The sequence below is a fragment of the Oncorhynchus nerka genome, linkage group LG20 (genome assembly GCF_034236695.1).
Source record: "Oncorhynchus nerka isolate Pitt River linkage group LG20, Oner_Uvic_2.0, whole genome shotgun sequence".
NCBI lineage: Eukaryota > Metazoa > Chordata > Actinopteri > Salmoniformes > Salmonidae > Oncorhynchus > Oncorhynchus nerka.
Genome location: NC_088415.1, coordinates 8,317,018 through 8,602,472, shown reverse-complemented (window position 1 = coordinate 8,602,472; position 285,455 = coordinate 8,317,018). Strand labels below are relative to the sequence as shown.

The following is a 285,455-nucleotide window of genomic DNA, read 5'->3' as shown; positions in this document are numbered from 1 at the left end:
ATTGTAACGCTAACCAGAGACAGAATGGAAATAGATAGTTGAAGAATGGATCCAAAGTATTCATATTGCCAGTAGCTTCCTTCTATAGTAACGCTAACCAGAGACAGAATGGAAATAGATAGTTGAAGAATGGATCCAAAGACACACATCCAAATTGTTTGTTCCAGTCCAAACTAATCTTATTTCGAGTAACCTACAACTACTGTAACCTTAACTCTACAGATAGATCCAGATAGATCCAGATCAATAGCCCAGCCTCCCATTCATGTTCACTGTGCAGAGACAGACACTAACACTGACAGGTGCAGGCAATACTGTACAAGCCTTTGTTATGGGAGAGGCTTGAGTTGTTCATCAAAGCTCTTTTGCCATGAAGAAAGCAATAACCTCTTAGATCATTGTGTTTTCCAATACCAAGGCAGCTACAGCTGTACAGCTCCAGCTATAGTGCTGCTAGCCTGTTGATAAAATGCCTTTCCAATTCCACTGCAGGTAAAATGTAGGCAATGAATGGGTAAATGTCCAGTAGTGATTTTAAGGTATATTTCTCCTCCTCTATTACCATCCAGTGTGGGGGGGTGTCTCTCTAATTAATAACTAGGCAATGCTGGGCCAAACCTGGACAATGCTGGGCCAATTGTGCACCACCTAATCACAGCCGGTTGTGATACAGCCTGGAATCAAAACACAAGGGTCTGTAGTGACACCTCTTAGCACTGAGATGCGGTGCCTTAGACCGCTGTGCCACTCGGGAGCCCTAATGTTGGTTGTTGCTATGCTATTCCTCACACTGTCCGTTCTGAATTCACTGTGGGCTTATACGAAATTGCATCATCATCATCATGTCAAATCAAATCAAAGTTTATTTGTCGCGTGCGCTGAAAATAACATGTGTAGACCTTCCAGTGAAATGCTTTTTTTACCTCCTTTTCGTGGTATCCAATTGTTAGTAATTACTATGTTGTCTCATCGCTACAACTCCCGTACGGGCTCGGGAGAGACGAAGGTCGAAAACCATGCGTCCTCCGAAACACAACCCAACCAAGCCGCACTGCTTCTTAACACAGCGCGCATCCAACCTGGAAGCCAACCGCACCAATGTGTCGGAGGAAACACCGTGCACCTGGCGACCTTGGTTAGCGTGCACTGCGCCCGGCCCGCCACAGGAGTCCCTGGTGCGCGATGAGACAAGGATATCCCTACCGGCCAAGCCCTCCCAAACCTAGACGACGCTAGGCCAATTGTGTGTCGCCCCACGGACCTCCCGGTCACGGCCGGCTGCGACAGAGCCTGGGCGCAAACCCAGAGTCTCTGGTGGCACAGCTAGCGCTGCGATGCAGTGCCCTAGACCACAGCGCCACCCGGGAGAAATTTGTGCTTACTTACAAAATGCTTACTTACAAGCCCTTAACCTTAATTTTAACAGTGCATTGTCCGGGTAGCCATTTGATTAGCTGCTCAGGAGTCTTATGGCTTGGGGGTAAACACTTGGTGTGAGAAAGCTGTGTTCCATAAACCTGCACACGCCCCACGTGTGTGTATTCAGATGTAGGATCTTAATTTGATGTTTCAGTTGAACTTTTCTACAATGAAGGAAATGTAAAACTTGTGTATTTTGAAGTTGAAAAAGGCTTCTGAAGTATCAATGTATAAAGACACTACAAACATGTCCATTCATTATAATCCACATACTATTCCAAATGTCCTGTTGCTACAGGATTACTTTCCTGCTGTAGCAAACTGGGTCAAATGAAGATCCTACATCTGTAAGTAACACAGTAAGTGTGTACGCACTACATGCATGCATGTGTTTGTGTAGACATGCATATAATGGTTTAAAACAAAGGAGTGAATCCATTGACTTACAATAGATGTGAAGAACAGTGGGTTGTGGATGTGTAGAATAGACTGACTATGAATCTTCCTTTCACCATCCAATTAACAGCTTCCTACTGTAGTAGCCCCCTCAATATTACCTGGCTGTCAGGGGACAATCCTAACCACTGCATGATGATGATATACAGAAAACCCCCACACACCTTTGCAATAACAATATACAGTAGAGAAGCACAGGCAGATGCAGAGCAGTCATATCTCACACTAGTATTGGAGACAGTTTACTTGTAAAAAAAAAAAGAAAGTGTACAAATGGTATTAATAAAAGAACCATTAGAGAACCAGAATGCTGGTGAGTATGTACAGTATCTACAGTATCTGGGGAGTATGTATAGTATCTACAGTATCTGGGGAATATCTACAGTACCTACATTATCAGTGGAGTATGTACAGTATCTGGTGAATATCTACAGTGTCTACAGTATCTACAGTATCTGGTGGGTATCTACATTATCAACAGTATCTAGTGAGTATCTACAGTATCTACAGTATCTACAGTATCAGATGGCCGCCTCGCTTCGCGTTCCTAGGAAACTATGCAGTTTTTTGTTATTTTACGTGTTATTTCTTACATTAGTGCCCCAGGTCATCTTAGGTTTCATTACATACAGTCGAGAAGAACTACTGAATATAAGATCAGCGTCAACTCACCATCAGTACGAACAAGAATATGTTTTCCGCGACGCGGATCCTGTGTTCTGCCTTACAAACAGGACAATGGAATGGATCTCATGCAGCGACCCAAGGAAACGACTCCAAAAAAGAGGGAAACGTAGCGGTCTTCTGGTCAGACTCAGGACAAGGGCACATCGCGCACCACTCCCCAGCATTCTTCTTGCCAATTTCCAGTCTCTTGACAACAAGGTTGATGAAATCCGAGCAAGGGTAGCATTCCAGAGGGACATCAGAGACTGCAACGTTCTCTGCTTCACGGAAACATGGCTCACTGGAAAGACGCTATCCGGGCGGTGCAGCCAACGGGTTTCTCCACGCATCGCGCCGACAGAAACAAACATCTTTCTGGTAAGAAGAGTGGCGGGGCGTATGCCTCATGACTAACGAGACATGGTGTGATGAAGGAAACATACAGGAACTCAAATCCTTCTGTTCACCTGATTTAGAATTCCTCACAATCAAATGTAGACCGCATTATCTTCCAAGAGAATTCTCTTCGATTATAATCACAGCCGTATATATCCCCCAAGCAGACACATCGATGGCTCTGAACAAACTTTATTTAACTCTTTGCAAACTGGAAACCATTTATCCGGAGGCTGCATTCATTGTAGCTGGGGATTTTAACAAAGCTAATCTGAAAACAAGACTCCCTAAATTTTATCAGCATATCGATTGCGCAACCAGGGGTGGTAAAACCTTGGATCATTGTTACTCTAACTTCCATGACGCATATAAGGCCCTGCCCCGCCCCCTTTCGGAAAAGCTGACCACGACTCCATTTTGTTGATCCCTGCCTACAGGCAGAAACTTAAACAAGAAGCTCCCACACTGAGGTCTGTCCAACGCTGGTCAGACCAAGCTGACTCCACACTCCAAGACTGCTTCCATCACGTGGACCGGGACATGTTTCGTATTGCCTCAGATAAAAATATTGACGAATACGCTGATTCGGTGTGCGAGTTCATTAGAACGTGCGTTGAAGATGTCGTTCCCATAGCAACGATAAAAACATTCCCTAACCAGAAACCGTGGATTGATGGCAGCATTCGCGTGAAACTGAAAGCGCAAACCACTGCTTTTAATCAGGGCAGGTGTCTGGCAACATGACCGAATACAAACAGTGCAGCTATTCCCTCCGCAAGTCTATTAAACAAGCTAAGCGTCAGTACAGAGACAAAGTAGAATCTCAATTCAACGGCTCAGACACAAGAGGCATGTGGCAGGGTCTACAGTCAATCACGGATTACAAGAAGAAACCCAGCCCAGTCACGGACCAGGATGTCTAGCTCCCAGGCAGACTAAATAACTTTTTTGCCTGCTTTGAGGACAATACAGTGCCACTGACACGGCCTGCAACGAAAACATGCGGTCTCTCCTTCACTGCAGCCGAGGTGAGTAAGACATTTAAACGTGTTAACCCTCGCAAGGCTGCAGGCCCAGACGGCATCCCCAGCCGCGCCCTCAGAGCATGCGCAGACCAGCTGGCCGGTGTGTTTACGGACATATTCAATCAATCCCTATACCAGTCTGCTGTTCCCACATGCTTCAAGAGGGCCACCATTGTTCCTGTTCCCAAGAAAGCTAAGGTAACTGAGCTAACGACTACCGCCCCGTAGCACTCACTTCCGTCATCATGAAGTGCTTTGAGAGACTAGTCAAGGACCATATCACCTCCACCCTACCTGACACCCTAGACCCACTCCAATTTGCTTACCGCCCAAATAGGTCCACAGACGATGCAATCTCAACCACACTGCCCTAACCCACCTGGACAAGAGGAATACCTATGTGAGAATGCTGTTCATCGACTACAGCTCGGCATTCAACACCATAGTACCCTCCAAGCTCGTCATCAAGCTCGTGACCCTGGGTCTCGACCCCGCCCTGTGCAACTGGGTACTGGACTTCCTGACGGGCCGCCCCCAGGTGGTGAGGGTAGGCAACAACATCTCCTCCCCGCTGATCCTCAACACGGGGGCCCCACAAGGGTGCGTTCTGAGCCCTCTCCTGTACTCCCTGTTCACCCACGACTGCGTGGCCACGCACGCCTCCAACTCAATCATCAAGTTTGCGGACGACACAACAGTGGTAGGCTTGATTACCAACAACGACGAGACGGCCTACAGGGAGGAGGTGAGGGCCCTCGGAGTGTGGTGTCTGGAAAATAACCTCACACTCAACGTCAACAAAACTAAGGAGATGATTGTGGACTTCAGGAAACAGCAGAGGGAACACCCCTATCCACATCGATGGAACAGTAGTGGAGAGGGTAGCAAGTTTTAAGTTCCTCGGCATACACATCACAGACAAACTGAATTGGTCCACTCACACTGACAGCGTCGTGAAGAAGGCGCAGCAGCGCCTCTTCAACCTCAGGAGGCTGAAGAAATTCGGCTTGTCACCAAAAGCACTCACAAACTTCTACAGATGCACAATCGAGAGCATCCTGGCGGGCTGTATCACCGCCTGGTACGGCAACTGCTCCGCCCTCAACCGTAAGGCTCTCCAGAGGGTAGTGAGGTCTGCACAACGCATCACCGGGGCAAACTACCTGCCCTCCAGGACACCTACACCACCCGATGTTACAGGAAGGCCATAAAGATCATCAAGGACATCAACCACCCGAACCACTGCCTGTTCACCCCGCTATCATCCAGAAGGCGAGGTCAGTACAGGTGCATCAAAGCTGGGACCGAGAGACTGAAAAACAGCTTCTATCTCAAGGCCATCAGACTGTTAAACAGCCACCACTAACATTGAGTGGCTGCTGCCAACACACTGTCATTGACACTGACCCAACTCCAGCCACTTTAATAATGGGAATTGATGGGAAATGTTGTAAATATATCACTAGCCACTTTAAACAATGCTACCTTATATAATGTTACTTATGTCACGAACCGGCTCAAAGCCCGTAACAAAGGGAGACAACGTGGAGATAAGGAGTAGCAAAATATATATTTATTAACTAAAGCAACTAAGTATAATATACAATGTTGTGTGTAATCAGTAATCAGTAGTGTAAGTGAGTGTTTTGCATGCATGAATGTGATAATGCAGGGTGTTGAAAGGTGCCAAAGCAAACAAACAAAAGGCCACCAAGAACCACAACACAATCTACAAAAGTGTCTGCATGGAGAGAGTCTCCTCCATGAATGTGGAAGAGGTCTATTTATCCTGGGAGACACCTGGCCCAGGTGTTTCCCATGTAGCTGACGACCCTCTCAACTCCGCCCACCGGCATCCTAATAAGGAAACAAGAACAAAGACAGAATACGGCAGACAGAGTGGGAGGGTCGTCACACTTACCCTACATTATTCATCTCATATGCATACGTATATACTGTACTCTACATCATCGACTGCATCCTTATGTAATACATGTAACACTAGCCACTTTAACTATGCCACTTTGTTTACTTTGTCTACATTCTCATCTCATATGTATATACTGTACTCGATACCATCTACTGTATGCTGCTCTGTACCATCACTCATTCATATATCCTTATGTACATATTCTTTATCCCCTTACACTGTGTATAAGACAGTAGTTTTGGAATTGTTAGTTAGATTACTTGTTGGTTATCACTGCATTGTCGGAACTAGAAGCACAAGCATTTCGCTACACTCGCATTAACATCTGCTAACCATGTGTATGTGACAAATAAAATTTGATTTGATTTGATTTGGTGAATATCTACAGTATCTGGTGAGTATGTACAGTATCTACAGTATCTGGGGAGCATCTATAGTATCTGTAGTATATGGTTAGTATCTACAGTATCTGGGGAGTATCTACAGTAATTGGTGAGTATGTACAGTATCTACAGTATCTGGGGAGCATCTGCAGTATCTGGTGAGTATGTACAGCATCTACAGTATCTGGTGAATATCTATAGTATCTACAGTATCTGGTGAATGTCTACAGTATCCACAGTATCTGGTGAATATCTACAGTATCTACAGTATCCACAGTATCTGGTGAGTATGTAAAGTATCTACAGTATCTGGTGAATATCTACAGTATCTGTGAATATCTACAGTATCTGGTGAATATCTACAGGAGCTACATTATCTGGTGAATATCTACAGTATCTACAGTATCTGGTGAATATCTACAGTATCTACAGTATCTGGTGAATATCTACAGTATCTGGTGAGTATCACAGTATCTGGTGAGTATATACAGTATCTGGTGAATATCTAGGGTATCTGGTGAATATCTACAGTATCTGCTGAATATCTACAGTATCTGGTGAATATCTACAGTATCTGCTGAATATCTACAGTATCTACATTATCTGATGAGTATTTACAGTTTCTACAGTATCTTGTGAGTGTCTACAATATGTACAGTATTTACAGTATCTGGTGGGTATCTACAGTATCTACAGTATCTGGTGAATATCTACAGTATCTGGTGAATATCTACAGTATCTACAGTATCTGGTGAGTATCTACAGTATCTAGTGAGTATCTACAGTATCTACAGTATCTGGTGAATATCTACAGTATCTGGTGAATATCTACAGTATCTACAGTATCTGGTGAGTATGTACAGTATCTACAGTATCTGGTGAATATCTATAGTATCTACAGTATCTGGTGTATATCTACAGTATCTACAGTATCCACAGTATCTGGTGAATATCTACAGTATCTATAGTATCTGGTGAAAATCTACAGTATCTGGTGAATATCTACAATAGCTACAGTATCTGGTGAATATCTACAGTATCTACAGTATCCACAGTATCTGGTGAATATCTACAGTATCTATAGTATCTGGTGAAAATCTACAATATGTACAGTATCTGGGGAGTATCTACAGTATCTACGGAGTATGCACAGTATCTACAGTATCTGGTGAGTATGTAAGGTGTCTGGTGAATATCTACAGTATCTGGCGAATATCTACAGTATCTGTGAATATCTACAGTATCTGGTGAATATCTATAGTATCTACAGTATCTGGTGAATATCTACAGTATCTGGTGAATATCTACAGTATCTACAGTATCTATAGTATCTGGTGAATATCTACAGTATCTACAGTATCTGGTGAATATCTACAGTATCTACAGTATCTATAGTATCTGGTGAATATCTACAGTATCTACAGTATCTACAGTATCTGGTGAATATCTACAGTATCTGTGAATATCTACAGTATCTGTGAATATCTATAGTATCTGGTGAAAATCTACAATATGTACAGTATCTGGGAGTATCTACAGTATCTGGTTAATATCTACAGTATCTACAGTATCTGCATTATCTGGTGAATATCTACAGTATCTACAGTATCTATAGTATCTGGTGAATATCTACAGTATCTACAGTATCTACATTATCTGGTGAGTATCTACAGTATCTGGTGAATATCTACAGTATCTGTGAATATCTACAGTATCTGGTGAATATCTACAGTATCTACAGTATCTGGTGAATATCTATAGTATCTACAGTATCTGGTGAATATCTACAGTATCTATAGTATCTGGTGAAAATCTACAATATGTACAGTATCTGGGGAGTATCTACAGTATCTGGTTAATATCTACAGTATCTGGTGAATATCTACAGTATCTACATTATCTGATGAGTATTTACAGTTTCTACAGTATCTTGTGAGTGTCTACAATATGTACAGTATTTACAGTATCTGGTGGGTATCTACAGTATCTACAGTATCTGGTGAATATCTACAGTATCTGGTGAATATCTACAGTATCTACAGTATCTGGTGAATTTCTACAGTATCTGGTGAATATCTACAGTATCTGGTGAATATCTACAGTATCTACATTATCTGATGAGTATTTACAGTTTCTTCAGTATCTTGTGAGTGTCTACAATATGTACAGTATTTACAGTATCTGGTGGGTATCTACAGTGTCTACAGTATCGGGTGAATATCTACAGTATCTGGTGAATATCTACAGTATCTGGTGAATATCTACAGTATATGGTGAATATCTATAGTATCTACAGTATCTGGTGAATATCTACAGTATCTACATTATATGATGAATATCTACATTATCTACAGTATCGTGTGAGTGTCTACAATATGTACAGTATCTACAGTATCTGGTGGGTATCTACAGTATCTAGTGAGTATCTACAGTATCTACAGTATCTGGTGGGTATCTACATTATCTACAGTATCTAGTGAGTATCTACAGTATCTACAGTATCTGGTGGGTATCTACAGTATCTGGTGAATATCTACAGTATCTGGTGAATATCTACAGTATCTGGTGAGTATGTACAGTATCTACAGTATCTGGGAGCATCTGCAGTATCTGGTGATTATGTACAGCATCTACAGTATCTGGTGAATATTTATAGTATCTACAGTATCTGGTGAATATCTACAGTATCTACAGTATCCACAGTATCTGGTGAATATCTACAGTATCTACAGTATCCACAGTATCTGGTGAATATCTATAGTATCTACAGTATCTGGTGAATGTCTACAGTATCCACAGTATCTGGTGAATATCTACAGTATCTACAGTATCCACAGTATCTGGTGAGTATGTAAAGTATCTACAGTATCTGGTGAATATCTACAGTATCTGTGAATATCTACAGTATCTGGTGAATATCTACAGGAGCTACATTATCTGGTGAATATCTACAGTATCTACAGTATCTGGTGAATATCTACAGTATCTACAGTATCTGGTGAATATCTACAGTATCTGGTGAATATCTACAGTATCTGGTGAGTATCACAGTATCTGGTGAGTATATACAGTATCTGGTGAATATCTAGGGTATCTGGTGAATATCTACAGTATCTGCTGAATATCTACAGTATCTGGTGAATATCTACAGTATCTGCTGAATATCTACAGTATCTACATTATCTGATGAGTATTTACAGTTTCTACAGTATCTTGTGAGTGTCTACAATATGTACAGTATTTACAGTATCTGGTGGGTATCTACAGTATCTACAGTATCTGGTGAATATCTACAGTATCTGGTGAATATCTACAGTATCTACAGTATCTGGTGAGTATCTACAGTATCTAGTGAGTATCTACAGTATCTACAGTATCTGGTGAATATCTACAGTATCTGGTGAATATCTACAGTATCTACAGTATCTGGTGAGTATGTACAGTATCTACAGTATCTGGTGAATATCTATAGTATCTAGTGAATATCTACAATATCTACAGTATCTGGTGAATATCTACAGTATCTACAGTATCCACAGTATCTGGTGAATATCTACAGTATCTATAGTATCTGGGAGTATCTACAGTATCTACGGAGTATGCACAGTATCTACAGTATCTGGTGAGTATGTAAGGTGTCTGGTGAATATCTACAGTATCTGGCGAATATCTACAGTATCTGGTGAATATCTATAGTATCTACAGTATCTGGTGAATATCTACAGTATCTGGTGAATATCTACAGTATCTACAGTATCTATAGTATCTGGTGAATATCTACAGTATCTACAGTATCTACAGTATCTGGTGAATATCTACAGTATCTGTGAATATCTACAGTATCTGTGAATATCTATAGTATCTGGTGAAAATCTACAATATGTACAGTATCTGGGGAGTATCTACAGTATCTACAGTATCTGCATTATCTGGTGAATATCTACAGTATCTACAGTATCTACATTATCTGGTGAGTATCTACAGTATCTGGTGAATATCTACAGTATCTATAGTATCTGGTGAATATCTACAGTATCTACAGTATCTACAGTATCTGGTGAATATCTACAGTATCTGTGAATATCTACAGTATCTGGTGAATATCTACAGTATCTACAGTATCTGGTGAATATCTATAGTATCTACAGTATCTGGTGAATATCTACAGTATCTATAGTATCTGGTGAAAATCTACAATATGTACAGTATCTGGGGAGTATCTACAGTATCTGGTTAATATCTACAGTATCTGGTGAATATCTACAGTATCTACATTATCTGATGAGTATTTACAGTTTCTACAGTATCTTGTGAGTGTCTACAATATGTACAGTATTTACAGTATCTGGTGGGTATCTACAGTATCTACAGTATCTGGTGAATATCTACAGTATCTGGTGAATATCTACAGTATCTGGTGAATATCTACAGTATCTACAGTATCTGGTGAATTTCTACAGTATCTGGTGAATATCTACAGTATCTGGTGAATATCTACAGTATCTACATTATCTGATGAGTATTTACAGTTTCTTCAGTATCTTGTGAGTGTCTACAATATGTACAGTATTTACAGTATCTGGTGGGTATCTACAGTGTCTACAGTATCTGGTGAATATCTACAGTATATGGTGAATATCTATAGTATCTACAGTATCTGGTGAATATCTACAGTATCTACATTATATGATGAATATCTACATTATCTACAGTATCGTGTGAGTGTCTACAATATGTACAGTATCTACAGTATCTGGTGGGTATCTACAGTATCTAGTGAGTATCTACAGTATCTACAGTATCTGGTGGGTATCTACATTATCTACAGTATCTAGTGAGTATCTACAGTATCTACAGTATCTGGTGGGTATCTACAGTATCTGGTGAATATCTACAGTATCTGGTGAATATCTACAGTATCTGGTGAATATCTACAGTATCTGGTGAGTATGTACAGTATCTACAGTATCTGGGGAGCATCTGCAGTATCTGGTGATTATGTACAGCATCTACAGTATCTGGTGAATATTTATAGTATCTACAGTATCTGGTGAATATCTACAGTATCTACAGTATCCACAGTATCTGGTGAATATCTACAGTATCTACAGTATCCACAGTATCTGGTGAATATCTACAGTATCTATAGTATCTGGTGAAAATCTACAGTATCTAGTGAGTATCTACAGTATCTACAGTATCTGGTGAATATCTACAGTATCTGGTGAATATCTACAGTATCTACAGTATCTGGTGAGTATGTACAGTATCTACAGTATCTGGTGAATATCTATAGTATCTAGTGAATATCTACAATATCTACAGTATCTGGTGAATATCTACAGTATCTACAGTATCTACAGTATCTGCTGAATATCTACAGTATCTGGTGAATATCTACAGTATCTGCTGAATATCTACAGTATCTACATTATCTGATGAGTATTTACAGTTTCTACAGTATCTTGTGAGTGTCTACAATATGTACAGTATTTACAGTATCTGGTGGGTATCTACAGTATCTACAGTATCTGGTGAATATCTACAGTATCTGGTGAATATCTACAGTATCTACAGTATCTGGTGAGTATCTACAGTATCTAGTGAGTATCTACAGTATCTACAGTATCTGGTGAATATCTACAGTATCTGGTGAATATCTACAGTATCTACAGTATCTGGTGAGTATGTACAGTATCTACAGTATCTGGTGAATATCTATAGTATCTAGTGAATATCTACAATATCTACAGTATCTGGTGAATATCTACAGTATCTACAGTATCCACAGTATCTGGTGAATATCTACAGTATCTATAGTATCTGGGGAGTATCTACAGTATCTACGGAGTATGCACAGTATCTACAGTATCTGGTGAGTATGTAAGGTGTCTGGTGAATATCTACAGTATCTGGCGAATATCTACAGTATCTGGTGAATATCTATAGTATCTACAGTATCTGGTGAATATCTACAGTATCTGGTGAATATCTACAGTATCTACAGTATCTATAGTATCTGGTGAATATCTACAGTATCTACAGTATCTACAGTATCTGGTGAATATCTACAGTATCTGTGAATATCTACAGTATCTGTGAATATCTATAGTATCTGGTGAAAATCTACAATATGTACAGTATCTGGGGGAGTATCTACAGTATCTACAGTATCTGCATTATCTGGTGAATATCTACAGTATCTACAGTATCTACATTATCTGGTGAGTATCTACAGTATCTGGTGAATATCTACAGTATCTATAGTATCTGGTGAATATCTACAGTATCTACAGTATCTACAGTATCTGGTGAATATCTACAGTATCTGTGAATATCTACAGTATCTGGTGAATATCTACAGTATCTACAGTATCTGGTGAATATCTATAGTATCTACAGTATCTGGTGAATATCTACAGTATCTATAGTATCTGGTGAAAATCTACAATATGTACAGTATCTGGGGAGTATCTACAGTATCTGGTTAATATCTACAGTATCTGGTGAATATCTACAGTATCTACATTATCTGATGAGTATTTACAGTTTCTACAGTATCTTGTGAGTGTCTACAATATGTACAGTATTTACAGTATCTGGTGGGTATCTACAGTATCTACAGTATCTGGTGAATATCTACAGTATCTGGTGAATATCTACAGTATCTGGTGAATATCTACAGTATCTACAGTATCTGGTGAATTTCTACAGTATCTGGTGAATATCTACAGTATCTGGTGAATATCTACAGTATCTACATTATCTGATGAGTATTTACAGTTTCTTCAGTATCTTGTGAGTGTCTACAATATGTACAGTATTTACAGTATCTGGTGGGTATCTACAGTGTCTACAGTATCTGGTGAATATCTACAGTATATGGTGAATATCTATAGTATCTACAGTATCTGGTGAATATCTACAGTATCTACATTATATGATGAATATCTACATTATCTACAGTATCGTGTGAGTGTCTACAATATGTACAGTATCTACAGTATCTGGTGGGTATCTACAGTATCTAGTGAGTATCTACAGTATCTACAGTATCTGGTGGGTATCTACATTATCTACAGTATCTAGTGAGTATCTACAGTATCTACAGTATCTGGTGGGTATCTACAGTATCTGGTGAATATCTACAGTATCTGGTGAATATCTACAGTATCTGGTGAATATCTACAGTATCTGGTGAGTATGTACAGTATCTGGTGAGTATGTACAGTATCTACAGTATCTGGGGAGCATCTGCAGTATCTGGTGATTATGTACAGCATCTACAGTATCTGGTGAATATTTATAGTATCTACAGTATCTGGTGAATATCTACAGTATCTACAGTATCCACAGTATCTGGTGAATATCTACAGTATCTACAGTATCCACAGTATCTGGTGAATATTTACAGTATCTATAGTATCTGGTGAAAATCTACAATATGTACAGTATCTGGGGAGTATCTACAGTATCTACGGAGTATGCACAGTATCTACAGTATCTGGTGAGTATGTAAAGTATCTACAGTATCTGGTGGGTATCTACAGTATCTGTGAATATCTACAGTATCTGTGAATATCTACAGTATCTGTGAATATCTACAGTATCTGGTGAATATCTACAGTATCTACAGTATCTGGTGAATATCTACAGTATCTACAGTATCTATAGTATCTGGTGAATATCTACAGTATCTACAGTATCTATAGTATCTGGTGAATATCTACAGTATCTACAGTATCTACATTATCTGGTGAGTATCTACAGTATCTGCTTAATATCTACAGTATCTGGTGGATATCTACAGTATCTACAGTACCTACAGTATCTGGTGAATATCTACAGTATCTACAGTACCTACAGTATCTGTTGAATATCTACAGTATCTACAGTATCCACAGTATCTGGTGAGTATCTACAGTATCTACAGTATCTGGTGAATATCTACACTATCTGGTGAATATCTACAGTATCTGATGAATATCTACAGTATCTGGTGAGTATCTACAGTATCTGGTGAATATCTACAGTATCTACAGTATACATTATCTGGTGAATATCTACAGTATGCTGTCCGGTCCTCTGGCAGTCTCTATGGGGGTGCCACAGGGTTCAATTCTCGGGCCGACTCTTTTCTCTGTATATATCAATGATGTTGCTCTTGCTGCGGGCGATTCCCTGATCCACCTCTACGCAGACGACACCATTCTATATACTTTCGGCCCGTCATTGGACACTGTGCTATCTAACCTCCAAACGAGCTTCGATGCCATACAACACTCCTTCCGTGGCCTCCAACTGCTCTTAAATGCTAGTAAAACCAAATGCATGCTGCCTGCACCCGCATGCCCGACTAGCATCACCACCCTGGATGGTTCCGACCTTGAATATGTGGACATCTATAAGTACCTAGGTGTCTGGCTAGACTGCAAAATCTCCTTCCAGACTCATATCAAACATCTCCAATCGAAAATCAAATCAAGAGTCGGCTTTCTATTCCGCAACAAAGCCTCCTTCACTCACGCCGCCAAGCTTACCCTAGTAAAACTGACTATCCTACCGATCCTCGACTTCGGCGATGTCATCTACAAAATGGCTTCAACACTCTACTCAGCAAACTGGATGCAGTCTATCACAGTGCCATCCGTTTTGTCACTAAAGCACCTTATACCACCCACCACTGCGACTTGTATGCTCTAGTCGGCTGGCCCTCGCTACATATTCGTCGCCAGACCGACTGGCTCCAGGTCATCTACAAGTCCATGCTAGGTAAAGCTCCGCCTTATCTCAGTTCACTGGTCACGATGGCAACACCCATCCGTAGCACGCGCTCCAGCAGGTGTATCTCACTGATCATCCCTAAAGCCAACACCTCATTTGGCCGCCTTCGTTCCAGTACTCTGCTGCCTGTGACTGGAACGAATTGCAAAAATCGCTGAAGTTGGAGACTTTTATCTCCTCACCAACTTCAAACATCAGCTATGTGAGCAGCTAACCGATCGCTGCAGTTGTACATAGTCTATTGGTAAATAGCCCACCCATTTTCACCTACCTCATCCCCATACTGTTTTTATTTATTTACTTTTCTGCTCTTTTGCACACCAATATCTCTACCTGTACACGACCATCTGATCATTTATCACTCCAGTGTTAATTTGCAAAATTGTAATTATTCACCTACCTCCTCATGCCTTTTGCACACATTGTATATAGACTCCCCCTTTTTTTCTACTGTGTTATTGACTTGTTAATTGTTTACTCCATGTGTAACTCTGTGTTGTCTGTTCACACTGCTATGCTTTATCTTGGCCAGGTCGCAGTTGCAAATGAGAACTTGTTCTCAACTAGCCTACCTGGTTAAATAAAGGTGAAATAAATCAAATAAAAAAATATCTAATGAATATCTACAGTATCTGGTTAGTATCTACAGTATCTGGTGAATAACTACAGTATCTGGTGAATATCTACAGAATCTACAGTATCTGGTGAGTATCTACAGTATCTGGTGAAAATCTACAGTATCTGGTGGGTATCTACAATATCTGGTGAGTATCTACAGTATCTCATACACTCTTAAGGGCAGAACCGATGATAGACAAAGTACAGGAATGACATTTCAAAAGGGCAGAACGCCCATATTTAAAGGGGCTCTGAGGTCATTCAATGGCACTCAGTGGAGGCTTACCTAATGAGATGTAAATCTCAAGTAATCAAACCTTACTAAGGAAGATCACAATGACACAATCAGAGCTTTGAGCTCCGGGGCTTAACTTAACATGCTACAGGGCAGCCCGGGGAAAGGCTATGTGGGGAACAAGAATAATAATGAGCACCCCAATTATATAATTGACCTGTCTTACAGAAACCCTGCTGAAGCCTCAGCTTCCACTTCATAGTGTATTTAGCTCCATAGCAGCCCTCAGAGTAAGTTGTTCTCCAGTGAGTACACTCTTAGAAAACAGGGTTCCAAAGGGATCTTCAACTGTCCCCATAGGATAACCCTTTTAGGTTCCAGATAGGACCCATTTTTGTTCCAGGTACTGTAGAACTCTTTTGGGTTGACATGTAGAACCTTCTGTGGAAAGGATTTTAAATGGAACTCATAAGGTTTCTACATGGAACCATAAATGTTTCTTCAAAAGGTTATCCTATGTGGACAGCTGAATAATCGTTTTAGGTTCTAGATAGCACTTTTTTTCTAAGAGTGAACTAGCAGGCAAACATCTGTCTGAGCTGGTGGTTTTAGAAGACAGAGAGAGAGACAGAGAAAGAGAGGGAGAGAGATGGGGCGGAGAAAGAGAGAGAAACAGAGAGAAAGAAAAGAGAGAGAGGTGACTACACCATTCAACAATGAAGAGACATATGAATCAGCCTGCCACTCAGACTACAAACACCTTCACTGCACTATCAATAGAGAGAGAGAGAGAGAGTGGGAGCACTGATTTTATGATAAATAAGAAATTAAGAAAGAAAGAAATGACATAGTAAATCAATAATTACACTGTAATAACCAATGAAGTACGGAAGGGTCATGTTCATTAGGGCACAATGGAAAACGTATTTTAAAAAATTGCAATGGAAAACAAAAATGTTATGCTTCATGTTGAACAACTTCAACTCAGTCTGGTGCCTAATGAACTAGACCCTGACTACTTTTTAACATTTTGTTTTTAATTTTATTTCGCCTTTATTTAACCAGGTAGACTAGTTGAGAACAAGTTCTCATTTACAACTGTGACCTGGCCAAGATAAAGCAAAGCAGTGCGGCAAAAACAACAACACAGAGTTACACATGGGATAAACAAACATACAGTCAATAACACTATAGAAAAATCTGTATACAGTGTATGCAAATAAGGTAAGAAGGTAAGGCAGTAAATAGGTCAATAGCAGCGAAGTAATTACAATTTAGCATTTTTGTCAGCGCCGTGTGTATAGGTGGCAGGGAAGTCAGGCACAGGAGACTCAAAATGGAGTGTAAATGGAGTCTTTTAATAAATGTCCACAGAACATGCTCCATAACACTAAAAAGTACAGACATGAAAAAACATGGGTACGAGGACCCGTCGCGCACCAACACATCAAATAAACAACACTGACAATAAAACAATCTCTGACAAAGACATGAGGGGAAACAGAGGGTTAAATACACAACAGGTAATGAATGGGATTGAAAACAGGTGTGTGGGAAGACAAGACAAAGCCAATGGAAAATGAAAAATGGATCAATGATGGCTAGAAGACGTCGAACGCTGAGCAACCGCCCGAACAAGGAGGCAACTTCGGTAGAAGTCGTGACAAATTTACACAGATGAGTATGTGAAAGTAGAAATACTGGTGTGCAAAAGAGCAGGATACCTCTCCATATGATACCGAGGTATGATCTTATTCTCACTCCCAAATATCAAATACTGTAGGTGGCAAATTACTACATTGTAAAAAAAAACAATATTCTGCAATTTCACAATTTGAGCCCAGACAAACAAAATGATTGAACCATCCATCCTCTTTCCTGCAGTGCTTGATGCCTCTGGTCTTACCAGGCGTAGCCGTATAGCCATAAAAAGGAGCGTCTGCAGCTGTCTCCTGTCTGGTTGTGCTTCCAAATGACACTACATGAAGCTGCCAATCCTGTGTGGAAATACTGTACGCCAATTACATGAATCTGCTTGAAACCAAGAAACTGCAGCAACCATCATCAATGCAGAAGCAACTGGATGAGTTGAGCACCTGGATGCATCTGGTGGAGCACCAATGGCATGCTCCTTAATGAGAATACATGTGTTGTGATGCATGTCAACTTCTATTAAACATTTCTTTTAAACATCCCCTGTACTTCTACTCCTCATCAACGCTGTACCCCTGTCAGAGACATCAAAGGTCAGGGTGCTGGGCCTCACAGTCCAGCAAGACCTGCGCTGAGCAGCCAGGTTGACACCATGATCACAAAGAGCAGCAGGAAGCTGCTCCTCCTGAAGCGCATTAAGCATTTCCCTGTAACCACAGCAGACCTCCTGTCCGTCTACATCGGCGACTACGTAAGACCAGTTCTGGAGTATGCTGTGCCTGCCTGGCACCCTGGCTGCTCAGCTGGAGTGGGTTCAGGAGACAACCTGCAGAATAAATCTCAACGGTTCTTACAGCAGCTACTGGGAAGCACTTTGAAACCCATGGAATCGTGCCCGTGGAGAGCAGACAGGAGTAGCTCTGCGTGACATTTTCTAAACCTCTGCAGAACTTGCTCCCCCAATCAGATAACAGATTACTGGATGGGCAACCCAGAACAAACAAACTGAAAACTCCCATGACACGCACAGGCCGCTATCAGAACTCTCCCATTCCATATTTCCCTATAATATTTCACATATTTCACACTTGAAATGCCTCTAAAGATGTCTTTTCTAAAGCTGCAACCCCAAAACTTGTTGTTGTATTGTTATTGTTTTGTATATATTGCATATTATAACATTGTATTATATTAAGTGTATTCCTAGTTTAGGATTTCAATATTTGATCACTATATCTGATTTAATGTTTTAATTGTAAATTGGTGTACAATTCAGTCTATGACAGTGAGAAACCAGTTAAAACCTACTTCTACTACCACGACCACTATTAGTACCACCACTACTACCACTACTACTACCACTATTAGTACCACTACTACCACTACTACTAACACTACTAATACCACTATTAGTACCACTACTACTACCACTACTACTACAGCGATTAGTACCACTACTACTACCACTACTACTACCACTACTACAACCAATATTAGTACATCTACCACTACCACTATTAGAACCACTACCACTACTAATACTACCACTAACACTATTACAACCACTACCACTACTACACTTACTACCACTAACACTATCACTACCACTATTACTACAACTACTACTAACACTAACACTATCACTGCCACTATTACTACAACTACCACTACTACTGCCACTACTACCACTACCACAACCACAACCACTACTACCACTAACACTACTACTACTACTACTACTACCACCACCACAACTACTACTACAACCACTACTACCACTACCACTACCACAACTACTACTACAACCACTACCACGAATACTACTACTACCACTATTACTACCAATACCACTATTACTACCAGTACCTTTACCACTAAAATAACCACTACTACTACCACGACTACTATTACCACTACCACTATAACTACAACTACCACTATTACTACCACAACTACTACTACTACAATGACTATTACTACCTCTGCCACTACTACTACCACTACTACTACCACGACTATTACTACCACTATTACTACCACAACTATTACTACCACTATTACTACCACTACTATTACTACCACTACTAATAATACTAATACCACTACCACTACTACTACTACCGCAATTACACAGTGCACTACTTTTGACCAGAGCCCTATTGGCCCTGGTATAAAGTAGTGTACTATTGAATAAATGGGGTGTTATTTGAAACCTGCTCTCCACTGGAGGAGAGGGGTTGAAGAGCCTGACAAAAACAATGTCCTACCCCGGCTCGAGTAAATGGCATTACTAAGCTGCTCCCGAATGTACTACACCAGGACATGGACATTGATTCTATCGTAGTCTATGTGGGGGTTTTAATGAAATTATGAAGGGCAGCTCTGAACAGTTGAAACTGGATTTTAAAGAGCTGATTGACTCTCTGCTATACACTAATAAAAGGCCCATCATATCTGGCCCTGTGCCCTCTCTGAATCGCGGCATTGAACGCTTTAGCAGGATTATTTCTCTTCACGACTGGCCCCGTGATTATTGTAGCTCAATGGTTGTAACTGTTTACAATGTCGATACCTATTGGAAACAAACCACGTTTTATAAGGAGGATGGGATCCACCCAAATCATTTGGGTTCCTGGATCCTTTCACAGCATTATAAGGCTTTGTTGAGACAATGACTTATCAATGATCCAAGTCCAGCTCAGTTAATCCCTACCATTGTGACGCAGAGATGTCATAATGCTTCAGCAAATGCCCATTACACCAGGGGCATTGGTAGACACAATGTAAGTAACCTAATTTATGTCCCTCTAACAGCCTTCAATGCCTCCACTGATCCTACAGCTATTGTATGCAGTAATCATGTGCCTATGAACCCGATTTATGCTGTTAGCGCTGAGCCGGTGTGCCTTAGGAGGAAGTCCACTGTGTGCAGTTCACCCTGCACTAACATAAATAACATGAGCATATCTACTTCTGCTAAGCTTCCCAGTAAAGCAATAAAAATAAGCATCGCAGAAGAAAAGTGGTCAAAATAGCCCAAGATAACATAAGTAGTTTAAGAAAAAGGTTCATGAAATCAATATTTTGTTAGTAACAGATGACATTCATATTCTGACTATCTCTGAAACTCATTTAGATAATATCTTTGATGATACAGTGGTAGAAATACAAGGTTATAACACTACATAAAAGATGATGCCAGTCGTGGAGGTGTTGCTGTTTATATTAAGAACCACATTCCTGTAAAGATTACAGAGGATCTCATGTTAAATACTGTTGAAGTAATATGGCTACAGGTTCATCTGCCTCACCTAAAGCCCATTCTGTTGGGAAGCCGCTATAGCCCACCAAATCAAATCAAATCAAATGCATTTATATAGCCCTTCGTGCATCAGCTGATATCTCAAAGTGCTGTACAGAAACCCAGCCTAAAACCACAAACAGCAAGCAATGCAGGTGTAGAAGCACAGTGGCTATGAAAAACTTCCTAGAAAGGCCAGAACCTAGGAAGAAACCTAGAGAGGAACCAGGCTATGTGGGGTGGCCAGTCCTCTTCTCCAGTCCTCTTCTCCTTCTCCTCCTTCTCCTCTCAACCCAGACAGAAAGATCACATCAGTGACTCAACCCACTCAAGTGACGCACCCCTCCTAGGGACGGTATGAAAGAGCCTTAGTAAGCCAGTGACTCATCCCCTGTAATAGGGTTAGAGGCAGAGAATCCCAGTGGAAAGAGGTGAACCAGCCAGGCAGAGACAGCAAGGGCTGGTTCGTTGCTCCAGGGCCTTTCCGTTCACCTTCACACTCCTGGGCCAGACTACACTCAATCATATGACCCACTGAAGAGATGAGTCTTCAGTAAAGACTTAAAGGTTGAGACCGAGTTTGCGTCTCTGACATGGGTAGGCAGACCGTTCCATAAAAATGGAGCTCTATAGGAGAAAGCCCTGCCTCCAGCTGTTTGCTTAGAAATTCTAGGGACAATTAGGAGGCCTGCGTCTTGTGACCGTAGCGTACGTGTAGGTATGTACGGCAGGACCAAATCAGAGAGATAGGTAGGAGCAAGCCCATGTAATGCTTTGTAGGTTAGCAGTAAAACCTTGAAATCAGCCCTTGCCTTGACAGGAAGCCAGTGTAGGGAGGCTAGCACTGGAGTAATATGATCACATATTTTGGTTCTAGTCAGGATTCTAGCAGCCGTATTTAGCACTAACTGAAGTTTATTTAGTGCTTTATCCGGGTAGCCGGAAAGTAGAGCATTGCAGTAGTCTAACCTAGAAGTGACAAAAGCATGGATACATTTTTCTGCATTATTTTTGGACAGAAATTTCTGATTTTTGCAATGTTACATAGATGGAAAAAAGCAGTCCTTGAAACAGTCTTGATATGTTCTTCAAAAGAGAGATCGGGGTCCAGACTAACGCCGAGGTCCTTCACAGTTTTATTTGAGACGACTGTACAACCATTAAGCTGTGTATCATCCGCATAGCAGTGAAAGTTAACATTATGTTTTCGAATGACATCCCCAAGAGGTAAAATATATAGTGAAAACAATAGTGGTCCTAAAACGGAACCTTAAGGAACACCGAAATTTACAGTTGATTTGTCAGAGGACAAACCATTCACTGAGACAAACTGATATCTTTCTGACAGATAAGATCTAAACCAGGCCAGAACTTGTCCGTGTAGACCAATTTGGGTTTCCAATCTCTCCAAAAGAATGTGGTGATTGATGGTATCAAAAGCAGCACTAAGGTCTAGGAGCAAGAGGACAGATGCAGAGCCTCGGTCTGATGCCATTAAAAGGTCATTTACCACCTTCACAAGTGCAGTCTCAGTGCTATGATGGGGTCTAAAACCAGACTGAAGCATTTTGTATACACTGTTTGTCTTCAGGAAGGCAGTGAGTTGCTGCGCAACAGCCTTTTCTAAACATTTTGAGAGGAATTGAAGATTCGATATAGGCTGATAATTTTTATATTTTCTGGGTCAAGGTTTGGCTTTTTCAAGAGAGGCTTTATTACTGCCACTTTTAGTGAGTTTGGTACACATCCAGTGGATAGACAGCCGTTTATTATGTTCAACATAGGAGGGCCAAGCACAGGAAGCAGCTCTTTCAGTAGTTTAGTTGGAATAGGGTCCAGTATGCAGCTTGAAGGTTTAGAGGCCATGATTATTTTCATCATTGTGTCAAGAGATATAGTACTAAAACACTTGAGTGTCTCTCTTGATCCTAGGTTCTGGCAGAGTTGTGCAGACTCAGGACAACTGAGCTTTGAAGGAATACGCAGATTTAAAGAGGAGTCCGTAATTTGCTTTCTAATAATCATGATATTTTCCACAAAGAAGTTCATGAATTTATTACTGCTGAAGTGAAAGCCATCCTCTCTTTGGGAATGCTGCTTTTAGTTAGCACCAAGTGCTAACAGTCAGTATCTGGACAACATGTGTGAAATGCTTGATAATGTATGTAAAATCAACAGAGAGGTATTTCTTCTGGGTGATTTAAATATTGACTAGATTTCATCAAGCTGCCCACTCAATAAAATAAAATAAAATGTATTTGTCACATACACGTTTAGCAGATGTTAATGCAAGTGTAGCGAAATGCTTGTGCTTCTAGTTCCGACAATGCAGTAATAAATAACGAGTAATCTAACCTAACAATTCCAAAACTACTACCTTATACACACAAGTGTAAAGGGATAAATAATATGTACATAAAGATATATGAATGAGTGATGGTACAGAACGGCATAGGCAAGATGCAGTAGATGGTATCGAGTACAGTATATACATATGAGATGAGTAATGTAGGGTATGTAAACAAAGTGGCATAGTTTAAAGTGGCTAGTGATACATGTATTACATAAAGATGCAGTAGATGATATAGAGTACAGTATATACAGTGCCTTGCGAAAGTATTCGGCCCCTTGAACTTTGCGACCTTTTGCCACATTTCAGGCTTCAAACATAAAGATATAAACTCTATTTTTTTGTGAAGAATCAACAACAAGTGGGACACAATCATGAAGTGGAACAACATTTATTGGATATTTCAAACTTTTTAACAAATCAAAAACTGAAAAATTGGGCGTGCAAAATTATTCAGCCCCTTAAGTTAATACTTTGTAGCGCCACCTTTTGCTGCGATTACAGCTGTAAGTCGCTTGGGGTATGTCTCTATCAGTTTTGCACATCGAGAGACTGACATTTTTTCCCATTCCTCCTTGCAAAACAGCTCGAGCTCAGTGAGGTTGGATGGAGAGCATTTGTGAACAGCAGTTTTCAGTTCACTTTCCACAGATTCTCGATTGGATTCAGGTCTGGACTTTGACTTGGCCATTCTAACACCTGGATATGTTTATTTTTGAACCATTCCATTGTAGATTTTGCTTTATGTTTTGGATCATTGTCTTGTTGGAAGACAAATCTCCATCCCAGTCTCAGGTCTTTTGCAGACTCCATCAGGTTTTCTTTCAGAATGGTCCTGTATTTGGCTCCATCTATCTTCCCATCAATTTTAACCATCTTCCCTGTCCCTGCTGAAGAAAAGCAGGCCCAAACCATGATGCTGCCACCACCATGTTTGACAGTGGGGATGGTGTGTTCTGGGTGATGAGCTGTGTTGCTTTTACGCCAAACATAACGTTTTGCATTGTTGCCAAAAAGTTCAATTTTGGTTTCATCTGACCAGAGCACCTTCTTCCACATGTTTGGTGTGTCTCCCAGGTGGCTTGTGGCAAACTTTAAACGACACTTTTTATGGATATCTTTAAGAAATGGCTTTCTTCTTGCCACTCTTCCATAAAGGCCAGATTTGTGCAATATACGACTGATTGTTGTCCTATGGACAGAGTGTCCCACCTCAGCTGTAGATCTCTGCAGTTCATCCAGAGTGATCATGGGCCTCTTGGCTGCATCTCTGATCAGTCTTCACCTTGTATGAGCTGAAAGTTTAGAGGGACGGCCAGGTCTTGGTAGATTTGCAGTGTTCTGATACTCCTTCCATTTCAATATTATCGCTTGCACAGTGCTCCTTGGGATGTTTAAAGCTTGGGAAATCTTTTGTATCCAAATCCGGCTTTAAACTTCTTCACAACAGTATCTCGGACCTGCCTGGTGTGTTCCTTGTTCTTCGTGATGCTCTCTGCGCTTTTAACGGACCTCTGAGACTATCACAGTGCAGGTGCATTTATACGGAGACTTGATTACACACAGGTGGATTGTATTTATCATCATTAGTCATTTAGGTCAACATTGGATCATTCAGAGATCCTCAATGAACTTCTGGAGAGAGTTTGCTGCACTGAAAGTAAAGGGGCTGAATAATTTTGCACGCCCAATTTTTCAGTTTTTGATTTGTTAAAAAAGTTTGAAATATCCAATAAATGTCGTTCCACTTCATGATTGTGTCCCACTTGTTGTTGATTCTTCACAAAAAATACAGTTTTATATCTTTATGTTTGAAGCCTGAAATGTGGCAAAAGGTCGCAAAGTTCAAGGGGGCCGAATACTTTCGCAAGGCACTGTATAGTGTATAAGAGGTCATACAATACTTCTTGTAATAATTCCTATGTTGTTGATGCAAAGAATATTTGTTGGTCTGTGGGGAGAAAAAAAATGCTGGACTTGACCCATTTAGGAAATTGCTTATTCCAGTTACTAATAAGCATGTACCTACTGTCTTAAGAAAATGACTGTAAAAGCAGTTAAATCCCTGTGGATTGATGAGGAATTTAAAAACGATATAGTTTAGAGGGATGAGGCAAAAGGAATGACAAATAAGTCTGGCTGCACAACCGATTGGCAAATGAATTGCAAATTGATAATGTCACGAATCCCGTTTCCTGAGTCTGTTTTTTGCCTGTGTTCTGTCCTGGAGTGTTTTTTCCGGCGTCCTGGAACGCACCCTGTCTGGTTGCCGGGCAATGTAGCCAGTTGGGAGTTCTGATTACCCGCACCTGTATCCCATCAGCTATCTGCACACCTGGTCCTGATCATCATCTCTCCTCTTCATAAGCCCGGACCTGACATCCATTCCTTGCCGGATCGTTATCCATGAACAGTATGTTGTGCCATAGTATCAGCCGCAAGTTGGATAGAATTTGTTTAGTTGTTTTTTACGTATTGCTTGCCTTAAACTTACCTCCGTTTGTTCTGTCTTCAGTTACTCACCCGGATCATTTACCCCAATCCCGCCTGGTTGTCGGAGGATTCCACTACCCCATTGGATCCACCTATTTACTCCCATCAACTCACCACCACTGCCCGCTACGCCACCTGGATATATCTACCCATTCACATTCACTTGTAAATAAATACTCACCTTCTTCCTACTCTCCTTGTCCTGGTCTGCTTCTGGGTTCGATTTTGAAAGAACGTGACAGATAAATCATGTGACTAAACTGAATGAAAAGAAGAAGAAACTACACTATGAAATAAAGATATATGACATAAAGAATGAAAGCATTGGAGAACCTTAAAATAAATAACATTTTGAGGAAAAAAATAACTCAGCTTCATCGTTCATGGAATCAGATGGCTCATTTATCACAAATCCAATTTATATTGCCAACTAAACTCAGCAAAAAAAGAAACGTCCTTTTTCCAGGACCCTGTCTCTCAAAGATAATTTATAAAAATAAAAATAACCTCACAGATCTTCATTGTAAATGGTTGAAACACTGCTTCCCATGCTTGTTCAATGAACCATAAACAATTAATGAACATGCACCTGTGGAACGGTCGTTAAGAAACTAACAGCTTACAGACGGTAGGCAATTAAGGTCACAGTTATGAAAACTTAGGACACTAAAGAGACCTTTCTACTGACTCTGAAAAACACCAAAGAAATATGCCCAGAGTCCCTGCTCATCAGCGTGAACGTGCCTTAGGCATGCTGCAAGGAGACATTAGGACTGCAAATGTGGCCAGGGCAATACATTGCAATGTCCGTACTGTGATACGCCCAAGACAGCGCTACAGGGAGAAGGGACGGAATGCTGATCGTCAGTGGCAGACCATGTGTAACAACACCTGCACAGGATCGGTACATCCGAACATCACACCTGCGGGACAGGTACAGGATGGCAACAACAACTGCCTCAGTTACACCAGGAATGCACAATCCCTCCATCAGTGCTCAGACTGTCCGCAATAGGCTGAGAGAGGCTGGACTGAGGGCTTGTAGGCCTATTGTAAGGCAAGTCCTCACCAGACATCACCGGCAACAATGTCGCCTATGGGCAAAAACCCACCATCGCTGGACCAGACAGGACTGGCAAAAAGTGCTTTTCACTGACGAGTCGCAGTTTTGTCTCACCAGGAGTGATGGTCAGATTCACGTTTATCATCAAAGGAATGAGCGTTACACTGAGGCCTATACTTGGAGTGGGATCGATTTGGAGGTGGGGGGTCTGTCATGGTGTGGGGCAGTGTGTCACAGCATTATGGCACTGAGCTTGTTGTCATTGCAGGCAATCTAAACACTGTGCGTTACACGGAAGACATCCTCCTCCCTTAAGAGGTACCCTTCCTGCAGGCTCATCCTGACATGACCCTCCAACATGACAATGCCACCAGCCATACTGCTTGTTCTGTGAGTGATTTCCTGCAAGACAGGAATGTCAGTGTTCTGCCATGGCCAGCGAAGAGCCCCGGATCTCAATTCCATTGAGCACGTCTGGGACCTGTTGGATCGGAGGGTGAGGGCTAGGGCCATTCCCCCCAGAAATGTCTGGGAACTTGAAGGTGCATTGGTGGAAGAGTGGGGTGACATCTCACAGCAAGAACAGGCAAATCTGGTGCAGTCCATGAGGAGGAGATGCACTGCAGTACTTAATGCAGCTGGTGGCCACACAAGATACTGACTGTTACTTTTGATTTTGACCCCCACTTTGTTCAGGGACACATTATTCCATTTCTGTTAGTCAGATGTCTGTGGAACTTGTTCAGTTTATGTCTCAGTTGTTGAATCTTGTTATGTTCATACAAATATTTACACATGTTAAGTTTGCTGAAAATAAACACAGTCGACAGTGGGAGGACGTTTCTTTTTTTGCTGAGTTTACTTTAAAAAATAAAATAAAATTGGCAAGATTAGCAAATTTAGGCATGACATGCCAGCAACAAACGCTGGCACTACACATCCAAGTATAGTGTGGAAGAGGTGAAAAAGTATTGCTGTCTATCAACATTGACAAACCACCGGGGCCTGACAACTTGGATGGAAAATTACTGAGGATAATAGCAGACGATATTGCCATTCCTATTTGTCATATCTTCAATTTAAGCCTACTAGAAAGTGTGTGCCCCCAGGCTTGGAGGGAGGCAAAAGTCATTTCGCTTTACTGGCTCAAATAGCTGACCAATCAGCCTGTTACTAACTTAGTAAACTTTTGGTCAAATTTGTGTTTTACCAGATACAATGCTATTTTCCAGTAAACAAATTGACAACAAACTTTCAGCGAAGGACATTCAACAAGCACAGCACTTGTGACTGATGATTGTCTGAGAGAATTATCATTATCAATCATAGTCTGCTGCTGGAAAAAACGTATGTGTTGTGGCTTTACACCCCCTGCTATAATGTGGATAAAGTGTTACCTGTCTAACAGAACCCAGAGGGTGTTCTTTAATGGAAGCCTCTCCAACATAATCCAGGTAGAATTAGGATTTCCCCAGGGCAGCTGTCTAGGCCCATTACATTTTTCAATCTTTGCTAATGACATGCCACTGACTTTGAGTAATGCCAGTGTGTCTATGTATGCGGATGACTCAACACTTTACATGTCAGCTACTACAGCGACTGAAATGACTGCAACACTTAACAAAGAGTTGCAGTTAGTTTCAGAGTGGGTGGCAAGGAATAAGTTATTCCTAAATATTTCTTAAACAAAAAGCATTGTATTTTGGACAAATCATTCACTAAACCCTAAACCTCAAATAAATATTGTAATAAATAATGTGGAAATAGCTTGGAGTAACCATGGATTGTAAACTGTCATGGTCAATGCATATTGATACAACAGTAGCTAGAAGTCTGTCTATAATAAAGCACTGCTCTACCTTCTAAACAGCACTATCAACAAGGCAGGTCCTACAGGCCCTAGTTTTGTTGCACCGTTCAGTCGTGTGGTCAGGTGCCACAAAAGGGAATTAGGAAATTGTTTCAGAACAGGGCAGCACAGCTGGTCCTTCGATGTACACAGGGAGCTAATACTAATTACATGCATGTCAATCTCTCCAGGCTAAAAGTGGAGGAGTGATTGACTTCATCACTACTTGTATTTCTGAGAGGTGTTGACATGTTGAATGCACCGAGCTGTCTGTTTAAATGACTAGCACACAGCTCAGACGCCCATACATACCCCACAAGACATGCCACCAGAGGTCTCTACACAGTCCCCAAGTCCAGAACAGACTATGGGAGGTGCACGGTACTACATAGAGCCATGACTACATGGAACTTGATTACACATCAGGTAACTGATGCAAGCAGTAAAAAGTATATGTAAAAAACAGATAAACATACACCTTATAGTACAGCCGGGACTGTGAAGCAACACAAACATAGGCACAGACACATGCATATACACACACACACACGATAACATATGTACTATACACACACGTACACATGGGTTTTGTACTGTAGATATGTGGTAGTGATGGAGTAGGGGCCTGAGGGCACACAGTGTGTGAAATCTGTGAATGTATTATAATATTTTTTTAATTGTATAAACTGCCTTAATTTTTCTGGACCCCAGGAAGAGTAGCTGCTGCCAAGGCAGCAGCTAATGGGGATGGGGATCCATAATAAATACAAAAACAGAAACGGAAACTGGATGAAAGAAAACACACACACACAGACACACACACACAGACACACACACACAGACACACACACACAGACACACACCGTATGCTGGCTGACTGACTTTGAAGCTGTAATGCTGTTATGACGGTGAGATAATACTGTTCTGGGGTCAGGGGTTAGAGAAGATAATACTGTTCTGGGGTCAGGGCTTAGAGAAGATAATACTGTTCTGGGGTCAGGGCTTAGAGAAGATAATACTGTTCTGGGGTCAGGGCTTAGAAAAGATAACACTGTTCTGGTGTCAGGGCTTAGAGAAGATAATACTGTTCTGGGGTCAGGGGTTAGAGAAGATAATACTGTTCTGGGGTGAGGGCTTAGAGAAGATAATACTGTTCTGGGGTCAGGGGTTAGAGAAGATAATACTGTTCTGGTGTCAGGTCTTAGAGAAGATAATACTGTTCTGGGGTCAGGGCTTAGATAAGATAATACTGTTCTAGGGTTAGGGCTTAGAAAAGATAACACTGTTCTGGTGTCAGGGCTTAGAGAAGTTAATACTGTTCTGGGGTCAGGGCTTAGATAAGATAATACTGTTCTGGGGTCAGGGCTTAGATAAGATAATACTGTTCTGGGGTCAGGGCTTAGAGAAGATAATACTGTTCTGGGGTCAGGGCTTAGATAAGATAATACTGTTCTGGGGTCAGGGCTTAGAGAAGATAATACTGTTCTGGGGTCAGGGCTTAGAGAATATACCTCAACTTCAACTATACCTCAACTATAACTCAACTTTTCACAGTTCCTGATATTTAATCGCAGTAAAAATTCCCTGTCTTGGGTCAGTTAGGATCACCACTTTATTTTAAGAACGTGAACTGTCAGAATAATAGTGGAGAGAATGATTTATTTCAGCTTTTATTTATTTCATCACATTCCCAGTGGGTCTGAAGTTTACATACACTCAATTAGTAATTTGGTAGCATTGCCTTTAAATTGTTTAACTTGGGTCAAACGTTTCGGGTAGCCTTCCACAAGCTTACCACAATAAATTGGGTTTGGCCCATTCCTCCTGACAGAGATGGTATAACTGAGTCAGGTTTGTAGGCCTCCTTGCTCGCATCCGCTTTTTCAGTTCTGTCCACAAATTTTCTATAGGTTTGAGGTCAGGGCTTTGTGATGGCCAATCCAATACCTTGACTTTGTTGTCCTTAAGACCAAGTATGCTTGGGGTCATTGTGTCATGGTCGTTTGTAGAATTAACGGACCAAGGCGCATGTTTAATAAAGAAGTGAAACTTTGGCCAAAGACAAAACAATAAACTAACAAACAACGAAACGTGACTACGACACTAACTCAAAACAAAACAAAATCCCATAACCCACTGGTGGGAAAAATGCTACTTAAGTATGATCCCCAATTAGAGACAACGATAGCCAGCTGCCTCTAATTGGGAATCATACCAAAACCCCAACATAGAAAAAACAACCTTGAACCCCACATAGAAAATATAAACTAGACTAACCCCCCAGTCACGCCCTGACCTAATCCACCATAGAAAATAAAGGCTCTCTATGGTCAGGACGTGACACATTGTCCATTTGTAAGACCCATTTGCGACCAAGCTTTAACTTCCTGACTGATGCCTTGAGATGTTGCTTCAATATATCCAGATAATTTTTTCCTCATGATGCCATCTATTTTGTGAAGTGCATCACTCCCTCCTGCAGCAAAGCACCCCCAGAACATGATCCTGCCATCCCTGTGCTTCAGGGTTGGGATGGTGGTCTTCGGCTTGCAAGCCTCCTCCTTTTTCCTCCAAACATAACGATGTTCATTATGGCCAAAAAGTTATATTTTTGCTTAATCAGACCAGAGTACATTTATCCAAAAGTACAATCTTTGCCCCCATGTGCAGTTGCAAACTTTAGTCTGGCTTTTCTATGGAGGTTTTGGAGCAGTGGCTTCTTCCTTGCTGAGCGGCCTTTCAGGTTATGTCGATATAGGACTCGTTTTACTGTGGATATAGATACATTTGTACCTGTTTCCTCCAGCATCTTCACAAGGTCCTTTGCTGTTGTTCTGGGATTCATTTGCACTTTTTGCACCAAAGTACGTTAATCTCCACGAGACAGAACGCGTCTCCTTCCTGAGCGGTATGGCAGCTGCGTGGACCCATGGTGTTTATACTTGTGTACTATTGTTTGTACAGATGAACGTGGTACCTTCAGGCATCTGGAAATTGCTCCCAAGGATGAACCAAAAATTCTGAGGTCTTGGCTGATTTCTTTTGATTTTCCCATGTCAAGCATTTTCCCATGTCAAGTTTGAAGGTAGGCCTTCAATTGGGTACACCTCCAATTGACTCAAATGATGTCAATTAGCCTATCAGAAGCTTCTAAAGCCATGACATAATTTTCTGGAAATTTCCAAGCTGTTTAAAGGCACAGTCAACTTAGTGTTCTGACCCACTGGAATTGTGATACAGTGAATGATAAGTGAAATAATCTGTATGTAAACAATTGTTGGAAAAATGTATTGTGTCATGCACAAAGTAGATGTCCTAACCGACTTGCCAAAACTATAGTTTGTTAACAAGAAATTTGTGGGGTGGTTGAAAAACAAGTTTTCATGACACCAACCTAAATGTATGTAAACTTCTGACTTTAAGTGTACCTTCCACCTCCATGTGGAATAAGATTTCTCAATCGGCTTAAGGAAAGGAGAGTATGGGGTTAAGTACAGGGTAGTAAATTGTGGATGGGCCTTAATTGGGATAGGGAGCAGCATTTTCACTTTTGGATGAACAGCGTGCCCAGAGTGAACTGCTTCCTACTCTTTCCCAGATGCTAATATATGCATATTATTATTAGTATTGGATAGAAAACATTCTGAAGTTTCTAAAACTGTTTGAATAATGTTTGTGAGTATAACAGAACTCATATGGCAGGCGAAAACCTGAGAAAATCCAACCAGGAAGTGGGACATCTGAAGTTTGTAGTTTTTCAAAGCTTGGCCTACCGAATACACAGTGGTATATGGATAAAGTTGCACTTCCTACCGCTTCCACTAGATGTCAACCGTCTTTAGAAACTTGAATGAGGATTCTACTATAAAGGAGGGGTTCATGAGACCTGTTTGAGTCAGTGGTCTGGCAGAGTGTCACAGGCTCGTGACGTGCACTCCCGACAGAGTTAGCTCTCGTTCCAGTGCTTTTCTTCAGACATAGGAATTCTCCGGTTGGAACATTGTTGATGTTTTATGTTAAAAACATCCTAACGACTGATTCCATACATCGTTTGACTTGTTTCTACGACCTGTTACGGAACTTTTCGAGTTTTTAACAAGATGTTTATCTTTCATTTGCTGTATTGGACTTGTTAATGTGTGAAAGTTACATATTTCTAAAAAATATTTTTCAATTTCGCACGCTGCCTTTTCAGGGGAATGTTATCGAGGGGTTCCGCTACCTAGAAAGGTTAAACCATGTTTGCACCATTTGAGCATGGTGGAACCTAACATTATCCCACACAATGACATGATGGTCACGCCATCAGCTCTACAGACCTGATTTAGCTCATAAAGGAAGGTTACAAGGAGAGCTGCATTATATGATCCAATACAAGGTCTGCGTCCCACCACACTATCTTCCGATATTGCCACACACATGGGGATGTTGGCCCCACGTTGTCCAGGTACTTGGATGGTTGCCCGCTGGCCAATGAAATTCCGACCTCTCTTCCTTGTCTTGGCCAGGTTGAAGCCTGCCTCATCCAAAAAAGAGGAATTTGTGATGGTTTCTGTCAGCATCCATCTCCATCACCCTCTAAAAATACATTGTGGAAGGAGAATTACTGATTACAATGAATTTTTCACAACAGGCATCTTGAAACTGAACATACCTGAACATACTCAGTCCTCAGTTGCTTCACTCTGCATTTCTTTCAAAAGGCACACGGCTGTTTTAGAGACACCTGGTGCCTTTTCAGCATGCGTGCAATACATCACATTTTTATTTGTCACATACACCTGGTTAGCAGATGTTGATGCGAGTGTAGCTTCTAGTTCCAGCCATGCAGTAAAATCTAACAAGTAATCTAACAATTTCACAACAACTACCTTATACACACAAGTGTAAAGGAATGAATATGTCAGGCTTGTGCGTACTTAGCTTTGATGCACCTGTACTGACCTCGCCATATGGATGATAGCAGGGTGAACAGGCAGTGGCTTGGGTGGTTGTTGTCCTCAATTATCTTTTTGGCCTTCCTGTGATGTAGAGTGGTGTAGGTGTCCTGGAGGGCAGGTAGTTTGCCCCCGGTGATGCGTTGTGCAGACCTCACTACCCTCTGGAGAGACTTACGGTTGTGGGCAGAGCAGTTGCCGTTCCAGGCAGTGATATAGCCCGACAGGATGCTCTCGATTGTGCATCTGTAAAAGCTTGTGAGTGTTTTTGGTGACAAGAAAAATTTCTTCAGCTTCCTTCTTCACCACGCTGTCTGTGGATGGACCATTTCAGTTTGTCCGTGATGTGTATGCCAAGGAACTTAAAACGTTCCACTTTCTCCACCACTGTCCCTTGGATGTGGATAAGGGGCTGCTCCCTCTGCTGTTTCCTGAAGTCCACAATCATCACCTTTGTTTTGTTGACGTTGAGTGTGAGGTTATTTTCTTGACACCACTTTTCCTTATTGACTCTCCTGCATTTCCCGTGGTGCTGTGCCTACCCTGGTTAGCTTGTCATAACCCCACTGTTTCTTGGCCACAGAGGACTCTCACAGAGTGGTCGCAAGAGTGCTCAGGTAGGTGTTTAGGGGTTTCCGTTGGTGCTACTATGGTGGAGAGTCCAGACCAGGTCTCCACCGTGCGCAGTCCCCCTGAATATGCCGATTTGGCTCTCGCCTTCTCTAAAAGGAAGGTGACTCAATTAGAGAGAGAAAAAGAATCTCTAGACACCAAAGAGTTTTAATGATTCTATTTAATAAGACACCAGTGTCTGTCTATATTTTTTCTGATTGCTAAGTCCATCCCAAGGCTTGCTACACCCACTACTGATCTTGCATCCCAAATATCACCCTGTTTCCTTTGTTAGTGCCCTACTTTTGACCAGGGCCCATGGTGCAATTTGGAAAGCCTACAGAGCCTTTGGCAATCAAACACACAGACCTTATTATATTCATCATTAATATCACTGCAACTGGAGAAAACACAAATCATAAATAATGCTAGCTACAACAAGATTATTTGTGTGTGTGTGTGCGTTTGCGCGCGTGTGTGTAGAGGCTTTTACTAGCTTGTTACAGTATCTGTATTTATAGCTTTGGCCCAGGTGGTCAACTAGGAGAGATAATATAAAAGGGTGTGCGGGATATAGGGGGAATCCCAAATAGCAACCTATTCCCTGTATAGTGCACTACTATATTGTGCACTAGTTTTAACAAAACTAATACACTATATAGGGAATAGGGTGACAATTGGGACACTTCCAAAATGTGCCAGTAATGCAGCAGTGATGCAATAAAGCAGTAGCTAGCCCCATGTTAAAACACCTCATCATACTGATAGAACTAGGCACTAGCCCCATGTTAAAACACCTCATAATACGAATAGAACTAGGCACTAGCCCCATGTTAAAACACCTCATCATACTGATAGAACTAGGCACTAGCCCCATGTTAAAACACCTCATCATACTGATAGAACTATGCACTAGCCCCATGTTAAAACACCTCATAATACGAATAGAACTAGGCACTAGCCCCATGTTAAAACACCTCATCATACTGATAAAACTAGGCACTAGCCCCATGTTAAACCACCTCATAATACTGATAGAACTAGGCACTAGCCCCATGTTAAAACATTTCAAACACTTGGGTTGGCGCCCCCCCCTTGGGTTGTGCCGTGGCGGAGATCTTTGTGGGCTATACTCGGCCTTGTCTCAGGATGGTAAGTTGGTGGTTGAAGATATCCCTCTGCTGGTGTGGGGGCTGTGCTTTGGCAAAGTGGGTGGGGTTATATCCTTCCTGTTTGGCATTGTCCGGGGGTATCATCTGATGGGGCCACAGTGTCTCCTGACCCCTCCTGTCTCAGCCTCCAGTATTTATGCTGCAGTAGTTTATGTGTCGGGGGGCTAGGGTCAGTCTGTTATATCTGGAGTATTTCTCCTGTCTTATCCGGTGTCCTTTGTGAATTTAAGTATGCTCTCTCTAGTTCTCTCTTTCTTTCTTTCTTTCTTTCTTTCCTCAGGACTACCTGGCATGATGACTCATTGCTGTCCCCAGTCCACCTGGCCGTGCTGCTGCTCCAGTGTCAACTGTTCTGCCTGCGGCTATGGAACCCTGACCTGTTCACCGGACGTGCTACCTGTCTCAGACCTGCTGTTTTCAACTCTCTAGAGACAGCAGGAGCGGTAGAGATACTCTCAATGATCGGTTATGAAAAGCCAACTGACATTTACTCCTGAGGTGCTGACTTGTTGCACCCTCGACAACTACTGTGATTATTATTATTTGACCATGCTGGTCATTTATGAACATTTGAACATCTTGGCCATGTTCTGTTATAATCTCCACCCAGCACAGCCAGAAGAGGACTGGCCACCCCTCATAGCCTGGTTCCTCTCTAGGTTTCTTCCTAGGTTTTGGCCTTTCTAGGGAGGTTTTCCTAGCCACTGTGCTTCTACACCTGCATTGCTTGCTGTTTGGGGTTTTAGGCTGGGTTTCTGTACAGCACTTTGATATATCAGCTGATGTAAGAAGGGCTAGATAAATACATTTGATTTGATTCATCATGCTGATAGGGGATAGCTGACTGAGCTGAATGTCAAGTGGAGTATCAATCTGCTCCCTATCCAGAAGCTATTGACAATGCATCCGAGGGGACCTCCACTGTGCCCCACACAAAGGGAATCAGGGACTCTGAGTAAGTGTCCCACTAGGAACACTGTTGTCTGTTTAGTGCACTACTTTTGACCAAAAAAAGTAGTGCACTATGTGTATGGTGCAATTTGGGATCTAGTCCATGTCTGGGACTCTATTCTGTTCAAAGGGACTCTGATGAGGGCACTAAGAGCTACTTAGCCTATGGCTTTGGCACTCTATCTAAAGCCTAACAGACCAGTGGCGGTTTTCTGTTTTCTGTGTAAATCTGGAGTAGGATGAAGGTAGTAATGTGAGCTTATTGTTTGGATGGGCAACTGTTGTTACGGTTGTTAAGGAGATCAATGACCCTATTCCCTATGTAGTGGACTACTTTTGACTATGGCCATACACTAATTCCTATATAGTGCACTACTTTTTGACCAGGGCATATAGGGCCCATTTGGGACTTATGCACTGAGCTCCTGGCTGATTGTTAGTCCTGTCTCTGCCTCATCCCTCAGTTATTTATCATGCAGAGGCTGTGTATCCAGTCCCAGTAGCCCAGCTTGGTGGAGCCAGCCCAGTCATTCTTCCTATATGGAGACAACAGAGAAGGACACAATCTTGTCCCAGTACCCCAGCTTGGTGGAGCCAGCCCAGACATTCTTCCTATATGGAGACAACAGAAAAGGACACAATCTTGTCCCAGTACCCCAGCTTGGTGGAGCGAGCCCAGTCATTCTTCCTATATGGAGACAACAGAGAAGGACACAATCTTATCCCAGTACCCCAGCTTGGTGGAGCGAGCCCAGTCATTCTCCCTATATGGAGACAACAGAGAAGGACACAATCTTGTCCCAGTACCCCAGCTTGGTGGAGCCAGCTCAGTCATTCTGGGTGGCAGGTAGCCTAGTGGTTAGAGTGTAGATCAAATCCCCGAGCTGACAAGGTGAACATCTGTTCTTCTTCCCCTGTTCCTAGGCTGTCATTGTAAATAAGAATTTGTTATTTCCTGACTTGTTTAGTTAAATATATATATATATATTTTAATCATCCTATATGTTGAGACAACAGAGAAAGACACAATCCTTCCCCAGTAGCCCAGCTTGGTGGAGCCAGCCCAGTCATTCATCCTATATGTTGAGACAACAGAGAAAGACACAATCCTTCCCCAGTAGCCCAGCTTGGTGGAGCCAGCCCAGTCATTCATCCTATATGTTGAGACAACAGAGAAAGACACAATCCTTCCCCAGTAGCCCAGCTTGGTGGAGCCAGCCCAGTCATTCATCATATATGTTGAGACAACAGAGAAAGACACAATCCTTCCCCAGTAGCCCAGCTTGGTGGAGCCAGCCCAGTCATTCATCATATATGTTGAGACAACAGAGAAAGACACAGTCCTTCCCCAGTAGCCCAGCTTGGTGGAGCCAGCCCAGTCATTCATCCTATATGTTGAAACAACAGAGAAAGACACAATCCTTCCCCAGTAGCCCAGCTTGGTGGAGCCAGCCCAGTCATTCATCCTATATGTTGAGACAACAGAGAAAGACAACAGAGAAAGACACAATCCTTCCCCAGTAGCCCAGCTTGGTGGAGCCAGCCCAGTCATTCATCCTATATGTTGAGACAACAGAGAAAGACACAATCCTTCCCCAGTAGCCCAGCTTGGTGGAGCCAGCCCAGTCATTCATCCTATATGTTGAGACAACAGAGAAAGACACAATCCTTCCCCAGTAGCCCAGCTTGGTGGAGCCAGCCCAGTCATTCATCCTGTACAGAGACCTCTCAGAGGATTCTACTGGCACTACATTAAACATTGTTCTGACAACATTGTGATGTCTCAGCATGGTGCCGTCTAGATGGAGCTGGATAGGCAGAAGGAAGATGTAAGCAAGCTTCTGTTTGTCATTTCCTTGATGAACATTGAATCCTGTGGAATGTGGAAAAGACCAGAATCTATACAGTTTCCCTGGCACCTCTCTGGTTTCAGCTCTCCACCTCTCTACACCTCATCCTGCCAATTGTAGCACATTTGTCAGCATCTCAACATTTATATAACATAGTAAACATGGAAAAGACTGTACATAATCTATACGGTGCAGACGTGAAACCTTCTAGATTTGTGGAGCTGGGATTGGGAAGGCAGAAGGAAGACGGTTGAATACCAAAGATGGCACATAATGAATGGAAGATAATATACAGTACACTTGATACAGTATTCCTGTGAAGCTGTGACCATCTGTTGTTCTCAATAGTGATCCATACAGATATGAATCGAAAGTCAACTACAGGGTTACAGAATAGCACAAATTATATTCATATTAGACAATCAATTATGATCGTTTTCCTAATACATCCATAGAACCATACAGTGTACCTGTTACTTCCTGGTCTCCCTGAATCAGGTTCTAATTCTCCAGTCCCCCTCTTCCTGGCTCCTCTCCAGCTAATGCCATCTGGCTCAGTGCAGCTCACAGTGTAAAAGGTAAAGGTCACATGTTTCATTAGTGGTTGGAGGATGAGCTTCTCTCTGTGTTTTTTCCTGGTGCAGCCACTGGGGCACAGAGAAGGAGCATTTCCTGAGTTCCAAATAGCACCCTATTCCCTATATGGTGCAAAGGGCACTGATCAAAAGTAGTGCACTAAATAGGGAATAGGGTGCCATTTGGGAGGAAGACACAGATAGTTGTGAATCTACTGGTGCTGAAGCTGCAGTGACAGTCAGATCCACAGCTCTGTAGTGTAGCAGACCTGGGTTCAAATAGTATTTGTTTTCTTTCAGGTATATTACATACATATTTATTTTTTTATTTTACCTTTATTTAACTAGGCAAGTCAGTTAAGAACAAATTCTTATTTTCAATGACGGCCTAGGAACAGTGGGTTAACTGCCTGTTCAGGGGCAGAACGACAGATTTGTACCTTGTCACCTCGGGGGTTTGAACTTGCAATACAGATATTCTTTGAAAGAAAGACCCAGGTTTGTTTCTGAATGTGGGCGGGATGGTGAAACCCCCTTCTCGTACAGTGGGTATGACAATTATTCAACCCCTCTTGGATTCCTTCACATTTTATAGTGTTACAAAGTGGGATTACAATGGATCTAATTGTATTTTTTTGTAAATTATCTACACAAAATACTTGTGTATATCAGAATCACAAAATACTTGTGTAGATTGTAGATATTTAAAAAAAATTAAAGCACGAATATACCTTGATTAGATAAGTATTCACCCACCTGAGTCAATACATTTTAGAAACACCATTAGCTGCGATTACATCTGTGAGTCTAAGAGGTTTTACACCCCTGGATTGTGCAATATTTGCCCATTATTCTTTTAAACATATCTTCAAGCTTTGTCATTGTGTTGGGAATCATGGCTAGACAGCTATTTTTAACAGCTATTTTTGCCATAGATATTCACGCAGATTTAAGTCAAATCTGAAACTAGGACATTCAGTAACATTCCCTGTCTTCTTGGTAAGCAACTGCAATGTAGATTTGGCCTCGTGTTGTAGGTTATTGTCCTGCTGAAAGGTGAATTCCTCTCCCAGTGTCTGGTGTAAAGCAAACGGAAGCAGGTTTTCCTCTAGGATTTTGACTGTGCTTAGCTCCATATCTTATTATCCTGAAAAACATAACGTTATAACTACTGTGCCATGAAGGAGGGAAACAAGGTACAACATACTATAAGGAGTCACACTCTCACAACTTCTGTTGAAGGATCTGACAAGGCCAATGAAATCTGCACTTCGCTGGACGCCCCGCCATCCACAGGTGATAAGCGTGAGGCCCGGATTCATTCCTTCAATTTAATAATACCGCTCTTGACCAACGGCAGACAGGTGTTCATCCTCGTTTCCCTCCTTCAGGGAACAGTAGTTATAGTCATACTGGAGTTGCTCACATAGCTGGATATCCCGGGTCCGTTCAAGCTCATACCCGGACACACGTCATGTGACCTCTAGTTATAGTCATACTGTTAGGTTCCCTTTCAGTCAGGCAACGTACTATGGGGAAATATAACCACTCCTCTTGCCGAGACCCCAACAGATATACTCACCACAGCACAAATATATCCTCTAGTCACCCCTTTAAACAATGCTGCCAGACCCATCAAGGGGCAAAAGGTTTACCTACCGGTATGCGCCCACTCTACCAGGTAACCCTTGCCCCTTGGTGCTATATGCCAGGTATATAGCCTCCACAGACGCTGCTTAGAGAATGCCCTGCCGCGAACTGGATTCGCCAAAACAGACCCCAAAAAAAGAAACAAACTTGCCGGTGAGCCTGGGACAACAGGGGCCTGCACCGTTGCCACGTGTCCCTAACTAAAAGGCCAATTGATCTCCTCGAAACATGGCTGCCTGGGCCAATAGGGAGCCACAAGAATCAATGGTAAGCCCTCCCAGTGCACGCTCTCCAATGTGGGCTGAATCAGAACCACTGGCGGAAAAGCGTTAAGGATCTTCGGAGGCCATTGGTGTGCCAGAGCATCCATTCCCAACAGGGCACGCGGGTCCCTCATCGAGAAACATAGAAGACACATTTTCTCACCAGAGGTCTCTTCACAGTCCCCAAGTCCAGAACAGAGTATGGGAGGTGCACAGTTCTACATAGAGCCATGACTACATGGAATGCTAATCCACATCAAGTAACTCATGCAAGCAATAAAATGTGATTTAAAAACTGTTAGTAATACACCTTATGAAACAGCAGGGGCTGTGAAGAGATACAAACCCAGGCACAGAACACATGCATATACACACACATGATAACATATGCACTATACACACACAAATACATGCATTTTGTGTTGTAGATATGTGGTAGTAGAGTAGTGGCCTGAGGGCACTCACTTAATGTGTTGTTTAATGTAGTGTAATGTTTTTAATTGTATATAACTGCCTTCATTTTTCTAGACCCCAGGAAGAGTAGCTGCTGCCTTGCTAGCAGCTAATGGGGATCTATAATATATACAAATAAATACAAATACAAATGTGTGTAACTCTGCTTCCCACTCGACTCTGCCGCCACTGCCGCTGTAATAGTCGGCGGCTTGTGAGCTTTCTGAGGTGCTTTCTGAAGGCACGTAGGTCTAGAATGGGACTCAAAGTCCCTTCCCTTTTCGTAGCCAGAAATACCGGTTGTACCGGAAATACCGGTTCTTGGATCTTCGAAATAGAAACCATTCAGATTACCTGCTTCTGGAGATGGGAGGATAATTCCTCCCTCAAAACAGGCGCTGAGGCCTCGGAAACAGTCAACGTGATGTTGCTGCAGAAACGTGGGGGACTCACAATTTTTTTTAGCCTGTACCCTAACGTCACTGTTCGCATGGTCCAGGTCGACCATCTGAGGGGCCGGAAGCTACCTTGTGGACTGGGAAAGATTGGTTCTTCTTCCTTTTCCACCACTCTTGAAAACTCTGTGTCTGAACATGGAGAAGGGAAGCTTTTCATCGAACCTACCTGCGGGAGACAACACTTTTAACACCTGTGAACACTGTGTTTATGTGTTTATGTGCCAAGGTTTGCCTTAAGCCCGGCCCACTCTGGGTACACGGGCTCCAACGGTCAGTGACATACCCCGAATGGCCGTGCCACTTGGGGGTACAGTAGTCACAACAAGCCTCACTCGGTTCAGGCGGCAAGATGCAACCTGGCAACTGGTTGGCGCACAGTGCTGGACCACATGCATTAAAAATAGACCCGGGAAAAAACATTATCATTGAGGTTACCCTACCAACCAGTCATAGGTACTGGGGACAAAGCGCCTTGTAACCTAGCTGGGAATGGGACAGACATCTCTGAAAAACGGACCCCTTTTGTTGTAATAGACAGGGGCCATTCGTAATTGAATCTAATTCCCAGAAATGAAAAGTGTTGAGCTGGAGACAGACAGCTAATTTGGGGGCTTATATGAACCATAGAGACTGCGTGTGGGATAATAGCATGGTCGTGTCCAACCCTGCTCATTCCCTCGACCCAGCTACCTAGCCTATGGCTCTATAATGGCACCGAAGGAGATGGCCACAGGTTTTATGGACCCGTAAGCAATTGTGTTATTGTGTATGTTTTTTCACTTTATTTGTAACTTATTTCATACATAATATTTCTGCCACCGTGTCTATCTAGGTATCGTGGACGACGGTCTGGGTGCCATGTAAGGATCCGTCGCCGAGAGGGTAATCTACCTTTACCATCGGTCCTATTAGCCAACTTACAATAAGACGTTGGACGAGCTATGAGTACGTATCCATACCAACGGGACATTAAAAACTGTAATATCTTATGTTTCACCGAGTTGTGGCTGAACGACGACATGATTAACATACAGCTGGCGGGTTTTAATTTTTTCCCGGCAGGATAGAACAGTGGCCTCTGGTAAGACAATGGGTGGCGGACTATGCTGGTGCACAAAATCTATGGAAGTCTCAAGGTTTTGCTCGCCTGAGGTAGAGTATCTCATGATAAGCTGTAGATCACATTATTTACCAAGAAAGTTTACATCTATATTTTTCGTAGCTGTCTATATATCACCGCAGACCGACACTGGCACTAAGACCACACTCAATGAGCTGTATACGGCCATAAGCAAACAGGACAACGCTCATCCAGAGGTGGCGCTCCTAGGGGCCGACTTTAATGCAGGGAAACTCAAATCAGTTTTACCTCATTTCTATCAGCATGTTAAATGTGCAACCAGAGGGAAGAAAACTCTAGACCAACTTTACTCCACACACAGAGATGCGTACAAAGCTCTCCTTCACCCTCCATTTGGCAAATCTGACCATAATTCTATCATCCTGATTCCTGCTTACAAGCAAAAACTAAAGCAGGAAGCACCTGCTTATTGACTCAGTCAATAAGATAGTGGTAAGATGAAGCAGATGCTAAGCTACAGGACTGTTTTGCTAGCACAGACTGGAATGTGTTCCAGATTCATCAGATGGCATTGAGGAGTACACCACATCAGTCACTGGCTTAATAAGTGCATCGACGACGTCGTCCCCACAGTGACTTGTAAGTAAGCATTTCACTGTAAGGTCTACTTACACCTGTTGTATTCGGCGCATGTGACAAATAAAATTTGAATTGATTTGATTTAACCCGTATCATTAGACACCTCATAGGGACAAGTTACAGGCAGGAATCAGCAATGAATCCCACTACTGAGCCATCTATGGTGGAGGGGCGCCCCCTTGTGGACAGTGACTTAAACCCTGTAAACACCGTGTAAGGCAGGCCAACTGAGGGGACAGCAATAAACATGGACAAGCTTCCAATAGTCTTTGTGCTTCCATGAGAATGTATAGACTCCATGAAGCCCAACCCCTTGACCGACACAGGGGCTCTGGCCATTGCTGACGTAGTACCACGTTTGCCAAACGTGAGGGCACCGTTGTCACAGTAATGTTTTTGCGGAGGGGCGCACAGGTCACTCAGAACCGTGCCAAGGCCCCTCGCTCTAGGGGTTACACAGGCCAAGTGCTCGGGGGGCTGCTTCTTCATCGGAGGTGCAACCCTGTTTGCTTCACTCCCTCCAACTCCAGGAAGTGAAAATAGGAGTGGGGTTGCCATAATGCAGGGGCAAAGCTAGTAAGTTTCACTTGCTAGAAGTTAGGAATGCCAGTTGCCATTGGCCAGGAGGCTCTTTAGCCTAAGCTAGGTGAGCTAGCCTCTTCGACTGCAGCACGGTCCGTTTAAATGCTACGAATACTGAACAAGAGAAGTGGGACTGGAACCCCTGATCAACAAGTCTGTGAAGAAAGGCAAGCGGTACTTGACAGAGGCAGACACAGGTGGCGGTGGTACCTACCCAACGTGCCCGAGTAGCCTCCCTTAACCGGCGATAGAGCGCACTGGAGCCGAGTTGGGCAAGGGGGGCCAACGCATACCCCACTCCCAAACAGAAAATACATTTGATCCGACCACCCAATCCATCTCTGCTTCCTGCACCAGCCTCCGGGAAAGGAAAGTTGCCAGTGGTAATTCCAAGCATAGTGGGAAGGAGTATTCAATAACAAAATCATGTCAACACCTATTTACTTCCCACAGAGTTAGTCCATGTAATTTATGTGATGGGGGTCAATAACACTTATGCAACAACTATCTTTGTAAAAATAATATATAGAATTTCTTTTTGACATTATAGAGTATTTTGTATAGATCAATAAAAACATTTTTTTGATCACAATTAAATCTATTTCAATCCCACTTTGTAACATAACAAATCCAAAGGGGGTGAATACTTCTGGAACCCACTGTAGCTCTGTATATTCATTATCATCATCACTATCGCCATATCTCAGATGAGATGATCATCAGCTCTTGTGCCACAAGGTAGGTTAGGTATGAACTAGAATTAATAGGTATGAACTAGAATTGAGATTATGTTATTGATTGATATGTATCATATTTTACCTTTAAATTATTGTACCGATTCGGGTACTGCTTACAGCTACAGATACAAAATGGTCGCCGTGTGTGTGTGGGGGGGGGCACAACACAGCTTCAGGTTATATAACAGATATGAACAGCAGCAGATACACTCATGGTTTGCATGTCTTATTCTATCCACCCATGCATACTCTCTGTGAAACATATTCATTTTCAATTCATTCAAGTCAATGTTGGAGGAGCTTCGAAACTTGGCTGCTCTACTGAAACACCAGAACATACCTTATTCTACCAGCACGCCTCCTTCTGGCCAAGTGTTGCAATTACAAGCTACTGGGGAAACACCAGAACATATTCACTCTAGTATGACTCTACTGCCACCTTCTGACCAAGTGTTGTAATTACAAGCTACTAGGGGAACACCGGGACATATTCACTCTGGTATGACTCTACTGCCACCTTCTAACCAAGTGTTGTAATTACAAGCTACTAGGGAAACACCAGAACATATTCACTCTAGTATGACTCTCCTGCCACCTTCTGACCAAGTGTTGTAATTACAAGCTACTAGGGAAACACCGGGACATATTCACTCTAGTATGACTCTACTGCCACCTTCTAACCAAGTGTTGTAATTACAAGCTACTAGGGAAACACCAGAACATATTCACTCTAGTATGACTCTACTGCCACCTTCTGACCAAGTGTTGTAATTACAAGCTATTGGGAGACGTTTCCATCAGCGCTGGAAAATACAGTATTTGACTGACTAACTTTGTACAGGAGCCATAAACAGCAATTCAATGTCAACATTAACACTTTAAAAAATGTTTTAACATAGAGTACCAGTCAAAAGTTTGGACACACCTACTCATTTAAGGGTTTTTCTTTATTTCTACTATTTTCTACATTGTAGAATATTAGTGAATACATCAAAACTATTACATAACATATATGGAATCATGTAGTAACCAAAAAAAGAATGAAACAAATCCAAATGTATTTTAGATTCTTCTAAGTAGCCACACTTCAAAGTTGCATTGATCACAGCCTTGCACACTCTTGGACACTCTTGGCAGGTTTTTATGTGCTTAGGGTCGTTGTCCTGTTGGAAGGTGAACCTTCACCCCATTGTGAGGTCCTGAGTGCTCTGAAGCAGGTTTTCATCAAAGATCTCTCTGAACTTTAATCTGTTCATCTTTCCCTCGCTCATGACTAGTCTCTCAGTCCCTGCCGCTGAAAAACATCCCCACCTCATGATGCTGTTATGTCAATCATTTACAGATTATTTGATAGTTCACTCAAGAGCTTAGACATACCAGATCATCAAGGACAACAACCACCTGAGCCACTGCCTGTTCACCCCGCTACCATCCAGAAGGCGAGGTCAGTACAGGTGCATCAAACCTGGGACCGAGAGACTGAATAACAGCTTCTATCTCAAGGCCATCAGATTGTTAAACAGGCATCACTAACACAGAGAGGCTGCTACCTACAAACAGACTTGAAATCATTGGCCACTTGAGTAATGCATGATATGTAAACATTATTATAGTGACCAGTAATACATTTATTAATCTCACTTGTATATACTGTATTTCATACCATCTATTGCATCTTTCCTATGCCGCTCGGCCATCGCGCATCCATATGTATATATTGTTATTCTATCCCTTACTTATTAGATAGTTGTGTATTAGGTAGTTGTCTATTAGGTAGTTGTGTATTAGATTTGTGTTTATTAGGTAGTTGTTGTGGAATTGTTAGATCAGTTGATAGATACTACTGTACTGTCGGAACTAGAAGCACAAGCATTTCACTACACTCGCAATTACATCTGCTAACCATGTGTATGTGACCAATAACATTTGATTTGATTTATAGACAGTATTTGGTACTAATCACTACATACATGAGAAGATTCAACACTTTGTTAAACATGTTTAGTCAATGAATGGCGTGTATGAAGTATGAAGTATGAAGTATGAAGTATGAAGACCAAAACATTCAACGTTGTGAGAGGATACCTCCTCCACTCTTTCACCAACCAAAAGGAATAACGGTTACCATTTCACACCAGAGCGTTCAGCACACTTGGATTATCGCAGAGTAGTGCGAAGTAATGTTAATAGAATCTGGTATGTTAGGATGATTGAATTAATGTCCTGGAAGTAAATTTGGCGTCAAGGTTTCAAAAGGTGGGTCAAGACACATCATGAAAACCAACCTATTCTGTTCCTGTGACAGAGTACTAACGCAACACACCCACAAAGTGAGAAAATGACTATTGTTCAACTATTGGAAAATAAGGTTGGATGATGATACATAAGGGTTAATCCTACAAGCATTTGTAAGTTCATTTATAAACGGTTAATACCTGGAGGTAAACATTAGCTCACAATTTGGCAAACGCTGACCAGTTATTGCACTATTTTGACCAATTCGAAATATATGTTATTAATGGATTATACGGCATTTACAAATGATTAAACAATCGTTAATAATGTAATTATAACCCCTTTGTTTACAAAAGGAACCTTATTGTAAGTGTTGCCGCGGTCTCCTGATGTGGTTTAAGCATTGTTGTGTGGACTTAGAACATCCAATTTAGTTGGTTTTTACTTTTGTTTTTTAAAGTGTGATTTTGTGGCACGAAAACCTGGTAAAAAAAAGGAAATAATACAGAAACGTCCACCAAAAATATAGAAAAGAGAATTTGGGAAAACAAATACACCAGACGCGTCTTGTCCAAGGGATGTACTTGAACATCAAGCTGCCAACTGCTACAAAAATAGGAGCAAGAATCCTGCCCTTTTGAGTGTTCTAGCTCAGACAAGTATTGTATTATATGAGACACTGTGGCTTAGTTGGTTAAAGTTCCTGTCTAGTAAATAGGAGCTCCTGAGTTCAAATCTCAGTAAACACCATTTTCAGCAGTTCATTGTGAACACCATCCAGGGCATATGACAAATAAACATTGATTTAAGTAATTAATAGTAATGACCACCAATATTATCTAAGTTTTATAAATAACATAGCAACTGTGTTCATTTTCTGGTTCAAATCCAAGGCTCTGTGAAGCCCAGACATCTGCTTGTTGATTGAAACATTGTGCGAAAATGTATGCACTCGCTACTGTAAATCGCTCTGCTAAATTGCTCATATGTAAATGATTTCCCATTGGGCCAGGTGTGAAGATCTGGGGGCCTCAATCAACCAAACCAGTTTGAATAGAATGAGAAGCCCATCAACCACTGATGGTCCATCAGCAAGCCTGACGATACAATACATTTTTCCACACAATGACATTCAGAGACTTGTTCCGAAGCCACTCCTGCGTTGTCTTGGCTGTGTGCTTAGGTTCATTGTCCTGTTGGAAGGAGAACCTTCACCACAGTCTGAGGTCCTGAGTGCTCTGGAGCAGGTTTTCTTTAAGGAGCTCTCTGTACCTTGCTCCTTTCAATCTTTCTCTCAATCCTGACTAGTCTCCAAGTCCCTGCCCTGAAAAATATCCCCACAGCAAGATGCTGCAACCACCAATGTTCACTGTAGGGATGTTACCAGATTTCCTCCAGACGTGACACTTGGCATTCAGGCCAAAGAGTTCAATCTTGGTTTCATCAGACCAGAACATATTGTTTCTCGTGGTCTGAAAGTCCTTTAGGTGCCTTTTGGCAAACTCCAATTAGACTGTCATGTGTCTTTCACTGAGGAGTGACTTCCGTCTGGCCACTCTACCATAAAGGCCTGATTGGTGGAGTGCTGCAGAGATGGTTGTCCTTCTGGAAGGTTCTCCCAGCTCATTCAGTGTGACAGAGTCTAGGTCTTACAATTAAGCACCGCCACGTGCGGTCGTAGACTCGACAATGTAAGAAATGTTTTGCCTTTATCTTGTAGTGTGGGGCCCGGTGACTGACCAATAGAAACTCGGCCAGCACTGAGTACACACACAAATTAGGATTATTGTGAATGGTCATATTTATATAATATTTTGATTTAAACGTCTACATGCTTTTCAAGAAGAACGATTTCCCTAATAATCCTGTTTACATTTTGATAAATGCAGATTTCGCCAATCAAAATAAACTTTCTACCACAGCGACCATGTTATTTTCGGGAAGCCTATATTATTCTTAGTTTGGACATATAAAGGTTTGTATGTGAAAAATATGGTCCAAACACACCAAGAATTCGTGAAGAGGGCACGACAATGCCTATTTCCCCTCAGGAGGCTGAAAAGATTTGGCATTGGACCTCAGATCCTCAAATAATATCTAAAGCTGCACCATCGAGAGCATTTGGACTGGCTGCATCACCGCTTGGTATGGCAACTGCTCGGCATCCGACTGCAATTCGCTACAGAAGATAGTGCTTACATCACTGAGGCCGAGCTTCCTGCCATCCAGGATCTCTATATCAGGCGGTGTCTGAGGAAGGCCCAAAGAATTGCCAAAGACTCCAGCCACCTAAGTCATAGACTGTAGACCGGGATCTTTTATTTCAGCTCATGAAACATGGGACCAACACTTTACATGTTGTGTTAATATTTTAGATTACACAGTTAGTACTTTGAGTCATTCAAAAGGAGACTTTTTGCCGTAACATTGTGTATCAAAATGGCATGACCCGGATTCTGCGGCCACAACACAGAGCACTAACCACTGTATGATCATGGCGAGTTACCAGGGCTTGTGGTTACCAGACCCCTTGAGTGGAAAGCCAAAAAGCCAGCTGTGCCTGTCCACGTCACTGCATGCTTGAATAACCCAATTTGTCCTACAGACACACAAGCACTAACTGTAATCTAACTGGCATCAAAGTGTAACGTTAGACTTTGGAAATTAACCACCTCAGCCACGTCACAGTGAAGGCCTGCTTGAGTAGATCGATTTCACCTCAACATATGCAATCCCTGGTAGCTCGCCGTGATCGTATAGTGGTTATTACTCTGCGTTGTGGCCGCAGCAACCACGGTTCGAATCCGGGTCACAGCATTGTAATTCACAATGTCACGGCATAAGGGCTCTTTTTGAATTAGCAGAGTGAACTAAACTGAATAAGTAGAGTGAATTTAGCAGAAATTGTGGAAAGGGTGCCACTGACCACTGGTGAATAAATAATTACTATACCTCTGTCGTTATAACATTAAATAAGCATAGATTGATAACAGTGTAGGTTACCATACTATACATTTAGTTTCGTTGGCTACAGTTTAAAGGCAGAGTCACAAAGTGAACAACTGTATTGGGTCAATTTTGACAACTAAGAGCATTGAAGCACAAAGCGAAATCTTCTCCGCCTCGTCCCGAAGCTATGCATGGGCTGATACTCTGTGATAGTCTATCATTGTGCTCACCTGCAGAGCTGCTCATGGCGACATCATATGGCTGAGTCTCAGTTGAACTCATTCACAAAGCGCCCTCAAGCCGTGAATCGCATTGCCATGAGCAGTACTAACCATTATATGATCACGTCAAGCTACCGGGGCTTGTGTGTGAGGGGGAGATATTAGGCTACTCAAGCATGCCGTTGCCTTGATGTGGAAAATGTGGCTAAATACCATTGTTGACTAGTTAGACTATAAATACCATTGTTGACTAGTTAGACTAGAGAGACTCAACAGTGTATTGTGTAGTAGAATAGAGTTAGTACTGACCCCTGTAGAGTATTGTGTGGTACAGTGGAATACAATGCTCTGCTAGTATAGAGTACGGTTCTGAAGTATCCTTGGAATAGGAACATGATCTCCCCTGGACAATGATTAGCATCCATGAGGGTGACGGTCAACCTCTCCTTGATTATATCATCCAGGGGCAACATATTGGGTTCCCCCAAACTCCAGAGGATGAATCTATCATTCTCTGACCTGAACACAGGGAAAAGAGAATGGAAAGATGGGTGTGTTGGACCAGGTCTAGTTCAGGCCCACAGTATCGTCACTGCATATGGGACAGGAAGAACAGGCAAAAATACTGACACTTCCTAACCTGCCAGAAGTCCACTGGCAACAGAGTATAGGGTTAAGTTTACCATTCATTATTCACAGCTCTGGAGAATCATGCTCGGAAAATGACGAGAAGAGAGAGCAATGTGCCATTCACTGAGGAGTGACTTCCGTCTGGCCACTCTACCATAAAGGCCTGATTGGTGGAGTGCTGCAGAGATGGTTGTCCTTCTGGAAGGTTCTCCCAGCTCGTTCAGTGTGACAGGGTCTAGGTCTTCCAATTAAGCACCGCCACGTGCGGTCGTAGACTCCGACAATGAAAGAAATGTTTTGCCTTTATCGTGTAGTTTGGCGCCCGGTGACTGACCAATAGAAACTCAGCCAGCACTGAGTACACACACAAATTAGGATTATTGTGAATAGTCATATTTATATAATAGTTTGATTTAAACGTCTACATGCTTTGCAAGAAGAACGATTTCCCTAATAATCCTGTTTACATTTTGATAAATGCAGATTTCGCCAATCAAAATAAACTTTCTACCACAGCGACCATGTTATTTTCGGGAAGCCTATATTATTCTTAGTTCGGACATATAAAGGTTTGTATGTGAAAAAGATGGTCCAAACACACCAAGACATTCGTGAAGAGGGCACGACAATGCCTATTTGCCCTCAGGAGGCTGAAAAGATTTGGCATTGGACCTCAGATCCTCAAATAATATCTCAAGCTGCACCATCGAGAGCATTTTGACTGGCTGCATCACCGCTTGGTATGGCAACTGCTCGGCATCCGACTGCAAGTTGCTACAGAGGATAGTGCTTACATCACTGAGGCCGAGCTTCCTGCCATCCAGGACCTCTAAATCAGGCGGTGTCAGAGGAAGGCCCAAAGAATTGCCAAAGACTCCAGCCACCTAAGTCATAGACTGTAGACCGGGATCTTTTATTTCAGCTCATGAAACATGGGACCAACAGTTTACATGTTGTGTTAATATTTTAGATTACACAGTTAGTACTTTGAGTCATTCAAAAGGAGACTTTTGCCGTAACATTGTGTATCAAAATGGCATGACCCGGATTCTGCGGCCACAACACAGAGCACTAACCACTGTATGATCATGGCGAGTTACCAGGGCTTGTGGGAGACCCCTTGAGTGGAAAGCCAAAAAGCCAGCTGTGCCTGTCCACGTCACTGCATGCTTGAATAACCCAATTTGTCCTACAGACACACAAGCACTAACTGTAATCTAACTGGCATCAAAGTGTAACGTTAGACTTTGGAATTTAACCACCTCAGCCACGTCACAGTGAAGGCCTGCTTGAGTAGATCGATTTTACCTCCACATATGCAAGCCCTGGTAGCTCGCCGTGATCGTATAGTGGTTAGTACTCTGCGTTGTGGCTGCAGCAACCCCGGTTCGAATCCGGGTCACGGCATTGAAATTCACAATGTCACGGCATAAGGGCTCTTTTTGAATTAGCAGGGTGAACTAAACTGAATAATTGGAGTGAATTTAGCAGAGAAAGGGTGCCACTGACCACTGGTGAATAAATAATTACTATACCTCTGTCGTTATAACATTAAATAAGCAGAGATTGATAACAGTGTAGGTTACCATACTATACATTTAGTTTCGTTGGCTACAGTTTAAAGGCAGAGTCACAAAGTGAACAACTGTATCGGGTCAATTTTGACAACAACTAAGAGCATTGAAGCACAAAGCGAAAACTTCTCCGCCTCGTCCCGAAGCTATGCATGGGCTGATACTCTGTGTTAGTCTATCATTGTGCTCATCTGCAGAGCTGCTCATGGCGACATCATATGGCTGAGTCTCAGTTGAACTCATTCAAAAAGCGACCCCAAGCCGTGAATCTAATTGCCATGAGCAGTACTAACCATTATATGATCACGTCAAGCTACCGGGGCTTGTGTGTGAGGAGTAGATATTAGGCTACTCAAGCATGCCTTTGCCTTGATGTGGAAAATGTGGCTAAATCCCATTGTTGACTAGTTAGACTATAAATACCATTGTTGACTAGTTAGACTAGAGAGACTCAACAGTGTATTGTGTAGTAGAATAGAGTTAGTACTGACCCCTGTAGAGTATTGTGTGGTACGGTGGAATACAGTGCTCTGCTAGTGTAGAGTATGGTTCTGAAGTATCCTTGGAATAGGAACATGCCCTCCCCTGGACAATGATTAGCATCCATGAGGGTGACGGTCAACCTCTCCTTGATTATATCATCCAGGGGCAACACATTGGGTTCCCCCAAACTCCAGAGGATGAATCTATCATTCTCTGACCTGAACACAGGGAAAAGAGAATGGAAAGATGGGTGTGTTGGACCAGGTCTAGTTCAGGCCCACAGTATCGTCACTGCATATGGGACAGGAAGAACAGGCAAACATACTGACACTTCCTAACCTGCCAGAAGTCCACTGGCAGCAGAGTATAGGGTTAAGTTTACCATTCATTATTCACAGCTCTGGAGAATCATCCTCGGAGAATGACGAGAAGAGAGAGCAATGTGCCATTCACTGAGGAGTGACATCCGTCTGGCCACTCCACCATAAAGGCCTGATTGGTGGAGTGCTGCAGAGATGGTTGTCCTTCTGGAAGGTTCTCCCAGCTCGTTCAGTGTGACAGGGGCTAGGTCTTCCAATTAAGTACCGCCACGTGCGGTCGTAGACTCCGACAATGTAAGAAATGTTTGCCTTTATCGTGTAGTGTGGGGCCCGGTGACTGACCAATAGAACCTCGGCCAGCACTGAGTACACACACAAATTATGATTATTGTGAATAGTCAGATTTATATAATAGTTCGATTTAAACATCTACATGCTTTGCAAGAAGAACGATTTCCCTAATAATCCTGTTTACATTTTGATAAATGCAGATTTCGCCAATCAAAATAAACTTTCTACCACAGCGACCATGTTATTTTCGGGAAGCCTATATTATTCTTAGTTCGGACATATAAAGGTGTGTATGTGAAGGAAGATGGTCCAAACACACCAAGACATTCGTGAAGAGGGCACGACAATGCCTATTTCCCCTCAGGAGGCTGAAAAGATTTGGCATTGGACCTCAGATGCTCAAATAATATCTCAAGCTGCACCATCGAGAGCATTTTGACTGGCTGCATCACCGCTTGGTATGGCAACTGCTCGGCATCCGACTGCAATTCGCTACAGAGGATAGTGCTTACATCACTGAGGCCGAGCTTCCTGCCATCCAGGACCTCTATATCAGGCGGTGTCAGAGGAAGGCCCAAAGAATTGCCAAAGACTCCAGCCACCTAAGTCATAGACTGTAGACCGGGAACTTTTATTTCAGCTCATGAAACATGGGACCAACACTTTACATGTTGTGTTAATATTTTAGATTACACAGTTAGTACTTTGAGTCATTCAAAGGAGACTTTTTGCCGTAACATTGTGTATCAAAATGGCATGACCCGGATTCTGCGGCCACAACACAGAGCACTAACCAATGTATGATCATGGCGAGTTACCAGGGCTTGTGGGAGACCCCTTGAGTGGAAAGCCAAAAAGCCAGCTGTGCCTGTCCACGTCACTGCATGCTTGAATAACCCAATTTGTCCTACAGACACACAAGAACTAACTGTAATCTAACTGGCATCAAAGTGTAACGTTAGACTTTGGAATTTAACCACCTCAGCCACGTCACAGTGAAGGCCTGCTTGAGTAGATCGATTTTACCTCCACATATGCAAGCCCTGGTAGCTCGCCGTGATCGTATAGTGGTTAGTACTCTGCGTTGTGGCCGCAGCAACCCCGGTTCGAATCCGGGTCACGGCATTGAAATTCACAATGTCACGGCATAAGGGCTCTTTTTGAATTAGCAGGGTGAACTAAACTGAATAATTGGAGTGAATTTAGCTGAGATTGTGGAAAGGTGCCACTGACCACTGGTGAATAAATAATTACTATACCTCTGTCGTTATAACATTAAATAAGCAGAGATTGATAACAGTGTAGGTTACCATACTATACATTTAGTTTCGTTGGCTACAGTTTAAAGGCAGAGTCACAAAGTGAACAACTGTATCGGGTCAATTTTGACAACAACTAAGAGCATTGAAGTACAAAGCGAAAACTTCTCCGCCTCGTCCCGAAGCTATGCATGGGCTGATACTCTGTGATAGTCTATCATTGTGCTCATCTGCAGAGCTGCTCATGGCGACATCATATGGCTGAGTCTCAGTTGAACTCATTCAAAAAGCGCCCTCAAGCCGTGAATCGCATTGCCATGAGCAGTACTAACCATTATATGATCACGTCAAGCTACCGGGGCTTGTGTGTGAGGGGGAGATATTAGGCTACTCAAGCATGCCGTTGCCTTGATGTGGAAAATGTGGCTAAATACCATTGTTGACTAGTTAGACTATAAATACCATTGTTGACTAGTTAGACTAGAGAGACTCAACAGTGTATTGTGTAGTAGAATAGAGTTAGTACTGACCCCTGTAGAGTATTGTGTGGTACAGTGGAATACAATGCTCTGCTAGTATAGAGTATGGTTCTGAAGTATCCTTGGAATAGGAACATGCCCTCCCCTGGACAATGATTAGCATCCATGAGGGTGACGGTCAACCTCTCCTTGATTATATCATCCAGGGGCAACATATTGGGTTCCCCCAAACTCCAGAGGATGAATCTATCATTCTCTGACCTGAACACAGGGAAAAGAGAATGGAAAGATGGGTGTGTTGGACCAGGTCTAGTTCAGGCCCACAGTATCGTCACTGCATATGGGACAGGAAGAACAGGCAAAAATACTGACACTTCCTAACCTGCCAGAAGTCCACTGGCAACAGAGTATAGGGTTAAGTTTACCATTCATTATTCACAGCTCTGGAGAATCATGCTCGGAAAATGACGAGAAGAGAGAGCAATGTGCCATTCACTGAGGAGTGACTTCCGTCTGGCCACTCTACCATAAAGGCCTGATTGGTGGAGTGCTGCAGAGATGGTTGTCCTTCTGGAAGGTTCTCCCAGCTCGTTCAGTGTGACAGGGTCTAGGTCTTCCAATTAAGCACCGCCACGTGCGGTCGTAGACTCCGACAATGAAAGAAATGTTTTACCTTTATCGTGTAGTTTGGCGCCCGGTGACTGACCAATAGAAACTCAGCCAGCACTGAGTACACACACAAATTATGATTATTGTGAATAGTCAGATTTATATAATAGTTCGATTTAAACGTCTACATGCTTTGCAAGAAGAACGATTTCCCTAATAATCCTGTTTACATTTTGATAAATGCAGATTTCGCCAATCAAAATAAACTTTCTACCACAGCGACCATGTTATTTTCGGGAAGCCTATATTATTCTTAGTTCGGACATATAAAGGTGTGTATGTGAAGAAGATGGTCCAAACACACCAAGACATTCGTGAAGAGGGCACGACAATGCCTATTTCCCCTCAGGAGGCTGAAAAGATTTGGCATTGGACCTCAGATGCTCAAATAATATCTCAAGCTGCACCATCGAGAGCATTTTGACTGGCTGCATCACCGCTTGGTATGGCAACTGCTCGGCATCCGACTGCAATTCGCTACAGAGGATAGTGCTTACATCACTGAGGCCGAGCTTCCTGCCATCCAGGACCTCTATATCAGGCGGTGTCAGAGGAAGGCCCAAAGAATTGCCAAAGACTCCAGCCACCTAAGTCATAGACTGTAGACCGGGAACTTTTATTTCAGCTCATGAAACATGGGACCAACACTTTACATGTTGTGTTAATATTTTAGATTACACAGTTAGTACTTTGAGTCATTCAAAAGGAGACTTTTTGCCGTAACATTGTGTATCAAAATGGCATGACCCGGATTCTGCGGCCACAACACAGAGCACTAACCAATGTATGATCATGGCGAGTTACCAGGGCTTGTGGGAGACCCCTTGAGTGGAAAGCCAAAAAGCCAGCTGTGCCTGTCCACGTCACTGCATGCTTGAATAACCCAATTTGTCCTACAGACACACAAGAACTAACTGTAATCTAACTGGCATCAAAGTGTAACGTTAGACTTTGGAATTTAACCACCTCAGCCACGTCACAGTGAAGGCCTGCTTGAGTAGATCGATTTTACCTCCACATATGCAAGCCCTGGTAGCTCGCCGTGATCGTATAGTGGTTAGTACTCTGCGTTGTGGCCGCAGCAACCCCGGTTCGAATCCGGGTCACGGCATTGAAATTCACAATGTCACGGCATAAGGGCTCTTTTTGAATTAGCAGGGTGAACTAAACTGAATAATTGGAGTGAATTTAGCTGAGATTGTGGAAAGGGTGCCACTGACCACTGGTGAATAAATAATTACTATACCTCTGTCGTTATAACATTAAATAAGCAGAGATTGATAACAGTGTAGGTTACCATACTATACATTTAGTTTCGTTGGCTACAGTTTAAAGGCAGAGTCACAAAGTGAACAACTGTATCGGGTCAGTTTTGACAACAACTAAGAGCATTGAAGCACAAAGCGAAAACTTCTCCGCCTCGTCCCGAAGCTATGCATGGGCTGATACTCTGTGATAGTCTATCATTGTGCTCATCTGCAGAGCTGCTCATGGCGACATCATATGGCTGAGTCTCAGTTGAACTCATTCAAAAAGCGCCCTCAAGCCGTGAATCGCATTGCCATGAGCAGTACTAACCATTATATGATCACGTCAAGCTACCGGGGCTTGTGTGTGAGGGGGAGATATTAGGCTACTCAAGCATGCCGTTGCCTTGATGTGGAAAATGTGGCTAAATACCATTGTTGACTAGTTAGACTATAAATACCATTGTTGACTAGTTAGACTAGAGAGACTCAACAGTGTATTGTGTAGTAGAATAGAGTTAGTACTGACCCCTGTAGAGTATTGTGTGGTACAGTGGAATACAATGCTCTGCTAGTATAGAGTATGGTTCTGAAGTATCCTTGGAATAGGAACATGCCCTCCCCTGGACAATGATTAGCATCCATGAGGGTGACGGTCAACCTCTCCTTGATTATATCATCCAGGGGCAACACATTGGGTTCCCCCAAACTCCAGAGGATGAATCTATCATTCTCTGACCTGAACACAGGGAAAAGAGAATGGAAAGATGGGTGTGTTGGACCAGGTCTAGTTCAGGCCCACAGTATCGTCACTGCATATGGGACAGGAAGAACAGGCAAAAATACTGACACTTCCTAACCTGCCAGAAGTCCACTGGCAACAGAGTATAGGGTTAAGTTTACCATTCATTATTCACAGCTCTGGAGAATCATGCTCGGAAAATGACGAGAAGAGAGAGCAATGTGCCATTCACTGAGGAGTGACTTCCGTCTGGCCACTCTACCATAAAGGCCTGATTGGTGGAGTGCTGCAGAGATGGTTGTCCTTCTGGAAGGTTCTCCCAGCTCGTTCAGTGTGACAGGGTCTAGGTCTTCCAATTAAGCACCGCCACGTGCGGTCGTAGACTCCGACAATGAAAGAAATGTTTTACCTTTATCGTGTAGTTTGGCGCCCGGTGACTGACCAATAGAAACTCAGCCAGCACTGAGTACACACACAAATTATGATTATTGTGAATAGTCAGATTTATATAATAGTTCGATTTAAACGTCTACATGCTTTGCAAGAAGAACGATTTCCCTAATAATCCTGTTTACATTTTGATAAATGCAGATTTCGCCAATCAAAATAAACTTTCTACCACAGCGACCATGTTATTTTCGGGAAGCCTATATTATTCTTAGTTCGGACATATAAAGGTTTGTATGTGAAGAAGATGGTCCAAACACACCAAGACATTCGTGAAGAGGGCACGACAATGCCTATTTCCCCTCAGGAGGCTGAAAAGATTTGGCATTGGACCTCAGATGCTCAAATAATATCTCAAGCTGCACCATCGAGAGCATTTTGACTGGCTGCATCACCGCTTGGTATGGCAACTGCTCGGCATCCGACTGCAATTCGCTACAGAGGATAGTGCTTACATCACTGAGGCCGAGCTTCCTGCCATCCAGGACCTCTATATCAGGCGGTGTCAGAGGAAGGCCCAAAGAATTGCCAAAGACTCCAGCCACCTAAGTCATAGACTGTAGACCGGGAACTTTTATTTCAGCTCATGAAACATGGGACCAACACTTTACATGTTGTGTTAATATTTTAGATTACACAGTTAGTACTTTGAGTCATTCAAAAGGAGACTTTTTGCCGTAACATTGTGTATCAAAATGGCATGACCCGGATTCTGCGGCCACAACACAGAGCACTAACCAATGTATGATCATGGCGAGTTACCAGGGCTTGTGGGAGACCCCTTGAGTGGAAAGCCAAAAAGCCAGCTGTGCCTGTCCACGTCACTGCATGCTTGAATAACCCAATTTGTCCTACAGACACACAAGAACTAACTGTAATCTAACTGGCATCAAAGTGTAACGTTAGACTTTGGAATTTAACCACCTCAGCCACGTCACAGTGAAGGCCTGCTTGAGTAGATCGATTTTACCTCCACATATGCAAGCCCTGGTAGCTCGCCGTGATCGTATAGTGGTTAGTACTCTGCGTTGTGGCCGCAGCAACCCCGGTTCGAATCCGGGTCACGGCATTGAAATTCACAATGTCACGGCATAAGGGCTCTTTTTGAATTAGCAGGGTGAACTAAACTGAATAATTGGAGTGAATTTAGCTGAGATTGTGGAAAGGGTGCCACTGACCACTGGTGAATAAATAATTACTATACCTCTGTCGTTATAACATTAAATAAGCAGAGATTGATAACAGTGTAGGTTACCATACTATACATTTAGTTTCGTTGGCTACAGTTTAAAGGCAGAGTAACAAAGTGAACAACTGTATCGGGTCAATTTTGACAACAACTAAGAGCATTGAAGCACAAAGCGAAAACTTCTCCGCCTCGTCCCGAAGCTATGCATGGGCTGATACTCTGTGATAGTCTATCATTGTGCTCATCTGCAGAGCTGCTCATGGCGACATCATATGGCTGAGTCTCAGTTGAACTCATTCAAAAAGCGCCCTCAAGCCGTGAATCGCATTGCCATGAGCAGTACTAACCATTATATGATCACGTCAAGCTACCGGGGCTTGTGTGTGAGGGGGAGATATTAGGCTACTCAAGCATGCCGTTGCCTTGATGTGGAAAATGTGGCTAAATACCATTGTTGACTAGTTAGACTATAAATACCATTGTTGACTAGTTAGACTAGAGAGACTCAACAGTGTATTGTGTAGTAGAATAGAGTTAGTACTGACCCCTGTAGAGTATTGTGTGGTACAGTGGAATACAGTGCTCTGCTAGTGTAGAGTATGGTTCTGAAGTATCCTTGGAATAGGAACATGCCCTCCCTGGACAATGATTAGCATCCATGAGGGTGACGGTCAACCTCTCCTTGATTATATCATCCAGGGGCAACACATTGGGTTCCCCCAAACTCCAGAGGATGAATCTATCATTCTCTGACCTGAACACAGGGAAAAGAGAATGGAAAGATGGGTGTGTTGGACCAGGTCTAGTTCAGGCCCACAGTATCGTCACTGCATATGGGACAGGAAGAACAGGCAAACATACTGACACTTCCTAACCTGCCAGAAGTCCACTGGCAGCAGAGTATAGGGTTAAGTTTACCATTCATTATTCACAGCTCTGGAGAATCATCCTCGGAAAATGACGAGAAGAGAGAGCAATGTGCCATTCACTGAGGAGTGACTTCCGTCTGGCCACTCCACCATAAAGGCCTGATTGGTGGAGTGCTGCAGAGATGGTTGTCCTTCTGGAAGGTTCTCCCAGCTCGTTCAGTGTGACAGGGTCTAGGTCTTCCAATTAAGCACCGCCACGTGCGGTCGTAGACTCCGACAATGAAAGAAATGTTTTACCTTTATCGTGTAGTTTGGCGCCCGGTGACTGACCAATAGAAACTCAGCCAGCACTGAGTACACACACAAATTATGATTATTGTGAATAGTCAGATTTATATAATAGTTCGATTTAAACGTCTACATGCTTTGCAAGAAGAACGATTTCCCTAATAATCCTGTTTACATTTTGATAAATGCAGATTTCGCCAATCAAAATAAACTTTCTACCACAGCGACCATGTTATTTTCGGGAAGCCTATATTATTCTTAGTTCGGACATATAAAGGTTTGTATGTGAAGAAGATGGTCCAAACACACCAAGACATTCGTGAAGAGGGCACGACAATGCCTATTTCCCCTCAGGAGGCTGAAAAGATTTGGCATTGGACCTCAGATGCTCAAATAATATCTCAAGCTGCACCATCGAGAGCATTTTGACTGGCTGCATCACCGCTTGGTATGGCAACTGCTCGGCATCCGACTGCAATTCGCTACAGAGGATAGTGCTTACATCACTGAGGCCGAGCTTCCTGCCATCCAGGACCTCTATATCAGGCGGTGTCAGAGGAAGGCCCAAAGAATTGCCAAAGACTCCAGCCACCTAAGTCATAGACTGTAGACCGGGAACTTTTATTTCAGCTCATGAAACATGGGACCAACACTTTACATGTTGTGTTAATATTTTAGATTACACAGTTAGTACTTTGAGTCATTCAAAAGGAGACTTTTGCCGTAACATTGTGTATCAAAATGGCATGACCCGGATTCTGCGGCCACAACACAGAGCACTAACCAATGTATGATCATGGCGAGTTACCAGGGCTTGTGGGAGACCCCTTGAGTGGAAAGCCAAAAAGCCAGTTGTGCCTGTCCACGTCACTGCATGCTTGAATAACCCAATTTGTCCTACAGACACACAAGAACTAACTGTAATCTAACTGGCATCAAAGTGTAACGTTAGACTTTGGAATTTAACCACCTCAGCCACGTCACAGTGAAGGCCTGCTTGAGTAGATCGATTTTACCTCCACATATGCAACCCCTGGTAGCTCGCCGTGATCGTATAGTGGTTAGTACTCTGCGTTGTGGCCGCAGCAACCCCGGTTCGAATCCGGGTCACGGCATTGAAATTCACAATGTCACGGCATAAGGGCTCTTTTTGAATTAGCAGGGTGAACTAAACTGAATAATTGGAGTGAATTTAGCTGAGATTGTGGAAAGGGTGCCACTGACCACTGGTGAATAAATAATTACTATACCTCTGTCGTTATAACATTAAATAAGCAGAGATTGATAGCATTGTAGGTTACCATACTATACATTTAGTTTCGTTGGCTACAGTTTAAAGGCAGAGTAACAAAGTGAACAACTGTATCGGGTCAATTTTGACAACAACTAAGAGCATTGAAGTACAAAGCGAAAACTTCTCCGCCTCGTCCCGAAGCTCTGCATGGGCTGATACTCTGTGATAGTCTATCATTGTGCTCATCTGCAGAGCTGCTCATGGCGACATCATATGGCTGAGTCTCAGTTGAACTCATTCAAAAAGCGACCTCAAGCCGTGAATCGCATTGCCATGAGCAGTACTAACCATTATATGATCACGTCAAGCTACCGGGGCTTGTGTGTGAGGGGGAGATATTAGGCTACTCAAGCATGCCGTTGCCTTGATGTGGAAAATGTGGCTAAATACCATTGTTGACTAGTTAGACTATAAATACCATTGTTGACTAGTTAGACTAGAGAGACTCAACAGTGTATTGTGTAGTAGAATAGAGTTAGTACTGACCCCTGTAGAGTATTGTGTGGTACAGTGGAATACAGTGCTCTGCTAGTGTAGAGTACGGTTCTGAAGTATCCTTGGAATAGGAACATGCCCTCCCCTGGACAATGATTAGCATCCATGAGGGTGACGGTCAACCTCTCCTTGATTATATCATCCAGGGGCAACATATTGGGTTCCCCCAAACTCCAGAGGATGAATCTATCATTCTCTGACCTGAACACAGGGAAAAGAGAATGGAAAGATGGGTGTGTTGGACCAGGTCTAGTTCAGGCCCACAGTATCGTCACTGCATATGGGACAGGAAGAACAGGCAAACATACTGACACTTCCTAACCTGCCAGAAGTCCACTGGCAGCAGAGTATAGGGTTAAGTTAACCATTCATTATTCACAGCTCTGGAGAATCATCCTCGGAAAATGACGAGAAGAGAGAGCAATGTGCCATTCACTGAGGAGTGACTTCCGTCTGGCCACTCTACCATAAAGGCCTGATTGGTGGAGTGCTGCAGAGATGGTTGTCCTTCTGGAAGGTTCTCCCAGCTCGTTCAGTGTGACAGGGTCTAGGTCTTCCAATTAAGCACCGCCACGTGCGGTCGTAGACTCCGACAATGAAAGAAATGTTTTACCTTTATCGTGTAGTTTGGCGCCCGGTGACTGACCAATAGAAACTCAGCCAGCACTGAGTACACACACAAATTATGATTATTGTGAATAGTCAGATTTATATAATAGTTCGATTTAAACGTCTACATGCTTTGCAAGAAGAACGATTTCCCTAATAATCCTGTTTACATTTTGATAAATGCAGATTTCGCCAATCAAAATAAACTTTCTACCACAGCGACCATGTTATTTTCGGGAAGCCTATATTATTCTTAGTTCGGACATATAAAGGTTTGTATGTGAAAAAGATGGTCCAAACACACCAAGACATTCGTGAAGAGGGCACGACAATGCCTATTTCCCCTCAGGAGGCTGAAAAGATTTGGCATTGGACCTCAGATCCTCAAATAATATCTCAAGCTGCACCATCGAGAGCATTTTGACTGGCTGCATCACCGCTTGGTATGGCAACTGCTTGGCATCTGACTGCAATTCGCTACAGAGGATAGTGCTTACATCACTGAGGCCGAGCTTCCTGCCATCCAGGACCTCTATATCAGGCGGTGTCCGAGGAAGGCCCAAAGAATTGCCAAAGACTCCAGCCACCTAAGTCATAGACTGTAGACCGGGATCTTTTATTTCAGCTCATGAAACATGGGACCAACACTTTACATGTTGTGTTAATATTTTAGATTACACAGTTAGTACTTTGAGTCATTCAAAAGGAGACTTTTTGCCGTAACATTGTGTATCAAAATGGCATGACCCGGATTCTGCGGCCACAACACAGAGCACTAACCAATGTATGATCATGGCGAGTTACCAGGGCTTGTGGGAGACCCCTTGAGTGGAAAGCCAAAAAGCCAGCTGTGCCTGTCCACGTCACTGCATGCTTGAATAACCCAATTTGTCCTACAGACACACAAGAACTAACTGTAATCTAACTGGCATCAAAGTGTAACGTTAGACTTTGGAATTTAACCACCTCAGCCACGTCACAGTGAAGGCCTGCTTGAGTAGATCGATTTTACCTCCAAATATGCAAGCCCTGGTAGCTCGCCGTGATCGTATAGTGGTTAGTACTCTGCGTTGTGGCCGCAGCAACCCCGGTTCGAATCCGGGTCACGGCATTGAAATTCACAATGTCACGGCATAAGGGCTCTTTTGAATTAGCAGGGTGAACTAAACTGAATAATTGGAGTGAATTTAGCTGAGATTGTGGAAAGGGTGCCACTGACCACTGGTGAATAAATAATTACTATACCTCTGTCGTTATAACATTAAATAAGCAGAGATTGATAACAGTGTAGGTTACCATACTATACATTTAGTTTCGTTGGCTACAGTTTAAAGGCAGAGTCACAAAGTGAACAACTGTATCGGGTCAATTTTGACAACAACTAAGAGCATTGAAGTACAAAGCGAAAACTTCTCCGCCTCGTCCCGAAGCTATGCATGGGCTGATACTCTGTGATAGTCTATCATTGTGCTCATCTGCAGAGCTGCTCATGGCGACATCATATGGCTGAGTCTCAGTTGAACTCATTCAAAAAGCGCCCTCAAGCCGTGAATCGCATTGCCATGAGCAGTACTAACCATTATATGATCACGTCAAGCTACCGGGGCTTGTGTGTGAGGGGGAGATATTAGGCTACTCAAGCATGCCGTTGCCTTGATGTGGAAAATGTGGCTAAATACCATTGTTGACTAGTTAGACTATAAATACCATTGTTGACTAGTTAGACTAGAGAGACTCAACAGTGTATTGTGTAGTAGAATAGAGTTAGTACTGACCCCTGTAGAGTATTGTGTGGTACAGTGGAATACAGTGCTCTGCTAGTGTAGAGTACGGTTCTGAAGTATCCTTGGAATAGGAACATGCCCTCCCCTGGACAATGATTAGCATCCATGAGGGTGACGGTCAACCTCTCCTTGATTATATCATCCAGGGGCAACATATTGGGTTCCCCCAAACTCCAGAGGATGAATCTATCATTCTCTGACCTGAACACAGGGAAAAGAGAATGGAAAGATGGGTGTGTTGGACCAGGTCTAGTTCAGGCCCACAGTATCGTCACTGCATATGGGACAGGAAGAACAGGCAAACATACTGACACTTCCTAACCTGCCAGAAGTCCACTGGCAGCAGAGTATAGGGTTAAGTTTACCATTCATTATTCACAGCTCTGGAGAATCATCCTCGGAGAATGACGAGAAGAGAGAGCAATGTGCCATTCACTGAGGAGTGACTTCCGTCTGGCCACTCCACCATAAAGGCCTGATTGGTGGAGTGCTGCAGAGATGGTTGTCCTTCTGGAAGGTTCTCCCAGCTCGTTCAGTGTGACAGGGGCTAGGTCTTCCAATTAAGTACCGCCACGTGCGGTCGTAGACTCCGACAATGTAAGAAATGTTTGCCTTTATCGTGTAGTGTGGGGCCCGGTGACTGACCAATAGAACCTCGGCCAGCACTGAGTACACACACAAATTATGATTATTGTGAATAGTCAGATTTATATAATAGTTCGATTTAAACATCTACATGCTTTGCAAGAAGAACGATTTCCCTAATAATCCTGTTTACATTTTGATAAATGCAGATTTCGCCAATCAAAATAAACTTTCTACCACAGCGACCATGTTATTTTCGGGAAGCCTATATTATTCTTAGTTCGGACATATAAAGGTGTGTATGTGAAGAAGATGGTCCAAACACACCAAGACATTCGTGAAGAGGGCACGACAATGCCTATTTCCCCTCAGGAGGCTGAAAAGATTTGGCATTGGACCTCAGATGCTCAAATAATATCTCAAGCTGCACCATCGAGAGCATTTTGACTGGCTGCATCACCGCTTGGTATGGCAACTGCTCGGCATCCGACTGCAATTCGCTACAGAGGATAGTGCTTACATCACTGAGGCCGAGCTTCCTGCCATCCAGGACCTCTATATCAGGCGGTGTCAGAGGAAGGCCCAAAGAATTGCCAAAGACTCCAGCCACCTAAGTCATAGACTGTAGACCGGGAACTTTTATTTCAGCTCATGAAACATGGGACCAACACTTTACATGTTGTGTTAATATTTTAGATTACACAGTTAGTACTTTGAGTCATTCAAAAGGAGACTTTTTGCCGTAACATTGTGTATCAAAATGGCATGACCCGATTCTGCGGCCACAACACAGAGCACTAACCAATGTATGATCATGGCGAGTTACCAGGGCTTGTGGGAGACCCCTTGAGTGGAAAGCCAAAAAGCCAGCTGTGCCTGTCCACGTCACTGCATGCTTGAATAACCCAATTTGTCCTACAGACACACAAGAACTAACTGTAATCTAACTGGCATCAAAGTGTAACGTTAGACTTTGGAATTTAACCACCTCAGCCACGTCACAGTGAAGGCCTGCTTGAGTAGATCGATTTTACCTCCACATATGCAAGCCCTGGTAGCTCGCCGTGATCGTATAGTGGTTAGTACTCTGCGTTGTGGCCGCAGCAACCCCGGTTCGAATCCGGGTCACGGCATTGAAATTCACAATGTCACGGCATAAGGGCTCTTTTTGAATTAGCAGGGTGAACTAAACTGAATAATTGGAGTGAATTTAGCTGAGATTGTGGAAAGGGTGCCACTGACCACTGGTGAATAAATAATTACTATACCTCTGTCGTTATAACATTAAATAAGCAGAGATTGATAACAGTGTAGGTTACCATACTATACATTTAGTTTCGTTGGCTACAGTTTAAAGGCAGAGTCACAAAGTGAACAACTGTATTGGGTCAATTTTGACAACTAAGAGCATTGAAGCACAAAGCGAAAACTTCTCCGCCTCGTCCCGAAGCTATGCATGGGCTGATACTCTGTGATAGTCTATCATTGTGCTCATCTGCAGAGCTGCTCATGGCGACATCATATGGCTGAGTCTCAGTTGAACTCATTCAAAAGCGCCCTCAAGCCGTGAATCGCATTGCCGTGAGCAGTACTAACCATTATATGATCACGTCAAGCTACCGGGGCTTGTGTGTGAGGGGGAGATATTAGGCTACTCAAGCATGCCGTTGCCTTGATGTGGAAAATGTGGCTAAATACCATTGTTGACTAGTTAGACTATAAATACCATTGTTGACTAGTTAGACTAGAGAGACTCAACAGTGTATTGTGTAGTAGAATAGAGTTAGTACTGACCCCTGTAGAGTATTGTGTGGTACAGTGGAATACAGTGCTCTGCTAGTGTAGAGTACGGTTCTGAAGTATCCTTGGAATAGGAACATGCCCTCCCCTGGACAATGATTAGCATCCATGAGGGTGACGGTCAACCTCTCCTTGATTATATCATCCAGGGGCAACATATTGGGTTCCCCCAAACTCCAGAGGATGAATCTATCATTCTCTGACCTGAACACAGGGAAAAGAGAATGGAAAGATGGGTGTGTTGGACCAGGTCTAGTTCAGGCCCACAGTATCGTCACTGCATATGGGACAGGAAGAACAGGCAAACATACTGACACTTCCTAACCTGCCAGAAGTCCACTGGCAGCAGAGTATAGGGTTAAGTTTACCATTCATTATTCACAGCTCTGGAGAATCATCCTCGGAAAATGACGAGAAGAGAGAGCAATGTGCCATTCACTGAGGAGTGACTTCCGTCTGGCCACTCCACCATAAGGCCTGATTTGGAAAGGCCTGATTGGTGGAGTGCTGCAGAGATGGTTGTCCTTCTGGAAGGTTCTCCCAGCTCGTTCAGTGTGACAGGGTCTAGGTCTTCCAATTAAGCACCGCCACGTGCGGTCGTAGACTCCGACAATGAAAGAAATGTTTTGCCTTTATCGTGTAGTTTGGGGCCCGGTGACTGACCAATAGAAACTCAGCCAGCACTGAGTACACACACAAATTATGATTATTGTGAATAGTCAGATTTATATAATAGTTTGATTTAAACGTCTACATGCTTTGCAAGAAGAACGATTTTCCCTAATAATCCTGTTTACATTTTGATAAATGCAGATTTCGCCAATCAAAATAAACTTTCTACCACAGCGACCATGTTATTTTCGGGAAGCCTATATTATTCTTAGTTCGGACATATAAAGGTTTGTATGTGAAAAGATGGTCCAAACACACCAAGACATTCGTGAAGAGGGCACGACAATGCCTATTTCCCCTCAGGAGGCTGAAAAGATTTGGCATTGGACCTCAGATCCTCAAATAATATCTCAAGCTGCACCATCGAGAGCATTTTGACTGGCTGCATCACCGCTTGGTATGGCAACTGCTCGGCATCCGACTGCAATTCGCTACAGAGGATAGTGCTTACATCACTGAGGCCGAGCTTCCTGCCATCCAGGACCTCTATATCAGGCGGTGTCAGAGGAAGGCCCAAAGAATTGCCAAAGACTCCAGCCACCTAAGTCATAGACTGTAGACCGGGAACTTTTATTTCAGCTCATGAAACATGGGACCAACACTTTACATGTTGTGTTAATATTTTAGATTACACAGTTAGTACTTTGAGTCATTCAAAAGGAGACTTTTTGCCGTAACATTGTGTATCAAAATGGCATGACCCGGATTCTGCGGCCACAACACAGAGCACTAACCAATGTATGATCATGGCGAGTTACCAGGGCTTGTGGGAGACCCCTTGAGTGGAAAGCCAAAAAGCCAGCTGTGCCTGTCCACGTCACTGCATGCTTGAATAACCCAATTTGTCCTACAGACACACAAGAACTAACTGTAATCTAACTGGCATCAAAGTGTAACGTTAGACTTTGGAATTTAACCACCTCAGCCACGTCACAGTGAAGGCCTGCTTGAGTAGATCGATTTTACCTCCAAATATGCAAGCCCTGGTAGCTCGCCGTGATCGTATAGTGGTTAGTACTCTGCGTTGTGGCCGCAGCAACCCCGGTTCGAATCCGGGTCACGGCATTGAAATTCACAATGTCACGGCATAAGGGCTCTTTTTGAATTAGCAGGGTGAACTAAACTGAATAATTGGAGTGAATTTAGCTGAGAGAAAGGGTGCCACTGACCACTGGTGAATAAATAATTACTATACCTCTGTCGTTATAACATTAAATAAGCAGAGATTGATAACAGTGTAGGTTACCATACTATACATTTAGTTTCGTTGGCTACAGTTTAAAGGCAGAGTCACAAAGTGAACAACTGTATTGGGTCAATTTTGACAACTAAGAGCATTGAAGCACAAAGCGAAAACTTCTCCGCCTCGTCCCGAAGCTATGCATGGGCTGATACTCTGTGATAGTCTATCATTGTGCTCATCTGCAGAGCTGCTCATGGCGACATCACATGGCTGAGTCTCAGTTGAACTCATTCAAAAAGCGACCTCAAGCCGTGAATCGCATTGCCATGAGCAGTACTAACCATTATATGATCACGTCAAGCTACCGGGGCTTGTGTGTGAGGGGGAGATATTAGGCTACTCAAGCATGCCGTTGCCTTGATGTGGAAAATGTGGCTAAATACCATTGTTGACTAGTTAGACTATAAATACCATTGTTGACTAGTTAGACTAGAGAGACTCAACAGTGTATTGTGTAGTAGAATAGAGTTAGTACTGACCCCTGTAGAGTATTGTGTGGTACGGTGGAATACAGTGCTCTGCTAGTGTAGAGTATGGTTCTGAAGTATCCTTGGAATAGGAACATGCCCTCCCCTGGACAATGATTAGCATCCATGAGGGTGACGGTCAACCTCTCCTTGATTATATCATCCAGGGGCAACATATTGGGTTCCCCAAACTCCAGAGGATGAATCTATCATTCTCTGACCTGAACACAGGGAAAAGAGAATGGAAAGATGGGTGTGTTGGACCAGGTCTAGTTCAGGCCCACAGTATCGTCACTGCATATGGGACAGGAAGAACAGGCAAACATACTGACACTTCCTAACCTGCCAGAAGTCCACTGGCAGCAGAGTATAGGGTTAAGTTTACCATTCATTATTCACAGCTCTGGAGAATCATCCTCGGAAAATGACGAGAAGAGAGAGCAATGTGCCATTCACTGAGGAGTGACTTCCGTCTGGCCACTCCACCATAAAGGCCTGATTGGTGGAGTGCTGCAGAGATGGTTGTCCTTCTGGAAGGTTCTCCCAGCTCGTTCAGTGTGACAGGGTCTAGGTCTTCCAATTAAGCACCGCCACGTGCGGTCGTAGACTCCGACAATGAAAGAAATGTTTTACCTTTATCGTGTAGTTTGGCGCCCGGTGACTGACCAATAGAAACTCAGCCAGCACTGAGTACACACACAAATTATGATTATTGTGAATAGTCAGATTTATATAATAGTTCGATTTAAACGTCTACATGCTTTGCAAGAAGAACGATTTCCCTAATAATCCTGTTTACATTTTGATAAATGCAGATTTCGCCAATCAAAATAAACTTTCTACCACAGCGACCATGTTATTTTCGGGAAGCCTATATTATTCTTAGTTCGGACATATAAAGGTTTGTATGTGAAAAAGATGGTCCAAACACACCAAGACATTCGTGAAGAGGGCACGACAATGCCTATTTCCCCTCAGGAGGCTGAAAAGATTTGGCATTGGACCTCAGATGCTCAAATAATATCTCAAGCTGCACCATCGAGAGCATTTTGACTGGCTGCATCACCGCTTGGTATGGCAACTGCTCGGCATCCGACTGCAATTCGCTACAGAGGATAGTGCTTACATCACTGAGGCCGAGCTTCCTGCCATCCAGGACCTCTATATCAGGCGGTGTCAGAGGAAGGCCCAAAGAATTGCCAAAGACTCCAGCCACCTAAGTCATAGACTGTAGACCGGGAACTTTTATTTCAGCTCATGAAACATGGGACCAACACTTTACATGTTGTGTTAATATTTTAGATTACACAGTTAGTACTTTGAGTCATTCAAAAGGAGACTTTTTGCCGTAACATTGTGTATCAAAATGGCATGACCCGGATTCTGCGGCCACAACACAGAGCACTAACCAATGTATGATCATGGCGAGTTACCAGGGCTTGTGGGAGACCCCTTGAGTGGAAAGCCAAAAAGCCAGCTGTGCCTGTCCACGTCACTGCATGCTTGAATAACCCAATTTGTCCTACAGACACACAAGAACTAACTGTAATCTAACTGGCATCAAAGTGTAACGTTAGACTTTGGAATTTAACCACCTCAGCCACGTCACAGTGAAGGCCTGCTTGAGTAGATCGATTTTACCTCCACATATGCAAGCCCTGGTAGCTCGCCGTGATCGTATAGTGGTTAGTACTCTGCGTTGTGGCCGCAGCAACCCCGGTTCGAATCCGGGTCACGGCATTGAAATTCACAATGTCACGGCATAAGGGCTCTTTTTGAATTAGCAGGGTGAACTAAACTGAATAATTGGAGTGAATTTAGCAGAGAAAGGGTGCCACTGACCACTGGTGAATAAATAATTACTATACCTCTGTCGTTATAACATTAAATAAGCAGAGATTGATAACAGTGTAGGTTACCATACTATACATTTAGTTTCGTTGGCTACAGTTTAAAGGCAGAGTCACAAAGTGAACAACTGTATCGGGTCAATTTTGACAACAACTAAGAGCATTGAAGTACAAAGCGAAAACTTCTCCGCCTCGTCCCGAAGCTCTGCATGGGCTGATACTCTGTGATAGTCTATCATTGTGCTCATCTGCAGAGCTGCTCATGGCGACATCATATGGCTGAGTCTCAGTTGAACTCATTCAAAAAGCGACCTCAAGCCGTGAATCGCATTGCCATGAGCAGTACTAACCATTATATGATCACGTCAAGCTACCGGGGCTTGTGTGTGAGGGGGAGATATTAGGCTACTCAAGCATGCCGTTGCCTTGATGTGGAAAATGTGGCTAAATACCATTGTTGACTAGTTAGACTATAAATACCATTGTTGACTAGTTAGACTAGAGAGACTCAACAGTGTATTGTGTAGTAGAATAGAGTTAGTACTGACCCCTGTAGAGTATTGTGTGGTACAGTGGAATACAGTGCTCTGCTAGTGTAGAGTACGGTTCTGAAGTATCCTTGGAATAGGAACATGCCCTCCCCTGGACAATGATTAGCATCCATGAGGGTGACGGTCAACCTCTCCTTGATTATATCATCCAGGGGCAACATATTGGGTTCCCCCAAACTCCAGAGGATGAATCTATCATTCTCTGACCTGAACACAGGGAAAAGAGAATGGAAAGATGGGTGTGTTGGACCAGGTCTAGTTCAGGCCCACAGTATCGTCACTGCATATGGGACAGGAAGAACAGGCAAACATACTGACACTTCCTAACCTGCCAGAAGTCCACTGGCAGCAGAGTATAGGGTTAAGTTTACCATTCATTATTCACAGCTCTGGAGAATCATCCTCGGAAAATGACGAGAAGAGAGAGCAATGTGCCATTCACTGAGGAGTGACTTCCGTCTGGCCACTCCACCATAAAGGCCTGATTGGTGGAGTGCTGCAGAGATGGTTGTCCTTCTGGAAGGTTCTCCCAGCTCGTTCAGTGTGACAGGGTCTAGGTCTTCCAATTAAGCACCGCCACGTGCGGTCGTAGACTCCGACAATGAAAGAAATGTTTTGCCTTTATCGTGTAGTTTGGCGCCCGGTGACTGACCAATAGAAACTCAGCCAGCACTGAGTACACACACAAATTATGATTATTGTGAATAGTCAGATTTATATAATAGTTGATTTAAACGTCTACATGCTTTGCAAGAAGAACGATTTCCTAATAATCCTGTTTACATTTTGATAAATGCAGATTTCGCCAATCAAAATAAACTTTCTACCACAGCGACCATGTTATTTTCGGGAAGCCTATATTATTCTTAGTTCGGACATATAAAGGTTTGTATGTGAAAAAGATGGTCCAAACACACCAAGACATTCGTGAAGAGGGCACGACAATGCCTATTTCCCCTCAGGAGGCTGAAAAGATTTGGCATTGGACCTCAGATCCTCAAATAATATCTCAAGCTGCACCATCGAGAGCATTTTGACTGGCTGCATCACCGCTTGGTATGGCAACTGCTCGGCATCCGACTGCAATTCGCTACAGAGGATAGTGCTTACATCACTGAGGCCGAGCTTCCTGCCATCCAGGACCTCTATATCAGGCGGTGTCAGAGGAAGGCCCAAAGAATTGCCAAAGACTCCAGCCACCTAAGTCATAGACTGTAGACCGGGAACTTTTATTTCAGCTCATGAAACATGGGACCAACACTTTACATGTTGTGTTAATATTTTAGATTACACAGTTAGTACTTTGAGTCATTCAAAAGGAGACTTTTGCCGTAACATTGTGTATCAAAATGGCATGACCCGGATTCTGCGGCCACAACACAGAGCACTAACCAATGTATGATCATGGCGAGTTACCAGGGCTTGTGGGAGACCCCTTGAGTGGAAAGCCAAAAAGCCAGCTGTGCCTGTCCACGTCACTGCATGCTTGAATAACCCAATTTGTCCTACAGACACACAAGAACTAACTGTAATCTAACTGGCATCAAAGTGTAACGTTAGACTTTGGAATTTAACCACCTCAGCCACGTCACAGTGAAGGCCTGCTTGAGTAGATCGATTTTACCTCCAAATATGCAAGCCCTGGTAGCTCGCCGTGATCGTATAGTGGTTAGTACTCTGCGTTGTGGCCGCAGCAACCCCGGTTCGAATCCGGGTCACGGCATTGAAATTCACAATGTCACGGCATAAGGGCTCTTTTTGAATTAGCAGGGTGAACTAAACTGAATAATTGGAGTGAATTTAGCTGAGATTGTGGAAAGGGTGCCACTGACCACTGGTGAATAAATAATTACTATACCTCTGTCGTTATAACATTAAATAAGCAGAGATTGATAACAGTGTAGGTTACCATACTATACATTTAGTTTCGTTGGCTACAGTTTAAAGGCAGAGTCACAAAGTGAACAACTGTATTGGGTCAATTTTGACAACAACTAAGAGCATTGAAGCACAAAGCGAAAACTTCTCCGCCTCGTCCCGAAGCTATGCATGGGCTGATACTCTGTGATAGTCTATCATTGTGCTCATCTGCAGAGCTGCTCATGGCGACATCACATGGCTGAGTCTCAGTTGAACTCATTCAAAAAGCGCCCTCAAGCCGTGAATCGCATTGCCATGAGCAGTACTAACCATTATATGATCACGTCAAGCTACCGGGGCTTGTGTGTGAGGGGAGATATTAGGCTACTCAAGCATGCCGTTGCCTTGATGTGGAAAATGTGGCTAAATACCATTGTTGACTAGTTAGACTATAAATACCATTGTTGACTAGTTAGACTAGAGAGACTCAACAGTGTATTGTGTAGTAGAATAGAGTTAGTACTGACCCCTGTAGAGTATTGTGTGGTACAGTGGAATACAGTGCTCTGCTAGTGTAGAGTACGGTTCTGAAGTATCCTTGGAATAGGAACATGCCCTCCCCTGGACAATGATTAGCATCCATGAGGGTGACGGTCAACCTCTCCTTGATTATATCATCCAGGGGCAACATATTGGGTTCCCCAAACTCCAGAGGATGAATCTATCATTCTCTGACCTGAACACAGGGAAAAGAGAATGGAAAGATGGGTGTGTTGGACCAGGTCTAGTTCAGGCCCACAGTATCGTCACTGCATATGGGACAGGAAGAACAGGCAAACATACTGACACTTCCTAACCTGCCAGAAGTCCACTGGCAGCAGAGTATAGGGTTAAGTTTACCATTCATTATTCACAGCTCTGGAGAATCATCCTCGGAAAATGACGAGAAGAGAGAGCAATGTGCCATTCACTGAGGAGTGACTTCCGTCTGGCCACTCCACCATAAAGGCCTGATTGGTGGAGTGCTGCAGAGATGGTTGTCCTTCTGGAAGGTTCTCCCAGCTCGTTCAGTGTGACAGGGTCTAGGTCTTCCAATTAAGCACCGCCACGTGCGGTCGTAGACTCCGACAATGTAAGAAATGTTTTGCCTTTATCGTGTAGTTTGGGGCCCGGTGACTGACCAATAGAAACTCAGCCAGCACTGAGTACACACACAAATTATGATTATTGTGAATAGTCAGATTTATATAATAGTTGATTTAAACGTCTACATGCTTTGCAAGAAGAACGATTTCCCTAATAATCCTGTTTACATTTTGATAAATGCAGATTTCGCCAATCAAAATAAACTTTCTACCACAGCGACCATGTTATTTTCGGGAAGCCTATATTATTCTTAGTTCGGACATATAAAGGTTTGTATGTGAAAAAGATGGTCCAAACACACCAAGACATTCGTGAAGAGGGCACGACAATGCCTATTTCCCCTCAGGAGGCTGAAAAGATTTGGCATTGGACCTCAGATCCTCAAATAATATCTCAAGCTGCACCATCGAGAGCATTTTGACTGGCTGCATCACCGCTTGGTATGGCAACTGCTCGGCATCCGACTGCAATTCGCTACAGAGGATAGTGCTTACATCACTGAGGCCGAGCTTCCTGCCATCCAGGACCTCTATATCAGGCGGTGTCAGAGGAAGGCCCAAAGAATTGCCAAAGACTCCAGCCACCTAAGTCATAGACTGTAGACCGGGATCTTTTATTTCAGCTCATGAAACATGGGACCAACACTTTACATGTTGTGTTAATATTTTAGATTACACAGTTAGTACTTTGAGTCATTCAAAAGGAGACTTTTTGCCGTAACATTGTGTATCAAAATGGCATGACCCGGATTCTGCGGCCACAACACAGAGCACTAACCAATGTATGATCATGGCGAGTTACCAGGGCTTGTGGGAGACCCCTTGAGTGGAAAGCCAAAAAGCCAGCTGTGCCTGTCCACGTCACTGCATGCTTGAATAACCCAATTTGTCCTACAGACACACAAACTAACTGTAATCTAACTGGCATCAAAGTGTAACGTTAGACTTTGGAATTTAACCACCTCAGCCACGTCACAGTGAAGGCCTGCTTGAGTAGATCGATTTTACCTCCAAATATGCAAGCCCTGGTAGCTCGCCGTGATCGTATAGTGGTTAGTACTCTGCGTTGTGGCCGCAGCAACCCCGGTTCGAATCCGGGTCACGGCATTGAAATTCACAATGTCACGGCATAAGGGCTCTTTTTGAATTAGCAGGGTGAACTAAACTGAATAATTGGAGTGAATTTAGCTGAGATTGTGGAAAGGGTGCCACTGACCACTGGTGAATAAATAATTACTATACCTCTGTCGTTATAACATTAAATAAGCAGAGATTGATAACAGTGTAGGTTACCATACTATACATTTAGTTTCGTTGGCTACAGTTTAAAGGCAGAGTCACAAAGTGAACAACTGTATCGGGTCAATTTTGACAACAACTAAGAGCATTGAAGTACAAAGCGAAAACTTCTCCGCCTCGTCCCGAAGCTATGCATGGGCTGATACTCTGTGATAGTCTATCATTGTGCTCATCTGCAGAGCTGCTCATGGCGACATCATGGCTGAGTCTCAGTTGAACTCATTCAAAAAGCGCCCTCAAGCCGTGAATCGCATTGCCATGAGCAGTACTAACCATTATATGATCACGTCAAGCTACCGGGGCTTGTGTGTGAGGGGGAGATATTAGGCTACTCAAGCATGCCGTTGCCTTGATGTGGAAAATGTGGCTAAATACCATTGTTGACTAGTTAGACTATAAATACCATTGTTGACTAGTTAGACTAGAGAGACTCAACAGTGTATTGTGTAGTAGAATAGAGTTAGTACTGACCCCTGTAGAGTATTGTGTGGTACAGTGGAATACAGTGCTCTGCTAGTGTAGAGTATGGTTCTGAAGTATCCTTGGAATAGGAACATGCCCTCCCCTGGACAATGATTAGCATCCATGAGGGTGACGGTCAACCTCTCCTTGATTATATCATCCAGGGGCAACACATTGGGTTCCCCCAAACTCCAGAGGATGAATCTATCATTCTCTGACCTGAACACAGGGAAAAGAGAATGGAAAGATGGGTGTGTTGGACCAGGTCTAGTTCAGGCCCACAGTATCGTCACTGCATATGGGACAGGAAGAACAGGCAAACATACTGACACTTCCTAACCTGCCAGAAGTCCACTGGCAGCAGAGTATAGGGTTAAGTTTACCATTCATTATTCACAGCTCTGGAGAATCATCCTCGGAAAATGACGAGAAGAGAGAGCAATGTGCCATTCACTGAGGAGTGACTTCCGTCTGGCCACTCCACCATAAAGGCCTGATTGGTGGAGTGCTGCAGAGATGGTTGTCCTTCTGGAAGGTTCTCCCAGCTCGTTCAGTGTGACAGGGTCTAGGTCTTCCAATTAAGCACCGCCACGTGCGGTCGTAGACTCCGACAATGTAAGAAATGTTTTGCCTTTATCGTGTAGTGTGGGGCCCGGTGACTGACCAATAGAAACTCAGCCAGCACTGAGTACACACACAAATTATGATTATTGTGAATAGTCAGATTTATATAATAGTTTGATTTAAACGTCTACATGCTTTGCAAGAAGAACGATTTCCCTAATAATCCTGTTTACATTTTGATAAATGCAGATTTCGCCAATCAAAATAAACTTTCTACCACAGCGACCATGTTATTTTCGGGAAGCCTATATTATTCTTAGTTCGGACATATAAAGGTTTGTATGTGAAAAGATGGTCCAAACACACCAAGACATTCGTGAAGAGGGCACGACAATGCCTATTTCCCCTCAGGAGGCTGAAAAGATTTGGCATTGGACCTCAGATGCTCAAATAATATCTCAAGCTGCACCATCGAGAGCATTTTGACTGGCTGCATCACCGCTTGGTATGGCAACTGCTCGGCATCCGACTGCAATTCGCTACAGAGGATAGTGCTTACATCACTGAGGCCGAGCTTCCTGCCATCCAGGACCTCTATATCAGGCGGTGTCAGAGGAAGGCCCAAAGAATTGCCAAAGACTCCAGCCACCTAAGTCATAGACTGTAGACCGGGAACTTTTATTTCAGCTCATGAAACATGGGACCAACACTTTACATGTTGTGTTAATATTTTAGATTACACAGTTAGTACTTTGAGTCATTCAAAAGGAGACTTTTGCCGTAACATTGTGTATCAAAATGGCATGACCCGGATTCTGCGGCCACAACACAGAGCACTAACCAATGTATGATCATGGCGAGTTACCAGGGCTTGTGGGAGACCCCTTGAGTGGAAAGCCAAAAAGCCAGCTGTGCCTGTCCACGTCACTGCATGCTTGAATAACCCAATTTGTCCTACAGACACACAAGAACTAACTGTAATCTAACTGGCATCAAAGTGTAACGTTAGACTTTGGAATTTAACCACCTCAGCCACGTCACAGTGAAGGCCTGCTTGAGTAGATCGATTTTACCTCCAAATATGCAAGCCCTGGTAGCTCGCCGTGATCGTATAGTGGTTAGTACTCTGCGTTGTGGCCGCAGCAACCCCGGTTCGAATCCGGGTCACGGCATTGAAATTCACAATGTCACGGCATAAGGGCTCTTTTTGAATTAGCAGGGTGAACTAAACTGAATAATTGGAGTGAATTTAGCTGAGATTGTGGAAAGGGTGCCACTGACCACTGGTGAATAAATAATTACTATACCTCTGTCGTTATAACATTAAATAAGCAGAGATTGATAACAGTGTAGGTTACCATACTATACATTTAGTTTCGTTGGCTACAGTTTAAAGGCAGAGTCACAAAGTGAACAACTGTATTGGGTCAATTTTGACAACTAAGAGCATTGAAGCACAAAGCGAAAACTTCTCCGCCTCGTCCCGAAGCTATGCATGGGCTGATACTCTGTGATAGTCTATCATTGTGCTCATCTGCAGAGCTGCTCATGGCGACATCACATGGCTGAGTCTCAGTTGAACTCATTCAAAAAGCGCCCTCAAGCCGTGAATCGCATTGCCGTGAGCAGTACTAACCATTATATGATCACGTCAAGCTACCGGGGCTTGTGTGTGAGGGGGAGATATTAGGCTACTCAAGCATGCCGTTGCCTTGATGTGGAAAATGTGGCTAAATACCATTGTTGACTAGTTAGACTATAAATACCATTGTTGACTAGTTAGACTAGAGAGACTCAACAGTGTATTGTGTAGTAGAATAGAGTTAGTACTGACCCCTGTAGAGTATTGTGTGGTACAGTGGAATACAGTGCTCTGCTAGTGTAGAGTACGGTTCTGAAGTATCCTTGGAATAGGAACATGCCCTCCCCTGGACAATGATTAGCATCCATGAGGGTGACGGTCAACCTCTCCTTGATTATATCATCCAGGGGCAACATATTGGGTTCCCCCAAACTCCAGAGGATGAATCTATCATTCTCTGACCTGAACACAGGGAAAAGAGAATGGAAAGATGGGTGTGTTGGACCAGGTCTAGTTCAGGCCCACAGTATCGTCACTGCATATGGGACAGGAAGAACAGGCAAACATACTGACACTTCCTAACCTGCCAGAAGTCCACTGGCAGCAGAGTATAGGGTTAAGTTTACCATTCATTATTCACAGCTCTGGAGAATCATCCTCGGAAAATGACGAGAAGAGAGAGCAATGTGCCATTCACTGAGGAGTGACTTCCGTCTGGCCACTCCACCATAAAGGCCTGATTGGTGGAGTGCTGCAGAGATGGTTGTCCTTCTGGAAGGTTCTCCCAGCTCGTTCAGTGTGACAGGGTCTAGGTCTTCCAATTAAGCACCGCCACGTGCGGTCGTAGACTCCGACAATGAAAGAAATGTTTTACCTTTATCGTGTAGTTTGGGCCCGGTGACTGACCAATAGAAACTCAGCCAGCACTGAGTACACACACAAATTATGATTATTGTGAATAGTCAGATTTATATAATAGTTTGATTTAAACGTCTACATGCTTTGCAAGAAGAACGATTTCCCTAATAATCCTGTTTACATTTTGATAAATGCAGATTTCGCCAATCAAAATAAACTTTCTACCACAGCGACCATGTTATTTTCGGGAAGCCTATATTATTCTTAGTTCGGACATATAAAGGTTTGTATGTGAAAAAGATGGTCCAAACACACCAAGACATTCGTGAAGAGGGCACGACAATGCCTATTTCCCCTCAGGAGGCTGAAAAGATTTGGCATTGGACCTCAGATCCTCAAATAATATCTCAAGCTGCACCATCGAGAGCATTTTGACTGGCTGCATCACCGCTTGGTATGGCAACTGCTCGGCATCCGACTGCAATTCGCTACAGAGGATAGTGCTTACATCACTGAGGCCGAGCTTCCTGCCATCCAGGACCTCTATATCAGGCGGTGTCAGAGGAAGGCCCAAAGAATTGCCAAAGACTCCAGCCACCTAAGTCATAGACTGTAGACCGGGAACTTTTATTTCAGCTCATGAAACATGGGACCAACACTTTACATGTTGTGTTAATATTTTAGATTACACAGTTAGTACTTTGAGTCATTCAAAAGGAGACTTTTTGCCGTAACATTGTGTATCAAAATGGCATGACCCGGATTCTGCGGCCACAACACAGAGCACTAACCAATGTATGATCATGGCGAGTTACCAGGGCTTGTGGGAGACCCCTTGAGTGGAAAGCCAAAAAGCCAGCTGTGCCTGTCCACGTCACTGCATGCTTGAATAACCCAATTTGTCCTACAGACACACAAGAACTAACTGTAATCTAACTGGCATCAAAGTGTAACGTTAGACTTTGGAATTTAACCACCTCAGCCACGTCACAGTGAAGGCCTGCTTGAGTAGATCGATTTTACCTCCACATATGCAAGCCCTGGTAGCTCGCCGTGATCGTATAGTGGTTAGTACTCTGCGTTGTGGCCGCAGCAACCCCGGTTCGAATCCGGGTCACGGCATTGAAATTCACAATGTCACGGCATAAGGGCTCTTTTTGAATTAGCAGGGTGAACTAAACTGAATAATTGGAGTGAATTTAGCAGAGAAAGGGTGCCACTGACCACTGGTGAATAAATAATTACTATACCTCTGTCGTTATAACATTAAATAAGCAGAGATTGATAACAGTGTAGGTTACCATACTATACATTTAGTTTCGTTGGCTACAGTTTAAAGGCAGAGTCACAAAGTGAACAACTGTATTGGGTCAATTTTGACAACAACTAAGAGCATTGAAGCACAAAGCGAAAACTTCTCCGCCTCGTCCCGAAGCTATGCATGGGCTGATACTCTGTGATAGTCTATCATTGTGCTCATCTGCAGAGCTGCTCATGGCGACATCATATGGCTGAGTCTCAGTTGAACTCATTCAAAAAGCGCCCTCAAGCCGTGAATCGCATTGCCATGAGCAGTACTAACCATTATATGATCACGTCAAGCTACCGGGGCTTGTGTGTGAGGGGGAGATATTAGGCTACTCAAGCATGCCGTTGCCTTGATGTGGAAAATGTGGCTAAATACCATTGTTGACTAGTTAGACTATAAATACCATTGTTGACTAGTTAGACTAGAGAGACTCAACAGTGTATTGTGTAGTAGAATAGAGTTAGTACTGACCCCTGTAGAGTATTGTGTGGTACAGTGGAATACAGTGCTCTGCTAGTGTAGAGTATGGTTCTGAAGTATCCTTGGAATAGGAACATGCCCTCCCCTGGACAATGATTAGCATCCATGAGGGTGACGGTCAACCTCTCCTTGATTATATCATCCAGGGGCAACATATTGGGTTCCCCCAAACTCCAGAGGATGAATCTATCATTCTCTGACCTGAACACAGGGAAAAGAGAATGGAAAGATGGGTGTGTTGGACCAGGTCTAGTTCAGGCCCACAGTATCGTCACTGCATATGGGACAGGAAGAACAGGCAAACATACTGACACTTCCTAACCTGCCAGAAGTCCACTGGCAGCAGAGTATAGGGTTAAGTTTACCATTCATTATTCACAGCTCTGGAGAATCATCCTCGGAAAATGACGAGAAGAGAGAGCAATGTGCCATTCACTGAGGAGTGACTTCCGTCTGGCCACTCCACCATAAAGGCCTGATTGGTGGAGTGCTGCAGAGATGGTTGTCCTTCTGGAAGGTTCTCCCAGCTCGTTCAGTGTGACAGGGTCTAGGTCTTCCAATTAAGCACCGCCACGTGCGGTCGTAGACTCCGACAATGTAAGAAATGTTTTGCCTTTATCGTGTAGTTTGGCGCCCGGTGACTGACCAATAGAACTCAGCCAGCACTGAGTACACACACAAATTATGATTATTGTGAATAGTCAGATTTATATAATAGTTCGATTTAAACGTCTACATGCTTTGCAAGAAGAACGATTTCCCTAATAATCCTGTTTACATTTTGATAAATGCAGATTTCGCCAATCAAAATAAACTTTCTACCACAGCGACCATGTTATTTTCGGGAAGCCTATATTATTCTTAGTTCGGACATATAAAGGTTTGTATGTGAAAAGATGGTCCAAACACACCAAGACATTCGTGAAGAGGGCACGACAATGCCTATTTCCCCTCAGGAGGCTGAAAAGATTTGGCATTGGACCTCAGATGCTCAAATAATATCTCAAGCTGCACCATCGAGAGCATTTTGACTGGCTGCATCACCGCTTGGTATGGCAACTGCTCGGCATCCGACTGCAATTCGCTACAGAGGATAGTGCTTACATCACTGAGGCCGAGCTTCCTGCCATCCAGGACCTCTATATCAGGCGGTGTCAGAGGAAGGCCCAAAGAATTGCCAAAGACTCCAGCCACCTAAGTCATAGACTGTAGACCGGGAACTTTTATTTCAGCTCATGAAACATGGGACCAACACTTTACATGTTGTGTTAATATTTTAGATTACACAGTTAGTACTTTGAGTCATTCAAAAGGAGACTTTTTGCCGTAACATTGTGTATCAAAATGGCATGACCCGGATTCTGCGGCCACAACACAGAGCACTAACCAATGTATGATCATGGCGAGTTACCAGGGCTTGTGGGAGACCCCTTGAGTGGAAAGCCAAAAAGCCAGCTGTGCCTGTCCACGTCACTGCATGCTTGAATAACCCAATTTGTCCTACAGACACACAAGCACTAACTGTAATCTAACTGGCATCAAAGTGTAACGTTAGACTTTGGAATTTAACCACCTCAGCCACGTCACAGTGAAGGCCTGCTTGAGTAGATCGATTTTACCTCCAAATATGCAAGCCCTGGTAGCTCGCCGTGATCGTATAGTGGTTAGTACTCTGCGTTGTGGCCGCAGCAACCCCGGTTCGAATCCGGGTCACGGCATTGAAATTCACAATGTCACGGCATAAGGGCTCTTTTTGAATTAGCAGGGTGAACTAAACTGAATAATTGGAGTGAATTTAGCAGAGAAAGGGTGCCACTGACCACTGGTGAATAAATAATTACTATACCTCTGTCGTTATAACATTAAATAAGCAGAGATTGATAACAGTGTAGGTTACCATACTATACATTTAGTTTCGTTGGCTACAGTTTAAAGGCAGAGTCACAAAGTGAACAACTGTATTGGGTCAATTTTGACAACTAAGAGCATTGAAGCACAAAGCGAAAACTTCTCCGCCTCGTCCCGAAGCTATGCATGGGCTGATACTCTGTGATAGTCTATCATTGTGCTCATCTGCAGAGCTGCTCATGGCGACATCACATGGCTGAGTCTCAGTTGAACTCATTCAAAAGCGCCCTCAAGCCGTGAATCGCATTGCCGTGAGCAGTACTAACCATTATATGATCACGTCAAGCTACCGGGGCTTGTGTGTGAGGGGAGATATTAGGCTACTCAAGCATGCCGTTGCCTTGATGTGGAAAATGTGGCTAAATACCATTGTTGACTAGTTAGACTATAAATACCATTGTTGACTAGTTAGACTAGAGAGACTCAACAGTGTATTGTGTAGTAGAATAGAGTTAGTACTGACCCCTGTAGAGTATTGTGTGGTACAGTGGAATACAGTGCTCTGCTAGTGTAGAGTACGGTTCTGAAGTATCCTTGGAATAGGAACATGCCCTCCCCTGGACAATGATTAGCATCCATGAGGGTGACGGTCAACCTCTCCTTGATTATATCATCCAGGGGCAACATATTGGGTTCCCCCAAACTCCAGAGGATGAATCTATCATTCTCTGACCTGAACACAGGGAAAAGAGAATGGAAAGATGGGTGTGTTGGACCAGGTCTAGTTCAGGCCCACAGTATCGTCACTGCATATGGGACAGGAAGAACAGGCAAACATACTGACACTTCCTAACCTGCCAGAAGTCCACTGGCAGCAGAGTATAGGGTTAAGTTTACCATTCATTATTCACAGCTCTGGAGAATCATCCTCGGAAAATGACGAGAAGAGAGAGCAATGTGCCATTCACTGAGGAGTGACTTCCGTCTGGCCACTCCACCATAAAGGCCTGATTGGTGGAGTGCTGCAGAGATGGTTGTCCTTCTGGAAGGTTCTCCCAGCTCGTTCAGTGTGACAGGGTCTAGGTCTTCCAATTAAGCACCGCCACGTGCGGTCGTAGACTCCGACAATGTAAGAAATGTTTTACCTTTATCGTGTAGTTTGGCGCCCGGTGACTGACCAATAGAAACTCAGCCAGCACTGAGTACACACACAAATTATGATTATTGTGAATAGTCAGATTTATATAATAGTTCGATTTAAACATCTACATGCTTTGCAAGCAAGAAGAACGATTTCCCTAATAATCCTGTTTACATTTTGATAAATGCAGATTTCGCCAATCAAAATAAACTTTCTACCACAGCGACCATGTTATTTTCGGGAAGCCTATATTATTCTTAGTTCGGACATATAAAGGTTTGTATGTGAAGAAGATGGTCCAAACACACCAAGACATTCGTGAAGAGGGCACGACAATGCCTATTTCCCCTCAGGAGGCTGAAAAGATTTGGCATTGGACCTCAGATGCTCAAATAATATCTCAAGCTGCACCATCGAGAGCATTTTGACTGGCTGCATCACCGCTTGGTATGGCAACTGCTCGGCATCCGACTGCAATTCGCTACAGAGGATAGTGCTTACATCACTGAGGCCGAGCTTCCTGCCATCCAGGACCTCTATATCAGGCGGTGTCAGAGGAAGGCCCAAAGAATTGCCAAAGACTCCAGCCACCTAAGTCATAGACTGTAGACCGGGAACTTTTATTTCAGCTCATGAAACATGGGACCAACACTTTACATGTTGTGTTAATATTTTAGATTACACAGTTAGTACTTTGAGTCATTCAAAAGGAGACTTTTTGCCGTAACATTGTGTATCAAAATGGCATGACCCGGATTCTGCGGCCACAACACAGAGCACTAACCAATGTATGATCATGGCGAGTTACCAGGGCTTGTGGGAGACCCCTTGAGTGGAAAGCCAAAAAGCCAGCTGTGCCTGTCCACGTCACTGCATGCTTGAATAACCCAATTTGTCCTACAGACACACAAGAACTAACTGTAATCTAACTGGCATCAAAGTGTAACGTTAGACTTTGGAATTTAACCACCTCAGCCACGTCACAGTGAAGGCCTGCTTGAGTAGATCGATTTTACCTCCAAATATGCAAGCCCTGGTAGCTCGCCGTGATCGTATAGTGGTTAGTACTCTGCGTTGTGGCCGCAGCAACCCCGGTTCGAATCCGGGTCACGGCATTGAAATTCACAATGTCACGGCATAAGGGCTCTTTTTGAATTAGCAGGGTGAACTAAACTGAATAATTGGAGTGAATTTAGCTGAGATTGTGGAAAGGGTGCCACTGACCACTGGTGAATAAATAATTACTATACCTCTGTCGTTATAACATTAAATAAGCAGAGATTGATAGCATTGTAGGTTACCATACTATACATTTAGTTTCGTTGGCTACAGTTTAAAGGCAGAGTCACAAAGTGAACAACTGTATTGGGTCAATTTTGACAACTAAGAGCATTGAAGCACAAAGCGAAAACTTCTCCGCCTCGTCCCGAAGCTATGCATGGGCTGATACTCTGTGATAGTCTATCATTGTGCTCATCTGCAGAGCTGCTCATGGCGACATCACATGGCTGAGTCTCAGTTGAACTCATTCAAAAAGCGCCCTCAAGCCGTGAATCGCATTGCCGTGAGCAGTACTAACCATTATATGATCACGTCAAGCTACCGGGGCTTGTGTGTGAGGGGGAGCTATTAGGCTACTCAAGCATGCCGTTGCCTTGATGTGGAAAATGTGGCTAAATACCATTGTTGACTAGTTAGACTATAAATACCATTGTTGACTAGTTAGACTAGAGAGACTCAACAGTGTATTGTGTAGTAGAATAGAGTTAGTACTGACCCCTGTAGAGTATTGTGTGGTACAGTGGAATACAGTGCTCTGCTAGTGTAGAGTACGGTTCTGAAGTATCCTTGGAATAGGAACATGCCCTCCCCTGGACAATGATTAGCATCCATGAGGGTGACGGTCAACCTCTCCTTGATTATATCATCCAGGGGCAACATATTGGGTTCCCCCAAACTCCAGAGGATGAATCTATCATTCTCTGACCTGAACACAGGGAAAAGAGAATGGAAAGATGGACCAGGTCTAGTTCAGGCCCACAGTATCGTCACTGCATATGGGACAGGAAGAACAGGCAAACATACTGACACTTCCTAACCTGCCAGAAGTCCACTGGCAGCAGAGTATAGGGTTAAGTTTACCATTCATTATTCACAGCTCTGGAGAATCATCCTCGGAAAATGACGAGAAGAGAGAGCAATGTGCCATTCACTGAGGAGTGACTTCCGTCTGGCCACTCCACCATAAAGGCCTGATTGGTGGAGTGCTGCAGAGATGGTTGTCCTTCTGGAAGGTTCTCCCAGCTCGTTCAGTGTGACAGGGTCTAGGTCTTCCAATTAAGCACCGCCACGTGCGGTCGTAGACTCCGACAATGTAAGAAATGTTTTGCCTTTATCGTGTAGTGTGGGGCCCGGTGACTGACCAATAGAACCTCGGCCAGCACTGAGTACACACACAAATTAGGATTATTGTGAATAGTCATATTTATATAATAGTTTGATTTAAACGTCTACATGCTTTGCAAGAAGAACGATTTCCCTAATAATCCTGTTTACATTTTGATAAATGCAGATTTCGCCAATCAAAATAAACTTTCTACCACAGCGACCATGTTATTTTCGGGAAGCCTATATTATTCTTAGTTCGGACATATAAAGGTTTGTATGTGAAAAAGATGGTCCAAACACACCAAGACATTCGTGAAGAGGGCACGACAATGCCTATTTCCCCTCAGGAGGCTGAAAAGATTTGGCATTGGACCTCAGATCCTCAAATAATATCTCAAGCTGCACCATCGAGAGCATTTTGACTGGCTGCATCACCGCTTGGTATGGCAACTGCTCGGCATCCGACTGCAATTCGCTACAGAGGATAGTGCTTACATCACTGAGGCCGAGCTTCCTGCCATCCAGGACCTCTATATCAGGCGGTGTCAGAGGAAGGCCCAAAGAATTGCCAAAGACTCCAGCCACCTAAGTCATAGACTGTAGACCGGGATCTTTTATTTCAGCTCATGAAACATGGGACCAACACTTTACATGTTGTGTTAATATTTTAGATTACACAGTTAGTACTTTGAGTCATTCAAAAGGAGACTTTTTGCCGTAACATTGTGTATCAAAATGGCATGACCCGGATTCTGCGGCCACAACACAGAGCACTAACCAATGTATGATCATGGCGAGTTACCAGGGCTTGTGGGAGACCCCTTGAGTGGAAAGCCAAAAAGCCAGCTGTGCCTGTCCACGTCACTGCATGCTTGAATAACCCAATTTGTCCTACAGACACACAAGCACTAACTGTAATCTAACTGGCATCAAAGTGTAACGTTAGACTTTGGAATTTAACCACCTCAGCCACGTCACAGTGAAGGCCTGCTTGAGTAGATCGATTTTACCTCCACATATGCAAGCCCTGGTAGCTCGCCGTGATCGTATAGTGGTTAGTACTCTGCGTTGTGGCCGCAGCAACCCTGGTTCGAATCCGGGTCACGGCATTGAAATTCACAATGTCACGGCATAAGGGCTCTTTTTGAATTAGCAGGGTGAACTAAACTGAATAATTGGAGTGAATTTAGCTGAGATTGTGGAAAGGGTGCCACTGACCACTGGTGAATAAATAATTACTATACCTCTGTCGTTATAACATTAAATAAGCAGAGATTGATAACAGTGTAGGTTACCATACTATACATTTAGTTTCGTTGGCTACAGTTTAAAGGCAGAGTCACAAAGTGAACAACTGTATCGGGTCAATTTTGACAACAACTAAGAGCATTGAAGCACAAAGCGAAAACTTCTCCGCCTCGTCCCGAAGCTATGCATGGGCTGATACTCTGTGTTAGTCTATCATTGTGCTCATCTGCAGAGCTGCTCATGGCGACATCATATGGCTGAGTCTCAGTTGAACTCATTCAAAAAGCGACCCCAAGCCGTGAATCTAATTGCCATGAGCAGTACTAACCATTATATGATCACGTCAAGCTACCGGGGCTTGTGTGTGAGGAGTAGATATTAGGCTACTCAAGCATGCCTTTGCCTTGATGTGGAAAATGTGGCTAAATCCCATTGTTGACTAGTTAGACTATAAATACCATTGTTGACTAGTTAGACTAGAGAGACTCAACAGTGTATTGTGTAGTAGAATAGAGTTAGTACTGACCCCTGTAGAGTATTGTGTGGTACGGTGGAATACAGTGCTCTGCTAGTGTAGAGTATGGTTCTGAAGTATCCTTGGAATAGGAACATGCCCTCCCCTGGACAATGATTAGCATCCATGAGGGTGACGGTCAACCTCTCCTTGATTATATCATCCAGGGGCAACATATTGGGTTCCCCCAAACTCCAGAGGATGAATCTATCATTCTCTGACCTGAACACAGGGAAAAGAGAATGGAAAGATGGGTGTGTTGGACCAGGTCTAGTTCAGGCCCACAGTATCGTCACTGCATATGGGACAGGAAGAACAGGCAAACATACTGACACTTCCTAACCTGCCAGAAGTCCACTGGCAGCAGAGTATAGGGTTAAGTTTACCATTCATTATTCACAGCTCTGGAGAATCATCCTCGGAAAATGATGAGAAGAGAGAGCAATGTGCCATTTACTGAGGAGTGACTTCCGTCTGGCCACTCCACCATAAAGGCCTGATTGGTGGAGTGCTGCAGAGATGGTTGTCCTTCTGGAAGGTTCTCCCAGCTCGTTCAGTGTGACAGGGTCTAGGTCTTCCAATTAAGCACCGCCACGTGCGGTCGTAGACTCCGACAATGTAAGAAATGTTTTGCCTTTATCGTGTAGTGTGGGGCCCGGTGACTGACCAATAGAACCTCGGCCAGCACTGAGTACACACACAAATTAGGATTATTGTGAATAGTCATATTTATATAATAGTTTGATTTAAACGTCTACATGCTTTGCAAGAAGAACGATTTCCCTAATAATCCTGTTTACATTTTGATAAATGCAGATTTCGCCAATCAAAATAAACTTTCTACCACAGCGACCATGTTATTTTCGGGAAGCCTATATTATTCTTAGTTCGGACATATAAAGGTGTGTATGTGAAGAAGATGGTCCAAACACACCAAGACATTCGTGAAGAGGGCACGACAATGCCTATTTCCCCTCAGGAGGCTGAAAAGATTTGGCATTGGACCTCAGATCCTCAAATAATATCTCAAGCTGCACCATCGAGAGCATTTTGACTGGCTGCATCACCGCTTGGTATGGCAACTGCTCGGCATCCGACTGCAATTCGCTACAGAGGATAGTGCTTACATCACTGAGGCCGAGCTTCCTGCCATCCAGGACCTCTATATCAGGCGGTGTCCGAGGAAGGCCCAAAGAATTGCCAAAGACTCCAGCCACCTAAGTCATAGACTGTAGACCGGGATCTTTTATTTCAGCTCATGAAACATGGGACCAACACTTTACATGTTGTGTTAATATTTTAGATTACACAGTTAGTACTTTGAGTCATTCAAAAGGAGACTTTTTGCCGTAACATTGTGTATCAAAATGGCATGACCCGGATTCTGCGGCCACAACACAGAGCACTAACCACTGTATGATCATGGCGAGTTACCAGGGCTTGTGGGAGACCCCTTGAGTGGAAAGCCAAAAAGCCAGCTGTGCCTGTCCACGTCACTGCATGCTTGAATAACCCAATTTGTCCTACAGACACACAAGCACTAACTGTAATCTAACTGGCATCAAAGTGTAACGTTAGACTTTGGAATTTAACCACCTCAGCCACGTCACAGTGAAGGCCTGCTTGAGTAGATCAATTTTACCTCCAGATATGCAACCCCTGGTAGCTCGCCGTGATCGTATAGTGGTTAGTACTCTGCGTTGTGGCCGCAGCAACCCTGGTTCGAATCCGGGTCACGGCATTGAAATTCACAATGTCACGGCATAAGGGCTCTTTTTGAATTAGCAGGGTGAACTAAACTGAATAATTGGAGTGAATTTAGCAGAGAAAGGGTGCCACTGACCACTGGTGAATAAATAATTACTATACCTCTGTCGTTATAACATTAAATAAGCAGAGATTGATAACAGTGTAGGTTACCATACTATACATTTAGTTTCGTTGGCTACAGTTTAAAGGCAGAGTAACAAAGTGAACAACTGTATCGGGTCAATTTTGACAACAACTAAGAGCATTGAAGCACAAAGCGAAAACTTCTCCGCCTCGTCCCGAAGCTATGCATGGGCTGATACTCTGTGTTAGTCTATCATTGTGCTCATCTGCAGAGCTGCTCATGGCGACATCATATGGCTGAGTCTCAGTTGAACTCATTCAAAAAGCGCCCTCAAGCCGTGAATCGCATTGCCATGAGCAGTACTAACCATTATATGATCACGTCAAGCTACCGGGGCTTGTGTGTGAGGGGGAGATATTAGGCTACTCAAGCATGCCGTTGCCTTGATGTGGAAAATGTGGCTAAATACCATTGTTGACTAGTTAGACTATAAATACCATTGTTGACTAGTTAGACTAGAGAGACTCAACAGTGTATTGTGTAGTAGAATAGAGTTAGTACTGACCCCTGTAGAGTATTGTGTGGTACGGTGGAATACAGTGCTCTGCTAGTGTAGAGTATGGTTCTGAAGTATCCTTGGAATAGGAACATGCCCTCCCCTGGACAATGATTAGCATCCATGAGGGTGACGGTCAACCTCTCCTTGATTATATCATCCAGGGGCAACACATTGGGTTCCCCCAAACTCCAGAGGATGAATCTATCATTCTCTGACCTGAACACAGGGAAAAGAGAATGGAAAGATGGGTGTGTTGGACCAGGTCTAGTTCAGGCCCACAGTATCGTCACTGCATATGGGACAGGAAGAACAGGCAAACATACTGACACTTCCTAACCTGCCAGAAGTCCACTGGCAGCAGAGTATAGGGTTAAGTTAACCATTCATTATTCACAGCTCTGGAGAATCATCCTCGGAAAATGACGAGAAGAGAGAGCAATGTGCCATTCACTGAGGATTGACTTCCGTCTGGCCACTCCACCTTAAAGGCCTGATTGGTGGAGTGCTGCAGAGATGGTTGTCCTTCTGGAAGGTTCTCCCAGCTCGTTCAGTGTGACAGGGTCTAGGTCTTCCAATTAAGCACCGCCACGTGCGGTCGTAGACTCCGACAATGTAAGAAATGTTTTGCCTTTATCGTGTAGTGTGGGGCCCGGTGACTGACCAATAGAACCTCGGCCAGCACTGAGTACACACACAAATTAGGATTATTGTGAATAGTCATATTTATATAATAGTTTGATTTAAACGTCTACATGCTTTGCAAGAAGAACGATTTCCCTAATAATCCTGTTTACATTTTGATAAATGCAGATTTCGCCAATCAAAATAAACTTTCTACCACAGCGACCATGTTATTTTCGGGAAGCCTATATTATTCTTAGTTCGGACATATAAAGGTTTGTATGTGAAAAAGATGGTCCAAACACACCAAGACATTCGTGAAGAGGGCACGACAATGCCTATTTCCCCTCAGGAGGCTGAAAAGATTTGGCATTGGACCTCAGATCCTCAAATAATATCTCAAGCTGCACCATCGAGAGCATTTTGACTGGCTGCATCACCGCTTGGTATGGCAACTGCTCGGCATCCGACTGCAATTCGCTACAGAGGATAGTGCTTACATCACTGAGGCCGAGCTTCCTGCCATCCAGGACCTCTATATCAGGCGGTGTCAGAGGAAGGCCCAAAGAATTGCCAAAGACTCCAGCCACCTAAGTCATAGACTGTAGACCGGGATCTTTTATTTCAGCTCATGAAACATGGGACCAACACTTTACATGTTGTGTTAATATTTTAGATTACACAGTTAGTACTTTGAGTCATTCAAAAGGAGACTTTTTGCCGTAACATTGTGTATCAAAATGGCATGACCCGGATTCTGCGGCCACAACACAGAGCACTAACCACTGTATGATCATGGCGAGTTACCAGGGCTTGTGGGAGACCCCTTGAGTGGAAAGCCAAAAAGCCAGCTGTGCCTGTCCACGTCACTGCATGCTTGAATAACCCAATTTGTCCTACAGACACACAAGCACTAACTGTAATCTAACTGGCATCAAAGTGTAACATTAGACTTTGGAATTTAACCACCTCAGCCACGTCACAGTGAAGGCCTGCTTGAGTAGATCAATTTTACCTCCAGATATGCAACCCCTGGTAGCTCGCCGTGATCGTATAGTGGTTAGTACTCTGCGTTGTGGCCGCAGCAACCCTGGTTCGAATCCGGGTCACGGCATTGAAATTCACAATGTCACGGCATAAGGGCTCTTTTTGAATTAGCAGGGTGAACTAAACTGAATAATTGGAGTGAATTTAGCAGAGAAAGGGTGCCACTGACCACTGGTGAATAAATAATTACTATACCTCTGTCGTTATAACATTAAATAAGCAGAGATTGATAACAGTGTAGGTTACCATACTATACATTTAGTTTCGTTGGCTACAGTTTAAAGGCAGAGTCACAAAGTGAACAACTGTATTGGGTCAATTTTGACAACTAAGAGCATTGAAGCACAAAGCGAAAACTTCTCCGCCTCGTCCCGAAGCTATGCATGGGCTGATACTCTGTGATAGTCTATCATTGTGCTCATCTGCAGAGCTGCTCATGGCGACATCACATGGCTGAGTCTCAGTTGAACTCATTCAAAAAGCGCCCTCAAGCCGTGAATCGCATTGCCGTGAGCAGTACTAACCATTATATGATCACGTCAAGCTACCGGGGCTTGTGTGTGAGGGGGAGATATTAGGCTACTCAAGCATGCCGTTGCCTTGATGTGGAAAATGTGGCTAAATACCATTGTTGACTAGTTAGACTATAAATACCATTGTTGACTAGTTAGACTAGAGAGACTCAACAGTGTATTGTGTAGTAGAATAGAGTTAGTACTGACCCCTGTAGAGTATTGTGTGGTACAGTGGAATACAGTGCTCTGCTAGTGTAGAGTACGGTTCTGAAGTATCCTTGGAATAGGAACATGCCCTCCCCTGGACAATGATTAGCATCCATGAGGGTGACGGTCAACCTCTCCTTGATTATATCATCCAGGGGCAACATATTAGGTCCCCAAACTCCAGAGGATGAATCTATCATTCTCTGACCTGAACACAGGGAAAAGAGAATTGTTGGACCAGGTCTAGTTCAGGCCCACAGTATCGTCACTGCATATGGGACAGGAAGAACAGGCAAACATACTGACACTTCCTAACCTGCCAGAAGTCCACTGGCAGCAGGATGAATCTACCATTCATTCTCTGACCTGAACACGGAAAAGGGAAAGAGAGAATGGAAAGATGGACCTGAGGTCTGCAGTTCAGGCCTTCTGGACAGTATCGTCACTGCATATGGGACAGGAAGAACAGGCAAACATAATGACCTTTATCGTGTAGTTCCTAACCTGACCCAGAACTCTGCCAGCACTGAGTACACACACAAATTATGATTATTGTGAATAGTCAGATTTATATAATAGTTCGGTTCTACATGCTTTGCAAGAAGAACATTTCTAATAATCCTGTTTACATTTTGATAAATGCTGGAGAATCATCCTGGGAAAATGACATTATATACGTTATATATTCATTTATGTTGCTAGGAAAGATATATTATGCTACATTAGTAACGTTAGGCCTACTTGCTGCAGTAGCTTGCTTGCTATAAAAACAGTAGTTTGTCGATAAACTATACTGTTTGCATAGGAGCAGAACATATATTTCAAAAGAGAATGAATTTAACAAAAATACATCTTACAAAGACTTGGACAGATAATATTATGATTACTTGCGTGACATGGCATGTTAAGAGACAAAACATCAAGATATCTCTGCTTGAACGCTATTCCACGTCACTGTAGGTTTCACTTAATATCCCAATATCTCCCTTATGGCGCATGGCCCTGGTACCTCGCCGTGATCGTATAGTGGTTAGTACTCTGCGTTGTGGCCGCAGCAACCCCGGTTCGAATCCGGGTCACGGCATTGCGATACACAATGTCACGGCAAAAGGGCTCTTTTAAATCATTACATTGCTAACTACAATTTAGTTGGTCTATTTATATTTTTTTCCTGTTAGGTAAACTGTCTAACTCGAGGAACCGGTTCCTAACTACCCGCAATTGAGTTTCTAGCTACAGGCCATGTCGTTGCATGGCTGTTTGTGCAGGTTTGAATAGCTCCAAATCTCCGCCCAACACACGAGCCCTGGTAGCTCGCCGTGATCGTATAGTGGTTAGTACTCTGCGTTGTGGCCGCAGCAACCCCGGTTCGAATCCGGGTCACGGCATTGCGATACACAATGTCACGGCAAAAGGGCTCTCTTTTTGAAGAGTTGATTCATGGTAAACTGACTGGCTGGTTTATTATGTAATTCTGATATTTATCCCTTTTGCGGTTGGCTAACCAGCGAACATTATCACATCAATTAGCAGTGAAAAAAGAATGACAGACAAAACTGTAAATTAGCTAAATTCGTAACAACAAGTGTGGGGAAACAGCTAGCTAATATGCAGGATATGTACCCATCTCCAGCCCAGATAAAACACACTTGGGAAAGCATGTGGGGACCGTGTGAGTACTCAAAAAAATATGATCATGCATAAGGAGAAATGGATTGAAAAAGTTTGGTCGATGCAATGCAAAATATACAGTATGGACTGTCAGTCATAGTATGCGTTCAGCTCATTACCCAGTTTAAAATCAAATCAAGCTTCATTTATACAGCGAATAATCATTAGTTCTTAACTGACTTTCTTAGATATATAAATAGTAAAAGTACTATTTAAGTATTTTTGGCGGGGTATCTGTACTTTACTTTTTTTGTACTTTCCTTTAGTCGTTTTCTATTAAGGTTTACTTTTACTCAAGTATGACAATTGTGCACTTTTTAAAACCTCCGAATGTGTTTCATTTATGAAGTCATAAATGTGCTATAGACATCCCCTTATAATGTAAGCTGCCCCTTTAAATATGAAGAAAAAACAAGTTGTTACCCAGCAGCCATTTTTAGTTGAGGGATCACACACTGTAGCTGCGTCAAAAATTGTTTTTGAACAACTGGATTGAATATTGTAAGTTATCATTGCATACGTTATGGCAACATTTCTATAAGCGGTATTTTAGACTTGTCGTGTTTTTCTAGACTACAATGGAAGTTAATGTTTATGAAGTTTGTTTACATTGTTTTGTTTCATGGAGTTTAACGGTAGGCATTCCTGAGACAAGTCAAATGAGCCTTTAAAAGCAGTTAGAAATCCTGCTTTAGTGTGAGTAATAATATTGTTTATCATCATTGCCATGCATGAAACTCCTATCATCTTTAAATAAATAACGCAATTTTGCAATGAGGTGATTTTAGATTTTCCTTCTTAGGGAATATGGTGTGCCCATGAACGATTGCAACATTGTTTCACAGGACGTGGGAAACCAGCGTTGCTGCTTTTAACTGCGCGCTCGATCCTCTAACAATGCAATAAGGACATTCGCTCACATAGGCGTCACCTGAAGTCTTAACTATTGTGGATGAACCTTACACTTGATTGTTCTCAATACTATTCTTCATCTAATTTACATTGGCTTTGACATATCAATTAGCCATACAGTTATAGATTATTTATCATCAATTTACTATGCTACCTATTAACCCGTTACAAACACATTATAAACCGTCTGCTACTTTTCAAGTACACTAGTGATAGCGTTATTATTGTGTAGCTTGGATACTCTCAGATGACAAGAGGCCATGAACAAGAGTGTTTTGGTAAGGGGCTAGCCATATTAGTTTATGGGGGCTAGGGGTTCGTGTGGGATGGCGTGTAATTCAAATGAATGGCAAATTCTCCACTTCATGAGTTACTCCAATATTTGTCCCATGAAGAGAGGTCTTTCTTGAAAAATAGATTGTATCTCAATGAGACTAACCTGGATAAAGGTTCAATAAAACTGAATTGGAATTTACCCTAATCCTGCATGTTGTCCTAAAACTGCCTTATTGGCCTAATCTACTGTGCAAATCCCTGCTCTGCACTGATCTCCCCTGTGTGCTTCCCTCATAGAGCCAAGATGAATGAGGACGTGTTTGAGGTCCCTGAGGGGACAGAGTATCGTTATCTGGTACAAGAGGAAGGAGAGGAGGAGGTGCAGTATGTGCGTCGCAGACACTACATCAGCCCATTCCTGGTCCTGTCCAGACGCTGCATCTTCCTCGTCTGCCTGGGGGTGCTATCCCTGCTCACCTTGGCTGGGTACCTGGCCTACGTGGCCCAGACTCTGCCCCCTGGCTCAGCCCAGGTCACTACTGACTGTGGAGAGTTCCAGGGGAGACAGGTGGGTTGATGTCTGCACATTGTTGGTGGAAAGAGTAGAAACAGTGTTCAGCTTTACACAAAAAAAACTATGTTCAGCCATATTAAACATTTTTAACCAATTGTACTGTATGCTTTCTCCCCCATATGCCTACAATGTAAAGAGCATCGAGACCTAATAGAACAGGGATCAGCAATTAGATTCAGTCGCAGGCCGTTTATTTGTTTTATTCTGCGGGTGGTCACGGGGCTGGAACATAATTACAAATCATTTGTAAACTGCAAATCGACCGCAAGAAGCCCAAACGGATATAATATTTGACTAAAACATAATTATTTCAAACCTTGCTTACATTTGTATACGATCACATACACTCAGTGGCCAGTTTATTAGGTACACCACCCCGTTCACCCCGTGATGTGATCGTCGGTGCCAGGCGCGCCGGTTCCAGTATCTCAGAAACGGCCGTCCGACTGGGCTTTTCACCCACGAGAGTGTCTAGGGTTTACCGAGAATAGTGCGACAAACAAAAAAACAATCAGCGGCAGTCCTGTGGGCGAAAACAGCACGTTGATGAGAGGTCAAAGGAGAATGACAATATAACAAGCGGGGCCACAAACAGGCAAATAACGGAGCAGAGCGGCATCTCGGAACGCACAACTCGTCAGTTCCTGTCACGGTTGGGCTATTGTGGACGACAGCCACACTGTGTTCCACTCCTACCAGCTAAAAGCAAGAAGAAGTGTCTCCAGGGGGGAGACACTAGACAATGAAGGAATGGAAAAACATTGCCTGGTCCAACGAATCCCGGAGATTCCTGTTGCGTCATAATGATGGCAGAGTCAGGATTTGGTGTGAGCAGCGTGAGTCCATGGCCCCATCCTGCATGGTGTCAACGGTACAGGCGGGTGGCGGTGGTGTATTGATGTGGGGAATGTTTTCCTGGCACATGTTATGTCCCTTGATACCAATTGACGAACGAACATTTCCGACACCTTGTATAACCCACGCCCCGAAGAATTCAGGCTGTTCTGGAGGAAAAGGGGGGTCTGACCCAAGATGGGTGTACCTAATAATCTGTCCACTGAGTGTATATCTATTATGCATGGGAATACTTTGAAACAGATTTCCAAAATTAAAATCGATTGAAGCTGATTTGCTTGTATTTTTTTACAGTCTTTTATGTCCAACAATAACATTTTAATAAACAAGATCACCGCGTGTTGGGGAACCCTGTAATAGAAGATGGTAAAGGATTGAGGAGTGGAATGTTTCAGTGACATGTGCCTTGACCATGTGGGCTTATACGGAATTACCTCCAGTGAACACTCATAGTTAATGAAATACTATTGTTCGTCTTTATCATTGCAGAGAAATGGGGCCTACTCGTTCAAGGGCCTCCCGTACGCTGCTCCCCCCATTGGGGAACGTCGCTGGGCCCCTCCAGCCAAACCCTGGTGTGGGAACGGTGTGGGGGATGCCACCCGCTTCCGCAGCAAGTGTTCCCAGGTGCAGCCGCTCTCAGACACGGGGAAGGTGATTGGCCAGGAGAGCTGCCTCTTCCTGAACGTGTGGACCCCCACCCTGAGCCCCGACGCTGCCCTACCCGTCATGGTCTGGATCCATGGGGGCTACCTTCACATGCTTAGTGGAGGAGAGGAGGGCTACTCGCCCACAGAGGAGCTAGCAGCCCAGACAGGGATGGTCTATGTCAGCTTTAACTACAGGCTCAACGCATTTGGGTTCCTGGCCCTGGAGCTACTGAGGGAGGGCTCCCCCACCAATACCTCTGGTCAGTCTCTAGCAGTTGGCACATTAAAGTTTTTACAGTATTGCCAAACGAGGTCTTGATGTCTCAAGCAGTTTCACACAACATAGATCATGTTGTATTTAAGATATGATAATAGGAAGATTTTAATCTTTTAACAAGCTATTTCTAACACCAACAGAGTGATGAAATATTCATGATGTTTATGTTTGTTCTCTCAGTGACGTTGTTTAAAATTGTGTATATCTATTTAATGAGCTTTAATGTGATTTGGATAGCTGGAGGTGATATACAGTGCATTCGAAAAGTATTCAGACCCCTGGACTTTTTCTACATTTTGTTACGTTACAGCCTTCTAAAATGGATTAAATTGTTTTATTTTCCATCGATCTACACACAATACCCCATAATGACAAAGGAAAAAAATTTTTTTTTTTTACATTTCTGTGAAATATCACATTTACATAAGGATTCAGACCCTTTACTCAGTACTTTTTTTGAAGCGATTACAGCCTTGAGTCTTCTTGGGTATGACGTTACAAGCTTGGCACACCTGTATTTGGGGAGTTTCTCCCATTCTTTTCTGCAGGTCCTCTCAAGCTCTGTCAGGTTGGATGGGGAGCGTCGCTGCGCAGCTATTTTCAGGTCTCTCCAGAGATATTCAATCAGGCTCTGGCTGGGCCACTCAAGGACATTCAGAGACATTCAGACCCAAAGCCACTCCTGCATTGTCTTGGCTGTGTGCTTAGGTTGATTGTCCTGATGGAAGGTGAACCTTCACCCCAGTCTGAGGTCCTTAGCTCTCTGGAGCAGGTTTTCATCGAGGATCTCTGTACTTTTCTCCGTTCATCTTTCCCTCGATTCTGACGCTGAAAAACATCCACACAGCATGATGCTGCCACCACAATGCTTCACTGTAGGGATGATATTGACCAGGTGATGAACGGTGTCTGGTTTCCTCCAGACATGACGCTAGGCATTCAGGCCAAAGAGTTCAATCTTGGTTTCATCAGACCAGAGAATCTTGTTTCTTATGGTGTGAGAGTCCTTTTCGGCAAAATCCAAATGAGCTGTCATGTTCCTTTTAATGAGGAGTGGCTTCTGTCTGGCCACTCTACCATAAAGGCCTGATTGGTGGAGTGCTGCAGAGATGGTTGTCTTTCTGGATAGTTCTCCCATCTCCATAGAGGAGCTCTGTTAGAGTGACCATTGGGTTCTTGGTCACCTCCCTGACCAAGGCCCTTCTCCCCCGATTGCTCAGTTTGGCCGACGGCCAGCGCTAGGAAGCGCCTTGGTGGTTCCAAACTTCTTCCATTTAAGGATGATGGAGGCCACTATTCTTAGGGACCATCAATGCTGCAGACATTTTTTGGTACCCTTCCCCAGATCTGTGCCTCAACACAATCCTGTCTCATAGCTCTACGGACAATTCCTTCGACGTCATGGCTTGTTTTTCGCTCTGACATTCACTGTGGGACCTTATATAGACAGTTGTGTGCCTTATCATGTCCAATCAATTGAATTTACCACAGGTGGACTCCAATCAAGTTGTAGAAACATCTCAGGGATGATACTAACTGCTAGTTTCCGGCCCCGGCCTGCTAACTGCTATCTTACCTGCCCGGTCTGTAACTGCTAGCCCATGCTAACTGCTTGCTTGCTAACACGGTCTACTAGCTGCTAGCTTGTTAGCATCGGCCTGCTAACTGTCTGAATCGCTATGTCCCCAGCCAGCCCAACCACTTACTGGACCCATATGTTCACTTGGCTACGCATGCCTCTCTCTAATATTGTCCTGTCCTGGTTAGTGATTACTGTCTTATTTCACTGTAGAGCCTCTAGCCCTGCTCAATATGCCTTAACCAACCATGTTGTTCCACCTCCTACATATGCGATGACATCACCTGGTTTAAACATCTCTAGAGACTATATCTCTCTCTTCATTACTCAATGCCTAGGTTTTCCTCTAATGTACTCACATCCTACCTCTGTACACTATGCCTTGAATCTATGCTATCGTGCCCAAAAACCTGCTCCTTTTACTCTCTGTTCTGAACGTGCTAGACGGCCAGTTCGTAAAGCCTTTAGCCGTACCCTTATCCTACTTCTCCTCTGTTCCTCTGGTGATGTGGAGGTTAATCCAGGGCCTGCAGTGCCACAGGTGCTCTCATTTGTTGACTTCTGTAAACGTAAAAGCCTTGGTTTCATGCATGTTAACATTAGAAGCCTACTCCCTAAGTTTGTTTTACTCACTGCTTTAGCACACTCTGCCAACCCAGATGTCTTAGCCGTGTCTGAATCCTGGCTTAGGAAAACCACCAAAAACCTTGACATTTCCATTCCTAACTATAATGTTTTCCGCCAAGATAGGACTGCCAAAGGGGGCGGTGTTGCAATCTACTGCAGAGATAACCTGCAGAGTTCTGTATTACTATCTAAGTCTGTCCCCCAAACTATTTGAGCTTCTACTTCTAAAAATGCACCTTTCCATAACAAGTCTCTCACTGTTGCCGCTTGCTATAGACCTCCCTCTGCCCTCAGCTGTGCCCTCGATACCATATGTGAATTGATTGCCCCCCATCTATCTTCTGAGCTTTTGCTACTAGGTGACCTAAACTGGGACATGCTTAACACCCCGGCCATCCTACAAACTAAGCTTGATGCCCTCAATCTCAAACGAATTATCAATGAACCTACCAGGTTCAACCCCAAATCAGTAAACACGGGCACCCTCATAGATGTCATCCCAACTAACTCGCCCTCCAAATACACCTCTGCTGTTTTCAATCAAGATCTCATCGATCACTGCCTCATTGCCTGCATCCGTAATGGGTCTGCGGTCAAACGACCACCCCTCATCACTGTCAAACGCTCCCTAAAACACTTCTGCGAGCAGGCCTTTCTAATCGACCTGGCCGGGGTATCCTGGAATGACATTGACCTCATCCCGTCAGTAGATGATGCCTGGCTATTCTTTAAAAGTGCCTTCCTCACCATCTTAAATAAGCATGCCCCATTAAAAAATGTTGAACTAGGAATAGATATAGTCCTTGGTTCACTCCAGACCTGTCTGCCCTTAACCAGCACAAAAACATCCTGTGGCGTTCTGCATTAGCATCGAATAGCCCCCGTGATATGCAACTTTTCAGGGAAGTTAGGAACAAATATACACAGGCAGTTAGAAAAGCTAAGGCAGCTTTTTCAAACAGAAATTTGCATCCTGTAGTACTAACTCAAAAAGTTCTGGGACACTGTAACGTCCATGGAGAATAAGAGCACCTCATCCCAGCTGCCCACTGCTCTGAGGCTAGGAAACACTGTCACCACCGATAAATCCACTATAATTGAGAATTTCAATAAGCCTTTCTCTACGGCTGGCCATGCTTTCCACTTGGCTACCCCTACCCCGGTCAACTGCCCGGCACCCTCCACAGCAACCCGCCAAAGCCCCCACCATTTCTCCTTTACCCAAATCCAGATAGCTGATGTTCTGAAAGAGCTGCAAAATCTGGACCCCTACAAATCAGCCGGGCTAGACAATCTGGACCCTCTCTTACTGAAAAATATCTGCCGAAATTGTTGCAACCCCTATTACTAGCCTGTTCAACCTCTCTTTCGTGTCGTCTGAGATTCCCAAAGATTGGAAAGCTACCGCGGTCATCCCCCTCTTCTAAGGGGGTGACACTCTAGACCCAAACTGCTACAGACCTATATCTATCCTACCCTGTCTTTCTAAGGTCTTCGAAAGCCAAATTATGTTGCAGGGTCTACAGTCAATCACGGATTACAAAAAGAAAATCAGCCCCGTCACGGACCAGGATGTCTTGCTCCCTGGCAGAATAAATCACTTTTTTGCCCGCTTTGAGGACAATACAGTGCCACTGACACGGCCCGCAACCAAAACCTGCGGACTCTCCTTCACTGCAGCCGACGTGAGTAAAACATTTAAACGTGTTAACCCTTGCAAGGCTGCAGGCCCAGACGGCATCCCCAGCCGCGTCCTCAGAGCATGCGCAGACTAGCTGGCTGGTGTGTTTACGGACATATTCAATCAATCCTTATCCCAGTCTGCTGTTCACACATGCTTCATGATTGTGGACTTCAGGAAACAGCAGAGGGAGCACCCCCCTATCCACATCGATGGGACAGTATTGGAGAGGGTAGTAAGTTTTAAGTTCCTCGGCGTACACATCACGGACAAACTGAATTGGTCCACCCACACAGACAGCGTCGTGAAGAAGGCGCAGCAGTGCCTCTTCAACCTCAGGAGGCTGAAGAAATTTGGCTTGTCACCAAAAGCACTCACAAACTTCTACAGAAGCACAATCGAGAGCATCCTGTCGGGCTGTATCACCGCCTGGTACGGCAACTGCTCCGCCCACAACCGTAAGGCTCTCCAGAGGGTAGTGAGGTCTGCACAACGCATCACCGGGGGCAAACTACCTGCCCTCCAGGACACCTACACCACCCGATGTCACAGGAAGGCCATAAAGATCATTGAGGACAACAACCACCGAAGCCACTGCCTGTTCACCCTGCTTATCATCCAGAAGGCGAGGTCAGTACAGGTGCATCAAAGCAGGGACCGAGAGACTGAAAAACAGCTTCTATCTCAAGGCCATCACACTGTTAAACAGCCACCACTAACATTGAGTGGCTGCTGCCAACACACTGACTCAACTCCAGGCACTTTAATAATGGGGATTGATGGAAATTGTTGTAAAATATATCACTGGCCACTTTAAACAATGCTACATAATATAATGTTTACATACCCTACATTACTCATCTCATATGTATATGTATATACTGTACCCTATATCATCTACTGCATCTTTATGTAATACAGTGGGGCAAAAAAGTATTTAGTCAGCCACCAAAAGGCCTGTAATTTTCATCATAGGTACACTTCAACTATGACAGACAAAATGAGAGAAAAAATCCAGAAAATCACAATGTAGGATTTTTAATGAATTTGTTTGCAAATTATGGTGGAAAATAAGTATTTGGTCAATAACAAAAGTTTATCTCAATACTTTGTTATATACCCTCTGTTGGCAATGACAGATGTCAAACGTTTTCTGTAAGTCTTCACAAGGTTTTCACACACTGTTGCTGGTATTTTGGCCCATTCCTCCATGCAGATCTCCTCTAGAGCAGTGATGTTTTGGAGTTGTTGCTGGGCAACATGGACTTTCAACTCCCCCCAAAGATGTTCTATTGGGTTGAGATCTGGAGACTGGCTAGACCACTCCAGGACCTTGAAATGCTTCTTACGAAGCCACTCCTTCGTTGCCCGGGCGGTGTGTTTGGGATCATTTGTCAGGCTGAAAGACCCAGCCACGTTTCATCTTCAATGCTTTTGCTGATGGAAGGAGGTTTTCACTCATCTCACGATACATGGTCCCATTCATTCTTTCCTTTACACGGATCAGTCGTCCAGGTCCCTTTGCAGAAAAACAGCCCCAAAGCATGATGTTTCCACCCCCATGCTCCCCAGTAGGTATGGTGGTGTTTGGATGCAACTCAGCATTCTTTGTCCTCCAAACACGACGAGTTGAGTTTTTACCAAAAAGTTATATTTTGGTTTCATCTGACCATATGACATTCTCCCAATCTTCTTCTGGATCATCCAAATGCTCTCTAGCAAAATTCAGACGGTCCTAGACATGTTGTAATGGTTTTCTTCTGGGGAAAGAGAGGCGGACCAAAATGCAGCGTGGTGGTTATTCATGTTCTTTAATTTATAAAGAAACTACACATGAGATAACTAACAAAAACAACAAACGTGAGAAAACCTAAAACAGTCCTATCTGGTGCAAACACAGAGACAGGAACAATCACCCACAAACACACAGTGAAACCCAGGCAACCTAAGTATGATTCTCAATCAGAGACAACTAATGACACCTGCCTCTGATTGAGAACCATACTAGGCCGAAACATAGAAATAACCAAAAACCTAGAAAAACAAACATAGACTGCCCACCCAACTCACGCCCTGACCATACTAAATAAATACAAAACAAAGGAAATAAAAGGTCAGAACGTGACACATGTACTGGCTTAAGCAGGGGGACATGTCTGGCACTGCAGGATTTGAGTCCCTGGCGGCGTAGTGTGTTACTGATGGTAGGCTTTGTTACTTTGGGCCCAGCTCTCTGCAGGTCATTCACTAGGTCCCCCTGTGTGGTTCTGGGATTTTTGCTCACTGTTCTTGTGATCATTTTGACCCCACGGGGTGAGATCTTGCGTGGAGCCCTAGATCGAGGGAGATTATCAGTGGTCTTGTATGTCTTCCATTTCCTAATAATTGCTCCCACAGTTGATTTCTTCAAACCAAACTGCTTGCCTATTGCAGATTCAGTCTTCCCAGCCTGGTGCAGGTCTACAATTTTGTTTCTGGTGTCCTTTGACAGCTCTTTCGTCTTGGCCATAGTGGAGTTTGGAGTGTGACTGTTTGAGGTTGTGGACAGGTGTCTTTTATACTGATAACAAGTTCAAACAGGTGCCATTAATACAGGTAACGAGTGGAGGACAGAGGAACCTCTTAAAGAAGTTACAGGTCTGTGAGAGCCAGAAATCTTGCTTGTTTGTAGGTGACCAAATACTTATTTTCCACCATAATTTGCAAATAAATTCATTAAAAATCCTACAATGTGATTTTCTGGATTTTTTTCTCATTTTGTCTGTCATAGTTGAAGTGTACCTATGATGAAAATTACAGGCCTCTCTCATCTTTTTAAGTGGGAGAACTTGCACAATTGGTGGCTGACTAAATACTTTTTTGCCCCACTGTACATGTATCACTAGCCACTTTAAACTAAGCCACTTTGCTTACATACCCTACATTACTCATCTCATACTGTACTCGATACCATCTACTGCATCTTGCCTATGCCGTTCTGTACCATCACTATTCATATATCTGTATGTACATATTCTTTATCCCTTTACACTTGTGTGTATAAGGTAGTAGTTTTGGAATTGTTAGGTTAGATTACTCGTTGGTTATTACTGCATTGTCGGAACTATAAGCACAAGCATTTCGCTACACTCGCATTAACATCTGCTAACCATGTGTATGTGACAAATACATTTGATTTGATTTGATAAACAGATTACTGACCATTTCGAATCCCACCGCACCTTCTCCGCTATGCAATCTGGTTTCAGAGCTGGTCATGGGTACGCCTCAGCCACGCTCAAGGTTCTAAACGACATCAAATCAAATTTTATTTGTCACATACACATGGTTAGCAGATGTTAATGCGAGTGTAGCGAAATGCTTGTGCTTCTAGTTCCGACAATGCAGTAATAACCAACAAGTAATCTAACTAACAATTCCAATACTGTCTTATACACAGTGTAAAGGGATAAAGAATATGTACATAAAGATATATGAATGAGTGATGGTACAGGGCAGCATAGGCAAGATACAGTAGATGGTATCGAGTACAGTATATACATATGAGATGAGTATGTAAACAAAGTGGCATAGTTAAAGTGGCTAGTGATACATGTATTACATAAGGATGCAGTCGATGATATAGAGTACAGTATATACGTATGCATATGAGATGAATAATGTAGGGCAAGTAACATTATATAAGGTAGCATTGTTTAAAGTGGCTAGTGATATATTTACATAATTTCCCATCAATTCCCATTATTAAAGTGGCTGGAGTTGAGTCAGTGTCAGTGTGTTGGCAGCAGCCACTCAATGTTAGTGGTGGCTGTTTAACAGTCTGATGGCCTTGAGATAGAAGCTGTTTTTCAGTCTCTCGGTCCCAGCTTTGATGCACCTGTACTGACCTCGCCTTCTGGATGATAGCGGGGTGAACAGACAGTGGCTCGGGTGGTTGATGTCCTTGATGATCTTTATGGCCTTCCTGTAACATCGGGTGGTGTAGGTGTCCTGGAGGGCAGGTAGTTTGCCCCCGGTGATGCGTTGTGCAGACCTCACTACCCTCTGGAGAGCCTTACGGTTGAGGGCGGAGCAGTTGCCGTACCAGGCGGTGATACAGCCCGCCAGGATGCTCTCGATTGTGCATCTGTAGAAGTTTGTGAGTGCTTTTGGTGACAAGCCGAATTTCTTCAGCCTCCTGAGGTTGAAGAGGCGCTGCTGCGCCTTCTTCACGATGCTGTCAGTGTGAGTGGACCAATTCAGTTTGTCTGTGATGTGTATGCCGAGGAACTTAAAACTTGCTACCCTCTCCACTACTGTTCCATCGATGTGGATAGGGGGGTGTTCCCTCTGCTGTTTCCTGAAGTCCACAATCATCTCCTTAGTTTTGTTGACGTTGAGTGTGAGGTTATTTTCCTGACACCACACTCCGAGGGCCCTCACCTCCTCCCTGTAGGCCGTCTCGTCGTTGTTGGTAATCAAGCCTACCACTGTTGTGTCGTCCGCAAACTTGATGATTGAGTTGGAGGCATGCGTGGCCACGCAGTCGTGGGTGAACAGGGAGTACAGGAGAGGGCTCAGAACGCACCCTTGTGGGGCCCCCGTGTTGAGGATCAGCGGGGAGGAGATGTTGTTGCCTACCCTCACCACTTGTGGGCAGCCCGTCAGGAAGTCCAGTACCCAGTTGCACAGGGCGGGGTCGAGACCCAGGGTCTCGAGCTTGATGACGAGCCTGGAGGGTACTATGGTGTTGAATGCCGAGCTGTAGTCGATGAAAAGCATTCTCACATAGGTATTCCTCTTGTCCAGATGGGTTAGGGCAGTGTGCAGTGTGGTTGAGATTGCATCGTCTGTGGACCTATTTGGGCGGTAAGCAAATTGGAGTGGGTCTAGGGTGTCCGGTAGGGTGGAGGTGATATGGTCCTTGACTAGTCTCTCAAAGCACTTCATGATGACGGAAGTGAGTGCTACGGGCGGTAGTCGTTTAGCTCAGTTACCTTAGCTTTCTTGGGAACAGGAACAATGGTGGCCCTCTTGAAGCATGTGGGAACAGCAGACTGGTATAGGGATTGATTGAATATGTCCGTAAACACACCGGCCAGCTGGTCTGCGCATGCTCTGAGGGCGCGGCTGGGGATGCCGTCTGGGCCTGCAGCCTTGCGAGGGTTAACACGTTTAAATGTCTTACTCACCTCGGCTGCAGTGAAGGAGAGACCACATGTTTTCGTTGCAGGCCGTGTCAGTGGCACTGTATTGTCCTCAAAGCGGGCAAAAAAGTTATTTAGTCTGCCTGGGAGCAAGACATCCTGGTCCGTGACTGGGCTGGGTTTCTTCTTGTAGTCCGTGATTGACTGTAGATCCTGCCACATGCCTCTTGTGTCTGAGCCGTTGAATTGAGATTCTACTTTGTCTCTGTACTGACGCTTAGCTTGTTTGATAGCCTTGCGGAGGGAATAGCTGCACTGTTTGTATTTGGTCATGTTACCAGACACCTTGCCCTGATTAAAAGCAGTGGTTCGCGCTTTCAGTTTCACGCGAATGCTGCCATCAATCCACGGTTTCTGGTTAGGGAATGTTTTAATCGTTGCTATGGGAACGACATCTTCGACGCACGTTCTAATGAACTCGCACACCGAATCAGCGTATTCGTCAATATTTTTATCTGACGCAATACGAAACATGTCCCAGTCCACGTGAAGGAAGCAGTCTTGGAGTGTGGAGTCAGCTTGGTCGGACCAGCGTTGGACAGACCTCAGCGTGGGAGCCTCTTGTTTAAGTTTCTGTCTGTAGGCAGGGATCAACAAAATGGAGTCGTGGTCAGCTTTTCCGAAAGGGGGGCGGGGCAGGGCCTTATATGCGTCGCGGAAGTTAGAGTAACAATGATCCAAGATTTTACCACCCCTGGTTGCGCAATCGATATGCTGATAAAATTTAGGGAGTCTTGTTTTCAGATTAGCTTTGTTAAAATCCACAGCTACAATGAATGCAGCCTCCGGAAAAATGGTTTCCAGTTTGCAAAGAGTTAAATAAAGTTCGTTCAGAGCCATCGATAAGAGACATTACTGTGCAGCCGTATTCATTGACCTGGCCAAGGCTTTCGACTCTGTCAATCACAACATTCTTATTGGCAGACTCGACAGCCTTGGTTTCTCAAATGATTGCCTCGCCTGGTTTACCAACTAATTATCTGATAGAGTTCAGTGTGTCAAATCGGAGGGACTGTTGTCCGGTCCTCTGACAGTCTCTATGGGTGTGCCACAGGGTTCAATTCTCGGGCCGACTCTCTTTTCTGTATACATCAATGATGATGCTCTTGCTGCTGGTGATTCTCTGATCCACCTCTATCTCTACGCAAACAACACCATCTGTATACTTTTGGCCCCTCCTTGGACACTGTGTTAACTAATCTCCAGACGAGCTTCAATGCCATACAACTCTCCTTCCGTGGCCTCAAACTGCTCTTAAACGCAAATAAAACTAAATGCATGCTATTCAATCCATCACTGCCCGCACCTGCCCGCCCGTCCAGCATTATTACTCTGGACGGCTTTGACTTAGAATACGTGGACAACTACAAATACCTGGGTTTCTGGTTAGACTGTAAACTCTCCTTCCTGACTCGCATTAAGCATCTCCAATCCAAAATTAAATCTAGAATCGGCTTCCTATATCGCAACAAAGTATCCTTCACTCATGCTGCCAAACATACCCTGGTAAAACTGACCATCCTACCGATCCTCGAATTCGGTGATGTCATCTATAAAATAGCCTCCAACACTCTACTCAACAAACTGGATGCAGTCTATCACAGTGCCATCCATTTTGTCACCAAAGCCCCAGACACTACCCACCATTGCAACCTGTACGCTCTTGTTGGTTGGCCCTCGCTTCATACTCGTCGCCAAATCCACTGGCTACAGGTTATCTACAAGTCTCTGCTAGGTAAAGCCCCGCCTTATCTCAGCTCACTGGTCACCATAGCAGCACCCACTCGTAGCACGCGCTCCAGCAGATATATCTCACTGGTCACCCCCAAAGCCAATTCCTCCTTTGGTCATCTTTCTTTCCAGTTCTCTGCTGCCCATGACTGGAACGAATTGCAAAAATCTCTGAAGCTGGAGACTCACATCTCCCTCACTAGCTTTAAGCACCAGCTGTCAGAACAGCTTACAGATCACTGCACCTGTACATAGCCCATCTGTAAACAGCCCATACCTCATCCCCATACTGGTATTTATTTATTTATCTTGCTCCTTTGCATCCCAGTATCTCTACTTGCACATTAATCTTCTGCACATCTACAATTCCAGTGTTTATTTGCTATATTGTAATTACTTCGCCACCATAGCCTATTTATTGCCTTAACTTACCTCATTTGCACTCACTGTATATAGACTTTTTGTTTTCTTTTTTTCTACTGTATTATTGACTGTATGTTTTGTTTATTCCATATGTAACTCTGTGTTGTTGTATGTGTGGAATTGCTACGCTTTATCTTGGCCAGGTCGCAGTTGCAAATGAGAACTTGTTCTCAACTAGCCTACCTGGTTAAATAAAGGTGAAATAAAAAATAAATAAATAAAAATGATCAATGGAAACAGGATGCACCTGAGCTTAATTTCGACTCTCATAGCTAAAGGTCTGAATACTTATGAAAATAAGGTATTTATGTTTTTATTTATAATAAATGTGCAAAAAATTCTAAAAACCTGTTTTCGAACTGTCATTATAGGGTATTGTCTGTAGACTGAAGAGGTAAAGATAGATTTAATCTATTTTAGAATAAGGCTATAATGTAATTAAATGGGGAACAAGTGAAGGCGTCTGAATACTTTCCCAAAGCACTGTATTTGTCTGCTTGATAAAAAGTTAATATTTTTCTTTCTCATGGTCACTACACTATTTATGCTTTACACACACACACACACACACACACAGCTTGATATGGAACGACCCATAAAATCACATAAAGACATTGTTTTCAACTCACATTCACGCACAGTCATCGGCGAGAACAGAAAGATATCTGAATACCTCCTATTTCCCTTCTGATCTGAAAGGGTTCAGGGTTTTGACACCAGGAACCTTTAGGTACACTAGGCTAGATGGAGCTTCTGAAAATAGGAACTAGGACATAGGAAAACGAGGCCACATCAATGCGGTATTTCAACGTGATTTTAATCTCTAATTGGTTTCCCCCCATCCAGGAAACTATGGCTTCATGGACCAGATAGCTGCTCTGCAGTGGGTCCAGAGGAACATCAAGGTGTTTGGAGGAGACCCCAGTAAAGTCACCATATTTGGTCAAAGCTCAGGTAATAAATACCAGCTATTATAAGCCTCTATGGGCTACGTGAGTGTACTGTCAATGAAGTATGAATGAACATTTAGTTAGTGTGCACCTTTTTCTTTTTTGTTATAATACAACAATTTTTACCGAACATTTAAAAGGATGAAAACAAAATATGCTACTTTATGTTAGCATGTGCTTGTAGCAGTATAGTTGGCTGAAGGAATGAACACAGCTTCCTTAACTGCTTTAGAATTTTTAACCCTAATTGTCTACTCTCTTCCCATCACCCTTCCACACACACACACACACACACACAGGTGGGACGTCGGTGTGGACTCTGATGATGTCTCCGCTGGCAAAGGGTCTCTTTCGTGCGGCGGTGGATATGAGCGGCTCCTATGTGTATAACGCACCACTGGAGAAGGCAGAGGCAGACAACCTGCTATTCCTGAACAAGACTGGCTGCAATGACCTGGCCTGCCTCCGGAAGCTCTCCACCACACTGATACTACGGGTACAGACAGTACGACAACGTAAACTGTCAAATCTGCCTTAAGGGAGAAACGGGCTTCATGTGGGTCTCTCTCTCTTTATCTCTCTCCACTCCGCTCTAGGCCATCCCATGGAAGGAGTACCCGTCGTGGGGGGCAGATGATCTGATGGACCTGCCCACTAAGGACAGCTTTGTGGGGCCCGTAGCAGTGGTGGACAGGCATGTCCTCCCAGCTCCTCCCTTTGAGATGTGGGAGAAAGGAGGAGTCTTCAACGATGTTCCATTCCTCATAGGGACCACTGAGCAGGAGACTGACTTTTTGTAAGTATTATGTGTGGTCTGGAAAAAAAGTATTATCTACAGAAGCTGTCCTAGAAATACACAATTCACTTTATAATCGTGTGCGTGTGTGCGTTTGTGTGTGTGTGTGCGTTTGTGTGCGCGTTTGTGTGTGTGTGTGCGTTTGTGTGTGCGCTTTAGCCCACCGTATGAGAATATCTCCATGTGGACATGGGGAGACTACGGGTGGTTTGTGACAGGTGAGAATACGGTAACCTCGGGGTCATTATCGATCAATCTGTAAAATGCCTCATTTAGATTTGATTTGATTTTTCTCCAAGGAGGAAATTAATCTCCACATTATCAAACATCGTAGACCTGTAAGAGAATAATTAAAAAACACACTTAAAAAACCCCAGACATTAACAGATAGACAGACAGAATACTAAGACCGAACATAAAACAGTGATTACATCATAGTCTATTGAGCTGTTGAGGAAGTTTATGGCTGTGGGAAAGTAGCTCCTGCTAAACTGGGCCTTTTCTCCCTCATCACTTGTGGCCACTGAAACCCAGGAAATCCAGCATCAACTCTTTTCTCCATTACCCGCCTCTCTCTCATATTTTCAACCCTGCCGCCGTTTACAGTTTATTCCTGCTACCATATTGCCCTTTTCCCAAAGCCGCTCATCTGTGTCCCACACAGATAAACTGAGCCCCTTCAGCGAGGGTCTTCCTAAGGAGGCGTTGGATCTGTACCCAAGCTCGGCCCTGTGCCCCACTCCTGACCGCTGCCCAGAGAGGGCCTACACCACAATGGTGTCGGACATGAGGGTCACCTGCCCAAACAACGACCTGGCCAAGAGGGCTGCAGGTAGGCTACGCTGACAGCCAGGAGATTCACCTGAGCCAATGGGTTAGCATTCACTCTATGATAATGGACAGCATTTTTGTTGTTGTTGAATGGTCTCTTTAGAGAGACAGGTAGTTGTTCAGAGAAGACACCAATTAGAATGCTTTGGAAATGCCTCCTGTCCACCCTTCACTGATGTAATCACTCATCTGTTAGTGAACAGTAGTGATAGGATAGAGTTTTGAACTGCTTGTGTGTGTGCGTGTGTTTGTTTTGTGTGTTTTGTTTTATGTGTGTCTGTGTGTGTTCCCAGCGGCCCTCCACAGTCCTGTGTATCGGTACGTGGTGACACACACACCATCTCGTGCCGTCAACTCCTCGGGGGGTCTGTGGTCGTTCCCCAGCCGGTTCTCTTTCCACGGCCTGGACTCTTTCACCTTCTTCGGGGGTCTAGAGAAGCTGTTGGGGGGACCGCTCTCCGCCCAGGACACTGCCTTCCAGAAGCTCCTCACAGAGCACCTCGTCCACTTCGCTAAGGAGGGTGAGAGAGGGGCAGGGGCTGGAACACAAACACCTCTCCTAGATTGGTTGAACTCAGTGTTCATTCAGCTCAGACCATTGGAATTAGACATTTACCACATACCTTTCCTCATCTCTCTATCCCTCTCCTCCTTTCTTCTGTTTTCTCCATCCCTCATCTCTTTTCCTCATATCTCTATCCCTCTCCTCTCTTTCTGTTCTCTCTATCCCTCATCTCTTTTCCTCATATCTCTATCCCTCTCCTCTCTTTCTGTTCTCTCTATCCCTCATCTCTTTTCCTCATATCTCTATCCCTCTCCTCCTCTCTTGTTTTCTCCATCCCTCATCTCTTTTCCTCATATCTCTATCCCTCTCCTCCTCTCTTGTTTTCTCCATCCCTCATCTCTTTTCCTCATATCTCTATCCCTCTCCTCCTCTTTCTGTTTCTCCATCCCTCATCTCTTTTCCTCATATCTCTATCCCTCTCCTCTCTTTCTGTTCTCTCTATCCCTCATCTCTTTTCTGTTATCTCTATCCCTCATCTCTCTTTCTGTTCTCTCTATCCCTCATCTCTCTTTCTGTTCTCTCTATCCCTCATCTCTTTTCCTCATATCTCTATTCCTCTCCTCTCTTTCTGTTCTCTCTATCCCTCATCTCTTTTCCTCATATCTCTATCCCTCTCCTCTCTTTCTGTTCTCTCCATCCCTCATCTCTTTTCCTCATATTTCTATTCCCTCTCCTCTCTTTCTGTTCTCTCCATCCCTCATCTCTTTTCCTCATATCTCTATTCCTCTCCTCTCTTTCTGTTCTCTCTATCCCTCCTCATCTCTTGTTTTCTCCATCCTCTCATCTCTTTCTGTTCTCTCTATCCCTCTCTCTCTTTTCCTCATATCTCTATCCCTCCTCCTCTCTTGTTTTCTCCATCCCTCATCTCTTTCCCTCATATCTCTATCCCTCTCCTCTCTTTCTGTTCTCTCTATCCCTCATCTCTTTTCCTCATATCTATCCCTCTCCTCTCTTTCTGTTCTCTCTATCCCTCATCTCTTTTCCTCATATCTCTATCCCTCTCCTCCTCTCTTGTTTTCTCCATCCCTCATCTCTTTTCCTCATATCTCTATCCCTCTCCTCTCTTTCTGTTCTCTCTATCCCTCATCTCTCTTTCTGTTCTCTCTATCCCTCATCTCTCTTTCTGTTCTCTCTATCCCTCTCCTCCTCTCTTGTTTTCTCCATCCCTCATCTCTTTTCCTCATATCTCTATCCCTCTCCTCTCTTTCTGTTCTCTCCATCCCTCATCTCTTCTTCCGTTTGTTCCATCCCTCTCTCCTCCTCTATTGCAGGTAAGATGCCGGAGCAGTGGCCAGAGTACCCAGCAGCCACTGCTCTCCTGAACCATACCCTCTCTGTGGTCCATGATTACTCTGCTGAGCGCTGCCAACTGTGGGAGAAGAATGGCTTCTACCCCTACGCCTGGGTCAACTGACCCCTCACCCATAACTCCTACAGCACAGGACTGAATCCTACACCTGGGTCACCTAGGATGTTAGTACTGAATGTGTTCTGTGACTGTGGTGAAATGTAGATTTATTGTGGGAGTTTTGGTGTGTACAGTATTTTGCCTTCAGGTTTGTTCAAGGATAAATTATCAGATTTAGAGAAAAGGGAAGAATGTGTTGGTATGGAAGAGGATGGTCATTTTTATATTTCTGCTCTGTTTTGTGGTAGAGATGGCTGTGAGAATGTTGTAAGAGGAGACATTATTGTGATGTGTAATATCATTATTGATACTTTTAGCTACTGTTACTTGCACTAAGATTTTAAATGAAGATGCCTACTCTTTACTTTTTTATGGAAATCTGTGGTGTATACGTCGTACATGTATGCAATGAGGAAACATTTATTATCAAGGGCTTTTATGCTGTAGCCTATGTTATGTGTTTCTATATTCTTCTCTTTCCATAATGTGTCTCTGTGTGCTAAATATTCAACCAGACAGAAACAGCTAGGAAGCGTTTTCTGCACGCATAGACTGTCACCACCGAATCATCTTCGTTCGACTTGAAAACACTTGTTTTCTTCTGACTCAAGCCTCATCAATTCAACGAAAAAACACTCTTGCCTTTTCTTCAGCATCTCCGACAGCCACCGACTTGATTGGGAACAAGGGATGGTGCGCTTCTTCTTTATGTGTGAAGAGAGGGATGAAAGCCTGTGGATGACAGAGAGAGCACATGGAAGTGTTTACTTGTGTAATTAGCGTTTAGAGTTTTCTCCAATCAAAAGCTCTCTTGTTCTGTATTTTCTCCTGTCAAACAGAGTTATATCTGTTTCTGTCTCATTGATCAGTTCTGCTTTTGTTCCACTATGTGCGCTATGATAGGCAACTTATTTCAACGTTAAAATGTAATTTTTTTTTTTTTACTCAGGTAATCTGCTTTAAAATGCCATGACCTAAAATTACAGGTCATTCACATGCACTAATACAAATAATAAAACACACAAAGAATTAAAGATTTCAGTCTTTTTTCAAAATATATATTTCAAATATACAGTATGTTTCATAGCCTAGAATCAAGTTCAAACCCATCTTTATTATCCCAAGGTGAAACTTTGTAGGCAGCCAGGGACAATAGAAGAGATATGGGTTAAATGAATGAGACATGTTTGATATAAATATGTGTAGCGGTGTTCTTACCTGTAACTTACTTCACATCCACAGGCGCTGTGGCTTAGTTGGTTAAAGCGCCTGTCTAGTAAACAGGAGATCCTGAGTTTGAATTTCAGCAGAGCCTTTTCAAACATGTCATTGAACACATTGGTGGAAAGGTCAGAGTGGAGAGTGTTCTGATTTTCTCAACCAATGAGTCTTGAGAATTTGGAGTGATGAGAGGAGAAAAGATGTGAGGAGGATGCAATTGAGATATTCCAATTTCACGGAAAAAGGGAACTTTTTCAAAGAATTACAACTTACCGTCTCAAGTTCAGCTGGTTCTTCAGTTGATTCATTTCGAGCGCTTAATGAAGAGTTCAGCCAGCTTGTACAGGTCTCTGTCAGAGCATGAGTAGGCTTTACAGGCAATCTTTGGTAGCTCGCTGTGATCCTATAGTGTTTAGTACTCTGCGTTGTGGCCGCAGGAACCCCGGTTTGAGTCCGGGTCACGGCAAAGAATTTCCATTTCAAAAGGATTGTATTTTGAATGAGTTGAAACTTACTGTGTGAGCTAAGAAACTCAATAACTCTTCCATTTGACAAAGTCCCCATCTCATGGTAGGTTAATTACTTACATTAACTGATTCATCTGCTTTTTCTTAGGTTTTTACCATTTTTAATCTCGAGATCCAACTGAGAAATGTAGTTTCCCCGAAACAACCAAAATGATCAAGAAATCGTGTATGATTCTGAATGTTTACTCATATCTCGCGATATTCACACTTTGGGTCCCAAACCATAGTTTAAGAATCCATGTCAGAGTATCTTGAGTTTATTCAGTTCGAGACTCAAATGAAAAATGTACTGTCCTCGGATGACCGAAATGAAGAAGAAATAGCTTGTGACTCAAAATGTTTACTGATATCTCGCTGCCCACCTCTCACATACTCAGGCCCACTTTGGGTCCCAAAACATAGCTTAAGAAACCCTGTTGCTAGACAATTGAAGGAGTCCATATCGATTCCAATATTAGTAAATAACATCTGTTTTGTGACGTGATTTTGCAAGACAAAGATATGGGTTAAATGAATGAGACATGTTTGAAATAAATATGTGTAGCGGTGTTCTTACCTGCAACATACTTGGCATCTACAGGCGCTGTGGCACTTGGTTAAAGCGCCTGTCTAGTAAACAGGAGATCCTGAGTTCAAGTCTCAGCAGAGTCTTTTCAAACATGTCATTAAAAACATTGGTGGAAAGGTCAGAATGGAGAGTGTTCTGCTTTTCTCAACCAATGAGTCTTGAGAATTTGGAGTGAAGACAGGAGAATATATGTGAGGAGGATGCAATTGAGATATTCCAATTTCACGGAAAAAGGGAACTTTTTCAAAGAATTACAACGTACCAACTGTCTCAAGATCAGCTGGTTCTTCAGTTGATTCATTTTGAGCACTAAATGAAGAGTTCAGCCAGCTTGTACAGGTCTATGTCAGAGCATGAGTAGGCTTTACAAGCAATCTTTGGTAGCTCGCTGTGATCCTATAGTGTTTAGTACTCTGCGTTGTGGCCGCAGGAACCCCGGTCTGAATCCGAGTCACGGCAAAGAATTGCCATTTCAAAAGGATTGTATTTTGAATGAGTCGAAACTTACTGTGTGAGCTAAGAAACTCAATAACTCTTCCATTTGACAAAGTCCCCATCTCATGGTAGGTTAATTACTTACATTAACTGATTCATCTGCTTTTTCTTAGGTTTTTACCATTTTTAATCTCGAGATCCAACTGAGAAATGTAGTTTCCCCGAAACAACCAAAATGATGAAGAAATCGTGTATGATTCTGAATGTTTACTCATATCTCGCGATATTCCCACTTTGGGTCCCAAACCATAGTTTAAGAATCCATGTCAGAGTATCTTGAGTTTATTCAGTTCGAGACTCAAATGAAAAATGTACTGTCCTCGGATGACCGAAATGAAGAAGAAATAGCTTGTGACTCAAAATGTTTACTGATATCTCGCTGCCCACCTCTCACATACTCAGGCCCACTTTGGGTCCCAAAACATAGCTTAACAAACCCTGTTGCTAGACAATTGAAGGAGTCCATATCGATTCCAATATTAGTAAATAACATCTGTTTTGTGACGTGATTTTGCAAGACAGAGATATGGGTTAAATGAATGAGATATGTTTGAAATAAATATGTGTAGCGGTGTTCTTACCTGCAACATACTTGGCATCTACAGGCGCTGTGGCTTAGTTGGTTAAAGCGCCTGTCTAGTAAACAGGAGATCCTGAGTTCAAGTCTCAGCAGAGCCTTTTCAAACATGTCATTAAAAACATTGGTGGAAAGGTCAGAGTGGAGAGTGTTCTGCTTTTCTCAACCAATGAGTCTTGAGAATTTGGAGTGAAGACAGGAGAAAAGATGTGAGGAGGATGCTATTGAGATATTCCAATTTCACGGAAAAAGGGAAATTTTTCAAAGAATTACAACGTACCAACTGTCTCAAGATCAGCTGGTTCTTCAGTTGATTCATTTCGAGCGCTAAATGAAGAGTTCAGCCAGCTTGTACAGGTCTCTGTCAGAGCATGAGTAGGCTTTACAAGCAATCTTTGGTAGCTCGCTGTGATCCTATAGTGTTTAGTACTCTGCGTTGTGTCCGCAGGAACCCCGGTCTGAATCCGGGTCACGGCAAAGAATTGCCATTTCAAAAGGATTGTATTTTGAATGAGTCGAAACTTACTGTGTGAGCTAAGAAACTCAATAACTCTTCCATTTGACAAAGTCCCCATCTCATGGTAGGTTAATTACTTACATTAACTGATTCATCTGCTTTTTCTTAGGTTTTTACCATTTTTAATCTCGAGATCCAACTGAGAAATGTAGTTTCCCAGAAACAACCAAAATGATGAAGAAATCGTGTATGATTCTGAATGTTTACTCATATCTCGCGATATTCCCACTTTGGGTCCCAAACCATAGTTTAAGAATCCATGTCAGAGTATCTTGAGTTTATTCAGTTCGAGACTCAAATGAAAAATGTACTGTCCTCGGATGACCGAAATGAAGAAGAAATAGCTTGTGACTCAAAATGTTTACTGATATCTCGCTGCCCACCTCTCAAATACTCAGGCCCACTTTGGGTCCCAAAACATAGCTTAAGAAACCCTGTTGCTAGACAATTGAAGGAGTCCATATCGATTCCAATATTAGTAAATAACATCTGTTTTGTGACGTGATTTTGCAAGACAGAGATATGGGTTAAATGAATGAGATATGTTTGAAATAAATACGTGTAGCGGTGTTCTTACCTGCAACATACTTGGCATCTACAGGTGCTGTGGCTTAGTTGGTTAAAGGGCCTGTCTAGTAAACAGGAGATCCTGGCTTCGAATCTCAGCATAGCCTTTTCAAACATGTCATTGAACACATTGGTGGAGAGTGTTCTGCTTTTCTCAACCAATGAGTCTTGAGAATTTGGAGTGAAGAGAGGAGAAAATATGTGAGGAGGATGCAATTGAGATATTCCAATTTCATGGAAAAAGGGAACTTTTTCAAAGAATTACAACGTACCAACTGTCTCAAGATCAGCTGGTTCTTCAGTTGATTCATTTCGAGCGCTAAATGAAGAGTTCAGCCAGCTTGTACAGGTCTCTGTCAGAGCATGAGTAGGCTTTACAAGCAATCTTTGGTAGCTCGCTGTGATCCTATAGTGTTTAGTACTCTGCGTTGTGGCCGCAGGAATCCCGGTCTGAATCCGGGTCACGGCAAAGAATTGCCATTTCAAAAGGGTTGTATTTTGAATGAGTTGAAACTTACTGTGTGAGCTAAGAAGCTCAATAACTCTTCCATTTGACAAAGTCCCCATCTCATGTAAGGGAATAAATACCTCCCTGTATCGGACAAAAATGAATGGGTTGTCATTGGCATCGGACAAACCATATACACATTGTCCAATACCACCCAAATCGGCGTTGATTCATGCAAAGTGTATTGCAAATGCCATATGGCAATTGCCAGTTGTAACACTTTAAAAATTCAACAGGTGGCGAATCCGCTCCACCATGGTTTTTCATATTGGAAATGTAACCCAAGTCAACATCCAAAAGCAAAATTTTGAAAAAATGATTTTTCATTGTTTTCACATCTTAAAAAAGTGCTTTCTGGACCGTTTTTCGAAATTCTTTCGATTTTTTTGTCAATTACACATGTGTAAGAACTGTATGAATATACTTTTGTCCAATTTTATCATTTTTTTTTTTTTTACATGCGCATAAGTAATATGTTTTGTCCATTTTCAATATGATTTCATAGGAAGTCAAAAGTCAAAAGTTAAAAATGTCAAAATTTTGTAAAAAACTTCACACACCCTTAACCTGTTAAGACTCTAGGGGCAGTATTTCATTTTTGGATAAAAAGACGTGCCCGTTTTAAGCGCAATATTTTGTCACGAAAAGATGCTCGAATATGCTTGGAATTGATAGTTTTGGAAAAAAGACAGTCTTACGTTTCCAGAAATGCAAAGATTTTCACTGTGAGTCCCTTAGAACAAATGCTTCGGGCAAAACCAAGATGTATGACCGACCAGGAAATGCACAGGATTTCTGAGGCTACGTTTTCCATGATCGCCTTATATGGCTGTGAATGCGACAGGAATGAACGGACTCTTTCTCTTGTTTCCCCAAGGTCTTTGCAGCATTGTGACGTATTTGTAGGCATATCATTGGAAGATTGACCATAAGGGACTACATTTACCAGGTGTCCCGCTTGGTGTCTGCGTGGCAATCGGTGCGCAAAAGTCAGGTCCCGGTATTTTTCCATTCAAATCTCAGAACAAACCAGGCTACAAGGACGGTGCTTTCAATGGAGAGAAATATGACAAACCACCTTCAGGATTGATTCAAACAACGTTTTCCATGTTTCAGTCGATATTATGGAGTTAATTCGGAAAATAGTTCGAAAAAAAAAAAAAATGCTAAGCTAGCTATCACCACTCTTACACAAATTAGTGATTTTCTCTGGTTCTAAAGCATATTTTGAAAATCTGAGACGACAGGATTGTTAAGAAAAGGATAAGCTTGAGAACAGGCATATTTATTTATTTCATTTCATTTTTGAAATCGCTAACGTAATATGTTTTTAATGAGCTTGAAATCATACGGGTTTGGTCGGACTATGAGGTTAAAAAAGTGCTTTCTGGACCTTTTTTCGAAATTCTTTCGAATTTTATGTCAATTACACATGTGTAAGAACTGTATGAATACACTTTTGTCCAATTTTATTATCGTTTTTTTTATTTTATTTTTTTACTTGTGCATAAGGAATATGATTTGTCCATTTACAATATGATTTCATAGGAAGTCAAAAGTCAAAGTCAAAAGTAACATTTTTGGGGGCCAAATGCCATAAGAAATTTGACATGCTCAAAAATCCTGCAGAAATGCAAAATTGACTGGCCAGATGAACTCGGGATGGCCGGGCAGTGATAGTTGTTCCTTTCCATCACTCGTTGGTGTTGATTTCATCGTGTCCTTTTGTTTATGTTTTCTCACTTTTGCAAAGTCACTGTGCATTTGCAATATGTTTCAATGGGCATTTACCATAAGAAATTTGACATGCTCAAAAATGCAAAATTGACTGGCCTGATGAACACAGGATGGCAGAGCAGTGATAGTTGTACCTTTCCATCACTCGTTGGTGTTGATTTCATCGTGTCCTTTTGTTTATGTTTTCTCACTTTTGCAAAGTCACTGTGCATTTGCAATATGGTTCAATGGGCATGTACCATCACGATTTTGTCATGCTATAAAAATCCTGCAGGAATGCAAAATTGACTGGCCTGATGAACACAGGATGGCCTGGCAGTGATAGTTGTTCCTTTCCATCACTCGTTGTGTTGATTTCATCATGTCCATTTGGTGATGTTTTTTCACTATAGAATTATATTGCAAATGCACGTGCATTGTTGTGCAACTGGTAACCCAATAATAAAAATATGGTTGTAAATGCATTTACCGGGACTCCTATTGTCCATGCCCGCTATGGGAGTACCCTACTACAGCCCTCTATCTATGGGGGCCGTCCTGAGTGCTTTATGGACTGTTTAAAATATTCTGATGGATACGCATTGTTGTGCAACTGGTGATTGAAAATAGGCACCTGGTAACCCAAAAATAAAAATATGGTTGTAAATGCATTTACCGGTCATTCTGATATTAATGCTCGTAATGGGAACACAGGATGGCCGGGCAGTGATAGTTGTTCCTTTCCATCACTCGTTGTGTTGATTTCATCATGTCCATTTGGTGATGTTTTTTCACTATAGAATCATATTGCAAGTGCACGTGCATTTGCAATATGGTTCAATGGGCATTTACCATAAGAAATTTGACATGCTCAAAAATCCTGCAGAAATGCAACATTGACTGGCCAGATGAACTCGGGATGGCCTGGCAGTGATAGTTGTTCCTTGCCATCACTCGTGTTGACTTCATCATGTCCATTTTGTGATGTTTTTTCACTGTTGAATCATATTGCAAGTGCACGTGCATTTGCAATATGGTTCAATGGGCATTTACCATATGAAATTTGACATGCTCAAAAATGCTAAATTGACTGGCCTGCTGAACACAGGATGGCCGAGCAGTGATAGTTGTTCCTTTCCATCACTCGTTGTGTTGATTTCATCATGTCCATTTGGTGATGTTTTTTCACTATAGAATCATATTGCAAATGAACACAGGATGGCCGAGCAGTGATAGTTGTTCCTTTCCATCACTCGTTGTGTTGACGTGTTTTTCACTATAGAATCTTGCAAATGCACGTGCATTGTTGTGCAACTGGTAACCCAAAAATAAAAATATGGTTGTAATTGCATTTACCGGGACTCCTATTGTCCATGCCCGCTATGGGAGTACCCTACTACGGCCCTCTATCTATGGGGGCCGTCCTGAGTGCTTTATGGACACTTTAAAATATTTTTGTGGATGCGGATTAGGATACACCTCTGTGCAACTGGTGATTGAAAATAGGCACCTGGGAACCTAAAAATAAAAACATGGTCCTAAATGCACTTACCGGTGTTCCAGATATTCATGCCCGCTATAGGAGCACCCTACTACGGCCCTCTATCCATGGGTGCCCTTATACATCCGTGCAACTGGTGATTTGAAATAGGCACCTGGTAACCTAAAAATAAAAATATGGTCCTAAATGCACTTACCGGTACTCCTAATATGCATGCCCACTCTGTGAACACCCTACTACGGCCCTCTATCCATGGGGGCCCGTCCTGAGTGCTTTATGGACACTTTAAAATATTTTTGTGGATGCGGATTAGGATACACCTCTGTGCAACTGGTGATTGAAAATAGGCACCTGGTAACCCAAAAATAAAAATATGGTTGTAAATGCATTTACCTACCGGTCATTCTGATATTAATGCCCGCTATGGGAACACAGGATGGCCGGGCAGTGATAGTTGTTCCTTTCCATCACTCGTTGTGTTGATTTCATCATGTCCACTTGGTGATGTTTTTTCACTATACAATCATATTGCAAGTGCACGTGCATTTGCAATATGGTTCAATGGGCATTTACCATAAGAAATTTGACATGCTCAAAAATCCTGCAGAAATGCAAAATTGACTGGCCAGATGAACTCGGGATGGCCTGGCAGTGATAGTTGCTCCTTTCCATCACTCGTTGTGTTGACTTCATCATGTCCATTTTGTGATGTTTTTTCACTGTTGAATCATATTGCAAGTGCACGTGCATTTGCAATATGGTTCAATGGGCATTACCATATGAAATTTGACATGCTCAAAAATGCTGCAAAATTGACTGGCCTGATGAACACAGGATGGCCGAGCAGTGATAGTTGTACCTTTCCATCACTCGTTGTGTTGATTTCATCATGTCCATTTGTTTATGTTTTCTCACTTTTGCAAAGTCACTGTGCATTTGCAATATGGTTCAATGGGCAGGTACCATCATGAATTTGTCATGCTATAAAAATCCTGCAGGAATGTGAAATTGACTGGCACGATGAACTCGGGATGGCTGGGCAGTGATTCTGGTTCATCTCAATGGCTCGTTAGGGTTGATTTCAGAATGTCACTTTGCTGATGGTACCTCACTGTTTAAACATATTGCAAATGGACAAGAGTCACCAGCAAGTCACCGTCCATCAGTCAATTAGATATCATTCTGACACCAAACTGATACAAACTGACACTAAACCCACTTTTTCCAACTCCTTTAGTAGCCAACTATCACATACTTCAGAGCTGGCCCAAAATTCACAACGCCTTCGGTTCAAACCATAAAAAAAACATAAAACACGTAGTTACGTTCTAGCTGCGGGTCCATTTCTTATGTTACGTGTAGGCCTAGCTGAGGTGACCCCGAATCCCAAGTTTCGGCTCGATCGGTCATTTGGTGTCCGAGCAAAACCCTAATTGGTGCTGAAAATCCACTTTTTTCCATGACTAGCTACGGGGTCCTTAAATGAGCTATCGGACAGAAATGTTGGGGTCTGTCTATATGGGCCGAGACGGTCGCAATGCACCAAGTCTTGCGACTCTGGGACATTTCTAAATGTCGCCATTTTCGTGATGCAAAAATGAATTGAAGTCATTGCAAATGTACGAAGCTGTTTCTCGGTCCGAGAACCGCCTAGAGCCACGTAACTCACCACGCACTATCGACCTGAGGTCTAGAACAGGATTCTAAAGTTTCGGAACTCTAGGTCTGACGGTTCTTTAAAAGTTCCAACAAGGTTAACCTCTTCAGTCGACCCTCTACTTTTTTGAACATTTTGTTAAAAATCGCGCAACATTTCAGCGCCCTGCTACTCATGCCAGGAATATAGTACGTTCATATGGTTAGAATGTGTGTATAGGAAACCCTCGGACGTTTTTAAAACTGGTTAAATCACGACTGTGGCTATTACATAACGTGCGTTACATCGGAAAGCGCAGGAAAACCTGATCACAGAAAATGGAAATAAATATCCTTGCGCCACTACCGCAATTGTTAACAGTGAGCCGAATTAGATAAGACCGAGCATTCAACTCCCACAGCATCCCCATGTTGTCGAGTATCTTTGAATTTAATCCTCTTTGATTCTTGGTTGAACCGAAAGAGGGGCACGACGTACCTCCGGTCTACCCAGATCATTCCGGAAGAGCTCTCTCCTGAAATTTTTCCAAGACGACAGCTAATGATATGTACATCGCTTTTACGGATGATTTTTATCGCTTATTAACGTTTACTAATACCTAAAGTAGCATTACAAACGTATTTCGAAGTGTTTTGTGAAAGTTTATCGTCTACTTTTTGAATTTAAAAAAATGACGTTACGTTGTGAAATCGCTGTTTTTTTCGTTTATCACACAGTCTACATATAACGATATCTTGGCTTTATATGGCCCGATTTAGGGGAAATAAAGACCCAATAGTGTTTATGGGACATCTAGGAGTGCCAACAAAGAAGATGGTGAAAGGTAATGACTGTTTTCTATTTTATTAAGGGTTTGTGTAACGCCGAAATGCTAATTATTTTGTTTACGTCCCCTGCTGTGCTTTTCTGTTGTAGTGTATTGGTGCATGCTATCAGATAATAGCTTCTCATGCTGTCACCCGAAAAGCATTTTAAAATCTGACTTGTTGCCTGGATTCACAACGAGTGTAGCTTTAATTTGATACCCTGCATGTGTATTTTAATGAACTTTTGAGTTTTAACTAATACTATTAGCATTTAGCGTAGCGCATTTGCATTTCCAGAGCTCTAGTTGGGACGCAAGCGTCCCAGGTAGAGGTAAGAGGTTAACTAATGCAGGCAGTGTATGTCTCTATGCACCCCAATGGGTCCCTACTTCCAAGCTGTGTGTGTGTGTGATTTAGTTTTCCTTTGAAATTTTATGGGAAGAATTACTAATTTACAGTTCATGGGGGTTGCCTAATCACATATATGAAGTTTTGGAAAGATCTGACTTTTTTAACCCCTCGAAACAGCCCAAGAGACACCAATTATGGCACTTCCGGTTGGAACAGGAAGCTATAAGTCAACACATATCCTCACTGGGGTATGCTTTTACAGAATCCTGAGTTTTAGGTCCTTACGTTAAGAACTGACTGATTTACACAGGGTTGAATGCACTATGTCTATCAAACTGCAGGCAGGGTATGGATAAACACTTTTAGGGTGATTTTAACCACTTCCGGTTGGTCCAGGAAGCTTAGAATCCACACAGGTAGACCTCGTAGTGGCCTGATGGACTGTCATCGAAGACAGGTTCATACGACATTCATAACCCACATAGGCTTCAGGTTGAATTTAGGGGTGCAGGCAATGTATTCCTATGGGGAGAGAAGTCAATGCAAACTCTTTGAAGTAAACACCTTCTTTTAACTATTAAGGGTTAATGCCACACGGTCAAGGTTAGGCTTGCACGGATCGGGAGGACCTTAGGAATGTACCTGAGGTCGAATTGTGCTTCTCACCCTAACGGTTCTCTTTCTGTCACCCAAAAGCAAATGACGTTGTGGGGCAGGCTTCATTTTGGGCCTACTTTTCTAATGGTCGCTGCGCTTAGACCGAGCGAGCTACGGTCAAGCGGGATATCTCGTTGAACTCGGCACGGCCTAGAGATTATGTTTATGCCATTGTAGGCTTTGTGTGTCTTTAAGCACCGCACTTTGTCACTCCATCCTTGCTGTGTGTGTGTTTCTGCATGTGTGTGTGTGAGAGAGAGCTTTTCTTTGACATATGTTGGGAGAAATGACTGACTTACAGTTTATGGGGGTTGCCTAATCACACATATGAAGTTTTGAAAAGATCTGACCTTTTTAACCCTTGGACACTGCCACTGTGACACCATTTAAGGCACTTCCGGTAGGCACAGGAAGCTATAAATAAACTCATATCCTGATTGGGGTATGCCTTTACAGAATCCTGAGTTTTAAGTCTTTACGTTAAGAACTGAGTATTTACGGAGGGTTTAGTGAGTGTGTGTTATTTCAGAAAATCATAGAAAATCACAGAAATCTCGCAGAGCTCCGCAGCACACTTTAAAAAGATTCGTAAGAACACCCCGCAACTGGATCTGTAACCGTTGGAAAAAAAACACCTATCCGTGAACATCACCAATCTGTCATTGTACGATTTCTCTTAAATGACGATAGATAAATGGCTGGTTCTTTTTTTATTGACACCGGAGGCTCCTTGACTTTGACGTGAAGTGGAAAAATTATTTCTCTATTTTCATTTTGGACCTTTAATCCCAGATAAATGGCCATAACTCAAAAACCGTTGAGGCCTAGACGCCATCTTGTTCGGGGCCAACTGCCCATTAAGTCAAACCTACGCTCACCAAGTTTCGGCTTCGAAATATTTTCCGTTTTCGAGATAAGGCCCCGTCGTGAATCGTGATGTTTTGTCCAATAGCAATATGATTGCTTATGCCCTCTTGTGGGAATTTCCGGGACAGCGGAAAAATGACCAAAACTTGATTATTTTTGTAAAACGGAAACCGAATGTCCGACAAAGTTCATTTGATGACTTCCCGGTAGGTCCGGCCCTGCCGCTCGGCCCGACGCCGTACGCAAATTTTACAAACGTTTTCGGACGTCTAGTAAGGGACCGTACATTTGCAATATGGACTTTCTCACTAACCATACCGCTACTGCCGAAATGTTCCCTTAAGGTATGGTAGGTTAAGGTTAACTTACATTAACTGATTCATCTGCTTTTTCTTAGGTTTTTACCATTTTTAATCTCGAGATCCAACTGAGAAATGTAGTTTCCCCGAAACAACCAAAATGATGAAGAAATCGTGTATGATTCTGAATGTTTACTCATATCTCGCGATATTCACACTTGGGTCCCAAACCATAGTTTACGAATCCATGGCAGAGTATCTTGAGTTTATTCAGTTCGAGACCCAAATGAAAAATGTACTGTCCTCGGATGACCGAAATGAAGAAGAAATAGCTTGTGACTCAAAATGTTTAATGATATCGCGCTGCCCACCTCTCACATACTCATGCCCACTTTGGGTCCCAAAACATAGCTTAAGAAACCCTGTTGCTAGACAATTGAAGGAGTTCATATCGATTCCAATATTAGTAAATAACATCTGTTTTGTGACGTGATTTTGCAAGACAGAGATATGGGTTAAATGAATGAGACATGTTTGAAATAAATACGTGTAGCGGTGTTCTTACCTGTAACTTACTTCACATCTACAGGCGCTGTGGCTTAGTTGGTTAAAGCGCCTGTCTAGTAAACAGGAGATCCTGAGTTCGAATCTCAGCAGAGCCTTTTCAAACATGTCATTGAAAACATTGGTGGAAAGGTCAGTGTGGAGAGTGTTCTGCTTTTCTCAACCAATGAGTCTTGAGAATTTGGAGTGATGAGAGGAGAAAAGATGTGAGGAGGATGCAATTGAGATATTCCAATTTCACGGAAAAAGGGAACTTTTTCAAAGAATTACAACGTACCAACTGTCTCAAGTTCAGCTGGTTCTTCAGTTGATTCATTTTGAGCGCTAAATGAAGAGTTCAGCCAGCTTGTACAGGTCTCTGTCAGAGCATGAGTAGGCTTTACAAGCAATCTTTGGTAGCTCGCTGTGATCCTATAGTGTTTAGTACTCTGCGTTGTGGCCGCAGGAACCCCGGTCTGAATCCGGGTCACGGCAAAGAATTGCCATTTCAAAAGGATTGTATTTTGAATGAGTTGAAACTTACTGTGTGAGCTAAGAAACTCAATAACTCTTCCATTTGACAAAGTCCCCATCTCATGGTAGGTTAATTACTTACATTAACTGATTCATCTGCTTTTTCTTAGGTTTTACCATTTTTAATCTCGAGATCCAACTGAGAAATGTAGTTTCCCGAAACAACCAAAATGATGAAGAAATCGTGTATGATTCTGAATGTTTACTCATATCTCGCGATATTCCCACTTTGGGTCCCAAACCATAGTTTAAGAATCCATGTCAGAGTATCTTGAGTTTATTCAGTTCGAGACTCAAATGAAAAATGTACTGTCCTCGGATGACCGAAATGAAGAAGAAATAGCTTGTGACTCAAAATGTTTACTGATATCTCGCTGCCCACCTCTCACATACTCAGGCCCACTTTGGGTCCCAAAACATAGCTTAACAAACCCTGTTGCTAGACAATTGAAGGAGTCCATATCGATTCCAATATTAGTAAATAACATCTGTTTTGTGACGTGATTTTGCAAGACAGAGATATGGGTTAAATGAATGAGACATGTTTGAAATAAATACGTGTAGCGGTGTTCTTACCTGCAACATACTTGGCATCTACAGGCGCTGTGGCTTAGTTGGTTAAAGCGCCTGTCTAGTAAACAGGAGATCCTGAGTTCGAATCTCAGCAGAGCCTTTTCAAACATGTCATTGAACACATTGGTGGAAAGGTCAGAGTGGAGAGTGTTCTGCTTTTCTCAACCAATGAGTCTTGAGAATTTGGAGTGATGAGAGGAGAAAAGATGTGAGGAGGATGCAATTGAGATATTCCAATTTCACGGAAAAAGGGAACTTTTTCAAAGAATTACAACGTGCCAACTGTCTCAAGTTCAGCTGGTTCTTCAGTTGATTCATTTTGAGCGCTAAATGAAGAGTTCAGCCAGCTTGTACAGGTCTCTGTCAGAGCATGAGTAGGCTTTACAAGCAATCTTTGGTAGCTCGCTGTGATCCTATAGTGTTTAGTACTCTGCGTTGTGTCCGCAGGAACCCCGGTCTGAATCCGGGTCACGGCAAAGAATTGCCATTTCAAAAGGATTGTATTTTGAATGAGTTGAAACTTACTGTGTGAGCTAAGAAACTCAATAACTCTTCCATTTGACAAAGTCCCCATCTCATGGTAGGTTAATTACTTACATTAACTGATTCATCTGCTTTTTCTTAGGTTTTTACCATTTTTAATCTCGAGATCCAACTGAGAAATGTAGTTTCCCCGAAACAACCAAAATGATGAAGAAATCGTGTATGATTCTGAATGTTTACTCATATCTCGCGATATTCCCACTTTGGGTCCCAAACCATAGTTTAAGAATCCATGTCACTGTATCTTGAGTTTATTCAGTTCGAGACTCAAATGAAAAATGTACTGTCCTCGGATGACCGAAATGAAGAAGAAATACCTTGTGACTCAAAATGTTTACTGATATCTCGCTGCCCACCTCTCACATACTCAGGCCCATTTTGGGTCCCAAAACATAGCTTAACAAACCCTGTTGCTAGACAATTGAAGGAGTCCATATCGATTCCAATATTAGTAATTAACATCTGTTTTGTGACGTGATTTTGCAAGACAGAGATATGGGTTAAATGAATGAGACATGTTTGAAATAAATATGTGTAGCGGTGTTCTTACCTGCAACATACTTGGCATCTACAGGCGCTGTGGCTTAGTTGGTTAAAGCGCCTGTCTAGTAAACAGGAGATCCTGAGTTCGAATCTCAGCAGAGCCTTTTCAAACATGTCATTGAACACATTGGTGGAAAGGTCAGAGTGGAGAGTGTTCTGCTTTTTCTCAACCAATGAGTCTTGAGAATTTGGAGTGATGAGAGGAGAAAAGATGTGAGGAGGATGCAATTGAGATATTCCAATTTCACGGAAAAAGGGAACTTTTTCAAAGAATTACAACGTACCAACTGTTTTTTAAGTTCAGCTGGTTCTTCAGTTGATTCATTTTGAGCGCTAAATGAAGAGTTCAGCCAGCTTGTACAGGTCTCTGTCAGAGCATGAGTAGGCTTTACAAGCAATCTTTGGTAGCTCGCTGTGATCCTATAGTGTTTAGTACTCTGCGTTGTGGCCGCAGGAACCCGGTCTGAATCCGGGTCACGGCAAAGAATTGCCATTTCAAAAGGATTGTATTTTGAATGAGTTGAAACTTACTGTGTGAGCTAAGAAACTCAATAACTCTTCCATTTGACAAAGTCCCCATCTCATGTAGGGAATAAATACCCCCTGATTCATCTGACAAAAATGAATGGGTTGTCATTGGCATCGGACAAACCATAGACACATTGTCCAATACCACCAAAATGATGAAGCGTGTATGATTCATGCAAATGTTTGCAAATGCCATATGGCAATAGCCAGTTGTAACCACTTTAAAAATTCAACAGGTGGCGAAGTCCACCATGGTTTTTCATATTGGAAATGTAAAAGTCAACATCCAAAAGCAAAATTTTGAAAAAATGATTTTTCATTGTTTTCACACCGTAAAAAAGTGCTTTCTGGACCGTTTTTGAAATTCTTTCGATTTTTTGTCAATTACACATGTGTAAGAACTGTATGAATATACTTTTGTCCAATTTCATCTTTTTTTTTTTTTTTTTTGCAAGACAGAGATAAGTAAATGTTTTGTCCATTTTCAATATGATTTCATAGGAAGTTCAAAGTCAAAAGTTAAAAATGTCAAAGTTTTGTAAAAAACTTCACACACCCTAGTAAAAAGTGCTTCCTGGAGTTTTTCGAAATTCTTTCAGCAGATTTTATGTCAAATGTCATTGTAAAACATTGTATGAATACACTTTTGTCCAATTTTATTATCATTTTTTAAATGAGTCTTTTTATACTTGTGCATAAGGAATATGATTTGTCCATTTACAATATGATTTCATAGGTCAAAAGTCAAAAAAAGGAATTTGGGGGCCAAATGCCATAAGAAATTTGACATGCTCAAAATCCTGCAGAAATGCAAAATTGACTGGCCAAATGAAGGGATGGCCGGGCAGTGGTAGTTGTCTCCTTTCCATCACTGTTGTGTTGACTTCATCATGTCCATTTGGTGATGTTTTTCACTATAGAATCCTATAGTTTAAAATATTAGTTGCAAATGCACATGCATTTGCAATATGTTTCAATGGGCATTTACCATAAGAAATTGACATTTCAAAAATGCAAAATTGACTGGCCTGATGAACACAGGATGGCTAAGAGCAGTGATAGTTGTACCTTTCCATCACATCGTTGGTGTTGATTTCATCGTGTCCATTTGTTTATGTTTTCTCACTTTTGCAAAGTCACTGTGCATTTGCAATATGGTTCAATGGGCATGTACCATCACGATTTTGTCATGCTAAAAATCCTGCAGGAATGCAAAATTGACTGGCCTGATGAACACAGGATCTGGCAGTGATATTCCAGGTTGGGTCATCATGTCCATTTGGTGATGTTTTTTCACTATAGTTTAATATTCCATGTCAGTTGTGTATCTTGAGTTTTTTCAGTTGAGACTCAAATGCTTTATGGAAAATGTACATGCTGGTGATTGAAAATAGGCACCTGGTAACCCAAAAATAAAAATGGTTGAAATGCTTGTGACTCAGGATGGCCGGGCAGTGATAGTTGCTCCTTTCCATCACTCGTTGTGTTGATTTCATCATGTCCATGTCCATTTTGCGCTCGTTGTGTTGACTTCATCATGTCCATGGGTCACATTTGCAATATTTTTACCATATGAAATTTGACATGCAAAACATATAAAAATGTTTTTTGCTATGGAATGTGAAATTGAAATTTGACATGCCAAAATTGATGAACACAGGATTCCAGTCGTTGTGTTGATTTCATTGTTTATGTTTTTCACTTTTCAAAATGGCATTTCTGTTATGGGTTGACGAATTTGTCATTTGCAGGAATGCAAAAATGATGAACACTTTGATGATGGTTAAATCAATGTTGTGTTGACATCATGTCCATTTGGTGAAATAAATATTGCAAATGACGGTGAGTCACCTGCAAATCTTGTAATTGCATCCATCAGTCAATTAATATCATTCTGACACCAAACTGAAACAAGACTGACATCTAAACCCACTTTTTCAAACAGGTTCAGTGAGCCATTGGTGGAACATCACTGTGGAGAGCTGTTCCCTTTTCTCAACCAATGGTCTTGAGAACCATGACTTTAAAAAGGATAAAACATGTGCAAGATTGAAAATAGGCATGCAATTGAGATCCATTTCAATTTCACGGAAAAAAGGCCTAACTTTTTCAAAGAATCCCAATGTTTCAACTGTCTCAAGTTCATTTGGTTCCAGCAAAACCCAGAAATTGGTGCTGAAAATCCATTTTTCCATGACTTGCTACTCGGGTCCTTAAATGAGCCATTTTCGGACAGATCTGTCGGAGCATGATGCACCAAGCAATCTTTGGAAGCTCTGGATCCTATATTTTAGTACTCTCGCTCATGCAAAAGGAACCCCTGATGAATGGCCGAGCAGTGATATTGCAAAGTCATTGTCCATTTGTTTAAAAGGATTGTATTTTGAATGAGTGAAACTTACTGCAGGAATGTGAGCCAAGAAACTCAATGCAAAATTCCTGATTTGACAACAGGTCCCAAATGGAACTCATGGTAGGTTAATTACTTTCATTTGACAAAACTGATTCCATCTGCTTTTTCTTAGGTTTTTACCATTTTGTTATCTCGAATCCAACTGAGAAATTTTGCAGTGCAAAACAACCAAAATGATGAAGAAATGGTTAGAATGATTCTGAATGTTTACCATATCTCGGACGATTTTTAAAAACTTTGGTCTATAAACCACGTTTAAGAATCCATAACTTTGTCAAAGTATCTTGATTTACAGTTCAGTAATCATATATGAAGTTTTGGAAAGACTCAAATGAAAACCAATTATGGCATCAGGAAGGTCAACACATTTCCTCACTGCTTTTGCAGTGCAGAAAATGACTGATTTAGAATATGTCTATCAAACTGCAAATAGCTTGTGATTTTAACCACTCAAATTGTTTACTGATATCTTGATGCCCAGGTTTCAATTCTCTCACATACATCAGGCCCATTTGGGTCCCTATTAAAAACATAGCTTGCACGGATCAAACCTGAGGTCTGATTCTTGCTCTGACCCAATTGAAGGGTCCATATCGATTCCAATATTCCGGTAAATAACATCTGTTTTGTGACGTTTTTCCAAGACAGAGATATGGGGTTAAATGAATGAGACATGTTTGAAATTACGACAGTTGACCCAATTAAAGCGGTGTTCTTACCTGCAAATTACTTGGCATCTACAGAACTGAGCTGTGGACTGATGTTTGTTGAAAGCGCCTGTCTAGTAAAAGGAGACCTCATAATTTGAATTCTCAGCAGAGCCTTTTCAACATGTCATTGAACACATTGGTGGAAAGGTCAGAGTGGAGAGTGTTTCTCACCTTTTCTCAACCAATGAGTTTTGGGAATTTGGAGTGATGACAGTTTCTGCATGTGTGTGTGTAAAAATAGAAGATGGTGAAAGGATAATTGACATATGATTTTCTGATTTTTAACCCTTGGAAAACTGGACACATTTAAGGCAAACTTCCGGTTACACCCAACTGTCTCAATTGAGCTGGTTACTTCAGTTTTGATTCATTTTGAGTGTGTGCGCTAAATGAAGAGTTCAGTGCAGCTTGTACAGGTCTCTGGATCAGAGCATGAGTAGGCTTCACAAGCAATCTCTTTGATAGTAGCTCGCTGTGAACCATAGTGTTTAAAATCTGCGTTGCCTAGAATGTACTGGTAAACCTACGCTCACCCCGGTCTGAATCCGGGTCATGTTTTTTTGCCATTTCAAAAGGATTGTATTTTGAATGAGTTGAAACTTACTGTGTGAGCTAAGAAACTCAATAACTCTTCCATTTGCAAAGTCCCCATCTCATGGTAGGTTAATTACTTACATTAACTGATTCATCTGCTTTTTCTTAGGTTTTTACCATTTTTAATCTCGAGATCCAACTGAGAAATGTAGTTTCCCGAAACAACCAAAATGATGAAGAAATCGTGTATGATTCTGAATGTTTACTCATATCTCGCGATATTCCCACTTTGGGTCCCAAACCATAGTTTAAGAATCCATGTCAGAGTATCTTGAGTTTATTCAGTTCGAGACTCAAATGAAAAATGTACTGTCCTCGGATGACCGAAATGAAGAAGAAATAGCTTGTGACTCAAAATGTTTACTGATATCTCGCTGCCCACCTCTCACATACTCAGGCCCACTTTGGGTCCCAAAACATAGCTTAACAAACCCTGTTGCTAGACAATTGAAGGAGTCCATATCGATTCCAATATTAGTAAATAACATTTGTTTTGTGACGTGATTTTGCAAGACAGAGATATGGGTTAAATGAATGAGACATGTTTGAAATAATTACGTGTAGTGGTGTTCTTACCTGCAACATACTTGACATCTACAGGCGCTGTGGCTTAGTTGGTTAAAGCGCCTGTCTAGTAAACAGGAGATCCTGAGTTCGAATCTCAGCAGAGCCTTTTCAAACATGTCATTGAAAACATTGGTGGAAAGGTCAGTGTGGACAGTGTTCTGCTTTTCTCAACCAATGAGTCTTGAGAATTTGGAGTGATGAGAGGAGAAAACATGTGAGGAGGATGCAATTGAGATATTCCAATTTCACGGAAAAAGGCAACTTTTTCAAAGAATTACAACGTACCAACTGTCTCAAGTTCAGCTGGTTCTTCAGTTGATTCATTTTGAGCGCTAAATGAAGAGTTCAGCCAGCTTGTACAGGTCTCTGTCAGAGCATGAGTAGGCTTTACAAGCAATCTTTGGTAGCTCGCTGTGATCCTATAGTGTTTAGTACTCTGCGTTGTGGCAGCAGGAACCCCGGTCTGAATCCGGGTCACGGCAAAGAATTGCCATTTCAAAAGGATTGTATTTTGAATGAGTTGAAACTTACTGTGTGAGCTAAGAAACTCAATAACTCTTCCATTTGACAAAGTCCCCATCTCATGGTAGGTTAATTACTTACATTAACTGATTCATCTGCTTTTTCTTAGGTTTTTACCATTTTTAATCTCGAGATCCAACTGAGAAATGTAGTTTCCCGAAATAACCAAAATGATGGAGAAATCGTGTATGATTCTGAATGTTTACTCATATCTCGCGATATTCCCACTTTGGGTCCCAAACCATAGTTTAAGAATCCATGTCAGAGTATCTTGAGTTTATTCAGTTCGAGACTCAAATGAAAAATGTACTGTCCTCGGATGACCGAAATGAAGAAGAAATAGCTTGTGACTCAAAATGTTTACTGATATCTCGCTGCCCACCTCTCACATACTCAGGCCCACTTTGGGTCCCAAAACATAGCTTAACAAACCCTGTTGCTAGACAATTGAAGGAGTCCATATCGATTCCAATATTAGTAAATAACATCTGTTTTGTGACGTGATTTTGCAAGACAGAGATATGGGTTAAATGAATGAGACATGTTTGATATAAATACGTGTAGCGGTGTTCTTACCTGCAACATACTTGGCATCTACAGGCGCTGTGGCTTAGTTGGTTAAAGCGCCTGTCTAGTAAACAGGAGATCCTGAGTTCGAATCTCAGCAGAGCCTTTTCAAACATGTCATTGAACACATTGGTGGAAAGGTCAGAGTGGACAGTGTTCTGCTTTTCTCAACCAATGAGTCTTGAGAATTTGGAGTGATGAGAGGAGAAAAGATGTGAGGAGGATGCAATTGAGATATTCCAATTTCACGGAAAAAGGGAACTTTTTCAAAGAATTACAACGTACCAACTGTTCTCAAGTTCAGCTGGTTCTTCAGTTGATTCATTTTGAGCGCTAAATGAAGAGTTCAGCCAGCTTGTACAGGTCTCTGTCAGAGCATGAGTAGGCTTTACAAGCAATCTTTGGTAGCTCGCTGTGATCCTATAGTGTTTAGTACTCTGCGTTGTGGCCGCAGGAACCCCGGTCTGAATCCGGGTCACGGCAAAGAATTGCCATTTCAAAAGGATTGTATTTTGAATGAGTTGAAACTTACTGTGTGAGCTAAGAAACTCAATAACTCTTCCATTTGACAAAGTCCCCATCTCATGGTAGGTTAATTACTTACATTAACTGATTCATCTGCTTTTTCTTAGGTTTTTACCATTTTTAATCTCAAGATCCAACTGAGAAATGTAGTTTCCCCGAAACAACCAAAATGATGAAAAAATCGTGTATGATTCTGAATGTTTACTCATATCTCGCGATATTCCCACTTTGGGTCCCAAACCATAGTTTAAAAATCCATGTCAGAGTATCTTGAGTTTATTCAGTTCGAGACTCAAATGAAAAATGTACTGTCCTCGGATGACCGAAATGAAGAAGAAATAGCTTGTGACTCAAAATGTTTACTGATATCTCGCTGCCCACCTCTCACATACTCAGGCCCACTTTGGGTCCCAAAACATAGCTTAACAAACCCTGTTGCTAGACAATTGAAGGAGTCCATATCGATTCCAATATTAGTAAATAACATCTGTTTTGTGACATGATTTTGCAAGACAGAGATATGGGTTAAATGAATGAGACATGTTTGAAATAAATACGTGTAGCGGTGTTCTTACCTGCAACATACTTGGCATCTACAGGCGCTGTGGCTTAGTTGGTTAAAGCGCCTGTCTAGTAAACAAGAGATCCTGAGTTCGAATCTCAGCAGAGCCTTTTCAAACATGTCATTGAACACATTGGTGGAAAGGTCAGAGTCGAGAGTGTTCTGCTTTGCTCGAGTGATGAGAGGAGAAAAGATGTGAGGAGGATGCAATTGAGATATTCCAATTTCACGGAAAAAGGGAACTTTTTCAAAGAATTACAACGTACCAACTGTTTAAGTTCAGCTGGTTCTTCAGTTGATTCATTTTGAGCGCTAAATGAAGAGTTCAGTCAGCTTGTACAGGTCTCTGTTAGAGCATGAGTAGGCTTTACAAGCAATCTTTGGTAGCTCGCTGTGATCCTATAGTGTTTAGTACTCTGCGTTGTGGCCGCAGGAACCCCGGTCTGAATCCGGGTCACGGCAAAGAATTGCCATTTCAAAAGGATTGTATTTTGAATGAGTTGAAACTTACTGTGTGAGCTAAGAAACTCAATAACTCTTCCATTTGACAAAGTCCCTATCTCATGGTAGGTTAATTACTTACATTAACTGATTTATCTGCTTTTTCTTAGGTTTTTACCGTTTTTAATCTCGACACCCAACTGAGAAATGTAGTTTCCCCGAAACAACCAAAATTATGAAGAAATCGTGTATGATTCTGAATGTTTACTCATATCTCGCGATATTCCCACTTTGGGTCCCAAACCATAGTTTAAGAATCCATTTCAGAGTATCTTGAGTTTATTCAGTTCGAGACTCAAATGAAAAATGTACTGTCCTCGGATGACCGAAATGAAGAAGAAATAGCTTGTGACTCAAAATGTTTACTGATATCTCGCTGCCCACCTCTCACATACTCAGGCCCACTTTGGGTCCCAAAACATAGCTTAAGAAACCCTGTTGCTAGACAATTGAAGGAGTCCATATCGATTCCAATATTAGTAAATAAAATCTGTCTTGTGACGTGATTTTGCAAGACAGAGACATGGGTTAAATGAATGAGACATGTTTGAAATAAATATGTGTAGCGGTGTTCTTACCTGTAACTTACTTCACATCTACAGGCGCTGTGGCTTAGTTGGTTAAAGCGCCTGTCTAGTAAACAGGAGATTCTGAGTTCGAATCTCAGCAGAGCCTTTTCAAACATGTCATTGAACACATTGGTGGAAAGGTCAGAGTGGAGAGTGTTCTGCTTTTCTCAACCAATGAGTCTTGAGAATTTGGAGTGATGAGAGGAGAAAAGATGTGAGGAGGATGCAATTGAGATATTCCAATTTCACGGAAAAAGGGAACTTTTTCAAAGAATTACAACGTACCAACTTTTTAAGTTCAGCTGGTTCTTCAGTTGATTCATTTTGAGCGCTAAATGAAGAGTTCAGCCAGCTTGTACAGGTCTCTGTTAGAGCATGAGTAGGCTTTACAAGCAATCTTTGGTAGCTCGCTGTGATCCTATAGTGTTTAGTACTCGGCGTTGTGGCCGCAGGAACCCTGGTGTGAATCCGGGTCACGGCAAAGAATTGCCATTTCAAAAGGATTGTATTTTGAATGAGTTGAAACTTACTGTGTGAGCTAAGAAACTCAATAACTCTTCCATTTGACAAAGTCCCCATCTCATGTAAGGGAATAAATACCCCCCTGTATCGGACAAAAATGAATGGGTTGTCATTGGCATCGGACAAACCATATACACATTGTCCAATACCACCCAAATCGGCGTTGATTCATGCAAAGTGTATTGCAAATGCCATATGGCAATAGCCAGTTGTAACACTTTAAAAATTCAACAGGTGGCGAATCCGCTCCACCATGGTTTTTCATATTGGAAATGTAACCCAAGTCAACATCCAAAAGCAAAATTTTGAAAAAATGATTTTTCATTGTTTTCACACCGTAAAAAGTGCTTTCTGGACCGTTTTTCGAAATTCTTTCGATTTTTTTGTCAATTACACATGTGTAAGAACTGTATGAATATACTTTTGTCCAATTTCATCTTTTTTTTTTTTTTTTTTACATGCGCATAAGTAATATGTTTTGTCCATTTTCAATATGATTTCATAGGAAGTCAAAAGTCAAAAGTTAAAAATGTCAAAATTTTGTAAAAAACTTCACACACCCTTAAAAAAGTGCTTTCTGGACCGTTTTTCGAAATTCTTTCGAATTTTATGTCAATTACACATGTGTAAGAACTGTATGAATACACTTTTGTCCAATTTTATTATCATTTTTTAAATTATATTTTTATACTTGTGCATAAGGAATATGATTTGTCCATTTACAATATGATTTCATAGGAAGTCATTTGGGGGCCAAATGCCATAAGAAATTTGACATGCTCAAAAATCCTGCAGAAATGCAAAATTGACTGGCCAGATGAACTCGGGATGGCCGGGCAGTGGTAGTTGTTCCTTTCCATCACTCGTTGTGTTGACTTCATCATGTCCATTTGGTGATGTTTTTTCACTATAGAATCATATTGCAAATGCACATGCATTTGCAATATGTTTCAATGGGCATTTACCATAAGAAATTTGACATGCTCAAAAATGCAAAATTGACTGGCCTGATGAACACAGGATGGCCGAGCAGTGATAGTTGTACCTTTCCATCACTCGTTGGTGTTGATTTCATCGTGTCCTTTTGTTTATGTTTTCTCACTTTTGCAAAGTCACTGTGCATTTGCAATATGGTTCAATGGGCATGTACCATCACGATTTTGTCATGCTATAAAAATCCTGCAGGAATGCAAAATTGACTGGCCTGATGAACACAGGATGGCCTGGCAGTGATAGTTGTTCCTTTCCATCACTCGTTGTATTGATTTCATCATGTCCATTTGGTGATGTTTTTTCACTATAGAATTATATTGCAAATGCACGTGCATTGTTGTGCAACTGGTAACCCAAAAATAAAAATATGGTTGTAAATGCATTTACCGGGACTCCTATTGTCCATGCCCGCTATGGGAGTACCCTACTACAGCCCTCTATCTATGGGGGCCGTCCTGAGTGCTTTATGGACTGTTTAAAATATTCTGATGGATACGCATTGTTGTGCAACTGGTGATTGAAAATAGGCACCTGGTAACCCAAAAATAAAAATATGGTTGTAAATGCATTTACCGGTCATTCTGATATTAATGCTCGCAATGGGAACACAGGATGGCCGGGCAGTGGTAGTTGTTCCTTTCCATCACTCGTTGTGTTGATTTCATCATGTCCATTTGGGGATGTTTTTTCACTATAGAATCATATTGCAAGTGCACGTGCATTTGCAATATGGTTCAATGGGCATTTACCATATGAAATTTGACATGCTCAAAAATCCTGCAGAAATGCAAAATTGACTGGCCAGATGAACTCGGGATGGCCTTCAGTCATGCTCCTTTCCATTTGTGTTGACTTCATCATGTCCATTTTGTGATGTTTTTTCACTGTTGAATCATATTGCAAGTGCACGTGCATTTGCAATATGGTTCAATGGGCATTTACCATATGAAATTTGACATGCTCAAAAATGCAAAATTGACTGGCCTGATGAACACAGGATGGCCGAGCAGTGAGAGTTCTACCTTTCCATCACTCGTTGTGTTGATTTCATCATGTCCTTTTGTTTATGTTTTCTTTGTTTGACATGCTCAAAAATTTTCTCACTTTTGCAAAGTCACTGTGCATTTGCAATATGGTTCAATGGGCATGTACCATCACGAATTTGTCATGCTATAAAAATCCTGCAGGAATGCAAAATTGACTGGCCTGATGAACACAGGATGGCCTGGCAGTGATAGTTGTTCCTTTCCATCACTCGTTGTGTTGATTTCATCATGTCCATTTGGTGATGTTTTTTCACTATAGAATCATATTGCAAATGCACGTGCATTGTTGTGCAACTGGTAACCCAAAAATAAAAATATGGTTGTAATTGCATTTACCGGGACTCCTATTGTCCATGCCCGCTATGGGAGTACCCTACTACGGCCCTCTATCTATGGGGGCCGTCCTGAGTGCTTTATGGACACTTTAAAATATTTTTGTGGATGCGGATTAGGATACACCTCTGTGCAACTGGTGATTGAAAATAGGCACCTGGGAACCTAAAAATAAAAACATGGTCCTAAATGCACTTACCGGTGTTCCAGATATTCATGCCCGCTATAGGAGCACCCTACTACGGCCCTCTATCCATGGGTGCCCTTATACATCCGTGCAACTGGTGATTTGAAATAGGCACCTGGTAACCTAAAAATAAAAATATGGTCCTAAATGCACTTACCGGTACTCCTAATATGCATGCCCACTCTGTGAACACCCTACTACGGCCCTCTATCCATGGGGGCCCGTCCTGAGTGCTTTATGGACACTTTAAAATATTTTTGTGGATGCGGATTAGGATACACCTCTGTGCAACTGGTGATTGAAAATAGGCACCTGGTAACCCAAAAATAAAAATATGGTTGTAAATGCATTTACCGGTCATTCTGATATTAATGCCCGCTATGGAAACACAGGATGGCCGGGCAGTGATAGTTGTTCCTTTCCATCACTCGTTGTGTTGATTTCATCATGTCCACTTGGTGATGTTTTTTCACTGTTGAATCATATTGCAAGTGCACGTGCATTTGCAATATGGTTCAATGGGCATTTACCATAAGAAATTTGACATGCTCAAAAATCCTGCAGAAATGCAAAATTGACTGGCCTGATGAACACAGGATGGCCTGGCAGTGATAGTTGCTCCTTTCCATCGCTCGTTGTGTTGACTTCATCATGTCCATTTTGTGATGTTTTTTCACTGTTGAATCATATTGCAAGTGCACGTGCATTTGCAATATGGTTCAATGGGCATTTACCATATGAAATTTGACATGCTCAAAAATGCAAAATTGACTGGCCTGATGAACACAGGATGGCCGAGCAGTGATAGTTGTACCTTTCCATCACTCGTTGTGTTGATTTCATCATGTCCATTTGTTTATGTTTTCTCACTTTTGCAAAGTCACTGTGCATTTGCAATATGGTTCAATGGGCAGGTACCATCACGAATTTGTCATGCTATAAAAATCCTGCAGGAATGTGAAATTGACTGGCACGATGAACTCGGGATGGCTGGGCAGTGATTCTGGTTCATCTCAATGGCTCGTTAGGGTTGATTTCAGAATGTCACTTTGCTGATGGTACCTCACTGTTTAAACATATTGCAAATGGACAAGAGTCACCAGCAAGTCACCGTCCATCAGTCAATTTGATATCATTCTGACACCAAACTGATACAAACTGACACTAAACCCACTTTTTCCAACTCGTTTAGTAGCCAACTATCACATACTTCAGAGCTGGCCCAAAATTCACAACGCCTTCGGTTCAAACCATAAAAAAAACATAAAACACGTAGTTACGTTCTAGCTGCGGGTCCATTTCTTATGTTACGTGTAGGCCTAGCTGAGGTGACCCCGAATCCCAAGTTTCGGCTCGATCGGTCATTTGGTGTCCGAGCAAAACCCTAATTGGTGCTGAAAATCCACTTTTTTCCATGACTTGCTACGGGGTCCTTAAATGAGCTATCGGACAGAAACGTTGGGGTCTGTCTATATGGGCCGAGACGGTCGCAATGCACCAAGTCTTGCGACTCTGGGACATTTCTAAAAGTCATTGCAAATGTACGAAGCTGTTTCTCGGTCCGAGAACCGCCTAGAGCCACGTAACTCACCACGCACTATCGACCTGAGGTCTAGAACAGGATTCTAAAGTTTCGGAACTCTAGGTCTGACGGTTCTTTAAAAGATCCAACAAGGTTAACTAATGCAGGCAGTGTATGTCTCTATGCACCCCAATGGGTCCCTACTTCCAAGCTGTGTGTGTGTGTGATTTAGTTTTCCTTTGAAATTTTATGGGAAAAATTACTGATTTACAGTTCATGGGGGTTGCCTAATCACATATATGAAGTTTTGGAAAGATCTGACTTTTTTAACCCCTCGAAACAGCCCAAGAGACACCAATTATGGCACTTCCGGTTGGAACAGGAAGCTATAAGTCAACACATTTCCTCACTGGGGTATGCTTTTACAGAATCCTGAGTTTTAGGTCCTTACGTTAAGAACTGACTGATTTACACAGGGTTGAATGCACTATGTCTATCAAACTGCAGGCAGGGTATGGATAAACACTTTTAGGGTGATTTTAACCACTTCCGGTTGGTCCAGGAAGCTTAGAATCCACACAGGTAGACCTCGTAGTGGCCTGATGGACTGTCATCGAAGACAGGTTCATACGACATTCATAACCCACATAGGCTTCAGGTTGAATTTAGGGGTGCAGGCAATGTATTCCTATGGGGAGAGAAGTCAATGCAAACTCTTTGAAGTAAACACCTTCTTTTAACTATTAAGGGTTAATGCCACACGGTCAAGGTTAGGCTTGCACGGATCGGGAGGACCTTAGGAATGTACCTGAGGTCGAATTGTGCTTCTCACCCTAACGGTTCTCTCTCTGTCACCCAAAAGCAAATGACGTTGTGGGGCAGGCTTCATTTTGGGCCTACTTTTCTAATGGTCGCTGCGCTTAGACCGAGCGAGCTACGGTCAAGCGGGATATCTCGTTGAACTCGGCACGGCCTAGAGATTATGTTTATGCCATTGCCTGCTCTCTGTGTCTTTGAGCACCGCACTTTATCACTCCATCCTTGCTGTGTGTGTGTGTGAGAGCTTTTCTTTGACATCTGCTGGGAGAAATGACTGATTTACAGTTTAGGAGGGTTACCTAGTCACACATATGAAGTTTTGGAGAGATGTGACTTTTCTAACCCTTCAAAACAGACAGTGTGACCCAATTAAAGGCACTTCCGGTTGGCACAGGAAGCTATAAGTAAACACATATCTTGATTGACATAGCCACTTACAGAATCCTGAGTTTTAAGTCTTTAAGTTAAGAATGGACTGATGTACGATCTACACAGGGTTGAATGTAGTCATTTTCACCTTTGAAGGTTATGTACATCAAAACACCTTTTGGGTCAATTTAACCACTTCCGGTTGCTCCAGGAAGCTTAGAATCGACACAGGTAGACCTCATAGTGGTCTGATGGACTGTCATAGAAGACAGGTTCATAAGGCATTCATAACCCACATAGGCTTCAGGTTGAATTTAGAGGTGCAGGCAATGTATTCCTATGGGGAGAGAAGTCAATGCAAACTGTTTGATGTAAACACCTTCTTTTAACTGGTAAGGGTTAATGCCACACGGTCAAGGTTAGGCTTGCACGGATCTGGAGGACCTCAGGTACGTTCCTGAAGTCGAATTGTGCTTCTCACCTTAACGGTTCTCTCACTGTCACCCAAAAGCAAATGACATTGAGGGCCAGCCTTCATTTTGGGCCTACTTTTCTAATGGTCGCTGTGCTTAGACCGAGCGAGCTACGGTCAAGCGGGGCATCTCGTTGAACTCGGCACGGCCTAGAGAATATGGAAATGCCATTGTAGGCTTTGTGTGTCTTTAAGCACCGCACTTTGTCACTCCATCCTTGCTGTGTGTGTGTTTCTGCATGTGTGTGTGTGAGAGAGAGCTTTTCTTTGACATATGTTGGGAGAAATGACTGACTTACAGTTTATAGGGGTTGCCTAATCACACATATGAAGTTTTGAAAAGATCTGACCTTTTTAACCCTTGGAAACTGCCACTGTGACACCATTTAAGGCACTTCCGGTAGGCACAGGAAGCTATAAATGAACTCATATCCTGATTGGGGTATGCCTTTACAGAATCCTGAGTTTTAAGTCTTTACGTTAAGAATTGAGTATTTACGGAGGGTTTAGTGAGTGTGTGTTATTTCAGAAAATCATAGAAAATCACAGAAATCTCGCAGAGCTCCGCAGCACACTTTAAAAAGATTCGTAAGAACACACCGCAACTGGATCTGTAACCGTTGAAAAAAAAACACCTATCCGTGAACATCACCAATCTGTCATTGTACGATTTCTCTTAAATGACGATAGATAAATGGCTGGTTCTTTTTTTATTGACACCGGAGGCTCCTTGACTTTGACGTGAAGTGGAAAAATAATTTCTCTATTTTCATTTTGGACCTTTAATCCCAGATAAATGGCCATAACTCAAAAACCGTTGAGGCCTAGACGCCATCTTGTTCGGGGCCAACTGCCCATTAAGTCAAACCTACGCTCACCAAGTTTCGGCTTCGAAATATTTTCCATTTTTCGAGATAAGGCCCCGTCGTGAATCGTGATGTTTTGTCCAATAGCACTATGATTGCTTATGCCCTCTTGTGGGAATTTCCGGGACAGCGGAAAAATGACCAAAACTTGATTATTTTTGTAAAACGGAAACCGAATGTCCGACAAAGTTCATTTGATGACTTCCCGGTAGGTCCGGCCCTGCCGCTCGGCCCGACGCCGTCCGCAAATTTTACAAACGTTTTCGGACGTCTAGGTAAGGGACCGTACATTTGCAATATGGACTTTCTCACTAACCATACAGCTACTGCCGAAATGTTCCCTTAAGGTATGGTAGGTTAAGGTTAACTTACATTAACTGATTCATCTGCTTTTTCTTAGGTTTTTACCATTTTTAATCTCGAGATCCAACTGAGAAATGTAGTTTCCCCGAAACAACCAAAATGATGAAGAAATCGTGTATGATTCTGAATGTTTACTCATATCTCGCGATATTCCCACTTTGGGTCCCAAACCATAGTTTAAGAATCCATGTCAGAGTATCTTGAGTTTATTCAGTTCGAGACTCAAATGAAAAATGTACTGTCCTCGGATGACCGAAATGAAGAAGAAATAGCTTGTGACTCAAAATGTTTACTGATATCTCGCTGCCCACCTCTCACATACTCAGGCCCACTTTGGGTCCCAAAACATAGCTTAACAAACCCTGTTGCTAGACAATTGAAGGAGTCCATATCGATTCCAATATTAGTAAATAACATTTGTTTTGTGACGTGATTTTGCAAGACAGAGATATGGGTTAAATGAATGAGACATGTTTGAAATAATTACGTGTAGTGGTGTTCTTACCTGCAACATACTTGACATCTACAGGCGCTGTGGCTTAGTTGGTTAAAGCGCCTGTCTAGTAAACAGGAGATCCTGAGTTCGAATCTCAGCAGAGCCTTTTCAAACATGTCATTGAAAACATTGGTGGAAAGGTCAGTGTGGACAGTGTTCTGCTTTTCTCAACCAATGAGTCTTGAGAATTTGGAGTGATGAGAGGAGAAAACATGTGAGGAGGATGCAATTGAGATATTCCAATTTCACGGAAAAAGGCAACTTTTTCAAAGAATTACAACGTACCAACTGTCTCAAGTTCAGCTGGTTCTTCAGTTGATTCATTTTGAGCGCTAAATGAAGAGTTCAGCCAGCTTGTACAGGTCTCTGTCAGAGCATGAGTAGGCTTTGAAAGCAATCTTTGGTAGCTCGCTGTGATCCTATAGTGTTTAGTACTCTGCGTTGTGGCCACAGGAACCCCGGTCTGAATCCGGGTCACGGCAAAGAATTGCCATTTCAAAAGGATTGTATTTTGAATGAGTTGAAACTTACTGTGTGAGCTAAGAAACTCAATAACTCTTCCATTTGACAAAGTCCCCATCTCATGGTAGGTTAATTACTTACATTAACTGATTCATCTGCTTTTTCTTAGGTTTTTACCATTTTTAATCTCGAGATCCAACTGAGAAATGTAGTTTCCCCGAAACAACCAAAATGATGAAGAAATCGTGTATGATTCTGAATGTTTACTCATATCTCGCGATATTCCCACTTTGGGTCCCAAACCATAGTTTAAGAATCCATGTCAGAGTATCTTGAGTTTATTCAGTTCGAGACTCAAATGAAAAATGTACTGTCCTCGGATGACCGAAATGAAGAAGAAATAGCTTGTGACTCAAAATGTTTACTGATATCTCGCTGCCCACCTCTCACATACTCAGGCCCACTTTGGGTCCCAAAACATAGCTTAACAAACCCTGTTGCTAGACAATTGAAGGAGTCCATATCGATTCCAATATTAGTAAATAACATTTGTTTTGTGACGTGATTTTGCAAGACAGAGATATGGGTTAAATGAATGAGACATGTTTGAAATAAATATGTGTAGCGGTGTTCTTACCTGCAACATACTTGGCATCTACAGGCGCTGTGGCTTAGTTGGTTAAAGCGCCTGTCTAGTAAACAGGAGATCCTGAGTTCGAATCTCAGCAGAGCCTTTTCAAACATGTCATTGAAAACATTGGTGGAAAGGTCAGTGTGGAGTGTTCTGCTTTTCTCAACCAATGAGTCTTGAGAATTTGGAGTGATGAGAGGAGAAAAGATGTGAGGAGGATGCAATTGAGATATTCCAATTTCACGGAAAAAGGAACTTTTTCAAAGAATTACAACGTACCAACTGTCTCAAGTTCAGCTGGTTCTTCAGTTGATTCATTTTGAGCGCTAAATGAAGAGTTCAGCCAGCTTGTACAGGTCTCTGTCAGAGCATGAGTAGGCTTTACAAGCAATCTTTGGTAGCTCGCTGTGATCCTATAGTGTTTAGTACTCTGCGTTGTGGCCGCAGGAACCCCGGTCTGAATCCGGGTCACGGCAAAGAATTGCCATTTCAAAAGGATTGTATTTTGAATGAGTTGAAACTTACTGTGTGAGCTAAGAAACTCAATAACTCTTCCATTTGACAAAGTCCCCATCTCATGGTAGGTTAATTACTTACATTAACTGATTCATCTGCTTTTTCTTAGGTTTTTACCATTTTTAATCTCGAGATCCAACTGAGAAATGTAGTTTCCCGAAATAACCAAAATGATGGAGAAATCGTGTATGATTCTGAATGTTTACTCATATCTCGCGATATTCCCACTTTGGGTCCCAAACCATAGTTTAAGAATCCATGTCAGAGTATCTTGAGTTTTTCAGTTCGAGACTCAAATGAAAAATGTACTGTCCTCGGATGACCGAAATGAAGAAGAAATAGCTTGTGACTCAAAATGTTTACTGATATCTCGCTGCCCACCTCTCACATACTCAGGCCCACTTTGGGTCCCAAAACATAGCTTAACAAACCCTGTTGCTAGACAATTGAAGGAGTCCATATCGATTCCAATATTAGTAAATAACATCTGTTTTGTGACGTGATTTTGCAAGACAGAGATATGGGTTAAATGAATGAGACATGTTTGAAATAAATATGTGTAGCGGTGTTCTTACCTGCAACATACTTGGCATCTACAGGCGCTGTGGCTTAGTTGGTTAAAGCGCCTGTCTAGTAAACAGGAGATCCTGAGTTCGAATCTCAGCAGAGCCTTTTCAAACATGTCATTGAAAACATTGGTGGAAAGGTCAGTGTGGTGAGTGTTCTGCTTTTCTCAACCAATGACTCTTGAGAGTTTGGAGTGATGAGAGGAGAAAAGATGTGAGGAGGATGCAATTGAGATATTCCAATTTCACGGAAAAAGGGAACTTTTTCAAAGAATTACAACGTACCAACTGTCTCAAGTTCAGCTGGTTCTTCAGTTGATTCATTTCAAGCGCAAAATGAAGAGTTCAGCCAGCTTGTACATGTCTCTGTCAGAGCATGAGTAGGCTTTACAAGCAATCTTTGGTAGCTCGCTGTGATCCTATAGTGTTTAGTACTCTGCGTTGTGGCCGCAGGAACCCCGGTCTGAATCCGGGTCACGGCAAAGAATTGCCATTTCAAAAGGATTGTATTTTGAATGAGTTGAAACTTACTGTGTGAGCTAAGAAACTCAATAACTCTTCCATTTGACAAAGTCCCCATCTCATGGTAGGTTAATTACTTACATTAACTGATTCATCTGCTTTTTCTTAGGTTTTTACCATTTTTAATCTCGAGATCCAACTGAGAAATGTAGTTTCCCGAAATAACCAAAATGATGGAGAAATCGTGTATGATTCTGAATGTTTACTCATATCTCGCGATATTCCCACTTTGGGTCCCAAACCATAGTTTAAGAATCCATGTCAGAGTATCTTGAGTTTTTCAGTTCGAGACTCAAATGAAAAATGTACTGTCCTCGGATGACCGAAATGAAGAAGAAATAGCTTGTGACTCAAAATGTTTACTGATATCTCGCTGCCCACCTCTCACATACTCAGGCCCACTTTGGGTCCCAAAACATAGCTTAACAAACCCTGTTGCTAGACAATTGAAGGAGTCCATATCGATTCCAATATTAGTAAATAACATCTGTTTTGTGACGTGATTTTGCAAGACAGAGATATGGGTTAAATGAATGAGACATGTTTGAAATAAATATGTGTAGCGGTGTTCTTACCTGCAACATACTTGGCATCTACAGGCGCTGTGGCTTAGTTGGTTAAAGCGCCTGTCTAGTAAACAGGAGATCCTGAGTTCGAATCTCAGCAGAGCCTTTTCAAACATGTCATTGAAAACATTGGTGGAAAGGTCAGTGTGGAGAGTGTTCTGCTTTTCTCAACCAATGACTCTTGAGAGTTTGGAGTGATGAGAGGAGAAAAGATGTGAGGAGGATGCAATTGAGATATTCCAATTTCACGGAAAAAGGGAACTTTTTCAAAGAATTACAACGTACCAACTGTCTCAAGTTCAGCTGGTTCTTCAGTTGATTCATTTTGAGCGCTAAATGAGAGTTCAGCCAGCTTGTACAGGTCTCTGTCAGAGCATGAGTAGGCTTTACAAGCAATCTTTGGTAGCTCGCTGTGATCCTATAGTGTTTAGTACTCTGCGTTGTGGCCGCAGGAACCCCGGTCTGAATCCGGGTCACGGCAAAGAATTGCCATTTCAAAAGGATTGTATTTTGAATGAGTCGAAACTTACTGTGTGAGCTAAGAAACTCAATAACTCTTCCATTTGACAAAGTCCCCATCTCATGGTAGGTTAATTACTTACATTAACTGATTCATCTGCTTTTTCTTAGGTTTTTACCATTTTTAATCTCGAGATCCAACTGAGAAATGTAGTTTCCCCGAAACAACCAAAATGATGAAGAAATCGTGTATGATTCTGAATGTTTACTCATATCTCGCGATATTCCCACTTTGGGTCCCAAACCATAGTTTAAGAATCCATGTCAGAGTATCTTGAGTTTTTCAGTTCGAGACTCAAATGAAAAATGTACTGTCCTCGGATGACCGAAATGAAGAAGAAATAGCTTGTGACTCAAAATGTTTACTGATATCTCGCTGCCCACCTCTCACATACTCAGGCCCACTTTGGGTCCCAAAACATAGCTTAACAAACCCTGTTGCTAGACAATTGAAGGAGTCCATATCGATTCCAATATTAGTAAATAACATCTGTTTTGTGACGTGATTTTGCAAGACAGAGATATGGGTTAAATGAATGAGACATGTTTGAAATAAATATGTGTAGCGGTGTTCTTACCTGCAACATACTTGGCATCTACAGGCGCTGTGGCTTAGTTGGTTAAAGCGCCTGTCTAGTAAACAGGAGATCCTGAGTTCGAATCTCAGCAGAGCCTTTTCAAACATGTCATTGAAAACATTGGTGGAAAGGTCAGTGTGGTGAGTGTTCTGCTTTTCTCAACCAATGACTCTTGAGAGTTTGGAGTGATGAGAGGAGAAAAGATGTGAGGAGGATGCAATTGAGATATTCCAATTTCACGGAAAAAGGGAACTTTTTCAAAGAATTACAACGTACCAACTGTCTCAAGTTCAGCTGGTTCTTCAGTTGATTCATTTTGAGCGCTAAATGAAGAGTTCAGCCAGCTTGTACAGGTCTCTGTCAGAGCATGAGTAGGCTTTACAAGCAATCTTTGGTAGCTCGCTGTGATCCTATAGTGTTTAGTACTCTGCGTTGTGGCCGCAGGAACCCCGGTCTGAATCCGGGTCACGGCAAAGAATTGCCATTTCAAAAGGATTGTATTTTGAATGAGTCGAAACTTACTGTGTGAGCTAAGAAACTCAATAACTCTTCCATTTGACAAAGTCCCCATCTCATGGTAGGTTAATTACTTACATTAACTGATTCATCTGCTTTTTCTTAGGTTTTTACCATTTTTAATCTCGAGATCCAACTGAGAAATGTAGTTTCCCCGAAACAACCAAAATGATGAAGAAATCGTGTATGATTCTGAATGTTTACTCATATCTCGCGATATTTCCTTTGGGTCCCAAACCATAGTTTAAGAATCCATGTCAGAGTATCTTGAGTTTTTTCAGTTCGAGACTCAAATGAAAAATGTACTGTCCTCGGATGACCGAAATGAAGAAGAAATAGCTTGTGACTCAAAATGTTTACTGATATCTCGCTGCCCACCTCTCACATACTCAGGCCCACTTTGGGTCCCAAAACATAGCTTAACAAACCCTGTTGCTAGACAATTGAAGGAGTCCATATCGATTCCAATATTAGTAAATAACATCTGTTTTGTGACGTGATTTTGCAAGACAGAGATATGGGTTAAATGAATGAGACATGTTTGAAATAAATATGTGTAGCGGTGTTCTTACCTGCAACATACTTGGCATCTACAGGCGCTGTGGCTTAGTTGGTTAAAGCGCCTGTCTAGTAAACAGGAGATCCTGAGTTCGAATCTCAGCAGAGCCTTTTCAAACATGTCATTGAAAACATTGGTGGAAAGGTCAGTGTGGTGAGTGTTCTGCTTTTCTCAACCAATGACTCTTGAGAGTTTGGAGTGATGAGAGGAGAAAAGATGTGAGGAGGATGCAATTGAGATATTCCAATTTCACGGAAAAAGGGAACTTTTTCAAAGAATTACAACGTACCAACTGTCTCAAGTTCAGCTGGTTCTTCAGTTGATTCATTTTGAGCGCTAAATGAAGAGTTCAGCCAGCTTGTACAGGTCTCTGTCAGAGCATGAGTAGGCTTTACAAGCAATCTTTGGTAGCTCGCTGTGATCCTATAGTGTTTAGTACTCTGCGTTGTGGCCGCAGGAACCCCGGTCTGAATCCGGGTCACGGCAAAGAATTGCCATTTCAAAAGGATTGTATTTTGAATGAGTCGAAACTTACTGTGTGAGCTAAGAAACTCAATAACTCTTCCATTTGACAAAGTCCCCATCTCATGGTAGGTTAATTACTTACATTAACTGATTCATCTGCTTTTTCTTAGGTTTTTACCATTTTTAATCTCGAGATCCAACTGAGAAATGTAGTTTCCCCGAAACAACCAAAATGATGAAGAAATCGTGTATGATTCTGAATGTTTACTCATATCTCGCGATATTCCCACTTTGGGTCCCAAACCATAGTTTAAGAATCCATGTCAGAGTATCTTGAGTTTTTTCAGTTCGAGACTCAAATGAAAAATGTACTGTCCTCGGATGACCGAAATGAAGAAGAAATAGCTTGTGACTCAAAATGTTTACTGATATCTCGCTGCCCACCTCTCACATACTCAGGCCCACTTTGGGTCCCAAAACATAGCTTAACAAACCCTGTTGCTAGACAATTGAAGGAGTCCATATCGATTCCAATATTAGTAAATAACATCTGTTTTGTGACGTGATTTTGCAAGACAGAGATATGGGTTAAATGAATGAGACATGTTTGAAATAAATATGTGTAGCGGTGTTCTTACCTGCAACATACTTTGGCATCTACAGGCGCTGTGGCTTAGTTGGTTAAAGCGCCTGTCTAGTAAACAGGAGATCCTGAGTTCGAATCTCAGCAGAGCCTTTTCAAACATGTCATTGAAAACATTGGTGGAAAGGTCAGTGTGGTGAGTGTTCTGCTTTTCTCAACCAATGACTCTTGAGAGTTTGGAGTGATGAGAGGAGAAAAGATGTGAGGAGGATGCAATTGAGATATTCCAATTTCACGGAAAAGGGAACTTTTTCAAAGAATTACAACGTACCAACTGTCTCAAGTTCAGCTGGTTCTTCAGTTGATTCATTTTGAGCGCTAAATGAAGAGTTCAGCCAGCTTGTACAGGTCTCTGTCAGAGCATGAGTAGGCTTTACAAGCAATCTTTGGTAGCTCGCTGTGATCCTATAGTGTTTAGTACTCTGCGTTGTGGCCGCAGGAACCCCGGTCTGAATCCGGGTCACGGCAAAGAATTGCCATTTCAAAAGGATTGTATTTTGAATGAGTCGAAACTTACTGTGTGAGCTAAGAAACTCAATAACTCTTCCATTTGACAAAGTCCCCATCTCATGGTAGGTTAATTACTTACATTAACTGATTCATCTGCTTTTTCTTAGGTTTTTACCATTTTTAATCTCGAGATCCAACTGAGAAATGTAGTTTCCCCGAAACAACCAAAATGATGAAGAAATCGTGTATGATTCTGAATGTTTACTCATATCTCGCGATATTCCCACTTTGGGTCCCAAACCATAGTTTAAGAATCCATGTCAGAGTATCTTGAGTTTTTTCAGTTCGAGACTCAAATGAAAAATGTACTGTCCTCGGATGACCGAAATGAAGAAGAAATAGCTTGTGACTCAAAATGTTTACTGATATCTCGCTGCCCACCTCTCACATACTCAGGCCCACTTTGGGTCCCAAAACATAGCTTAACAAACCCTGTTGCTAGACAATTGAAGGAGTCCATATCGATTCCAATATTAGTAAATAACATCTGTTTTGTGACGTGATTTTGCAAGACAGACATATGGGTTAAATGAATGAGACATGTTTGAAATAAATATGTGTAGCGGTGTTCTTACCTGCAACATACTTGGCATCTACAGGCGCTGTGGCTTAGTTGGTTAAAGCGCCTGTCTAGTAAACAGGAGATCCTGAGTTCGAATCTCAGCAGAGCCTTTTCAAACATGTCATTGAAAACATTGGTGGAAAGGTCAGTGTGGTGAGTGTTCTGCTTTTCTCAACCAATGACTCTTGAGAGTTTGGAGTGATGAGAGGAGAAAAGATGTGAGGAGGATGCAATTGAGATATTCCAATTTCACGGAAAAAGGGAACTTTTTCAAAGAATTACAACGTACCAACTGTCTCAAGTTCAGCTGGTTCTTCAGTTGATTCATTTTGAGCGCTAAATGAAGAGTTCAGCCAGCTTGTACAGGTCTCTGTCAGAGCATGAGTAGGCTTTACAAGCAATCTTTGGTAGCTCGCTGTGATCCTATAGTGTTTAGTACTCTGCGTTGTGGCCGCAGGAACCCCGGTCTGAATCCGGGTCACGGCAAAGAATTGCCATTTCAAAAGGATTGTATTTTGAATGAGTCGAAACTTACTGTGTGAGCTAAGAAACTCAATAACTCTTCCATTTGACAAAGTCCCCATCTCATGGTAGGTTAATTACTTACATTAACTGATTCATCTGCTTTTTCTTAGGTTTTTACCATTTTTAATCTCGAGATCCAACTGAGAAATGTAGTTTCCCCGAAACAACCAAAATGATGAAGAAATCGTGTATGATTCTGAATGTTTACTCATATCTCGCGATATTCCCACTTTGGGTCCCAAACCATAGTTTAAGAATCCATGTCAGAGTATCTTGAGTTTTTTCAGTTCGAGACTCAAATGAAAAATGTACTGTCCTCGGATGACCGAAATGAAGAAGAAATAGCTTGTGACTCAAAATGTTTACTGATATCTCGCTGCCCACCTCTCACATACTCAGGCCCACTTTGGGTCCCAAAACATAGCTTAACAAACCCTGTTGCTAGACAATTGAAGGAGTCCATATCGATTCCAATATTAGTAAATAACATCTGTTTTGTGACGTGATTTTGCAAGACAGACATATGGGTTAAATGAATGAGACATGTTTGAAATAAATATGTGTAGCGGTGTTCTTACCTGCAACATACTTGGCATCTACAGGCGCTGTGGCTTAGTTGGTTAAAGCGCCTGTCTAGTAAACAGGAGATCCTGAGTTCGAATCTCAGCAGAGCCTTTTCAAACATGTCATTGAAAACATTGGTGGAAAGGTCAGTGTGGTGAGTGTTCTGCTTTTCTCAACCAATGACTCTTGAGAGTTTGGAGTGATGAGAGGAGAAAAGATGTGAGGAGGATGCAATTGAGATATTCCAATTTCACGGAAAAAGGGAACTTTTTCAAAGAATTACAACGTACCAACTGTCTCAAGTTCAGCTGGTTCTTCAGTTGATTCATTTTGAGCGCTAAATGAAGAGTTCAGCCAGCTTGTACAGGTCTCTGTCAGAGCATGAGTAGGCTTTACAAGCAATCTTTGGTAGCTCGCTGTGATCCTATAGTGTTTAGTACTCTGCGTTGTGGCCGCAGGAACCCCGGTCTGAATCCGGGTCACGGCAAAGAATTGCCATTTCAAAAGGATTGTATTTTGAATGAGTCGAAACTTACTGTGTGAGCTAAGAAACTCAATAACTCTTCCATTTGACAAAGTCCCCATCTCATGGTAGGTTAATTACTTACATTAACTGATTCATCTGCTTTTTCTTAGGTTTTTACCATTTTTAATCTCGAGATCCAACTGAGAAATGTAGTTTCCCCGAAACAACCAAAATGATGAAGAAATCGTGTATGATTCTGAATGTTTACTCATATCTCGCGATATTCCCACTTTGGGTCCCAAACCATAGTTTAAGAATCCATGTCAGAGTATCTTGAGTTTTTTCAGTTCGAGACTCAAATGAAAAATGTACTGTCCTCGGATGACCGAAATGAAGAAGAAATAGCTTGTGACTCAAAATGTTTACTGATATCTCGCTGCCCACCTCTCACATACTCAGGCCCACTTTGGGTCCCAAAACATAGCTTAACAAACCCTGTTGCTAGACAATTGAAGGAGTCCATATCGATTCCAATATTAGTAAATAACATCTGTTTTGTGACGTGATTTTGCAAGACAGACATATGGGTTAAATGAATGAGACATGTTTGAAATAAATATGTGTAGCGGTGTTCTTACCTGCAACATACTTGGCATCTACAGGCGCTGTGGCTTAGTTGGTTAAAGCGCCTGTCTAGTAAACAGGAGATCCTGAGTTCGAATCTCAGCAGAGCCTTTTCAAACATGTCATTGAAAACATTGGTGGAAAGGTCAGTGTGGTGAGTGTTCTGCTTTTCTCAACCAATGACTCTTGAGAGTTTGGAGTGATGAGAGGAGAAAAGATGTGAGGAGGATGCAATTGAGATATTCCAATTTCACGGAAAAAGGGAACTTTTTCAAAGAATTACAACGTACCAACTGTCTCAAGTTCAGCTGGTTCTTCAGTTGATTCATTTTGAGCGCTAAATGAAGAGTTCAGCCAGCTTGTACAGGTCTCTGTCAGAGCATGAGTAGGCTTTACAAGCAATCTTTGGTAGCTCGCTGTGACCCTATAGTGTTTAGTACTCTGCGTTGTGGCCGCAGGAACCCCGGTCTGAATCCGGGTCACGGCAAAGAATTGCCATTTCAAAAGGATTGTATTTTGAATGAGTCGAAACTTACTGTGTGAGCTAAGAAACTCAATAACTCTTCCATTTGACAAAGTCCCCATCTCATGGTAGGTTAATTACTTACATTAACTGATTCATCTGCTTTTTCTTAGGTTTTTACCATTTTTAATCTCGAGATCCAACTGAGAAATGTAGTTTCCCCGAAACAACCAAAATGATGAAGAAATCGTGTATGATTCTGAATGTTTACTCATATCTCGCGATATTCCCACTTTGGGTCCCAAACCATAGTTTAAGAATCCATGTCAGAGTATCTTGAGTTTTCAGTTCGAGACTCAAATGAAAAATGTACTGTCCTCGGATGACCGAAATGAAGAAGAAATAGCTTGTGACTCAAAATGTTTACTGATATCTCGCTGCCCACCTCTCACATACTCAGGCCCACTTTGGGTCCCAAAACATAGCTTAACAAACCCTGTTGCTAGACAATTGAAGGAGTCCATATCGATTCCAATATTAGTAAATAACATCTGTTTTGTGACGTGATTTTGCAAGACAGACATATGGGTTAAATGAATGAGACATGTTTGAAATAAATATGTGTAGCGGTGTTCTTACCTGCAACATACTTGGCATCTACAGGCGCTGTGGCTTAGTTGGTTAAAGCGCCTGTCTAGTAAACAGGAGATCCTGAGTTCGAATCTCAGCAGAGCCTTTTCAAACATGTCATTGAAAACATTGGTGGAAAGGTCAGTGTGGTGAGTGTTCTGCTTTTCTCAACCAATGACTCTTGAGTTTGGAGTGATGAGAGGAGAAAAGATGTGAGGAGGATGCAATTGAGATATTCCAATTTCACGGAAAAAGGGAACTTTTTCAAAGAATTACAACGTACCAACTGTCTCAAGTTCAGCTGGTTCTTCAGTTGATTCATTTTGAGCGCTAAATGAAGAGTTCAGCCAGCTTGTACAGGTCTCTGTCAGAGCATGAGTAGGCTTTACAAGCAATCTTTGGTAGCTCGCTGTGATCCTATAGTGTTTAGTACTCTGCGTTGTGGCCGCAGGAACCCCGGTCTGAATCCGGGTCACGGCAAAGAATTGCCATTTCAAAAGGATTGTATTTTGAATGAGTCGAAACTTACTGTGTGAGCTAAGAAACTCAATAACTCTTCCATTTGACAAAGTCCCCATCTCATGGTAGGTTAATTACTTACATTAACTGATTCATCTGCTTTTTCTTAGGTTTTTACCATTTTTAATCTCGAGATCCAACTGAGAAATGTAGTTTCCCCGAAACAACCAAAATGATGAAGAAATCGTGTATGATTCTGAATGTTTACTCATATCTCGCGATATTCCCACTTTGGGTCCCAAACCATAGTTTAAGAATCCATGTCAGAGTATCTTGAGTTTTTTCAGTTCGAGACTCAAATGAAAAATGTACTGTCCTCGGATGACCGAAATGAAGAAGAAATAGCTTGTGACTCAAAATGTTTACTGATATCTCGCTGCCCACCTCTCACATACTCAGGCCCACTTTGGGTCCCAAAACATAGCTTAACAAACCCTGTTGCTAGACAATTGAAGGAGTCCATATCGATTCCAATATTAGTAAATAACATCTGTTTTGTGACGTGATTTTGCAAGACAGACATATGGGTTAAATGAATGAGACATGTTTGAAATAAATATGTGTAGCGGTGTTCTTACCTGCAACATACTTGGCATCTACAGGCGCTGTGGCTTAGTTGGTTAAAGCGCCTGTCTAGTAAACAGGAGATCCTGAGTTCGAATCTCAGCAGAGCCTTTTCAAACATGTCATTGAAAACATTGGTGGAAAGGTCAGTGTGGTGAGTGTTCTGCTTTTCTCAACCAATGACTCTTGAGAGTTTGGAGTGATGAGAGGAGAAAAGATGTGAGGAGGATGCAATTGAGATATTCCAATTTCACGGAAAAAGGGAACTTTTTCAAAGAATTACAACGTACCAACTGTCTCAAGTTCAGCTGGTTCTTCAGTTGATTCATTTTGAGCGCTAAATGAAGAGTTCAGCCAGCTTGTACAGGTCTCTGTCAGAGCATGAGTAGGCTTTACAAGCAATCTTTGGTAGCTCGCTGTGATCCTATAGTGTTTAGTACTCTGCGTTGTGGCCGCAGGAACCCCGGTCTGAATCCGGGTCACGGCAAAGAATTGCCATTTCAAAAGGATTGTATTTTGAATGAGTCGAAACTTACTGTGTGAGCTAAGAAACTCAATAACTCTTCCATTTGACAAAGTCCCCATCTCATGGTAGGTTAATTACTTACATTAACTGATTCATCTGCTTTTTCTTAGGTTTTTACCATTTTTAATCTCGAGATCCAACTGAGAAATGTAGTTTCCCCGAAACAACCAAAATGATGAAGAAATCGTGTATGATTCTGAATGTTTACTCATATCTCGCGATATTCCCACTTTGGGTCCCAAACCATAGTTTAAGAATCCATGTCAGAGTATCTTGAGTTTTTTCAGTTCGAGACTCAAATGAAAAATGTACTGTCCTCGGATGACCGAAATGAAGAAGAAATAGCTTGTGACTCAAAATGTTTACTGATATCTCGCTGCCCACCTCTCACATACTCAGGCCCACTTTGGGTCCCAAAACATAGCTTAACAAACCCTGTTGCTAGACAATTGAAGGAGTCCATATCGATTCCAATATTAGTAAATAACATCTGTTTTGTGACGTGATTTTGCAAGACAGACATATGGGTTAAATGAATGAGACATGTTTGAAATAAATATGTGTAGCGGTGTTCTTACCTGCAACATACTTGGCATCTACAGGCGCTGTGGCTTAGTTGGTTAAAGCGCCTGTCTAGTAAACAGGAGATCCTGAGTTCGAATCTCAGCAGAGCCTTTTCAAACATGTCATTGAAAACATTGGTGGAAAGGTCAGTGTGTGAGAGTGTTCTGCTTTTCTCAACCAATGACTCTTGAGAGTTTGGAGTGATGAGAGGAGAAAAGATGTGAGGAGGATGCAATTGAGATATTCCAATTTCACGGAAAAAGGGAACTTTTTCAAAGAATTACAACGTACCAACTGTCTCAAGTTCAGCTGGTTCTTCAGTTGATTCATTTTGAGCGCTAAATGAAGAGTTCAGCCAGCTTGTACAGGTCTCTGTCAGAGCATGAGTAGGCTTTACAAGCAATCTTTGGTAGCTCGCTGTGATCCTATAGTGTTTAGTACTCTGCGTTGTGGCCGCAGGAACCCCGGTCTGAATCCGGGTCACGGCAAAGAATTGCCATTTCAAAAGGATTGTATTTTGAATGAGTCGAAACTTACTGTGTGAGCTAAGAAACTCAATAACTCTTCCATTTGACAAAGTCCCCATCTCATGGTAGGTTAATTACTTACATTAACTGATTCATCTGCTTTTTCTTAGGTTTTTACCATTTTTAATCTCGAGATCCAACTGAGAAATGTAGTTTCCCCGAAACAACCAAAATGATGAAGAAATCGTGTATGATTCTGAATGTTTACTCATATCTCGCGATATTCCCACTTTGGGTCCCAAACCATAGTTTAAGAATCCATGTCAGAGTATCTTGAGTTTTTTCAGTTCGAGACTCAAATGAAAAATGTACTGTCCTCGGATGACCGAAATGAAGAAGAAATAGCTTGTGACTCAAAATGTTTACTGATATCTCGCTGCCCACCTCTCACATACTCAGGCCCACTTTGGGTCCCAAAACATAGCTTAACAAACCCTGTTGCTAGACAATTGAAGGAGTCCATATCGATTCCAATATTAGTAAATAACATCTGTTTTGTGACGTGATTTTGCAAGACAGACATATGGGTTAAATGAATGAGACATGTTTGAAATAAATATGTGTAGCGGTGTTCTTACCTGCAACATACTTGGCATCTACAGGCGCTGTGGCTTAGTTGGTTAAAGCGCCTGTCTAGTAAACAGGAGATCCTGAGTTCGAATCTCAGCAGAGCCTTTTCAAACATGTCATTGAAAACATTGGTGGAAAGGTCAGTGTGGTGAGTGTTCTGCTTTTCTCAACCAATGACTCTTGAGAGTTTGGAGTGATGAGAGGAGAAAAGATGTGAGGAGGATGCAATTGAGATATTCCAATTTCACGGAAAAAGGGAACTTTTTCAAAGAATTACAACGTACCAACTGTCTCAAGTTCAGCTGGTTCTTCAGTTGATTCATTTTGAGCGCTAAATGAAGAGTTCAGCCAGCTTGTACAGGTCTCTGTCAGAGCATGAGTAGGCTTTACAAGCAATCTTTGGTAGCTCGCTGTGATCCTATAGTGTTTAGTACTCTGCGTTGTGGCCGCAGGAACCCCGGTCTGAATCCGGGTCACGGCAAAGAATTGCCATTTCAAAAGGATTGTATTTTGAATGAGTCGAAACTTACTGTGTGAGCTAAGAAACTCAATAACTCTTCCATTTGACAAAGTCCCCATCTCATGGTAGGTTAATTACTTACATTAACTGATTCATCTGCTTTTTCTTAGGTTTTTACCATTTTTAATCTCGAGATCCAACTGAGAAATGTAGTTTCCCCGAAACAACCAAAATGATGAAGAAATCGTGTATGATTCTGAATGTTTACTCATATCTCGCGATATTCCCACTTTGGGTCCCAAACCATAGTTTAAGAATCCATGTCAGAGTATCTTGAGTTTTTTCAGTTCGAGACTCAAATGAAAAATGTACTGTCCTCGGATGACCGAAATGAAGAAGAAATAGCTTGTGACTCAAAATGTTTACTGATATCTCGCTGCCCACCTCTCACATACTCAGGCCCACTTTGGGTCCCAAAACATGCTTAACAAACCCTGTTGCTAGACAATTGAAGGAGTCCATATCGATTCCAATATTAGTAAATAACATCTGTTTTGTGACGTGATTTTGCAAGACAGACATATGGGTTAAATGAATGAGACATGTTTGAAATAAATATGTGTAGCGGTGTTCTTACCTGCAACATACTTGGCATCTACAGGCGCTGTGGCTTAGTTGGTTAAAGCGCCTGTCTAGTAAACAGGAGATCCTGAGTTCGAATCTCAGCAGAGCCTTTTCAAACATGTCATTGAAAACATTGGTGGAAAGGTCAGTGTGGTGAGTGTTCTGCTTTTCTCAACCAATGACTCTTGAGAGTTTGGAGTGATGAGAGGAGAAAAGATGTGAGGAGGATGCAATTGAGATATTCCAATTTCACGGAAAAAGGGAACTTTTTCAAAGAATTACAACGTACCAACTGTCTCAAGTTCAGCTGGTTCTTCAGTTGATTCATTTTGAGCGCTAAATGAAGAGTTCAGCCAGCTTGTACAGGTCTCTGTCAGAGCATGAGTAGGCTTTACAAGCAATCTTTGGTAGCTCGCTGTGATCCTATAGTGTTTAGTACTCTGCGTTGTGGCCGCAGGAACCCCGGTCTGAATCCGGGTCACGGCAAAGAATTGCCATTTCAAAAGGATTGTATTTTGAATGAGTCGAAACTTACTGTGTGAGCTAAGAAACTCAATAACTCTTCCATTTGACAAAGTCCCCATCTCATGGTAGGTTAATTACTTACATTAACTGATTCATCTGCTTTTTCTTAGGTTTTTACCATTTTTAATCTCGAGATCCAACTGAGAAATGTAGTTTCCCCGAAACAACCAAAATGATGAAGAAATCGTGTATGATTCTGAATGTTTACTCATATCTCGCGATATTCCCACTTTGGGTCCCAAACCATAGTTTAAGAATCCATGTCAGAGTATCTTGAGTTTTTTCAGTTCGAGACTCAAATGAAAAATGTACTGTCCTCGGATGACCGAAATGAAGAAGAAATAGCTTGTGACTCAAAATGTTTACTGATATCTCGCTGCCCACCTCTCACATACTCAGGCCCACTTTGGGTCCCAAAACATAGCTTAACAAACCCTGTTGCTAGACAATTGAAGGAGTCCATATCGATTCCAATATTAGTAAATAACATCTGTTTTGTGACGTGATTTTGCAAGACAGACATATGGGTTAAATGAATGAGACATGTTTGAAATAAATATGTGTAGCGGTGTTCTTACCTGCAACATACTTGGCATCTACAGGCGCTGTGGCTTAGTTGGTTAAAGCGCCTGTCTAGTAAACAGGAGATCCTGAGTTCGAATCTCAGCAGCGCCTTTTCAAACATGTCATTGAAAACATTGGTGGAAAGGTCAGTGTGGTGAGTGTTCTGCTTTTCTCAACCAATGACTGACTCTTGAGAGTTTGGAGTGATGAGAGGAGAAAAGATGTGAGGAGGATGCAATTGAGATATTCCAATTTCACGGAAAAAGGGAACTTTTTCAAAGAATTACAACGTACCAACTGTCTCAAGTTCAGCTGGTTCTTCAGTTGATTCATTTTGAGCGCTAAATGAAGAGTTCAGCCAGCTTGTACAGGTCTCTGTCAGAGCATGAGTAGGCTTTACAAGCAATCTTTGGTAGCTCGCTGTGATCCTATAGTGTTTAGTACTCTGCGTTGTGGCCGCAGGAACCCCGGTCTGAATCCGGGTCACGGCAAAGAATTGCCATTTCAAAAGGATTGTATTTTGAATGAGTCGAAACTTACTGTGTGAGCTAAGAAACTCAATAACTCTTCCATTTGACAAAGTCCCCATCTCATGGTAGGTTAATTACTTACATTAACTGATTCATCTGCTTTTTCTTAGGTTTTTACCATTTTTAATCTCGAGATCCAACTGAGAAATGTAGTTTCCCCGAAACAACCAAAATGATGAAGAAATCGTGTATGATTCTGAATGTTTACTCATATCTCGCGATATTCCCACTTTGGGTCCCAAACCATAGTTTAAGAATCCATGTCAGAGTATCTTGAGTTTTTTCAGTTCGAGACTCAAATGAAAAATGTACTGTCCTCGGATGACCGAAATGAAGAAGAAATAGCTTGTGACTCAAAATGTTTACTGATATCTCGCTGCCCACCTCTCACATACTCAGGCCCACTTTGGGTCCCAAAACATAGCTTAACAAACCCTGTTGCTAGACAATTGAAGGAGTCCATATCGATTCCAATATTAGTAAATAACATCTGTTTTGTGACGTGATTTTGCAAGACAGACATATGGGTTAAATGAATGAGACATGTTTGAAATAAATATGTGTAGCGGTGTTCTTACCTGCAACATACTTGGCATCTACAGGCGCTGTGGCTTAGTTGGTTAAAGCGCCTGTCTAGTAAACAGGAGATCCTGAGTTCGAATCTCAGCAGAGCCTTTTCAAACATGTCATTGAAAACATTGGTGGAAAGGTCAGTGTGGTGAGTGTTCTGCTTTTCTCAACCAATGACTCTTGAGAGTTTGGAGTGATGAGAGGAGAAAAGATGTGAGGAGGATGCAATTGAGATATTCCAATTTCACGGAAAAAGGGAACTTTTTCAAAGAATTACAACGTACCAACTGTCTCAAGTTCAGCTGGTTCTTCAGTTGATTCATTTTGAGCGCTAAATGAAGAGTTCAGCCAGCTTGTACAGGTCTCTGTCAGAGCATGAGTAGGCTTTACAAGCAATCTTTGGTAGCTCGCTGTGATCCTATAGTGTTTAGTACTCTGCGTTGTGGCCGCAGGAACCCCGGTCTGAATCCGGGTCACGGCAAAGAATTGCCATTTCAAAAGGATTGTATTTTGAATGAGTCGAAACTTACTGTGTGAGCTAAGAAACTCAATAACTCTTCCATTTGACAAAGTCCCCATCTCATGGTAGGTTAATTACTTACATTAACTGATTCATCTGCTTTTTCTTAGGTTTTTACCATTTTTAATCTCGAGATCCAACTGAGAAATGTAGTTTCCCCGAAACAACCAAAATGATGAAGAAATCGTGTATGATTCTGAATGTTTACTCATATCTCGCGATATTCCCACTTTGGGTCCCAAACCATAGTTTAAGAATCCATGTCAGAGTATCTTGAGTTTTTTCAGTTCGAGACTCAAATGAAAAATGTACTGTCCTCGGATGACCGAAATGAAGAAGAAATAGCTTGTGACTCAAAATGTTTACTGATATCTCGCTGCCCACCTCTCACATACTCAGGCCCACTTTGGGTCCCAAAACATAGCTTAACAAACCCTGTTGCTAGACAATTGAAGGAGTCCATATCGATTCCAATATTAGTAAATAACATCTGTTTTGTGACGTGATTTTGCAAGACAGACATATGGGTTAAATGAATGAGACATGTTTGAAATAAATATGTGTAGCGGTGTTCTTACCTGCAACATACTTGGCATCTACAGGCGCTGTGGCTTAGTTGGTTAAAGCGCCTGTCTAGTAAACAGGAGATCCTGAGTTCGAATCTCAGCAGAGCCTTTTCAAACATGTCATTGAAAACATTGGTGGAAAGGTCAGTGTGGTGAGTGTTCTGCTTTTCTCAACCAATGACTCTTGAGAGTTTGGAGTGATGAGAGGAGAAAAGATGTGAGGAGGATGCAATTGAGATATTCCAATTTCACGGAAAAAGGGAACTTTTTCAAAGAATTACAACGTACCAACTGTCTCAAGTTCAGCTGGTTCTTCAGTTGATTCATTTTGAGCGCTAAATGAAGAGTTCAGCCAGCTTGTACAGGTCTCTGTCAGAGCATGAGTAGGCTTTACAAGCAATCTTTGGTAGCTCGCTGTGATCCTATAGTGTTTAGTACTCTGCGTTGTGGCCGCAGGAACCCCGGTCTGAATCCGGGTCACGGCAAAGAATTGCCATTTCAAAAGGATTGTATTTTGAATGAGTCGAAACTTACTGTGTGAGCTAAGAAACTCAATAACTCTTCCATTTGACAAAGTCCCCATCTCATGGTAGGTTAATTACTTACATTAACTGATTCATCTGCTTTTTCTTAGGTTTTTACCATTTTTAATCTCGAGATCCAACTGAGAAATGTAGTTTCCCCGAAACAACCAAAATGATGAAGAAATCGTGTATGATTCTGAATGTTTACTCATATCTCGCGATATTCCCACTTTGGGTCCCAAACCATAGTTTAAGAATCCATGTCAGAGTATCTTGAGTTTTTTCAGTTCGAGACTCAAATGAAAAATGTACTGTCCTCGGATGACCGAAATGAAGAAGAAATAGCTTGTGACTCAAAATGTTTACTGATATCTCGCTGCCCACCTCTCACATACTCAGGCCCACTTTGGGTCCCAAAACATAGCTTAACAAACCCTGTTGCTAGACAATTGAAGGAGTCCATATCGATTCCAATATTAGTAAATAACATCTGTTTTGTGACGTGATTTTGCAAGACAGACATATGGGTTAAATGAATGAGACATGTTTGAAATAAATATGTGTAGCGGTGTTCTTACCTGCAACATGTTTGAAATAAATATGTGTAGCGGTGTTCTTACCTGCAACATACTACAGGCGCTGTGGCTTAGTTGGTTAAAGCGCCTGTCTAGTAAACAGGAGATCCTGAGTTCGAATCTCAGCAGAGCCTTTTCAAACATGTCATTGAAAACATTGGTGGAAAGGTCAGTGTGGTGAGTGTTCTGCTTTTCTCAACCAATGACTCTTGAGAGTTTGGAGTGATGAGAGGAGAAAAGATGTGAGGAGGATGCAATTGAGATATTCCAATTTCACGGAAAAGGGAACTTTTTCAAAGAATTACAACGTACCAACTGTCTCAAGTTCAGCTGGTTCTTCAGTTGATTCATTTTGAGCGCTAAATGAAGAGTTCAGCCAGCTTGTACAGGTCTCTGTCAGAGCATGAGTAGGCTTTACAAGCAATCTTTGGTAGCTCGCTGTGATCCTATAGTGTTTAGTACTCTGCGTTGTGGCCGCAGGAACCCCGGTCTGGTCACGGGAATTGCCATTTCAAAAAAGTTGAAACATGGTAGGTATTGCCATTTCAAAAGGATTGTATTTTGAATGAGTCGAAACTTACTGTGTGAGCTAAGAAACTCAATAACTCTTCCATTTGACAAAGTCCCCATCTCATGGTAGGTTAATTACTTACATTAACTGATTCATCTGCTTTTTCTTAGGTTTTTACCATTTTTAATCTCGAGATCCAACTGAGAAATGTAGTTTCCCGAAACAACCAAAATGATGAAGAAATCGTGTATGATTCTGAATGTTTACTCATATCTCGCGATATTCCCACTTTGGGTCCCAAACCATAGTTTAAGAATCCATGTCAGAGTATCTTGAGTTTTTCAGTTCGAGACTCAAATGAAAAATGTACTGTCCTCGGATGACCGAAATGAAGAAGAAATAGCTTGTGACTCAAAATGTTTACTGATATCTCGCTGCCCACCTCTCACATACTCAGGCCCACTTTGGGTCCCAAAACATAGCTTAACAAACCCTGTTGCTAGACAATTGAAGGAGTCCATATCGATTCCAATATTAGTAAATAACATCTGTTTTGTGACGTGATTTTGCAAGACAGACATATGGGTTAAATGAATGAGACATGTTTGAAATAAATATGTGTAGCGGTGTTCTTACCTGCAACATACTTGGCATCTACAGGCGCTGTGGCTTAGTTGGTTAAAGCGCCTGTCTAGTAAACAGGAGATCCTGAGTTCGAATCTCAGCAGAGCCTTTTCAAACATGTCATTGAAAACATTGGTGGAAAGGTCAGTGTGGTGAGTGTTCTGCTTTTCTCAACCAATGACTCTTGAGAGTTTGGAGTGATGAGAGGAGAAAAGATGTGAGGAGGATGCAATTGAGATATTCCAATTTCACGGAAAAAGGGAACTTTTTCAAAGAATTACAACGTACCAACTGTCTCAAGTTCAGCTGGTTCTTCAGTTGATTCATTTTGAGCGCTAAATGAAGAGTTCAGCCAGCTTGTACAGGTCTCTGTCAGAGCATGAGTAGGCTTTACAAGCAATCTTTGGTAGCTCGCTGTGATCCTATAGTGTTTAGTACTCTGCGTTGTGGCCGCAGGAACCCCGGTCTGAATCCGGGTCACGGCAAAGAATTGCCATTTCAAAAGGATTGTATTTTGAATGAGTCGAAACTTACTGTGTGAGCTAAGAAACTCAATAACTCTTCCATTTGACAAAGTCCCCATCTCATGGTAGGTTAATTACTTACATTAACTGATTCATCTGCTTTTTCTTAGGTTTTTACCATTTTTAATCTCGAGATCCAACTGAGAAATGTAGTTTCCCCGAAACAACCAAAATGATGAAGAAATCGTGTATGATTCTGAATGTTTACTCATATCTCGCGATATTCCCACTTTGGGTCCCAAACCATAGTTTAAGAATCCATGTCAGAGTATCTTGAGTTTTTTCAGTTCGAGACTCAAATGAAAAATGTACTGTCCTCGGATGACCGAAATGAAGAAGAAATAGCTTGTGACTCAAAATGTTTACTGATATCTCGCTGCCCACCTCTCACATACTCAGGCCCACTTTGGGTCCCAAAACATAGCTTAACAAACCCTGTTGCTAGACAATTGAAGGAGTCCATATCGATTCCAATATTAGTAAATAACATCTGTTTTGTGACGTGATTTTGCAAGACAGACATATGGGTTAAATGAATGAGACATGTTTGAAATAAATATGTGTAGCGGTGTTCTTACCTGCAACATACTTGGCATCTACAGGCGCTGTGGCTTAGTTGGTTAAAGCGCCTGTCTAGTAAACAGGAGATCCTGAGTTCGAATCTCAGCAGAGCCTTTTCAAACATGTCATTGAAAACATTGGTGGAAAGGTCAGTGTGGTGAGTGTTCTGCTTTTCTCAACCAATGACTCTTGAGAGTTTGGAGTGATGAGAGGAGAAAAGATGTGAGGAGGATGCAATTGAGATATTCCAATTTCACGGAAAAAGGGAACTTTTTCAAAGAATTACAACGTACCAACTGTCTCAAGTTCAGCTGGTTCTTCAGTTGATTCATTTTGAGCGCTAAATGAAGAGTTCAGCCAGCTTGTACAGGTCTCTGTCAGAAGAGCATGAGTAGGCTTTACAAGCAATCTTTGGTAGCTCGCTGTGATCCTATAGTGTTTAGTACTCTGCGTTGTGGCCGCAGGAACCCCGGTCTGAATCCGGGTCACGGCAAAGAATTGCCATTTCAAAAGGATTGTATTTTGAATGAGTCGAAACTTACTGTGTGAGCTAAGAAACTCAATAACTCTTCCATTTGACAAAGTCCCCATCTCATGGTAGGTTAATTACTTACATTAACTGATTCATCTGCTTTTTCTTAGGTTTTTACCATTTTTAATCTCGAGATCCAACTGAGAAATGTAGTTTCCCCGAAACAACCAAAATGATGAAGAAATCGTGTATGATTCTGAATGTTTACTCATATCTCGCGATATTCCCACTTTGGGTCCCAAACCATAGTTTAAGAATCCATGTCAGAGTATCTTGAGTTTTTTCAGTTCGAGACTCAAATGAAAAATGTACTGTCCTCGGATGACCGAAATGAAGAAGAAATAGCTTGTGACTCAAAATGTTTACTGATATCTCGCTGCCCACCTCTCACATACTCAGGCCCACTTTGGGTCCCAAAACATAGCTTAACAAACCCTGTTGCTAGACAATTGAAGGAGTCCATATCGATTCCAATATTAGTAAATAACATCTGTTTTGTGACGTGATTTTGCAAGACAGACATATGGGTTAAATGAATGAGACATGTTTGAAATAAATATGTGTAGCGGTGTTCTTACCTGCAACATACTTGGCATCTACAGGCGCTGTGGCTTAGTTGGTTAAAGCGCCTGTCTAGTAAACAGGAGATCCTGAGTTCGAATCTCAGCAGAGCCTTTTCAAACATGTCATTGAAAACATTGGTGGAAAGGTCAGTGTGGTGAGTGTTCTGCTTTTCTCAACCAATGACTCTTGAGAGTTTGGAGTGATGAGAGGAGAAAAGATGTGAGGAGGATGCAATTGAGATATTCCAATTTCACGGAAAAGGGAACTTTTTCAAAGAATTACAACGTACCAACTGTCTCAAGTTCAGCTGGTTCTTCAGTTGATTCATTTTGAGCGCTAAATGAAGAGTTCAGCCAGCTTGTACAGGTCTCTGTCAGAGCATGAGTAGGCTTTACAAGCAATCTTTGGTAGCTCGCTGTGATCCTATAGTGTTTAGTACTCTGCGTTGTGGCCGCAGGAACCCCGGTCTGAATCCGGGTCACGGCAAAGAATTGCCATTTCAAAAGGATTGTATTTTGAATGAGTCGAAACTTACTGTGTGAGCTAAGAAACTCAATAACTCTTCCATTTGACAAAGTCCCCATCTCATGGTAGGTTAATTACTTACATTAACTGATTCATCTGCTTTTTCTTAGGTTTTTACCATTTTTAATCTCGAGATCCAACTGAGAAATGTAGTTTCCCCGAAACAACCAAAATGATGAAGAAATCGTGTATGATTCTGAATGTTTACTCATATCTCGCGATATTCCCACTTTGGGTCCCAAACCATAGTTTAAGAATCCATGTCAGAGTATCTTGAGTTTTTTCAGTTCGAGACTCAAATGAAAAATGTACTGTCCTCGGATGACCGAAATGAAGAAGAAATAGCTTGTGACTCAAAATGTTTACTGATATCTCGCTGCCCACCTCTCACATACTCAGGCCCACTTTGGGTCCCAAAACATAGCTTAACAAACCCTGTTGCTAGACAATTGAAGGAGTCCATATCGATTCCAATATTAGTAAATAACATCTGTTTTGTGACGTGATTTTGCAAGACAGACATATGGGTTAAATGAATGAGACATGTTTGAAATAAATATGTGTAGCGGTGTTCTTACCTGCAACATACTTGGCATCTACAGGCGCTGTGGCTTAGTTGGTTAAAGCGCCTGTCTAGTAAACAGGAGATCCTGAGTTCGAATCTCAGCAGAGCCTTTTCAAACATGTCATTGAAAACATTGGTGGAAAGGTCAGTGTGGTGAGTGTTCTGCTTTTCTCAACCAATGACTCTTGAGAGTTTGGAGTGATGAGAGGAGAAAAGATGTGAGGAGGATGCAATTGAGATATTCCAATTTCACGGAAAAAGGGAACTTTTTCAAAGAATTACAACGTACCAACTGTCTCAAGTTCAGCTGGTTCTTCAGTTGATTCATTTTGAGCGCTAAATGAAGAGTTCAGCCAGCTTGTACAGGTCTCTGTCAGAGCATGAGTAGGCTTTACAAGCAATCTTTGGTAGCTCGCTGTGATCCTATAGTGTTTAGTACTCTGCGTTGTGGCCGCAGGAACCCCGGTCTGAATCCGGGTCACGGCAAAGAATTGCCATTTCAAAAGGATTGTATTTTGAATGAGTCGAAACTTACTGTGTGAGCTAAGAAACTCAATAACTCTTCCATTTGACAAAGTCCCCATCTCATGGTAGGTTAATTACTTACATTAACTGATTCATCTGCTTTTTCTTAGGTTTTTACCATTTTTAATCTCGAGATCCAACTGAGAAATGTAGTTTCCCCGAAACAACCAAAATGATGAAGAAATCGTGTATGATTCTGAATGTTTACTCATATCTCGCGATATTCCCACTTTGGGTCCCAAACCATAGTTTAAGAATCCATGTCAGAGTATCTTGAGTTTTTTCAGTTCGAGACTCAAATGAAAAATGTACTGTCCTCGGATGACCGAAATGAAGAAGAAATAGCTTGTGACTCAAAATGTTTACTGATATCTCGCTGCCCACCTCTCACATACTCAGGCCCACTTTGGGTCCCAAAACATAGCTTAACAAACCCTGTTGCTAGACAATTGAAGGAGTCCATATCGATTCCAATATTAGTAAATAACATCTGTTTTGTGACGTGATTTTGCAAGACAGACATATGGGTTAAATGAATGAGACATGTTTGAAATAAATATGTGTAGCGGTGTTCTTACCTGCAACATACTTGGCATCTACAGGCGCTGTGGCTTAGTTGGTTAAAGCGCCTGTCTAGTAAACAGGAGATCCTGAGTTCGAATCTCAGCAGAGCCTTTTCAAACATGTCATTGAAAACATTGGTGGAAAGGTCAGTGTGGTGAGTGTTCTGCTTTTCTCAACCAATGACTCTTGAGAGTTTGGAGTGATGAGAGGAGAAAAGATGTGAGGAGGATGCAATTGAGATATTCCAATTTCACGGAAAAAGGGAACTTTTTCAAAGAATTACAACGTACCAACTGTCTCAAGTTCAGCTGGTTCTTCAGTTGATTCATTTTGAGCGCTAAATGAAGAGTTCAGCCAGCTTGTACAGGTCTCTGTCAGAGCATGAGTAGGCTTTACAAGCAATCTTTGGTAGCTCGCTGTGATCCTATAGTGTTTAGTACTCTGCGTTGTGGCCGCAGGAACCCCGGTCTGAATCCGGGTCACGGCAAAGAATTGCCATTTCAAAAGGATTGTATTTTGAATGAGTCGAAACTTACTGTGTGAGCTAAGAAACTCAATAACTCTTCCATTTGACAAAGTCCCCATCTCATGGTAGGTTAATTACTTACATTAACTGATTCATCTGCTTTTTCTTAGGTTTTTACCATTTTTAATCTCGAGATCCAACTGAGAAATGTAGTTTCCCCGAAACAACCAAAATGATGAAGAAATCGTGTATGATTCTGAATGTTTACTCATATCTCGCGATATTCCCACTTTGGGTCCCAAACCATAGTTTAAGAATCCATGTCAGAGTATCTTGAGTTTTTTCAGTTCGAGACTCAAATGAAAAATGTACTGTCCTCGGATGACCGAAATGAAGAAGAAATAGCTTGTGACTCAAAATGTTTACTGATATCTCGCTGCCCACCTCTCACATACTCAGGCCCACTTTGGGTCCCAAAACATAGCTTAACAAACCCTGTTGCTAGACAATTGAAGGAGTCCATATCGATTCCAATATTAGTAAATAACATCTGTTTTGTGACGTGATTTTGCAAGACAGACATATGGGTTAAATGAATGAGACATGTTTGAAATAAATATGTGTAGCGGTGTTCTTACCTGCAACATACTTGGCATCTACAGGCGCTGTGGCTTAGTTGGTTAAAGCGCCTGTCTAGTAAACAGGAGATCCTGAGTTCGAATCTCAGCAGAGCCTTTTCAAACATGTCATTGAAAACATTGGTGGAAAGGTCAGTGTGGTGAGTGTTCTGCTTTTCTCAACCAATGACTCTTGAGAGTTTGGAGTGATGAGAGGAGAAAAGATGTGAGGAGGATGCAATTGAGATATTCCAATTTCACGGAAAAAGGGAACTTTTTCAAAGAATTACAACGTACCAACTGTCTCAAGTTCAGCTGGTTCTTCAGTTGATTCATTTTGAGCGCTAAATGAAGAGTTCAGCCAGCTTGTACAGGTCTCTGTCAGAGCATGAGTAGGCTTTACAAGCAATCTTTGGTAGCTCGCTGTGATCCTATAGTGTTTAGTACTCTGCGTTGTGGCCGCAGGAACCCCGGTCTGAATCCGGGTCACGGCAAAGAATTGCCATTTCAAAAGGATTGTATTTTGAATGAGTCGAAACTTACTGTGTGAGCTAAGAAACTCAATAACTCTTCCATTTGACAAAGTCCCCATCTCATGGTAGGTTAATTACTTACATTAACTGATTCATCTGCTTTTTCTTAGGTTTTTACCATTTTTAATCTCGAGATCCAACTGAGAAATGTAGTTTCCCCGAAACAACCAAAATGATGAAGAAATCGTGTATGATTCTGAATGTTTACTCATATCTCGCGATATTCCCACTTTGGGTCCCAAACCATAGTTTAAGAATCCATGTCAGAGTATCTTGAGTTTTTTCAGTTCGAGACTCAAATGAAAAATGTACTGTCCTCGGATGACCGAAATGAAGAAGAAATAGCTTGTGACTCAAAATGTTTACTGATATCTCGCTGCCCACCTCTCACATACTCAGGCCCACTTTGGGTCCCAAAACATAGCTTAACAAACCCTGTTGCTAGACAATTGAAGGAGTCCATATCGATTCCAATATTAGTAAATAACATCTGTTTTTGACGTGATTTTGCAAGACAGACATATGGGTTAAATGAATGAGACATGTTTGAAATAAATATGTGTAGCGGTGTTCTTACCTGCAACATACTTGGCATCTACAGGCGCTGTGGCTTAGTTGGTTAAAGCGCCTGTCTAGTAAACAGGAGATCCTGAGTTCGAATCTCAGCAGAGCCTTTTCAAACATGTCATTGAAAACATTGGTGGAAAGGTCAGTGTGGTGAGTGTTCTGCTTTTCTCAACCAATGACTCTTGAGAGTTTGGAGTGATGAGAGGAGAAAAGATGTGAGGAGGATGCAATTGAGATATTCCAATTTCACGGAAAAAGGGAACTTTTTCAAAGAATTACAACGTACCAACTGTCTCAAGTTCAGCTGGTTCTTCAGTTGATTCATTTTGAGCGCTAAATGAAGAGTTCAGCCAGCTTGTACAGGTCTCTGTCAGAGCATGAGTAGGCTTTACAAGCAATCTTTGGTAGCTCGCTGTGATCCTATAGTGTTTAGTACTCTGCGTTGTGGCCGCAGGAACCCCGGTCTGAATCCGGGTCACGGCAAAGAATTGCCATTTCAAAAGGATTGTATTTTGAATGAGTCGAAACTTACTGTGTGAGCTAAGAAACTCAATAACTCTTCCATTTGACAAAGTCCCCATCTCATGGTAGGTTAATTACTTACATTAACTGATTCATCTGCTTTTTCTTAGGTTTTTACCATTTTTAATCTCGAGATCCAACTGAGAAATGTAGTTTCCCCGAAACAACCAAAATGATGAAGAAATCGTGTATGATTCTGAATGTTTACTCATATCTCGCGATATTCCCACTTTGGGTCCCAAACCATAGTTTAAGAATCCATGTCAGAGTATCTTGAGTTTTTTCAGTTCGAGACTCAAATGAAAAATGTACTGTCCTCGGATGACCGAAATGAAGAAGAAATAGCTTGTGACTCAAAATGTTTACTGATATCTCGCTGCCCACCTCTCACATACTCAGGCCCACTTTGGGTCCCAAAACATAGCTTAACAAACCCTGTTGCTAGACAATTGAAGGAGTCCATATCGATTCCAATATTAGTAAATAACATCTGTTTTGTGACGTGATTTTGCAAGACAGACATATGGGTTAAATGAATGAGACATGTTTGAAATAAATATGTGTAGCGGTGTTCTTACCTGCAACATACTTGGCATCTACAGGCGCTGTGGCTTAGTTGGTTAAAGCGCCTGTCTAGTAAACAGGAGATCCTGAGTTCGAATCTCAGCAGAGCCTTTTCAAACATGTCATTGAAAACATTGGTGGAAAGGTCAGTGTGGTGAGTGTTCTGCTTTTCTCAACCAATGACTCTTGAGAGTTTGGAGTGATGAGAGGAGAAAAGATGTGAGGAGGATGCAATTGAGATATTCCAATTTCACGGAAAAAGGGAACTTTTTCAAAGAATTACAACGTACCAACTGTCTCAAGTTCAGCTGGTTCTTCAGTTGATTCATTTTGAGCGCTAAATGAAGAGTTCAGCCAGCTTGTACAGGTCTCTGTCAGAGCATGAGTAGGCTTTACAAGCAATCTTTGGTAGCTCGCTGTGATCCTATAGTGTTTAGTACTCTGCGTTGTGGCCGCAGGAACCCCGGTCTGAATCCGGGTCACGGCAAAGAATTGCCATTTCAAAAGGATTGTATTTTGAATGAGTCGAAACTTACTGTGTGAGCTAAGAAACTCAATAACTCTTCCATTTGACAAAGTCCCCATCTCATGGTAGGTTAATTACTTACATTAACTGATTCATCTGCTTTTTCTTAGGTTTTTACCATTTTTAATCTCGAGATCCAACTGAGAAATGTAGTTTCCCCGAAACAACCAAAATGATGAAGAAATCGTGTATGATTCTGAATGTTTACTCATATCTCGCGATATTCCCACTTTGGGTCCCAAACCATAGTTTAAGAATCCATGTCAGAGTATCTTGAGTTTTTTCAGTTCGAGACTCAAATGAAAAATGTACTGTCCTCGGATGACCGAAATGAAGAAGAAATAGCTTGTGACTCAAAATGTTTACTGATATCTCGCTGCCCACCTCTCACATACTCAGGCCCACTTTGGGTCCCAAAACATAGCTTAACAAACCCTGTTGCTAGACAATTGAAGGAGTCCATATCGATTCCAATATTAGTAAATAACATCTGTTTTGTGACGTGATTTTGCAAGACAGAGATATGGGTTAAATGAATGAGACATGTTTGAAATAAATATGTGTAGCGGTGTTCTTACCTGCAACATACTTGGCATCTACAGGCGCTGTGGCTTAGTTGGTTAAAGCGCCTGTCTAGTAAACAGGAGATCCTGAGTTCGAATCTCAGCAGAGCCTTTTCAAACATGTCATTGAAAACATTGGTGGAAAGGTCAGTGTGGAGAGTGTTCTGCTTTTCTCAACCAATGACTCTTGAGAGTTTGGAGTGATGAGAGGAGAAAAGATGTGAGGAGGATGCAATTGAGATATTCCAATTTCACGGAAAAAGGGAACTTTTTCAAAGAATTACAACGTACCAACTGTCTCAAGTTCAGCTGGTTCTTCAGTTGATTCATTTTGAGCGCTAAATGAAGAGTTCAGCCAGCTTGTACAGGTCTCTGTCAGAGCATGAGTAGGCTTTACAAGCAATCTTTGGTAGCTCGCTGTGATCCTATAGTGTTTAGTACTCTGCGTTGTGGCCGCAGGAACCCCGGTCTGAATCCGGGTCACGGCAAAGAATTGCCATTTCAAAAGGATTGTATTTTGAATGAGTCGAAACTTACTGTGTGAGCTAAGAAACTCAATAACTCTTCCATTTGACAAAGTCCCCATCTCATGGTAGGTTAATTACTTACATTAACTGATTCATCTGCTTTTTCTTAGGTTTTTACCATTTTTAATCTCGAGATCCAACTGAGAAATGTAGTTTCCCCGAAACAACCAAAATGATGAAGAAATCGTGTATGATTCTGAATGTTTACTCATATCTCGCGATATTCCCCTTTGGGTCCCAAACCATAGTTTAAGAATCCATGTCAGAGTATCTTGAGTTTTTTCAGTTCGAGACTCAAATGAAAAATGTACTGTCCTCGGATGACCGAAATGAAGAAGAAATAGCTTGTGACTCAAAATGTTTACTGATATCTCGCTGCCCACCTCTCACATACTCAGGCCCACTTTGGGTCCCAAAACATAGCTTAACAAACCCTGTTGCTAGACAATTGAAGGAGTCCATATCGATTCCAATATTAGTAAATAACATCTGTTTTGTGACGTGATTTTGCAAGACAGACATATGGGTTAAATGAATGAGACATGTTTGAAATAAATATGTGTAGCGGTGTTCTTACCTGCAACATACTTGGCATCTACAGGCGCTGTGGCTTAGTTGGTTAAAGCGCCTGTCTAGTAAACAGGAGATCCTGAGTTCGAATCTCAGCAGAGCCTTTTCAAACATGTCATTGAAAACATTGGTGGAAAGGTCAGTGTGGTGAGTGTTCTGCTTTTCTCAACCAATGACTCTTGAGAGTTTGGAGTGATGAGAGGAGAAAAGATGTGAGGAGGATGCAATTGAGATATTCCAATTTCACGGAAAAAGGGAACTTTTTCAAAGAATTACAACGTACCAACTGTCTCAAGTTCAGCTGGTTCTTCAGTTGATTCATTTTGAGCGCTAAATGAAGAGTTCAGCCAGCTTGTACAGGTCTCTGTCAGAGCATGAGTAGGCTTTACAAGCAATCTTTGGTAGCTCGCTGTGATCCTATAGTGTTTAGTACTCTGCGTTGTGGCCGCAGGAACCCCGGTCTGAATCCGGGTCACGGCAAAGAATTGCCATTTCAAAAGGATTGTATTTTGAATGAGTCGAAACTTACTGTGTGAGCTAAGAAACTCAATAACTCTTCCATTTGACAAAGTCCCCATCTCATGGTAGGTTAATTACTTACATTAACTGATTCATCTGCTTTTTCTTAGGTTTTTACCATTTTTAATCTCGAGATCCAACTGAGAAATGTAGTTTCCCCGAAACAACCAAAATGATGAAGAAATCGTGTATGATTCTGAATGTTTACTCATATCTCGCGATATTCCCACTTTGGGTCCCAAACCATAGTTTAAGAATCCATGTCAGAGTATCTTGAGTTTTTTCAGTTCGAGACTCAAATGAAAAATGTACTGTCCTCGGATGACCGAAATGAAGAAGAAATAGCTTGTGACTCAAAATGTTTACTGATATCTCGCTGCCCACCTCTCACATACTCAGGCCCACTTTGGGTCCCAAAACATAGCTTAACAAACCCTGTTGCTAGACAATTGAAGGAGTCCATATCGATTCCAATATTAGTAAATAACATCTGTTTTGTGACGTGATTTTGCAAGACAGACATATGGGTTAAATGAATGAGACATGTTTGAAATAAATATGTGTAGCGGTGTTCTTACCTGCAACATACTTGGCATCTACAGGCGCTGTGGCTTAGTTGGTTAAAGCGCCTGTCTAGTAAACAGGAGATCCTGAGTTCGAATCTCAGCAGAGCCTTTTCAAACATGTCATTGAAAACATTGGTGGAAAGGTCAGTGTGGTGAGTGTTCTGCTTTTCTCAACCAATGACTCTTGAGAGTTTGGAGTGATGAGAGGAGAAAAGATGTGAGGAGGATGCAATTGAGATATTCCAATTTCACGGAAAAGGGAACTTTTTCAAAGAATTACAACGTACCAACTGTCTCAAGTTCAGCTGGTTCTTCAGTTGATTCATTTTGAGCGCTAAATGAAGAGTTCAGCCAGCTTGTACAGGTCTCTGTCAGAGCATGAGTAGGCTTTACAAGCAATCTTTGGTAGCTCGCTGTGATCCTATAGTGTTTAGTACTCTGCGTTGTGGCCGCAGGAACCCCGGTCTGAATCCGGGTCACGGCAAAGAATTGCCATTTCAAAAGGATTGTATTTTGAATGAGTCGAAACTTACTGTGTGAGCTAAGAAACTCAATAACTCTTCCATTTGACAAAGTCCCCATCTCATGGTAGGTTAATTACTTACATTAACTGATTCATCTGCTTTTTCTTAGGTTTTTACCATTTTTAATCTCGAGATCCAACTGAGAAATGTAGTTTCCCCGAAACAACCAAAATGATGAAGAAATCGTGTATGATTCTGAATGTTTACTCATATCTCGCGATATTCCCACTTTGGGTCCCAAACCATAGTTTAAGAATCCATGTCAGAGTATCTTGAGTTTTTCAGTTCGAGACTCAAATGAAAAATGTACTGTCCTCGGATGACCGAAATGAAGAAGAAATAGCTTGTGACTCAAAATGTTTACTGATATCTCGCTGCCCACCTCTCACATACTCAGGCCCACTTTGGGTCCCAAAACATAGCTTAACAAACCCTGTTGCTAGACAATTGAAGGAGTCCATATCGATTCCAATATTAGTAAATAACATCTGTTTTGTGACGTGATTTTGCAAGACAGAGATATGGGTTAAATGAATGAGACATGTTTGAAATAAATATGTGTAGCGGTGTTCTTACCTGCAACATACTTGGCATCTACAGGCGCTGTGGCTTAGTTGGTTAAAGCGCCTGTCTAGTAAACAGGAGATCCTGAGTTCGAATCTCAGCAGAGCCTTTTCAAACATGTCATTGAAAACATTGGTGGAAAGGTCAGTGTGGTGAGTGTTCTGCTTTTCTCAACCAATGACTCTTGAGAGTTTGGAGTGATGAGAGGAGAAAAGATGTGAGGAGGATGCAATTGAGATATTCCAATTTCACGGAAAAAGGGAACTTTTTCAAAGAATTACAACGTACCAACTGTCTCAAGTTCAGCTGGTTCTTCAGTTGATTCATTTTGAGCGCTAAATGAAGAGTTCAGCCAGCTTGTACAGGTCTCTGTCAGAGCATGAGTAGGCTTTACAAGCAATCTTTGGTAGCTCGCTGTGATCCTATAGTGTTTAGTACTCTGCGTTGTGGCCGCAGGAACCCCGGTCTGAATCCGGGTCACGGCAAAGAATTGCCATTTCAAAAGGATTGTATTTTGAATGAGTCGAAACTTACTGTGTGAGCTAAGAAACTCAATAACTCTTCCATTTGACAAAGTCCCCATCTCATGGTAGGTTAATTACTTACATTAACTGATTCATCTGCTTTTTCTTAGGTTTTTACCATTTTTAATCTCGAGATCCAACTGAGAAATGTAGTTTCCCCGAAACAACCAAAATGATGAAGAAATCGTGTATGATTCTGAATGTTTACTCATATCTCGCGATATTCCCACTTTGGGTCCCAAACCATAGTTTAAGAATCCATGTCAGAGTATCTTGAGTTTTTTCAGTTCGAGACTCAAATGAAAATGTACTGTCCTCGGATGACCGAAATGAAGAAGAAATAGCTTGTGACTCAAAATGTTTACTGATATCTCGCTGCCCACCTCTCACATACTCAGGCCCACTTTGGGTCCCAAAACATAGCTTAACAAACCCTGTTGCTAGACAATTGAAGGAGTCCATATCGATTCCAATATTAGTAAATAACATCTGTTTTGTGACGTGATTTTGCAAGACAGAGATATGGGTTAAATGAATGAGACATGTTTGAAATAAATATGTGTAGCGGTGTTCTTACCTGCAACATACTTGGCATCTACAGGCGCTGTGGCTTAGTTGGTTAAAGCGCCTGTCTAGTAAACAGGAGATCCTGAGTTCGAATCTCAGCAGAGCCTTTTCAAACATGTCATTGAAAACATTGGTGGAAAGGTCAGTGTGGTGAGTGTTCTGCTTTTCTCAACCAATGACTCTTGAGAGTTTGGAGTGATGAGAGGAGAAAAGATGTGAGGAGGATGCAATTGAGATATTCCAATTTCACGGAAAAAGGGAACTTTTTCAAAGAATTACAACGTACCAACTGTCTCAAGTTCAGCTGGTTCTTCAGTTGATTCATTTTGAGCGCTAAATGAAGAGTTCAGCCAGCTTGTACAGGTCTCTGTCAGAGCATGAGTAGGCTTTACAAGCAATCTTTGGTAGCTCGCTGTGATCCTATAGTGTTTAGTACTCTGCGTTGTGGCCGCAGGAACCCCGGTCTGAATCCGGGTCACGGCAAAGAATTGCCATTTCAAAAGGATTGTATTTTGAATGAGTCGAAACTTACTGTGTGAGCTAAGAAACTCAATAACTCTTCCATTTGACAAAGTCCCCATCTCATGGTAGGTTAATTACTTACATTAACTGATTCATCTGCTTTTTCTTAGGTTTTTACCATTTTTAATCTCGAGATCCAACTGAGAAATGTAGTTTCCCCGAAACAACCAAAATGATGAAGAAATCGTGTATGATTCTGAATGTTTACTCATATCTCGCGATATTCCCACTTTGGGTCCCAAACCATAGTTTAAGAATCCATGTCAGAGTATCTTGAGTTTTTTCAGTTCGAGACTCAAATGAAAAATGTACTGTCCTCGGATGACCGAAATGAAGAAGAAATAGCTTGTGACTCAAAATGTTTACTGATATCTCGCTGCCCACCTCTCACATACTCAGGCCCACTTTGGGTCCCAAAACATAGCTTAACAAACCCTGTTGCTAGACAATTGAAGGAGTCCATATCGATTCCAATATTAGTAAATAACATCTGTTTTGTGACGTGATTTTGCAAGACAGAGATATGGGTTAAATGAATGAGACATGTTTGAAATAAATATGTGTAGCGGTGTTCTTACCTGCAACATACTTGGCATCTACAGGCGCTGTGGCTTAGTTGGTTAAAGCGCCTGTCTAGTAAACAGGAGATCCTGAGTTCGAATCTCAGCAGAGCCTTTTCAAACATGTCATTGAAAACATTGGTGGAAAGGTCAGTGTGGAGAGTGTTCTGCTTTTCTCAACCAATGACTCTTGAGAGTTTGGAGTGATGAGAGGAGAAAAGATGTGAGGAGGATGCAATTGAGATATTCCAATTTCACGGAAAAAGGGAACTTTTTCAAAGAATTACAACGTACCAACTGTCTCAAGTTCAGCTGGTTCTTCAGTTGATTCATTTTGAGCGCTAAATGAAGAGTTCAGCCAGCTTGTACAGGTCTCTGTCAGAGCATGAGTAGGCTTTACAAGCAATCTTTGGTAGCTCGCTGTGATCCTATAGTGTTTAGTACTCTGCGTTGTGGCCGCAGGAACCCCGGTCTGAATCCGGGTCACGGCAAAGAATTGCCATTTCAAAAGGATTGTATTTTGAATGAGTCGAAACTTACTGTGTGAGCTAAGAAACTCAATAACTCTTCCATTTGACAAAGTCCCCATCTCATGGTAGGTTAATTACTTACATTAACTGATTCATCTGCTTTTTCTTAGGTTTTTACCATTTTTAATCTCGAGATCCAACTGAGAAATGTAGTTTCCCCGAAACAACCAAAATGATGAAGAAATCGTGTATGATTCTGAATGTTTACTCATATCTCGCGATATTCCCACTTTGGGTCCCAAACCATAGTTTAAGAATCCATGTCAGAGTATCTTGAGTTTTTTCAGTTCGAGACTCAAATGAAAAATGTACTGTCCTCGGATGACCGAAATGAAGAAGAAATAGCTTGTGACTCAAAATGTTTACTGATATCTCGCTGCCCACCTCTCACATACTCAGGCCCACTTTGGGTCCCAAAACATAGCTTAACAAACCCTGTTGCTAGACAATTGAAGGAGTCCATATCGATTCCAATATTAGTAAATAACATCTGTTTTGTGACGTGATTTTGCAAGACAGAGATATGGGTTAAATGAATGAGACATGTTTGAAATAAATATGTGTAGCGGTGTTCTTACCTGCAACATACTTGGCATCTACAGGCGCTGTGGCTTAGTTGGTTAAAGCGCCTGTCTAGTAAACAGGAGATCCTGAGTTCGAATCTCAGCAGAGCCTTTTCAAACATGTCATTGAAAACATTGGTGGAAAGGTCAGTGTGGTGAGTGTTCTGCTTTTCTCAACCAATGACTCTTGAGAGTTTGGAGTGATGAGAGGAGAAAAGATGTGAGGAGGATGCAATTGAGATATTCCAATTTCACGGAAAAGGGAACTTTTTCAAAGAATTACAACGTACCAACTGTCTCAAGTTCAGCTGGTTCTTCAGTTGATTCATTTTGAGCGCTAAATGAAGAGTTCAGCCAGCTTGTACAGGTCTCTGTCAGAGCATGAGTAGGCTTTACAAGCAATCTTTGGTAGCTCGCTGTGATCCTATAGTGTTTAGTACTCTGCGTTGTGGCAGCAGGAACCCCGGTCTGAATCCGGGTCACGGCAAAGAATTGCCATTTCAAAAGGATTGTATTTTGAATGAGTCGAAACTTACTGTGTGAGCTAAGAAACTCAATAACTCTTCCATTTGACAAAGTCCCCATCTCATGGTAGGTTAATTACTTACATTAACTGATTCATCTGCTTTTTCTTAGGTTTTTACCATTTTTAATCTCGAGATCCAACTGAGAAATGTAGTTTCCCCGAAACAACCAAAATGATGAAGAAATCGTGTATGATTCTGAATGTTTACTCATATCTCGCGATATTCCCACTTTGGGTCCCAAACCATAGTTTAAGAATCCATGTCAGAGTATCTTGAGTTTTTTCAGTTCGAGACTCAAATGAAAAATGTACTGTCCTCGGATGACCGAAATGAAGAAGAAATAGCTTGTGACTCAAAATGTTTACTGATATCTCGCTGCCCACCTCTCACATACTCAGGCCCACTTTGGGTCCCAAAACATAGCTTAACAAACCCTGTTGCTAGACAATTGAAGGAGTCCATATCGATTCCAATATTAGTAAATAACATCTGTTTTGTGACGTGATTTTGCAAGACAGACATATGGGTTAAATGAATGAGACATGTTTGAAATAAATATGTGTAGCGGTGTTCTTACCTGCAACATACTTGGCATCTACAGGCGCTGTGGCTTAGTTGGTTAAAGCGCCTGTCTAGTAAACAGGAGATCCTGAGTTCGAATCTCAGCAGAGCCTTTTCAAACATGTCATTGAAAACATTGGTGGAAAGGTCAGTGTGGTGAGTGTTCTGCTTTTCTCAACCAATGACTCTTGAGAGTTTGGAGTGATGAGAGGAGAAAAGATGTGAGGAGGATGCAATTGAGATATTCCAATTTCACGGAAAAAGGGAACTTTTTCAAAGAATTACAACGTACCAACTGTCTCAAGTTCAGCTGGTTCTTCAGTTGATTCATTTTGAGCGCTAAATGAAGAGTTCAGCCAGCTTGTACAGGTCTCTGTCAGAGCATGAGTAGGCTTTACAAGCAATCTTTGGTAGCTCGCTGTGATCCTATAGTGTTTAGTACTCTGCGTTGTGGCCGCAGGAACCCCGGTCTGAATCCGGGTCACGGCAAAGAATTGCCATTTCAAAAGGATTGTATTTTGAATGAGTCGAAACTTACTGTGTGAGCTAAGAAACTCAATAACTCTTCCATTTGACAAAGTCCCCATCTCATGGTAGGTTAATTACTTACATTAACTGATTCATCTGCTTTTTCTTAGGTTTTTACCATTTTTAATCTCGAGATCCAACTGAGAAATGTAGTTTCCCCGAAACAACCAAAATGATGAAGAAATCGTGTATGATTCTGAATGTTTACTCATATCTCGCGATATTCCCACTTTGGGTCCCAAACCATAGTTTAAGAATCCATGTCAGAGTATCTTGAGTTTTTTCAGTTCGAGACTCAAATGAAAAATGTACTGTCCTCGGATGACCGAAATGAAGAAGAAATAGCTTGTGACTCAAAATGTTTACTGATATCTCGCTGCCCACCTCTCACATACTCAGGCCCACTTTGGGTCCCAAAACATAGCTTAACAAACCCTGTTGCTAGACAATTGAAGGAGTCCATATCGATTCCAATATTAGTAAATAACATCTGTTTTGTGACGTGATTTTGCAAGACAGAGATATGGGTTAAATGAATGAGACATGTTTGAAATAAATATGTGTAGCGGTGTTCTTACCTGCAACATACTTGGCATCTACAGGCGCTGTGGCTTAGTTGGTTAAAGCGCCTGTCTAGTAAACAGGAGATCCTGAGTTCGAATCTCAGCAGAGCCTTTTCAAACATGTCATTGAAAACATTGGTGGAAAGGTCAGTGTGGTGAGTGTTCTGCTTTTCTCAACCAATGACTCTTGAGAGTTTGGAGTGATGAGAGGAGAAAAGATGTGAGGAGGATGCAATTGAGATATTCCAATTTCACGGAAAAAGGGAACTTTTTCAAAGAATTACAACGTACCAACTGTCTCAAGTTCAGCTGGTTCTTCAGTTGATTCATTTTGAGCGCTAAATGAAGAGTTCAGCCAGCTTGTACAGGTCTCTGTCAGAGCATGAGTAGGCTTTACAAGCAATCTTTGGTAGCTCGCTGTGACCCTATAGTGTTTAGTACTCTGCGTTGTGGCCGCAGGAACCCCGGTCTGAATCCGGGTCACGGCAAAGAATTGCCATTTCAAAAGGATTGTATTTTGAATGAGTCGAAACTTACTGTGTGAGCTAAGAAACTCAATAACTCTTCCATTTGACAAAGTCCCCATCTCATGGTAGGTTAATTACTTACATTAACTGATTCATCTGCTTTTTCTTAGGTTTTTACCATTTTTAATCTCGAGATCCAACTGAGAAATGTAGTTTCCCCGAAACAACCAAAATGATGAAGAAATCGTGTATGATTCTGAATGTTTACTCATATCTCGCGATATTCCCACTTTGGGTCCCAAACCATAGTTTAAGAATCCATGTCAGAGTATCTTGAGTTTTTTCAGTTCGAGACTCAAATGAAAAATGTACTGTCCTCGGATGACCGAAATGAAGAAGAAATAGCTTGTGACTCAAAATGTTTACTGATATCTCGCTGCCCACCTCTCACATACTCAGGCCCACTTTGGGTCCCAAAACATAGCTTAACAAACCCTGTTGCTAGACAATTGAAGGAGTCCATATCGATTCCAATATTAGTAAATAACATCTGTTTTGTGACGTGATTTTGCAAGACAGACATATGGGTTAAAAATCAGACATGTGAGACATGTTTGAAATAAATATGTGTAGGTGTTCTTACCTGCAACATACTTGGCATCTACAGGCGCTGTGGCTTAGTTGGTTAAAGCGCCTGTCTAGTAAACAGGAGATCCTGAGTTCGAATCTCAGCAGAGCCTTTTCAAACATGTCATTGAAAACATTGGTGGAAAGGTCAGTGTGGTAGAGTGTTCTGCTTTTCTCAACCAATGACTCTTGAGAGTTTGGAGTGATGAGAGGAGAAAAGATGTGAGGAGGATGCAATTGAGATATTCCAATTTCACGGAAAAAGGGAACTTTTTCAAAGAATTACAACGTACCAACTGTCTCAAGTTCAGCTGGTTCTTCAGTTGATTCATTTTGAGCGCTAAATGAAGAGTTCAGCCAGCTTGTACAGGTCTCTGTCAGAGCATGAGTAGGCTTTACAAGCAACAAGCAATCCTTTAGGTTTAGTAAATGCGTTGTGGCCGATAAACCCCTCTGAATCCGGTCGATGTAAAGTTTAGTACTCTGTCCTTCTGGAAAAACCCCGGTCTGAACGGGTCACGGCAAAAATTGCCATTTCAAAAGGATTGTATTTTGAATGAGTCTGAAACTTACTGTGTGAGCTAAGAAACTCAATAACTCTTCCATTTGACAAAGTCCCCATCTCATGGTAGGTTAATTACTTACATTAACTGATTCATCTGCTTTTTCTTAGGTTTTTACCATTTTTAATCTCGAGATCCAACTGAGAAATGTAGTTTCCCGAAACAACCAAAATGATGAAGAAATCGTGTATGATTCTGAATGTTTACTCATATCTCGCGATATTCCCACTTTGGGTCCCAAACCATAGTTTAAGAATCCATGTCAGAGTATCTTGAGTTTTTTCAGTTCGAGACTCAAATGAAAAATGTACTGTCCTCGGATGACCGAAATGAAGAAGAAATAGCTTGTGACTCAAAATGTTTACTGATATCTCGCTGCCCACCTCTCACATACTCAGGCCCACTTTGGGTCCCAAAACATAGCTTAACAAACCCTGTTGCTAGACAATTGAAGGAGTCCATATCGATTCCAATATTAGTAAATAACATCTGTTTTGTGACGTGATTTTGCAAGACAGACATATGGGTTAAATGAATGAGACATGTTTGAAATAAATATGTGTAGCGGTGTTCTTACCTGCAACATACTTGGCATCTACAGGCGCTGTGGCTTAGTTGGTTAAAGCGCCTGTCTAGTAAACAGGAGATCCTGAGTTCGAATCTCAGCAGAGCCTTTTCAAACATGTCATTGAAAACATTGGTGGAAAGGTCAGTGTGGTGAGTGTTCTGCTTTTCTCAACCAATGACTCTTGAGAGTTTGGAGTGATGAGAGGAGAAAAGATGTGAGGAGGATGCAATTGAGATATTCCAATTTCACGGAAAAAGGAACTTTTTCAAAGAATTACAACGTACCAACTGTCTCAAGTTCAGCTGGTTCTTCAGTTGATTCATTTTGAGCGCTAAATGAAGAGTTCAGCCAGCTTGTACAGGTCTCTGTCAGAGCATGAGTAGGCTTTACAAGCAATCTTTGGTAGCTCGCTGTGATCCTATAGTGTTTAGTACTCTGCGTTGTGGCCGCAGGAACCCCGGTCTGAATCCGGGTCACGGCAAAGAATTGCCATTTCAAAAGGATTGTATTTTGAATGAGTCGAAACTTACTGTGTGAGCTAAGAAACTCAATAACTCTTCCATTTGACAAAGTCCCCATCTCATGGTAGGTTAATTACTTACATTAACTGATTCATCTGCTTTTTCTTAGGTTTTTACCATTTTTAATCTCGAGATCCAACTGAGAAATGTAGTTTCCCCGAAACAACCAAAATGATGAAGAAATCGTGTATGATTCTGAATGTTTACTCATATCTCGCGATATTCCCACTTTGGGTCCCAAACCATAGTTTAAGAATCCATGTCAGAGTATCTTGAGTTTTTTCAGTTCGAGACTCAAATGAAAAATGTACTGTCCTCGGATGACCGAAATGAAGAAGAAATAGCTTGTGACTCAAAATGTTTACTGATATCTCGCTGCCCACCTCTCACATACTCAGGCCCACTTTGGGTCCCAAAACATAGCTTAACAAACCCTGTTGCTAGACAATTGAAGGAGTCCATATCGATTCCAATATTAGTAAATAACATCTGTTTTGTGACGTGATTTTGCAAGACAGAGATATGGGTTAAATGAATGAGACATGTTTGAAATAAATATGTGTAGCGGTGTTCTTACCTGCAACATACTTGGCATCTACAGGCGCTGTGGCTTAGTTGGTTAAAGCGCCTGTCTAGTAAACAGGAGATCCTGAGTTCGAATCTCAGCAGAGCCTTTTCAAACATGTCATTGAAAACATTGGTGGAAAGGTCAGTGTGGTGAGTGTTCTGCTTTTCTCAACCAATGACTCTTGAGAGTTTGGAGTGATGAGAGGAGAAAAGATGTGAGGAGGATGCAATTGAGATATTCCAATTTCACGGAAAAAGGGAACTTTTTCAAAGAATTACAACGTACCAACTGTCTCAAGTTCAGCTGGTTCTTCAGTTGATTCATTTTGAGCGCTAAATGAAGAGTTCAGCCAGCTTGTACAGGTCTCTGTCAGAGCATGAGTAGGCTTTACAAGCAATCTTTGGTAGCTCGCTGTGATCCTATAGTGTTTAGTACTCTGCGTTGTGGCGCAGGAACCCCGGTCTGAATCCGGGTCACGGCAAAGAATTGCCATTTCAAAAGGATTGTATTTTGAATGAGTCGAAACTTACTGTGTGAGCTAAGAAACTCAATAACTCTTCCATTTGACAAAGTCCCCATCTCATGGTAGGTTAATTACTTACATTAACTGATTCATCTGCTTTTTCTTAGGTTTTTACCATTTTTAATCTCGAGATCCAACTGAGAAATGTAGTTTCCCCGAAACAACCAAAATGATGAAGAAATCGTGTATGATTCTGAATGTTTACTCATATCTCGCGATATTCCCACTTTGGGTCCCAAACCATAGTTTAAGAATCCATGTCAGAGTATCTTGAGTTTTTCAGTTCGAGACTCAAATGAAAAATGTACTGTCCTCGGATGACCGAAATGAAGAAGAAATAGCTTGTGACTCAAAATGTTTACTGATATCTCGCTGCCCACCTCTCACATACTCAGGCCCACTTTGGGTCCCAAAACATAGCTTAACAAACCCTGTTGCTAGACAATTGAAGGAGTCCATATCGATTCCAATATTAGTAAATAACATCTGTTTTGTGACGTGATTTTGCAAGACAGAGATATGGGTTAAATGAATGAGACATGTTTGAAATAAATATGTGTAGCGGTGTTCTTACCTGCAACATACTTGGCATCTACAGGCGCTGTGGCTTAGTTGGTTAAAGCGCCTGTCTAGTAAACAGGAGATCCTGAGTTCGAATCTCAGCAGAGCCTTTTCAAACATGTCATTGAAAACATTGGTGGAAAGGTCAGTGTGGAGTCTCAGCAGAGCCTTTTCTCAACCAATGACTCTTGAGAGTTTGGAGTGATGAGAGGAGAAAAGATGTGAGGAGGATGCAATTGAGATATTCCAATTTCACGGAAAAAGGGAACTTTTTCAAAGAATTACAACGTGCCAACTGTCTCAAGTTCAGCTGGTTCTTCAGTTGATTCATTTTGAGCGCTAAATGAAGAGTTCAGCCAGCTTGTACAGGTCTCTGTCAGAGCATGAGAAGGCTTTACAAGCAATCTTTGGTAGCTCGCTGTGATCCTATAGTGTTTAGTACTCTGCGTTGTGGCCGCAGGAACCCCGGTCTGAATCCGGGTCACGGCAAAGGATTGTATTTTGAATGAGTCGAAACTTACTGTGTGAGCTAAGAAACTCAATAACTCTTCCATTTGACAAAGTCCCCATCTCATGGTAGGTTAATTACTTACATTAACTGATTCATCTGCTTTTTCTTAGGTTTTTACCATTTTTAATCTCGAGATCCAACTGAGAAATGTAGTTTCCCCGAAACAACCAAAATGATGAAGAAATCGTGTATGATTCTGAATGTTTACTCATATCTCGCGATATTCCCACTTTGGGTCCCAAACCATAGTTTAAGAATCCATGTCAGAGTATCTTGAGTTTTTTCAGTTCGAGACTCAAATGAAAAATGTACTGTCCTCGGATGACCGAAATGAAGAAGAAATAGCTTGTGACTCAAAATGTTTACTGATATCTCGCTGCCCACCTCTCACATACTCAGGCCCACTTTGGGTCCCAAAACATAGCTTAACAAACCCTGTTGCTAGACAATTGAAGGAGTCCATATCGATTCCAATATTAGTAAATAACATCTGTTTTGTGACGTGATTTTGCAAGACAGACATATGGGTTAAATGAATGAGACATGTTTGAAATAAATATGTGTAGCGGTGTTCTTACCTGCAACATACTTGGCATCTACAGGCGCTGTGGCTTAGTTGGTTAAAGCGCCTGTCTAGTAAACAGGAGATCCTGAGTTCGAATCTCAGCAGAGCCTTTTCAAACAGGTCATTGAAAACTTTGGTGGAAAGGTCAGTGTGGAGAGTGTTCTGCTTTTCTCAACCAATGACTCTTGAGAGTTTGGAGTGATGAGAGGAGAAAAGATGTGAGGAGGATGCAATTGAGATATTCCAATTTCACGGAAAAAGGGAACTTTTTCAAAGAATTACAACGTGCCAACTGTCTCAAGTTCAGCTGGTTCTTCAGTTGATTCATTTTGAGCGCTAAATGAAGAGTTCAGCCAGCTTGTACAGGTCTCTGTCAGAGCATGAGTAGGCTTTACAAGCAATCTTTGGTAGCTCGCTGTGATCCTATAGTGTTTAGTACTCTGCGTTGTGGCCGCAGGAACCCCGGTCTGAATCCGGGTCACGGCAAAGAATTGCCATTTCAAAAGGATTGTATTTTGAATGAGTCGAAACTTACTGTGTGAGCTAAGAAACTCAATAACTCTTCCATTTGACAAAGTCCCCATCTCATGGTAGGTTAATTACTTACATTAACTGATTCATCTGCTTTTTCTTAGGTTTTTACCATTTTTAATCTCGAGATCCAACTGAGAAATGTAGTTTCCCCGAAACAACCAAAATGATGAAGAAATCGTGTATGATTCTGAATGTTTACTCATATCTCGCGATATTCCCACTTTGGGTCCCAAACCATAGTTTAAGAATCCATGTCAGAGTATCTTGAGTTTTTCAGTTCGAGACTCAAATGAAAAATGTACTGTCCTCGGATGACCGAAATGAAGAAGAAATAGCTTGTGACTCAAAATGTTTACTGATATCTCGCTGCCCACCTCTCACATACTCAGGCCCACTTTGGGTCCCAAAACATAGCTTAACAAACCCTGTTGCTAGACAATTGAAGGAGTCCATATCGATTCCAATATTAGTAAATAACATCTGTTTTGTGACGTGATTTTGCAAGACAGACATATGGGTTAAATGAATGAGACATGTTTGAAATAAATATGTGTAGCGGTGTTCTTACCTGCAACATACTTGGCATCTACAGGCGCTGTGGCTTAGTTGGTTAAAGCGCCTGTCTAGTAAACAGGAGATCCTGAGTTCGAATCTCAGCAGAGCCTTTTCAAACATGTCATTGAAAACATTGGTGGAAAGGTCAGTGTGGTGAGTGTTCTGCTTTTCTCAACCAATGACTCTTGAGAATTTGGAGTGATGAGAGGAGAAAAGATGTGAGGAGGATGCAATTGAGATATTCCAATTTCACGGAAAAAGGGAACTTTTTCAAAGAATTACAACGTACCAACTGTCTCAAGTTCAGCTGGTTCTTCAGTTGATTCATTTTGAGCGCTAAATGAAGAGTTCAGCCAGCTTGAACAGGTCTCTGTCAGAGCATGAGTAGGCTTTACAAGCAATCTTTGGTAGCTCGCTGTGATCCTATAGTGTTTAGTACTCTGCGTTGTGGCAGCAGGAACCCGGTCTGAATCCGGGTCACGGCAAAGAATTGCCATTTCAAAAGGATTGTATTTTGAATGAGTCGAAACTTACTGTGTGAGCTAAGAAACTCAATAACTCTTCCATTTGACAAAGTCCCCATCTCATGGTAGGTTAATTACTTACATTAACTGATTCATCTGCTTTTTCTTAGGTTTTTACCATTTTTAATCTCGAGATCCAACTGAGAAATGTAGTTTCCCGAAACAACCAAAATGATGAAGAAATCGTGTATGATTCTGAATGTTTACTCATATCTCGCGATATTCCCACTTTGGGTCCCAAACCATAGTTTAAGAATCCATGTCAGAGTATCTTGAGTTTTTTCAGTTCGAGACTCAAATGAAAAATGTACTGTCCTCGGATGACCGAAATGAAGAAGAAATAGCTTGTGACTCAAAATGTTTACTGATATCTCGCTGCCCACCTCTCACATACTCAGGCCCACTTTGGGTCCCAAAACATAGCTTAACAAACCCTGTTGCTAGACAATTGAAGGAGTCCATATCGATTCCAATATTAGTAAATAACATCTGTTTTGTGACGTGATTTTGCAAGACAGACATATGGGTTAAATGAATGAGACATGTTTGAAATAAATATGTGTAGCGGTGTTCTTACCTGCAACATACTTGGCATCTACAGGCGCTGTGGCTTAGTTGGTTAAAGCGCCTGTCTAGTAAACAGGAGATCCTGAGTTCGAATCTCAGCAGAGCCTTTTCAAACATGTCATTGAAAACATTGGTGGAAAGGTCAGTGTGGTGAGTGTTCTGCTTTTCTCAACCAATGAGTCTTGAGAGTTTGGAGTGATGAGAGGAGAAAAGATGTGAGGAGGATGCAATTGAGATATTCCAATTTCACGGAAAAGGGAACTTTTTCAAAGAATTACAACGTACCAACTGTCTCAAGTTCAGCTGGTTCTTCAGTTGATTCATTTTGAGCGCTAAATGAAGAGTTCAGCCAGCTTGTACAGGTCTCTGTCAGAGCATGAGTAGGCTTTACAAGCAATCTTTGGTAGCTCGCTGTGATCCTATAGTGTTTAGTACTCTGCGTTGTGGCCGCAGGAACCCCGGTCTGAATCCGGGTCACGGCAAAGAATTGCCATTTCAAAAGGATTGTATTTTGAATGAGTCGAAACTTACTGTGTGAGCTAAGAAACTCAATAACTCTTCCATTTGACAAAGTCCCCATCTCATGGTAGGTTAATTACTTACATTAACTGATTCATCTGCTTTTTCTTAGGTTTTTACCATTTTTAATCTCGAGATCCAACTGAGAAATGTAGTTTCCCCGAAACAACCAAAATGATGAAGAAATCGTGTATGATTCTGAATGTTTACTCATATCTCGCGATATTCCCACTTTGGGTCCCAAACCATAGTTTAAGAATCCATGTCAGAGTATCTTGAGTTTTTTCAGTTCGAGACTCAAATGAAAAATGTACTGTCCTCGGATGACCGAAATGAAGAAGAAATAGCTTGTGACTCAAAATGTTTACTGATATCTCGCTGCCCACCTCTCACATACTCAGGCCCACTTTGGGTCCCAAAACATAGCTTAACAAACCCTGTTGCTAGACAATTGAAGGAGTCCATATCGATTCCAATATTAGTAAATAACATCTGTTTTGTGACGTGATTTTGCAAGACAGAGATATGGGTTAAATGAATGAGACATGTTTGAAATAAATACGTGTAGCGGTGTTCTTACCTGCAACATACTTGGCATCTACAGGCGCTGTGGCTTAGTTGGTTAAAGCGCCTGTCTAGTAAACAGGAGATCCTGAGTTCGAATCTCAGCAGAGCCTTTTCAAACATGTCATTGAAAACATTGGTGGAAAGGTCAGTGTGGAGAGTGTTCTGATTTTCTCAACCAATGAGTCTTGAGAATTTGGAGTGATGAGAGGAGAAAAGATGTGAGGAGGATGCAATTGAGATATTCCAATTTCACGGAAAATTGGAACTCTTTCAAAGAAATACAAGGTACCAACTGTCTCAAGTTCAGCTGGTTCTTCAGTTGATTCATTTTGAGCGCTAAATGAAGAGTTCAGCCAGCTTGTACAGGTCTCTGTCAGAGCATGAGTAGGCTTTACAAGCAATCTTTGGTAGCTCGCTGTGATCCTATAGTGTTTAGTACTCTGCGTTGTGGCAGCAGGAACCCCGGTCTGAATCCGGGTCACGGCAAAGAATTGCCATTTCAAAAGGATTGTATTTTGAATGAGTCGAAACTTACTGTGTGAGCTAAGAAACTCAATAACTCTTCCATTTGACAAAGTCCCCATCTCATGGTAGGTTAATTACTTACATTAACTGATTCATCTGCTTTTTCTTAGGTTTTTACCATTTTTAATCTCGAGATCCAACTGAGAAATGTAGTTTCCCGAAATAACCAAAATGATGAAGAAATCGTGTATGATTCTGAATGTTTACTCATATCTCGCGATATTCCCACTTTGGGTCCCAAACCATAGTTTAAGAATCCATGTCAGAGTATCTTGAGTTTATTCAGTTCGAGACTCAAATGAAAAATGTACTGTCCTCGGATGACCGAAATGAAGAAGAAATAGCTTGTGACTCAAAATGTTTACTGATATCTCGCTGCCCACCTCTCACATACTCAGGCCCACTTTGGGTCCCAAAACATAGCTTAACAAACCCTGTTGCTAGACAATTGAAGGAGTCCATATCGATTCCAATATTAGTAAATAACATTTGTTTTGTGACGTGATTTTGCAAGACAGAGATATGGGTTAAATGAATGAGACATGTTTGAAATAAATATGTGTAGTGGTGTTCTTACCTGCAACATACTTGCATCTACAGGCGCTGTGGCTTAGTTGGTTAAAGCGCCTGTCTAGTAAACAGGAGATCCTGAGTTCGAATCTCAGCAGAGCCTTTTCAAACATGTCATTGAAAACATTGGTGGAAAGGTCAGTGTGGTGAGTGTTCTGCTTTTCTCAACCAATGAGTCTTGAGAGTTTGGAGTGATGAGAGGAGAAAAGATGTGAGGAGGATGCAATTGAGATATTCCAATTTCACGGAAAAAGGAACTTTTTCAAAGAATTACAACGTACCAACTGTCTCAAGTTCAGCTGGTTCTTCAGTTGATTCATTTTGAGCGCTAAATGAAGAGTTCAGCCAGCTTGTACAGGTCTCTGTCAGAGCATGAGTAGGCTTTACAAGCAATCTTTGGTAGCTCGCTGTGATCCTATAGTGTTTAGTACTCTGCGTTGTGGCAGCAGGAACCCCGGTCTGAATCCGGGTCACGGCAAAGAATTGCCATTTCAAAAGGATTGTATTTTGAATGAGTCGAAACTTACTGTGTGAGCTAAGAAACTCAATAACTCTTCCATTTGACAAAGTCCCCATCTCATGGTAGGTTAATTACTTACATTAACTGATTCATCTGCTTTTTCTTAGGTTTTTACCATTTTTAATCTCGAGATCCAACTGAGAAATGTAGTTTCCCCGAAACAACCAAAATGATGAAGAAATCGTGTATGATTCTGAATGTTTACTCATATCTCGCGATATTCCCACTTTGGGTCCCAAACCATAGTTTAAGAATCCATGTCAGAGTATCTTGAGTTTATTCAGTTCGAGACTCAAATGAAAAATGTACTGTCCTCGGATGACCGAAATGAAGAAGAAATAGCTTGTGACTCAAAATGTTTACTGATATCTCGCTGCCCACATCTCACATACTCAGGCCCACTTTGGGTCCCAAAACATAGCTTAACAAACCCTGTTGCTAGACAATTGAAGGAGTCCATATCGATTCCAATATTAGTAAATAACATCTGTTTTGTGACGTGATTTTGCAAGACAGAGATATGGGTTAAATGAATGAGACATGTTTGAAATAAATACGTGTAGCGGTGTTCTTACCTGCAACATACTTGGCATCTACAGGCACTGTGGCTTAGTTGGTTAAAGCGCCTGTCTAGTAAACAGGAGATCCTGAGTTCGAATCTCAGCAGAGCCTTTTCAAACATGTCATTGAAAACATTGGTGGAAAGGTCAGTGTGGAGTGTTCTGCTTTTCTCAACCAATGAGTCTTGAGAATTTGGAGTGATGAGAGGAGAAAAGATGTGAGGAGGATGCAATTGAGATATTCCAATTTCACGGAAAAGGGAACTTTTTCAAAGAATTACAACGTACCAACTGTCTCAAGTTCAGCTGGTTCTTCAGTTGATTCATTTTGAGCGCTAAATGAAGAGTTCAGCCAGCTTGAACAGGTCTCTGTCAGAGCATGAGTAGGCTTTACAGGCAATCTTTGGTAGCTCGCTGTGATCCTATAGTGTTTAGTACTCTGCGTTGTGGCAGCAGGAACCCCGGTCTGAATCCGGGTCACGGCAAAGAATTGCCATTTCAAAAGGATTGTATTTTGAATGAGTCGAAACTTACTGTATGAGCTAAGAAACTCAATAACTCTTCCATTTGACAAAGTCCCCATCTCATGGTAGGTTAATTACTTACATTAACTGATTCATCTGCTTTTTCTTAGGTTTTTACCATTTTTAATCTCGAGATCCAACTGAGAAATGTAGTTTCCCCGAAACAACCAAAATGATGAAGAAATCGTGTATGATTCTGAATGTTTACTCATATCTCGCGATATTCCCACTTTGGGTCCCAAACCATAGTTTAAGAATCCATGTCAGAGTATCTTGAGTTTATTCAGTTCGAGACTCAAATGAAAAATGTACTGTCCTCGGATGACCGAAATGAAGAAGAAATAGCTTGTGACTCAAAATGTTTACTGATATCTCGCTGCCCACCTCTCACATACTCAGGCCCACTTTGGGTCCCAAAACATAGCTTAACAAACCCTGTTGCTAGACAATTGAAGGAGTCCATATCGATTCCAATATTAGTAAATAACATCTGTTTTGTGACGTGATTTTGCAAGACAGAGATATGGGTTAAATGAATGAGACATGTTTGAAATAAATATGTGTAGCGGTGTTCTTACCTGCAACATACTTGGCATCTACAGGCACTGTGGCTTAGTTGGTTAAAGCGCCTGTCTAGTAAACAGGAGATCCTGAGTTCGAATCTCAGCAGAGCCTTTTCAAACATGTCATTGAAAACATTGGTGGAAAGGTCAGTGTGGACAGTGTTCTGCTTTTCTCAACCAATGAGTCTTGAGAATTTGGAGTGATGAGAGGAGAAAAGATGTGAGGAGGATGCAATTGAGATATTCCAATTTCACGGAAAAGGGGAACTTTTTCAAAGAATTACAACGTACCAACTGTCTCAAGTTCAGCTGGTTCTTCAGTTGATTCATTTTGAGCGCTAAATGAAGAGTTCAGCCAGCTTGAACAGGTCTCTGTCAGAGCATGAGTAGGCTTTACAGGCAATCTTTGGTAGCTCGCTGTGATCCTATAGTGTTTAGTACTCTGCGTTGTGGCAGCAGGAACCCCGGTCTGAATCCGGGTCACGGCAAAGAATTGCCATTTCAAAAGGATTGTATTTTGAATGAGTCGAAACTTACTGTGTGAGCTAGAAACTCAATAACTCTTCCATTTGACAAAGTCCCCATCTCATGGTAGGTTAATTACTTACATTAACTGATTCATCTGCTTTTTCTTAGGTTTTTACCATTTTTAATCTCGAGATCCAACTGAGAAATGTAGTTTCCTCGAAACAACCAAAATGATGAAGAAATCGTGTATGATTCTGAATGTTTACTCATATCTCGCGATATTCCCACTTTGGGTCCCAAACCATAGTTTAAGAATCCATGTCAGAGTATCTTGAGTTTATTCAGTTCGAGACTCAAATGAAAAATGTACTGTCCTCGGATGACCGAAATGAAGAAGAAATAGCTTGTGACTCAAAATGTTTACTGATATCTCGCTGCCCACCTCTCACATACTCAGGCCCACTTTGGGTCCCAAAACATAGCTTAACAAACCCTGTTGCTAGACAATTGAAGGAGTCCATATCGATTCCAATATTAGTAATTAACATCTGTTTTGTGACGTGATTTTGCAAGACAGAGATATGGGTTAAATGAATGAGACATGTTTGAAATAAATACGTGTAGCGGTGTTCTTACCTGCAACATACTTGGCATCTACAGGCGCTGTGGATTAGTTGGTTAAAGCACCTGTCTAGTAAACAGGAGATCCTGAGTTCGAATCTCAGCAGAGCCTTTTCAAACATGTCATTGAAAACATTGGTGGAAAGGTCAGTGTGGAGAGTGTTCTGATTTTCTCAACCAATGAGTCTTGAGAATTTGGAGTGATGAGAGGAGAAAAGATGTGAGGAGGATGCAATTGAGATATTCCAATTTCACGGAAAAAGGGAACTTTTTCAAAGAATTACAACGTACCAACTGTCTCAAGTTCAGCTGGTTCTTCAGTTGATTCATTTTGAGCGCTAAATGAAGAGTTCAGCCAGCTTGTACAGGTCTCTGTCAGAGCATGAGTAGGCTTTACAAGCAATCTTTGGTAGCTCGCTGTGATCCTATAGTGTTTAGTACTCTGCGTTGTGGCAGCAGGAACCCCGGTCTGAATCCGGGTCACGGCAAAGAATTGCCATTTCAAAAGGATTGTATTTTGAATGAGTCGAAACTTACTGTGTGAGCTAAGAAACTCAATAACTCTTCCATTTGACAAAGTCCCCATCTCATGGTAGGTTAATTACTTACATTAACTGATTCATCTGCTTTTTCTTAGGTTTTTACCATTTTTAATCTCGAGATCCAACTGAGAAATGTAGTTTCCCCGAAACAACCAAAATGATGAAGAAATCGTGTATGATTCTGAATGTTTACTCATATCTCGCGATATTCCCACTTTGGGTCCCAAACCATAGTTTAAGAATCCATGTCAGAGTATCTTGAGTTTATTCAGTTCGAGACTCAAATGAAAAATGTACTGTCCTCGGATGACCGAAATGAAGAAGAAATAGCTTGTGACTCAAAATGTTTACTGATATCTCGCTGCCCACATCTCACATACTCAGGCCCACTTTGGGTCCCAAAACATAGCTTAACAAACCCTGTTGCTAGACAATTGAAGGAGTCCATATCGATTCCAATATTAGTAAATAACATCTGTTTTGTGACGTGATTTTGCAAGACAGAGATATGGGTTAAATGAATGAGACATGTTTGAAATAAATACGTGTAGCGGTGTTCTTACCTGCAACATACTTGGCATCTACAGGCACTGTGGCTTAGTTGGTTAAAGCGCCTGTCTAGTAAACAGGAGATCCTGAGTTCGAATCTCAGCAGAGCCTTTTCAAACATGTCATTGAAAACATTGGTGGAAAGGTCAGTGTGGACAGTGTTCTGCTTTTCTCAACCAATGAGTCTTGAGAATTTGGAGTGATGAGAGGAGAAAAGATGTGAGGAGGATGCAATTGAGATATTCCAATTTCACGGAAAAGGGGAACTTTTTCAAAGAATTACAACGTACCAACTGTCTCAAGTTCAGCTGGTTCTTCAGTTGATTCATTTTGAGCGCTAAATGAAGAGTTCAGCCAGCTTGAACAGGTCTCTGTCAGAGCATGAGTAGGCTTTACAGGCAATCTTTGGTAGCTCGCTGTGATCCTATAGTGTTTAGTACTCTGCGTTGTGGCAGCAGGAACCCGGTCTGAATCCGGGTCACGGCAAAGAATTGCCATTTCAAAAGGATTGTATTTTGAATGAGTCGAAACTTACTGTGTGAGCTAGAAACTCAATAACTCTTCCATTTGACAAAGTCCCCATCTCATGGTAGGTTAATTACTTACATTAACTGATTCATCTGCTTTTTCTTAGGTTTTTACCATTTTTAATCTCGAGATCCAACTGAGAAATGTAGTTTCCCGAAATAACCAAAATGATGAAGAAATCGTGTATGATTCTGAATGTTTACTCATATCTCGCGATATTCCCACTTTGGGTCCCAAACCATAGTTTAAGAATCCATGTCAGAGTATCTTGAGTTTATTCAGTTCGAGACTCAAATGAAAAATGTACTGTCCTCGGATGACCGAAATGAAGAAGAAATAGCTTGTGACTCAAAATGTTTACTGATATCTCGCTGCCCACCTCTCACATACTCAGGCCCACTTTGGGTCCCAAAACATAGCTTAACAAACCCTGTTGCTAGACAATTGAAGGAGTCCATATCGATTCCAATATTAGTAAATAACATTTGTTTTGTGACGTGATTTTGCAAGACAGAGATATGGGTTAAATGAATGAGACATGTTTGAAATAAATTACGTGTAGTGGTGTTCTTACCTGCAACATACTTGGCATCTACAGGTGCTGTGGCTTAGTTGGTTAAAGCGCCTGTCTAGTAAACAGGAGATCCTGAGTTCGAATCTCAGCAGAGCCTTTTCAAACATGTCATTGAAAACATTGGTGGAAAGGTCAGTGTGGAGAGTGTTCTGCTTTTCTCAACCAATGAGTCTTGAGAATTTGGAGTGATGAGAGGAGAAAAGATGTGAGGAGGATGCAATTGAGATATTCCAATTTCACGGAAAAGGGGAACTTTTTCAAAGAATTACAACGTACCAACTGTCTCAAGTTCAGCTGGTTCTTCAGTTGATTCATTTTGAGCGCTAAATGAAGAGTTCAGCCAGCTTGAACAGGTCTCTGTCAGAGCATGAGTAGGCTTTACAAGCAATCTTTGGTAGCTCGCTGTGATCCTATAGTGTTTAGTACTCTGTGTTGTGGCAGCAGGAACCCCGGTCTGAATCCGGGTCACGGCAAAGAATTGCCATTTCAAAAGGATTGTATTTTGAATGAGTCGAAACTTACTGTGTGAGCTAGAAACTCAATAACTCTTCCATTTGACAAAGTCCCCATCTCATGGTAGGTTAATTACTTACATTAACTGATTCATCTGCTTTTTCTTAGGTTTTTACCATTTTTAATCTCGAGATCCAACTGAGAAATGTAGTTTCCCAAACAACCAAAATGATGAAGAAATCGTGTATGATTCTGAATGTTTACTCATATCTCGCGATATTCCCACTTTGGGTCCCAAACCATAGTTTAAGAATCCATGTCAGAGTATCTTGAGTTTATTCAGTTCGAGACTCAAATGAAAAATGTACTGTCCTCGGATGACCGAAATGAAGAAGAAATAGCTTGTGACTCAAAATGTTTACTGATATCTCGCTGCCCACCTCTCACATACTCAGGCCCACTTTGGGTCCCAAAACATAGCTTAACAAACCCTGTTGCTAGACAATTGAAGGAGTCCATATCGATTCCAATATTAGTAAATAACATTTGTTTTGTGACGTGATTTTGCAAGACAGAGATATGGGTTAAATGAATGAGACATGTTTGAAATAATTACGTGTAGTGGTGTTCTTACCTGCAACATACTTGACATCTACAGGCGCTGTGGCTTAGTTGGTTAAAGCGCCTGTCTAGTAAACAGGAGATCCTGAGTTCGAATCTCAGCAGAGCCTTTTCAAACATGTCATTGAAAACATTGGTGGAAAGGTCAGTGTGGAGAGTGTTCTGCTTTTCTCAACCAATGAGTCTTGAGAATTTGGAGTGATGAGAGGAGAAAAGATGTGAGGAGGATGCAATTGAGATATTCCAATTTCACGGAAAAAGGGAACTTTTTCAAAGAATTACAACGTACCAACTGTCTCAAGTTCAGCTGGTTCTTCAGTTGATTCATTTTGAGCGCTAAATGAAGAGTTCAGCCAGCTTGAACAGGTCTCTGTCAGAGCATGAGTAGGCTTTACAAGCAATCTTTGGTAGCTCGCTGTGATCCTATAGTGTTTAGTACTCTGCGTTGTGGCAGCAGGAACCCCGGTCTGAATCCGGGTCACGGCAAAGAATTGCCATTTCAAAAGGATTGTATTTTGAATGAGTCGAAACTTACTGTGTGAGCTAGAAACTCAATAACTCTTCCATTTGACAAAGTCCCCATCTCATGGTAGGTTAATTACTTACATTAACTGATTCATCTGCTTTTTCTTAGGTTTTTACCATTTTTAATCTCGAGATCCAACTGAGAAATGTAGTTTCCGAAACAACCAAAATGATGAAGAAATCGTGTATGATTCTGAATGTTTACTCATATCTCGCGATATTCCCACTTTGGGTCCCAAACCATAGTTTAAGAATCCATGTCAGAGTATCTTGAGTTTATTCAGTTCGAGACTCAAATGAAAAATGTACTGTCCTCGGATGACTGAAATGAAGAAGAAATAGCTTGTGACTCAAAATGTTTACTGATATCTCGCTGCCCACCTCTCACATACTCAGGCCCACTTTGGGTCCCAAAACATAGCTTAACAAACCCTGTTGCTAGACAATTGAAGGAGTCCATATCGATTCCAATATTAGTAAATAACATTTGTTTTGTGACGTGATTTTGCAAGACAGAGATATGGGTTAAATGAATGAGACATGTTTGAAATAATTACGTGTAGTGGTGTTCTTACCTGCAACATACTTGACATCTACAGGCGCTGTGGCTTAGTTGGTTAAAGCGCCTGTCTAGTAAACAGGAGATCCTGAGTTCGAATCTCAGCAGAGCCTTTTCAAACATGTCATTGAAAACATTGGTGGAAAGGTCAGTGTGGAGAGTGTTCTGCTTTTCTCAACCAATGAGTCTTGAGAATTTGGAGTGATGAGAGGAGAAAAGATGTGAGGAGGATGCAATTGAGATATTCCAATTTCACGGAAAAGGGGAACTTTTTCAAAGAATTACAACGTACCAACTGTCTCAAGTTCAGCTGGTTCTTCAGTTGATTCATTTTGAGCGCTAAATGAAGAGTTCAGCCAGCTTGAACAGGTCTCTGTCAGAGCATGAGTAGGCTTTACAAGCAATCTTTGGTAGCTCGCTGTGATCCTATAGTGTTTAGTACTCTGTGTTGTGGCAGCAGGAACCCCGGTCTGAATCCGGGTCACGGCAAAGAATTGCCATTTCAAAAGGATTGTATTTTGAATGAGTCGAAACTTACTGTGTGAGCTAGAAACTCAATAACTCTTCCATTTGACAAAGTCCCCATCTCATGGTAGGTTAATTACTTACATTAACTGATTCATCTGCTTTTTCTTAGGTTTTTACCATTTTTAATCTCGAGATCCAACTGAGAAATGTAGTTTCCCCGAAACAACCAAAATGATGAAGAAATCGTGTATGATTCTGAATGTTTACTCATATCTCGCGATATTCCCACTTTGGGTCCCAAACCATAGTTTAAGAATCCATGTCAGAGTATCTTGAGTTTATTCAGTTCGAGACTCAAATGAAAAATGTACTGTCCTCGGATGACCGAAATGAAGAAGAAATAGCTTGTGACTCAAAATGTTTTCTGATATCTCGCTGCCCACCTCTCACATACTCAGGCCCACTTTGGGTCCCAAAACATAGCTTAACAAACCCTGTTGCTAGACAATTGAAGGAGTCCATATCGATTCCAATATTAGTAAATAACATTTGTTTTGTGACGTGATTTTGCAAGACAGAGATATGGGTTAAATGAATGAGACATGTTTGAAATAATTACGTGTAGTGGTGTTCTTACCTGCAACATACTTGACATCTACAGGCGCTGTGGCTTAGTTGGTTAAAGCGCCTGTCTAGTAAACAGGAGATCCTGAGTTCGAATCTCAGCAGAGCCTTTTCAAACATGTCATTGAAAACATTGGTGGAAAGGTCAGTGTGGAGAGTGTTCTGCTTTTCTCAACCAATGAGTCTTGAGAATTTGGAGTGATGAGAGGAGAAAAGATGTGAGGAGGATGCAATTGAGATATTCCAATTTCACGGAAAAGGGAACTTTTTCAAAGAATTACAACGTACCAACTGTCTCAAGTTCAGCTGGTTCTTCAGTTGATTCATTTTGAGCGCTAAATGAAGAGTTCAGCCAGCTTGAACAGGTCTCTGTCAGAGCATGAGTAGGCTTTACAAGCAATCTTTGGTAGCTCGCTGTGATCCTATAGTGTTTAGTACTCTGCGTTGTGGCAGCAGGAACCCCGGTCTGAATCCGGGTCACGGCAAAGAATTGCCATTTCAAAAGGATTGTATTTTGAATGAGTCGAAACTTACTGTGTGAGCTAGAAACTCAATAACTCTTCCATTTGACAAAGTCCCCATCTCATGGTAGGTTAATTACTTACATTAACTGATTCATCTGCTTTTTCTTAGGTTTTTACCATTTTTAATCTCGAGATCCAACTGAGAAATGTAGTTTCCCGAAACAACCAAAATGATGAAGAAATCGTGTATGATTCTGAATGTTTACTCATATCTCGCGATATTCCCACTTTGGGTCCCAAACCATAGTTTAAGAATCCATGTCAGAGTATCTTGAGTTTATTCAGTTCGAGACTCAAATGAAAAATGTACTGTCCTCGGATGACCGAAATGAAGAAGAAATAGCTTGTGACTCAAAATGTTTACTGATATCTCGCTGCCCACCTCTCACATACTCAGGCCCACTTTGGGTCCCAAAACATAGCTTAACAAACCCTGTTGCTAGACAATTGAAGGAGTCCATATCGATTCCAATATTAGTAAATAACATTTGTTTTGTGACGTGATTTTGCAAGACAGAGATATGGGTTAAATGAATGAGACATGTTTGAAATAATTACGTGTAGTGGTGTTCTTACCTGCAACATACTTGACATCTACAGGCGCTGTGGCTTAGTTGGTTAAAGCGCCTGTCTAGTAAACAGGAGATCCTGAGTTCGAATCTCAGCAGAGCCTTTTCAAACATGTCATTGAACACATTGGTGGAAAGGTCAGAGTGGAGAGTGTTCTGCTTTTCTCAACCAGTAAGTCTTGAGAATTTGGAGTGATGAGAGGAGAAAAGATGTGAGGAAGATGCAATTGAGATATTCCAATTTCACGGAAAAAGGGAACTTTTTCAAAGAATTACAACGTACTAACTGTCTCAAGTTCAGCTGGTTCTTCAGTTGATTCATTTCGAGCGCTAAATGAAGAGTTCAGCCAGCTTGTACAGGTCTCTGTCAGAGCATGAGTAGGCTTTACAAGCAATCTTTGGTAGCTCGCTGTGATCCTATAGTGTTTAGTACTCTGCGTTGTGGCCTCAGGAACCCCGGTCTGAATCCGGGTCATGGCAAAGAATTGCTTTTTCAAAAGGGTTGTATTTTGAATTAGTTGAAACTTACTGTGTGAGCTAAGAAACTCAATAACTCTTCCATTTGACAAAGTCCCCATCTCATGGTAGGTTATTACTTACATTAACTGATTCATCTGCTTTTTCTTAGGTTTTTACCATTTTTAATCTCGAGATCCAACTGAGAAATGTAGTTTCCCCGAAACGACCAAAATGATGAAGAAATCGTATATGATCCTGAATGTTTCCTCATATCTCGCGATATTTCCACTTTGGGTCCCAAACCATAGTTTAAGAATCCATGTCAGAGTATGTTGAGTTTATTCAGTTCGAGACCCAAATTAAAAATGTACTGTCCTCGGATGACCGAAATGAAGAAGAAATAGCTTGTGATTCAAAATGTTTACTGATATCTCGCTGCCCACCTCTCACATACTCAGGCCCACTTTGGGTCCCAAAACATAGCTTAACCTGTTGCTTCTACCCGGGACGCTTGCGTCCCAACTAGAGCTCTGGAAATGCAAATGCGCTACGCTAAATGCTAATAGTATTAGTTAAAACTCAAAAGTTCATTAAAATACACATGCAGGGTATCGAATTAAAGCTACACTCGTTGTGAATCCAGGCAACAAGTCAGATTTTTAAAATGCTTTTCGGCGAAAGCATGAGAAGCTATTATCTGATAGCATGCAACACCCCAAAAGACCCACAGGGGACGTAAACAAAATAATTAGCATTTCGGCGTTACACAAACCGCACAATAAAATAGAAAACATTCATTACCTTTCACCATCTTCTTTGTTGGCACTCCTAGATGTCCCATAAACACTATTTGGGTCTTTATTTCGATTAAATCGGTCCATATAAAGCCTAGATATCGTTATATGTAGACTGTGTGATAAACGAAAAAAACAGTTTCAAAACGTAACGTCATTTTTTAAAATTCAAAAAGTCGACGATAAACTTTCACAAAACACTTCGAAATACGTTTGTAATGCAACTTTAGGTATTAGTAAATGTTAATAAGCGATAAAATTCATCAGGAGGCGATGTAAAGATTATTAGCTGTCCTTCTGGAAAAATGTCCGGCTAGAAACTCAACGAAAATATCCGGTCCTAGACCGGATTAGATACGGTGTCCTGTATGTGTTTGACCAAGAAAAAACTCGAAGGGAAATGACAAGACTCTAGACACCCTGTGGAAGCTGTAGGTACTGCAACCTCAGTCAATTAATTGTGGTTCACGTTTATCAATGGGTTCAAGTAGCGCATGGATATATTTTCCCCATTTTCAGTGATCAGTTTTTCCTGTGCTTTTCGATGTAAATGCCGTTCTGGTAAAGCCACAGCAGTGATTTAACCAGTTTTTAAAACGTCTGAGTGTTTTCTATCCACACATACTAAGCAAATGCATATACTATATTCCTGGCATGAGTAGCAGGGCGCTGAAATGTTGCGCGATTTTTAACAGAATGTTCAAAAAAGTAGAGGGTCGACTGAAGAGGTTAAGAAACCCTGTTGCTAGACAATTGAAGGAGTCCATATCGATTCCAATATTAGTAAATAACATCTGTTTTGTGACGTTGTTTTGCAAGACAGAGATATGGGTTAAATGAATGAGACATGTTTGAAATAAATACGTGTAGCGGTGTTCTTACCTGCAACATACTTGGCATCTACAGGCGCTGTGGCTTAGTTGGTTAAAGCGCCTGTCTAGTAAACAGGAGATCCTGAGTTCGAATCTCAGCAGAGCCTCTTCAAACATGTCATTGAAATTGGTGGAAAGTTCAGAGTGGAGAGTGTTCTGCTTTTCTCAACCAATGAGTCTTGAGAATTTGGAGTGATGAGAGGAGAAAACATGTGAGGAGGATGCAATTGAGATATTCCAATTTCACGGAAAAAATGAACTTTTTCAAAGAATTACAACGTACCAACTGTCTCAAGTTCAGCTGGTTCTTCAGTTGATTCATTTCGAGCGCTAAATGAAGAGTTCAGCCAGCTTGTACAGGTCTCTGTCAGAGCATGAGTAGGCTTTACAAGCAATCTTTGGTAGCTCGCTGTGATCCTATAGTGTTTAGTACTCTGCGTTGTGGCCACAGGAACCCCGGTCTGAATCCGGGTCACGGCAAAGAATTGCCATTTCAAAAGGATTGTATTTTGAATGAGTTGAAACTTACTGTGTGAGCTAAAAAACTCAATAACTCTTCCATTTGACAAAGTCCCCATCTCATGGTAGGTTAATTACTTACATTAACTGATTCATCTGCTTTTTCTTAGGTTTTTACCATTTTTAATCTCGAGATCCAACTGAGAAATGTAGTTTCCCCGAAACGACCAAAATGATGAAGAAATCGTGTATGATTCTGAATGTTTACTCATATCTCGCGATATTCCCACTTTGGGTCCCAAACCATAGTTTAAGAATCCATGTCAGAGTATCTTGAGTTTATTCAGTTCGAGACCCAAATGAAACATGTACTGTCCTCAGATGACCGTAATGAAGAAGAAATAGCTTGTGACTCAAAATGTTTACTGATATCTCGCTGCTCACATACTCAGGCCCACTTTGGGTCCCAAAACATAGCTTAACAAACCCTGTTGCTGGCTAGCAGGCTAGTGATTGCTTTGCAATGCTTGCAGTTAGCCACTGTCACTGATTCCTTCCATACCACTCATTGTTGAATTTACGATTTCCAACTTGTTGTGTAATGTTCATGTCCAATGGCCGATGAGAACCAATTCGTTTCATCTATAATTTATCTTCAGGATTAAAAAGGATTTGCCAGTAGATTGCCAACTTGATTCATGATGATGACTGCTAGCTACGATTTTGAATGTATGATGTTGACATGATCACTCCAATCAAAGCTACTGTACATATAACGTGATTTGACATAATTTAATTAGTGGTCAATGACCTTGAGCCTTCGGGGATGGGCACTTCTAATGTAACTCTATAGCAGCACCAAAGGGGATAGAACTTTCTAGCTCTACCCTTAGACTTGATGGTGACGTTGTGTTCCCATGAGTGACAGAACACTGTGCCAATGACGGCGCAATGCTCCGTATTTTCTGATGGCTTGCTCCACCACCACAGGAAGCACTGAGCTAGGCTGAAAAACCTGCATTTTGGAGCTGCCTTAATCATGAAAACAAAAAAGATACCATGTTTTTATGCAGGCTTTATTAACTCATATTTTTTTTACATTGTTTGCAAACTGATATGTGACACATATTAATTCCAAACTAACATGCAAAACAGACAAGCCCCCCCTCCCCCCAAAAAATGACGGGTCGCCACTGGGTGTAACTAAATATTTAGAAATTGTTCGGTATACTCAGTGTAGGGCTATTAGGTCGTTTTTGTGCTCTCAAAAAAGTTATTCCTCAAGAGAATTGTATTATTGAAAATGAAATAGTCGGGAATGTTGTTCAATTGTCATATTAATGCTACATGTACTATCAATATAGAATACAACATATTTTCTAGATGGTATTTTGGGGATTATTTTTTGCAAATGTTTGGTCACGACTGACACAACCTGGTTCAATTTAGGTTCCGAGGCAAAACCAGTTCAGACCCACTGCTGAGATTCGAACTCAGGATGTCCTGTTAACCGTTAATATATTATTGATTGCGGGTCTGAAAAGCAACACATATTTTTATTGAAACCGAATCTTATTTATTTAACCCATATCTTTGTCCAGCAAAAGAAAATATCCTGAAAGTTTAAGAACCTCTGGACTAGCAAATGAATCAAATGTATTAACCTACTATGAGCTGAAGGACTGTGTCCAATAGCAGGGTTGTCTCATTAGTTAGTTAATTTACAGTTACTAGAACAGGCACATGCGTGCGTCCGTGTACGCCATTTAAATCCGAGTCACAGCATTGCGATGTCCTGGCAAATGGGCTGTATTTTGAAGTTTAAAACATTCTGTTTAATCTAACTGGTAAGGCTAACATGCTAACATGCTGACTCGACCAGGCGTTCGCATGCGCCATCGCGCGCATGTTGATTTTGTCCATCCACACCACACGCAATCAGGACACGGAGGTTGAAATATCAAAACAAACTCCGAACCAACGATATTAATTTGGGGAGAGGTTGAAAAGAGATTAAACATTTGTGGCAATTTAGCTAGCTAAATCGGTTGTCCTGATCGCGTCTGATCTGGATGGGCAAAATCAACATGCGCGCGATGGCGCATGCGAACGCCTGGTCGAGTCAGCATGTTAGCATGTTAGCCTTACCAGTTAGATTAAACAGAATGTTTTAAACTTCAAAATACAGCCCATTTGCCAGGACATCGCAATGCTGTGACTCGGATTTAAATCCGTGGTTGGAGAGTACTAACCACTATACGATCACGGCGAGCTACCAGAGCTTGATTGTAGAGATGAGATACTGGGCTACTCAAACTGGCACTGTGACATGTACAAGCTGGCTAAATGCTTGAGTTGTTAGCCAATTCAGCTAATGTCACAGTTTGTATTTAGATTTACACAGTTAGTGCATTTTAATTATTTTGAAAAGAGCCCTTTTGTCGTGACATTGGGAGAATCTCAATTGCATTACTCCTCACATTCACTTTCCTCTCTCCTTCCCTCCTTCTCAAAACTCCTTCTTCTCCCCGGTTGAACCTATTATATTTTTTCTCCCCAATTCCATGATTATGATCTTGTCTCATCGTTGCAACTCCCCAACAGGCTCAGGAGAGGCAAAGGTCCCGAAACATGACCCACTAAGCCACGCTTCTAACCAACCACTCAACCCAGAGGCCAGCTGCACCAATGTGTCGCAAGAAACAACATTCAACTGACAACAGCCTGCAGGCACCCGACCCACCACAAGGAGTCTCTAGAGTGCAATGAGCCACGTAAGGCCCAACCAGCCAAACACTCCCCTGGGCCAATTGTGCAACACCCTATGGGGCTCCCGGTCACGATGTCATGTTGGTGAATTAACAATACGTCATGTTGGTGATGTAACAATACGTCATGTTAGTGATGTAACAATACGTCATGTTGGTGATGTAATAATATGTCATGTTGGTGAATTAACAATACGTCATGTTGGTGATGCAACAATATGTCATGTTGGTGATGTAACAATATGTCATGTTGGTGATGTAACAATACGTCATGTTGGTGATGTAACAAAATGTAATGTTGGTGATGTAACAATTTGTCATGTTGGTGATGTAACAATACGTCATGTTGGTGATGTAACAATATGTCATGTTGGTGATGTAACAATATGTCATGTTGGTGATGTAACAATATGTCATGTATTGATGTTCCCGATGAAATGACCCACTGTAAACAAGCAGAACAGAGCAGCAGATTTAACAGATGTTTTTATTGATTAGCATCTGGGATAATGTATCCAAGTCTTTACTGTGTTGTAGTGTTAATAAATTGCATATCTGGTTTCATTGGACATCTACATAGGTTTTGAAAACTAATTATCACTTATCAACAGCTATGAATGAGAAAGTGTCATTCTCAGAACGTTCAACTGCATTTGCCTAACACCTAATATTGAATTGCACCCGACCTTTGGCCCTGAGAACAACTTAAAATATTCTATCCATGGACTCTACAAGTTGTAGAAAGTTCCACAGGGAAGCTGGCCCATGTTGACTCCAATTCTTCCCACAGTTGTGTGAAATTGGCTAATCACCCACTATTTCTTCTTAATTTGGGTTGATCGAGGACAGTACATTTCTCACTTGAGTCTCAAGCTGGATAACCTGAAGAAACTCTGATATAGAGAGTTAGGCCAGGTTCTAGAACTGCCGCCATGTTAGCGCCCATATAGATATTTGTTCATGAAATGTTGGTGATGTAACAATATGTAATGTTGGTGATGTAACAATATGTCATGTTGGTGATGTAACAATATGTCATGTTGGTGATGTAACAATATGTCATGTTGGGGATGTAACAATATGTCATGTTGGTGATGTAACAATATGTCATGTTGGTGATGTAAAAATATGTCATGTTGGGGATGTAACAATATGTCATGTTGGTGATGTAACAATATGTCATGTTGGTGATATAACAATACGTCATGTTAGTGATGTAACAATACGTCATGTTGGTGATGTAAAAATATGTAATGTTGGGGATGTAACAATATGTCATGTTGGTGATGTAACAATATGTCATGTTGGTGATGTAACAAAATGTCATGTTGGTGATGTAACAATACGTCATGTTGGTGATGTAACAATATGTAATGTATTGATGTTCCCGATGAAATGACCCACTGTAAACAAGCAGAACAGAGCAGCAGATTTAACAGACATTTTTATTGATTAGCATCTGGGATAATGTATCCAAGTCTTTACTGTGTTGTAGTGTTAATAAATTGCATATCTGGTTTCATTGGACATCTACATAGGTTTTGAAAACTAATTATCACTTATCAACGGCTATGGATGAGAAAGTGTCATTCTCAGAACGTTCAACTGCATTTGCCTAACACCTAATATTGAATTGCACCCGACCTTTGGCCCTGAGAACAACTTAAAATATTCTATCCATAGACTCTACAAGTTGTAGAAAGTTCCACAGGGAAGCTGGCCCATGTTGACTCCAATTCTTCCCACAGTTGTGTGAAATTGGCTGGATGTCCTTTGGGTGGTGGGCCATTCTTGATACACACGGGAAACTGTTGTGTGTAAAAAAAATAGCAGCGCTGCAGTTCTTGACACAAACCGGTCACCTACTACCATAACCCCTTCAAAGGCACTTAAATCGTTTTTTTTTTGCCCATTCACCCTCTGAATGGCATACATACACAACGCATGTCTCAATTGACTCAAGGCTTAAAAACCCTTCTTTAACCTGTCTCCTCCCCTTCATCTACACTGATTGAAGTGGATTTAACAAGTGACATCAATAAGGGATCATATCTTTCACCTGGATTCACCTGGTCAGTCTATTTCATGGAAAGAGAAGGTTTTCTTAATGTTTTGTATACTCAGTGTAAATGGCTCTGTGCTGGAGGCTGTAGCAGCATCCGAAGAGATGACCTCAGCTATCCTGCAGCGCTGGGCTTACACAGCTGCCTCTGATTGGCTAGGAACAAAGGCCTGCGATGGCTGCACCCGCGTTTGGCAAGTACGTAGCTACACAGAGCTACAGTCAACCCAGACCCAAGCCCAGACCAGAGGCTATTGAGCTGCACTTTATCTAGATACTAACCATCCTATTTCCTCTCTCCTTCTCCCGAGCTGGCTCTCTGCCTCTGCCCCAAAACAAATATGACTGAGTGGTTTTTAAACAATATGGAATCGTTCTGTCAAAGAGAGCACTTGCTTTCGTTATATTCTTGGCTCTGTAGGCTGAGCACCTCCCAATCATGTCATGTAGACAGAATGTGAAGATACGGAATAAGGCGTCGTTATAACAGTGTCAGGTTTCAGAATGAGGAATTGCTATAACACTGTTATAATAAAGTATCATTAAGCGTCCTACATGATCAGAGCATCTGACAGCAATCTCTATCAGTCTGTAAAAGGAGAAAGAAGAAGTCATCTCTTTCTTTTAGGCCTTGTTTAGACTCATATACTGCACTGTACTATCTTCCTGTATTAAGTTTCAGCTCTGCAGACAGAGAGCGAAGCACAAGAGCCCACCCCCATAGTGGTTAGAGCGTTGGACTAGTAACTGAAAGGTTGCAAGATCGAATCCCCTGAGCTGACAAGGTACAAATCTGTCGTTCTGCCCCTGAGCAAGGCAGTTAACTCACTGTTCCCCCAGCACCAAAGACGTGGATGTCGATTAAGGCAGCCCCCCCGCACCTCTCTGATTCAGAGGGGTTGGGTTAAATGCGGAAGACACATTTCAGTTGAATACATTCAGTTGGACAACTGACTAGGTATTCTCCTTTCCCTTTCCATAGGGCACTACTTTTGACCAGGGCTTATGGGTCCTAGTCAAAAATAGTGTACTACATAGGGAAGTAGTGAATTACATAGGGAGTAGGGTGTCATTTGAGACTGACGGGCACAACTTTAAATAAGCCATTTTCTTTTATTACATTTTCCTTTTATACTTAATCTTGCTGTAAAGGAAAGCAGGGTGTTAAAAGCAACCCACAGTTCGTCTTCAGGGTAGGCCTATCATTCCCCAGATTCAAATCAAATTGTAATTGTCACATTGATTAGGCCTGACACCGCTCTGTATCCCACCCCGACTTTGTTGACTGTCCTCCACCAACCTGACTTTTGATTGCTATTTGTGGCTAAATAGGAGATTCCTGTGTAAAATTGATAATTGTCCTCAAATGTTTAAATTGTATCATAGCTTTTAGGGGGCAAAATGAGTCTGGGACATTACAAATTATCCAGAGAAAAAAGTTCTTAAAAACGTCACTTGTTGTGCAGCAAAGTGTTCCTGTTGTTGTCAGCACGAGTCCTGGGCGCTCAGCCTGGAGTTGAGAAAACGTGAGTAATTATCCGTGTTAACTCTGCAGACTTCCTAATGATTTATCCTGAATTTTGCTGACAGTGTTAAGCCCTGTTTCAATGCTTTATTCTCAAATATATAAGCAATATAACAATGGTCCCCAGGAACTCGTTCGCGTGAGGAGTGTTCTCAAGTGATGTCCGTCCCGAGACCGCGGGTGAAGCTTTAAGCACGTTTGGCTGTTTACCATCTCTGCATTTCGATGGCCTGTTATGAAAATATCACCCCTAAATATTGAAGACACGTTCCACAACACTAGTAAAGGCATAACATTTTAATGTTTAGATGAGGCATTTGCCCAGTTTCAGATGATTTAACCAATTTTACAAACTTTCTTATAAAATAATTACGACATGATTAGACTATTGTAGGCCTAATATAGTAGGCCTAACTGAGTACATTGCAATGGGTATTGCAATATTGTCACACTGCTGGATAATTACACAGTAATAAGTCCTGTTAAAACATATTTTAACTCTTGACTTGCAGCCTATTCAACAAGTTATTGTAATAGTCTATTTTATGCTATTTTGGTTTCTATGACTATTTTATATTCTCTCTAAGAGCAACGTCCATGTTTATAATGAAATTATGCTGTTTCGATATTTAGATCAAATTTGAAAATAATTTGGAAACATGTATGCGCTTCTAATATAATTATCTATAGTCTATACTGAATAATCTTCTAATTAATTATTTCTGAAATTACTGTAAGCATATTTGAGTGTATTCAAATCCATGTAGGCTTACATTTACAATAGGCCACTGCAAAAAAAAAAGCAACTCAACAAAAATGAAATCTCTCTCAAGAGTGTCCCCAGTTGAACTTCGTTTGCTCGCTATATTTTTCAAAGGTTTAATCGTTTTCATCATACATTATGTTCAGCCACTCTGTGATAAATCATTGGTGTGGTAACGATGGCAGAAAACTACCATGAATGTCGCGTAGTGCTCTGAAGACACTAAAGCCTAGAGCTCATCCGTTCTGCCGCGTCAATATAAAGAGACTCTCTTTTCCTCTCATTCATGACTGGATGAATCAGACAATTATGGCTCCTGAAAATAATGTTTGATTGTGTTGTGAAATGTCTAGTCTGAATCTGACATTGGAGCCAGAAACGGATATGCCACTTCATTATTTAGTTGATTTGATCACAGTGATGTTTTTGATAGCCAACACATATTTTCAATCAGTATGGCTATATATTTATTATAATAATAGTTCATCATTTTTGTTCAGTTTTGTTGGTTTATTTATTTTAGAAGACACTTCCCTCTGTATTTTAGGCCTGTATTTGGTTGTAACAATTATTCATTTAATTTTAATGCACTTCTACATGTGGATGATGCTTCCTCTCTTTCTGTTTTAGGCTATTCTCTTAACAAGTCCTGAAAGGTGATTTAATCCTCTCCTTCCACAGGTGCTGCTCTCAGTACTCTTTCCCCATGTGTAACGGCTTAAGATGTTCTACCAGTGCCTTGTATCCGGGGGAAGAGGTGAAGCGTGACAACAGGTTGGAGGTTAGAATAGGAGGACCCGAGAGGAGGTTCCTGTCCTCCGGCCTAGGACACCTAATCAAAATCCCATGGCCTTGTATCCTCACTCTCGTGCTCTCTCTCTCTTCACACACACACACACACACACACACACACACACACACACACACACACACACATGCACACGCACACACACACACACACGCACACACTGCTCTGGCTCTACTGCAGCTTCACGGTCATTGTTGGTTTGTTCCTCCGACCACCTCTAATTCAATCATGTCCCTCGGGCCATGGGGACGCATCGCCAGAGGTCCCATCCACTATAAACACATTTAGGGATTATTTATTTTTAGCTTTAGCGCGGGTCCACTCAGTACTCTCCTGTGTTCGGGCCTAGCTAACCGCAGCTACCCCAGATGGTTCTGCTAAGGTGGCTGTTTATGGATTCTTGCAGATTGTGGGTTGTAAGTGAAGAAAGGGTTTCTCTCTTTTGGCCTGTCCTTCATTAGGAGAGAGGTATTTATCACAATCGGACTGACTGACGGAGCTTAACCCTTCTGGTCCTCCACACACAGCACTATGGGGCGGCAGGGTAGCCTAGTGGTTAGAGCGTTGGACTAGTAACCGGAAGGTTGCAAGTTCAAACCCCCGAGCTGACAAGGTACAAATCTGTCGTTCTGCCCCTGAACAGGCAGTTAACCCACTGTTCCCAGGCCGTCATTGAAAATAAGAATTTGTTCTTAACTGACTTGCCTGGTTAAATAAAGGTAAAATAAAAAAATTAAAAAATATGCTACTGTTCAATGATGCCGACAAAAAAAAAAAAAAGTTTTACGTTGTTTACATGGAAAAATAAAATGTAGTCAGAGTATCAGTTACCTTACGCAGCTTCCTCCATAGCTCAGAATGGACTTTGGTGGGTTTTACCAGGGGCAAATCTGAAATGTCATCCTATTTCCTAAGTAGCATTATGTTTGGCCTGAGACGGTGCCATTTTGGACACAACGCAGCATTGATGTTTTACTGGCAGACGGATGTGTTGCTGGCAGACGGATGTGTTGCTGGCAGACGGATGTGTTACTGGCAGAATCTGCTTAGAAAATAACACACTGTAGCCCTTCTCTCTGATGTAGTCATCTGTGAATGAATCACATTCACTGATTCACTGGACCTCAGTGCCTCAGTGTATTTGGCCTCATTTGAATAAAAGGTCAGAGAGAGGACAGAACACCCCATGTCTCCCCATCCCTTCATTCACTATTCTCCACACAAACCCAACTACAACTCCTATTTCCCAGCCTGCACCTCTCTTCCTGTCTGAGTGCTGACCCAGGGGTCGGTAGCTGCCAGTCACGTCCCTCAGCTGGCCTCCGAGCCTCTCCTCTCACGAACCGCTGACCACAGACTGGGCTCTGTGAGGGGACCTCTGAAGGAAAGGCCCAGGCCGGTCATATGGGATCATCTCTGTGCATTCATGGTGTGTAATTGAATTACCCCTTCCCTCCTCTTTCTCATGTTTCCTTCTCCTATCCTAATGCAAACCCCAGGTTGGACCGACCGTCACCCTGGCCTATAGTGAGAGGAAGGGCTTCAGGGGCTGACAACCAGACAAAGACAGACACATGTTGACAATGTGTATACTCAGGCCCTGACAGAATTTGGGTTAATAGTGGGAGTCTTGTATGAGGATCGACTGACGAGCAGCTTGTCAACTCTCCATCTACATGCTGTTGGAGGATCAGGAGGATCAGGAGGATCAGGAGGATCACCCACCGTGTCCATGGAAGGAAGAGGTCAGCTCTGTTGCTTTTCTTTCTTTGCAATTCAACGTGATACAATAGGCCTGTTAAAGTCCCGCCTACTCATCCATAACCTGCTGTACTACTCATTCATAACCAGAGGATATGCGAACCTTGACCTCCTCTCTTTGTGCTTTGACTGTGTCACATTATTTGAGCAATTGTCTGAAAAAAACGAGTGCCTTGAGATGTGTGAGTGTGTGTAGAGAGAGTAAGACAGACAGAGAGAAAGAGAGGGGGGCGAGATAGAGGGGGGAGAGAGAGAGGAGGGGAGAGAGAAAAATAGAGAGAGAGGGAGAAATTGAGAGAGAGAGAAATAGAGAGCGAGCGAGAGAAATAGAGAGAGAGAGAATGAGAGAGTGAGAGAGAGAGAACCACAACAATAACAAGAAAGTGAATGCAAAAGAGAGAGACAGGAAGCAGCCTATGGCCTGGGGCTACTAGGGTGAGAGGGGAAGGGCTCAGAAGGTTGGGGTCACCCTACTTGGCTGTCTGTTTGTCTGTCTGTGCCTTAAAGCTAGGACTAAGACCACAACCATGGAGGGCAGCAAGGAAGTGGAGAGGGTCAGGACAAGGCGGGGGGAGGAGAGTGCAGGGGAGCCCTTATCCAGTATCGGGCAGAGAAGGGGGAAGGGGCAGGAGAAGGGAGCCCTGAAACTCCCAACAGGCTGAACTGATTTCCTGTGTGGTGTCATGCCAAGGGTAGGTTCAGATCAGAGAACCGACCGTGGCTTTAGGCTTTAAAACCCAGTGACGTGTGGTGAGGTCTGAGGCCGTTTTGGCACTTTCTATTGAGCTTCTTAAAGGCTCATAAAGCAGATTTCTGCTACTCTGTTTATTGCTATGACACGACCACAAAGATAATCATCAAACAACCACAACCAACCACCATACAGCAGCAGGTAGGTGGTGTAACCATTACACAAACATTCACATAGCTTGTGCCCTACACAATTGCCCTGCACAAACAGGCGACTTTCAGCACCACAGACAGCAACCCAAATGCCAGTGAGTTGGCCTAGTTGTAGACAGTGACCCAAATGCCAGTGAGTAGGACTACTTATAGACAACGACCCAAATGCCAGTGAGTAGGACTACTTATAGACAACAACCCAAATGCCAGTGAGTAGGACTACTTATAGACAACAACCCAAATGCCAGTGAGTAGGACTACTTATAGACAACGACCCAAATGCCAGTGAGTAGGACTACTTATAGACAACGACCAAAATTCCCGTGAGTAGGACTACTTATAGACAACGACCCAAATGCCAGTGAGTTGGCCTAGTTGTAGACAGTGATCCAAATGCCAGTGAGTAGGACTACTAGTAGACAGTGACCCAAATGCCACTGAGCAGGACTACTAGTAGACAGTGACCCAAATGCCAGTGAGTAGGACTACTAGTAGACAGTGACCCAAATGCCAGTGAGTAGGACTACTAGTAGACAGTGACCCAAATGCCACTGAGCAGGACTACTTATAGACAGCGACCCAAATGCCAGTGAGTAGGACTACTTATAGACAACGACCCAAATGCCAGTGAGAAGGACTACTTGTAGACAGCGACCCAAATGCCAGTGAGTAGGACTACTAGTAGACAACGACCCAAATGCCAGTGAGTAGAACTACTTGTAGACAACGACCCAAATGCCAGTGAGTAGGACTACTTATAGACAACGACCCAAATGCCAGTGAGTAGGACTACTTATAGACAATGACCCAAATGCCAGTGAGTAGGACTACTTATAGACAACGACCCAAATGCCAGTGAGTAGGACTACTTATAGACAACGACCCAAATGCCAGTGAGTAGGACTACTTGTAGACAACGACCCAAATGCCAGTGAGTAGGACTACATATAGACAACGACCCAAATGCCAGTGAGTAGAACTACTTGTAGACAGCGACCCAAATGCCAGTGAGTAGGACTACTTATAGACAACGACCCAAATGCCAGTGAGTAGAACTACTTGTAGACAACGACCCAAATGCCAGTGAGTAGAACTACTTGTAGACAACGACCCAAATGCCAGTGAGTAGGACTACTTATAGACAATGACCCAAATGCCAGTGAGTAGAACTACTTGTAGACAACGACCCAAATGCCAGTGAGTAGGACTACTTATAGACAATGACCCAAATGCCAGTGAGTAGAACTACTTGTAGACAACGACCCAAATGCCAGTGAGTAGAACTACTTGTAGACAACGACCCAAATGCCAGTGAGTAGGACTACTTATAGACAACGACCCAAATGCCAGTGAGTAGGACTACTTGTAGACAACGACCCAAATGCCAGTGAGTAGGACTACTTATAGACAACGACCCAAATGCCAGTGAGTAGGACTACTTGTAGACAACGACCCAAATGCCAGTGAGTAGGACTACTTATAGACAACGACCCAAATGCCAGTGAGTAGAACTACTTGTAGACAGCGACCCAAATGCCAGTGAGTAGGACTACTTATAGACAACGACCCAAATGCCAGTGAGTAGAACTACTTGTAGACAACGACCCAAATGCCAGTGAGTAGAACTACTTGTAGACAACGACCCAAATGCCAGTGAGTAGAACTACTTGTAGACAACGACCCAAATGCCAGTGAGTAGAACTACTTGTAGACAACGACCCAAATGCCAGTGAGTAGAACTACTTGTAGACAACGACCCAAATGCCAGTGAGTAGAACTACTTGTAGACAACGACCCAAATGCCAGTGAGTAGAACTACTTGTAGACAACGACCCAAATGCCAGTGAGTAGAACTACTTGTAGACAACGACCCAAATGCCAGTGAGTAGGACTACTTGTAGACAACGACCCAAATGCCAGTGAGTAGGACTACTTATAGACAACGACCCAAATGCCAGTGAGTAGAACTACTTGTAGACAACGACCAAAATGCCAGTGAGTAGAACTACTTGTAGACAACGACCCAAATGCCAGTGAGTAGGACTACTTGTAGACAACGACCCAAATGCCAGTGAGTAGAACTACTTGTAGACAACGACCCAAATGCCAGTGAGTAGAACTACTTGTAGACAACGACCCAAATGCCAGTGAGTAGAACTACTTGTAGACAGCGCCTAGTAGTCACCCCTACTGATTGTGCTACGCACTTAGTGGCCAGTTTATTAGGTACACACATCTAGTACCGGATCAGACCCTCCTTTGCCTTCATAACAGCCTGAATTCTTCAGGGCATGGAAACGTTGCTCCATTGGTATTTTTTTATTTCACCTTTATTTAACCAGGTAGGCAAGTTGAGAACAAGTTCTCATTTACAATGCGACCTTAGTCAAGATAAAGCAAAGCAGTTTGACACATACAACAACACAGAGTTACACATGGAGTAAAACAAACATACAGTCAATAATACAGTAGAAAAATAAGTCTATATACAATGTGAGCAAATGAGGTGACATAAGGCAGGTAAAGGCAAAAAAAGGCCATGGTGGCGAAGGAAATACAATATAGCAAGTAAAACACTGGAATGGTAGATTTGCAGTGGAAGAATGTACAAGGTAGAGATAGAAATAATGTTGTGCAAAGGAGCTAAATAAATAAATACATACAGTAGGGGGAGAGGTAGTTGTTTGGGCTAAATTATAGATGGGTTATGTACAGGTGCAGTAATCTGTGAGCTGCTCTGACAGCTGATGCTTAAAGCTAGTGAGGGAGGTAAGTGTTTCCTGTCACGGCCCTTCCTCTGCAGTGCAGGGGCGGTTCCTCCTGCAGGCAGAGGAGGGTCGTTAGTGATCGGAGTCACCTGGGCTCAGCGTATTTAAACGGCTTCACTAATCACTCCTCTCTCTCTGCTCCTCCAGGTATGATCCTGTTTTGTTTGTTCCTTTGTAGTTTTGCATAGTTTTCACTCAGTCATTCACACACAGATTCATGCATCCCTGCACTTTACATACACCTTACATTATGATACATTCACACCTCATTCCTTTTTCTTTGTTTAAAGTTAATAGTTTGGTTTACAATAAAGAACCTTTTTGATTGGCCGATACCTGTTGTTCGTGTCCCCTCATTTTTGCCACAGGCTATGAGCCGGCCTTCAGAGATTCAGTTTCAGAGATTTTTGTAGTTCCTTCCAGTCATTGGCAGCAGAGAACTGGAAGGAGAGGTGGTATCAAGGGTATCAAGGGACCTAAGTGGAAACATTCCCCACACCATTACACCACCGCCACCAGCCTTAATCTATGTACACTAACATCAGGCAATTATGGGCAGCTGAATAGCATGTCTCTTTGGGGAATCTAGTCTCAGTGAGACCTGAAGCAGAGAAAACAAAACGTGAATGATCATCAGCATAGCTAGTCCAAACCTATCTCTTACCGACCTAGCTCTTACCGAACTAGCTCTTACCAACCTTGCTCTTACTGAGTCGGTCAGTAGGAATCAATAAAACATTGAAAATCAGAGTATCAAAGACACACAAAAATAACTACTAACACACAAAACTGTCAATGGATTTAAGGAAGGGGTAGTTCTGCTCTCTCCTTCCCCAGGGATGTGGCAGAATAGGTTACCGGTAATTGAGTGGGTGGCCAAGCACTGCTGTAGAGGCCATGCATCAGGCCATTGACATGTTTCAGGAACTATTAAGACAGAGACAAATCATGAATAACCATTAAGTTCATTAACCTAGCTAATACAGAAAACCTGTCTTTACTAAGTTAGACTTAGCCCAGCAAGTACATTGATTATTTTTTCCCTCATCAATCTGGCAGCCAGGCAGACAGATGGAAAGAGATAGACAGCAAACCACAGAAGAATATTAAAATATGTGGTTTTCGGTGATGTCACGTGTGCTCCGGCCTCTAGGTCACCAGGCTGCTCGTTATGGTGCACACCTGTCACCATCGTTACGTGTTTTTTTGTTGTTGCCTAAAATGACATACCCAAATCTAACTGCCTGAAGCTCAGGCCCTAAAGCAAGGATATGCATATTCTTGATACCATTTAAAAGGAAACACTTTGAAGCTTGTGGAAATGTTAAATGAATGTGGGAGATTATAACACATTAATCTGGTAAAAGATAATACAAAGAAAAAAACAACTGTTTAAAAGAAAATAGTACCATCGTCTTTGAAATGCAAGAGAAAGGCCATAATGTATTATGCCAGCCCAGGTGCAATTTATATTTTGGCCACTAGATGACAGCAGTATATGTGCAAAGCTTTAGACTGATCCAAGGAACCATTGCATTTCTGTTCAAAATGTATCAAGACTGCCCAAATGTGCCTAATGTGTTTATTAATAACTTTTAAAGTTCATAACTGTGCACTCTCCTCAAACAATAGCATGTTATTATTTCACTGTAACAGCTACTGTAAATTGGACATTGCAGTTGGATTAACAAGAATTTATCTTTCTGCCAATATCAGATATGTCTATGTCCTGGGAAATGTTCTTGTTACTTACAACCTCATGCTAATCGCATTAGCCTACGTTAGCTCAACTGTCCCGCAGGGGACGCACCAATCCTGAAGCAGTTTTAAGCCAATTATATTATGACTGTTGCCTCCCGTTTAACTTTATTGTGATGGTAATGTCATTTGTTATAGAGTTAGAGAAACAAGTTTAGAAAAAAGTAACTGAAGAAAACATGTTTTATCACCTGAAACAATACAGTTATCCTGTCTTGAATCAAATCAAATCAAATGTATTTATAAAGCCTTTTTTTACATCAGCAGATGTAGTAACAAAGTACAGAAACCCAGCCTAAAACCCCAAACAGGATGCAATGCCGATGTAGAAGCATGGTGACTAGGAAAAACTCCCTAGAAAATAAAAAAAAAGTAATATCTGCCAAAATACACTGAACAAAAATATAACATGCAACAATTTCAAATATTTTACAGTTACAGTTCATATCTGTTGGTCACAGATATCTTTTTTTTAACGGTAGGGGCGTAGATCAGAAAACCATTGAGTATCTGGCACCACCATTTGCATCATGCATCTCCTTTGCATAGAGTTGATCAGGCTGTTGATTGTGGCCTGTGGAATGTTGTCCCACTCCTCTTCAATAGCTGTGTGAAGTTGCTGGATATTGGCTGAAACTGGAACACGCTGTCGTACACGTCCAACCAGGGCATCCCAAACATGCTCAATTTGTGACATGTCTGGTGAGTATGCAGGCCATGGAAGAACTGGGACTTTTTCAGCTTCCAGGACATGGGGCCGTGCATTATCATGCTGAAACATGAGTTGATGGTGACGGATGCCATCGATGAAATGCAATTGTGTTCATTGTCCATAGCTTCTTCCTGCCCATAACATAACACAACCACCACCATGGGGCACTCTGTTCCCAACATTGACATCAGCAAATTGCTCGCCCACACAATGCCATACACGTGGTCTGCAGTTGTGAGGCCGGTTGGACGTACTGCCGAATTGTCTAAAATAACGTTGGAGGCGGCTTATGGTAGAGAAATTAGCATTCAATTATTTTGCTCTAGTGGACATTCCTGCAGCCAGCATGCGAATTGCACGCTCCCTCAAAACTTAAGACACCTGTGGCATTGTGTTGTGTGACAAAACTGCACATTTTAGAGTGGCCTTTTATTTTTCCTATAACAAGGTGCACCTGTGTAATATTCATGCTGTTCAATCAACTTCTTGATATGCCACAACTGTCAGGTGGATGGATTATCTTGGCAAAGGAGAAATGCTCACTAACAGGGATGTAGACAAATGTGTGCACAACATTGGAGGGAAACAAGTTTTTTGTGCATATGAAACATTTCTGGTTTCTTTAATTTCAGCTCATGACACATGGGACCAGCACATTACATGTTGCATTTATATTTTTGTTCAGAGTGCGAACTCTGACGAGAGATCTCCATCTTGCGTTGCAAACACTACACATCTCCATTCAGTAGCGGGGCAACTCTGTGAAGATGGCGTTCGGTGTGTGAAGATGACATACAGTGTAATGAAATATGTTGCGATGTGTACAGGGCATTAGCCAGAGCGCTAATGTTAGCTGGATAAAATTAGCCAGCTAACTAGCTAGCAAAACTTTTCTTGACGTTCTTCTCGCCAACAAACCGTCGCTTTACTTACAAAAATAAAACCAGAATGCAGGAGAACAGGAACTACCACTTAGCAGTCAAATATTTTTTGTTTTGTTTTTTTGTTTTTAAACTCAGTGAAAAAAGTAACGTCCCTTTTTCAGGACCCTGTCTTTCAAAGATAATTCGTAAAAATCTAAATAACTTCACAGATCTTCATTGTAAAGGGTTTAAACACTGTTTCCCATGCTTGTTCAATGAACCATAAACAATTAATGAACCTGCACCTGTGGAACAGTCATTAAGACACTAACAGCTTACAGACGGTCGGCAATTAAGGTCACAGTTATGAAAACTTAGGACACTAAAGAGGCCTTTCTACTGGCTCTGAAAAACACCAAAAGAAAGATGCCCAGGGTCCCTGCTCATCTGCGTGAACGTGCCTTAGGCATGCTGCAAGGAGGCATGAGGGCTGCAGATGTGGCCAGGGCAATAAATTGCAATGTCCGTACTGTGAGACGCCTAAGACATCGCTACAGGGAGACAGGACGGACAGCTGATCGTCCTCGCAGTGGCAGACCACGTGTAACAACACCTGCACAGGATTGGTACATTCGAACATCACACCTGCAGGACAGGTACAGGATGGCAAAAACAACTGCCCGAGTTACACCAGTAATGCACAATCCCTCCATCAGTGCTCAGATTGTCCACAATAGGCTGAGAGAGGCTGGACTGAGGGCTTGTAGGCCTGTTGTATGTCAGGTCCTCGCCAGACATCACCGGCAACAACGTCGCCTTATGGCACAAACCCACCGTCGCTGGACCAGCCAGGACTGGCTTTTTGTCTCACCAGGGGTGATGGTCGGATTCACGTTTATCGTCGAAGGAATGAGCCTTACACCGAGGGTTGTACTCTGGAGCGGGATCGATTTGGAGGTGCAGGGTCCGTCATGGTCTGGGGCAGTGTGTCACAGCATCATCGGACTGAGCTTGTTGTCATTGCAGGCAATCTCAACGCTGTGCGTTACAGGGAAGACATCCTCCCTCATGTGGTACCCTTCTTGCAGGCTCATCCTGACATGACACTCCAGCATGACAATGCCACCAGCCATAATGCTCGTTCTGTGAGTGATTTCCTGCAAGACAAGAATGTCATTGTTCTGCCATGGCCAGCGAAGAGCCCGGATCTCAATCCCATTGAGCACGTCAGGGACCTGTTGGATCGGAGGGTGAGGGCTAGGGCCATTCCCCCAATAAATGTCCGGGAACTTGCAGGGGCCTTTTTGGAAGAGTTGTGTAACATCTCACAGCAAGAACTGGCAAATCTGGTGCAGTCCATGAGGAGGAGATGAACTGCAGTACTTAATGCAGCTGGTGACCACACCAGATACTGACTATTACTTTTGATTTTGACCCCCCCCTCCCCTTTGTTCAGGGACACATTATTCCATTTCTGTTAGTCACATGGCTGTAGAATTTGTTCAGTTTATGTCTCAGTTGTTGAATCTTGTTATGTTCATACAAATATTTACACGTTAAATTTGCTGAAAATAAATACAGTTTCTTTTTTTGCTGAGTTTATTTCAAGAATCTGTGGTTGTTTTCCAGCTGCGTTGTTGTATAGCCTACTAGGCATTTTGTCCCAATAGGCAGTATGGAATGTTGACGGATGTGCTCGAGCAAGCAGGCTGCAACAGAGATCTATTGCTAAGCGAGGCATAGATTCCCAAACCAAGATTAAGCTGGAAATTATATGCCTACCTCATTATTTAGCTACTTATATTACAATTCAAAATTGCAGCACACATTATGTTAATTGTAAGTCGCTCTGGATAAGAGCGTCTGCTAAATGACTTAAATGTAAATGTAAATGTTAATTGGTTAAAAGCTTTAAGGGAAAATATAATTGTCATATTTTCAGGGATAAATTCAGGTGCAATTATTTTTGACTAATTATTGATGGAAATTAATGGGATAACAATTGTGTTTTGTCAATTCTGGTGGATTGTGGGATATTGACATTTAAAAAAAATAGGCCTATGTGTTCTGTGTTATATTCTGAAAACAAATGTAGAGTCAAAATAGAACATCAAAATTGCATTCAGTGGAACAGAGGAAAATGTGCAGCACAATAAACAGTGCAATTAACGTCAACAAAGTATTATAATTAGAAGCCAACACACACAGCAAGCTGCCCAGTGGCGAACCGTCATTGTTGTTGCCTGTTTTGCATGTTATTTTGGCATTAATACAGTTGAAGTCGGAAGTTTACATACACCTTAGCCAAATACATTTAAACTCCGTTTTTCACAATTCCTGACATTTAATCAGAGTAACAATTCTTTGTCTTAGGTCAGTTAGGATCACCACTTTGTTTCAAGAATGTGAAATGTCAGAATAATAGGAGAGAGAATGATATATTTCAGCTTTTATTTCTTTCATCACATTCCCAGTGTGGCAGAAGTTTACATACTGTCACGTTCTGACCTTAGTTCTTCTGTTATGTCTTTGCTTTAGTATGGTCAGGATGTGAGTTGGGTGGGTAGTCTATGTACTTTTTTCTATGATTTGGGATTTCTGTGTTTGGCCTGGTATGGTTCTCAATTAGAGGCAGCTGTCAATCATTGTCCCTGATTGAGAACCATACTTAGGTAGCCTTCACTTTTGAGTTGTGCGTGATTATTTTCCATGTCAGTGTTTGTGCCACACGGGACTGTTTCGTTTGTTTCGTTCTTTCACTTTGTTATTTTGTATTTTGTAGTGTTCAGTTTTACATATTAAAATTGACACTTACCACGCTACAAATTGGTCCGATATCTCTTACTCCTCGTCAGAAAAAGAGGACGAGCGTTATACATACACTCAATTATTATTTGGTAGCATTGTCTTTAAATTGTTGAACTTGGGTCAAACGTTTCGGGTAGCCTTCCACAAGCTTCCCACAATAAGTTGGGTGAATTTTGGCCCATTCCTCCTGACAGAGCTGGTGTAACTGAGTCAGATTTGTAGGCCTTCTCTCTCGTACACGCCTTTTCAGTTCTGCCCACACATTTTCTATGGGATTGAGGTCAAGGATTTGTGATGGCCACTTCAATACCTTGACTTTGTTGTCCTTAAGCCATTTTGCCACAACTTTGGAAGTATGCTTAGGGTCATTGTCCATTTGGAAGACCCATTTGCGGCCAAGCTTTAGCTTCATGACTGATGTCCTGAGATGTTGCTTCAATATATCCACATAATTTTCCTGCTTCATGATGCCATCTATTTTGTGAAGTACACCAGTTCCTCCTGCAGCAAAGCACCCCCACAACATGATGTTGCCACCCCCGTGCTTCATGGTTGGGATGGTGTTCTTCGGCTAGCAAGCCTCCCCCTTTTTCTTCCAGACATAATGATGGTCATTATGACCAAACAGTTCTATTTTTGATTCATCAGACCAGTGGACATTTCTCCAAAAAGTATGATCTTTGACCCATGTGCATTTGCAAACCGTAGTCTGGCTTTTTTAATGGTGGTTTTGGAGCAGTGGCTTCTTCCTTGATGAGCGGCCTTTCGGGTTATGTCGATATAGGACTAGTTTTACTGTGGATATAGATACTTTTGTACCTGTTTCCTCCAGCATCTTCACAAGGTCCTTTGCTATTCTTCTGGGATTCATTTGCACTTTTTGCACCAAAGTACGTTCATCTCCACGAGACAGAACGCGTCTCCTTCCTGAGCGGTATGACGGCTCCTTGGTCCCATGGTGTTTATACGTGAGTACTACTGTTTACACAGATGAACGTGGTACCTTCAGGCATTTGGAAATTGCTCCCAAGGATGAACCAGACTTGTGGAGGTCTGTAAAACAAATTCTGAGGTCTTGGCTGATTTCTTTTGATTTTCCCATGATGTCAAGCAAAGAGGCACTGAGTTTGAAGGTAGGCCTCAAAATACATCCACAGGTACACCTCCAATTGACTCAAATTATGTCAATTAGCCTATCAGAAGCTTCTAAAGCCATGACATCATTTTCTGGAATTTTCCAAGCTGTTTAAAGGCACAGTCAACTTAGTGTATGTAAACTTCTGACGCACTGGAATTGCTATACAGTGAATTATAAGTGAAATAATCTGTCTGTAAACAATTGTTGGGAAAATTCCTTGTGTCATGCAGAAAGTAGATGTCCTAACTGACTTGCCAAAACTATAGTTTGTTAAAAAGACATTTGTGGAGTGGTTGAAAAAGTTTTAATGACTCCAACCCAAATGTATGTAAACTTCTGACTTCAACTGCATGTCACATATCAGTTTGCAAACAAGTAAAAAAATGATTACATAATTGAGTTAATACGTGTTTTTTTTCATGACTTTGCCCCATCAACATTTACATGCTAAAATCACTAAATGAAGCTACCAGATATCATTAATTAAACAACCATTTTTTAATTGTACTGCAGTTTTACTGTATTTTAACAGCAGGGAATTTTTGTAAGGGCATCCTGTATTATTGTGCATGTTTATCTTAGGCTATGTGTTGGTAGCCTAGAACACATGTCATGTTTATCTTAGGCTATGTGTTGGTAGCCTAGAACACATGTCATGTTTATCTTAGGCTATGTGTTGGTAGCCTAGAACACATGTCATGTTTATCTTAGGCTATGTGTTGGTAGCCTAGAACACATGTCATGTTTATCTTAGGCTATGTGTTGGTAGCCTAGAACACATGTCATGTTTATCTTAGGCTATGTGTTGGTAGCCTAGAACACATGTCATGTTTATCTTAGGCTATGTGTTGGTAGCCTAGAACACATGTCATGTTTATCTTAGGCTATGTGTTGGTAGCCTAGAACACATGTCATGTTTATCTTAGGCTATGTGTTGGTAGCCTAGAACACATGTCATGTTTATCTTAGGCTATGTGTTGGTAGCCTAGAACACATGTCATGTTTATCTTAGGCTATGTGTTGGTAGCCTAGAACACATGTCATGTTTATCTTAGGCTATGTGTTGGTAGCCTAGAACACATGTCATGTTTATCTTAGGCTATGTGTTGGTAGCCTAGAACACATGTCATGTTTATCTTAGGCTATGTGTTGGTAGCCTAGAACACATGTCATGTTTATCTTAGGCTATGTGTTGGTAGCCTAGAACACATGTCATGTTTATCTTAGGCTATGTGTTGGTAGCCTAGAACACATGTCATGTTTATCTTAGGCTATGTGTTGGTAGCCTAGAACAAATGTCATGTTTATCTTAGGCTATGTGTTGGTAGCCTAGAACAAATGTCATGTTTATCTTAGGCTATGTGTTGGTAGCCTAGAACACATGTCATGTTTATCTTAGGCTATGTGTTGGTAGCCTAGAACACATGTCATGTTTATCTTAGGCTATGTGTTGGTAGCCTAGAACACATGTCATGTTTATCTTAGGCTATGTGTTGGTAGCCTAGAACAAATGTCATGTCTATGTTTATCTTAGGCTATGTGTTGGTAGCCTAGAACACATGTCATGTTTATCTTAGGCTATGTGTTGAACACATGTCAGTTTATCCTAGAACACATGTCATGTTTATCTTAGGCTATGTGTTGGTAGCCTAGAACACATGTCATGTTTATCTTAGGCTATGTGTTGGTAGCCTAGAACACATGTCATGTTTATCTTAGGCTATGTGTTGGTAGCCTAGAACACATGTCATGTTTATCTTAGGCTATGTGTTGGTAGCCTAGAACAAATGTCATGTTTATCTTAGGCTATGTGTTGGTAGCCTAGAACAAATGTCATGTTTATCTTAGGCTATGTGTTGGTAGCCTAGAACAAATGTCATGGAAGTGAATGTGCACCTTTCAATTGAGTGGACTGCAACTACAAAAAACATTGTCATAGCCTGTAGTAAATAAAAAGTGTTTACGGCATCAGGATTCTCTAAATTAGGGACCATCTCTGATAGCTATAGGACTGCAGAGACCGTCACAAATATTTACTTTCTAATGACCTAGCAAATTCGATGACTTTGATGTGAAATATGTCATATTTATTTGTTTTTTTCAACTGGCATTCCATCACCTGCTGAATAAAAAGCTCAAATGGCCCTACTCCTGAAAATAGTAATCGGGGGGGGGTAAGATGATGTGGACTCAGCCCGAATATAGCCCCAGGGAAGTGGGGATGCTGAGGGTGTTGCAGCCCCTGATAAATCAAAATAATAATACAAATAATAATAAAATATTTTAATCATAGAATTTGTGGACTATGCCTTTATTACTCCTGTGAGCAGACAAAAGTACTCATCAGCAGGATGCATGTTTTGGAATATTTTAATTACGTACAGGTTTCCTTATTTTCACTCTGTCATTTTGGTTTGTGGAGTAACTACAATGTTGTTGATCCATCCTCATTGTTCTCATATCACAACTACTAAACTCTGTAACTGTTTTAAAATCACCATGAGCCTCATTGTGAAATCCCTGAGTAGTTTCCTTCCTCTCCGGCAACTGAGTTAGGAAGGACGCCTGTATCTTTGTAGTGACTGGGTGTATTGATACACCATCCAAAGTGTCATTAATTGATTCACCCAGCGTTTTTTTAACACATTTACCAATCGGTGCCCTTCTTTACGAGGCATTGAATAACCTCCCTGATCTTTGTAGTTGAATCTTTGATTGAAATTCACTACTTGATTGAGGGACCTTACAGAGAATTGTATGTGAGGTACAGAGACGAGGTCTTAATTCAAAAATCATGTTGAGCACTATTATTGAACACAGAATGAGTCAATTTAACTTATTATGCGATTTGTTAAGCAAATTTGGGCCCGAGTACCATAAGCCGGAGCCCAGAGTAATATAATTATGTCGGACTCAGGAAGAGCTCACATGAAGCCCAAAAACACTATGCACATGTTTATATAGATTGGTGGGTCAAGGTGGGTCAATGTGGGTAAAGGAGGGTCAAGGTCAAGGAGGGTCAATGTGGGTAAAGGAGGGTCAAGGTGGATCATGGTGGGTAAATGGGCATTTGGATGCACTCTTAGAAAAAAAGGTGCTATTTGGCTGTCCCCATAGGAGAACCATTTGAAGAACCCTTTTTGGTTGCAGGTAAAACCATTTTCTACAGAGAGTTCTATGTGGAACCAAAAAGGATTCTCCTATGAGGACAGCCAAAGAACCCTTTTGAAACCCTTTTTTCTAAGAGTGTATATACCTCTGGGTCAGGTAGGACTCCCTGCAGCATATACAAATAGAGACCTGGCTAGGATTCCCTGCAGCATATACAAATAGAGACCTGGCTAGGATTCCCTGCAGCATATACAAATAGAGACCTGGTTAGGATTCCCTGCAGCATATACAAATAGAGACCTGGCTAGGATTCCCTGCAGCATATACAAATAGAGACCTGGCTAGGATTCCTGCAGCATATACAAATAGAGACCTGGTTAGATTCCCTGCAGCATATACAAATAGAGACCTGGTTAGGATTCCTGCAGCATATACAAATAGAGACCTGGTTAGGATTCCCTGCAGCATATACAAATAGAGACCTGGCTAGGATTCCCTGCAGCATATACAAATAGAGACCTGGTTAGGATTCCTGCAGCATATACAAATAGAGACCTGGTTAGATTCCTGCAGCATATACAAATAGAGACCTGGTTAGGATTCCCTGCAGCATATACAAATAGAGACCTGGCTAGGATTCCCTGCAGCATATACAAATAGAGACCTGGCTAGGATTCCCTGCAGCATATACAAATAGAGACCTGGTTAGGATTCCCTGCAGCATATACAAATAGAGACCTGGCTAGGATTCCCTGCAGCATATACAAATAGAGACCTGGTTAGGATTCCCTGCAGCATATACAAATAGAGACCTGGCTTAAGAAACCCCTAGCCTAGGCCAACAACACAGTGCACAGAGGTACACACAGACTCATATTTCCCATAACCCTCAACAACGTCCTCTCTCTTCCAACATTATCCTCTCTCCTCCTCTCTCTTTAGGCAAGATTTGTGAAAACCCTGTTGTTACCTGAGGAAATACTCCAGAGATCATAGCAGCACAGAGATTTCCCTCCTCTTACTCTGCATATCTGGAATGCATTTACTCAGCTGGGTTTTTGAGTTCCAGAGCTCTCTGTTGCCTCAGGCTGAGTGGACATGGTTGTCATGAGATTTAAGCAACAACATTTTAACCGTGTCCTCCTGTTTCTATCTTAAAACGTTTATTTTCCTTCTCATTTCTCTATAACAATCTTAAAGGCCCAGTGCTGTCAAAAATGTGATTTCCCTGTGCTTTCTAGATATTTTCACACTGATGTTGGAATAATACTTTGAAAATGATGATAATGACATTTTAGTGTAATAGATGTTTGAAAAGACCACCTGAAATTTCAGCCTGTTTTGGTGCGAAGGAGTTTTGGCCTTCCTGGTGACATGACTAGTAGTAAATTAGTTAATAGACCAATAAGAAAGCGCTCCAAACCTCTCTGCCAATAACAGTTAGCTTCCAATTTTCCCCTCCCCACTCAGACAACTCCAAGACAGTCCTAGCAAAATTCTTGCTTGAGAAATTTCTCTTTGCTAAGAAGCTTTTTTTTAAATGATTTTTTTACAGTATAGTACTTCATTATTGCCCAGAAATCATTTCATATTGAAAAAAAAAAAAAACGTCCACATTGGACATTTAAAGCAGCCAGTCTTGTTCACTTGTTAAATAGTCATGTCTTTGTAATTTGTGTGAGCAACTTTTAGAACCAGCTCGCACTCTGGCTTTGCATCATGACTGCTCCTTTTGGGTCCATAGGGTAAAAGCTAAAAATGCAGATGTTTGTTTGTGAGTGTTGCATTGACATTTAATTGTGTTATCAAATGACCAACTTGGGAGTGTGGCTGGTTGTGGATCATCAAATAGGTTGGTGGAGGCTGTAGTCTGCACAGAAAAGTGAATTTAGGCATAGATGTTAGTAATACAGTATAAACTAGACTAGAAACTAGAAAACGAGTTATTCAATGGTAGACATATTTTTCCTATAACTGCACACGTCATGCAATGTTGGTCTGTTATAGCGAAGTGATACGCTCCCCTTCTCTGTCGACAGTTGTACTTTTTTGGCCTCCACACTAAATAAAACGACGCTTATGTCCCCTGTATAGCCAAATGGACCGGGTGTTTACACACTTGTCCATCAGTTCAGGCTCCATGCGGCCTCCATAGGTATTCAGAAAGATTATGAGACGTCTTCAAAACCAAAGTTGCCATTTCTGAGCTCCGTAAGTGCACCGTGTTTAGAGATGGAGGCGCAGATTAGAGATCCCATGTCAACCTCAATAGTCAGATTCCTTTAATCTTACAGGCTACAAGTCTCTACAAAGTAGTCAAACTGTCTGTGTTTTATATTTTAGAGTGAACATTTTAATCAGAAAATGAGTGCATGTATGTCTTGTTTGCTCATGCGTCAACTTTATTTTGCCAATCCTGTAGCTATTATTTATTTTAGAAACAATAAATAATAGTTTACCCTGGACTGCCATAAAAAAGTTTTAATTTTAAGAGCGTGTTTATAGGTCTATATGTATAGTGACATTTTGTTTGTCACAGTAAAGAGGTAACTTTTTCAGTATTTCCAGTAACTTTATAGTTGTTGTCAAAAAATCAAGTTCCAAGCACAATTTCACTAGAAGCTGACGTTATTCAAGGTTCCTTCCATTCACATTGAAATATATGTATGAGTAGTGAAAAGTGAATTGATTGAATTAATTGAATTTGAAAGCTAAATGGGAAGCATTTAATTTTTACAGTGTCCTAAATTGGTTAATCTCTTCTCGTTCAGTTGTATAGGCCTAAAAATGATTCCCTTACAATCTAATATATGTTCAATGAAATCAAAACTTCGGTGATTTTACACTCCAATTATTAACTAAAGTTTCAGGTAATGGCGATGCCCACCTGCACTATTTAGCCTCGAAAATAGGCAACAAAAATGGAGTGATGTGCTTATTATAAAGTATCCTATATAGCCTAGGCCCTAGTGATCTGACAACTATTTAACGAACCTTTTTTAAATAAAGTCTTTATTTTCAATGTAGCCTATTATGGCTAGTGATTTACGATGTTTTGGTGTAAATACTGTTTCAGTAGGCCTAATGAATCAGAGTATTTGTAGTTTATATGTTTGATCGTGTTCCACGGACATTTCTAACACGTGTAGGGTCTTTCTAATGTATCTGGTTAATTTAATTCGATTTTTTGAACAGGTATTCTGAATATCTTCCGTTTCTATTTACCTCCGGCCTTTGAAATAATCAACTGCCTGTTTGTTTTGACCTTTCTGATTTGCAATTCTCCAATTGCAACTGAGTTAGTGCATAACATTTGTTAAATGTCCTTTTATTTGGTGCCCGATTTGATTCCGTGCTTTTTCCTTTATAAAAAAATATGTATATAAATGAATACAAGCAAACGCCACAAGAATGCAAGAAATAGCTATATTGATTTTTTTTTAATCCCCACAAATATTATTACCATTATTACCATTATTACCATTACCCAACTGAAACATGTAATGAGATCAACAATTTCACACTGACAAAATTAAATGTTGGTCTCATCATATCGATATGTTTGACAATATAGACTAGGGAAAGAATATTCACGCTGGTCTTAAAATATTTAGTTAATTACATAGCTATTATTGTTCTTATCATTATGAAAACAAGTTTCTTGTAGGCCTTAGAAAACAGAGGTTGTACATGACCGACGCTGTCAACACGCTCAGGTGGTCCAGAGACTTTGATTGGCACATAGAAGTGGTCAAAAATAATTCATTGAGTGTCCGTTTTATTTGTACTATATGCATTATTCAACTTCCCCAGAAGTAGATAGTCAAATCCGGTTGATATTGCTTGAACGGTTGGTTCTATGATGGCCTGCGTTTTATTCAATGATGGGCAAAAAAAAAAAAAAAGCTGTCGCAATTACTGTTATCTGGTCTATTTAGTAGATTTTCGGTAATATTTCTCTTCAACCAAAATGCTTTAGTTCAAATTAGTTGAAATTGTAGCCATGTCGTTTCAATGTTCTTTTTTTTGTTGCCTAACAAATGGTACCCCATTATTTTTCTTCAAATCGCTCAATCTGTTTGGGCAGTGTTATCCTGAAATGATGTATGTAATGCCATTTAGATTAGAAATGCGTACAAAAAAACAACATCGAATTTTAAGGTTGCTTATAAATCAAGCGTTGTGCATGCATTAGCCAATAGATTATGATCCAAACTAATACAAGAGATATTCATAGATATCCCCTACATTCCCTGACCTCAAATCACTACAATTTACTATTACGTTGACATTTAATAAACCCAGGTAATGTAACGAGAATGTTACCTGTAAACCCAGTGGAAAAAATTAGGGCATCATTGGCAACATTATTTTCCTTGTGCGTATTTGGCCATTTGGCACTGAACATAACAAAAGGCCTGGATCTGTGCGTAATTTGCCTTGCGTAAAATGCCTTGCGTAAAATGCTCTCTCTATCCCTGCCCCGATTAGTAATATGTTTGCTTTTGCAACAAAATGAAAGAGGAGTTCGATTGTTAATTGTAGCGACAGGAATCACACGTGATTGAATTATTGGCGGATCATAGGCCTATCTGCCCGCTGTCCCGCCTGGTCCTCCCTGTTTCACGGGTCTTTGTTCCTGATCTCCTAAATCCCACCCATTTGAAATGAAGAGAAGAAGAAAAAACCCACTCTCTCGGGCTCGCACAGGCGCCTTGCTTTCACTGTAACCGGTAGTCGTTAAAGTGCGTTCCGGACCAACCTCATGATGGAGACGGATAGTTGTTTGTCTTTCTCTTCGCAGCCAAACCGGACACCACCAGAGAACTCACCGGGTTTGGAACAGCATAGTTCCTCGGGTTCGTTTCTTCCCTGTGACGAACTTCAGAAAAACGCACACCTTCCTCTCGCGCACCGCCTGAGTCTCCGGGGTCAGGGTGACTTCTACAGCTCGAGCTCCATGGGACGATTTAATGACGGCGCACCCGCGGACTTTACGCACGGGGCAGCTCCCACGAACCCTCGCGCCTCGCCCAACAAACATAGCAAATATATGGAAAATATTAATCAGGATCAAAATGGTTTATCAATAAGCGGGAAGGGCTCGTTTTATGAAAACAACTCCGAGGGTAAGTGGAGATTTTTATTTATTTTTTATTAAAAAATCACGGCCATCAGTGTGAGGCTAACTGTGAAAAAGATATAGCCTCTCTACGAAAATAGGGGGAAATGCAATAATAATACTCACAATAATTATAATAATTATGTATTTACCTAAATGGTATAGGCCTAACTGAATAATGTTCTATTGCGTGTGGAAACCGTTTGACTTGTCAAACATTATGCAATATCCATTCTGAAGAAGATACATACCCGTGATAAGATAATTGCGACCAACATTTGTTGTCAGCTACTTCAAGTTGTTTCAAAATTAAATTTTCACCTATTTTGTAGATCAGTGGATACATATATTTTCAGGGTTTCTTTGGCGCTGCACATAGCCTATGCATATGTTTCAAGGGCTTGGATAAAAACTTTGTTAACACTGTAAACAATATTGTGCTAGTTCTACCTTTTTTTAAATTACGTAACTATTTACATCATCTTTTTTAGTATTTCCAACATGAGGTATTCTGATGTATAATATACTTCACTTTTGCTGTTTCACAAACACTAATAAATGAAGTCCAGCGTCTAAAAAAAGGGCGTAGTTCCAACAGAAGTGTATTAATTCCCAAACGATTCGTCAGATCTACTTCCTCTTTTTGATCAGTTACTTTCAGTGATCATATCTTAATGTTGATTTGTTGTTGTTGCCATTTTAACACACTTGATCACGCATTGTTGAACACGGAAGTGGAGGTGGAACTGCAAGCATAGTAAGATGCTTTTAATGTGCCTCCAGCATGAAGTGTTATGCGCAGTTATGCGCATGACCTTGTTTAAAGTGGGAATGGGTCATCTCATTTTTCAACGTAAATTTGCATATAATGTTGTTTAAGAGTATAATAAAAGTAACACAAAAAAAATGTATTACCCACAAAATTGAGCTACCCGGCAAGTACTCTCAAATTCTTAAATTGAGAGTAAATGTCAAGACAAAAATTGTAAACTAAACAATACATTAAATTGAATTAACACTTTCAAATATTGAAGTAAAACCAGGAACCTGTGCTTTTATGTGATAATCCTACATTTTTTGGGGGGGGGGCCTGAATCATTATGTACAGTCTAATGATCGTGATTCCTTTTCACCAAATGTCTGTTTTTAATTGTTCACCTAATTATTTAGCTTGTTTTCTATCATTTAGGATAACGTTCCAAAGGACCATCAAAGGACGGATGTTTATTAGTCCACACAGCAGGCCCCGGCTGAAGAAATCCCTCAAAAATAACGGAATGACTTTGTAGATCTGGGCCTCGTTTCCCAGTTGCGATGTAATTTAAGCATTACGATGATCGTACCAGTTGCATCATTATTTACGAGCCAACTTTCTAAGTGTGTCCCAAACAAACAAGTAGAGAGTACCTTCGCTAAGTGCATCGTTAGACCATGTGTCGTGTGGTTAGTAGGCCTATTGATTGGATCGAAAGAATAAGCCGCGCTGCTGTCGGATCAGCTTTCTCCATTCAAATCTTACTTTAACATTCGGATTATTCCACAATACTGACGACGGATTAGCTCCTAGAGAGATATTACCATCTATGGCTGCAACTATTGAGGTGACGTATTATGTTTACCCGATAATAATGCACTAAATCACAGATTGGGCACATGTTGTTACACATGAAACATATTGAGGCAAAAAAAAAATACAGACAGTAGTGGCAAAATAAAGCTCAATATGATTTAAATATGATTGAAATATATCGACCCATTTAGGCTTAGCCTATTTACATTTTAATGTTGTCATCACGGTTTTCGTTTGAAGATTTGTTTTATCTTTCACTTGTTTGTAACAATTGCAAATACTTTGGCAACTTTGTATTTGTAGTCCACTTCGCTCTGAAGTTATCAGCCGTCAAAGTCAGACAGATACCCAGCCTAAACACAGGCAGGACAGGTCACCCGTGATGCAAGTCAGTATTCCACGGTTCCCATTTCTGGGGACATCGGGAGGCAACAATGAGCGCTGTTACCTTCAAGCATCTGTCTTTGATTCCAAAGGTTACAATTTCGAATCAGGCGATAGAAAGTTGTTTTTGGGATGTTTTTTTTAAGCCTATCCCAAACCTTAGCCCTTACCTGAATTTACCTGAACTCAGAGTTAATGCCTAAATTAAGATTTCGGAATATTGCCTAAACTTAACTCTAGCATACTGACCACTCCGCTCGCGTTACTAGCTGAGATGTCTGTGAATAAAGTGACGCGGAAGGGCCAAACACATCTAATGGTGCACTTTGGCTGCTCTGTGAGTGGTCTGGATCACTCGTAGACGTGTGAAGATTTTTAACAGCAACGTTACTAACGAAGGTTCTGGGAAACAGCTCGGCTACTAAAGATACGTCGTAAAATTGTTCTAATTATGATATATCTTAACGCTACGAAGGCTCTGGGAAACGAGGCCCTGAATGCCGCTATGCCTTTGTAGGTCGAACATCTTGAATTAGGCCTGTGATGTTGTTCCTTGCCAGCTCCTTTTCAGGATTTAGTTGTTTTGGTGAACCTAATATCCCCAATGTTGCCCTTTCGAATGATTAGAAAATCAAATGTAAATCAAATGTTAAAAGACGATTTTAAAGTCATGGAATATTATAGGCCTAGACGACGACTACAAAATAATATAGCCAGCCCACCGAAATTGGCTAGGCCGACTCAAATGAATGTGCAACGACATCAAAAAACGTCATTATTTTAGCCTGAGCGGTCTAGGTGCGTGATTACGGCGTCGGTGGAGCGAGCTTCCACCGTGCCATACACATCTTATAAACACACCAATCATATGTATTCTGCACAAAATACAGTAATAAACGAAACAAACAAAAACTAAATACAACTTGAGTTCATTTTAAATTGAGAAGGTTTCTTAATCAAAAAGTTCTGTTTTGTTTCTGATGCGCAAAAAAAAGTTACACATTTCCTAATTAGATTCTCAATATGTGTTTTATGCAACAGGCCCTATTTGCAAATATTGACTCTGGAAGACCCTGTCCCTTTTACATTTTTTTTTTACATCATAATATTTTTCAGGTGCAATATTATCTATTATATTTAAGCACATTCAGAACATTCTCTAAATAATAATAAACTTAAAGAACTAGATTAACTTAAAGATAAAGATGATTTTCTTCGGCCTGAGACATGCACCAACACAACGTTCCAAATTGAAACACTTTAGTAAACGTAATATCCCGTGAACTCGAGTCTTAGGAAATGACGTGGTTCTTCAGTATTATTTATTGACGTTTGTAATCTATCCTCTAAAGTTGCCTTTATTAAGGGATGTGAGTTCTGTTAAGGACAGTGATATATCTGTGTGTGCAGAATAACATACAGCAGTCTGATTCATGTTATTGCCAAAGACAACGTGTGATAGAGATACTCTATCTCTACAGTTAATCTTCATCTTAGATAATACCATGGTCTGATATAAAATGAATACTTTTCTATTTCTTTGGTCTTGAATTAATACTTTTTTATACACATGCAAACACACTTAGACGCTTACACACACACACACACACACACACACACACACACACACACACACACACACACACACACACACACACACACACACACACACACACACACACACACACACACACACACACACAGTGATTAGAGCGTTGGGCCAATAACCAAAAGTTTGCTGAATCGAATACCTGAGATGACATGGTAAAAAAAAACATGTCATTCTGCCCCTGAGCAAGGCAGTTAACCCACTGTTACCCAGGCGGCGTGGCTGTCGATTAACCCTTGTGTAGTCTTAACATTATGTATACTCCCCTTGTCCTAAGGGTAAAAAAAAATGACCTGCCTTCACTAAAATAAAGCAGCTTAATTGAATGTTAAACCCCAAATCTATTTTGCATGAAGAAACTTTGTGAATATCTGGGATTTCCCTCTTCACAATGCAGAAAGACTGCACTTAATCAGTGGACACCACTTGTTTCTATTACAACACACCTGTCAGAATTGTTTACTGTTGAACATAGTGGCGGGTCTTTTTTTTACCCTTAAGCCAACACAAGGGTTAAGGCAGCCCCTTGCTGAAGACACATTTAAGTTGTACAACTGACTAGGTATCCCCCTTTCCCTTTCTGTTGTACAACTGACTAGGTATCCCCCTTTCCCTTTCTGTTGTACAACTGACAAGGTATCCCCCCTTTCTGTTGTACAACTGACTAGATACCCCCCTTTCCCTTTCTGTTGTACAACTGACTAGATATCCCCCCTTTCTGTTGTACAACTGACTAGATATCCCCTTCCCCTTTCTGTTGTACAACTGACTAGGTATCCCCCTTTCTGTTGTACAACTGACTAGATACCCCTTTCCTTTCTGTTGTACAACTGACTAGATATCCCCCTTTCTGTTGTACAACTGACTAGGTATCCCCTTTCTGTTGTACAACTGACTAGATACCCCCTTTCCTTTCTGTTGTACAACTGACTAGATATCCCCCCCTTTCTGTTGTACAACTGACTAGGTATCCCCCCTTTCTGTTGTACAACTGACTACATATCCCCCTTTCCTTTCTGTTGTACAACTGACTAGATATCCCCCTTTCTGTTGTACAACTGACTAGGTATCCCCTTTCTGTTTTACAACTAACTAGATATCCCCCTTTCCCTTTCTGTTGTACAACTGACTAGGTATCCCCCTTTCTGTTGGACAACTGACTAGGTATCCCCCTTTCTGTTGTACAACTGACTAGGTATCCCCCTTTCTGTTGTACAACTGACTAGGTATCCCCCTTTCTGTTGTACAACTGACTAGATATCCCCCTTTCTGTTGTACAACTGACTAGGTATCCCCCTTTCTGTTGTACAACTGACTAGGTATCCCCCTTTCTGTTGTACAACTGACCAGATATCCCCCTTTCTGTTGTACAACTGACTAGATATCCCCCTTTCTGTTGTACAACTGACTAGATATCCCCCTTTCTGTTGTACAACTGACTAGGTATCCCCCCTTGCTGTTGTACAACTGACTAGATATCCCCCTTTCTGTTGTACAACTGACTAGGTATCCCCCTTTCTGTTGTACAACTGACTAGATATCCCCCTTTCTGTTGTACAACTGACTAGATATCCCCCTTTCTGTTGTACAACTGACTAGGTATCCCCCTTTCTGTTGTACAACTGACTAGCTATCCCCCTTTCTGTTGTACAACTGACTAGGTATCCCCCTTTCTGTTGTACAACTGACCAGATATCCCCCTTTCTGTTGTACAACTGACCAGATATCCCCCTTTCTGTTGTACAACTGACCAGATATCCCCCTTTCTGTTGGACAACTGACCAGATATCCCCCTTTCTGTTGGACAACTGACTAGGTATCCCGCTTTCTGTTGTACAACTGACTAGGTATCCCCCTTTCTGTTGTACAACTGACCAGATATCCCCCTTTCTGTTGGACAACTGACTAGGTATCCTCCCTTTCTGTTGTACAACTAACAACTAACTAGATATCCCCCTTTCCTTTCTGTTGAAATACATCAAAACACAATAATATTGTAGTATACAGACACCTGCCAACTAATATCAACACATATTGCCTTGTGCCTTGTAATTCTGTTACCAAACACCCACTGATCTTTAAGATATATTCTAGTTTCTCTCGCTCACGAGGAGGGAGGATAATGAAAGTTCACAGGAGTAACAAGTAAAGGTAGACCTACCAATTAGTTATAGTGATTTTACTGATATCAAGTTTGTTTATGAATAATTAAGTGATTCAAACTTGTAATTCTGTTACCAAATTGGTAACAGAATTACCAAAAAGTAGAGTACTGTACAGTAGAGTTGAGTACAGTACAGTACAGTACAGTTCAGTACTGTACAGTACATTAGAGTTCACTACTGTACAGTAGAGTTCAGTACATTAGAGTAGAGTACTGTACATTAGAGTAGAGAAGACTACAGTACTGTACAATAGAGTAGAGTTCAGTACAGTAGAGTACAGTACAGTGTTCAGTACAGTAGAGTACTGTACAGTTCAGTAGAGTATAGTACTGTACAGTTCAGTAGAGTATAGTACAGTACAGTATTCAGTACAGTAGAGTACTGTACAGTTCAGTAGAGTATAGTACTGTATAGTTCAGTAGAGTATAGTACTGTACAGTTCAGTAGAGTATAGTACTGTACAGTTCAGTAGAGTATAGTACTGTACAGTTCAGTACAGTAGAGTACTGTACAGTTCAGTAGAGTATAGTACTGTAGAGTTCAGTACAGTATAGTAGAGTCCAGTACAGTAGAGTCCAGTACTGTACATTAGAGTTCAGTAGAGTAGAGTACGGTACAATGTACAGTATTGGACATATTTACTGTACTGTACGGAACTCTACTCTACTGTGCTGTGTTGTACTGTACTCTACTGTGCTGTGTTGTACTGTACTCTGCTGTGTTGTACTGTACTCTGCTGTGCTGTACTGTACTCTGCTGTGCTGTACTGTACTCTGCTGTGCTGTGTTGTACTGTACTCTACTGTGCTGTACTGTACGGAACTCTACTGTGCTGTGTTGTACTGTACTCTGCTGTGCTGTGTTGTACTGTACTCTACTGTGCTGTGTTGTACTGTACTCTACTGTGCTGTGTTGTACTGTACTCTGCTGTGCTGTGTTGTACTGTACTCTGCTGTGCTGTGTTGTACTGTACTCTACTGTGCTGTGTTGTACTGTACTCTGCTGTGCTGTGTTGTACTGTACTCTACTGTGCTGTGTTGTACTGTACTCTACTGTGCTGTGTTGTACTGTACTCTGCTGTGCTGTGTTGTACTGTACTCTGCTGTGCTGTGTTGTACTGTACTCTGCTGTGCTGTGTTGTACTGTACTCTACTGTGCTGTGTTGTACTGTACTCTGCTGTGCTGTGCTGTGTTGTACTGTACTCTGCTGTGCTGTGTTGTACTGTACTCTACTGTGCTGTGTTGTACTGTACTCTACTGTGCTGTGTTGTACTGTACTCTGCTGTGCTGTGTTGTACTGTACTCTACTGTGCTGTGTTGTACTGTACTCTGCTGTGCTGTGTTGTACTGTACTCTGCTGTGCTGTGTTGTACTGTACTCTACTGTGCTGTGTTGTACTGTACTCTGCTGTGCTGTGTTGTACTGTACTCTGCTGTGCTGTACTGTGACGTCCAAACTTGTGAAACATAGACATTTATGATTGGTTCAGATTTTTCAATGTAAATTGTCCAAAGTAGTCCTTGTGCATAGTGCACAGTTTGTTAAACTTTAAAATCAATGTTTTTTGTAGGGGATACATGTTAAAGTGAAAAATCTGTGTCAAATCGCAATTCTGTTACAATGGAATTGCCCTTTTTTTTAAAACCCACCATGAAAGGGTTTTCATTCAACTTTTTTTAAATATGGGGTTGTGGACCATATAAGAATGAGATACAGAAAGCCCCAAATATTGGTACGATTAGAATACTTTTTTTTGGACAAGATAATCCATTTGGCGTCAGTCTGTCTGTGAATTTAACCTGAGTGTTGTTTTTCTGACTCAGATTTGAGTAGAGATATGTTGTGTCCACATGACACTTGATTGCTGTCCAACATTCTGGGACACAGTCAGACTCACACACCTTCAAAGGCAGACTAGTGTTCCTGTTTTGTCTATTGGTGCTTGGAAGGGGAGAGGGTTAGGGTTTAGAGATTGAAAAGCAGGGGGGATGGTATAGCACATAGCCTAAAATGTTATATAAAGAAGTATATAAGTATAGTGAGTTAGAGGGATGATGAATTGACTAGATATTCCTAACCCCCAGATCTCATCCATGTTGACATTTCTTTAACTGCACAGTCCAAAAATGAATAATACAAAATGTAAAAAATATATATATTTTAAATTCTAAGAAACCGTTAAACCCAATTCAATGCTCCCGAAATTTGACATTTTACCAAAAATATGTCTGACATCTGATAATGCAGCAAAAGCTTATTTCTCTCAAATTTGTTTATATCCCTGTTAGTGAGCATTTATCCTTTGCCAAGATAATCCATCCACCTGACAGGTGTGCCATATCAAGAAGCTGATTAAACCTTATGATCATTACACAGGTGCACTTTGTGCTGGGGGACAATAAAAGGCCATTTTCAAAATGTGCCGTTTTGTCACACAATACCACAGATGAACTATGGTGTGAGGTTGGATCTATTCTAAACCAACATCAGGTGTGCGTCCCAAAATGACTCCTTATTCCATAAATAGTGCACTACTTTTGAGCAAAGACCTATTGGCCCTCGTCAAAAGTAGTGCACTCTGTAGGGAAAAGAAAATACTTATCTGTTTGGGACAGGAAGTTAATTAGGACTATGCTGAATGACTGATCTCAACTGTCCTCTGAGTGAGCCTAATGATAGGACATGGGGAAAGTCTAGATAAGACAAAGGGGACCAAGAGAGAATAATTATCTTCTGGGACCCCATCATTAACATGAAGAACAACATCCAAACACAGCCCGAGTGAAACATCCATAATGTTTTAGTCCAGTGACATCCATAATGGTACTGTCCAGTCATCCAAACACATCCAGTCCATAATGGTACTGTCCAGTTAACCAAACACTCCCGGAGTCCATAATGGTACTGTCAAGTCATTCAAACACTCAGGGAGTCCATAATGGTACTGTCAAGTCATCCAAACACTCAGGGAGTTGATAATGGTACTGTCCAGTCAAACAAACACTCCCAGAGTCCATAATGGTACTGTCCAGTCATCCAAACGCACACATAGTCCATAATGGTACTGTCCAGTCAAACAAACACTCCCAGAGTCCATAATGGTACTGTCCAGTCAACCAAACACAGGGAGTTGATAATGGTACTGTCCAGTCATCCAAATGGACCCAGTCCATAATGGTATTGTCAAGTGATCCAAACACACCCAGAGTCCATAATGGTACTGTCCAGTCATCCAAACACTCAGGGAGTTGATAATGGTACTGTCCAGTGATCCAAACACACCCAGTCCATAATGGTATTGTCCAGTACAGTTACAAGGAAGTGACTTGTATCACATAAATGAATAGATGGTCTGTGTGTCATATCTATCATAGTCATGAAATGCATATATTTGACCATGCCTTATTATTTTATACACACAATGATACTTTGTATCAAATTTGGTCAAATGTCTAACTTTCTAAATTGAATTAAAAACTCAAATGATGTGGGACTCACAATGTCAAAAATGTGTTCTTGCAATAAGAGATATCACATAACGAGATTTTCAGTCTTCAAAAATAAACTTTGAACTTGTTAAATTAGTTGGAAGAATCTGTAGTATATTCTGTCCATAACATGATCCCAAAACACTAGGTCCATGTGAAACCTCCTCAAACCCAAAACACATCAGTTTGAGTTCTGCTCAGGGGGTCTTGACCTTCATTTAATGTGGGTCAAAACAAACAGTGTTGCAGTGGTCTGGAATGTTGTGTCTGGTCAGATCTGATTAAAACCATAACAAGGAGACTTCAAACTAAAATACGAAATTAAGAGAAAAAAAAGCAAGTTTTAAAAGCAACGCATATTTATTTCCAACTCTATCTCATACAAATTTGTGCATAACTGTAAAACAATTCCGTCAGCAGCTCACTTAGTGTTTTGCGCATATAGTTGCTTGTCTTGTATTCGTGGCTCATCTGGCCTGTTTTTCTCACCTCTTATCAGGGGTCTGTAAGAGACCAGTGGGACCCCTGAGACAACATAGGAACGTTCACTCCTTTCCAAACCAACGTCCTCCTTCAGATCTTAGTCAAATCTCCTGAGAAAAGACAAGTCTACGTGGCTGAATCCTGTTTATTATTCATGGAGAATATTACGTTGATGCCTCTTACAGTGGACGTTAATGAATCCTGTTTGTTATTAATGGAGAATATTACGCTGATGCCTCTTACAGTGGACGTTAATGAATCCTGTTTGTTATTAATGGAGAATATTACGCTGATGCCTCTTACAGTGGACGTTAATGAATCCTGTTTGTTATTAATGGAGAATATTACGCTGATGCCTCTTACAGTGGACGTTAATGAATCCTGTTTGTTATTAATGGAGAATATTACGCTGATGCCTCTTACAGTGGACGTTAATGAATCCTGTTTGTTATTAATGGAGAATATTACGCTGATGCCTCTTACAGTGGACGTTAATGAATCCTGTTTGTTATTAATGGAGAATATTACGCTGATGCCTCTTACAGTGGACGTTAATGAATCCTGTTTGTTATTAATGGAGAATATTACGCTGATGCCTCTTACAGTGGACGTTAATGAATCCTGTTTGTTATTAATGGAGAATATTACGTTGATGCCTCTTACAGTGGACGTTAATGAATCCTGTTTGTTATTAATGGAGAATATTACGCTGATGCCTCTTTGAAAAATCCTGACCATAGAAAACCTGTATTGATTTTCTATGTTGGTGATTTGTACGATTCCCAATTAGAGGCAGCTGGTTATTGTTGTCTCTAATTGGGGATCATACTTATAAGTAGCATTTTGTCCACCTGTGGGTTATGGGATATTGTTTAGGTATATTGTGTTTGAGCACTACGCAGTCACGTGTCTTTGTAAGTTTTGTTATTTTGTTTTCAGTTTCACTTATTCATTAAAAGATGTGGAACTATACTCACGCTGCGCCGGACGGAGAATATTACGCTGATGCCTCAGTGGATATTAATGTTAGGTTGGCTGTTTAATCTGAATATCTCTGTGTGACAATGTTACCACTGGTAGACATCAGAGCCTCGCTTAAACACAGCAATTTACTTTTTTTCACGCACGCACACACACACACACACACACATTTTCTTATAGTAAGCCCTATCTTCCTCCTTTCTCTCTCTCTACCCGCCCTCAGCCAGAGAGAAGGTGGGTCCCAAGCCTATGGGCTACCCAGTGATTGGTTCAGACTTCTGCATCAAGCTGAAGGAGCCAACCAATGGTCTCCAAACAGGGGACTCAATCGCAGACTCCATCGACCTATCGGGCAAGAACAAGAAGCGTCGTAACCGCACCACGTTCAGTACGTTCCAGTTGGAGGAGCTGGAGAAGGTGTTTCAGAAGACTCACTACCCTGATGTTTACGCCCGGGAACAGCTGGCCCTTAGGACCGAACTCACAGAGGCCCGTGTACAGGTAATCCCCCTCTTCATCACATCCTACACATCCTACAGGCCCCTATCCTGGCTGCTACAGTAATTGTCTCAGTCCCCTATCCTGGCTGCTACAGTAACTATCTCAGTCCCCAATCCTGGCTGCTACAGTAACTGTCTCAGTCCCCTATCCTGGCTGCTACAGTAACTGTCCCAGTCCCCTATCCTGGCTGCTACAGTAACTGTCCCAGTCCCCTATCCTGGCTGCTACAGTAACTGTCCCAGTCCCCTATCCTGGCTGCTACAGTAACTATCTCAGTCCCATATCCTGGCTGCTACAGTAACTGTCCCAGTCCCCTATCCTGGCTGCTACAGTAACTGTCTCAGTCCCCTATCCTGGCTGCTACAGTAACTGTCCCAGTCCCCTATCCTGGCTGCTACAGTAACTGTCTCAGTCCCCTATCCTGGCTGCTACAGTAACTGTCCCAGTCCCCTATCCTGGCTGCTATAGTAACTGTCTCAGTCCCCTATCCTGGCTGCTACAGTAACTGTCCCAGTCCCCAATCCTAGCTGCTACAGTAACTGTCTCAGTCCCCTATCCTGGCTGCTACAGTAACTGTCTCAGTCCCCAATCCTGGCTGCTACAGTAACTGTCCCAGTCCCCTATCCTGGCTGCTACAGTAACTATCTCAGTCCCCTATCCTAGCTGCTACAGTAACTATCTCAGTCCCCTATCCTGGCTGCTACAGTAACTGTCTCAGTCCCCTATCTTGGCTGCTACAGTAACTGTCTCAGTCCCCAATCCTGGCTGCTACAGTAACTGTCTCAGTCCCCTATCCTGGCTGCTACAGTAACTGTCTCAGTCCCCTATCCTGGCTGCTACAGTAACTGTCTCAGTCCCCAATCCTGCTGCTACAGTAACTGTCTCAGTCCCCAATCCTGGCTGGTACAGTAACTGTCTCAGTCCCCTATCCTGGCTGCTACAGTAACTGTCTCAGTCCCCTATCCTGGCTGCTACAGTAACTGTCTCAGTCCCCTATCCTGGCTGCTACAGTAACTGTCTCAGTCCCCTATCCTGGCTGCTACAGTAACTGTCTCAGTCCCCAATCCTGGCTGCTACAGTAACTGTCTCAGTCCCCTATCCTGGCTGCTACAGTAACTGTCTCAGTCCCTATCCTGGCTGCTACAGTAACTGTCTCAGTCCCCTATCCTGGCTGCTACAGTAACTGTCTCAGTCCCCTATCCTGGCTGCTACAGTAACTGTCCCAGTCCCTATCCTGGCTGCTACAGTAACTGTCTCAGTCCCCTATCCTAGCTGCTACAGTAACTATCTCAGTCCCCTATCCTGGCTGCTACAGTAACTGTCTCAGTCCCCTATCTTGGCTGCTACAGTAACTGTCTCAGTCCCCAATCCTGGCTGCTACAGTAACTGTCTCAGTCCCCTATCCTGGCTGCTACAGTAACTGTCTCAGTCCCTATCCTGGCTGCTACAGTAACTGTCTCAGTCCCCTATCCTGGCTGCTACAGTAACTGTCTCAGTCCCCCAATCCTGGCTGGTACAGTAACTGTCTCAGTCCCCTATCCTGGCTGCTACAGTAACTGTCTCAGTCCCCTATCCTGGCTGCTACAGTAACTGTCTCAGTCCCCTATCCTGGCTGCTACAGTAACTGTCTCAGTCCCCTATCCTGGCTGCTACAGTAACTGTCTCAGTCCCCAATCCTGGCTGCTACAGTAACTGTCTCAGTCCCCTATCCTGGCTGCTACAGTAACTGTCTCAGTCCCCTATCCTGGCTGCTACAGTAACTGTCTCAGTCCCCTATCCTGGCTGCTACAGTAACTGTCTCAGTCCCCTATCCTGGCTGCTACAGTAACTATCTCAGTCCCCTATCCTGGCTGCTACAGTAACTGTCTCAGTCCCCTATCCTGGCTGCTACAGTAACTGTCTCAGTCCCCTATCCTGGCTGCTACAGTAACTGTCTCAGTCCCCTATCCTGGCTGCTACAGTAACTGTCTCAGTCCCCAATCCTGGCTGCTACAGTAACTGTCTCAGTCCCCTATCCTGGCTGCTACAGTAACTGTCTCAGTCCCCTATCCTGGCTGCTACAGTAACTGTCTCAGTCCCCAATCCTGGCTGCTACAGTAACTGTCTCAGTCCCCTATCCTGGCTGCTACAGTAACTGTCTCAGTCCCCTATCCTGGCTGCTACAGTAACTATCTCAGTCCCCTATCCTGGCTGCTACAGTAACTATCTCAGTCCCCTATCCTGGCTGCTACAGTAACTGTCCCAGTCCCCTATCCTGGCTGCTACAGTAACTGTCCCAGTCCCTATCCTGGCTGCTACAGTAACTGTCTCAGTCCCCTATCCTGGCTGCTACAGTAACTGTCTCAGTCCCCTATCCTGGCTGCTACAGTAACTGTCTCAGTCCCCTATCCTGGCTGCTACAGTAACTGTCTCAGTCCCCTATCCTGGCTGCTACAGTAACTGTCTCAGTCCCCTATCCTGGCTGCTACAGTAACTGTCCCAGTCCCCTATCCTGGCTGCTACAGTAACTGTCCCAGTCCCCTATCCTGGCTGCTACAGTAACTGTCTCAGTCCCCTATCCTGGCTGCTACAGTAACTATCTCATTCCCTATCCTGGCTGCTACAGTAACTGTCCCAGTCCCTATCCTGGCTGCTACAGTAACTATCTCAGTCCCCTATCCTGGCTGCTACAGTAACTGTCCCAGTCCCCTATCCTGGCTGCTACAGTAACTGTCTCAGTCCCCTATCCTGGCTGCTACAGTAACTATCTCATTCCCCTATCCTGGCTGCTACAGTAACTGTCCCAGTCCCCTATCCTGGCTGCTACAGTAACTGTCCCAGTCCCCTATCCTGGCTGCACAAGTAACTGTCTCAGTCCCCTATCCTGGCTGCTACAGTAACTGTCCCAGTCCCCTATCCTGGCTGCTACAGTAACTGTCCCAGTCCCCTATCCTGGCTGCTACAGTAACTGTCTCAGTCCCCTATCCTGGCTGCTACAGTAACTGTCTCAGTCCCCTATCCTGGCTGCTACAGTAACTGTCTCAGTCCCCTATCCTGGCTGCTACAGTAACTGTCTCAGTCCCCTATCCTGGCTGCTACAGTAACTGTCTCAGTTTGCAACTGTAATAGTTTGCAGTACCATCCTGCAAACAGTTAATACATCCAGATTATAGGCTACAATATTTATGTGCAGAAATGCAAAGTAGAACTGCTGCTCAGTCCTTTTAAATTAAGATTTTTGTTTGTTGCCTTACAACAAACTTTGGCATTTGAAAGTGAATTACGGTAAGTGGCAGATGTGATCCCTTTTCTCTCTCTCTCCATTCAGGTGTGGTTCCAGAACCGACGGGCCAAGTGGAGGAAGAGGGAACGCTACGGGAAGATCCAGGAGGTGCGAAACCACTTTGCTGCTACATACAATATCTCCACCTACCAGGTACACACAGACACACATAGTTCACTTTGCTACTACTTAAGATATCTCCACCTACCAGGTACACACAGACACACATAGTTCACTTTGCTACTACTTAAGATATCTCCACCTACCAGGTACACACAGACACACATAGTTCACTTTGCTGCTACATACAATATCTCCACCTACCAGGTACACACAGACACACATAGTTCACTTTGCTACTACATACAATATCTCCACCTACCAGGTACACACAGACACACATAGTTCACTTTGCTGCTACATACAATATCTCCACCTACCAGGTACACACAGACACACATAGTTCACTTTGCTACTACTTAAGATATCTCCACCTACCAGGTTATTACATACAATATCTCCACCTGCTACATAGTTCACTTTGCTGCTACATACAATATCTCCACCTACCAGGTACACACAGACACACATAGTTCACTTTGCTGCTACATACAATATCTCCACCTACCAGGTACACACAGACACACATAGTTCACTTTGCTGCTACATACAATATCTCCACCTACCAGGTACACACAGACACACATAGTTCACTTTGCTATTACATACAATCCACCTCTCCACAGACACACAGGTACTTGTCTTCCGACACACATAGTTCACTTTGCTGCTACATACAATATCTCCACCTACCAGGTACACGCTCACTTTGCCCTCAATCTCCACCTAAGGTACACACAGACACACATAGTTCACTTTGCTATTACATACAATATCTTCCTCTTCTAGATGCAGAGCAACCTAGATGCAGAGCAACCTGTGGCCAGGAGCTGGTGCAGGAGGGGGCGGGGGGTCCGGCGGGGGCTGTGTCCTGAGCCCTGACACCATGTCTTCCTCTTGTATGAGCCCCTACCCCCATCCCCACAGCAACCTCTCCTCCATGGGCTTCATGGGCATGCCCCCGTCCTCCAGCCACCCCCACCACCCTCACCATCACCCCCACACCACCCTGGCATCAATAGCCTCTACTCTCTCCACAGCTTCCCTGGGGCCCTCGGGGGCCACTCCTTTGAGCCAGGGCCCGAGACAGAGTATAAGCCATCCAGCCTGTTGGCCCTGCGGATGAAGGCTAAGGACCCTGGGAGTCTTCTATCCTGGCCTACATGATCACCACAGTGTCAGGGCCCTACTATGTTCTGACTGAGCCAATGTACACACACACATTCAAACTCAATCTTGTATACTAGCTACGCCATGGATAGTTATGGCCACATGTGTTTGTGTTGCTGCATGTTGATAACAGAAGAAGTCTAAACTCTCTCCTGTGGTTTACTATAATATGTATACACACACTCTGCTATTTTTCTCCCAAAAATGTAAACCCACAGACTTCAAAACATGACATGATAAACAGTTTGAGTTTGTTAGGTATTTTGTCCCTGGGCATTTCCATGTAAAAAGGACCAACATATAAAAGTTCATACGAACAGGTAAAACTGGGTGTCAAATGAAAACTAAGAGTCTATATTTTTGGGGAAATGAATGCATAGAAACCATTTTGCCATCTTGAACATTTGTCATAAAGTAAAGGCTTTGATTTCTGGACAAAGGGGGTCTTAGAAAACATCTACCAGAAAAAAAGTTTTAAAGGTATCAGAAATACATCAAAACACAATAATATTGTAGTATAAAGACCCCTGCCATCTAATATCAACACATACTTTTAGTTTTGGTTAAATGTACCATCTGTAAGTATAATAAATATTTCCTTTGTAATTGTGATTTGTAATTCCGTTACCAAACAGCCACATACTGTATCTCCTTCATGAGACATACCAATTAGTTACAGTGATTTTACTGATATCAAATTTTGTTTTTGACGTATTAAGTGATTAAAATTCGTATTTCGAGATACCAAGCAATCTGTAACGTAATGACTGCAACTGAATTGGCTACGATAGGAAATCGTAGTAGTCACAAACCACAGTTGGATCACCTGTTACTGTCCTCCCTTCCACTGACTGTTATGTTCAGCTCATAGTGTCTTATGTTACTGTCCTCCCTTCTACTGACTGTTATGTTCAGCTCATAGTGTCTCCTGTTACTGTCCTCCCTTCCACTGACTGTTATGTTCAGCTCATAGTGTCTCCTGTTACTGTCCTCTCTTCCACTGACTGTTATGTTCAGCTCAGTGTCTCCTGTTACTGTCCTCCCTTCCACTGACTGTTATGTTCAGCTCATAGTGTCTCCTGTTACTGTCCTCCCTTCCACTGACTGTTATGTTCAGCTCATAGTGTCTCCTGTTACTGTCCTCCCTTCCACTGACTGTTATGTTCAGCTCATCATTTGGTGGTCAAAGCAAGAGTGTTAAAACAGTACAGTACAGTGGAGTATAGTGCAGTACAGTGGAGTACAGTGCAGTACAGTGGAGTACAGTGCAGTACAGTGGAGTGCAGTACAGTACAGTGGAGTATAGTGCAGTACAGTGGAGTATAGTGCAGTACAGTGGAGTACAGTGCAGTACAGTGGAGTACAGTGCAGTACAGTGGAGTGCAGTACAGTACAGTGGAGAATAGTGCAGTACAGTGGAGTACAGTGCAGTACAGTGGAATGCAGTACAGTACAGTGGAGTATAGTGCAGTACAGTGGAGTACAGTGCAGTACAGTGGAGTGCAGTACAGTACAGTGGAGTGCAGTACAGTACAGTGGAGTACAGTACAGTGAGTTGTACTGAACTAAACTCTACTTTACTGTAGTGAACTCTACTGTACTGTTAAATAGTTTTGGTCATTTACACATGTTATTGCAGGTGCAGTAATGCCTAACAATACAAACAATACACACAAATTCCAAAAATAAAAATTAAGAAATTAAGAAATATCCGAATGAGCAATGTCAGACTCCAGAAAATAAATATACAGTATATATACACTACCGTTCAAAAGTTGAGTCACTTAGAAATGTCCTTGTTTTTTGCACATTTTTGTCCATTAAAATAACATCAAATTGATCAGAAATACAGTGTAGACATTGTTAATGTTGTAAATTACTATTGTAGCTGGAAACGGCTGATTTTCTTATGGAATATCTACATAGGTGTACAGAGGCCCATTATCAGCAACTATCACTCCTGTGTAACAATGGCACATTGTGTTAGCTAATCCAAGTTTATCATTTTAAAAGGCTAATTGATCATTAGAAAACCCTTTTGCAATTATGTTAGCACAGCTGAAAACTATTGTGCTGATTAAAGAAGCAATACAACTGGCCTTCTTTAGACTAGTTGAGTATCTGGAGCATCAGCATTGTAGGTTCGATTACAGGCTCAAAATTACCAGAAACAAAGAACTTTCTTCCGAAACTCGTTAATCTATTCTTGTTTTGAGAAATTAAGGCTTTTCCATGCGAGAAATTGTCAAGAAACTGAAGATCTCGTACAACGCTGTGTACTACTCCCTTCACAGAACAGCGCAAACTGGTTCTAACCAGAATAGAAAGAGGAGTGGGAGGCTCCGGTGCACAACTGAGCAAGAGGAGAATTACATTAGAGTGTCTAGTTTGACAAACAGACGCCTCACAAGTCTTCAACTGGCAGCTTCATTAAATAGTACCCCCAAAATACCAGTCTCAACGTCAACAGTGAAATGGCGACTTCTAGGCAGAGTTCGTCTGTTCAGTGCCTGTGTTCTTTTTCCCATCTTAATCTTTTATTTTTATTGGCCAGTCAGATATGTTTTTTCTTTGCAACTCTGCCTAGAAGGCCAGCATCCTGGAGTCGCCTCGCCACTGTTGACGTTAAGACTGGTGTTTTGCGGGTACTATTTAATGAAGCTGCCAGTTGAGGACTTGTGAGGCGTCTCTTGCTTAGTTGGGCATAAATATAAATATATTAAAATAAATATATTAAATATATTAAAAACATTGTTTTCTTCATAAATCTATACACAGTACCCCATAATGACCAAGTGAAAACAGGTTGTTAGACATTTTAGCAAATGTATTAAACATAAAAAACAGAAATACCTTATTTACATAAGTATTCTGACCCTTTTCTATGAGACTCGAAATTAAGCTCATGTGCATCCTGTTTCCATTGATCATCCTTGAGCAGTTTCTACAACTTGATTGGAATCCACCTGTGGTAAATTCAATTAATTGGACATGATTTGGAAAGGCACACACCTGTATATATAAGGTCCCACAGTTGACAGTGTATGTCAGAGCAAAAACCAAGCCATGAGGTCGAAGGAATTGTCCGTAGAGCTCCGAGACAGGATTGTGTCGAGGCACAGATCTGGGGAAGGGTACCAAAACATCTGCAGTACTGTACTTTTGGTAATGTACGGTATGTTTGTAGAACATTTTACACATTTATTTTAAAAAAATGAAAAGCTGAAATGTCTTGGGTCAATAAGTATTCAACACTTTCAACACTGAATAAGTTCAGGAGGAAATATTTGGTTAACAGGTCACATAATAAGTTTACTCTGTGTGCAATAATAGTGTTCAACATGATTTTTTTAACGACTACCTCATCTCTGTATCCCACAAATACAAATATCTGTAAGGTCCCTCAGTCGAGCAGTGAACTTCAAACAAAGATTCAACCACAAAGACCAGGGAGGTTTTCCATTGCCTCGCAAAGTAGGTCACCTATTGGTAGATGGGTCAAAATAAAAAGCAGACATTGAATATCCCTTTGAGCATGGTGAAGTTGTTAATAACACTTTGGATGGTGTATCAATACACCCAGTCACTACAGAGATATAGGCGTCCGTCCTATATCTTCCAGTTGCCGGAGAGGAAGGAAACCGCTCAGGGATTTCACTATGAGGCCAATGGTGACTTTAAAACAGTTAAGAGTTTAATGGCTTTAATAGGAGAAAACTGTAGATTAATCAACAACATTGTAGTTACTCGACAATAATAACCTAATTGACAGAGTGAAAAGAAGGAAGTATAGAATAAACAATATTCCTACACAACATCCAGGTTTGTCCATTGAGGTGTGCTGAGGGAGGGGCTCTGTGTGTGTGTGTGGTGTGTATGTAGCAGTATAGCTGGCCTCACATCAAGAGGCCTTCGGATGGCACCCCATGCATCAGTTTAAAGTGGTAGGCCTATTAATGAAAAACTAACTGAGCGACTGCACTATGCCATTGATGATGAAGTGTAGGCCGGCTATCAGGCATCCCTCCAGAGTCCCCGCTCCGTATTGAGAATGCAGGGTCTACCTAGTTCACATCTGGCAACAGAGAGGGTCAACCCAAAAACTCAAATGAATGATGAGCTATGAAGAAATTGGGGTTATAATTCCCTGGTCGTTTCTTCATTTATTTATTTTTATCACAAGGAGTATTTTATGGAGAGGTGATTAATTACTGTATACTGATAGGCCCTTGACTTGACACAGTGGTGGTGTGGCATGATTTTCCACATTACATATGGGTTTCAATGACCCAGGGAAAGCCTTCATGAGTTATTGTAACTCATGGAGACAATGGCCGAACGTGCACAAAGATGTTGGAGTTCAGACATGACGTCATTGTTTTAAACATATCCAAATGGTTTTCAAACTAAGGCATGGTTCAATGCGCCAATAAATCCTCACAATCCACTTTACATTTTTTTTTTTTAATTAGCGGTGTCTTGGCGCTAATATTGGGATCATGTATACTGTGATAATGACCCATACAAAAATAAATGTAATGGAGAGCAATGTATAAGAAGGGATTGGTGGTAAATGCACGGCCTTGTCATTTTTATACACCACCGTTATTGGGGTCTCCTTAGACCAGAGGGAAGAGTGGCCCCTACTGGCCCTCCAACAACACTTCCAGCAGCATCTGGTCTCCCATCCAAGGGTCGAACATGCCCAACCCTGCAGGGCAGTTTAGCTTCAGAGGCAAACAAGCCAGCAGTAGGATGCAGCATGATGGTGTGGTTGCTGGCTACTATTGATTGGAGGAAGATGAAGATAACTACATGCTCTTTCTGTGTGTAATGTCTTCTCATCAATGGCTGGTGCTGCTCTGAACTGTAGAGTTGCGTGGCACCACCCCATCTGGTAAACATGACAAGATGGTAAACATGACAAGATGATGAACATGACAAGATGCCCAATACGTGTCAGCTAGCCATACCGGACAATCTGGGAGATTTTTTTTGGTAATGCATCTTCTCTGGGTTAAAAATGATGTACAGTGAAAGACAGATCCTTCAAAGCTACTTTGCTTCCCCAAGTGGTTAGATTGCTATGGGCAAATATTTGGTGCTCTCTCTCTTACTCCCATCCTCCCTTCCCTCTCGTTACTTCAGTGCTATGACAGCAATGCTGGAACAGATTAGATGCCAGCCAGTCCCCTCCCGGCCTCCCCTGATCTGTGCCTTGTTTTGTGTAAGCCGACATGTGGTTTCAATAGAAGAGCTGAGCATAGTAGAGGGAGTGAAAAGCAAACCCGTCAGAGACACTTTCCACACCCACATACAGCTTTCAAATTCCAGCCAGACCCTAGGAGACAGCAGCAGCGCCATATTCATTAGGCACCAAATGGAAGAAAGCAGACGGAAACAGGGAGGGATGACTACTTGGATTTGTGCAATAAGAAATGCACATTTTCATTTTCTGTTTCAGACTGTTTTATAACGTTTTCCCTTGTCCCAATGAATACACCCCAGCATTCACTCTCCAGCTGCACAGCCCCAGCACTGATTAAACCTCAGATGAAGTGGAAGAGATAAGAGGAGCCTTCGGAGCAGAGCAGAAATTAAGGAGACGGATGAATGGCCTGTGGAAACCAAGAAGAGGAAATAGTGTAATAGCGTATAGGCCTCCGACTCACAATGAATGAGTCATGTGGTCTCTCAAAGTAACATTTACTGTAATGTTTAAAGTTGAGGTATCAGACTCTCAAAATAGAGGTGTTAAACTATAAAAAACAGACAAGAGTTAACATTACATAGGATGATGCAGTGAAATTGACATGTAAAATGTGTCATTACATTTGCTTTACTTCAGGCGATTGTATAAAACGCCAGTCAGTACAGTGAGTACTATAAACGTTTTGTATTAAAATGATAACTCTCTCCACTGGCTTCCAGTTGAAGCTCGCATCCGCTACAAGACCATGGTGCTTGCCTACGGAGCTGTGAGGGGAACGGCACCTCAGTAGCTCCAGGCTCTGATCAGGCCCTACACCCAAACAAGGGCACTGCGTTCATCCACCTCTGGCCTGCTCGCCTCCCTACCACTGAGGAAGTACAGTTCCCGCTCAGCCCAGTCAAAACTGTTCGCTGCTCTGGCCCCCCAATGGTGGAACAAACTCCCTCACGACGCCAGGACAGCGGAGTCAATCACCACCTTCCATAGACACCTGAAACCCCACCTCTTTAAGGAATACCTAGGATAGGATAAAGTAATCCTTCTCACCCCCCTTAAAAGATTTAGATGCACTATTGTAAAGTGGCTGCTCCACTGGATGTCATAAGGTGAATGCACCAATTTGTAAGTCGCTCTGGATAAGAGCGTCTGCTAAATGACTTAAATGTAATGTAATGTAAATGACAGTAGTTCATCATCTGTCCCTATTCATTGCAAAATACTCTGGAGACAAGATGACTCAACATTTCTCTAAAGCCTAGTCAGTCAGAGTGAAAATTAACTATTTTAACCGGAAAAAAGTGTGTAGAGCTCATTGAATTAGCTACTTAAGTTGCATTCCAAGTAAACTCAGGAGTACAGGAGCTAGTGTATCTTAACTCAGTAAACCAGGCTAAAATATGCAGGCCTACCCTGCGTTGCTGTTTATCATTAGTGCAACAGTGTCATCCATCAAAAACACCATAGAGTGGTGGCTTAGGTCCTAGGTGTGCGACAAACGTTCCTCATCCATGTCCGACACACACACACACACACACACACACACACACACACACACAGGCTCTTTATTCGGGGTCATTGGGTGAGGGCTGTCACTGGCGCCTGTACATACATATATTGACCTCATTACCCAAAGAAATACCTCTGATGGTGTCATTAAATGTGCAAAGCTGTCGTTCCGACCGTAGTTTCAAGAAGTACACCAAGCTTTTGATCTATGCCACAGACGTACCTTGACTGCCCTGAATCATAAACTAGTGATGCCGTGTCTGTGCTGCTATTCTGACCTCTCACATCATGCTCATGATCAGGCATCTAAGCCACAGGAGGCTGCTGAGGGGAGGAAAGCTCATAGTAATGGCTGGAATGGAGTGAATGGAATAGCATCAAACATACAGAAACCATGTGTTTAATGTGTTCAGTACCATTCCATTCAATACCGTTCCAGCCATTCCATTCAAGCCCGTCCTCCCCCAATTAACTGCTGTGATCTAGGTCAGTAATCATTAAGTATCTCAGATTAGGAGTGCAGATCTAGGATCAATTTAGCATTATTATAATTTGAGATTTAAAAAAAAAGAATAAAATCATACAATATCATACAAGGGCAGGGGTAAACTTATCCTATAACAGCAATCCTACTCTGAGAAGCTTGATGTGATTAATCGGCATTAACAGTTTTGTACCTATTAGCTCATAATTGCCAGCATGCGGTGTAGGCCTACAGGGCCCTACTGTAACTGTCAACATGAGAGGTAATAGAATTAAGATGAGAGAGAGAGCTCAGCTATAAGTGTCAGGTTGCTTTGGGTTTTATTTCAAAGGAGAGAGAAGAAAGGGTAGAATAGATTTAGCAGCTGATCTGAAGGGAGGGGGGGTTAAGTTAATACCCCCCCCCCCCCCCCCACCTCGCTGCTTTAACAGCCTCCACTCTTCTGGGTAGGCTTTCCAGTAGATGTTGGAACATTGCTGTGTGGACTTGCTTCCATTCAGCCACAAAAGCATTTGTGAGGTCGGGCACTAATGTAGTACGGCGATTAGGCCTGGCTCGCAGTCGGCGTTCCAATTCATCCCAAAGGTGTGTGATGGAGTTGAGGTCAGGGTTCTGTGCAGGTCAAGCAAGTTCTTCCACACCAATCTCAACAAACCATTTCTGTGCACGGGGGCATTGTCATGCATAAACAGGAAAGGGCTTTCCCCAAACTGTTTCCACAAAGTTGGAAGCACAGAATCGTATAGAATGTCATGGTATTGAACTAAGACGCCTAGCCCAAACCATTAAAGACAGCCCTAGACCATTACTCCTCCTCCACCAAACTTTACAGTTGGCACTATGCATTCGGGCAGGTAGTGTTCTCCTGCCATCAGCTAAACCAAGATCCATCCGTTGAACTGCCAGATGGGGAAGCGTGATTCATCACTCCAGAGAACATGTTTCCAGAGTCCAATGGCTGCGAGATTTACACCACTCCAGCTGACGCTTGGCATTGCACATGGTGATTTTAGGCTTGTGTGTGGCTGCTCGGCCATGGAAACCCATTTCCTGCAGCTCGCAATGAACAATTATTGTGCTGACATTGCTTCAAGAGGCAGTTTGGAAATGGGTAGTGAGTGTTGCACCCGAGGAAAGACAATTTTTACGTGCTATGCACTTCAGCGGCCCCATTCTGTGAGCTTGTGTGGCCTATCACTGAGCCGTTGTTGCTCCTAGACGTTTCCACTTCACAATAACAGCACTTACAGTTGACTGGGGCAGCTCTAGCAGGGCAGGAATTTGACAAACTGACTCATTGGAAAGGTGGCATCCTATGATGGTGCCACATTGAAAGTCACTGAGCTCTTATTTTGATTGAACCTTTATTTAACTAGGCAAGTCCGTTAAGAACAAATTCTTATTTACAATGACGTCCTACCCCCGGCCAAACCCTCCCCTAACCCGGACGACGCTGGGCCAATTGTGCGCCGCCCTATGGGACTCCTGATCCCGGCCGGTTGTGATACAGCCCGGGATCTAACCAGTTTCTGTAGTGACACCTCTAGCACTGAGATGCAGTGCCTTAGACCGCTGCGCCACTTGGTAGCAAAGTACGGGCAATTCTACTGCCAATATTTGTCTATGGAGATTGCATGGCCATCCGCTCGATTTTATACACCTGTCAGCAACGGGTGTGGCTGAAATAGCTGAATCCACTAATTTGAAGGTATGTCCACATACTTTTGGTCCTGTAGTGTATGTCAATCTTGGAAAAAACAAACAATGATGACCAGTTAACACATAGGCCTGCCTACTTAGTACAATCGACCCCATCCCAAGGGGAAACACTGACCAAAACTAAGGTTAATACCCTGTCACATACAGGCCGATATAGGCCTACTGAGACTGACTATTGGCTGTCTTATAAACATTTTGACCAAAAGCACTTTAAGTATATTCTGAAAAACACAACACATACAGTAGTTAATGTATTTGCTTAAGCCGCTACTGCATGGTTACAAGACACTAACCACTGCATGGTTACAAGTAAGTTTTAGTATGCTACTCAGATGGCACCATCATGTGGAGAGATTGCAAAAGTACCGCTTTAGACAGAGAAAATTGAAATTGAAAAAATATTGTAAATTTTCGAACCCCACTGAAATAGTTTTATACAATTAATTTAAAAAAAACTCTCACAATGCATGCCTTTTAAAAACCTAGTGCAAAATAGAATGGTGTTGTATTCCTCCTTTGTGCAGTGTTTTACAAAAAATGTGTAGTACACTTTATTATGATCAATAATACTAGTTATTTTAAAACATAGATAACTAAATATAGAACGCATGGCTGTATGCTAAACAACTTTTAACCAAAACAAATATTGTTAGAGTTTCTGTTATTTCTGATTTGACTGACATCCACTGTAAACATGTTGGTTGTTTTCCACACAGTTTTCAGTCCAATCAGCTCGAAGGGGCGGGCTCTGATAGAATTCCAGACAAAATGGCGGATGTTGTTGATTTGCGGCAGGGTCAGTGATAATCGGAGTTCACCTTTTCACTGATTTACTGCAAGACATTATACAGAAATAATATAAGACAAGTCATAATCGTTGTATGGTGAGCTGCAATGAAAGGCAAAGAAAGGTCACCGATTAAAAAGCGTTCTCGGGCTTTGGATGATATCCGAGACAGGGGAGGAGGCCACCCGCCCAGCAAGAAAATGAGGGCTATCTCGGTTTCCAGTGGGAGTAATAATGGGAATAGCTCGACTAAAAGTGACGGAGGATCTACGAGAAGGAGTTTGTTGGGTGACAAGAGAGTCCGGGATGTTGATGGACATGTATCGAGTCGAACCGGTGGGAGTAACCATAGCTATCCCGTTGCTGCTGCAACCTCTACCGGTAAGAACCACAACCTGGGTTTGACACTCGATTTAGCCGCGGCAAGGACTAATGCTCGCGGCGAGCGTGTTCCGCCTCCACCTAACAACAACGAGAGTGAGTACAAAACTCTCAAAATCAGTGAACTGGGCACCCAGTTGAGCGATGAAGACATAGAAGATGGACTTTTCCACGAATTCAAAAAATTCGGGGACGTGAGTGTCAAAATAAGCCGCAGCAACGACGAGAGAATTGCGTTTGTCAACTTCAGAAAGCCCGAGGATGCCAGAGCTGCTAAACACGCACGGGGCAGGTTAGTACTTTATGACCGACCTCTGAAAATCGATGCAGTGTACATTAACAGGAGGAGAAGCCGTTCTCCAGTTGAGCGAGTTGACAGAGACCCATATGTTGGAGCCCCAGGCCACAGACACTTACACACCCAGAGACCCCTCTCCCCATCTGTGCTTGGATACAGAGACTACAGACTACAGCAGCTGGCCCTTGGGCGCCTCCCTCCTCCCCCACCCCCTCCTTTGCCCAGAGACCTAGAGCGGGAGAGGGAGTATGCCCTGTTTGAAGCCAGGGTGCGCCCAGGTCCAGCTTTCATTGCAGAGAGAGCTTCTGCTTTCCGCGATGAGGATTTTATCTCCCCAGAGGATGACCAAAGAGCTAACAGAACGCTGTTTCTGGGCAACTTGGACATCACTGTCACAGAGACAGACCTGAGACGGGCCTTCGACAGGTTTGGGTTGATAACAGAGGTGGATATTAAGCCCACACGGGGACAGACCAGCACATACGGGTTCCTCAAGTTTGAGAATCTCGACATGGCCCACCGCGCCAAACTCACCATGTCTGGGAAGATAGTGGGCCGTAACCCCATAAAGATTGGCTATGGTAAGGCCACCCCCACCACACGCCTATGGGTGGGTGGGCTCGGACCCTGGGTCCCCCTAGCAGCATTGGCCAGAGAGTTTGACCGCTTTGGTACAATAAGGACCATTGACTACAGAAAGGGGGACACCTGGGCTTACATACAGTACGAGAGCCTTGACGCTGCTCAGGCTGCGTGCACACACATGCGTGGCTTCCCTCTGGGGGGGCCCGAGAGGAGACTCAGGGTGGACTTTGCAGACACAGAGCACCACTACCAGCAGCAGTTCCTTCAGCCTCTTCCTCTACCCTCCTTCGACATGGTGGCAGAGGCTTTCATCCACCGCGCCACAGCTGAGCCCCCGAGGGACAGGACTTCACCACTGCTCCACTTCAGAGAGAGAGAACTGGGTTTCCCCGGGGCCGAGTGGCCCCCCATCCCGGCTATGCGTGAGCGGGTACGTCCCGGGACCTTTGAGCCGCTGGAGCGGGACCGGCGGCCGGGAGGGAGGGAGCCTTGGTCTCTGGAGCGAGAGCTGGCGGGGCGCGGCTGCGACCCAAGACGGAAACGACACCTTATGGATGACGGTCGCCATCTTGACGTCTCTCCTGACAGCACTGACCGCACGGCACGCCGACACCGAGGGGGTCCAACCCCAGATGGTAGCCCCAACGGGGGCCGCTTCAGTGACTCAGAGCGTACCCCTCGTGGCGGCGACGACAGACCCTCCCCTGGACGAGACCGTCGCCTCAGTCTGGAGCATCCTGGCGGGGGGGACAGGAGACTAAAGAGCCAGGGGAGTCTTGCCGAAAGAGGGGCCTCCAGCAGTGGCCTCTCATCCTCAGCAGGGGAGCGGAAACGTAAAGCCGGCGACAGCAGCAGCAAAGGACCCGGAGCTAAGAGGGATCGCTCCTCAGACCAGGGCGGCTCTAAAGGCAGTCAGTCATCCAAGCTGAGCCTGGCCTGGCATGGCATGCTCCTCCTGAAGAACAGCAACTTCCCCGCCAACATGCACCTCCTGGAGGGTCACCAGGGCGTGGCCAAGGACCTCCTCGTCGACGGCCCCACTGGGAGACAGGTTGGGGAGCTCAAGATCACCCAGCGTCTCCGCCTCGACCAGCCCAAGCTGGACGAGGTCTCCAGACGCATCAAAGCGGCCGGCCCCGGCGGCTACGCCGTCCTCCTGGCGGTTCCCGGTTCCGGCGGCGAGGAGGTGTCGTCGACGGACCCTGCAGCTTCCACCCAGCGTCCTCTCCGCAATCTGGTGTCCTACCTGCAACAGAAGCAGGCAGCTGGAGTCATCAGCCTGCCCGTTGGAGGCAGCCGGGATAAGGACCACCAGGGTGTTCTCCATGCGTTCCCTCCCTGTGAGTTCTCACAGCAGTTCATTGATGCCTCGGCTAAAGCTCTGGCCAAAACCGACGAGGACTATCTGGTGATGGTCGTGGTGCGAGGTCCATCATAACTACAATCAGATAGAGGAAGCAAAACATCAATGATATTGTAAAAAAAGAAGAAAAACAACTACTATTGCATGCTGTGTGTTGAGTTCTGCCTCATGGGGTGCTACTAGAGAGTAGGGTTATGGGGAGGATAGGCTATGTCACTATTTTTCCCACCAAAATAAGTATAAAATGTCCCCCTGGAAGTCAACAAATGTGTAATTTTGGAACCCTGTTTTATAAAGGGTTTGATCATTTCTAGCCAGTATTTGCAGAAACAATTCTGCTGGAATATTATAAAAGGGGGACGTTCTATAAATAAAATGAAAAATCTACTGTAATTTAAAATGAGGTATAATGGCCCCTTTTTTGTTTTCATTTAGGAAAACTTGAACCAACCGCTGTTTGTAAAAGTTGAAACTTTTGTCTTAAGATTTGCTCTGCTGTTAGTGTGTGGTTGTATTATGTATATGTTATACTACTTTATGCTTATTACAATCAGTTGGTGTCATTTAAAGTTAATTATATATTTTTAGCAAAATAGTCACCTCAAAACCCTTTGTTCACTAACCATTTCTTTATTCTAAATGTCACATTTTGAGAAAGATTACCATCAGGCCCTGTTTTGACTGGTATGGTGAGGCTATAAATCATTCCGTTTGGATTTCTCATAAAAAAAATTATTGAGGACATTAATGTTGGGATATGTCCTTACTGGCTTTCTCTGATACATGAACATGTTCTAAACCTAGAAATCTGAATGTAGCCTTATGCACGGTAGGCTATCTGGTGTTCGGTTACACCTGGTGTTTTACCCTGTGTAACTGGTTCGGTTACACCTGGTGTTTTTACCCTGTGTAACTGGTTCGGTTACACCTGGTGTTTTACCCTGTGTAACTGGTTCGGTTACACCTGGTGTTTTACCCTGTGTAACTGGTTCGGTTACACCTGGTGTTTTACCCTGTGTAACTGGTTCGGTTACACCTGGTGTTTTACCCTGTGTAACTGGTTACCCTGTGTAACTGGTTCGGTTACACCTGGTGTTTTACCCTGTGTAACTGGTTCGGTTACACCTGGTGTTTTACCCTGTGTAACTGGTTCGGTTACACCTGGTGTTTTACCCTGTGTAACTGGTTCGGTTACACCTGGTGTTTTACCCTGTGTAACTGGTTCGGTTACACCTGAAAATCCTGTGTTCATGGAATGGTTAATGGAACACTACAAAGTGGATTGTGACAAAAATGTGTAACGGGGGTTGAAACACCTATACATGGGTTTTAGTTGCTGAGTGTAAATTCTTAACTTGGCTGTGGTGTAGCTTAAATACAGTGTGTTCAATCGGTTTTCAGATGTGTTTTAATGTTTAAGCGACTCTCCAGTAATAATTGGACATATTGAGAGGCTGAATGAGGAATTTAGAAGTGATTTTTGCCCAGCTGATATAGATGAGTCCATCAATGCAATGACGTGACGAACATATAGCCTACTAAGAGAGATGCTACGGGTACATTTTTATTGTGTACATTGTCTTTAGCACCACTTGACCCTTGGTAGTACGTTGTGACCTATAACCTTTGACCTATAATGTGTGATAAGATTACACTAGCGAAAAAACAGACTTTTATTTGTTGGTCCGGTTTCATTCAATCAATATGCTCTGTCGCCAAGTTTGTCTGAATATGACAATATTTTAATGCTATTTGCTAACAAATTATATACAGTAAACCTAATAATCAATAAGAAAAAAGGTATTCAATATATAAACCGATCATTTAGTTTTTTGGGGGGGATTGTACGTTTTATAAGTTGTAGTGCTATTATTTTGTAGGATTTTTTTTTTTTTTTTTACCACAGTTTTCCCCTTTGTCAGCCAACAGTTATATTTTTAAGACATATATTTATAGCCTACTGTTGGTACCATTATATGACTATATGAGGTTTTAAGATGAGGTTGGTTTAGTTTTATCTGTTGACAAAATTGTCTGAGAAAAAAAAAAATGTATTTCTCTCCCATGTTCACTGCCTCACCTGTGGACTTTTTTTATGGCTTTAAAACCTTTACAGGAAACTATTTTCACTGAGAAGGCAGCTTTTAAGTTGTGGTGTCATTTTGTGTTGTTTTAAAGTGGAATAATTAGGACCCTCTCGCTTTGTGCTTGTTTACCTGATTTCATTGGGAAGACAAGAAATGGAAAATCCTCTTCCCACACTCGTCTTACTGCCAAGTTGTTTAAACACTCAAAGAGAAAGTGCATTTACGCACTTATTAGTCCTCTAAATATCAATAAATTGTTTAATTTGAGGGAAACCTGTTTCTGCCCTGGAAATGAATTGAACAGAGGGAACTGCTCTGACGACCGCGACTATTGTGTTTCCAAACAGGAAATGGTTTATCACTTTGAATTGTTGCACAAGAGAAGGGAACCAAACACCTCTTTGCTGATTGTTAGAGACTGATGATCGCCTGTGTGTGTTCTCTTATACACACCTTTTTTAGGAGCTGTTGGTAATCTGTTTAGCTAACAGGAGCTGTTCAGAAGTTGTTGCTAATTAATAGCATACCTTTTGAACCCAGTACCTTTTTTTTAACCCCTCCAGGGCCGGGCTCCTCGTGTTAGTCCTACTGCCCTAGCAGGTGAACCCAGTACACAGTGGGGCAGGAATCACAGGATCAATGGAGGAGCCTCCCACTGTGCCCACTGTGTCCGTGTCCTGCTGGTTTTCAACCACCAGCCCATGTCCTGCTGCTCAGCTGTGTGGAACAGTGGCAGGCTGACACACTAGTGCAGTATGTGGGAGAATGGAGCTGGAATACAGTAGCAGCTCCTTTTCATTTCATTGTCCTCTACAAGGTTTGAGTCTTCACAGGCTGGATTTGCAGCATGCCCCCATGTCTTTCACTGCTGTCCTCTACAATGCTGGTCTGTTTGAGTTGACCACAGCCTGGGGTGTGTCTGTGGCTCCGCCTTGTCCACGGTTCCCTACACAAGCAGAGGTCCTGTCACCGGCTGCCACGCATAATGCACCTCTTTGGGTGCAGTTTCTTAACTCGCACAGCAGCTCTACAGTACCACTGCAAGCTGTTGCACTGCTGAGGGAGTCACCTTGACCTGTGACCTTTTCCAAGTGACCTGTCAACATCTCCCAGAAGAATGATTATTTGTTGCCATCATAATTTAGATTTCTTCAGTTTATGATTTGACTCCCATGTATGCAGTGAATGGATGGAAGATCGCCCCCTTGTCATGAATAGGAATATTGTTTATTGTCGCTGTGGTTTTATTGATTGAATCTTTTTCCTGAAAGAGGATCAGGAGTATGTTTGTTCTGCTACGGTTTCCCACGACGACCGCAGAATAACATCCGACATCATCTACTTCACATTTCACGTGAACAAGGGGAATTTAAGCAGAAAAGATCAAGTGAGTAGTTTGACTCAACATTTCCACGTCGTGAAAGGATCCATATATATATATTTTTAATATGTTTTTATTTTGTGACAGTTCAACCAAAAGGCCTCTTATCCAATGAAGAAATATTTCATATTTATCCCCTATAGCTCCTACCCAGTATGAGTGCATCACGGCCTCCCCTCAGTACAAGTGCAATAATAGCAGAGATTAAATCCCACCTGCCGTTGTTGCTGAGAAAAAAGACATTGCCACTGGAGAAATGACCTCTAGAGGATCATGGAGGAACTGCAGGACCAGAGAAGGCTGCTGTAACTACTGTAAGAGCCATAGGTAGCCACTACACTACACTGATGGCATGGAGAGAGACAGCTTGTTGCTGTCACTCCCTGTTGGGGAATAAGGAGTCTGCTGCCTGGCCTTTATTATAAGTCTGGAAGAAGCAGAGGTATGTATATTTGATTTATTCCACCTTTATTTAAACAGGAAGACCCAGATTACAAAGCTCTGTTACAAGAGAGCCCTGTATACATTACAATAAAAGCAGAATGATAACACAACATACACATATGTATATAAAAACCTCATTCAGTACACAATAACAAAATAAACATATTTAATACAAGCAATCACATTCAACTACATAGAGGTTCTACATCAATAATTTAGACTGAGTGGCCACAGCACAACTAACTGCAGTGAACTCTGCAGATTGTTCCACTAATTAAGTGCAACAAAATGCAGATTTTCACAAATCTGTGGAGACTGGAGGGATCTCTAGTCCATTCCTGAGAACGGGTTTGGTAACTTCTGATTCCTCTCTTAATTAATGATGTTACATATAGAGGACGTTTCTGTCAGATTGCTTTGTAAATAAATACAAGAGAATGCAGCTCTCTTCTTACAGACAGAGAGGTCCATCCCACATGTTTTATACAGACTACAATGATGAGTCCTAAAATTGTCCTCTGTGATAAAACGTACTACTGAATGGTAGACTGTATCCAAGGGTTTTAAAACAGAGGTTGTGCTGTGTGCATGTAAACAACATCACCAAAATCCAGTACAGGGAGAAGTGTTGTTTGATCTTTCTCCTATTTTCAATACTAAGGCATTATTTTTTTCCGATATAAAAAAAAAAAAACTATCTTGGATCTTAGCTTCTTAGTCAGATTTTCTATATGCGTAACGAAGGACAACTTGTCATCAATCCAGATACTTATATTGAGAAACAAGCTCAATTTGGGATCCATTTGTAGCGCACATATGCAGGTCTTCAGGGTCAACATTTTGTGACCTAGAGAACATGAGCTTGGTTTTACTTGTATTTTAACACCAATTTAAGATCTGTATGGTGAATTCTGAATTTAATAAAAGTTATGTTGAAGTTCCCGAATGGCCTGCAGCACCGAGGTGGCACAGGAATACAACACTGTGTCATCTGCATAGAGATGAATGTTACAAGTGTTTCCAATGTCATTAATATACAAAAGTGAACAATAATGGACCCAAAATCAAACCCTGAGGAACATCTTTTTGAATCTCAAAATAATTCAGATTTAACCCCATCTATCAAGACGGGCTGAGTTCTGTCGCTGAGATAATTCTGAAACCATAAACAGGCTGTATAGCCCAGGCCGACTCTTGATAATTTCTTCAGCAAAACAGAATGATCAACAGTGTCGAAAGCCTTTGACAGGTCAATAAACAAGGCAGCACAGCGATTTTTTTAGCATCCAAGGCATTGACAAGATCATTAACAACTAGCATAGGTGCTGTGGTAGTACAATGCCCAGGCCTAAACCCTGATTTGGTTTATATTGAAAATACAATTATCAGATAAAAATAACTAAGTTGTACATTAAACAAGGATTCATGAATCTTAGCTAAACAATACTAGTCTTGAAATGGGGCGATAGTTGTCCAGATCATTTGTATCCTCACCCTTATGGGGCGATAGTTGTCCAGATCATTTGTATCCTCACCCTTATGGGGCGATAGTTGTCCAGATCATTTGTATCCTCACCCTTATGGGGCGATAGTTGTCCAGATCATTTGTATCCTTACCCTTATAGGGCGATAGTTGTCCAGATCATTTGTATCCTTACCCTTATAGGGCGATAGTTGTCCAGATCATTTGTATCCTTACCCTTATAGGGCGATAGTTGTCCAGATCATTTGTATCCACCCTTTGATAGTTGTCAGATCATTTGTATCCTCACCCTTATGGGGCGATAGTTGTCCAGATCATTTGTATCCTTACCCTTATGGGGGTTGTCCAGATCATTTGTTATGGGGCGATAGTTGTCCAGATCATTTGTATCCTCACCCTTATGGGGCGATAGTTGTCCAGATCATTTGTATCCTTACCCTTATGGGGCGATAGTTGTCCAGATCATTTGTATCCTCACCCTTATAGGGCGATAGTTGTCCAGATCATTTGTATCCTCACCCTTATAGGGCGATAGTTGTCCAGATCATTTGTATCCTCACCCTTATGGAGTGGCAGCACATATGCAGATTTCCAGGCTTTTGGAATACTTCCTGATAACAATGTGAAATAAAAAATGTGGGCTACTGAGCCAGCATTAATGGGTGCTGCACAATTAAGCAGACCAGGCTCCAAATGATTAGCACCTGTGGATTTTTTGTTGTTGTCTAATGTTATCCAGGACTTAACAGTGAATTTCCAACAATAAAACTCCTGACCAGCATTTTCAGTATCATTCTAAACGACACTACACCAAACTCAACATCCAAACTACACTTTTCAAGAGCTGGCTTTGAAATACATTCAAATAAAAAAGCCTGCAGAGATAAAATGGTGATTAAATACATTAAAGATATCAATGTTTTAGTAATAGGGACAGAATCTGAGTTAGTTTATTGGGGGAGAGAAGAGGACACACAACCCTTCAGTGATTTAACAGCTTTCCAGAATGTAGCTGGGTTCCCTGTACATCAGATAGTGTATTAACATAATCATCTGAATTAGCTTTTTAAATTAGATTTACACACAGATTTCTCAATCGCCTGAAAGACTGTGAAAGAGAAATGAAGTATGTATCTGATTTGTTAACTGCCGGTCTGGGCCTGACTCTGTGAATCTAGCTTTGGCCCAGGCAGCATCTCGTTTCTGTATGACTTCAGATAGCTCTGGACTGAACCAAGGGCAATACCTATTTTTAATGATCAGCTTTTTAAAGGGAGCATGTTTATCTACAATACATTTGAGAAGTGGTTCAGAGCCAACTCTGTGTCAGGTACAGATGCAATACAATCAAAGTCACCAAAATAAAGGTCACAATAAAAGGCCTTCATTAAAATGTTTAAAATTCCTCTTGTTGATAAAACGAGGTTTGGATCTAGGCATCCGTATATATCCCTGAAACATACAATGGGACAGTGGTCACTAATATCCAAAGCAAATACCCCACTCCCATTATTTCTCTGGAGTATTTGTGAATATGAGGTCAGTCAAAGTCGATTCCTTTTAAATTTGGACGAATAGTCTTTGTCATCAGCTGGGTCAAATTTAGATTAGTACAAAAATCCTTTAAACAATAACTGCTATTTTTGAGTTTGAACCCAACTGGAACTTAAAGCCAACAATTCAAATTGTTTAGGACTGGAGGTCGCCTTTAACAGAGACACAGAAAGAAGAGTATTTGTGTAAATAGCAACACCACCCCCTTTGCCTTTCCTATCAGCCCTAAACACATTGTAACCATCCATAGCAACCTCAGAGTCCAGGGTTTTATCAGTTAACCAGGTTTCATATAAAATAAAAATGTCAGGGTCTGCCTGAGAGACCCAGATCAATTGCCATGATCCATTTTTAGGTAATAAACTACAAATGTTAATATGTAAAAATGTCATCGCTTTTCCACATTTAAAATCACACGTAGTTTCAATACAAGTCAGATTTACTTTGAGATTTCAGAACAACATTATACCTATTAGGAAAATAGAACAAAGATTGGATTATACCTTTTAGGAAAATAGCAATGACATTTCTCCACTAAGCACCATTCGGCATGTCACCACTTTCCGATACAACATGTGGAACTCTCACAATGACCAAAGAGGAGATGGTAAAAACATACTGACATGTAATGCTAATATTGTCCTCACATCAATTTAGTTGACCAACAACCTTTCCAATGTTTGATGACAACAGCCGGGAGCCATTTTCACCCGGATGAATTCAGTCTTCCACAAAGTAGCCAGGCCTATTCCAGAAGGAGTCATTAATTGACGACGAAGGACACGCCCAAGTCCTTAGTCAGACGCATTAACCACTGGTGACGAGACCAAAAGAGGACTAAAATATGAAATTGAGCCTGAGACAATGATATGTTTTGCTAATTTCTGAGCTGTAAGAAAATAGTCTCTTAGCTTTACAGAGTTCACACGCATAATATCATTAGATCCAATATGCCCCACAACTGTTTTCAGAGCAGTGATCTGTTTTTTTGATGACTTCTGATAAATCCTATTCGGGGCGGCAGGGTAGCCTAGTGGTTAGAGCGTTGGACTAGTAACCGGGAAGGTTGCAAGTTCAAACCCCCGAGCTGTGATAAGGTACAAATCTGTCATCCTGCCCCTGAACAGGCAGTTAACCCACTGTTCCTAGGCCGTCATTGAAAATAAGAATTTGTTCTTAACTGACTTGCCTAGTTAAATAAAGGTAAAATAAAAAAAAATCCCTTAGCTCCAGGAAAACAAAGTGTACGGGTATTTTGGATTTCCGCCAAATCTAACCACGGAGCGTCCCCAAAATAATGGTTGATGGCTGAGGTCCATTTCGAGCCGGAGCCCTCAGCCCAGCCCCAGCTAAGATTCCTCTAACTCGCCCCCCACAAATGACAGGAATAGGAGACCCTGGTGATGCCAATATTATATTACAGTAAGTAGGATACCATACATAAGTGGTTCCTCTCTTTTTACCTAGCACCTACAATCCATTCAGTCTAGCCTGGTAGGCAACTTAAAATAAAACCAAACATGATTTTCCACCTCCATTGGCTGTAATCGATTCACTAGCAACTTATTATATTACTACTTGTTACATTACAGCCACAGCCATAGGTCTACAGTAGTGTCAGGAAGCACTGGGTCTATTCACCAATTCCACACTGTCATGAATATAAACACTTATTAAGCAACTAAGTGGTTACAGTCTCTGTAAGACTAAATAAAAAGGTATGTATTGAATTTAAACATGTCCACCGTATCCAAGCAGCACCATGTGACCTATCTCCGGCACTATTACTATTATTCTCCGCACGTTTTGTAAACCCTTACCCTCCTGGGTATTGTGAGAGAAGGTGTCCCCTCCTATATACCACCTACACTACTGTTGTAAACAGAGGCGGTGGTGAAAATGTTGAATTAACCATACAACCTTAATCTGGAGAAATTCACTCCAAACATTCTAGTTCTGGGACCTTCTCTCTCCTGTAAACCCCACTACCTGTTAACAGTAACTGTGTTGTAATACCACCTGCTAACAGTAACTGTGTTGTAGTAGCACCTGCTAACAGTAGTAGTTGTAGTACTCTGTGGCCGAAAGGACATCCTATTATGTAATACTTTTATGTAGCCTGGTGCATTGGAACCTGTGGAATAGTCACCCACCCATCTGACTCTCCAGGGAGGCTCATTCAAACTACTCAAATTGAACATTACACTTGCAGAGATAACCACCATGTTTTATGACTTCCTGTTCTAGATCAAAACAGATGTGACAACAGATTGCCCCAAGGCTGAGATGGTAAGTTCCAGATGAAAATATATTTGTGTATAAAGGCAGATGGAGGTGTTGCGGGTTCAAATCCTGTGGCAGGATTGTAAAAAAATGAGGAGCTGAACTGGAAACAAAATGGCTGCAGGTAAAGACCCGAGACCATCTGCCGTTATGCCCATGTGCAAGGCGCTGCATTCTGGCTGACCCTGTGCCTTTCTACATGCGTGTCTGGCAGGGATGTGAATGGACAATAAAGCATCTATTCTGTTGTATTATATTCTCTGCTTGTTCCCTGTAGAGTATCTTGCCGCTGGACCGTCCAAGACACCTCGGACTGTAAGTACTGGGCTTAATGAAATACTTTAAAGTGGGGCGGCAGTTAGCCTAGTGTTGGGCCGATGACCGAAAGATTGCTGGTTTGAATACCTGAGCGGACGAGGTGAAAAATCTGCCGATGTGCCCTTGACCGAGGCACTTAACACTAATTTGCTCCAGGGGTGCCATGCTACTATGACTAACCCTGTAAAACAACACATTTCACTGCGCCGATCCGGTGTATGTGACAGTAAAACATGTCGTTTTTATTTTTATACTGCAATTCAGACAAAGTGTTACTCCCTATATAATGAAATCTTTCCAAACTCAGTGCTGTTGATTTGAACAATCCAAATCCTGTTTACCTCTCTCTTTAAATTTCCCAAAGAGTATTTATTGTATTTTAAAGCAATTGAATTTGATATCATACGAGATGAAAGATAATGTAAATGTTACTTATCATATTGGTCCGATATACATTTGTTTTTGTATTACTCATTAATTCTTAATAAAAAGTAAATTTTTATGCAATTTCTTTGTGTGTGAGAATGATTTTTCTCCAGGTGTCCTGAATAGAAGCAGAAAAGAATCTTAACAAACCTCACCATCCATGTCACGTGTCACTTTATTGCAGCTGATTGTACAGTCAGTTAAAAGGCATACAAAAAGAACAACGTGTTTAGATGATAGTCGTAGTAACTATTAGGAATATGATTGGTTAGGCATGTAGTAAGCCTTAATCAAATGACACCTGAAACCAATATATATAAAATGTAAAGTCTTGTCCAACATGAAATTATTGTAATCAGAATACAATATCAAATATATTTCTAGGTGTTACAAAAATGACATTTAAGCACTTGTTGAGTTTAAGGGTTGCATTTGTTCCTGTTTTCTTGAAAACAATTGTTGGACAAAATAGCTTTTTCAGGATATTGCTTTAAACCACAGTTCCTTCCTAAAAAAAACACTGGGTTCAGACAGTAAAGAATAGACTAACAAAATAAAGAGATCTACTTTTAAATCATCAAAATATACATTTTAACATGACATTCAGTGGCCCTCAATCACACAGGAAGTGAACACACAGGAAGTGAACACACTGATTGCACATCCCAAATGGAACCCAATTCCTTATATAGAAAACTACGTTTGACCAGAACCCACAAGGCTCTCTTGGCATCCATTTTAGGAGCGAGCAGAGCTGCTGCATGTGAATAATGGTAAATGGAAGAATGTGCTGAGACGATACACACAGAGTTGTGCAGGCAGGCTGATGAGCTTTGTGAGAGTGAGTTGAGGGGGAAGAGCGATTTGGTACTGATGAAGTGTTCTTTGAGTTCAAGCTTTTTAGCGCCACTAGAGGGCAGTAGAAAACAAAAGCAAATGTTTATCAGTACACAATATATACTTAGGAACATTTAGTGAAGAATGGGGGAATCACTATGGTAACAAAAGAACAACATAAAAAACCTTGTAGATAACAGAATTTAAACGACAGACTAAACTCTCATAGAACACTGCCCTAAAGAGCAAAAATACAGTTACTGCTCATTTGGTCGAAAATGAGTTAATGTCATTAAATACATGCTTAATCACGTGGACAAGTATCCTGCCTCGTATTGTGTTTTGGAGAAAATGGTTAGCAGTAACTGCATAAAGTAAATAAAAACAGGTAAGGTCAAGGTAAATAAAACACATGTTTCTCAGTTCCACATTATGAGCAGTTACTGCCTTTTTGCTTGGTAGGGCAGAATAGCTCTCCCATGTCATAGCTCTACCATGTCATAGCTCTCCCATGTCATAGCTCTCCCATGTCATAGCTCTCCCATGTCATAGCTCTCCCATGTCATAGTTCTCCCATATCATAGCTCTCCCATGTCATAGCTCTCCCATGTCATAGCTCTCCCATATCATAGCTCTCCCATGTCATAGCTCTAGCTCTCCCATGTCATAGCTCTCCCATGTCATAGCTCTCCCATGTCATAGCTCTCCCATGTCATAGCTCTCCCATGTCATAGCTCTCCCATGTCATAGCTCTCCCATGTCATAGTTCTCCCATATCATAGTTCTCCCATATCATAGCTCTCCCATATCATAGCTCTCCCATGTCATAGCTCTCCCATGTCATAGCTCTCCCATATCATAGCTCTCCCATGTCATAGCTCTAACTCTCCCATGTCATAGCTCTCCCATGTCATAGCTCTCCCATGTCATAGCTCTCCCATGTCATAGCTCTCCCATGTCATAGCTCTCCCATATCATAGCTCTCCCATGTCATAGCTCTCCCATGTCATAGTTCTCCCATGTCATAGCTCTCCCATGTCATAGCTCTCCCATGTCATAGCTCTCCCATGTCATAGCTCTCCCATGTCATAGTTCTCCCATATCATAGTTCTCCCATATCATAGCTCTCCCATATCATAGCTCTCCCATGTCATAGCTCTCCCATGTCATAGCTCTCCCATATCATAGCTCTCCCATGTCATAGCTCTCCCATATAATATGCCTGAAGTAGCCTTCAACAGCATTTCATTTCCTCATTGTACCAGCCTTACTAAGGTATATGGGTAGTACCATCTAAAGAAGATATATTATCTGGGCAATAATAAGCAAATAATAAAACCTGAGTGCCAATCTGCCAACTCCTTGTCACTCGGTTAACCCCGGGCACCAAAGATGTGGATGTCGATTAAGGCAGCCCCCCCCCGCACCTCTCTGATTCAGAGGGGTTGGGTTAAATGCGGAAGACACATTTCAGTTGAAGGCATTCTGTTGTACAACTGACTAGGTATCCCCCCCCCTTTCCTATCCCTTCATTGGCAATACAACAAAAACAGATGGGTACTCAGGCGAAGCAAATAAACTGTCTGTCTTTTAAAAGCACTTGGTCAGTAGTTTACACAGTACAACAGCACCAACCAACATGGCTGTCCACCATGTTACATACCAAGTAAACCCAGGTATTTCACCCTATGTGATATACTCTTCCACCCAGCTTGGTCCTTGACAACTTCTATGTGTGATTGTCATGTGGCATGCCAAACATTGGCAAGACAGCACAAAGTAACCGATCTGGGACCAGGCTAACCTAAATTAGGGTCTGTGTACAAAGTAATCTCCCCTCAATGGTATACCATACATACCGAAATAGGTCTCTCATGATTACACTAATAGTGAACTATTTTGAACTAATTCCAGATCCAGTTGAATGGTAATATGATACCTTTACGATGTTGAATGTGTGTAGTATTGGAAAATACTACTGTACATTAATACTGTTGTTTGAGCACCTGTGAATCAGAGATGCTAACGCTAACCCAGATCTACATTTGCTGACTCAAAAACAGCTTCGTGGTAACTACAATGTCTTCAGAACGTATTCAGACCCCTGGACTTTCTCCACATTTTGTTTCGTAAACACCCGTATTTTAAAATGGATTCAATTACATTTCTTCTTCATCAATCTACACACAATACCCAATAATGACAAAGCAAAAACAGGTTTAGACATTTTTGCAAATATATATATATATTGACATAAGTATTCAGACCCTTAGCCATGAGATATCAAAATTGAGCTCCGGTGCATTCTGTGGTAAATTCAATCTATTTTTGCTTTGTCAATATAGGGTAGTGTGTGTAGATTTATGAGGGGAAAAACTATTTAATAAATTGTATAATAAGGCTGCAATGTAACAAAATGTGGAAAAAGTGAAGGGGTCTGAGTATATTCAGGCCGTTCAGTATATCGCATGGTGCAGCGGTTCAGTATATCGCATGGTGCAGCGGTTCAGTATATCGCATGGTGCAGCGGTTCAGTATATCGCGTGGTGCAGCGGTTCAGTATATCGCATGGTGCAGCCGTTCAGTATATCGCATGGTGCAGCGGTTCAGTATATCGCATGGTGCAGCGGTTCAGTATATCGCGTGGTGTAGCCGTTCAGTATATCGCATGGTGCAGCCGTTCAGTATATCGCATGGTGCAGCGGTTCAGTATATCGCATGGTGCAGCGGTTCAGTATATCGCGTGGTGCAGCGGTTCAGTATATCGCGTGGTGCAGCGGTTCAGTATATCGCGTGGTGCAGCGGTTCAGTATATCGCATGGTGCAGCCGTTCAGTATATCGCATGGTGCAGCGGTTCAGTATATCGCATGGTGCAGCGGTTCAGTATATCGCATGGTGCAGCGGTTCAGTATATCGCATGGTGCAGCGGTTCAGTATATCGCATGGTGCAGTGGTTCAGTATATCGCATGGTGCAGCCGTTCAGTATATCGCATGGTGCAGCGGTTCAGTATATCGCGTGGTGTAGCCGTTCAGTATATCGCGTGGTGCAGCGGTTCAGTATATCGCGTGGTGTAGCCGTTCAGTATATCGTATGGTGCAGCGGTTCAGTATATTGCGTGGCGCATCGGTACGATTCCCAAACTATTATTTTTGGGTCTGATTGACTGCAACCCTTGGTGATATTATGTGAACGTTGTTCATTAAGACATTTGTGTAGTATTGTGAAATTGGGCTTTGATTAGTGGGATGGGCTAAACGGTTTGGTACAGTGGCAGAAAATGGTCTAGGTGGGAACACTTACATGCCTTTGGAAAGGATTCACACCCTTTGACTTTTTCCACATTTTGTTGTTGTTACAGCTTGAATTTTAACATGGGTTAAATTGAGATTTTGTGTCACTGATCTACACACAATACCCCATAATGTCAAAGTGAAATGTCGTTTTTAGAATAAGTATTCAACCCGTTTCGTTATGGCACGCCTAAATAAGTTCAGGAGTAAAGATTTGCTTAATAAGTCACGTAATAAGTTGCATGGAATTACTCTGTGCAATAATGGTATTTTAACATGATTTTTTTTGATGACTAGCTCATCTCTGTATCCCACACATACAATTATCTGTAAGGTCCTTCATTCAAGCAGGGAATTTCAAACACAGAACCACAAAGACCAGGGAGGTTTTCCATTTCCTCGCAAAGAAGGGCACCTATTGGTAGATAATTAAATTAAAAAGCCAACACTGAATGTCCCTTCAAACATGTTGAAGTTATCAATTGCGCTTTGGATGGTGTATCAATACACCCAGTCACTACAAAGACCCAGGCGTCCTTCCTTACTCAGTTGCCGGATACTGTAGGAAGGTAACAGGGATTTCACCATGAGGCCAATGGTGATCATTTGGTGATAACAGAGTTTTAAAGAGTTTAATAGCTGGGATAGGAGAAAACTGAGGATGGATCAACAACATTTTGGTTACTCGACAGTACTAGCCTAATGACAGAGTGAAAAGAAGGAAGCATGTACAGAATATAAATATTTCAAAACATGGATCCTGTTTGCGATAAGGTACTAAAGTAAAACTGCAAGAAATGGCAAGACTTGAAAATGGCTGTCTAGCAATGATCAACAACCAGAGCTTGAAGTTTTGCAAAAAAGGCTCTTAGAGACTTACCCCAAATCACCCACAGCTGTAATCGTTGCCAAAGGTGATTCTAACATGTATTGACTCAAGGGGGTTGAATATTTATCTATGTATTTATTTCTTCTTCCACTTTCACATTTGATCATTGACAAAAAAAAGGGACAATAAAATTAATTTTAATTCCACAAAATGTGTAAAAAGTCAAAGGGGTGTGAATACTTTCTGAATGAACTGTATATACCAGACATATGGTGCATCATCTATATGGTACATACAGTAACCCATATCATATATAACATGATCTCAACATTTTTCTGTGTACAGGGCCCTGCGTGCCAAAAAAAACACACCCTATATTCCCTATATAGTGCACTACTTTTGACCAGCCCCCATGGGACCCCTGTGGGCCCTGGTTAAAAGTAGTGCACTATATAGGGAATACGGTGTCATTTGGGACGGAACCCAAGACTCATTCGTGGTTGTACTGTACGTCGTACTGTACGTTCTACTGTATTTAACACAGAAGTGTACCGTTTCTGATGAATATAGGATGTGATTGTGTAGACAATGGTGGTTGTGTCGTGTCAGAAGTTTGTTGTGTTATTCAATTCCTCAGAAAAATGACGTCAAGTGTTCCAGCCACATTAGTCCACACTACAATGAGATTTGTGTAGCAGGCGTCAGGCGATGCCATGAGAACATGAGGGATAACATGTGGCCTAGCAGAATAAGTGTACATTTGTCTCGTATTCAAAAAGTTACAAAACAGGATTCTCCGTTTGCTGCCTCTCTTTATGGACTGAAGGAAAAGTATTCGTAATATCTACAACCATTTTTAAGCTATTACAGTAACATTGCTGTGGTCATAATAATTTCTCAGACAGTCAGTCAGTTGGGTATTCCTTGGCTTTCTCCTCAGACAGTCAGCCAGACAGTCAGTTGGGTATTCCTTGGCTTTCTCCTCAGACAGTCAGCCAGACAGTCAGTTGGGTATTCCTTGGCTTTCTCCTCAGACAGTCAGCCAGACAGTCAGTTGGGTATTCCTTGGCTTTCTCCTCAGTCAGACAGTCAGCCAGTTGGGTATTCCTTGGCTTTCTCCTCAGTCAGTCAGACAGTCAGTTGGGTATTCCTTGGCTTTCTCCTCATTCACACAGTCAGTCAGTCAGTCAGTCAGTCAGTCAGTCAGTTGGGTATTCCTTGGCTTTCTCCTCAGTCAGACAGTCAGTCAGTCACATTCCTTGGCTTTTCTCAGACTCAGTCAGACAGTCAGTCAGACAGTCAGTTGGGTATTCTTTGGCTTTCTCCTCAGTCAGACAGTCAGTTCAGTCAGACAGTCAGTCAGACAGTCAGTTGGGTATTCCTCAGTCAGACAGTCAGTCAGACATTCTCCTCAGTCAGACAGTCAGTCAGTTGGGTATTCTTTGGCTTTTCTCCTCAGTCAGACAGTCAGTCAGTTGGGTATTCCTTGGCTTTCTCCTCAGTCAGACAGTCAGTCAGTTGGGTATTCCTTGGCTTTCTCCTCAGTCAGAGAGGCAGTCAGTTGGGTATTCCTTGGCTTTCTCCTCAGTCAGACAGTCAGTCAGTTGGGTATTCCTTGGCTTTTTTCCTCAGTCAGTCAGCCAGACAGTCAGTTGGGTATTCCTTGGCTTTCTCCTCAGACAGTCAGCCAGACAGTCAGTTGGGTATTCCTTGGCTTTCTCCTCATTCAGCCAGTTGGGTACAGCTTTCTCCTCAGTCAGTCATTCCTTGGCTTTCTCCTCAGTCAGTCAGTCAGTCAGTCAGTCAGTCAGTCAGTCAGTCAGTTGGGTATTCCTTGGCTTTCTCCTCAGTCAGACAGTCAGTCAGACATTCCTTGGCTTTCTCCTCAGTCAGACAGTCAGTCAGACAGTCAGTTGGGTATTCTTTGGCTTTCTCCTCAGTCAGACAGTCAGTCAGACAGTCAGTCAGACAGTCAGTTGGGTATTCCTTGGCTTTCTCCTCAGTCAGACAGTCAGTCAGTTGGGTATTCCTTGGCTTTCTCCTCAGTCAGACAGTCAGTCAGTTGGGTATTCCTTGGCTTTCTCCTCAGTCAGACAGTCAGTCAGTTGGGTATTCCTTGGCTTTCTCCTCAGTCAGAGAGGCAGTCAGTTGGGTATTCCTTGGCTTTCTCCTCAGTCAGACAGTCAGTCAGTTGGGTATTCCTTGGCTTTCTCCTCAGTCAGTCAGTCAGACAGTCAGTTGGGTATTCCTTGGCTTTCTCCTCAGTCAGACAGTCAGTCAGTTGGGTATTCCTTGGCTTTCTCCTCAGTCAGACAGTCAGTCAGTTGGGTATTCCTTGGCTTTCTCCTCAGTCAGACAGTCAGTCAGTTGGGTATTCCTTGGCTTTCTCCTCAGTCAGACAGTCAGTCAGTTGGGTATTCCTTGGCTTTCTCCTCAGGCAGACAGTCAGTCAGTTAGGTATTCCTTGGCTTTCTCCTCAGTCAGACAGTCAGTCAGTTGGGTATTCCTTGGCTTTCTCCTCAGTCAGACAGTCAGTCAGTTGGGTATTCCTTGGCTTTCTCCTCAGTCAGACAGTCAGTCAGCCAGACAGTCAGTTGGGTATTCCTTGGCTTTCTCCTCAGTCAGTCAGTCAGACAGTCAGTTGGGTATTCCTTGGCTTTATCCTCAGCCAGACAGTCAGTTGGGTATTCCTTGGCTTTCTCCTCAGTCAGTCAGACAGTCAGTTGGGTATTCCTTGGCTTTCTCCTCATTCACAGTCAGTCAGTCAGTCAGTCAGTCAGTTGGGTATTCCTTGGCTTTCTCCTCAGTCAGACAGTCAGTCAGACATTCCTTGGCTTTCTCCTCAGTCAGACAGTCAGTCAGACAGTCAGTTGGGTATTCTTTGGCTTTCTCCTCAGTCAGACAGTCAGTCAGACAGTCAGTCAGACAGTCAGTTGGGTATTCCTTGGCTTTCTCCTCAGTCAGACAGTCAGTCAGTTGGGTATTCCTTGGCTTTCTCCTCAGTCAGACAGTCAGTCAGTTGGGTATTCCTTGGCTTTCTCCTCAGTCAGACAGTCAGTCAGTTGGGTATTCCTTGGCTTTCTCCTCAGTCAGAGAGGCAGTCAGTTGGGTATTCCTTGGCTTTCTCCTCAGTCAGACAGTCAGTCAGTTGGGTATTCCTTGGCTTTCTCCTCAGTCAGTCAGCCAGACAGTCAGTTGGGTATTCCTTGGCTTTCTCCTCAGACAGTCAGCCAGACAGTCAGTTGGGTATTCCTTGGCTTTCTCCTCATTCACAGTCAGTCAGTCAGTCAGTCAGTCAGTCAGTCAGTCAGTTGGGTATTCCTTGGCTTTCTCCTCAGTCAGACAGTCAGTCAGACATTCCTTGGCTTTCTCCTCAGTCAGACAGTCAGTCAGACAGTCAGTTGGGTATTCTTTGGCTTTCTCCTCAGTCAGACAGTCAGTCAGACAGTCAGTCAGACAGTCAGTTGGGTATTCCTTGGCTTTCTCCTCAGTCAGACAGTCAGTCAGTTGGGTATTCCTTGGCTTTCTCCTCAGTCAGACAGTCAGTCAGTTGGGTATTCCTTGGCTTTCTCCTCAGTCAGACAGTCAGTCAGTTGGGTATTCCTTGGCTTTCTCCTCAGTCAGACAGTCAGCTTTCTCCTCAGTCAGACAGTCAGTTGGGTATTCCTTGGCTTTCTCCTCAGTCAGTCAGTCAGACAGTCAGTTGGGTATTCCTTGGCTTTCTCCTCAGTCAGACAGTCAGTCAGTTGGGTATTCCTTGGCTTTCTCCTCAGTCAGACAGTCAGTCAGTTGGGTATTCCTTGGCTTTCTCCTCAGTCAGACAGTCAGTCAGTTGGGTATTCCTTGGCTTTCTCCTCAGTCAGACAGTCAGTCAGTTGGGTATTCCTTGGCTTTCTCCTCAGGCAGACAGTCAGTCAGTTAGGTATTCCTTGGCTTTCTCCTCAGTCAGACAGTCAGTCAGTTGGGTATTCCTTGGCTTTCTCCTCAGTCAGACAGTCAGTCAGTTGGGTATTCCTTGGCTTTCTCCTCAGTCAGACAGTCAGTCAGCCAGACAGTCAGTTGGGTATTTCTTGGCTTTCTCCTCAGTCAGTCAGTCAGACAGTCAGTTGGGTATTCCTTGGCTTTCTCCTCAGCCAGACAGTCAGTTGGGTATTCCTTGGCTTTCTCCTCAGTCAGTCAGACAGTCAGTTGGGTATTCCTTGGCTTTCTCCTCATTCACACAGTCAGTCAGTCAGTCAGTTGGGTATTCCTTGGCTTTCTCCTCAGTCAGACAGTCAGTCAGTTGGGTATTCCTTGGCTTTCTCCTCAGTCAGACAGTCAGTCAGACAGTCAGTTGGGTATTCCTTGGCTTTCTCCTCAGTCAGACAGTCAGTCAGTTGGGTATTCCTTGGCTTTCTCCTCAGTCAGACAGACAGTCAGTTGGGTATTCCTTGGCTTTCTCCTCAGTCAGACAGTCAGTCAGTTGGGTATTCCTTGGCTTTCTCCTCAGTCAGACAGTCAGTCCGTTGGGTATTCCTTGGCTTTCTCCTCAGACAGTCAGCCAGACAGTCAGTTGGGTATTCCTTGGCTTTCTCCTCAGTCAGACAGTCAGTCAGTTGGGTATTCCTTGGCTTTCTCCTCAGTCAGTCAGACAGTCAGTTGGGTATTCCTTGGCTTTCTCCTCATTCACACAGTCAGTCAGTCAGTCAGTCAGTCAGTTGGGTATTCCTTGGCTTTCTCCTCAGTCAGACAGTCAGTCAGACATTCCTTGGCTTTCTCCTCAGTCAGACAGTCAGTCAGACAGTCAGTTGGGTATTCTTTGGCTTTCTCCTCAGTCAGACAGTCAGTCAGACAGTCAGTCAGACAGTCAGTTGGGTATTCCTTGGCTTTCTCCTCAGTCAGACAGTCTGTCAGTTGGGTATTCCTTGGCTTTCTCCTCAGTCAGACAGTCAGTCAGTTGGGTATTCCTTGGCTTTCTCCTCAGTCAGACAGTCAGTCAGTTGGGTATTCCTTGGCTTTCTCCTCAGTCAGACAGTCAGTCAGTTGGGTATTCCTTGGCTTTCTCCTCAGTCAGACAGTCAGTCAGTTGGGTATTCCTTGGCTTTCTCCTCAGTCAGTCAGTCAGACAGTCAGTTGGGTATTCCTTGGCTTTCTCCTCAGTCAGACAGTCAGTCAGTTGGGTATTCCTTGGCTTTCTCCTCAGTCAGACAGTCAGTCAGTTGGGTATTCCTTGGCTTTCTCCTCAGTCAGACAGTCAGTCAGTTGGGTATTCCTTGGCTTTCTCCTCAGTCAGACAGTCAGTCAGTTGGGTATTCCTTGGCTTTCTCCTCAGGCAGACAGTCAGTCAGTTGGGTATTCCTTGGCTTTCTCCTCAGTCAGACAGTCAGTCAGTTGGGTATTCCTTGGCTTTCTCCTCAGTCAGACAGTCAGTCAGTTGGGTATTCCTTGGCTTTCTCCTCAGTCAGACAGTCAGTCAGTTGGGTATTCCTTGGCTTTCTCCTCAGTCAGACAGTCAGTCAGTTGGGTATTCCTTGGCTTTCTCCTCAGTCAGTCAGTCAGTCAGTTGGGTATTCCTTGGCTTTCTCCTCAGTCAGACAGTCAGTCAGTTGGGTATTCCTTGGCTTTCTCCTCAGTCAGTCAGTCAGTCAGTTGGGTATTCCTTGGCTTTCTCCTCAGTCAGACAGTCAGTCAGTCAGTCAGTCAGTTGGGTATTCCTTGGCTTTCTCCTCAGTCAGACAGTCAGTCAGTCAGTCAGTCAGTCAGTTGGGTATTCCTTGGCTTTCTCCTCAGACAGTCAGTCAGCCAGACAGTCAGTTGGGTATTCCTTGGCTTTCTCCTCAGTCAGTCAGTCAGACAGTCAGTTGGGTATTCCTTGGCTTTCTCCTCAGTCAGACAGTCAGTTGGGTATTCCTTGGCTTTCTCCTCAGTCAGTCAGTCAGACAGTCAGTTGGGTATTCCTTGGCTTTCTCCTCAGTCAGACAGTCAGTCAGACAGTTGGGTATTCCTTGGCTTTCTCCTCAGTCAGACAGTCAGTCAGTTGGGTATTCCTTGGCTTTCTCCTCAGTCAGACAGTCAGTCAGTTGGGTATTCCTTGGCTTTCTCCTCAGTCAGTCAGTCAGACAGTCAGTTGGATATTCCTTGGCTTTCGCCAAAGCAGCAGGGTCATTTCAGTCCACCCAAAAGCTGGGTAACTGGCACAGTTGGCACATGCTTGTTTTAAGGAAGGAGAGAGAAAGGGGAAGCAGCGAGAAAGGGGAAGCAGCCAGAAAGGGGAAGCAGCCAACTCTGCTCTCCCTCCCTCTACATGGTTACGTGTGTCTCAGTAAGAGCAATGGTGCTAGTAATGCCAAGGTCGCAAGTTCGATACCCGCTGGGATCACAAATCCCCAAAATGTCTGTACTCACTTTACTGTAAGTCGCTTTGAATAATTACCAAGTGTCTGCTAAATGACATATATTAGGAACAGGAAGCCAACCCTGTCCTCCCTCCATCTACATGATTCCAGGCTTAATGAAGGAGAGTATGGTAATGTCCCCCAGCTAGCATACTGCTCCCGTAGTGATTGTTAAGGCATGGTGATTGCCCTATGGTTATTTTGCATACGAACTTCCAAGGAACCAAATGTGCTAGCTGGGGTGAAACTACCTTCTAGACAACGCCATTGTTGTTGCCGTTCTTTAGGACAGGAAGCTCAGGGCAGAAGCAGCCCTTAGTCTTCCGGCTGGTATCTACATCGCGGGCCTCGCGTCTCCTCTTTCTGCTCTGCCACCTCCTCGCCACGGGCTCCAGGAAGAGAGAGACAGAGGAGAGCAGGTAACACACTCCCGCTAGGTAGAAGGAGCAGTCGTAGGTCTGGGTGTAGTCATACAGGAAACCTAGAGGATGGAAGACAAAGGGAAGACAAGTCATTCAATGAAAAGAGAGAAATGGACATCCACATTAAAAGGACAGAAGACACCACTGCGAAGGGAGGAGGCCAATAACATCACTCCTCAATGAGAGAAACAACGGACACAGAAAAATAATTACTCCTCAATATACAACATACTGTGGCATGCTCCTCAATATACAACAGCCTGCTCCTCAATATACAACAGCCTTTGGCCTGCTCCTCAATATACAACAGCCTGCTCCTCAATATACAACAGCCTTTGGCCTGCTCCTCAATATACAACAGCCTGCTCCTCAATATACAACAGCCTTTGGCCTGCTCCTCAATATACAACAGCCTTTGGCCTGCTCCTCAATATACAACACATACTGTGGCCTGCTCCTCAATATACAACACATACTGTGG

The 285,455-nt window shown here is 42.2% G+C and overlaps 4 protein-coding genes, 1 long non-coding RNA gene and 84 other non-coding genes across 93 annotated transcripts in view; 88 read left to right on the top strand and 1 right to left on the bottom strand.

Annotated features, from left to right (window-relative positions):
* Positions 1–51,951: 51,951 nt before the first annotated feature.
* On the top strand, positions 51,952–52,023 carry trnah-gug (transfer RNA histidin (anticodon GUG)). The gene has a single exon. It is a non-coding gene; the product is annotated as a tRNA-His (tRNA).
* Positions 52,024–54,337: 2,314 nt separating this feature from the next.
* Positions 54,338–54,409, top strand: trnah-gug (transfer RNA histidin (anticodon GUG)). Its single transcript has one exon. It is a non-coding gene; the product is annotated as a tRNA-His (tRNA).
* A 2,321-nt stretch (positions 54,410–56,730) lies between these two features.
* Positions 56,731–56,802, top strand: trnah-gug (transfer RNA histidin (anticodon GUG)). Its single transcript has one exon. It is a non-coding gene; the product is annotated as a tRNA-His (tRNA).
* A 2,322-nt stretch (positions 56,803–59,124) lies between these two features.
* On the top strand, positions 59,125–59,196 carry trnah-gug (transfer RNA histidin (anticodon GUG)). Its single transcript has one exon. It is a non-coding gene; the product is annotated as a tRNA-His (tRNA).
* Positions 59,197–61,516: 2,320 nt separating this feature from the next.
* On the top strand, positions 61,517–61,588 carry trnah-gug (transfer RNA histidin (anticodon GUG)). Its single transcript has one exon. It is a non-coding gene; the product is annotated as a tRNA-His (tRNA).
* Positions 61,589–63,910: 2,322 nt separating this feature from the next.
* On the top strand, positions 63,911–63,982 carry trnah-gug (transfer RNA histidin (anticodon GUG)). The gene has a single exon. It is a non-coding gene; the product is annotated as a tRNA-His (tRNA).
* A 2,319-nt stretch (positions 63,983–66,301) lies between these two features.
* trnah-gug (transfer RNA histidin (anticodon GUG)) lies at positions 66,302–66,373 on the top strand. The gene has a single exon. It is a non-coding gene; the product is annotated as a tRNA-His (tRNA).
* A 2,332-nt stretch (positions 66,374–68,705) lies between these two features.
* Positions 68,706–68,777, top strand: trnah-gug (transfer RNA histidin (anticodon GUG)). Its single transcript has one exon. It is a non-coding gene; the product is annotated as a tRNA-His (tRNA).
* Positions 68,778–71,090: 2,313 nt separating this feature from the next.
* Positions 71,091–71,162, top strand: trnah-gug (transfer RNA histidin (anticodon GUG)). The gene has a single exon. It is a non-coding gene; the product is annotated as a tRNA-His (tRNA).
* A 2,312-nt stretch (positions 71,163–73,474) lies between these two features.
* trnah-gug (transfer RNA histidin (anticodon GUG)) lies at positions 73,475–73,546 on the top strand. The gene has a single exon. It is a non-coding gene; the product is annotated as a tRNA-His (tRNA).
* A 2,317-nt stretch (positions 73,547–75,863) lies between these two features.
* On the top strand, positions 75,864–75,935 carry trnah-gug (transfer RNA histidin (anticodon GUG)). The gene has a single exon. It is a non-coding gene; the product is annotated as a tRNA-His (tRNA).
* A 2,318-nt stretch (positions 75,936–78,253) lies between these two features.
* On the top strand, positions 78,254–78,325 carry trnah-gug (transfer RNA histidin (anticodon GUG)). The gene has a single exon. It is a non-coding gene; the product is annotated as a tRNA-His (tRNA).
* A 2,318-nt stretch (positions 78,326–80,643) lies between these two features.
* trnah-gug (transfer RNA histidin (anticodon GUG)) lies at positions 80,644–80,715 on the top strand. The gene has a single exon. It is a non-coding gene; the product is annotated as a tRNA-His (tRNA).
* Positions 80,716–83,028: 2,313 nt separating this feature from the next.
* On the top strand, positions 83,029–83,100 carry trnah-gug (transfer RNA histidin (anticodon GUG)). The gene has a single exon. It is a non-coding gene; the product is annotated as a tRNA-His (tRNA).
* Positions 83,101–85,414: 2,314 nt separating this feature from the next.
* trnah-gug (transfer RNA histidin (anticodon GUG)) lies at positions 85,415–85,486 on the top strand. Its single transcript has one exon. It is a non-coding gene; the product is annotated as a tRNA-His (tRNA).
* Positions 85,487–87,796: 2,310 nt separating this feature from the next.
* Positions 87,797–87,868, top strand: trnah-gug (transfer RNA histidin (anticodon GUG)). The gene has a single exon. It is a non-coding gene; the product is annotated as a tRNA-His (tRNA).
* A 2,322-nt stretch (positions 87,869–90,190) lies between these two features.
* Positions 90,191–90,262, top strand: trnah-gug (transfer RNA histidin (anticodon GUG)). The gene has a single exon. It is a non-coding gene; the product is annotated as a tRNA-His (tRNA).
* Positions 90,263–92,577: 2,315 nt separating this feature from the next.
* Positions 92,578–92,649, top strand: trnah-gug (transfer RNA histidin (anticodon GUG)). The gene has a single exon. It is a non-coding gene; the product is annotated as a tRNA-His (tRNA).
* Positions 92,650–94,316: 1,667 nt separating this feature from the next.
* trnah-gug (transfer RNA histidin (anticodon GUG)) lies at positions 94,317–94,388 on the top strand. The gene has a single exon. It is a non-coding gene; the product is annotated as a tRNA-His (tRNA).
* A 232-nt stretch (positions 94,389–94,620) lies between these two features.
* On the top strand, positions 94,621–94,692 carry trnah-gug (transfer RNA histidin (anticodon GUG)). Its single transcript has one exon. It is a non-coding gene; the product is annotated as a tRNA-His (tRNA).
* Positions 94,670–115,330, top strand: si:ch211-71n6.4 (para-nitrobenzyl esterase). Of its 4 annotated transcripts, none has more exons than XM_029621380.2 (10): positions 94,670–94,747; positions 96,461–96,731; positions 98,082–98,502; positions 110,593–110,700; positions 110,996–111,192; positions 111,293–111,492; positions 111,652–111,710; positions 112,157–112,324; positions 112,617–112,844; positions 114,160–115,330. In XM_029621380.2, exons 2-10 carry the CDS (start codon positions 96,468–96,470, stop codon positions 114,300–114,302), a joined length of 1,788 nt encoding a protein of 595 aa, XP_029477240.1. In that variant the 5' UTR covers positions 94,670–94,747; positions 96,461–96,467; the 3' UTR covers positions 114,303–115,330. The 4 variants fall into 4 exon arrangements, with proteins under 4 accessions (XP_029477240.1, XP_029477241.1, XP_029477238.1 ...); XM_029621381.2 differs by lacking the exon at positions 94,670–94,747 and adding an exon at positions 94,812–94,976; XM_029621378.2 differs by lacking the exon at positions 94,670–94,747 and adding an exon at positions 95,370–95,476.
* Positions 115,331–115,537: 207 nt separating this feature from the next.
* Positions 115,538–115,611, top strand: trnat-agu (transfer RNA threonine (anticodon AGU)). Its single transcript has one exon. It is a non-coding gene; the product is annotated as a tRNA-Thr (tRNA).
* Positions 115,612–117,711: 2,100 nt separating this feature from the next.
* trnat-agu (transfer RNA threonine (anticodon AGU)) lies at positions 117,712–117,785 on the top strand. Its single transcript has one exon. It is a non-coding gene; the product is annotated as a tRNA-Thr (tRNA).
* Positions 117,786–127,718: 9,933 nt separating this feature from the next.
* trnat-agu (transfer RNA threonine (anticodon AGU)) lies at positions 127,719–127,792 on the top strand. Its single transcript has one exon. It is a non-coding gene; the product is annotated as a tRNA-Thr (tRNA).
* A 1,014-nt stretch (positions 127,793–128,806) lies between these two features.
* trnat-agu (transfer RNA threonine (anticodon AGU)) lies at positions 128,807–128,880 on the top strand. Its single transcript has one exon. It is a non-coding gene; the product is annotated as a tRNA-Thr (tRNA).
* A 1,016-nt stretch (positions 128,881–129,896) lies between these two features.
* On the top strand, positions 129,897–129,970 carry trnat-agu (transfer RNA threonine (anticodon AGU)). The gene has a single exon. It is a non-coding gene; the product is annotated as a tRNA-Thr (tRNA).
* Positions 129,971–134,710: 4,740 nt separating this feature from the next.
* Positions 134,711–134,784, top strand: trnat-agu (transfer RNA threonine (anticodon AGU)). Its single transcript has one exon. It is a non-coding gene; the product is annotated as a tRNA-Thr (tRNA).
* Positions 134,785–135,799: 1,015 nt separating this feature from the next.
* On the top strand, positions 135,800–135,873 carry trnat-agu (transfer RNA threonine (anticodon AGU)). The gene has a single exon. It is a non-coding gene; the product is annotated as a tRNA-Thr (tRNA).
* A 1,017-nt stretch (positions 135,874–136,890) lies between these two features.
* On the top strand, positions 136,891–136,964 carry trnat-agu (transfer RNA threonine (anticodon AGU)). The gene has a single exon. It is a non-coding gene; the product is annotated as a tRNA-Thr (tRNA).
* A 992-nt stretch (positions 136,965–137,956) lies between these two features.
* Positions 137,957–138,030, top strand: trnat-agu (transfer RNA threonine (anticodon AGU)). Its single transcript has one exon. It is a non-coding gene; the product is annotated as a tRNA-Thr (tRNA).
* A 7,914-nt stretch (positions 138,031–145,944) lies between these two features.
* Positions 145,945–146,018, top strand: trnat-agu (transfer RNA threonine (anticodon AGU)). Its single transcript has one exon. It is a non-coding gene; the product is annotated as a tRNA-Thr (tRNA).
* A 1,016-nt stretch (positions 146,019–147,034) lies between these two features.
* On the top strand, positions 147,035–147,108 carry trnat-agu (transfer RNA threonine (anticodon AGU)). Its single transcript has one exon. It is a non-coding gene; the product is annotated as a tRNA-Thr (tRNA).
* Positions 147,109–148,119: 1,011 nt separating this feature from the next.
* trnat-agu (transfer RNA threonine (anticodon AGU)) lies at positions 148,120–148,193 on the top strand. The gene has a single exon. It is a non-coding gene; the product is annotated as a tRNA-Thr (tRNA).
* A 1,014-nt stretch (positions 148,194–149,207) lies between these two features.
* trnat-agu (transfer RNA threonine (anticodon AGU)) lies at positions 149,208–149,281 on the top strand. Its single transcript has one exon. It is a non-coding gene; the product is annotated as a tRNA-Thr (tRNA).
* Positions 149,282–150,295: 1,014 nt separating this feature from the next.
* trnat-agu (transfer RNA threonine (anticodon AGU)) lies at positions 150,296–150,369 on the top strand. Its single transcript has one exon. It is a non-coding gene; the product is annotated as a tRNA-Thr (tRNA).
* A 1,014-nt stretch (positions 150,370–151,383) lies between these two features.
* Positions 151,384–151,457, top strand: trnat-agu (transfer RNA threonine (anticodon AGU)). The gene has a single exon. It is a non-coding gene; the product is annotated as a tRNA-Thr (tRNA).
* Positions 151,458–152,474: 1,017 nt separating this feature from the next.
* trnat-agu (transfer RNA threonine (anticodon AGU)) lies at positions 152,475–152,548 on the top strand. Its single transcript has one exon. It is a non-coding gene; the product is annotated as a tRNA-Thr (tRNA).
* Positions 152,549–153,563: 1,015 nt separating this feature from the next.
* Positions 153,564–153,637, top strand: trnat-agu (transfer RNA threonine (anticodon AGU)). The gene has a single exon. It is a non-coding gene; the product is annotated as a tRNA-Thr (tRNA).
* A 1,016-nt stretch (positions 153,638–154,653) lies between these two features.
* trnat-agu (transfer RNA threonine (anticodon AGU)) lies at positions 154,654–154,727 on the top strand. The gene has a single exon. It is a non-coding gene; the product is annotated as a tRNA-Thr (tRNA).
* A 1,016-nt stretch (positions 154,728–155,743) lies between these two features.
* trnat-agu (transfer RNA threonine (anticodon AGU)) lies at positions 155,744–155,817 on the top strand. The gene has a single exon. It is a non-coding gene; the product is annotated as a tRNA-Thr (tRNA).
* A 1,014-nt stretch (positions 155,818–156,831) lies between these two features.
* trnat-agu (transfer RNA threonine (anticodon AGU)) lies at positions 156,832–156,905 on the top strand. The gene has a single exon. It is a non-coding gene; the product is annotated as a tRNA-Thr (tRNA).
* A 1,014-nt stretch (positions 156,906–157,919) lies between these two features.
* trnat-agu (transfer RNA threonine (anticodon AGU)) lies at positions 157,920–157,993 on the top strand. Its single transcript has one exon. It is a non-coding gene; the product is annotated as a tRNA-Thr (tRNA).
* Positions 157,994–159,009: 1,016 nt separating this feature from the next.
* Positions 159,010–159,083, top strand: trnat-agu (transfer RNA threonine (anticodon AGU)). The gene has a single exon. It is a non-coding gene; the product is annotated as a tRNA-Thr (tRNA).
* Positions 159,084–160,100: 1,017 nt separating this feature from the next.
* trnat-agu (transfer RNA threonine (anticodon AGU)) lies at positions 160,101–160,174 on the top strand. The gene has a single exon. It is a non-coding gene; the product is annotated as a tRNA-Thr (tRNA).
* A 1,015-nt stretch (positions 160,175–161,189) lies between these two features.
* Positions 161,190–161,263, top strand: trnat-agu (transfer RNA threonine (anticodon AGU)). The gene has a single exon. It is a non-coding gene; the product is annotated as a tRNA-Thr (tRNA).
* Positions 161,264–162,279: 1,016 nt separating this feature from the next.
* trnat-agu (transfer RNA threonine (anticodon AGU)) lies at positions 162,280–162,353 on the top strand. Its single transcript has one exon. It is a non-coding gene; the product is annotated as a tRNA-Thr (tRNA).
* A 1,020-nt stretch (positions 162,354–163,373) lies between these two features.
* Positions 163,374–163,447, top strand: trnat-agu (transfer RNA threonine (anticodon AGU)). Its single transcript has one exon. It is a non-coding gene; the product is annotated as a tRNA-Thr (tRNA).
* Positions 163,448–164,463: 1,016 nt separating this feature from the next.
* trnat-agu (transfer RNA threonine (anticodon AGU)) lies at positions 164,464–164,537 on the top strand. The gene has a single exon. It is a non-coding gene; the product is annotated as a tRNA-Thr (tRNA).
* Positions 164,538–165,587: 1,050 nt separating this feature from the next.
* trnat-agu (transfer RNA threonine (anticodon AGU)) lies at positions 165,588–165,661 on the top strand. The gene has a single exon. It is a non-coding gene; the product is annotated as a tRNA-Thr (tRNA).
* A 1,036-nt stretch (positions 165,662–166,697) lies between these two features.
* trnat-agu (transfer RNA threonine (anticodon AGU)) lies at positions 166,698–166,771 on the top strand. Its single transcript has one exon. It is a non-coding gene; the product is annotated as a tRNA-Thr (tRNA).
* Positions 166,772–167,787: 1,016 nt separating this feature from the next.
* Positions 167,788–167,861, top strand: trnat-agu (transfer RNA threonine (anticodon AGU)). The gene has a single exon. It is a non-coding gene; the product is annotated as a tRNA-Thr (tRNA).
* A 1,019-nt stretch (positions 167,862–168,880) lies between these two features.
* Positions 168,881–168,954, top strand: trnat-agu (transfer RNA threonine (anticodon AGU)). Its single transcript has one exon. It is a non-coding gene; the product is annotated as a tRNA-Thr (tRNA).
* Positions 168,955–169,969: 1,015 nt separating this feature from the next.
* trnat-agu (transfer RNA threonine (anticodon AGU)) lies at positions 169,970–170,043 on the top strand. The gene has a single exon. It is a non-coding gene; the product is annotated as a tRNA-Thr (tRNA).
* A 1,016-nt stretch (positions 170,044–171,059) lies between these two features.
* Positions 171,060–171,133, top strand: trnat-agu (transfer RNA threonine (anticodon AGU)). The gene has a single exon. It is a non-coding gene; the product is annotated as a tRNA-Thr (tRNA).
* A 1,016-nt stretch (positions 171,134–172,149) lies between these two features.
* Positions 172,150–172,223, top strand: trnat-agu (transfer RNA threonine (anticodon AGU)). The gene has a single exon. It is a non-coding gene; the product is annotated as a tRNA-Thr (tRNA).
* A 1,015-nt stretch (positions 172,224–173,238) lies between these two features.
* trnat-agu (transfer RNA threonine (anticodon AGU)) lies at positions 173,239–173,312 on the top strand. Its single transcript has one exon. It is a non-coding gene; the product is annotated as a tRNA-Thr (tRNA).
* Positions 173,313–174,328: 1,016 nt separating this feature from the next.
* On the top strand, positions 174,329–174,402 carry trnat-agu (transfer RNA threonine (anticodon AGU)). Its single transcript has one exon. It is a non-coding gene; the product is annotated as a tRNA-Thr (tRNA).
* A 1,016-nt stretch (positions 174,403–175,418) lies between these two features.
* On the top strand, positions 175,419–175,492 carry trnat-agu (transfer RNA threonine (anticodon AGU)). Its single transcript has one exon. It is a non-coding gene; the product is annotated as a tRNA-Thr (tRNA).
* Positions 175,493–176,507: 1,015 nt separating this feature from the next.
* trnat-agu (transfer RNA threonine (anticodon AGU)) lies at positions 176,508–176,581 on the top strand. Its single transcript has one exon. It is a non-coding gene; the product is annotated as a tRNA-Thr (tRNA).
* Positions 176,582–177,597: 1,016 nt separating this feature from the next.
* trnat-agu (transfer RNA threonine (anticodon AGU)) lies at positions 177,598–177,671 on the top strand. The gene has a single exon. It is a non-coding gene; the product is annotated as a tRNA-Thr (tRNA).
* A 1,014-nt stretch (positions 177,672–178,685) lies between these two features.
* trnat-agu (transfer RNA threonine (anticodon AGU)) lies at positions 178,686–178,759 on the top strand. The gene has a single exon. It is a non-coding gene; the product is annotated as a tRNA-Thr (tRNA).
* A 1,015-nt stretch (positions 178,760–179,774) lies between these two features.
* trnat-agu (transfer RNA threonine (anticodon AGU)) lies at positions 179,775–179,848 on the top strand. The gene has a single exon. It is a non-coding gene; the product is annotated as a tRNA-Thr (tRNA).
* A 1,016-nt stretch (positions 179,849–180,864) lies between these two features.
* On the top strand, positions 180,865–180,938 carry trnat-agu (transfer RNA threonine (anticodon AGU)). Its single transcript has one exon. It is a non-coding gene; the product is annotated as a tRNA-Thr (tRNA).
* A 1,016-nt stretch (positions 180,939–181,954) lies between these two features.
* On the top strand, positions 181,955–182,028 carry trnat-agu (transfer RNA threonine (anticodon AGU)). Its single transcript has one exon. It is a non-coding gene; the product is annotated as a tRNA-Thr (tRNA).
* A 1,015-nt stretch (positions 182,029–183,043) lies between these two features.
* trnat-agu (transfer RNA threonine (anticodon AGU)) lies at positions 183,044–183,117 on the top strand. The gene has a single exon. It is a non-coding gene; the product is annotated as a tRNA-Thr (tRNA).
* Positions 183,118–184,133: 1,016 nt separating this feature from the next.
* On the top strand, positions 184,134–184,207 carry trnat-agu (transfer RNA threonine (anticodon AGU)). Its single transcript has one exon. It is a non-coding gene; the product is annotated as a tRNA-Thr (tRNA).
* A 1,021-nt stretch (positions 184,208–185,228) lies between these two features.
* Positions 185,229–185,302, top strand: trnat-agu (transfer RNA threonine (anticodon AGU)). The gene has a single exon. It is a non-coding gene; the product is annotated as a tRNA-Thr (tRNA).
* Positions 185,303–186,352: 1,050 nt separating this feature from the next.
* On the top strand, positions 186,353–186,426 carry trnat-agu (transfer RNA threonine (anticodon AGU)). The gene has a single exon. It is a non-coding gene; the product is annotated as a tRNA-Thr (tRNA).
* A 1,015-nt stretch (positions 186,427–187,441) lies between these two features.
* On the top strand, positions 187,442–187,515 carry trnat-agu (transfer RNA threonine (anticodon AGU)). The gene has a single exon. It is a non-coding gene; the product is annotated as a tRNA-Thr (tRNA).
* A 1,014-nt stretch (positions 187,516–188,529) lies between these two features.
* Positions 188,530–188,603, top strand: trnat-agu (transfer RNA threonine (anticodon AGU)). Its single transcript has one exon. It is a non-coding gene; the product is annotated as a tRNA-Thr (tRNA).
* Positions 188,604–189,605: 1,002 nt separating this feature from the next.
* On the top strand, positions 189,606–189,679 carry trnat-agu (transfer RNA threonine (anticodon AGU)). The gene has a single exon. It is a non-coding gene; the product is annotated as a tRNA-Thr (tRNA).
* A 1,015-nt stretch (positions 189,680–190,694) lies between these two features.
* Positions 190,695–190,768, top strand: trnat-agu (transfer RNA threonine (anticodon AGU)). The gene has a single exon. It is a non-coding gene; the product is annotated as a tRNA-Thr (tRNA).
* A 1,014-nt stretch (positions 190,769–191,782) lies between these two features.
* trnat-agu (transfer RNA threonine (anticodon AGU)) lies at positions 191,783–191,856 on the top strand. Its single transcript has one exon. It is a non-coding gene; the product is annotated as a tRNA-Thr (tRNA).
* A 1,015-nt stretch (positions 191,857–192,871) lies between these two features.
* Positions 192,872–192,945, top strand: trnat-agu (transfer RNA threonine (anticodon AGU)). The gene has a single exon. It is a non-coding gene; the product is annotated as a tRNA-Thr (tRNA).
* A 1,014-nt stretch (positions 192,946–193,959) lies between these two features.
* On the top strand, positions 193,960–194,033 carry trnat-agu (transfer RNA threonine (anticodon AGU)). Its single transcript has one exon. It is a non-coding gene; the product is annotated as a tRNA-Thr (tRNA).
* A 1,015-nt stretch (positions 194,034–195,048) lies between these two features.
* On the top strand, positions 195,049–195,122 carry trnat-agu (transfer RNA threonine (anticodon AGU)). Its single transcript has one exon. It is a non-coding gene; the product is annotated as a tRNA-Thr (tRNA).
* Positions 195,123–196,135: 1,013 nt separating this feature from the next.
* On the top strand, positions 196,136–196,209 carry trnat-agu (transfer RNA threonine (anticodon AGU)). Its single transcript has one exon. It is a non-coding gene; the product is annotated as a tRNA-Thr (tRNA).
* Positions 196,210–197,224: 1,015 nt separating this feature from the next.
* On the top strand, positions 197,225–197,298 carry trnat-agu (transfer RNA threonine (anticodon AGU)). Its single transcript has one exon. It is a non-coding gene; the product is annotated as a tRNA-Thr (tRNA).
* Positions 197,299–198,314: 1,016 nt separating this feature from the next.
* trnat-agu (transfer RNA threonine (anticodon AGU)) lies at positions 198,315–198,388 on the top strand. Its single transcript has one exon. It is a non-coding gene; the product is annotated as a tRNA-Thr (tRNA).
* Positions 198,389–199,402: 1,014 nt separating this feature from the next.
* trnat-agu (transfer RNA threonine (anticodon AGU)) lies at positions 199,403–199,476 on the top strand. Its single transcript has one exon. It is a non-coding gene; the product is annotated as a tRNA-Thr (tRNA).
* Positions 199,477–200,489: 1,013 nt separating this feature from the next.
* On the top strand, positions 200,490–200,563 carry trnat-agu (transfer RNA threonine (anticodon AGU)). The gene has a single exon. It is a non-coding gene; the product is annotated as a tRNA-Thr (tRNA).
* Positions 200,564–201,576: 1,013 nt separating this feature from the next.
* On the top strand, positions 201,577–201,650 carry trnat-agu (transfer RNA threonine (anticodon AGU)). Its single transcript has one exon. It is a non-coding gene; the product is annotated as a tRNA-Thr (tRNA).
* Positions 201,651–202,665: 1,015 nt separating this feature from the next.
* Positions 202,666–202,739, top strand: trnat-agu (transfer RNA threonine (anticodon AGU)). The gene has a single exon. It is a non-coding gene; the product is annotated as a tRNA-Thr (tRNA).
* Positions 202,740–203,752: 1,013 nt separating this feature from the next.
* trnat-agu (transfer RNA threonine (anticodon AGU)) lies at positions 203,753–203,826 on the top strand. Its single transcript has one exon. It is a non-coding gene; the product is annotated as a tRNA-Thr (tRNA).
* A 2,054-nt stretch (positions 203,827–205,880) lies between these two features.
* trnat-agu (transfer RNA threonine (anticodon AGU)) lies at positions 205,881–205,954 on the top strand. The gene has a single exon. It is a non-coding gene; the product is annotated as a tRNA-Thr (tRNA).
* Positions 205,955–234,726: 28,772 nt separating this feature from the next.
* Positions 234,727–252,740, top strand: LOC115101609 (homeobox protein aristaless-like 3). The gene is given in 5 exon segments (XM_029621068.2): positions 234,727–235,183; positions 246,079–246,356; positions 249,664–249,771; positions 250,544–250,733; positions 250,736–252,740. Coding segments are annotated over 5 exon segments (1,110 nt in total). The 5' UTR covers positions 234,727–234,819; the 3' UTR covers positions 250,906–252,740.
* Positions 252,741–260,591: 7,851 nt separating this feature from the next.
* Positions 260,592–263,991, top strand: LOC115101927 (RNA-binding protein 15-like). The gene has a single exon (XM_065005190.1). The coding sequence runs from the start codon at positions 260,724–260,726 to the stop codon at positions 263,316–263,318; it is 2,595 nt and encodes an 864-aa protein (XP_064861262.1). The 5' UTR covers positions 260,592–260,723; the 3' UTR covers positions 263,319–263,991.
* A 341-nt stretch (positions 263,992–264,332) lies between these two features.
* LOC115101928 (uncharacterized) lies at positions 264,333–273,300 on the top strand. Of its 2 annotated transcripts, XR_010460120.1 has the most exons (3): positions 264,333–266,717; positions 266,855–267,153; positions 272,440–273,300. It is a non-coding gene; the product is annotated as an uncharacterized LOC115101928 (long non-coding RNA). The 2 variants fall into 2 exon arrangements; XR_010460119.1 differs by having other exon boundaries at positions 264,333–267,153.
* A 10,124-nt stretch (positions 273,301–283,424) lies between these two features.
* Positions 283,425–285,455, bottom strand: part of LOC115101929 (monocarboxylate transporter 5-like) — a 56,371-nt gene continuing 54,340 nt past the window's right edge. Inside the window, 1 exon segment of the mRNA XM_029621383.2 lies at positions 283,425–285,033. Within this exon segment, the coding sequence (XP_029477243.2) occupies positions 284,807–285,033 (227 nt within the window). The 3' untranslated portion in view covers positions 283,425–284,806.

What these genes read in the sequence shown, in the direction of transcription:
- LOC115101927 (XM_065005190.1), top strand. Translation starts at nt 260,724, where the DNA reads ATGAAAGGCAAAGAAAGGTCACCGATTAAAAAGCGTTCTCGGGCTTTG.
- si:ch211-71n6.4 (XM_029621380.2), top strand. Translation starts at nt 96,468, where the DNA reads ATGAATGAGGACGTGTTTGAGGTCCCTGAGGGGACAGAGTATCGTTAT. An exon ending in GAGCAGGAGACTGACTTTTT is followed by an intron (nt 111,493 to 111,651) that starts GTAAGTATTATG and finishes TGTGCGCTTTAG; the next exon opens with CCCACCGTATGAGAATATCT. An exon ending in CTACGGGTGGTTTGTGACAG is followed by an intron (nt 111,711 to 112,156) that starts GTGAGAATACGG and finishes TGTCCCACACAG; the next exon opens with ATAAACTGAGCCCCTTCAGC.